Below are 288,358 nucleotides of genomic sequence, written 5' to 3'. Positions count from 1 at the left end.
TTCATTCCCTGGGAGAAGAACTACTGGAGGAAAAAAAATGGTGCCTTTTACAAGAACTGAGTCATTGTGACGACCTCTGGGCCACGTGGTTAGGAGCTGTCGATGGGGTCCAGCCAATAGCCACAAAGCAGAGACCCCAGTCCCCTTGTAACCACAAACAGCTGAATTCTGCCATCAACTTGTTGAACTTGAGAGACTACCATGAGCTGCAAATGAGATCCGTTGCATGACTGATGTCTGACTGCACCTTCGGGGGACCCTGAGCAGAGGATCCAGCTAAGCCATCCGGACTGCCGCTTGGCAGAAACGTGAGCTCATACATGGGTTTTGTTTTATGCCATTAACTTTATGGTACTTTGTAACTATAGTGCCCTTCATTTGTACAGTGATAAATAACTATACAGAGGGGAAAAAATCTCAGCCCCATAAACAGATAGTTACTTTGAGTTCCCTAAAGGGGTATTATCTTTTTCTGTGAAAGTAGACAGTTCCAGTGAGTAAAGATGCTCCTTGACAAGATGCACATTTAATTATTTTCTTTTTTTAATTTTTAAATTATTTTGTAGAGATGGAGGCTCTCATTATGTGGCCCAGGCTGGTCTCAAACTCCTGACCTCAAGTGATCTTCTTGCCTCAGCCTTCCAAAGCGTTGGGGTTATATGCAGGAGTCAACACGCTCAGCAATTTAATTACTTTCTCTTTTGGAAAAAAATTTACCTGCATGAAGGTATAAATACCTTGGATGATTTGAGTTCTCCAGCAATAGAGAAGAAATTTTGCAAATGACACATCAATTCCAATTTAATATTCCCATGGAATATGAGAAACGTAAAATAGAAAACAAGAAAAACCAGTGAAACTAATCAGTAATAGAAGAACCATTTTTAAACTCATGTCCAAAGGTCGAAGTTTCCATGCAAACATTTATTTAAGATGGACATATGTAAATTTAATGGGAACTAAGGGCAAATAATCACTGAACTCTCTTTTCATCAGTTCCGTTTTACTTCTTACTTTTATCATTGTCCAGCCATGTAGTTTTCTATGCTACATCCTACATTTTAATTGTGCGTCTTTAAGCAATGTCATTTCATGTTCATAAGCCATTTCATATCTCATTGCAATTCACTGAGGTGTGACTAAAGAACACGAATTCTGCATCATAAAACTTGGAGTCAAGTATGGGATCTGCTTCTGAACAGTTGCGGTCTTTTTAAGTGGTAACTTAACAGCTCGGAGCTCCCTTTTCCTGAGCAGTAAATACCCAATTTAGAGCTGTGAATGTCAGATCCAGTGTGGATGTAATGTATCTCAAGCCTCATGAACTGGGAAGAGGTCTGCAAACTCTCCTTTCTCTCAGAAGCTTGCAAATACATGTAATAGGCCCAGAATAATTTGAGCCCAACAACTGCAGCTAGGCTGCATCAGGGCAGCCCTGCATGTGTTTGCATAGCTGTCACTACTGCCGAGAGATTCTGGGGGCTCGCCTTGGAACAAAGACCCTCGTAGCCCCTCGGAGAGTCCTCATGCAGGGTGGAAGAATGCGCTCTTCTGTTCAGGTGCAGTCTTAGCCTCCTGCTCCCTGTTGGGCAGCCTCTTTCATCCAGCATGTTGGATAAATTCAGCTAATCTCTCTAGACCCTCAAACAGGGGTGCGTGCCCTCTGGGGAGGTGGCTAAGATGACAAGTCTTGTTATAGCCTGGCACTCACCACTGCCTATCTTCATCAGATTTGAGCCCTTCTTTATCCCTGGACCTGTCTGCCCAGCCTTGGGCACAGCTCAGCCACTCATCCCGAGGAGCTGACATAAGACAATGACCAGACCCCAGAGTCGGAGGCAGCACTGCCCTGAGGAGCCCCATTGCTCCTGACCCTGACATTCCGTCCTCCTTCCGTCCACTTAAAATCCCTCCGCTCATCAGCCATCGCCTCAGCTGTTAGTGGTGTTTTCCCTATTGGCTTAGATGTCTTCTTCGATCTGGGGCGATATGCGTTCTGTTCTACCGCTGGCTCCTAGGGTATACCTTTCTCCTCCTGCTCCAACTAGGGGAGAATTGGAAAAGGTACAGTTTGTGCACCTTCATATTGCTTATTGATTACATAAACATTTCTTTTTTTTTTTTTTTTGAGGCGGTGTCTCGCTCTGTCGCCCAGGCTGGAGTGCAGTGGCCGGATCTCAGCTCACTGCAAGCTCCGCCTCCCGGGTTCACGCCATTCTCCTGCCTCAGCCTCCCGAGTAGCTGGGACTACAGGCGCCCGCCACCTCGCCCGGCTAGTTTTTTTGTATTTTTAGTAGAGACGGGGTTTCACAGTGTTCGCCAGGATGGTCTCGATCTCCTGACCTCGTGATCCGCCCGTCTCGGCCTCCCAAAGTGCTGGGATTACAGGCTTGAGCCACCGCGCCCGGCCTACATAAACATTTCTAACAAGCGCATCGTAGAAGCTTGGCAATGTTTTAGGACCTTCACCGAGGTTAACTCATTTCATCTTCACAAGGCTTTAGGAGATAGGGGCTATTATTATTCCTCTTTCTCAGATGAGAAAAACCTAGGCGCAGAGAAGTTGAGTTCCTTCCCATGGTCACACAGCAAAGAAGTGAAAGCCACATTCAAAGACAGGTATGCTGGCTCCCACATCCATGCCCTTAACCGCCACACCACACTACCTGGCCTGGGTTCTCCTTCTGGGGGAATGAGTCCTTCCTACTTTGGGCATTGGAGACTTAGACATTATCTGAGGGGTCTGGTGCAGGTAGGCACAGCTTCCTTCACACATAGACACCTCCCGAGTCAGTTCATTATTTCACTCAGACACATCATCATCTAATCACGTCCTGATTCTTAAACGTTCGCTCTATCACTACTCTGAAAACTCTAAAACATTACCTTCAGGCAAATAATTTGGGGGACATTTAAGTTGATCTCAGTTTTCGTCTGTCTTGGCACAAAGCACTTAATTTTTTCATAGATTAGCTTTTTGTGGGAGGTATTCGGAACGATGAGCTCTAAGGCTGAGCAGTGAGCTTACGGCACCAGAAATACTGAACCAGTTCACATTGCCACATAATATTGAACGGCTGACTCATAATCCCAGTGAAACTGGCTGTTAAAATTTCTATTTTTTATTAGGTTTGTAATGATACTTAGATAGGCTTAATTCACATTTCCTTTACTGTTAGTAATATTGTTAGTATGCACTTCTATAGGTGACAATTTTATTTTCTGAATTCATGTCTTTCCATGCTTATTTAAATTGCATGATGGAATTTTAAATACCCATATCAATCCGAAGGACACAATGTACTTTATCTTTAAATAGGCCATGCGATCCCGTTCCATAAAACAGAGTTTTGGACTTTAGGCTACAAGAAAGCTGAAATATGGGAGGTAATATCAATATTATGTGTATTTTATGAGCACTTAATATGTGCTTGTTAATCAGTTGACGTACAAAGTGTTTTCTAACCTTAGTTCTGTGCATAACAATTGTTCCTCACGCCTGTTGAAAAGGACACATCTCATCCCCCATGATGGAGGAGGCAGGAGGGAGGACGGAGCACAGGTGGGAATGTTGCAATGGGAATATTCCAGAGCTGCTGGAGTTCAGAGGTGCTTGGGGAGCTCCTCTTTTCCTCTGCGTGTTTAAACTTGGAATCCAGTTGACCTGACAAACAATGGACCCCAGGCTCATGAACATCCTGGCTGAAAGTGCTGTGAGTCTAAAGAAAGCCCCCAGCTGGGCTGTTTCTAAGGAAAGCCCTTGATGTCAGGACTGCGTGGGGTGCCTCCCCCAACCTTGGAGGAGGTTTCCTGCTGCTGGAGGAGGTGAAATTCTGATGATGGGGGTTTGGGGCTGCGCTGAGCTGGAGATTGAGCAGGCATGCTCGCGGGAAGAGGGAGGAAGCAGCAAGCATGCCTCTCAAACCGGGCTCAGGCTGACAGGCACTTCTTGCTTGAATAAGGTCGAGGTAATTATGGGGGTCACTCTTGCTGCGACAGACATTTACACAGGTGCCAGACGTTGGCCAGGACTTCTCGGCTCCTTTGTTGAGATCTCAGCCAGCATTTCCTGGCCACATCAACAGATGGTTCTCTGAAGCTGCCTGGGGAGGAAAGACCTCTTGATAACGAGCTCTCTCTCCCCTTCGTGTAGGGAACTTGCATTCCTCACAGGGAGGGATGGAAGCCCTTTGACCTTGCCCTTCTGCTCAGCTGATGTGATCCGGGGCAGGTAAACGGGCAATATGGGAAGAGCGGCTGTCCTCCCAGCACAGAAATAGTCTCATTGACCAAAGTAGGACTACACGTTCTGAGTGCCAATTTCTGTGTGCCAAATCTAAGTGCGAATTTCCAAGTACCAAAACCAGTTTTAGATTCACAAAGAGAATAACTATCTTGTCAAAGGTTGCTGCCCATCTCCGGTTGGTGGCAGATTCAAGGGCGGGCCTTCTCTGTTCACAATGGTGTCTCAGCCCTTAGATCACATGGTTTATAAGGAAGGAGGGAGTCCCCTGGATGATGGAACTCCCTCTCCTGTTTAAATCATTTGAATTAAGGGTTGAAACCCCTTATAAATCGTTTGATCTAAGCCTTACTGCTTTGGGGGTTCCATTCTCAGATAGGTTATTCTGGTTCTTTATATTTTCCCTTTACAGATAGCAATACTCCAAAAGTCTGGTTTTTCCACATAAACCTTCCAGTGCCATTGAAGATATACAACTGAGACTTGGCCTTACTTCTTACATACAATGGAGCCAAATTTCTTATCTTCCACTGATTAAAATAGTATTGCAAATGCCATTAAATTTAAGGAAACAGACAGTGGCTGCTGCATTCAGCCCCATGTCCTAACCCCAGGAGGGCTCACCTTTCCTTCTAGATCCTGCTCTTCATCATTAATTACTTCCTCTTCATTTTGATTTCAAACATTCTTCACAGTCAGTTGATAATTGATAATGAATTTGAAGAGCATAATGAATCCACATAAAGGATGAGGTTATTTAATGTTTTCCAGATGCAGGCAGCTGTCAGGAGAGCAAAGGGAAGGGAGAGGCTGGATCCGGAAACCCTGCTGCTCCTGCGACAAGTGCTCCAGGTCCAGGCTGTGATTTCCACAATCTGCATCCAAACCACAGAGTGAAGCCGAAATGGGGTAAGTGATCGGGAGTGCTCAACCTCAACATCGGGGTGAGCGGAGCTCAACCACGGTGTTACCACGTTTTATTCAAATCTCGTAGCCGAAAGAGAATACCACACCCTGTTTCTATCTCAGTGCGGAGTGTTTCATTTTGATCAAAATTACAGTTGCATAATTGACAGAGGAGAGTGAGTGCTTGTAGATGTGAGGACGGGTGAAATAACACAGGAACAACACCCGCAAGACTGGGTTAATATCGCAATACGAATTCAGTCCGCTTTCATCTCCCAATTCATTTTTCCTTAAGAGATGATAAATTGTCTTGAATTCCAAATTCATTTCTGAACCAGAGATGTAGAAAGACCGCAAATCTCATGTATGAAGTTGTAGTTCAACTGCAGATTCTACTTTTGCAATATTGTGGAATTTAACTTTATTTCCAGGCTTAACAAGGGCCATTTGAAAATTGATCGTACCTACAAACATAAATCTATTTTAAGATACTTTTGAAGGATAGCAAGTTTTTAAACTGTTTTTTTTTTCCAGTTACCACATTTGTGGGGAACAGGAGAAGTTAGGAGATTCTGGGAACCTTGTGCAATTTACCAACTAGAGTTAAAACTCGGTATCTTCAGTTTTCCTAGTTTGCCGCTAGAGTTGGCGGGGAGACAAAGTAACAAAAGCCTGCAGCCTTCACAATGGGTGAATCCCCTGTATGATTCTCCTCTCCTCCGCTTCTGCTTGTTTTTGGCATCACCATCTCTCCGCCCTGGGTGTTTCATCCTCTTAGGGTCCCATTCTCTCGGGTTGCCCTGAATCTCTGAGAAGAGAGGAAGGAATTGGCTCTGATTGAACCATTTGGCAGGAAGAGCAGACTGGGCTTGTGATCCGCTCAGTACTTCTGTGCTCTGCACAATGGCATGGAGAAAGAATGGTGGGCTCATAGGCACCAAGCTGGTGGGAGAGAGCTGTGTGCTGGGCCCTCCCTGTCCCTGCAGGGACACATGCTCCGTCCCTGTTGCCCCTGTGCCAGGCTGGCCCTGGGGCTGGTGAGTTCAGAGCCTTAGCATCAAAGCTGCTTTGAATGTTAGAATAAGATGATACTCTCAAAAGCCTCATCAGAAGCTTTCATGGGAGTCAGTGGGTTTTAGGCAATCAGGATCTCTCTGCGTATTCCTTTCATTTACTTTACTTCTGATAAGCCAAAGGACTCTTGAGTCCCTCCAGTTTTCAAAGGCAGGCACTCAGAACATTTCCAGGACGTGCAGCCTTATTACCATGGTGGGCAGCAGCTCCCGCCTTCAGAGCCCCAGCGAAGGAAACCTCCTCAGTAAATCAGTCACCGACTCAGTGCCGGCGCGGCACAGCTATTCACACCCTGTCACGTGTCACGTGTTTCAGCTGCTCTTTCTCTGCCTGCCATGTAATCGCTGAAAAAAATAGAAGCTTTTTTGTGTGCCTGGGGTGGGGGTGGGGCCCGGCTTTGCAAATCCCCCTGCATGGATGCAAAGCTGGACCACAGTTGCCCGGGAGTGGTTTCAGCCTCTGCGGAAATTAAGGAGCTCATGGAAGGAGCTTATTCCCCATTTATAGTGAGTTCAAGTGGGACAATGGGTCTGTGTGGCCGAGGATTACCCAGCCAGCCACAAAAGCATCAGGGCCTTTTAATCTGAAAATCAAAATTGTGCATCTAGTGACCCCACCTCAGACGGAGAGAGCATGCCAAAGTGAAGGAATTTTTTTTCTACTCTCATGATGGCAAAACTTTCTCAAGATGCAAATATCACTGTTAAGCGTCAGCCAGGGCCTTTTCAGAATCTAGGCTACAGAATAACCTTCCTTGGAATTCACCAAGGAATGGCGAAGGCTGCTCTCAGTGGTGACCGAGGCCCATGGTGCAGAGGTGACAGAGTGGTGAGCTGGGCTTGGAGGCAGGAAGGATGCCCTGCAGAGGGCTCCAGGTGGGGCCAGAGAGTCCTTCTCGCCAGGCACACTGGTCCCTTTGAAGACAGTGACAGGGATTAATTTTCCCCACCAGTTCACTTCTGGTCAGTTTTGTTACTTTCAACTCAAGGGGATTGTACTCTGAGGAAGCCAACGTAGCAAAGGACAAGTAGAAACAATAATAATAAATTATAGTGTTTCTCAGATGTATTCTAACACCAAGTGTTCATTCTTGCTAACTACTTTGTTGGCTAGCAGCCGGCTGTCCCTAGGTTCCTTTGTATGGGCAAGAGTGCAGTTTCCTATGTCAGGGTGGCATTAAATCTTACCAATGGCACTTGCACTAGAGGGACATTCAGAAAGTCTTGAACTTATTTGGAGACACATTTGCTTTAATGCGTATGTCTTTTAGTGAGCAGGACACGAGGATGCTCCCTCTATGTGCTTTGCTAAATGTGCTTTGCTAACCTAGAAGTCGCCAAAGCCATCTCCCTGGGGTTGCAGAACTAGCACCAGCAAAACAGAAACACAGTTGTGGGCCTGATCGTGTGTGTTCAGAAGTTTATTTTTATAAGATATAAAGTGTCTGTTGCCTGCCTTAAGAATAAATGTTTGCCAAAAAAAAAATAATAAAAATTTAAAAACACAAGTTTATCTATATAACAAACCTGCACATGTACCTCTGGACTTAAAAGAAGAGTAAAAGAATGGGCATCTGCCAACAAGACCAAGGCTGTGATCTCAGGGCCACCATGGAGGACCCAGAGCAATGTGGCAGATGAGTCTTTGTGCGCAAACTCTACTGTACTGTCCTTGGGGGAAGAGATTCTTCTTGTAAAATGATGGGTGGGCTCTGAGCCCCCCGCCCCCGTTTCACTGCAAGAACAACCCCAGGGACTATTATATAATTTGTGCCCTAAAGTCATCAGCCCGTGCTTCTGCTGTCATCCGGAGGGCCCACTGAAAGCTGACCATTAGCAGGAAGAGCTCAAAGGTGGGACTCCCACCCTCCGTTTGAACAGTGTCTGCCTCTGGCACCCCACGCGGCTCTGACTGCCACATTTCGCGGTACCGCAGAGAGCACCTAGGCTGCTGCTGCCTGGTAGAGAACGGCAGGGACAGCGGCATTATTCCACCTGACTGTCATGTCCTGTTCCACCGGAACAAAGCCCGTGCATTGTCTTCATTGAATCGGATGACATCCTGGGAGAAACAGCAAGATAGATACAGCTGACTCTATTTTTCATAAAAGGTTGTAAAAATGGTTTAAGTGACTTCCGACACGACAGACGTTCCCCACAGTGCTGGCAGAATTCTTTCAACCTTCCTCCTTCAGTTCTGTGCGTCTTTTCATTACATTTTGAATGGAATGGATTGAGGCGCACTTGTTTCTCAAATCACAGAACACTACAATTAAGTAGTAGCATTGTGTCCCAAGAAATAAGTCATTTTTGGTAAAATAAAAGGAAAAACAGATGGTGATAAACTTATCTTACTTATTCCAAGAGCTGTTTCAGCCTAGAAGCAGCTGGTGCCACAAAGGCAAAGCTGAGGCTCCTTCCTTGCCCTCCCCCTCCCCCTTCTCCTCCCCCCTCCTCTCCTCTGGCTCACCCCTGTGCAGATAATTAATCATGACAACTTCCCAGTGAGCCCAGGGGAAGGCTCCGAATTCTCAGTGCAGCACCTTAAGCAGCTAGTCCCAGTGCTTGGAGTTAGCCCAGGAAATGACAAATCCACTTTAATAGTCTAAACATTTTGACCAGGTAACACATTAACAAGGTTACAAATCAGAAAAGGGAAACAATTATGATCAAAATCTTTCTCCTACCACATTTTCCATCTACTCAGATTCCTTCATCTCCAAATTCAAACACAACTAACAAGCCACCATAATTATTGGTTTCTTGCATATCCTCTCAGAGATTTTCTTTGTGCTTGTACAAGCAAATACAGATATGTATTCCCCGCACTCGAATATTGCCTGTACTGTCTATAGCTGGCATAAAGATGAAGCTTAGCGATTTCCCCATCGGTACGCAGAGAAGCCTTGTTCTTTCCGTGGTTGCATTGTGTGACCGCACTGTGATATATTCAATCAGTCCCTACAAATGGATGTGGGTTGTTTACATTCTTTTGCAGTTACACTGAGGTCTCATGAGGTCGTTTTGAACATACGTTATTTCCCATGTGCACTGTTATACGGAGGTATATTCTCAGAAGTGGAATTTCCGGGTCAAAGGATAGGTATATTTACAATTTACTAGGTATTTCGAGATAGTCATCCTCAGTGGTTTTACTTATTTACAGACCTTCCAGTTCTACATGAAAATGCTCTTTTCCTGACAGCCTAACCATAGTTGTTTCTTCCAACTTCTTTTCTTTCTGCCAAACTGCTGGATTAGAAATGATATCTCAGCGGAATTTTTACTTAGCATTTTTCTTACTATGAGTGAGACTGTGCACTTCCTCTTATGTTTAAGATGCACTTTTATTTCCTTGTTTCTGTCATCTCCACTTTTGAACTCATTAATAGATGACAGGTAATGTGCTGCTAAGAAGTGGGCTGTTCTGAGGTCGCACCCCAGCCTGGTCCGAGTTTGATGTTAGGAGGACGCGCATCACTGTGCCAGCATCAGCGCTCAGTACACAGCTGTGGACCCTGAGGGAGTGTGAGCTTCAGCCACAGAAAGAGGAACAACCTTCTTGGCTAAAGGAGCAGCTCAGCACGGATGCAGAGCTCTGCTGGTCCGTGGCTTGTTGGAAAAGAAACATGTCTGCATAACAGGACCCTGGGTTCTGTGACTGGAACATGGGACTAGGCAGTTAGGATGGAGTCAGATAATAGAGGGTCTTGAGTGCTGTGGGCTTTGCTCTGTGGGTTGTGGATGAAAATGCCAGTTACCGAGTAGAAAATCGGGACCTCAGTTCCTCTAACTGCTAGTGCTGTGTGCACTGCTGTGTGCCCTGGACATAGCATTTAAATTCACATTCATGAGCAGTGCATATTAAAGAGTCAGTCACTAGAAATACCAGTAGTTGCTAGGGATCCTGGAGAGAGAGACACTAATAGTTAATGGTATTGTGGTCCTGAGTCTGGTGTGCGAGTCGTCAGGCAGGTGCCAGCTTCGATCCTAGGTCATAGATCCTACTTCACGCCCCGACATAAGCTGAAAGATGCTGCTTGCTAGAATTGAGGCTGGAGACAAGGGAGATAGGATCTGCCGCCATCCCCAGCCTGTGTCCAGTTAGGGTAGAGGGGTTGACTCTCGGGCCCACTTCTCAAAATGGATTCACTAAATTAGTAGAAAAAGGAAAGAGGAGAAAATAAGAGAGAAATTAGGCAAACTGAAGTCTAGAAAAATGAAGGGTTTTCAAATCTCAAGATTTTCATTTCCTGGTCATTCTTCCTTGATGTGGTAAGGTCCAAAATTCATCAATATTTCCTATTTTTGTAGATATATACAGCATGTCACCAAAAAAAGAAATGGACGTCTTTTAGTAGACAGTCATGCCTCACTTAACAATGGGGATACGTTTTGAGGAACGCGTTATTAGGTGATTTTTATCATTGTGCAAACATCACAGAGTGTACTTACATAAACCTAGATGGTGGAGCCAAGACACCCAGGCTATATTATATGGCCTATTGCTCCTAAGCTACAAACTTGTACAGCATGTGACTGTACTGAATACTATAAGCAGTTCTAACACAGTAGTAAGTATTTGTGTATCTAAACGTAGAACAGGTACAGTAAAAATATAACATCATAGTCTCATGGGACCACTGCCATGTATGTGGTCAGTTGTTGACCAAAAATGTCATTATACAGGGTATGATTGTATTTTAAACCTACATATAACTTGCTTTTGAATTAAATAATTTAAAATTTTTTCTATGTTACATGCTTCGTATAAGCGTGAATAGCCCAAGTTGATAAATGTATTCTGATTTCATTCTACGAACAGGAAGTGAGGGAGGACAGGTGATTGTTTAATATTTTTGAACTCACATATTTGTCTTTTGTGCCTCTGACAAAAGGGGGGAAAATCCTATGGTCTCTGTTGCAGGGGATTTCATGTAGAAATATTTTATAAGCTTGACCTTTTTCATGTAAAATACCAACTTTGTGACATTTAAATCTACTAGTGAAAGTGAACAGGGTGCATTTACTAAGGGTCTAAGACCATAGAAGTTGATTTTATTGTTGAAGATTATAAAAAGAAATCATAAGAAGAAATGTGCCATCAGAGACACACAAGACCATTTAGATAATTCTGATCCGCATTTGAACAACCTGATGTGTGTGAACAGGTGCGTGTGTGTGTGTGTCTGTGTCTCACGACCCACATAGCAAAGAACTGCTGCTCAGTGACTTCTCTGTCCCAAGGTTTTCCTTCACTTAGCATTCTTTATTACCCTCTCTCGCCCTAAGGAGACAGATGGGCTCCAAACTTGTGTTTTGCCAGAGATCATTACATCAATTCTCAGCAATTCTCAGAGCTCCAAGTCTGTGCCTTTCACAGCTGATGGTGAGGACTCCCTGGGTGGATGAGTCTGTGAGAAGTTGGCCTTCAATATTAAAATAATGAATAGGCTTTAATGTGATTCTTAAAAGCCATTCAACCAGGAAATGTTGGCCTAGATGCAAGAAGCAGTTTTCAGTGAGTTCTCATTTACATATGGCTTTCCAACTGCATTTTCTTAGGAACACGGAAATCTAGCGGCTTGCCCAATCATTGAATTTAAACAATTGAATGAAAAACTTTTTCCCCTTGTTAATGTTAGGTACTCTGTACCAGTCAAACAAATACCACTCTTCCTGTGCCTTATAATTTTCTTCAAGGCCATAACCTCAAGTTAACAGATGAAAAGGAAATTAATGAACTCAGGGACAGGGCTGGGCCATTGCAGTGTATTCCTTAACACTTAGCAGTCATACTCAGTATAGTAACCTAAATATGTGTTAGCTTATAGAATGCAGACCGAAAACATGTCACTCCATTCTCATGTAACCCCAAAACTATTGATAATGGTCTTTTTTCAGATGCCAATCCAATCTTACTGAGTTTCCCAGGATTCCACATCAGCCACTAGTGCCTGTTGTAGGAACCACACCACCCCTAGGTAGTGTGTGACACATAGTACCAAAGTTTAAGCCAGAAAGGAGCATTGTCCCCGCATTTTTCTTGCATACATTTAATTCCCATTCAAGCACAGTACACTTTTGTACACATTAACTGTTTTATTAATGTCCAGAGCCTAAAAGTGCAAAGTTATGCCCATTTTCAGATGAGAATCCATTAAGGTCATCATTCCCATGGAGCCTTGCACCTGCTTTCCCCTGGCAGTGAGTGCGTCGGTGCTGTCTGCTTTCATTCCAAAGATCTTTCTCCTTTATTGGATTTTTTTGAGCAAAAGCATATGCAAACACCCAAATACAATAAAATACAGAAAAAGTTAACGTCATTTTTTTTGTTCTGAGTTTTATTAAAACGGAATATGTAGAAGACAAAGCTGCATCCATCTTTGACACCCAAGTGCAAACTTGCTCGCGTCGTCCTTAGAGAACCAGTGTCATGAATCTGTTGAGTGTCCTTCTAGTTTACTTTTTTACATTGTAATTGCATATGTATCCATGAACGATATGCAGGACTGCTCTCTGTGTTCTTAGATTATATAAAAATAGTGTCATCCTGGAAACATCACTTCAGTTCTTAAAACTTAATATTATATTTTCAAAATTGATTTATTTTCATTCATATAATTAGCATGTAACTGAATTTTAAAATTTAACCTCTTTTTTTTAATGTGAGCTAAATTATTTGATAGTTAATTTGACTACTGAATATATTTGTACTTATTTCTGCAATTGTATATCTGTTTTCCATTTATCAGGCTTTTCTTTGAAACAGCTTCTTTTATTACATTTGTATGAACTTAAAATTCATGAAAGGTATATTCCTGAGCTTGTTTTCATTTCATCCTCCAAGCAATCATTCTAGTCCCATTTTTGTCATTATCCTAAGAACTTAACTCATGTGTGATCCTGGGCAAGTTTCTCCTTCCTTCCCTGCTTCTCTTTCCTCATTCAGTTGGCATCCCTCTATGGCCAGGGGTTTATTCCACATGCCAGTCATCTTTAATCATAACACTAACCACAGCAGTAATGACACATCTATTTATTAAAAGACTGCTATACTTTAGACAGCATTCCTGAAAAATAATAGGCTGTGGATAAACACTAATTTCTAAACCAAATGCAAAATATACCCAAAAGTCAGACAAAAGTCAGTCTCGCTCTGTCGCCCAGGCTGGAGTGCAATGGCGCCATCTCGGCTCACTGCAAGCTCCGCCTTCTGGTTCACGCCATTCTCCTGCCTCAGCCTCCCGAGTAGCTGGGACTACAGGTGCTCACCACCATGTCCGGCTAATTTTTGTATTTTTAGTAGAGATGGGGTTTCACAGTGTTAGCCAGGATGGTCTCGATCTCCTGACCTCGTGATCTGCCCACCTCGGCCTCCCAAAGTGCTGGGATTACAGGCGTGAGCCACCGCCAAAAGTCAGATATTTTTTATTGCCCTGTTAGCTGGACTAATACTGTGTTATAATTAGCTTCTTGATTGAGATTTCTCATTCCTTTTTTCCAAGTTTAGATGGGAAGTAAAAAGAAAATATATCCAATCATACTGAGAATCTCTGGTCTATGAGCTTGGGAATACCCTTAAAACTGTCATCCCTCGGATAGGATAGAGGTGTTACAATAAAGATGTCTTGCTCTTGATTCATGCTTATTCTGTTACTGTGGTGAGTTAACCACTTTCAGATTCTTACCACTGGCAAGGTTCAGCTGTGGATATGACACTCTGAGCTGATAACTCATTAAGGGTCCAAACAAACCACCAAATGCACATCAAATCATAGTCATTCTTTCCATCTTTGTTTGATTAGGATCCAGAACATTCTGGTAAAACCAACCTACTGCTTATTCAGCTTTGATAAAAACGAAGAGAAAAAAATTTCTAAATTCAAGCAAAGAAATGTTTGAGCAGGTTCATTTGATATAATAATATTTCTTGAATGTGTGGAACTTGAAAGAATGAGAAATGCACAAGCTTGAAATAGTAACTAGCTCTTAGTTTTGGAAGATTTTCCCAGAACTACTGGCGAATTGTTCTCTTCTAACATAAACATTTAGTGCCATAAATTTCCTCCTCAGCATTGCTCCAGCTGTGTCCCACAAATTTTCTTATGTTGTATTTTCATTTTCATTCAGCTCAATGTATTATTTGAATTTTTTTTCTCGACACTTCCTCTTTAACCCATAGATTATTTAGAAATGTGTTATTCAGTCTCGAAGTGCTTGCAGATATGTGTGTTAGTGTGTTATTTTTCTGCCATTTATTTCTAGTTTGATTCCATTGTGGTCAGAGAAGACGGCCTGTATTACTTTAGAATCCATTGTATTTGTTAAGATTTATTTTATGGCCCAGGATATGATCTATCTTGCTGTCTTGGTTCATTTTGTGTTGCTATAACAAAATATGCAGACTGGGTAACATATAATAAACAGAAATGTATTGGCTCACAGTTCTGGAAGCTGGAAATTCAAGATCTTTCTGGCATGTGGTAAGAGCCTTCTTGCTGCTTCTTAACATGGCAGAAGGGCAAAGAAACAGTGAGAGAGAGACAAAAAGGGGCCAAACTAACCCTTTTATAAGAAACCCACTCCCATGATAACAGCATTAATCCAATCATGATAATGGTGCCCTCCTAACCCAAGTACCTCCCATTAGGCCCCATCCCCCGACACTACTGCATTGGAGATTAAGTTTATCACGCCTGGACTTCGGGGAACACATTCCAATCACAGCACATAGTAAATGCTTTGTGAGCATTAGAAAAGAATGTATATTCCACTGTTATTGAGTGAAGCGTTCTATAAACTACTGAGTTGTTCTACATATTTTCTGGTTTTCTGTCTGGATATTCTAGCAGTTGTCCAGAGAGGTGTTGAAGCCTCCAACTACAATAGTAGATTTACCTATTTATTTTTTTGGCTCTATCAGTTTTTGCTTCACATATTGATACAGAAGGGGGGGGCAGAGAAGTGCTGAGAAGGGAAGGGCATGCTCCCTGGTGAGGGCTCCACACCTAAGCCTGTGCCCATGGATCTAGGTGAGGACAGGCATTTCTGTTTTCCTACCTAAATGTTGCATTTCCCACGACCACCCTGGCCTGCCACGCCCTCATCCTGTGCCTACAAAGACCCCGAGAGCTTAGCAGGCAGGGACACAACCAGCTGGACATTGAGAGGAACACATTGGCGGAAGAACACACAAGTGGCAGGACGTCAAGAGCCTGTCCAAAGGAGCACGCCAGCAGAAGAGCACAGGGACAGATACCGGCAGGCCATGGACTGGTGGAACAACGTGGAGTGTGGCTGGGTGGTTGAAGGAGAGCCGGCCCGACTCCAGGGGAAAACCACCTTCCCGCTCCGTCGCCCTTCTGGCTCCCCCATCTGCTGAGAGCTACTTCCACTCAATAAAACCTTGCATTCATTCTCCAAGCCCACATGTCCTCTGATGCTTTCGGGACACCAAGGCAAGAAACCCTGGGATACAGAAAGCCGTCTGTCCTTGTGATAAGGCAGAGGGTCTAACTGAGCTAACACAAGCTGCCTACAGATGGCTAAACTAAAAGAGCACTGAGTAACACACCCCACTGGGGCTTCAGGAGCTGTACGCATTCACCCCTGGGCACTGCTGTGGGGTCAGAACCCCACAACCTGCCCATCTGCATGCTCCTCCTAGGGGTTTGAGCAGCAGGGCAGGGAAGAAGTGAGCCACACGCCCATCACACACCCTGCAAGGGGGACAAGGGAACTTTTCTCATTTCAGTATGTTGCAGCGCTGTTGCTTGATGCATACATGTTTAGGATTGCTATGTCCTCTTTGTGGTTTGACTTTCTGTCATGATATAATATCCTTCTCTGTACCTGGTGATTTTCTATACTCTGAAGCATACTTTTTCTGATTTATAAAAAGAATTCCTGTTTTCTTTTAATTAATGTGTCCATGGTACATCTTTTCTCAAACTTTATTTTTTTTGAGACAGAGTCTCGCTCTGTCGCCCAGGCTGGAGTGCAGTGGCCGCATCTCAGCTCACTGCAAGCTCCGCCTCCCGGGTTCCCGCCATTCTCCTGCCTCAGCCTCCCGAGTAGCTGGGACTACAGGCGCCCGCCACCTCGCCCGGCTAATTTTTTGTATTTTTAGTAGAGATGGGGTTTCACCGTGTGAGCCGGGATGGTCTCAATCTCCTGACCTCGTGATCCGCCTGTCTTGGCCTCCCAAAGTACTGGGTTTACAGGTGTACGCGACCATCAAACTTTCATTTTTAGCCGACTTACATTGCTGTTAATAAAAGAAAGTTCAGACAGTAGATGGTTGGGACATACTTTAAATCCACGCTGTCAATCTCTGTTTTGTAATTGGTAAATTCACATCATTTACATTTATTGTAATTACTGATATGTTCAAGTATAAGTCTGCCTTTTAATTTTCTTTGTGTTTTTTCTATGTTTTTTGTTTCTCTTTTTTTGTTTTTCTTGCTCACCTGTGGGTTACTTAATTTTTTTAGAATTCCATTTTTATGTATTTGCAGTATTTTTGACTATATCTATGGATTTTTAATAATTCCTCTAAGTATGATATTGTATGTATACAACTCATTAAAGACTGTTGGTGTTGACATTTTACCAATTTGAGTAAACTGTAAAAACTTTACTTCCTTTTAAGTCCCTTTGCCTTCCCCCATTTATAATTTACTAAATATTTCCTCTGCATACATTTGGAACCATACCAAAAAATTTTGCCTTGTAATTTTGACTTAATTTAAAACATAATTTAGAAAACTTAAAAATAGAAAAAAATCCATTTACAAGTCTTTTTTTCTTTTTTGCCTTTTCCATGTTCTTTTATCCTTCCTAATGTTACCAAGATTCTGCTTTTGATTTCCTTTCAGTTTCAAGAACTTCTATAGCCATTCTTTTAGGATAGGTCTGCTGATAACAAATCCTCTTTGTTTTTCTATAGCTGAGAGTGAGTTAATTTTCTTTCTAATAAGTTCATTTCTAAAGGCTATTTTGACTGAATATAGGACTTCAGGTTCTTTTCTTTTATCACTGGAAATATTTGTGTCACATCCTTCTGGCTTCCATTATTTCTGATGAGAAATCTGTCATTTAAATTATGTTTTTTTTTTTTTTTTTTCTCTTGCTGCTTTAAAGATTTTTTTGTTCGCATTTAGTTTTCACAAATTTGATCGTATTGTGTCTTGGCAACTATTGCTTTGGGTTTTTATTGTTTCGGATTCACTCAGGTTCTTAAATCTTTAGGTTTATGTCTTTTGCTGAATTTGGAAAATGTTTAGTCATTATTTGTTTGAATACATTTTCAGCCCCACTCTCTTTCCTCTCTTCTTCCCAGACTTTCATTACATCAATATTAGAAATTTTGTTATAGTACCACAAATCTCTGAGGCTCTGTTTATTTTGATGTTTTTCAAACAAAAGTTTTTTTCTCTATTGTTAGAATTGGGTAATTTGAATTGTTCTATCTTTGATTCATCTGGTTCTTTCTTCTGTGTTCTCCATTCTTCTGCTGAACTCAGTTATCATATATTTCAGTTCTAAAATTTCCACTTGTTTCCTCTTCTTTTCTTTGTATTTCTTCTATTTCTTTGTAGAGACTTTGTTTTTTTATTTGTTTAAAACATGTTCATAATTTTCTGTCAAAGCATTTTTATAATGGCTTCTGTAAAATCCTTGTTAGATAATTTCAACAACTGTGTCGTCTCAGTGTCAGAATATGTCCATTGTCTTTTTTCATTCAATTTGATGTTTTCCTGGTTCTTGGTATGATGAGTGATTGTCATTTGTATCCTGGCTAATACATTTTGGGTATTATGTCATAAAGTTCTCAATCTTATTTAAATCTTCTGTTTTAGCAAGTATGAATATTTAAATCCTCTGTTACAGCAAGTATATGCATACACATACACATATATACATGCAGATAATATTGTATTACTTCGTGCTATTTTTGTCATTTCTTTTCTGTGTATGTTATAAGCCTCACAACACACTGTTAGTGTGTTTGCTTTGTTATTCGGTTCTCTTTTAAAGATAGGAAAAATGTCTACTTTATTTAACTGTATTTTTATTTGTTCTATCACACTTTTTTCTTTGTATACATCTAAATTTCCATCTATCTTTTTTTTTTAAACAGAGTCTCCACTGTCACCCAGACTGGTGTGCAGTGGCATAATCTTGGTTCACTGAAACCTCCGCCTCCTGGGTTCAAGTGATTCTCCTGCCCAGTAGCTGGGACTACAGGTGTGCCCCAGTGCTCTTGGCTAATTATTGTATTTTTAGTAGAGACAGGGTCTCCCCATGTTGACCAGGCTGGTCTTGAACTCCTGACCTCAAGTGATCCACCCACCTCAGCCTCCCAAAATGCTGGGATTACAGGTGTGAGTCACCGTGTCTAGCCTCCATCTGCTGTCTTATTCTTTCTTTCTAAAAAAAACCTTTCCTCAACATTTTTGGCAGTAAATTCTCTCAGCTTTTGTCTGTCTAAAATCTCTTCATTCTGCCTTCATTTTTCTAAGACATTTTCACTGGATATAGAATTCTTGGTTGACTGATGTTTATTTCAGTACGTTAAAGATGCCTCTCCATTTTCTTCAGGCTTAGTTAAATTCTGATGAGAAGTTGTCTGTAATTCTTATTTATTTTTCCTCTGTGTGTAAGTTGTTCCTTTTGAAGCTTTCTGGCTATCTTCAAGATTTTCTCTTTCATTTTTGGTTTTCTGCAGTTTGATTGTGATGTAGACAGGTATATATATTTTTAATCTTGTTTCAGGTTTCCTGAGCTTCTTCAATCTGTAATTAGTTGCCTCTCATTAATTAAAAAATAATTCTCAGCCAGTCTTTTTAAATATTTAAAAATAGTCTATTTAAATATTCTCCTCTCCACCTTCTCCAATTTTATGTATTTTATGTTGTCCCATAGCCTTATATCCTTTGCTTTATTTTTTCTCTTTGTTCTTTCTTTGTGTTTCCCTTTGTTTAATTTCTATTTACCTACCTTCAGGTTCACTGATGTTTTATTTTGATATGTCCAGTTTGCTGATAAACCCATTGAAAGAGTTCTTCATCTCTGATACTATGTTTTTTATTTCTAACATTCTCATTTGACTCTTGTTATAGTTTATATCTCTCTGCTGACATCCACCATCTGTTCATGCATTATTGTCTGCTTGTTGTACTATAGTCTTTAGCATATTTAACATCTGTACTTAAATATTTATTTATTAAAATATTTAGCACCTTTATGATAGTTCCAATATCAGGTCATTTCTGGGCCAAGCTCTGCTGAATGCTTATCATACTGCTACAGTAAAATGCGGTGGTGTAAATGCTGGCCATCATTATCAAGAAAGGAAAATGCAGTGTGAAGATAGAAAAGGAAGAGATAAACCTATCATATTTTAAAACACTATGATCATAGAAAATTCAACAAAACCCAACAGAAATAATAAGAGTTTTTGGCAAGGTCAAATTTCAGAAAATTAATAGCATGTTTCAAAAATTAATTCATAATTCAAAAATTAATAGCATGAACAACAATCAACTGGAAAATATTCTTAAAAAATAAAATGCCATTCAGAATTGTAACAATATCTGTAAAGCATCAGGAATCAGCAAATAATAAATAAAAGCAATTTGGAAAGATGTTAAAATTTAATTTCAACTTTGTACAACAGAGTCTAAATAAATAGAGAGTTAATCATGTTCTTGGATGGAATGACTTTTTGAAAATGTCAGTTCTCCCAACATGGTTTCGTAACATCAAAACGTGAATCAAATGCCAGATGTATTTTTAAGGCACTTGTTAAAAACTTATTCTAAAATGGTTTAGGGCATAATATTCCACTATGTAGTAGTCTATGAAGGGTTAAGTCAACTTTAAAAAAGAAGAGTACAGAGTGGGATCTTGCTCTATGAGCCACTAAGATAAGCTTCAAAGACACAGTAATAAAAGCAGTATGGCACCAGACAAGAATAGACAAACAGGCCAATGAAATGGCATAAAAGGTCTCAGACAAGATCCTTTGTATATGGGAACTTAATATATGATAAAAGTAGCAGTATAGATCAATAAAGAAAGGATGATTCAGTAGACATTTCAATGGTGTAGTGGTAAGCCAGTTCCCTAAAGGAAAAAATACTTGATTTATTGCTAATTCTCATGGTATAAAAATTCCCAGCATGGACTATTTTGAACTGCCAACAATGTAGCAACCAGCTTGCAAAATTCAATATTTAACAATTGGCTCTTGCCACCTGGCACAAGCTGCTCCAACACATCTCTGGGTGGCTTTCTTTATGGAGGAAAATAAAACCAGATTCTTACCCAACATCATTTAGGAAGAGGTACTGTAGATGGCAAAAGACCTAAGAAATGGCGATATTAACTATAAAATAATCAAATAATGTAGAAGAATACAGTATTGACTTCTGGAGGGGGAAAGGAATTTTAAACATAACCTTAGATCCTTGTATGGATCATAAGCATGATGATTGATTTTTCACACTAAAGTGTGAGATGTGCCTCTGTCAAGCCTTTTTATAACGTTGGCACATTACCCATTGAAGGTGAAAAAAACAAAACATAACATTACCTTAAAAGCAGAAAACCATAAGGCACAATGATTGTATTAAAATTAAAAATTCATGTCCAGTGCAGGACACCATGGACAAGCAAGCAGGTACGAAAACATAAGAGAGGATATTTGCAATCAATACACGAAAAAAAGAGGCTAGTATCTCTGCTAGCTAGGAATCTATCAAGAGTAAGTAAAAGACAACCCAACTGAAAAATATATAACAAGTAATTCATGGAAGAAAAGTCCAAAAGGCTGACAAACATACAAAAAGATATTCAAAATTATTAGTGATTAGGAAACCATAAACTAAAATAACATTTCTTTGCACTTAAATGAGAAACGTCAATTGAAAAAGTGAGAAAATGAAAATATTGGTGAAAATGTAGGAATATAGGAATCTCATGTGTTGTTGTTGAAAATATGGACAGGGCAGCCACTTTGGAGATTAATCCGGAAGTACTTAGTCAATCTAAGTATATTTATACCCAATGACCTAGCAACTCCACCAGAAATATGTTTTCTAGAATATATACCACTTCTGGATATGTATTCTAGAAAAATTCTAACACACTCCTATAAAATAACATGCATTAAAACCTGTGATTTGCATAGGCATAAGAGGCAAAGTAGGTGTTCATTCCTGGATTAATAGTACAGCAACATGGCTGTATATTAAAAACATAACTGAGTGAAAAAAGTAAATACCATGAGCACAATCCCTTCATGTAAATTAAAAGTGTATGCACACAAAACAATATAGTTTTTATGAGAAGACATACAAACAGATACACATAAAGCACCTTATAATTGCGGCATACGGAGGAGGGAGGAATGAAAGTGTGGAATGAGATCCTGTGCAGGCCAATGATACCATGAGAACTCAAAGCTCTACACCTGAAGTCCCATCAGACAAAAGAATCATCATGCACATGATGGATTAAAATTGTTCTATGTGGTTCCGGGAGAACATAACTAGAGTAAGAGGCTAAATATCTAAGGGATCATAGATTTTTGCTTAATAAAAAGAGGTTTCTTGATGAAGCAATGAGTTCCTCCATATTGGAGATGTACATTAGTTGCTGAATGATCACTTAGTAGATGTTTTGGACCAAAATCATGTGCACCTTCTCAGAGTCCCATAACTGCCTCCTGCTGTCCAAAAACACTTCTCACTTCCTGGGGCCATTTCTGCTATGATCCCTGAGCAGATTGGTGTCTGAGCTGCACCCTGGGCTTCAAGGCCAAGCCCACGCGTGTCAAACCGCCACTCCTCTTCCAGATACGAATCAGTGTAATCTCATGTGCCTTGGACTTTCACCGAAGAACCAGTGTTGCTACTGGGAAGTGTGAAGGAACTATCTTGCCTCCTGGTGAACCTTGACTAGTAAGAACTGGGAGAAGGGAGATAGCTTAGCAGGCAAACTTGCTTGCTTGCTTTCATCTGTGAAATACCCCCAAAGAAGTCATTAATTTCAGCATCCTCTCGGAGAAATGCTCTGTGCTTTGTGGACACACCTGCCAAGCCACCACTGAGTTTCTTCGTGGCTGTGGTGAAGCAGCAGCCAGCACACCCAACTGTGTGGCTCCTCTCATTCCCTTGTCTTGTTTTCTTGTACACACCTCTGGATTTTTACCTCCCAAGTTAAGGGTTAGTGCTTTAATCCTTGACTCTGGCTCTACTTTCTAGAAGACCTTGCTAAGGAGCAAAAATGTTGTCTGGTGGACTCAAGCTGGATGTGGTGATCTGTGAGGTCATTTACACCTCCAGGGGTCTAAGATTCTACAACTGTGGCCTCATCTTCTGAACAGCAAGGTTTCCCACAGGGCTTCTAATGCAATAAGTCTTTTGCAAAACTGTGAATATAGGCTACCCATCTCCACTTTCCTTACCTCACATCAAATCATCAAGCTCTTCTTTATCCTTTAGGTGTTAGGAACCAAGTGAAGCTTTCAATATTTGCCAAGAGCGATGACCAGTATGTTATTACATGTAGGACTCCAAGATCCTGCAGCCCTCTGGAAGAATGATGAAATATTTAAGGATCAGTTTTTGATAATAATACTTAAATAAGAGTCAAGACAGTGGATGGCTCTGTATCCACTGATGACTAAAATGTGTGTTTTTGGATAAGCGATTGAGCTCTTTGTTTTTCTGTCTTTAAAACTAAACAACGTAGTCCCTGCCTAAACATATCATAGAATCATAATGTAGGAGCTAGAAGGCTGCTACCTCTGACAGATGGGGCCAAGGAGAGGATTGGATAACTTCCAGAAGGGACTAGAGAGATGCAAGGAGTGAGAAGACAGGAAGCTGGCAAGTCTGAGCTCAAGGTTTTTATCTAGAAAAGAGGCTGAGTTTGCCTGCACACAGAGTGGGTGAGAAAATGTGTGTTAAAATACCTGCAGGACGCTTGACAGATGGCAGGTGTTCACCAAGGAATAAATTTGATTCTACGCATTTCTTTTTTTACAATAAGGAGGAGAGATAACATGTATATGACCTTGTTCAGCAAGTGTTGGAATAAAGACGCAGCTGTGCAGAGCCCTAAGGACTTACCATCAGGCCAAGATTCAGTGGGCCTCAGCACAACCTTCTGGGGAAATTGTGTGGGGAGAACTTCGATGATAAAGATGTTAGAAATTACTTGGGGGGCTGCTTATGCCATGGTTCTGCTGATAAGAATAGAAAAGTGTGTCTGGACCTTTGATTGTTTAGCAATGGAGCAAATTATGACTTGCTTTGAAGGAACTTGCTGGTTGAAAGCTGCTGGCTAGACTTCTTAACCACACTATGAAATGGGACAATGGTCCTGATCTGATGAGGAACTTGAGAGTAAAAGAGTTACTGGGGACAAGATGATTGCAACTTGAGTTTCAGATTCTTATATTTCAGACAACAGTAGACAAAATGTAGAGAAACTAGAGAGATCACACAGGAGGCTAATTACTGGATTCTTCGAGAAAACGGTGATTATGAATTCCCTACACAGAGCACAAGCCTTTTCTGCAGAATGATGAGATTTTAAGGACTGGTTTTTGAAAAGAATATTTAAATGGCAGTCAGGAGACTGGATAGTTTCAGATCCATTGCTGACTATCATGTGTGTTTCTAAGTCACTGAACTCTTTGTTTTTCCATTTTTAAAACCAGACAACATAGTACTTGCCCAAACATATCAGAGAATCAGAACATAGGAAGGTAGAAGGGTGCCACCTCTGGCAGATGGGGCAGAGAAAAGAGAGAACAGATCTAAACAGATGCGATTGTTATAATAGAACCTCCAGGGTGTGGGATGTAGGTCAAGGAAGCTGAGCCTGTGTGTTTCACTATGAAGCTTGTCTTCCAAAGACAGTGGTTCTGGGAAAAGTGACACCCTGTGCAAGCGGCCCTGTAGTCCTGTCTTTTTGTTTGGTTGCTTTCCTTACAAGCTCATTCCTCAGGGATCAAGTGTTGCTGGGTTCTGGTTGCTTTTATATCCTTTCCTCCCTTTCCTATTCCCCTCCCACCTGCCACCCTTTTAAAAGCTGCTCTGGGAACAGGACGTATTTCCAAGCGATTTTGTATATACCCAACCTCTTCTAACATGTTAGATTGTTTTTGTCAGGCTCAGTTTGGGAAGCTTTTCGGAATAAAAGAGTCGTGTCTCCTGTGTAGTTCTGCTCTTGGGAGAGCAAAGAAGGGAGGCCTTTGCACTCTGATTATGAGCAATTCCCATTCCAGAGATTTCATGCCCAGCAGGAGAGAAATAGGAACCCCCTGTTAGATAGCCTGGGCCTGAAGGGCCGAATGGGGCCTGTTCACATTTGTGTCTCCAGTTACCTGCAGAATGTCTGGAGAAGACCTTCAGTAAGGTGAGGGATGTGCACTTTACTACCCACATTTAGAGAAATATGTAGGAATTCTTTATAGGGCTGTGACTAATAATTTGCCAATCATGTAAGTGGGATTGCGTTTATTTAAAGCAAACGTTTTAAAAACACACAATAAATAAGAGAAAAAGGCACACTCACCCTCCTAAATAATAAAGTTAGCAACATTTAATTACCTATATTAACATTGGCTATATAAAATGAACAGTATTAACATGTTCATTTAAAGTAAGACTGGTTCATTTCATTTAGATTTGTGAGTAGATGTAATTGAAGGCCAGGGATACATGGCTAGCTTTTAAGAGGGGAGCCAGGGAATGTTTTGATGCCCGATGCCCCAGGAAGGAGTAGAGCAGACACCTCCGAAACAACGAGTAAAAACATTCCCAGCCTAGTGGCCTTGGTACCGTGTGGCCACAGTTCATCCCCTGCTCAGGACCCTGGGTTTGGGCCAGGAGGTGGCCCAGAGGACAGCCTGGGTGGGACGGAGCCCGAGGCCTTCACGACCAGAGGCTGAGGCCTGAGCCCAGGATCCCAGTGAACTTTAGCAGACCCCACACCCAGGGCTCACTAACGCCAGCAAAAACAAGATCAGAGGTGAGGCTGGGCCCCATCTAAGGGCGTAGTGTTGTGGCCGACGGCTGCTGAGTCCCCTAGTAATGACCACAGCCACTGCTTCAGTGCTGCTGGCCATTTTGGGGACAAATTTTTTTTTTAAGTATAGCTAATTAGGATTCATTGCTCCCTCTCTCCCTTCAGTAATTATATTTTATGTCTTCCCTCCTCACAAGATTCTGGAAGATTCTGAAGTGGATGCCACGATAAAGCAAAAACACAAAAAAGATGGTCAGACAAAGGCTCCAGTGGGCAGACCTCAGGTCTCTGTCATGCCCAGGAGGTGAGGGCCATCACAGAGAAGCAGCAGACGGTGGGCCCCTAGCACAGGTGAACTCTGACTAATGATAGCAACGGCTCACGCTGGCTGGGAGCTTCTGTGTGCCGGGCCCTACTGTGATGGTCCTATGCACAGTCACTCATTTAATACCCCCATCAAAACTTTGAAGTGAGCATTTTTTGTTGACCCTGTTTTATAGGTAAGGAAGCTGGGGTGGAGAGGGTAGGGGAACACACCCGGGGTTATGATTCTTACAAGAAAGGGTGAGCTGTGATTGGAACCCACAGCCGACTTGAGAGAGCTCGATTGCTGACACCACCCAGCACTCCTTCTTGTGCATGTGATAGTGGAGTATTATGCCATGTGCTTGCTCTGTGACCCAAAGCAAGTCACTTCCTCCTCCTGTATCTTCACTTTCTCATCACTGAAAGAAGTGGGCAGGACATAAGAGAGTGTGTGGGCTGTGGAAAGGGCATGAGCTTGCTGCTGGGCACCTGCCATTCAATAGCTGGGTGGCCTAGAAATTGTCGATACCTTTCTGTGCCATATCTCAGTTAATCTGCACAGATCCTGGGGAAGGTGCTACTAGTATCTCTATTTTATTTATGAAAATAGCAAGGCTCAGAAATGGGAGGGAGGTCCAGCAAGATGAGGTGCCTGTGGTTGTCTGAATTATTCCAAACCCCAACATTTAAATAGGAAACTATTTGGCCTCTTCTAATATTCTTCTGTGATTCTTACATCTGTTTTTTTTTTTTTTTTTTTTGAGACGGAGTCTCGCTCTGCCACCCAGGCTGGAGTGCAGTGGCCGGATCTCAGCTCACTGCAAGCTCCGCCTCCCGGGTTCCCGCCATTCTCCTGCCTCAGCCTCCCGAGTAGCTGGGACTACAGGCGCCCGCCTCGTCGCCCGGCTAGTTTTTTGTATTTTTTAAGTAGAGACAGGGTTTCACCGTATTAGCCAGGATGGTCTCGATCTCCTGACCTCGTGATCCGCCCATCTCGGCCTCCCAAAGTGCTGGGATTACAGGCTTGAGCCACCGTGCCCGGCCTCTGTGATTCTTACATCTGTTAAACCTACTTTGAAGAATTGGTAGGAGGATTAAATGAGGCAATACTATTGAAAGAGCATTGAAACTAAAAATCACCATGCAAATAGGAGATCTGGCTGTGGCAGAGAAGGTGCATCGTAGCTCTCCAGCAGGTGATGAGTTTGCCTGTGTTCCAGGGCCAGAACCACTCAGGTCTAAGTAGGAGAAGTAGAGGAAAGCAGATACTCTGCTCAAGTTACACGTTACGTGTTGGGGACCTTCCAAAGGAAAAGAATGCAAAATTATGGATACAAAATTGTTAGAACTCTTCTTCAGGCTTTGAAAGGAGCTCATGGAAGTGAGGGATTGTGAAACTGAAGCTCCATCAGCTTCAAGATATCCATGTTTGTGGATTAAAATAATCAATGCTGTTAAAATGTCCACACTACCTAAGGCAATATACAGATTAAATGCCATCCCTGTCAAAATTCCAACAGTATTTTCACTGAAATAGAAAAAACAATTGTAAAATTTGTATGGAACCAGAAAAGACCCTTAGTTGCCAAAAAATAAAAAATGTTGAGAAAGTAAAACAAAGTTGGAGGCATCACACTTCCTGATTTCAAATTATATTGTAAAGCAACAATAAACAAACCATATGGTACTGGTATAAAAATGGCACACAGACCAATGGAACAGAATAGAGAGCCCAAAAATAAACTCGTGCATATACGGTTACCTAATTTTCAACAAGGCTACCAAGAAGACATGATGGGGAAGGATAGTCTCTTCAACAAATGGTGTTGGGAAAAATGAATATCCACATGCAAAAGAATGAAAGCCCCTTATCTAACACCACACACAAAAATCAAAACATAAGACTGTAAAACTCTTAGGAGAAAACACAGGGGAAAAGCCCTTTGCTATTTTCCTTGGCAAGGATTTTTTTTTTTTTTTTTTTATCTCACCCAAAGTACAGGCAACAAAAGCAAAAATAGACAAGTGAAGTTGCATCAGACTAAAAAGCTTCTGCACAGCAAAGGAAATAATCAACAAAATGAAAAGGCAGCTAATGGATTAGGAGGAATTATTTGAAAACTATGTATCAGATGAGGGGTTAATATCTAAAAAATAAAAGCAGCTCAAACAACTCAGAAGCATAAACACAAATAATCCTGTTAAAATATGGGAGAAGGACTGGAATGGGCATTTCTCTAAAGAAGACGTACAAATGGCCAGTGGCTATATGGAAAGGTGCTCAGCATCACTCATTATCGGGGAAATGCACATCAAAACCACAAGGACATCTTGCCTCACACCTGTTAGGATGGCTTTTACCAAAAAGACAATAGATGAGTATTGGCAAGCATGTGGAGAAAAGGGAACCCTTGTTCACGTTTGGTGAGGAGGTAGATTTGTGCAGCCCTGTGGAAAATATATGGAAGTTCTATGAAAATTAAAAATACAACTACCATATGACCTAACCACTCCTCTTCTAGGTATGTACTCAGATGAAATTACAACCTTGTAAAGGAATCTGCACTCCCATGTTCACTGCTGCATTACTCACAACAGCCAAGATATGAAAGCACAACCTATGGGTCCATTAAGAGATGAATGGATAAATAAATGGTTATACATACACACACACACAAATGGAATATTATTCAGCCTTAAAAAAGAAGGCTGACACCATAGATGAACTGGGAGGACACTATGCTAAATGAACGAAGCCAGGCACAGAAAGACAAATACTACATGGCCTCTCTTACATGTGGAATCTAAAACAAAACAAAACAAAACAAAACACCTCAAATACATAGAAACATAGAGTACAACAGTGGTTACCAAGGGAAGGGGATGGGGAGATGGAAATCAAAGGATACGAACTGCAGTTTTAAAGGATAAATAGGTCTAGAAATTTAATGCATAGCACAGGGAGCATAGTTAATAACATTCTAATGCAGACTGGAAATTTGCTAAGAGAATAGACTTTAGGTATGTTTACTGCAAAAATAAAATGATAACTATGCGAGATGATGGATATGTCAGCTTGAATATAACAACCATTTTACTATGCATATGTATATCCAAACATCATATTGTATGCCTTAAATATATATCTTAAAAAAAAATTCAGTCTGCTAAAGAAAAAAAAAAAGCTGATTTTAAGGTTTGCAGTGACTCATGCCAAGAGCCACACATGGAAAGGAAGAGGAGATGGTTTATCCCAGAGGTGGGGCCGCTGAAAGCGCCGCGTAGGGAAAATAGGAGGCTCCGGGCTGAGAATGTTATGTATGATTCTAAGAGAATAAATTCGATTTTTGAAACCAAAATCACTTTAGGAAGTTTTATGCTCAGCCCATCCTTGCTTCCATGGCTCAAAACTTCCTTTGTGGAGAAACTGTAGACCCTAAAGTGGGTTCTGTCAAATGCTAAGCCATTCAACACTGTGAATGGCATTGAAATTTGTGGTATAAAATAAAATCATTTTGAGCTGAGCCTAGTGATAAAAGTATGTGAACAACGTGGCTAATAACATTTTGGGACAAAAAAATGAAAGAAATAAGTATGAAGTAGTAAACAGATTTTCTTTTGTGGTTAATATACTCATTCTGATAACATTTTCCACAAAGGGACAGAGGTCAACTTTCAGAAGATATCCAGTAGCTCCTAAAATTGCTCTACGCATTTGGATGCCGCTTCTCTGGTGTGCTTCCTTAAAAGGGAAGTAACAGTGTGACATTTAATGAGTTACAAAACTATCCTAATATTCCATTTCCTCGTAAAGATGTAGTGTTAATAATACTACCGACTCCTAAGGTTGCCATGAAGATTAAATGACAGAATGTATGTGAGGCACCAAGCACAGTGCCTGGGATCCATTAAGTGCTTAATACATAAATATTAGCTCATTAATATGTTGGTGTTCAGCACCTTCCATTTTCAATTCACTCTACCGGGAGCGTTTAAAAATTATCTTATTTAACATGCTCATAACCATCCCAAAAGAGATTATAATCTACGTTTTGCAAACGAAAAACCCAAGTCTTGGAGACGTTGAAAATCTTCCCAGTGTGAGGAGTTAAGTGGTGAGCAGGAATTCAGCCCTACAGAGGCTCCGTGTGCACTGCTCTTTCTGTTCTTTCTCGTGCATTGTTTTTGAGCTATGTCCAGCGCAGATCCATGCGACTCTGTAGGTGTAGATGGACGAGGTGTTGCTCTCTCACATGACAGAGGAGGGGTTTCCCTCACCTACCAAACTGGGGAACCTAAACTTGAACCTACATCTACTGCTTTCCAGTCAAGAGTTCTTTCTAAAGTGGTGTGCACACTCTCTTGGAGCTGAGAACATTATGTATGATTCTGAGAGAATAAATCAGATTTTTGAAACAAAAATCACTTTAGGAAGTTTTTTGCTCAGCCCAGCCTTGCTTCCGTCTCTCAGAACTTCCTTTGCAGAGAAACTGTAGACCCTAAAGTAGGTTCTGTCAAATGCTAAGCCATGACCAGTATGGCCAGACCAAGTCAACAAACAAAGTTCATTGCTGGATTTCCAACCTGAAAGTCACAATTTGCAATCCTCACTTATTTCCTGAGATGGAGTTCCAAAACATTCATGCAATAATAGGAGAGGCTGCATGGAAACTTTATTTATTGGGAAATCTTGATGATGAGCAGCAAATCATTTGGCAAGATGTCTTATCAGGATCCAATGTAAATCATTTATGGCAAATGAATTTCTCTTTAGAAAAGAACTGCCAGTATCATATGCATGCTCTGGCTGCAACTTTCCACTTCAGATTTCTGTTCTTCTATGTTTATTTAGAGCCTTTTCTGCTCAGAAGGCAATGATCTTTGTTTGATGATGAACTGTGTGAAATTCTCCCCAAGACGTAGTCTTCAATGGAGTCACTTCTGCTCTGTTAGGAGGCACTTCACCATGTCTCTACTACTGTACTTAGACAATGATACCCGGGTAACTCCTGGTAACAGGTTATTTGCAACCCACAGATTATGACATCTCTATCACCCACAAACCATAGTATATGATTCTTCTCTATGGTAGAGGTGAAAAATTTAAAGTCACTGCTCATTTTTAAGTCCCTATGTAATGATCCCTGTGTGCAGATGCTTCTAGTGTTTAGACTGTTGGATAAATGGTTTTCTACTCTATTTACTTTCGGAGACTGGAGTTTCATCTGGTGAAGGTGGACCTTACGGCCGCTCTTCACTTTCCGGTGGCTGATGTGCCTGTTGAATTAACAGTGACCTAGCCCTATGCATATTCTTGTGATTCTTACAGGGACAAGTGTCAAGGTGGGTGTATATACTATGGGACGGTGCCACTGGGCGTTTTCCATTAAACAATGGCCTCTATCTTACGTTGCTCTCATGATGCACTGTTACGTTTCTCGCTACATCTCTCTCCCTGCTTACCTGGAAGGTACATGACTTTGTTACCATTAGTTTCTATAGTTAAGAATTAAGACAAATGTGGACTTTGGTTTTTTCTTTTAGTTGATTAATGTTTAAAACAACTGGGCTTAGATATTTGAGCTGAAAAAGGAAGTCGGTTTGGTTAGTCAGTGCTCAGGGTGAGTGCATTCATTAGTAAGCACATATTTACATAAGTTTCAGTGGAAACACATTTGTTTGTACAAATATGGAACAGAATAGGAATATGTTTACAGCATTCTCACTTGGCAACTCAGAAAAAGACTCATTCTGCAGACACACATACAAATCAATCCTCTTCCTCCCCTCCCCCAGCGTTCAGCGTGGAAAGCCGGCCGCCCTGGTTCTTTATGGCTCATTTCTAAACATCACATTCACCTCTTACATGGAAACTTGGAGGTCTTCTGGTTGAACTGATCCAAATTAGAAGTGTCTTCCCTGGGATCCCCGACAGATGAACTTCCTGAACAAGGTCAAAGATGGCATCCATCCTTCCTAGAAGATGACCCTTCCTTTTCTGAACAACTGTTAGAATGTTCTGTTCATGTTGATGCAAAGTCTGGGTCTTTAGAACCTCTTCCTGTCTGTTCTAATTCTATCCTCTGGCACCAAACAAAACAAAGCGTTTCCCTGTTGCCCACAATCGTGCTTCAAACATTTGCAGGAAGCTCTGTCATCCATCCTTTGTTTTTTGCTTCTGGCGAGCACCTCATTCTTTAAGCAGTCATTTTAAGACGCGGTTTCTACTTCTGTCACCTCCCCAACCCCACTCTGGCAGCCCGGCCTTGACCTGGAACGTGGCCTGGCACAGAGGCGAGGACACCTCCTCACTTTGCAATATCCTTTTGGATTTCCTCTGACAGACTGTAAATACTCAGCCAACAATTAAAGTCAGAAGGTAATTATTTTTGAATATAAATGTAATTACTAGGAAGTTATGAAAATGCATCTGATCTGCTGGATATGATCGGTCAGTAGGTTGGGGAGAGCTGTGTCTTTTGAAGTTTTATATACTTTAGTCACTGCTCCTCCTTTTCTGCAGGGGTGAAGTCTGTAACTCCAGCTGGCATTCCGCTGAGGCAGGGGTTCTCAGGGAGGAGTGGGAACAAGCCTGAAAAAAATCTCCATCTCCCCAGAGGGGCAGAGCAGAAGTTTGGAAAAGGCTTCCAGATGACGCTGAGATGCACATATTCCTTTTCTAGAATTGAGAACCATGGCCTCAAGGACCTCTCTGCGCTTTGGGAAAAAAGCCCTGCTTTGGTCCTCCTGGGTTCCTGAAAAGCAGGCCGCTTTACAGCCCCAGGTGAACCCACTTAGGCTCATTCCTCCCCTTTCTCAGAATCTTTAAGAAAAAGTTATCTATCCACTTTTACAGCTGCTTCTGGACTCTGATGTCCACACGTGAACTGTTTGTTAGGAATGCATGTCCCATATGGAGCCCAGCACCCCGGCTTTCTATGTCCCACTCAGCAGGGACTGCTGTGTCCCCTCCTGGGATGCCAATATGTCCTTTGGTGTTTCCAGGGGACCCAAATGATGTCCAGACCCAAGTCCAGAAGGGATTACAGTCAGAGATCAGAGATCGTTTTGAAGTTTAATGTCTTGGAACATTTTTTATTTCAAATTTGTTATTTTAAGTACACATTGTGATTTAATGACTCTTCTTGGGATTTCAGTTTGTGGTTGAGGTCTGAGAGCTGAAGAATGCATGTTTAATTTTTTTCATCCTATAACCAGTGTTTCATCTTAGACTAAATAGATGCACATTTTAGAAATCCCACAGAATCACTGAGAAAAACACTGATGTTTACACAAATGCTTGCATGTTTGAGTGAATTTAACTAAAGGAAACAATCAGATCTGGTTCCAAAGACTTTGTGGGATCCTACTAAATCCTTAATTTCTCCCTCAGCATTAAATTCTCCCTCGTTTCTGTCTTCACGGGACTTTATGCGGATATATAGTGCTGGGCTTTATTTGTGGGCACTACAGTCTCCTCCGTCGACGCTGGTCTTTGTGGCTTCAGCTTGTAGCACAGGGAACATTTTCTCCTTGGAGGGAGACTGAGCTCTGGCTGAGTTTTGACGAACAGGTGGAATTTTCATCCTCGCTTTGAAAGTGGTGAAGAGAACTGGCTAAAGCTGGATGGATAAAGAGGCAGAGAGTATGATGACGGAACTTTGAGAATCCAAAACCACACCCTTCCCCAGGAAGAATGGGCAGGGGGCAGATCACCTGTTCAGACTCCACAAATTGTCTACTCAGGCAAGGCTGCAGTTTCACTTGAAGAAATGTCTCTGAACACCAGAAAGGTAAAGAATATTGGCCACGCAGGACAGAATTGTCTAAACGCTTCTCTTCTGTTGGCTGTGCTCAGTTTCCGGAAAAAAAGCCCACATATTATTCATCTCTGGATCAACAGCATAGAGCATGCCAACCACTACATGCACAATAAAAGTATATTACATTCTAATGAATGAAAAAGTGAATGATCGAATGCTCAGGGTGGTTTAGAGAACACAGAAGGGTAGTTCCCGCGGGCTTCTCAGTCAAACCAGTGAAGTATACATATATAACAATATGCACACAAATTCCCAGTCACATGCATGGAATTCCCAGAACCAATGATTTCTAGTCCCACTACTGGGCATGAATATGCAAAAAAGTGGCAATATTCTCCACATGGATGTAGAACATATACAGAAAGTGAGACATTCCTGATAAATAAATACATTTCAGCTGGAGCCTTGATTCCCAAAGCAGAATACAGCCACACAAAGAGACTGTTTTTAAAAGAATTGGTGTATTGAACGTCTGGAGATTTTTCCAAGTTCAGTGAATTCTGTGACAATTGGAGGACAATGTATTTTTTGGCACAATATGACTGTGGGAATAGGTGGGGGAGAGGGTCAGTCCCAGGCCCAGCAGCTGGCAGGGGAGTGTGAGCCATTTTAATGATAGCGGAGTGGAGAACTGTCAGGGTTTCCAAGGGATTTTAATAGTCGTGCGGTCAGAGTTCCCTGAGTAAATAGCTTCCATTTCCACTCCTGCTGCCAGCTGGCCAAGTCGGGGACCACCTAAGTTGTATGCCCCCAAAGGAAATGGAAAAGCAGGTTCTCCAATCTGACAATTCTCCACCCCCAGCTACTGCTTCTCCGCTGCCTGAAATCCCACCAAGAGAAGGATGTGCCTTTACTCAAGGTTTGTTCCTGGTTAAAATTTAAATATTACTTAGAGGAATAATATTTCAAACTTCTGTCACTCCTTTCAAGCCTATTCTTACTTATGAATGGGCTTTAGAAACTTTTGAAAATAGGTATCGAGTGAGAGAAGACAGGCTCTGGGGTGAAGGGACCCCGAAACTGTTTGTGGCCCTGGTCTCGCCCCCAGCCACGGCCCTTCCCATGTGCCTGTGCAGCGTCCCATCAAGAGGTGAAGGGTGTTTTCCAGCTCCTTGAAGCTGAGCTTGGCATTATGGCTTGCCTGGGCCAGTGGGACAGGTGATATGCAAGCACAGCCTTGACAGGCACCTAGGGGACCAGGCCCGATGGCTCTCACACCTTTGCAACTGTCACGAGCACACACCTGCACCAGCCTGCCAGAGACCAAAACACACCCGGCCCAAGCCGAGGGGCAGAGGCTGTCCTAGGGCAGCCAACAGCTAGCCAAGCCCTGCAAAGGGAGTGAATCCACCCAGATGAGTTGAATCCTTCAGGCTCATGAGCTAAGCAAGTGTATATTTTTATGTACCACTGAGCTTGGGGGTTGTCTTTGTACAACGTTACTGTGGTAATAAATAGATGATATACTGGAGGAAAAAAGGGCCTAAGGTGGATAAACCTGAATACCATCATGACAGATATGCCTCCCTCACAATTACAAATACATGATCCTGCCTCCACATTTAGGCTGTGGGAAAAATAGCAGAAGATGTGAGCATGACAGCTATAGTCAGCTTGTTCTTGACAACCAGGGGAAGTGGTATGTCCTCCCCCAAATACAGACATGTAGCTCTGTGTCTTTGTGTCTGCTGTTGAGGGGCCTGAGAGGGCCAGGAGGAGGGGATCAAGACTCATGTCATGGCCAGGGTATACTAGTGATTGTCACATGGGTTGCCTTTATGATCTCAGCTAGTAGGCCTGGGAGTCAGGAGCCTTTTTCTCCGTTCTACAGATGAGAAGACTGAGACCTACAGAGATGAAGTAACTTAACTGTGTAAATCAGGGGCTGGCAAACATCTTCTGCTGAGGGGCAGAGAGCAGGTATCTTAAGCTTGTGGTAGTCTCTGCCACAGCAACATAGCTGTGTCATTGTGGCATGAAAGGAACTGTAGACCACACCCCAATGAATGAGTCTCCCCGATAGAAAGCATGTATGAACACTGATGTTCAGTTTCGTAGACTTTTCACATATCACAAAGTCATATTCTTTTGATTTTTTTTCCCATGATTTCAAAAAGTACCAACCATTCTTAGCTCACATGCTAAATACAAAAATGGGCAGCAGGCCAAAGCTTGCCAACCCCTGAGGTAGACATCAGGGCTTAGATTCAAACTTATAACATTTTGCAACTGACTAGGAGGCCAAAAAAATCTTTGCAGAGTTTGGACGTTTCTTAGGTTCCATTGCCTTCATTACTGCTGCCTAGTACCCTTCTATATAAAACGTCAAGTAAATATCCGCCTCTCCGCTTTTGTAGGATGGTATTCGATGCAGCGTCCTAAAGTGCTGACACTTTATTTGCAGTTCTCTGGGAATTAACCGGATTCACTCAGCATGGGTGTGAGTGTGCATGTGTGAGTGTGTGCTGAGACAGACTTCAGTGAACTCCTGGCAGGCCGTGAAAGATGGCTTAGGTGAGGTAGGTATGCAGTGCTATTATTGCCCTTCACGTTGCAGATGAGGAAATGGTGGCTTGAAGGGGTTAAGCAGCTTGTTCAAACTGACTCCATACGGGGAGCCGAAATCCAGACGCCTTCTCTCCCGGCTCCAGCACCAGTGCTGCCAGCACCACCCCTTCCTGCTCTCAGCAATCCTGGGGGACAATTAGCTGTCCCGTGAAGCCCTTGCCTGCCACCAGCACTATCTGAATCATGCTTCGTCTGAGGCTGTCCCATTTGAACAAAACAGGAACATAAATAGTCATGACAGGATGAAAGGAGCAGGTCAGGCTGTTTAAAATCATGCATGCAGAGAACACTTTGCGAAGGCAGTTCAGCTCGCTGGCCTCTGTGCCACGCTGATGAAGTTCTAGCGCTTGGTGGCCCTCATGGCATTCCGTGGTCCTCTGATTTCCAAGAGGGAAGCTGATCCCTCACCATTGTTCAACGTGCTGTCGTGTCCCGAAGCTGGAGTTTCACCTAGAGACAGGCCAGCAGCCACTTCTGACCACAGACGACGCACCTGCAGCCTTCTCTTCAGAACAAAACCACCAGCTTCCCTGACCTAGGTTGTCCGAAGGGCTCTTTCTTCACCTTGAAAGAGTCTATGTCTCCTCCCAGCGTCTCATCGCCTGCCGTCAAGGCACCAGGGCACGCTCTGGTGCAACCAGTCTCCCTGGGACCCTTTGCGTCCCGTTCACAAAGCATAAAACACACACGAAACTGTCCATTCTCTGGGCTCTTCTTTCTCATATGTAACACAGGTGCATTGAACATCCACATGTGTTATAAAGCAGGATTCAGAAATCTGAGTCTCTATTGCCACAAGCCTCCACTTCTCAGCCTTGTGAAGGTGGATGGGATGTTTCCATTGCTGAGACTCAGTTTCCCTCTCCATAAAACGAGCGTTTGTAGTCATATCTGTGAGAGCATTTAAAAAACTCTAAAGGCTCCTACATGTAGGTACGAAAAAATTATATTAAACCTACAAAGGGTCAGTAGCTCCAATTGCTGCAGCACTCATCAGACAAGGAGGCTGTAAGCAAACCGAATCCGAATGGGGTAAAGTCCCAGAACCCCTGGGCCAGCCTTCCAGGTCCCTGGAGGATGCAGCAAGGCCGCGGAGTAGGGTTGCTGCTAGGTGCCCCATGCTGCAGCTCTCCTGTGGCGTGCGTGCACTGCTTCCCTTCTCCAGATGAACTTCAATGCTGGTATACACAGTGTTTTAAAAACTGCAGCCACTACCTCCCTATGACCAGATTCTACAGCATAGCTGACTCTTTCTGATTGAAAACAGAAAGTTGAAGGAGTTATAAAGTCTAGGCTGGGTGCGGTGGCTCATGCCTGTAATCCCAGCATTTTAGGAGGCCGAGGCAGGCGGATCACCTGAGGTCAGGAATTTGAAAGCAGCCTGGCCAACAAGGCGAAACTCTCTCTCTACTAAAAATACAAAAATTAGCCGGATGTGATGGCATGCACCTGTAATTCCAGTTACTAGGGAGACTGAGGCAGGCGAATTGCTTGAAACCAGGAGGCAGAGGTTGCAGTGAGCTGAGACTGCCCCACTGCACTCTAGCCTGGGTGACAGAACGAGACTCCATCTCAAAAAAAAAAAAAAAGTCTGATATGCAATCAACGTGTGATGTTTAAGAAGATATGCATGTTTGCTCCTTGTGTATCAAGAGTATTCGGTTAGTTATTACACATGTATTATTTTTATATCAAGAAATGAAGCAGTAATGAAAAGGACATTTATCTTTTCTTTAAAGTCTTCTTTCCTCTTCAGGCTCTGGAAGCCCCGCAGTCTACCTGCGTAGTCTACCTGTGCTACACACCCTCTGCAACCCAGCAATGCCATATCAAAAAGAAACATTCCTGCTCCACAAAACGGCTTTGCCCTGCTGAGCAGACCTGATGGGACATTTTCAACATGCTTATCAAGGTATCAAGATTGGACGGCTGGGACGAGGCCAGATAATGACAGAACTTTCCCTCTGAAAATGTCTTCAAGGTCATGGAGCGGTTATCGAAGGCCATCGTGGGTTGGATTAATATGGACTTGTTTGCACTTGGAAGGATTACTGAGGCAGTGTGTAAATGATGAGTTTAGGGGAATGAAAACATCAGAAAGATCTGTTAGGAATCTACTTCAATAACCCAGCCCAGGAGAGATGACAGTTTAAACCAAGAGAAGTGGGCTGGAGCTGGAAGAGTAGATTTGATGGCTACTTAGGGAAAATCAACGGACGGGACCTGCAGCTTGGTTAGATGTTGAGGGGAAAGAAGAGAGAAACCTCTGAGGCTTCTGCATTAGGGAACGGGGAAGGCGGTGAGGTTATCCGTAAGAGGGTAATGAATGGAAAGCCAGTTGACTTGAAGGGTTTTGGAGACATCCCAGAAGGGGGCCCAGTGAGCATTAGGGAGGGTCTGTCATGCCCAGAAGGGGGTTTTAGCTCTCAGGTGGTAGCAGAAGCCAGGGGGTTGAACCAAATCACACAGGAAGATTAGATGTTGTGAGAAAATAAGGCTACAGATGAAGCCATAATGAATCCCAACATTTTATGACATGGACACAGGAACAGAAGACTGCAAAGTGCGCTGGGATCTGTGAGCCCAGAAAAGTGATATTCCCCCAAAGTCAAGGGAGGCTGGAATGTCACATTGGAGGTGTCTAGGAGTGTCCAATATTGCAAAAGGTGTTAAAAAGCACTGAAAAGTGTCTGCTGAGATTTGCCATCCAGAAGGTAATTACCAGAAGGTAATTAACACTTGATGACATGACTTCCAGTTGAGAATCAATTGCCTCCAAGTGTTGCTCACTGAGATTCTGTGAGGTTGGATGGGTGGTGGCCATTCGTAAGGCTCCTCTTTTTAAAGAAGTTTAACATTGAAGTTCTACGTATCTCTGTTTCACAGAAATATATATATATATATATATGTATCAACATTTCTAGTCACATCTTCCTTTTCTAGCCAAGCTATGTTTCTGTTCAATATTATTAAGATTTTATTTCTTTTTTGCTTCCCTCCAAATTGAAGCATGGCTAAGATTGATGTGATGCATGTCGAGCTAGTGCCAATCATGCTTAGGAATTAGGCTCAGCTCTAAATGAGTAATGCTAATGTGTGTTGAAATCTTGAAGCCTTGACTTTCTGTTCAGAGGAACCGCGGTGAACTTGATCTCCTCTTCAACTGAGTGGGCCACTGCCAGGGCCCTGCAGCCAGCAGTCCCACAGTCTCTCCTGCTGGATTAAGTGGCCGATGCCTGACACGGCCTGGTGTTTGGGGTGGGGAGGTAGGAAATAATAAGCCATGATTACAGATGGTGTGCTGGGTCCTTCCTCGGGGCCTTGTGTCAAGGGCTTGGGACCCTGCTGGGACAGGGGAGGCAGCTCCTGCTCAATTGCCATCAGTGATGAGTGTGACATGTGGAATGTAGACGTCCTTTAAATGTTTACATGCCACGATGAGGCATTTTAATAGGTAAAAAATTAAAATCTATACTTTTTCTCTCTTTAAAGCACAGCTCAAAATGACCTCTGTAGAATAAATGGAATGAGCTAGGTGTGGAACTCCAGGCACAGCGGTCAGATAAAGGGCTGTTCATTAACATTTCAAGCACTGCGGAGAGGTGGGTCTAAGCAGCTGGAGTTAAGTAGTGTGTTAAGATATTCCTATTGTGAATTCTTCACTGGCTACTAGAATCTTTACTGAAGCCTAAACCAATTCTCAAATAACTTCACCTTATATTGTTCCAAAAAGAAAGAAAAGCTATCTATTCGAAGCTAGTTTAAAGAGCAATTATTTGCCTGTGACCTGCACTGGGAATGTGCCTCCATGTTCAGCTCACATGCATTTGCAGACACACTCCCACAGGCTGCCAGGATCTGAAATCCACGAATGGGTCCTTAAGTCATAACTGACAACAAATGTGTAACTAGATTAAAATTTCACGACTTTTCTTAAACTGCTTTTATTGTAAGCTCTGGAAACGTTGGTTTCAAAAATCAGTCATGTCACTGTCACTCTTGGAATTTGAGAGCCCAGAGTCTAAAAACCAGAAAGGTATTCAGAACGTGGTCCCCGGCCTCTAGAGCCTTCCCAACATGGGATGGGCATGTGCCTCGGGCACAGATGACTTCACTCCCCAAAGACCGAACCAGAGAACTCCAAGGTTCAACTGATCACCTGGCTTATTTATCCATAGTCTATTTTCATTTCTTAGAAGAGACACAGTTTCTTTTTATCTCTGTCTTCTCCTGACTAGTTCAATTAGATCAGCCCTCAAATACACCGTGTGATTAGTACAGGGATATCATTTTTATTCTTGTTTTGTTTTGGTCTCTCTTCACGTAGCTCTAATCATTTTTATTCTTGAATGGCATAAATCAAACTTTTGAATTCCTAACAAAATGCCTTTTCTTTTTTTAAATTACAACTTGCCTTTTGACTTCCTATTTATTTATTTTTATTGTTAGATAAAGCAGATAAAATGTATTGACAATTTAAAATTGTTGTCAGGACTCTGGGGCGGAATGCAGACTTTAGGGGCTCCCCGGGGCTGATGGAAGGGGCAGTCCGTATCCTCCCTTCTCAGAAGGTTCGGCTCCCATCCCAGCCTCTGGGGTCTCAAGAGCTGTGGGCAGAGAAGCCTTCTCGCTCTGCGGAGATCATGTGGGGCATGGGTGCTAACAGACCCCTCTGCGGGTTAGGAGTGGAGGTTTGTGGCATGAGCCAGCAGTCTCCCCAGTGCTCACTCAGATCTAAAGGGGCGTCGGAACTGGAAGCCAGGCTGCTTTTATGTGACGGCCCTCTGAGGCCTGGAAGGAGCTCCCCAAAGCCCTGGGCCTGCAAGAACAGCTTTGGTTCAAAAAGCATTTGGCAGAGGCTTCAGGAAAGACAATCACACAATGCACTAAGCTGGAGAGACACAGGCTTGAGACATGAAGGCGAGAGGTGACAAAAAGAATCCCTGAGCAGGCTGGGAGCTGACATCACAAAGGAGTCTGTGAGGTTTCTGGAATAGCTGGTGCCTTCCTTCCCATCAAATTTGGATTAGCTGTGGCAAAGGAGGAAAGAGAACAAATAAAGGAAATCCAGAGATAATCCTCAAACCTCCATTTGAGCTAACACTTTAAATTCCTGCTATGCCAAACCAAGCTTTCTGTGTTTACCAGAGTTGATAATGAGAGGCAGAGTAAACCAGCCTCACTTTAACCCCCTTCCTGCAGAGCTCCTGCTCAGCCTGTGACTGTCATCGCTGGGGACATCCTGAGTATGGATAAGTCTATCCCGGCCCCACTTGGGAGCTGGGTGACACAGGGGATGCGGGAAGAGGACTCACCCCAGTGGGCACCAGCAGCCACTGGGGGATGCTGAGGGAGACCGCTCCAGGCCAGCAGTGCCGGTCCAGGCAAAGCATGGGGCAGGGGGAGCATGCCCAGCCGGCCAGGGAGGGCAGAGCCTGCAGAGGCTGCCTAGGGGCATTGCTGAGCAAAGGCAACCAAGGCCCAGCCTAGACACAGCTGGAGGAGGGGGATGTGTGCAGAGAACAAGGGGGAAGAGCTGAGAAACTGAAACACTGGGGAGCCAGGCAGTGATGAGGCAGGGGTCTCCCTCTCCCCCTTTGCCCTCCCTCTTTTTCTCTTCCTCTCACCCTGCCAGCTCTTTCTTTCTCTCTCCCTCTCTCTCTCTCCCTCTCTCTCTCTCCCTCTCTCTCCCTCTCCCTGTTCCTCCCTCTCCTTCTTCCTCTCTCCATCTCTCCTCCTTTCTTCTCTCCCCTCTCTCTCCTCTCCCTCTCTCTCTCTCCTCTCTCTCCTTCTTTGTCTCCCTTTCTCCCTCCTTCCCATCTCCCTTCCTCCCTCTCTCTCTCCCTCTCTCTCTCTCTCTCTCTCTCTCTCTCTCTCCTCCTCTCTCTCCCTTTCTCCCTCTCCCTTCCACCCTCTCCCTCTCCTCTCTCTCTCTCCCTCTCTCTCTCCTGCTTTCCTCTGCATTTCTCTCCCCCTCCCTCCCTCCCTTCCTCCCAATGCTGTCCCTGAAACATAGATGGAGGTGTCCTATCAAACATATCTCCACGGAGGAGTACTTGGAGGCAGCTCTCCACCAGGACCATTCAAGCAACTGTTTGGTAAAAACAAAAAGGATGTGACATCTCTTGTCTTCTCTTTCCTTTTTTGTTTTAGGGTATCAGGTGCAGCATATCCACAGAATTAAAATGAAATGTTCTTCTGATCATTATTATTATTCAGGATTTTTTGAAGAAATACAGTGATGACCCTAGCCCTGAGAACCTCACTAGTATTTTAGTGTTCTTACATGTCACCAAAAGACTCATGCAAGCGATCTCACAAAAAGCAATTCATAACAATGGAAACCACCCCCAGTCACTGAGAAAGGGTCATTTGGGTTTTAAAAGATCTTTTCAATCTTTGAAGTATTCCCTTGGCCTGGCTAGTTTTGTCCCTTGAAGGACTTTTTATAAAACATGAAACTTCCTCCACATTAGGCATTTGAAATCCAACCTTTTTTTTTTTAAGTTGCAAAAGACATATTTTTTTGCAGACCATCTGTTACTTAGTAACGTGCAAATTACCAATAAATAATTCCAGATTCTTTTTTTGCAAGCATAGCTATAAACAAACTGATCCACATGCAGAAATGGAAGTCATTTTCTCTTTGAAAATTCATTAACTTCTGCACGATTGGAAAAGACTGGGAGAGAAGCTTCCTGGCAGATGTCCATGAGTGTTATTACTGTACACAAATAATAACATGAGGCCAAACACTGACATTCTTTGTGAATCTTCCTCTTGTTTAGCATTCACTTCAGTGGTCTCACCATACGGGGTTTGTATGTGTGACTATAAAACCCTTTAAGATGGATTTATGTGTAATAATCATATTTGTTCTTTTATCCGGCTAAACCATTGGAAAACTATGATTCTTCTCCTATGAAACAATAGAGAATCACAAATGAAAATTGCATTTAACATTTTTATTCCCAAGAAGTTATTGGGAAACCAAATTTCCTAAGTGGTTCACCAGATGAGCCACTGCCATTTCAAAGGCAGGGGCATTTAGATTTGTGTCCTTGCCGGGATAGTTTAAGGGAGTAGAAGGAAAGTAGTATTTACAAAATCTGCACAAAATGCTACCTCCAAAATTGCAATTAAAAGCCATTGATGAGCTACCAAAAGCAAACAGAAACTAGAGCAAAGTTAACCTTTAAAAGATGAGAATTAAACTGAGTAAATGTCTTAGTTTCCTGTTGCAGCATAGCAAAGTATTGCAAATGTAATGGCTGAAAAAATGTGAATTTATTATTGCGTAGTATCTGTGAATCAGGAATCTGGATTCGTGTTAGCTGGGTCCTCTGTTCAGGGTCACACCAGATTGAAATCAAAGTGACAGTCAGGGCTGCCATTTCATCTGAGGTGTGGGTCTCCTTCCGGCTCACTGGCTATTGGCAGAATCCACATGTTTGAGGCTGTAGGACTAAAGCCCTCAGGTCTTATAGGCTGCTCATGAAGCCCTGGCAGATGGCACTCGCCATATGTGGAGGCTGCTTCTTCAAGGACAATGGGAGTGTTCCTGCTGCTTCTCATCTCTCTGACTTCTGTTCATATGATTAGATCAGATCCACCCAAGATAATTTCCCCTTTGACTAACTCAATGTCGACTGATTAGGAACCTTAATTACATTTGCAGAATTCCCTCACTGTTCCCACATAATCAACCTAATTGCACACGTGAAGTCCTGTCATAATCAGAAGTCTCACTGCACTCAAAGGAAAGAGATTAGTCAGCACATGTGTGCTGGTGGCAGGAAACTTAAGGACCATCTTAGAACTTTGTCTACCACAGTGACACTTAAGAGTTCATGCATTTTGCCTGGTGACACTTTCTAATTTGCATGGCAAGTACAGAAAGTCTTATAAGTTTCAGGAGCCAGAAGCCACAGTTCAAGTCTGACAAGGTAACTAGACAATTAGAAGGAAAATCCTAATAGAAAGGAAACTTCAAGAGGGAGTGAGTTCATCAATCTGCACGTAAACTCTTCCCAGATAATAAACTCTCTTAACCATTGGACCATGCATGTGCATGTGAGACTTGAAAAGGCCAGGCAAGTAAAACAGCTGGAGGCTGAAATAATGGAGAGATTTCAGCTGCTGGATATCACAATAGACCATTTGACAACCTGCTGCAACAAGACTTGACATGTTTCAGAGGAACATAATTAAACCCAGAGTCTCTACGTGTATTTACAATATTCAGTATACAATAAAAAAAATTAGTAGAAATACAAAGAAAACAGAAAATTGTAACCCATACTCAAGAAAAAAAAAAGTCAATAAATACCAGCTCCAGGATGACCTAGATATGAAAAGAGCAAGCAGAGACTTTAAAGCTGCTCTTATAAACTTCCAAGAAATTAAAAGGAATATTGCAGTTCTACTCTCTTTGTGTTTACACTTGTCTGCTATCTCTTTGCTTATCCCTTTATTTTCAATCCTTCTGTGTTATTTAAAATAGAGGAAAACTTCAAGAGAGATTTTGACTAGAATATATATATATATATATCTCAGCAAAATTGACTGGAATATATATATATTTTTATATATATTATATATTTTATATATGATATGTATTATATATATCATATATTTTATATTTATATATAATATATAAATTATATGTAATACATAATATATATTTTATATATTACATATAATTTATATATTTTATATAAAATATATAATATATAATATATAATATATAGATATATTTTTTATATATATATAAACCTTGATGTTAGGGAGAATAAAGAGGAAAGAAAGGAAGTAAGCAAAGATGACTAATATGGTTTGGATCTGTGTCCCCACCTAAATCTCATCTCAAATTGTAATTTCCACGTGTCAAGGGAGAGACCTGATGGGAGGTGACTGGATCACGGGGTGGTTTCCCCCATGCTGTTCTCATGATAGCGAGTGAGTTCTCACGAGAACTGATGGCATTAAAGTGTGACACTTCTTCATTCCCTCTGTCTGTCTCTCCTGCTGCCATGTAAGATGTGCCTTGCTTCCCCTTTACCTTCTGCCATGATTGTAAGTTTCCTGAAGCCTCCGCAGCCATGCAGAACTGTTAGTCAGTTAAACCTCTTTTGTTTATAACTTATCCAGTCTCAGGTAGTATTTTTATAGCAGTGTGAGAACAGACTAATACAACAACCAAATGTCTCATGTTGTCATGAGTGAGGAGTTGAGGAGAGAGGTAAGTGGGAATGTGAAAAGATTATAAAGCTCATGAACGCCAGAAAAGGGGAAATAGCCATCAACCAGAGAGAAAAGGGGCAGAAAAATGAAACTGGATCATATGAACAAACATAAGAAAAAGCAACAAAATAGAAGAAATAATACTAAATTTTACTTTAAGTAAGTTTCTAATTTTTAGCATCTAGTTGGGTTTTGTTGTTTGTATACAATCTGGAGATGTCTGGTTTTCAACAGAATTTAGTCTTTTTATGTCTATCGTAACACTAATTTTTAAAATTTTCTATCTTTTAGGGCAACATCTTTTAATAATTTTAATTTTAATTTAATGGGAACTATTTAATTTAATTGGGACCATAATAGGTAGGCACTATTAATTCTTTCAGTGTCAGTCAAACACTCAAGGAATTAATAGTCCGCATCTATTAAAAGATGTTGTAAAGCCAAAATTAGGCACTTGTTGAATTTTAATCTGTTTAAGATTGGACAGAGTTTTGATCACCATTTCAACTAATTTAATGGTTATTAACCCACTTGAAGTTTTTTTTTTCTTTCTTTCATTTTTCTAGAAATATATTCATTTCATCTAGGTTTTCAGATTTATTGGGACATAGCCATTATATTAATTTGTTCTCACATCACTATAAAGAACTACCAGAGACTGGGTAATTTATATTAAAAAGAGGTTTAATTGACTCACAGTCCCGCAGGCTGTACAGAAAGCATGGCTGGGGAGGCCTCAGGAATGGCAGAAGGCAAAGGGGAAGCAGGCAACTCTTACATGGCAGGAGAAGGAGGAAGAGAACAAGGGGGAAGGTGCTACACACTTTTAAACAACCAGATCTCACGAGATCTTACTGCCATGAGAATGGCAAGGGATGTCTGCACCCATGATCAAATCACCTCCCACCAGGTCCTCCTCCAACACTGGAAATTATAATTTGTTTTTTTTTTTGAGACGGAGTCTCGCTCTGTCATCCAGGCTGGAGTGCTGTGGCCGGATCTCAGCTCACTGCAAGCTCCGCCTCCCGGGTTTATGCCATTCTCCTGCCTCAGCCTCCGGAGTAGCTGGGACTACAGGCGCCCGCCACCTCGCCCGGCTAGTTTTTTTTTTGTGTTTTTTTAGTAGAGACGGGGTTTCACCGTGTTAGCCAGGATGGTCTCGATCTCCTGACCTCGTGATCCGCCCGTCTCGGCCTCCCAAAGTGCTGGGATTACAGGCTTGAGCCACCGCGCCCGGCCGGAAATTATAATTTGATGTAAGATTTGGGCAGGGACACAAATCCAAACCATATCAGCCATCTATAATATCCTTTCATAATGTTTTAAAGTTTATTGAATCTAAGATTATTTTCACATAGTCGTTCTGAATTTGGTTTCTTTGCATCTTCTCTCTCTTCTACTTGATCACTTTGCCAGCAATCTCACTCAGTAGCTTTTTAAAGATTCAGCTTTTGGTTTTGTTATTTTTCACTATGAAATTTTTGCTCTAAATTTTAAAATGAATGAGCCAAACATTTCCTCCCACAACTAACACTGTTCATGTCCCAGGGAAATACTTGTCCATATCTCTTATCCTATGCCCTGGCATAAAAGGCAACTATTTCAAAATGCCATGAAGGTGTGTGGCTCATGCTGCTGCTGACCTTAGAAAATGACATTGTGTTGTTGTGTTTGGATAATGTTAGCAATGGGAGAACTTAACTAAGAGAAAATAAAAATTAATTGCCTTATCAAATCCTTTCTCTCAGAGAACACAAAGGCAGTAGTTTCTCTTTCGTTTTTTTTTTTTTTTTTTTTTTTTTTTTTTTTGGGACAAGGTCTCACTCTGTTGCCCAGGCTGGAGTGCGGTGGTGTGATCACAGGTCATTCCAACTTCTGCTTCCCGGGTTCAAGCGATTCTTATGTCTCAGCCTCCCAAGTAGCTGGGGTTAGAGGCGTGTGCCAATATGCCTGGCTAATTTTTTTTCTGTATTTTTAGTAGAAGTGGGGTTCCAGCATGTTGGCCAGGCTGGTCTCAAACTCCTGGCCTCAACCAATCTGCCCTCCTCGACCTCCCAAAGTGTTGGGACTACAGGCGTGAGAGACTGTGCCCAGCCAAAGGCAAAAGATCCTGGCATAACACAATATTGTTATGTAGTAGTAGAATTAAACATGATTTTTCTGTGTGGTTTTGTTTTACTTCTCTTGGTTTTCTAAGTTGTGGTTCCAAAGGTCATCATAAGTTAGTATTTATTTGTAAAAGTTGGACACAAAAATTTAAGGAACATTTTGCCATATAGAAAAAAAATTTGTATTACTCTCAAATATGTAAATACATTGATTGAAACAATGTTAGAAACTAGATAAGATTAAATGTTAGAATTATAAAAATATTTAACAAGATTTATTTACATTTCAAAAAATCACATTTTAATTAGAGTACTAAAATTTATTAATTGTAATTTGTATTTTGCTTTTGAATATTGATGGATAATTTGTAACATTTCAGAAAAAAATAACGTTTTAGAAACTATATAAAAGAATTTCAAATGTTCTATTTTGTCATTTGCTTTATGTACATACAAATATTGATGAAAATACATTTATATTTTAAAACAATGACATATTAACCCTTTAGATTACTAGCAATGAATATAAGTAGTGATTACAATGGAAATAAAAATGCAAATAGACCTGAGAAAGAAAAAATAGGAGAAAAAATGAACATTTTCAAAACAGAGGTATTTTAAATGGTTAAAAACTAGAAAAAATAGGCCGGGTGCGGTGGCTCACGCCTGTAATCCCAACACTTTGGGAGGCCGATGGGGGCAGATCACAAGGTCAGGAGTTTGAGATTGTCCTGGCTAACACAGTGAAGCCCTGTCTCTACTAAAAATACAAAAAATTAGCTGGGCGTGGTGGCACACGCCTGTAATCCCAGCTACTCTGGAGGCTGAAGCAGGAGAATCGCTTGAATCCTGGAGGCAGAGGTTGCAGTGAGCCACGATCATGCCACTGCACTTCAGCCTGGGCAACAGAGCAAGACTCTGTCTCAAAAAAAAAAGGAAAAAATAGAAATAAGCTGATATTTTACTGACCATAACTTGCATTAAATATGAACAAAACATTATGCTTTTTTATTTATAAATATTTAATCATTTATTAAAACAAGGAATATGATCAATAAAATTATTCTCATCAAATCCACAAGTTCATAAGATCATATGAAATCCTCACAATTTCATAATCTTTACTAAATGAAGATTTAACTACTGATTTTGAATATAACAATTTGAAAAGTCAACCTGAAGGCAATCATTGCAACTCTGACTTGTCAGTTAGAGATGAAATAGGCAAATTAAACGGAAAAGATGAAACCTGAGAAACTTGGCTCTGTTTATTGAATAATCGCCCTGGAAAATGGCCACGGCATCATCAGACAGTATGAAAATGTTTCCACCAAAATACAATGTGCTCAAATTAATTATGGGTTTTCATTGGTTGAAAATGGCAGAAATTTTAGGATTTTATTTTATACCAAAATCTTTCAAATGGAGGGAAAAAAATGTAGTTTCTATATGCTAGCCTGAAAGAACACATTTTGTTGCTATTATCAGAATGTTTTACAGAAAATCATCAACATTATCTTTAATGGGTCAGGAGTTTGAGACCAGCTTGGCCAATATGGCGAAACCCCGTCTCTACTAAAAATACAAAAATTAGTCAGGCACGGTGGCGGGTACCTGTAGTCCCAGGTACTAGGGAGGCTGAGGCAGGAGAATTGCTTGAACCTGGGAGGGGGAGGTTGCAGTGAGCCGAGATTGCACCACTGCACTTCAGCCTGGGTGACAGAGTGAGACCTTGTCTCAAAAAAAAAGAAGTATTAAAACTTAAAGCTATTTAAGGGAATGTTTTTAAAATCAAAAGAAATTTCATGAGATGAAATATTTAGCAGGGAATGTTCTGGTATCTATAATTTACATAATGATGTATCAAAAAATAAGATGAGTTGATGGATGGATAGGAGATGAATTGATAGGTAAATATATAAAACACTATAGTAAAATGTTAAAGGTATTAATAGAATCAAGGTGGTGAATATATAGGTGTTTACTAAAAATGCTTTCAACTCTGCTGTGTCTCTGGTAATATTCATGATAAAATGTGGAACAAAAGTGAAATTGCATGCGAAGCTTACAAAAAGAGCCATATTCCAATAAAATACAAAGAAATTTAAACAAAAATGGAATGTTTACCTGACTAAAAATGAAAAGATTTACATACAAAGAGCCCCAAAACTTATTTCTATAGAGACTGTGGTCTGGCTGTTAAAGGTCAAAGTACAATATACTCTTACTTAGAGAAAGTTAAACAAATCGAGCAATATTAACTGCTATTTTCGACTGTCTTCATAAAATCTCCAAATCCAAACATCAGAAGAAAAACTAAAATATAGATGGTAAAAAAAAAAAAAAAATCACGTTTTATAAATGATACATAATTCAAATTAAATTATTTCATAATATTTTTCGTGATAAAAATAATTTATCACAAAAACCTAATATAGTATATAAATCATGATGTGTCACGTTTATGATTCATTTGTGAATCTAAGAATTTCTTTAAATTTTTTATTGAAAATTTCGGTGGCTGCTGCAGGGCAGTTTCTCCAAATTGGAATTAATTTAGAGCAATCTAAATTGTAAAGGCTCAAGAAAATTGGTTTCATTTGGCATTAGTATCAACAGAAAACAAATTATATATTATAAAATTTTCAATTATGAAAGCACAACTAGTGACTTCACTGAAAGAAAGACAAGAAAATAAATTTTATAAAAAATATATAACATATATAATTTATGTTGGTCTTTATTGTTTTACTCTTTGAAACATTACCTGTCCATTAACAGAACATATGCAATAAATAAAGACATGCAATCAATAAATAAAGACGTGCAATAAAAATTATATTCAGTAATCTTGGACACTTTGTCAACTTTTAGTCATATTAAGACATAATTCTATTTTTAAAAAAATTTAGGTAAAATTTCTTGAAAAATACAACTTAACAAAAGCAGATTCTAGAAGTAGATAACCAGCAAATACTATTTTTAGTAAGTAAAATGTACTAATTAAAATTAAATTAAATTTGTAAATAAACCTATTCCCCAAACCACAGGTCTAAAATGATGTACTGGAAAATTCTTCTTAAAATCTTACACAAACTTTTCCAGAAAATAGAAAAGAAGGAACCACTTCCCAGTTCGTTTTATGAGGCCAGAATAACTTAATAATACCTGATAAAGGCATTAGAAGGAAAAAAATTTTAGGCCATAGTAACCCTCATTAGCAGACAGTTTATATATGCTTTATGGCATATAGCTTATAAAGTATGTTTTAAAGTATATAGTGAATACTAACAGTATATAAAAAAGGATCATCCATCCACACAAGTTGGGCTCATTCTAGGAAGCAAGGTGTGACTTATCATTTGAAAATGAATCACTGTCACCGGTAACACCAACAAAATAAAGTAGAAAAACAAAGCTTCTGATTTCAATAAATATTTAAGAACATTTAATTAAGTTCAATACCAGTTCATGAAGAGAAAAAAAAAGAAAACAAAACGAAAAAAACTTCTGGCAAATTGGAAATACAAAGATAATGCAGGCTTTGTTAGTGCCTCACCCATATTTCAACTGTGATTCTCTTTCAAGGGTTTTTTTTTTTCATCCTAGAAAAAATGCAAGCCAGAAATGCTGGAAAGCTGGTTTTAAGAAGTAACCCTCAGCTACTGCTGGTCTTTTTTCTGATGTGTGTAACTCTGAGGTCTGCCCAGGAGATTGAGCTCCAGTTGCCACAGTGGTAGCTGGAGCAATTGCATGCCTTCCTCTGGTCTCTTCTATACAGCTCTCTCCTCTCCCAGATTCTGCTCCATTGACTCCAGTCACTTGACCTCACCAGGCTCCATGGAGCTCTGTCTGCTTCGCTTTGGGAGACTGACTGGCTTCACTTTAGCACCCTCCCTCTGCTGTGGCAAAGAAACTCCCTCCAGGCAATGGACTGGGGTATTCATGGGGCTCACCTCATTGTTCCCCTAGGTGGAAGTAAATGCAAGCAACCCAGAGGAGAACAAGTAAATGCCCCAGTTGGAGGCTGTTGGCTTGGGGAAGCTGTGGGTGGGCTACAGAAGTGGGATAGCCTGGATGATTGGTTAGAGGTGAATACTTGGATTTCTCTGGTTGGTCCTAAGTTGAGGGTAGGGGCAAAAATTAGGTAAGTTTTCAGTTATAAATCAAGTCATGGTCATTTTGGACAAATTGTTGTAGAGCTTTGTATTAGTCTATTCTCACATTGCTATAAAGAAATACCTAAGACTGGGTAATTTATAAAGAAAAGAGGTTTAATTGGCTCATGGTTCTGCAGGCTGTATAGGAAGCATAGTGGCTTCTGATTCTGGGGAGGCCTCAGGAAGCTTCCAATCATGGCAGATGGTGAAGGGGAAGGAAGCAGGCATGTCTTACATGACCAGAGCAGGAGCAAGAGAGGCGGGGGAGTGCCACACACTTTTAGCCAACCAGATCTTGTGAGAACTCACTATTGTGACACAGTACCAAGGGGAAAATCCATCCTCATAATCCAATCACCTCCCACCAGGCCCCACCTCCAACACTGGGGATTATAATTTGACATGAGATTTGGGTGGGGAAACAGATCCAAACCATACCAAGGTTATTGGTTGACTTCCTGGAATGGTGGCCAGGGATCATAGCCTGACTTCCTGGGCTTGTTGCTATAGATGGTGGGTTGGTTTCCTGGGCAGGTTACTGTAGCTCATAGTTTGGCTTTCTGCACTGGTTACTGTCGATGGTGGTCTGACTTCCTGGGCTGGTTACTGTAGATGGTGGGTTGGCTTTCTGTATTGGTTATTGTAGGTTGCGGACTGGCTTCCTGGGCTGGTTACTGTTGACAGTGGGTGGCTTTCCACATTGGTTGCTGCAAAGGGTGGACTGGCTTCCTGAACTGGTTACTTTAGACAGTGGGTGGCTTTCTGCATTGGTTGCTATAGATAGTAGGTTGGCTTCCTGGGCTCCTTACTGCAGATGGTAGTCTGAATTCCTGGACTGGCTTTGCCAGTTGTGTGTCAGAGTTCTATTTTTCCATGCAGTCTGGCCATGGTCCATTTATATATGCCATTTCTCATGTCTCAGGGATTACTCTTTGCTGCCTCTTATGTAATGCCTGAAAACTGTTGTTTCAAATGCTTTTCTCAGCATTTTGATTGTTTTAGGTGGGAGCATAAATTCAAGCCCTGCCCCTTTATCTGGGCCCCTCTATCAATGGGATGCCTTGATATCCCAGAGTGAGTTTCAGGTTAATTATTTTTCTGTAATCTACCTGGGCTTTACCTCCTTAGTCCTCTCCCGTTTAGTTTCCTCTTAGCCTTTTCGTAACCCCTTTGCTCTTTTTTGTTAACGGGTCCTGTGCAGCCAATACTCTTTTATTCCTTGCAGTCTCCGACTGGGACCCCATCATAAACAGAAAGACCTCCCACAAATACTTCTGCACCTGTTCAGCCACCTGGGAACTTCTTAGCTCTCCAGGGCCTTTGGCCTCAATTTTGAGGTTCTAATACTTTCCTAAACCATGGCAGGATCCCAGATGCTTTGCTTGGACTCACCTGGTTATTCTGGCCAGGCTGGCCTCAGCACCAGATACATTGCTGCCCAACCGCTACTCTTGATGAGCAGAAATCTGCCCAGTACCAGACACTCACTCCCTATTGTGTATTCCTGCAGCCCTGGAATGCCTTACTTTCAGATGCACTCCTCTTAAAACAGTTCAGTTGACTACAATCTCTTAAGCACCCTATAATGTTATCTAGGAAATTCCCACCTTTATGTATTTTTTTTTATGTTCATGCCTATTATAGTCATTTTAGCTGCACATAAAGCGATTTATCTTATTCATATTTTCCTTTCTGTGTGTTTATCATGCCCTACCCTAGATGATGGATTTTTTAGGGGAATGAATTTTTGAGACTGGAAAAATGGCTGCTTCTCTTGTATATACTAGATTTAAGAAGTATCGTTAGCTTTTTAAATAAGATTATATATAATCTCCACTCATATATAATCTCCACTCATATTTAAGTGTACAGTTTTTGAATTTTCCCGAACAGAACACACCTTTGTAGCCAACACCCAGATCGAGAATCGGAACACTGAAATTGCATTTTATTTCTACTTTCCTGGGCTATCTCTGCTATTAAGCTGACTATAAGCTTTCTGAGGACAGGAACTGCGTATTGGTTGCTCACTTTTGTGTCTCAAGGGTTATAGCGGAGTGTCTGGCCCGTATTGAGGGCCTAATTTATTGAATGAATTTTTTGATGGTATTAGGGAGATGGAGTCATGCTCTTACTGGAAATAAATTGAAGCCCATCTGTAAAAAATGCAATTCCTTTCTCCTTGGCTGTTACACATTTATCCTGTGTATGTAATACACAACAAAACTCAGTAAAATTGCCATTAGTGAAAGTGTATTTAAATAACAAGTACAAAAAGAAAGCAAACTTTTTCTCTATTGTACCTATGAACAAAACAGACACAGCCTCTCCCGTTCTGACAAATGTTGGCAATTGAAACTGCTTAGAGTTAGGGTGGTGTGGATAGCTGTATGTGTTTGTGAGAGCAAATGTGTTTTGGGTAGAAAATGCATTGAAGTTGGCAAAATCCATTATGGTCTGGCAATCCAAGTGACAAGAAGAATCTGCTCCTTTTGGATAAGACGTTGGGTTTGCTACTCAAGGAAGGTGCAGGGAGCAGTTGGAGCCGAGTTCCACAAGTTGAGTCCAAATCTTATTTGTGATGAACAGCACTCATCCTTACCAAGTCCAGCACCTATTGTCTTGTATTTATCTTTGAGAGACAAAAAAAGTGGAGAAACTTGTGGCCTTTGAAAAATGTGTTGGGTGACTACATTATTCTAAAGTCATGGGCACTCACTGAAACAGTCATGGCTGGAAGTAAGTGAATGTCCTGCTTGCTCCAGGGAAGAGGGATTGGAAATGGCCCTGTAGGGGGGTACTGAGCACCCTCACAGAAGAACAGGCACAGGGAAGTCACCCAGCATTCTCATCACCACTGGGTCATGGGGACACTGCTACAATTTCCTCTTTTGTGAAGGCTGTCTTTGTTCATGCTCATAAAGAAGAACAAAGGGAGAACCTTGTTTATCTTGTGAAGGAAATGCAGAAAGCCTGGTAGAGGTGAGAAAAAGTGACTTCCCTTTACTAACTAAAGAAATACAGGGAGGCTGGGCGCGGTGGCTCAAGCCTGTAATCCCAGCACTTTGGGAGGCCGAGACGGGCGGATCAGGAGGTCAGGAGATTGAGACCATCCTGGGTAACACGGTGAAACCCCGTCTCTACTAAAAAATACAAAAAACTAGCCGGGTGAGGTGGCAGGCCCTGTAGTCCCAGCTACTCGGGAGGCTGAGGCAGGAGAATGGCGTGAACCCGGGAGGTGGAGCTTGCAGTGAGCTGAGATCCGGCCACAGCACTCCAGCCTGGGTGACAGAGCGAGACTCCGCCTCAAAAAAAAAAAAAAAAAAAGAAATACAGGAGTCACCCCACTAGATGTGGGTGGAGGTGGGGCTGAGTGCGCGAGAGGAAATGTGCTATGGTGTGGGCTGGAGTTTGCTATGAGTGAATTGTTTCACAGCCTTCCAGCTTCCTGCTAGGGCACTGAAATCCTTTGGCTCATGGTGGGATTTGGATGTGAGACAATTTGCTCTAAAGGGACTTTGCACAGATAAGTCATTATTATTAATAAACACTTGGTGAATGCCAACCATATGCCTAATGCTGAAATAAAGCTTTCTTTTTCTTTTCAATGTTAAGTCACCAAGTAAAGGAGAAGGCTACTCAGTCCCTTGTTATCCCAGAAGAGGCAATTTCACAGTCCCCCCGTCCCCACGTCCTCGTCTTCGAACCCTCCAGTGCATTCTCGAAGGGTCTTTTCTTTTAAGAGAACATTCCAGGACATCATAAATGGTGACTCTAAACTCTTCACCCCTTTCATTATCAAAAGAGCAGATTTCAGAGAGGAATGTGTCTTCTGACATAGCCTGCAGTCCAACCTGCTCTTACAGGGTGACTCATTTCATAGCAGCTGGATTTTAATGCCATGTGGTATCAAGCAGGGCTGCTTCTAAATGACTGAGCTTGAATTACATGGATGAATCTTTAAAAATATATGGTAGAAAGAGCTGTGTTTATTTTTAGTGGGTTTCTTCTCCTGATTTTCTCCCCACAATGTCTATCTGCATATTTCTCTGTCTGTACATTTGATCGCACAGGGAAGCAAGGAAAAGTGGGGTTTCTCTAAGGGAGACATGCAAAAGATGTTCGGAAAAGCTCCTTTCCTTTATTGCTCAGCAGTGACTTGTGTTTAGGGGAATTGGCACCAAAACAGCATAGTTTAACTCTTTCTATTTTAAAGCAATAAATGGTTCTTTTAAATGACAGTGATCCCCGTTAGAGAAGATTGGGATGGGGTGGATAAAGATTCAGAAGACACTAAACAAAGAGGAGAAGACAACAGCTTCTGGCGTTTTCACGATGACTTTCATTTCAGAATTTCTAAGCACCTTATAAACAGATGTTGAAAGGAGACTTAACTGATAATTTGCAAACCAGAGAAACTAGAGAAAAGCAGAAAATAATGACAAGAAAAGCTCGCATGCTTTTTGGTAGAGTTTTGGGGGCTCTGGCCTTAAGATAGTCCCTTTCCCTTATTGCCTCTGGCACCCCAGGTCCTTCTCTGAGGAAAGGCTGCATAAATTGCCCCTTCTTGGTATAATTTGAGAAGGCATACTTAGAGTCCCTCCAGATTCTTTCCATCATAGCCCACCAAGGTGTTTAAAAGCTTACCACTGAAGAGTCATTTATTTATCCATTCGTTTGTTCAACAAATTCTTATTCTGTGCCTACTAGGTGCAAGAGTAGCGTGATGGACTTGGCACAAGTTGGAATACTTCCCATCTCCCAAGACCATGGCCAGCATCTCTAGTAGATGTTTCTTGAAGGACCGAGATGCAGGCAGCCATCCTGAGACATTCTCCTTTTGTTTATGGTACCCCCTCCTTAGAATCCTTCCATGGCTGCCCTCCTACTTAAGATCAAGACTTGAGTACTGAGTGGGGCCCTGAAGCCTGGGTGCCCTGGCACCGCTCCCTCTGCTGCCTCCCTGGAGGCAGCCTTGGCATTGCTTTGTCTTCCAGCTGCATTCTCTCCCGGGGCCTCCACAGAAGGCAGGTCCGTGTTCTTCCCGACTTGAGGACCCTTCAACCTTGTTGTCTTTATGCCTAGAATAGTCCATGATTCCCGCCAGCCCCTGCCATGCACACACACCACACCTCTTTACCTGGTTAACTTCTATTTACCTGGAGATCTCAGTTTAAGAGTTACCTCCCCAGGAAGCTTCCCTCAATTGTCCCTGTACCTGGTCGAGGTCGGGCCTCCTCCTCCTCACCTCCCGAGGGCCTGGTCCTGTTCCTGCCAGCACTAATTGCAGTGTATCATGAGATTTGTCTCCTATCATCTGTCTCCTCCGACAGAACTTCATAGCATGTTGCTTGGCTACCTCATCCTGGAGCAGAGCTTGATCCCTGCACTCAGCAGGCAATCAATTAAAATTCACTGAATCAGTAAGTATGAGCATACACGTGGAATAAGTATATCTCATTGCTTTCCAGGCTGAGCCTCAGGGGTTAAAGAGGAGGTGCAGTTGAAAGAACGTACAATTTGAAGTCGGACAGGGATGGGGACAACAGCAGCCCTCACCTACTGCCCGTAGGAGCCTGGGCGAGGTGCCTGGTGACAGGGAGTGCTGTGTGCCAGAAACCAGGCTGAGTATTTCATATATATTCTTATTTAGTCCTCACAACAGCACCCTAGTTTGATATTATTATTCCTATGTTAAAGATGACTAAGTTGAGAGATTTAGAGGTTACGCAGCTAACTAAACAAGTGGCAGAGATAGGCATGAAACTCATGTCTGTCTGGTGCCAACACCGATGCCCTTGAACACCACCCAGCTTGTTACCATGTGTGAGCTTGCGTTTTTCAAGAATTCGGGCAGCCACCTGGAGAGCTTGTGTCTTACCATCTTCTCTTCTTTAAGTCTCTCTACTCATTTTGTCACTATCAGATACATTCCTCAGTTCAGCTGGCTGCTAGGGATAAATGCTCCCTAGGGTTAGGTGGGGTGGAATTATAAATTTGTTGAATTCACAATTTTTCCATTAGTTTCAGTTAGCTTTTGCTACACACCAAACTACCCCCAAAACATACTGGCTTCAAACAACCGCAGTTTGCTGTTTCTCACAGTTCTGTGACTTGGCTGGGTGACTTCTCGGCCTTCTGTCACCAGGCTCACTCATGGGCTCCATGCAGCTGCGGGGTGAGATGGGCTGGAGGGTTCCATCAGACCCCTCCCACATGCCTGACAGTGGTCACAGGCTGAGACCTCTCCGCTCTCCTCCCCACAGTCTCCCACCCTCCAGGAGGCTCGGCTCCCAGGGCACAACAACAGGGTTTCTTGAGGCCTGGCACTGGAAATCTCACAGCATCGCTTCCACTACATTCTGTTGTTTAGAGCCAGTTACAAAGTAGCCCAGATTCAAGGGGTAGGAAAATAGACACCTCTGTTGAAGGGAGGAACGCCAAAGTCTCATAGCAAAGGAATGAGAAATTGTTGTGAACATCTTTGAGTGTAAAATACCATGGCATATGATGGAGTGGGATGAGTTCACTAAAAATAGTCACAAAGCATTTGCCATCAATATAGGAAAAGCTCTGTGAAAAATGGGGGAATCATGATATGTATTATTGTCATAGCAAAGTTTACAGGCAAAGAAACCATGCACAGACTGAGGTACAAAACGAAGGAATGAAAACGCACAAATGAAAGAGAAAGAGAATGGAATTCCACTTCCAGGTGTTTCCAGAATTTTTAGCAGCAGGCGGTGGCAGAGACAGAGTCCACGCTGACCCCTCCTCTCCGAGGACTGCCCGGTGCAGGGACGCACACCTTCATCCTCTTCCAGCAGAGCTCGTCCTGAGTTCGGAGGACTGGGCCTGCTAGCCTCACCTCTCCTTCATTTCCTCCTGTAGGATCCTCTCTCTCCCCAGCGTTCTCCATCCTCCCTAAGAGAGGAGCCATCTTCAAAAATTGATTGGTTACTGTTGTGGCAGTATTTGCTCCCCTTTCCGATAAAAACACACCAGATCCACATGTCAGCTACCCAGGGAGACTGTCCACACCGTGCAGCTTGAGCTGAGGTGCCAGGGACCCTGGGAACGGGATCCCTGCAGTCCGCGCTGGAAAATTCCTATGTCCAGACACCCACAAAGCCGCCCCAGGCCCCTCTGGGACTGCCAACTCTTGGTGGCTCGACTCAGGGGAGCTGCAGAGAATCTGCCCTCAGACTGCTGAGAAGACACAGCCTGGAAAGGGCGCCAGAGGCTCCTCTGGGGGCAGAAAGGTGTCGTTCACACTAAATATCCCTTGGATTGAAATCCAGATCTCAGTTTAGATAAAAGGGCTACTCTTGCCTGTAAGTTTCTCTGGGCAATTGTCCATTTATGAAACGAAGACCTTCTTTAAGGCCTGTGTACAAGTTTTATCCTTTCTTTGTAGTGTCTTCAAACTTCCTTACTGAGGAGGCCTTGTACCATTGCAGCGCTCCCAAAGTAATCCACTGAGGTGCCCTGGGTGGCCAGAGGGCAGTGCGCCCCGGAGGCTCTGGGCCGGACCCGAAATTTTTACATGTAAGACATGTAGACCACATTTTACATTTCTATCAAATAATGACTTTGCAGGAAGGATATTTGATGTTCTCTGAATTCCTTTGCATCTTCACGTACCTCCGAGTTTAAACGTGTCAGATTGAGAAACACAGAGAGCAGAATCTCTCCCTTCGCCGGTGAGACCTGACCGGTGGGGCCCTGAAGTCCCAGGGGCTGGACTCCTCATCCTGAGTCATGCATGGAGTGACCTGGGGCTCAGCTGAGGCAGCCCCCTGTGATGACCCCAGCCTCCCCTCACAGACCCCAACCCTGAGGTCTCTGCTCAGGCTCTGAGTGGGGTTTGGTGGGGTTTGGTGGGAGAGAAAGGAGACTTGCGGTAATATCTTCCAGATGTCAAAAAGATGACGTTACTTCTGAAGTTTAATTGCTGGTAATAATGAAGGGGCTGAGAAACATAGGGAGTGATTAAAGATTTTGAGTAAAGCAGAAGTTTGGGCTGAGTCCCTTAATAACACTGGCAGGGGCAAGGGACGGGGGCTCCAAAGCCACAACCACCTACTCTCTTTTAAAAGAATGTGGCTTGGTGACAGCATTTCACAAACCCACAATACAGCCTGACGAAGGAATCAAAAGCATGCCTTAAAACACCCATCACTTTGGACTTAGGAATTTATTTTTTATAACCCTGAACAAAGGAATCAAAATGGATCTATATACTTATACATTTTAAATGGCCTTTTGGAAGAGAATGAAAGTACGTATAATTGGGACCCTCCCAGAAAGTCTGCCTTATAAATATGCCTCGAGAGACAAAAATGATTTTTTTGCCTTGTTGTATACTTAAGTATGTGGCTTTTAGAAGTTTTCATTTTGCTGCATATTCATTTCCTTGGTCAAATCACTGAACTCCCATGGTTCAATTCCTTTGTCCGTAAAATGGTAGAGTTTTTAAAAACTGCTATAGAACTTGAAAAGTGTGAAATTCTAGGAATCTATGCCTGCCTAATTTCTTTCAAACAGGCCTTTCATGTTTTATTTAACAAATTATTTTATTGGTACATAGAAGAAGAAAAGCTGAAGAGACATGCATGTGTCCTACCAGGGCTGTGACTGCAACCGCCATTCTCTCAGTGAAGACAGCACTTCCATCAGCATCTAGACAGGGCTTGGCAAAAGGAAGCACTCAATCCTGAATGAATGAATGAATGAATGAACCTGTCCATGTCTGTTGTTACTACGTGTGTTCAAATCCAGGAAAAGCCTCCCCCCCACCCCTCAAGGACATACATCATTGTGTTAAAATACTTTGTAAGGTTTCCAGGTGGAGCAAAAGTGATCACCCTTACACGTTCACGATTTATATAATGAACAAACATAAATTGATTTTTATTTTATGTTTCATAGTAATGGCAGAAAATTGCTAAGAAAATATGGAATTTATTTTATGACATCTTGGTATGTGGCTAGCTAAAATATTTGAACAGCTTTAACAGAATTGATATGTAATTCACACACCATATAGTTCACCCATTTAAAGTGTATAATTTAATGGCTTTTAGTAAATTCACAGAGGTGCTCAATCATCCCAGTAATCTAGTTTTAGAACATTTTATCCTCAACATTTTCCTAAAAGGAAACTTCTTGCCCCTTGGCAGGCACTCCTCAGCCCCTCTCCCCTCCCCTCCCCACTTCTCACTCCCAGGCAAACATTAATCTACTTTCTCTGTAAATTTGCCTATTCTGAACACTGCATATAAAGCAGAGCTGAAAACAAAGGACCTTATTTTAGCATAATTCCCATTGTGGTCCATCCATCCAGTCTTTATGGACACAGATATGCGTATCCGTGTTCAGCTGGCCCTCTGCATTCATGAGCTCCACAGTCATGGATTCAACCAAACACGAATCAAAAGGTTTTGGAAGAAAAATATTCCTCAAAGTTCCAAAAAGCAGGACTTCACCTTGCCATGTGCCGGGTACCACGTGAAATCCATGAGAGTGAAGCGATGTGTAGGCATTGCATTAGACATTGTAAGTAATCTAGAGATGATTTAAAGTATATGGAAGAAGGTTTGTAGGTTATATGCAAATACATTTTATATTAGGGATTTGAACATCCACAGATTTTGGTACCCAAGGAGGCTGCAGCAGCCAATCACCCACGGATACGAAGGGATGACTACGTATATCTATACTGAGGGAAGCACACGTAAATATTACAGCTCATGTCTTCAATCATTTATACTCATCTTTATTTTTTCCAGCCTTTTACACTGATAATATTCATTCTCTATCAAAAGTTATTTTTTGAATTTTGAAAGTTTTTAGAACATTTAGGTCACATTGATGCTATGAAATGATTATAAAGGATACTTAGGGTCCTCATTTTTTGAAGTAGTGAGTTATTAGAGTTATGTTGACAAATGTTTCTACTTTATGATGAACAGCTTTATTGAAGCTGAGCAGCTTTACCTTAGAGTCTATATTTTTACCAGCCCTTTTGTAAACTTTATTTCAGCTCATATACAATATAGTTTGTAAGAGGCTTTTAAATTCTTTCTGGAATGAGGCTCAGTATAAACACATAGGCAAATAAAGGACGATATTGATCAATTTAGTACAGATGCATTAGCTAGAGATGAACGGGAGAGGAAAATCATCAGGAACTGAAACCAACATGGAGCTAAATACATCACTTGCCTTTTCAGATCTGTAACAAGGAGAAAAGTTGAACAATTTGGATTCTACCTACTTTCTTTTCTTGCTTACTTGAGGAACTCCTCCTAGGTAAGGAAATGTCTCAAATTTGAAAACTAGACCAACTATATCAGAATCACATATCATGTACTGTGTTCATTAAAAATGTGAGTCTTGCTGAATCAAGAGCTCTGGAGGCATCGTCCAAGATTTCCTATTTACACCCCAGGTGTTTCCAGAGTTCAGAGAAGTTCAGGAACCCAAGGACAAAGGCAGATACAGGCTCCAGCCTCCAGTCCCTGTGGGCCCCTCCTGTCTGGGGATGCATAAGTCGACCAGGTGACTGTGTCCGGCAATCATGAGCGTCCAGAAGGCTCACCTTGTCCCTCAGCCTGAACCCCACACTGGAATCCTGCCCTCCTCCCCATCCCACCTCCACCACCCCAAACTCCCAAGGATTTCTGCGGGCCCAGGGTTGGATTTCATCAGCAACATGGACAATCAGTGTTGGTGGGTGAAAAGCTGATGACTCCGTCACAGGGCTGCATACCTGCTTCATGGCATTTTTCCTAGGCACAGCCACGTGGAGGCCAGGCTCGCCCTCTCACCAGGGTTGACTCCTCCAGGATGGCCTTCCCCTGCCACAGCCTGGGCTTCCCAGTGGTCAGTCGTGGGCCTTTCTGCACAAGGCCGAGGTCTCACCAGGGGCACAGCATCAAGGGCTGAACTCGTCTCTGGCTTGGCCTTTGAGAGAAACATTTTATTCTCAGGCATGAAGGCAGAAAACAGGTAAACACAAGTTGTTTGCCAAAGCAAAAAATGCAAGCATGGCTTTCCTTAAAACTCTATTTCTATTTCCATGTAAGTGTCCTCGTCGTATCATGGTTAACAAGAAAAATACCTTGAACCTGGGATTGATAATTTTGTAATTACCACCGTGCTTTTGGGTTTGTACACGAAGAAAAAAACCGCATTGTTTCTTTTTTTTTTTTTTTTTTTTTTTTTTGAGACGGAGTCTCACTCTGTCACCCAGGCTGGAGTGCAGTGGCCGGATCTCAGCTCACTGCAAGCTCCGCATCCCGGGTTCCTGCCATTCTCCTGCCTCAGCCTCCCGAGTAGCTGGGACTACAGGCGCCCACCACCTCGCCTGGCTAGTTTTTTGTACTTTTTAGTAGAGACGGGGTTTCACCGTGCACATTGTTTCTTTATCAAGAGAAAGAAATCTGCAGGCTGTCTCGGATTGGATTGCAAGTTTGGGAGTGAGTTGTGGGATGTGTGTGTGTGTGCCTGTGTGAGTGTGCGTGCGTGCAGGTTCATCTTGTGTGTTAGGTGTGTGATTCCCAAGTCTCTTCCTAGCTCCAAGATTTTCCACAACACACCAGCAACTTTCTTAGGCTATCAAGGGATTTTCCTTCTTTTGTCCTAGAAAATGGGTTTACTTCAAAGCAGATACAATTTGCTCTTTTTGAGTTCTGGAAAAGAAAGGGCTCTGGGATGATTCTTTTCTTATGCTGATATCCTTCCATCTTCAGACCTCTGAGAGGTCTTTTTCCTCTTCAAATGGGATGTTTTGTTCTGGTGGTCCAAGCACTTGAGTGTGTGTGAGTTGTGTATGCTTGTGTATAAGCTGCGTGTGGAAGAGTGAAGAGTGGGTGTCAATCTATGTGTGAGTATGGATGTATATATACAAGTGTGTGCACCTGTATATATACTAAAGTTAATAATGTCTAGAAAATAATCCTGCAGTTAATAATATCTAGAAAATACAAGGGGTACTGAGGCCTTTCACCGGCTGATTGCTGGCCCAAATCGCCTGAGTTTAATCCGTCATCTAGGCTGCCAGTAGGTGCTGGCTGCTAAGGAGGTTGGAAGGAATCAGACTTAGGTCCAGTCACGTCCCCAGAACTTGGAGTTGGGTTCCCCTCTCCAGCTCACCACCATCAGCGCTAATCACACCTGGTTCCCAGAATCCTATGGCCCAGGTGCCTAGTCCTGCCTCCTCTCTGAAGGTCAAGGAGAAGCAGTCAACACGGGTTCACCTTCACACCACTGCCCATCACGCCCTAGGCCCAGGCTAGATGACAGATTCCAGGAGCCCAGGACATTCACGCCCTGGACACGCAGGAGAAGTTCTGCATGCCCCACACCGTCGTGGTGCCCCCACCATGGCTGATAAAACTTAATAGAGGGAGAAGCTGTCACATTCACAGAAGTTACTAGAGAAAATGTTCTGAAATTAAGTGTTGTAGATATTTTCAAATGTGGTATAACTGCATCTACAATCACATGTAACATAAGACAGTATCTAAGCCAAAATGATACAGCATATTTTTTCAGTTCTCAAATACACCCTCCCTCCCCGTGTCTTAACATCTCTGAATTCAGGATGTAACTTCCGATCAATCAGTTTAACTGGTAATACATTTTTATTCTCTTGAAAACATCAATTAATGGTGTGTCTTTCAATAGATAGCATCTTAGCTTTGATATCACAGTGCCACATTAATTTATTTAAAGCTCAGTATCTCAGGATTACAAATATGTTCTTTGAAGCAGACTTCTACCCTTCCCTTAGGAGATGTCTCTGTCACTGGTGGGGAGACCTTGTGATTAAACAGAGGGCAGGCAGGCCAACAGGCAAGCACACCCACTGCAGGGCCACGCGAGGGGTGCTGTCAGCCACCCCACTCATCTGTCCTCATTCTCAGATGTGGAGAGGGCAGAGATTGAGCCTGCAGCCTCCTGTTCCACCCTGAGCGCTGGAATCCAGCCCCCGGTCTTGCAGCCTTTGCCTGTTACTCTGATGCTCAACCCATCGAAAGGGATTTGTTGATGCTAGGTGCTATGCTCAGCATTTTGCAGAATTCATCTCATTTGCTCCTCAAAGTGGCCCCTTGCAAAGGCACTCTTGGCACTTGCCTCTGCAGATCAGAACACGGAGGCGGCGGGAGCTCAATGTCCTCCTGTTCGCGTCCTTCCTTGAGTGACGGGGTGGAGGGAGACCTGGCAGTCCCACGCTGGAGCCCACGCTGCTGCTGCTCCAAGTCTGGCCTGTGGACCCGTGGCCCTGGGTGCCTAGCATGGCCTCGAGTACCTGTGAAAAGACCCCGCCCCACCTCCCAGGCATTCTGCTATGGCCCAGGGTCCCAGCTCCCCAGCTTGAAAACTGCCCTTTCCTCCTCCCCAAGACTTTAACATTCCCACTGTCTCAGTCAGGCAAGTCCCGAAAGAGAATCTCGTTAAGTGAATTCACACTAATTGTAGGGGACAGGAGGGCCTCAGGAGTTTGATGCTCAGCGCTTTGCAGTTGTCCGCGTGGTGCTAACAGTAGCGGGGAGCGGTAAGGAACGAGGGACGGCAGAGGGAAAGGGTGTGCTTGCTGTAGATGGGACAGTGCAGGGCCCCTGGGGCTGATCACAGGTGCAGGCGCTTGATAGCTGGGTCCCTGTCATCCGTGGACTGGGCCATGCTGTCTTTGAACATGCACCTCATTCCCCGGCCTCACACAGGGCAAGGCTGAGCACCAGGGACCTTGTGTGACGGGCGAACACACTGTTATCGCCACTAAGGCATGTGCCCTGCTTGCCGGGGGCAGAAGGTGAGGCTGCGCAGGTTCAGGGCGGTTCTCTTCGCTGCTGCAGACCCATCCAAAGCACCACAGTCTCCCTCTGTGAACTCACCATTTGAGCCACTTCTCTTACTGGAAATAATCCCCCCCTTCAAATTTGCTTTGCCACAGCAGGGCTAGTGGCCAACTTCTTCTCTGAGGCCCCTTGTCCGAGGTTCACGCAGTTCCTGCAGAGCGTGGGCCACAGGAGCATGTGGACAGTGCCCGATTGAGTGGCTGGCGCGCCCTCTGGGCCTCAGCCAGTGCTCCCAGGGAACCTGCAGCCCGCCAGCCCCTCCAGCAGGGGAGGCCAGGCGCTGGTGAAATCCCTAGTGATGTGGTCACCCTCACTTGGCACAGGCCTGCCACGGAGAACCCAGGAGGAAGCTGGAAACCCTGAGGTCCCACCAGGAATGAGGTCAGGGCAGGGGTGTCGCAGCTTCTGCCAGGGCACCCACAGTTGCTCTCTCCTTCCTTGTTCCTCACGCTTCCCTCCCCCCTTCCCAACATTTTATTTTTCTGGAAGCCAGGCTGAATGGGTTCATTTTTCCATTGATATTTTCTCTGATGCACTGCACAGCTTTGATGCCACGTGGCCCTTTTTCTGTAACTTGCAGCTCCAGGAACGCCCCCGCCGGCGCTTGGTCCTTGTGTGTTGCTGTTTCTCCACCTGGACAGCCCTTGAGGAGTCTCCTTTCCCCCAGTCTTCACTCAGAAGTCACCTTCCAGGCCACCCATTCCCGCCTCCCCGGGGAGCCCCTCCAATTCCTCTTCTCAGCTTTATTTCTCCCCGTTGGCATGTATTCTTATTTGACATATTTTATTCTTTTCTTATTCTGCCAATAACATGTTAAGTTCTACAAGGGCTGAGAGTTCTGTCTGCTTTGCTCTCCACTGTATCAGCTGTGCCTAGAAGCATACCTGGCAGAAAGTAAGTGCTCAAAAAATACTTGTGGATGAATGATGATTGATAGACTCCTAATTGTAAAAATAATTCTTAGAATCACCTTGGTGTGCACCTTAGTCTGTTCAGGCTGCTGTGACAGAATACCATGGGCTAGGGGACTTACACAAATAGAAATGTATTTCCTATGGTTCCGGAGACTAGGAAGTCAAAGATTTTGGTGTCTGGTGAGAGCCACCTCCTGGTTCATATGTGATGCCTTCTTGCTGCTTCCTCACGTGTTGGAAGGGCTGAGGGAGCTCTCTCAGGCCTCTTTATAAGGAGGTGAGGACTCCCCACTCATGGCTTAATCATCTCCTAATGGCCCCACCTCCTAATACCATCCCATGGGAGACTAGGTTTCAATATATGAGTTTGGTGCTGCAGGGGGGAGGGCACAGGGTGGACACAAACATTCAGTCTATAGCAGTGTGTTAGCGTTAATGTTCATTTTTATATCCTCGCTTATTTCTTCAAAGGTTACCAGGTTCACCCATTCATCTCTTTTTTTTTTTTTTTTTTGAGACAAGGTCTTGCTCTGCCGCCCACGCTGGAGTGCAGTGGCACAATCTCAGCTCACCACAACCTCCGCCTCCCAGGCTCAAGTGATTCTCCCACTTCAGCCTTCCGAGTAGCTGGGATTACAGGCATGTGCCACCACGGCCCAGCTAATTTTTGTACTTTTAGTAAAGATGGGGTTTTGCCATGTTGCCCAGGGTGGTCTTGAACTCCTGACCTCAAACAATCTACCTGCCTCGGCCTCCCAAAGTTCTGGGATTACAGGCGTGAGCCACCATGCCTGGCCCATTCGTCCACTCTTAACATCAGCATTTTTGGGACACACTCGACATGCCACTTATCTGCTCTGCAGGACACACTCCCAGTTCTGAAGATCAGAACACTACAACCCCAGGTTTTCAGGGTCCGACCCAGAAGGGGGCATGCGAGGCCAGCGTAGGGTTTGGAAATGGCTTTGCAGAGAAGCTAGTCCTCCTGCAGCAAACGCGAAGGTGCAGGAGAGTGCGTGCATGCTCAGAGGAGGGCAGGGAGGCCATTCCTGCAGAGCCCGTGGCGTGGGTCCCGTTAAGGATGCAGCTGAGATCGTCCAGGTGGGAGAAGGTGAGGAGAGTGGGTGGGGCTGGAGAGGGGGCCAGCTGCAGAGGCACAGAGGGAGTGAGACCCATGGGATTTTTGCACTTCTCAGATGTGAGGGAAGGCAGGCCGGGAAGGAAAGACACCAGAAAGGATGACTCCACAGACGCTAGTTGGGATGACTGAGGGTGTGACAGTGTTTGAGACCGAAGATACAGGAGAAGAGGCAGGTTTGGGAGCAAAGATGATCATTCAGGCATGGACGTGCTGAATTTTTGATGCCTGTGAGTCCCGAAGTGGAGATGTGCAGCAGGCCTTGGGAAATAGAGAGGTACCTCAAGAAAAGGGTTTCAGCTAGAGTCATGAGGTTAGGACTTTGGACTTATGAGTAGCAGCTCTTCAAAAGAGCATGTCAAGTGGTGAGAAGGCCAAAGACAGAACTCTGAGTGAAATCAGTATTTACAGGCTATAAGCAGATACCACTTGTGTACACAATGCTGGTCATATGTGGACATGGACTGGAATTTCCTTCCGACTGGAAGTCCTGAGACCGGAGTTTCCTCTCAGCTGTGCAGGAAAGCCCTGGGCTGTGGAGCCTGCAAGCTGTGAGCCCATCGTCTGCAGAGACATGGTGGGCCATCCCAGACAGGTGCTTTCTTCCTCTCCTTATGATAAAGAGGTCTGAGGACCTATGAGAGGAGGTCCCTTCCAGAAGGGTGTTGCGGGTTTGAGGATGGGTTCATCTTTCCTGGCAGTAGCTCGACACCAGGATCTGAACACATAACCGTCCAACACCAAACTCATGTTCTTTCTATGACACTAAAGTCCCATGGCAGGATATGACATATATGTGAAAAAGCAAAGGGAAGCATGTCGTATTTGCAGAAAATTTTTGGTTGAATTTTATGTGATATTTACATACACATTGTATTTACTGTATCACTCAATGTAGTGATCTCACTCTTGAGAATTGATTTCATCGAATCCTCACTACATGTCGGGGGAAAAGAAATATCAGCTTATAGAAATACTAGAGTAGAGAGAATTTCTGTCTGGTATGAGCCATAACTCTTAGAAAAGGGACACCCTTGCCCTCTGGCCAGTTTGCAGTACCTTGCAAGGGGGCATGTGAGCATACTGGAGGGGTGGCCTGGTGGGTTGTGTATTAGCTTGTTTTCACATTGCTGATAAAGACATACCTGAGACTGGACAATTTACAAAAGAAAGAGGTTTAATTGGACTTACAGGTCCAGTGGCTGGGGAAGCCTTACAATCGTGGCAGAAGGCAAAGAGGAACAAGTCACATCTTACATGGATGGCAGCAGGCAAAGAGAGAGTGAAGAAGACATAAAAGTGGAAACCCCTGATAAAACCATCAGATCTTGTGAGATGTATTCACTACCATGAGAACAGTATGGGGGAAACTGCCTCCATGATTCAATTATCTCCCACTGGGTCCCTCCACAACACGTGGGAATTACGGGAGTACAATTCAAGATGCGATTTGGGTGGGGACACAGAGTCAATCCATATCGTGGTGGGTGGGTGCCAGCTGGGCCTCGACAAGTTTTAGGAGAAGTGGAATAAACATGTTATTCAGTGCTTTGATTATAGAGACAAAAATGCTCTGTCTGTCTAATAACATCCCCCTGCCCACCCTGCAAGGTGGGCCCTGCTGCCTGCAATGCTGGTGAGACCAGACTTGTCAAGGCATTCTCATAAGTGTCTCTGTTAAAATGCAGACGTCTGACTGTAGAGTCAGATGTTAACCCCCAACACGTGTTATCAAGGGACCATGGACTGTTTATCAGATTCATGGTTAGAGGGTAGGAGAGGAAAGAAACAGTGGAAGTTTCCAAAGCAAGGGTCATGAGCGGCGCCTCCTTGGTCTCAGTTCAAGGGAGCCGTAGTGGGCTCTGCAGACACCCTGAGGTGAGAGGGTAAGTGGGAGGTGGCATGGCCGCAGCGGGGGAGCACCGCCTGTGCAGAGCAGGAGTGGGGATGACAATAAAGGGAACCAGGAGGGACCTGAGCTGTGGATGAGATGCAGATCTGGCAGTCACTGGAAATGCAGAGAAAAGGGATTTAGGAACAACAGAATGGACAGGAGTATGTGGATACCCAGGCACCTATTCTTTCGGCCACGACCCTGTCACTCAGGTCTCCTCTGCAGCCCCTGTCCCAGTCTCTGCTGGTTGGGGTAACTCCTCTCCATTTCATGGGTTGGGCTGCCCTGGGATTGCTGTCACCACATGCGTGGAGGCGTCAGAGCTCCTTGATCACATGGGCTTGCCCTCCGGCGGGGTCGGGTCCTGGGGGCGTTGGCAGCCCGCAGAGTATACAGCATGGTCCTTGTCCACAGTGAGGGTCACTCAGCCCAGCCATGATGCAGAGGGAGGTGACACTGAAAAATCTCATGTCATCCCAAATGACATGAAGAAGTCAAGCTTCTCAATGACCCCACACCTGCATCCCTGGGAGCTTCTGGGAGCCATGCCCGACCCATGGACAGGGCTTTCTGAATCCCTGGCACTGAGTCTTGTGGCCTGTGGACTGAGAAAAGGCCCCAGGCTTCCTGGCTTGCGGGGCTAATTTTCTTGGCATTTTCTTTATTATTTCTTCATCTGGTTCCCATGGAAGGCTGGGAACGGCTTCCTTGTGAGCGTGGGCTGGATCGCCTCCGGGGATGTCAGGTCACCTGAAAGCTGCTGCCGCCTCCAGCACCTGAGAAAGGGAAGGGGGAGAGGGTTCACTCCCAGTCATTGAACAAGCTGCCTGCTCCCCAGCGTACTGGCTGAAAGAAAACCTTTTCTGAACAGGCCCAGACTGCCTCACACTGCAGTTCAATTATCCACGAAACGAAGGGGACTTCTAGAGATGAGGACATTTCTAGAGGCTTCTCCAGCAGCAGGCTGGCGGGCTCTGCTCCCCAACAGCGTCCTGAGATGCCAACAGGGTGTCGCTGGGAGTGGGGCTCCTCTGGGATGTACCCCAGCGGTGTGGGTCCTTCCTACACAGCTCACTTGGCAGCAACCTCTCCAGCTGCTTATTTTATCACTTACCTGTTTTCTCAAGAGCTACCTGATGAGGCACCGGACAAGGGGAGGCAAAAAGAAATTCAATGAAGAACAAGATGCTTTTAAAATAAGGAAGAGGAATGAGACCATCTGTAGTGCCAAGGGACACTGTGATACCGTAGCGGTGTGAGCAGCAGCTCTGGGCTCCACAACCCTGTTACAGATTCCCCATCTGCCACTCCCAGGCTGTGGGACTTCACTCTTCTTTGTTGCTGTTTTTAAATTTGAGGTAGACTTCTTATAGGCATAGCTGGGATTTCCGCCCAGGTCTGCACGTGTCCAGGCAGAACCTTTGTTACAAGACCACAAAGCTAGAGCTGTCACCAGCCAAAGGTCCTGATGATGACACTCAGGACAGCGGCAGCTTCAACTCTGTTTATGAAATTTTCCAGTTTTCACAGCCCAACTTCCCAGACAGTGACTAGGAAAAGTCTAGTTTGCCCATAACTGAGGGAGTTCTTGGATTGGGACTTTGATTTTTTGGTGTTTTTCAATAAATATGTGTCCTTTTAAAAATAAATTTAACCTCAAAAGTTAGGTCTTATTTTCTCTCATTCAATAAATGTGGAAGCTAAAAATCTGAAGTTAAACAACCAGTTCAGTTGTACATATAAAGCCACCTTGTCCTAAGCCTATTCCACAAATCCTTCATTTGTTAGAATCCATCCGTCTAAATAACTATTTGTTTAAAAAATTTGGAGAAGAATGAAAATCACAAGTACAAACCATTACCTTAGTGAATCACAAAGTATCCACATCTGGGAAAATCTTTCAGGGCATCGTGAGAGCAGCGATGATGATGTCTGCAATGTGCTTGGCCCTTCATACATGTCGGATCCAGTTTACTTTCGGGAACATCCATCATCACCGCTGGAATCCAGACACACGCCGTGAAACGTATGAGAGCACTTAAATGGGACAGGCCGGGTGCGTGGCTCGCGCATGTCATCCTAGCACTTTGGGAGGCTGAGGCGAGTGGATCATTTGAACTCAGGAGTTCAAGACCAGCCTGGGCAACGTGGAGAAATCCTGCCTCTACAGAAAATATTAAAAAATTAGCCAGGGTGTGGTGGCATGTGCCTGGAGTTCCTGCTGCTTGAAAGGGTTGAGGTGTGAGGATCGCTTGAGCCTAAGAGGTTGAGGCTGCAGTGAGCCAAGATCACGCCACTGCACTCCAGCCTAAGCGACAAAGTGAGACTCTACTAAAAAAAAAAAAAAAAAAATCCACGTTTAAAAGGGATAAAACAAAGGAAAAAAATGGGATGACAGACATCCAGCCTAACAAGCCCTTCTTACAGGCATCCTGGCTCTTCTTACTCTTTGCTTACCTTCCCTTGTGGCCGCTCCTCACACCCAGGCGTCTTCTTGTGGGCCCCGCCCTGCCGTGTCCATCTATTCCAGGGTTCACTAATCTGGGGACCTGGCTCCCGTCCCTGTCAACACTTTCCCTACTTCATCTGGGCACATGAGAAGGGGCCCTGCTGTTGCCCACCCCAGTGGACAAGGAGAAGATGTTGTGTGCAATGGGAGTGCTTTCTGAACATCCTTTTAATGGCCTACCCGCTTTTAATCACTAAGAAGAAAAAATTAATCCTGACAGTAGAAAATGGTGTTTATCAAGCGCCTATTGCCTGCCAGGGCACACACTGGCACGCCTCACGAGCTAAGTCCTCTCAGCTCTACTTTACAAACGCGGAGACTGGAGACAGGAGAACATAGTTTGCCCAAGATGTGCAAGATGTTCTCTCCTTTTTCCATCTTCTTCGAAGCCAGGTTCGCTGAGTTGGTCAGGGGAGACAGGGCAGCTCCTGCTATTCCATTCACCTGGCAGACTCTGTCCCTCATCTGTGATCTGGAGGAAAAGTCTCTAATACGAATACATTTTAAAGATTAACGCCCAAACAAAAATCGACTTAAAGATATTCTCACAGAAATGAAGCCATGCAGGACTTGGACCCGTTCAGTCTGAGTCTGTGATTTCCTGCATCCTCACATTGCTCTGTGAGTCATAACCACACATCAGTAGAAGGTGGCCCATCACTGGGATGCTCCTCAGTACAGAAGTCCTGCCCACTGAGCTGGGCACGGTGGCTCACACCTAGAATCCTGGCAGGAGAACACCTTGAGGCCAAGAGTTTGAGACCAGTCTGGACAATATAGTGAGACTCCATCATTACAAAAACTGTAAAACATATCTAGACATGGTGGTATGGGCCTGTAGTCCCAATTACTTGGGAGGCTGAGATGGGAGGATCAGTTTAACCCTAAAGTTGAAGGCTGCAGTGAGCCATGATTGCGCCACTGTACTCCAGCCTGGGCAACAAAGCAAAACCTAAATTCAAAAAAAAAAAAAAAAAAAAAAAGGTCTGCACACCATTGCCTCTCCGTTTCCTGCCCTACCTCGAGTCACACAGTCACCTGCTGGGGACAAGACTTAGAGCAGGGGAACAGGAGAAAGAAGCAACGCTCTCCCAAGTGAGTGGTAGCAACGATGGACTTGAACCCTATTATTTTTGTGTTGCTATCTTGTGTGCAAGCTTAGAACCAGCTGTAAATGGTGGGAACTAGCCCCAGGATTGTCTACTGAGGATTTCAGGGAAACATGTCTCCATGGACGACTCGCTTCAGGGGGAAGCCGTGGACTGGGAAGTCAAATGAGACACCACTCTTACTGACTCCATTTCTGCAAGCACATGTCAGCTTCCTTCTTTGCAGTCTCACTTCTACTCATCTAGCCCAGGCCTCAGGGAGCTCTCACCTGGTTGCTGGTGAAATCCCGACCTTCCTTCACCCTGCCCTCCACACCAGGGTCTCTGCCTGCTCTCCTCCTTCGATGTTGCTCCTGCCAGGCCTGCATGCCATGGGTCAAGCAGCTGCTGTCTCTCTTGGCTTTTGGCCTTCTATCCGGGGCACGGCCTTGTGATCCTCATGGGGAGAACCAAACTATAGTATTTGGTCTGGGGACAATGGACATAAGTCAATATTTTAGAGGGGGGAATCCTTTTTGACACTCCTCAGATTCTAGTGGTTACAATTCACCCTGCACCAATACAGAAAGCCAATTCTTTCCCTAAAAGGAAGAGATCTTTGCCCTCAGAATGTTGTCCTCGAAGAGGCTGGTTTGAGTCACACTATTTTCTGAGTAGCTTGCCCCTTTTCCAACCCCCGCTCATGTGCCCTACTTTATACTTCAATGTTGATTGGTTGGTTGACTGTCTTGTTCTTCTACTTTAAACAGCATGCTTTGTTCCGCTGCAGTCTGTGCGACAGAGTTCGCATGGTACCTTGCGGACAGAATGGCCCCCAGCTGGGAGGTCCAGGTGCACAGTCACAAGGAGCTTCTTAAGGACCCTGGGTGCTTCATAGAGATGGCAAAATGAAACTCAAAAGAAATGAGCGTGGGTTACACTTTTTCCAGACTTTGTGTCCAAATGCATGCTTTTTGAATTGGTCTACATATTAAACAACCGACAAAACAAAAGGAAGGATGGCAATGCCTGAGCCTTGAGCGCTACGCCTTTCCTGAGGTGCCCTCCCATGACCAGAGCCCTGCAGACCCCAGGAGGGTCCCTGAAAGTAGGTTATGTGAATTTCCCTGTGACACCAGCCAGAGTGGACACCGCCAGGCCTGGCAGAGCGTAGGGAGAAATTCAGCCCTGGTGTTCTCTTCTCTTTCCATCTTCTTCAAACCCAGGTTCGCTAAGATGGTCAGGGGAGATGTGGTAGCTCCTGCTATTCCATTCACCTGACAGACTCTGTCCCTCATCTGTGATCTGGAGAAAAAGTCTCTAATACGAGTACACATTAAAGATGAACACCCAAACAAAAATCGACTTAAAGACATTCTCACAGAACAGACATATTCTTCCACTACCACCATTCTCCTATCATCCCACCAGCCTTGCACCATGGGCTTGAATCTGCTCTTTAGTGAAAAGAGCATAGCTCTCTGTACTGGGTCCTTCTGTGACTTTTTCAACTTGGAAACGTCAAGAGTTTTTCATGGAACTGTACAGGTTAAACCTGGGGAATTTAGGTAAATGCATTCTTCCCACCAGGGATGTTTTTCTTTTTAACTTTGTGGACTAACAGGTTCTAATTTCCATCACAGCAGCATTTCTTAAAAAGTGATATTAATATCATTATGCAGGTGTATGAATTCATTTTAAAGGTTGTGTATATATTCGAACATATTGTAGCAGGTCTATTTTTCAGAATCACATCATCTTGCGTACAAAAGTGTGACCTTCTATCTGTCTAGTTGAGCTGAACTTTTATCTTGAGCCCCCATTCTGCCTAATACTGGAAAATGTAATCCAGTCAATTCCAGGTTTTAGCGTTGATTAAGAATATAAGGACTCTAGACATAACGCAGTGCTTATGTACGTTGATGCAGTGCTTATGTATGCAAACACTGTAACAAAAACAGGCTTAGATCAACTCTAGGGACGCAACAGAACACGTTTCCCTTCTGAGGGAGTTCTTCATCATTCACGTTTGAGAAGCACAGGGCTAGCAAGCATTAGCAAGCTGGGTAGTGCTAGTAATGGAAACGCCTTGCTCTTAACGTCCCAGGCTATTTTTGTTAAGTATTTTGAGGACACTTAATGACTACGCTCTTAGGATTTGGGGTGGGGAGCCTCCGAAGCCTGCGGGTTCTTGCTCCACACCCACATTCCTGCCCTCCAGGGACATGGTGTGTGCACACGTGCACTGCGTGTTTTGTGTGGCGTGCCTAGCAAGGGACCCCGGGCGGAGACCTTGGCCACGGAGCAGAAAACCCAGCACCAGGGAATGGCGGGTGGGGCGCACTCCATGGAGACCTTTTGCTAGGTCACAGGAGACACGAGGGACAAACAGTCCCCTCTCTAAGTGGTTCCCACATTACATCTGCTTCTCCTCTCACCAGCCTGGAAGGGTTGTTTTGCTCAGATTTATGTGTTCTGGGCTTTGGAAAATGTTTCTAATTGTTCAAATTTCTTGTGAGAACCCCTGATTGCCTGTGTGTCCCTCTCTGCCCAGCTGTTCCATCGATGTCTGTGTTTATAGGTTGCTGCCATTGTGTCTTTACACATTTTATTTGTGTTGACTTTCTTTCTCTCTCTTCTTAAGGCCATAAGTCCCTTAAAGATCAGTTTCCCTCTTTTTCTTTTTTCTTTTTTTTTTTTGAGGCAGGGTCTCACTGTGTTGCCCAGGCTGGAGTGCAGTGGCATGATCATGGCTCACTGCAGCCTTGACTTCCTGGGCTCAGGTGATTCTCCCACCTCAATCTCCTGAGTAGCTGGGACTATAGGTAGAGGCATGTGCCACTAGGCCAGGCTATTTGTGTGTGTGTGTGTGAATTTCTTTTTTTTTTTTTGGGAGACACAGGGTTTGGTCATTTTACCCAAACTGGTCTTGAACACGTGGGCTCAAGTGATTCTCCCACCTCGGCCTCTCAGTATTGGAATTACAGGATGAGCCACAGTGCCTGGTCCCACTTTTTCTATTTTTAGAAAACTGCATACTATAAGAGTTAAGCGATGGCTTAGCACGCTATTAAACAACCTATTTCTTAGGGGAAACTATCATTATAACCTTCAAAGTATTTAAAATTTGGACATTCAAAAACTCCCTAGAATTAACAAACTCGAACATTCGAACAAATAGTTCAAGGGAGAGGGCGGGTCTGTTTCTATAACAATTACATACTTGGAGTAACGCACCTACTTTTTGGACTTCCTGGCCTGTGGGTGGGGAAGAGGCCCCTGGGTTGACCATCACCACCATTTTCCCTCAACCCCCAGCAGGCCAGCACCACAGCTTCTTTCAGTTCTTCAGTAGAAAGGCACAGAGCAGAGCCCTTCCTTTCTTCAGTGACATTTCTCACCTTAGAAATATCAAGTATTTCTCATGGAATCCTATAGGTTAAAAATGTGACTTTTTACAAAAATTTAAGTTCTCCCAGGTTGACATCACACTAAACAGATTAGAACCAGCTTTGATGTGTGATAAGGTAAGATCGAGGCTTGGGAAGTTCAAGGGAGCCATATTCAGGAAGCAGCACAATTCTTTTCAAAAAATAGGGACTGAGCTCTTACTGGATTATTTTTGTAAAGGGCATTTCTAAGATGAAATATAACAGGGACCTTTTCCGGACACTGATAATTTTGGGGAGTTAGAAGAATATAAAAAGCAACTTGCCAAGCAATAAAGAATGAAATAAGTTCTACAAAGCAAGTCACATTGTGAGAAGAGTTACAATGACAAGCCACCTTGCAGCTCGGGGGTCAGGGCTCAAATAAGCTTAGGAAGTAGACAGCTCATTTTACGACAAAGTCTCATTCACAGATTGTTTTTATCTTGAGCAACAAACCAAAGTTTATCACTGTGTGGGGAGGGGGAATTTCATACCATCCTTGGGTAGAAAAATCACCAAAATGTTTTAGGAACATGGAAAAGAAGGAAAGAGGCCTCGGGTGACCTGTAAGTGTCTCATATGTGACACCGCAGCTCCATTCAGAGCACAGGAGGGCGCAGAAATGCCTGGGGATGGTTATCACTCAGGAATGTGTCTGGCTGAGGTCCACAGCAGGATGGCAGACCATCCAGATGATCACCTTAAAGTGTTAAAAAGCAAATATTCCACATTTCTGTACAATGAATGATTTCAGCACCTGTTTAAGCACTATACTGAATACTTCATGGGAAATCCAAAGAAACCGATAGTAAGGCTTGGATTCCCAGTGTCTTTGACTAAATCTAAAGAATTATCCCAGACAGGAAATGGTTTTTACTCAAAGGACTCTTCTTATGGCAGGACCGCAGGCAACTCAAATCATCTAGACTCTGGTCCTCAGTGTGGAGGGCCCAGGAGCTAGCAGTTAGCAGCACCCCCAGCAAAAGTCAGACTCCTGACGCTGGACTCACACTATCCCACCTCGAGACAGAGAGACTGCTCTGCAGCCCAAACCAGCAAAGCATCGTCACTCTGAGGAAGACTCTTTCTGTGGATTGGACTGTCATCCAAGGTGCACCTGCCAAGTAGGAAGGGACTGGGAGAGAGAAGCTGTGGTCAGAAGGTTGCTTAGAAATAGTGGATTTAAAGAAAGGAGAAGTGGGTTGCCTTGAATATCTTGCAGCCAGGTAGCTGCTGGTCAGAGAGCTCCTGTCCTCCAGTGCTGCATCTCCCTTCCTGGACAGCTACTCCTCTCCATCTTTCCTATTTTCTCTATCCCATTGGCTTATCTAATAAGAGAGCTTTTCTTTAGCTTGGTCCGTACATTGGTTAATTAAACTAGAACTAGCTGCTAATCACATTGGCCTTGGAGATACTCATTTCCTTCATTTATTATTGATATGATTATTTTCCAGTTCCTGGCAAGGCAGCAGTAGGGGAAAGGGGGTGTGTAGGATATCTACTAACATCCTTATCATTATTATAATTTTTTTTTTTGAGATGGAGTTTCGCTCTTGTTGTCCAGGTTGGAGTGCAGTGGCGCGATCTCAGCTCCTGGGTTCAAGTGATTCTCCTGCCTCAGTGTCCTGAGTAGCTGGGATTACAGGCGCCTTCCACTACATCTAGCTAATTTTTTTGTATTTTCAGTCGAGACAGGGTTTCACCATATTGGCCAGGCTGATCTCGAACTCCTCACCTCAGGTGATCCACCCTGCTCGGCCTCCCAAAGTGCTGGGATTACAGGCGTGAGCCACTGCGCCCAACCCGCACTAACATTCTTATAGTTCATATACTTCTACAACCTCACTGGGGACACAAGTCCTACGCAAGCATCATTTATACTCATCCTCGCGAGAGTAAAGCTCGCTTGCACACATACTGTCTCATGAATCCTCACAAAAACTTCGTAGACAAGGAAGCTGTTTTTTTCTTTTTTCTTTCTTTTATTTTTTGGCCTGCTCTGTGTTGCTCTCTCAGTTGCTTTACATTTCTCATCTCATTTAATCCTTGCCCAATGCAGCCAGGCCAATATCACTTTCCTAGTTTACATCTGGGAAAACGGAAGCAGTGGGGCTTGCCATGTCTTCACTAACAGCAGACGGGTGGTAAAAAGCCTGCGTTAAAGACAGATGGAATGCTCTCGACTCTAAGTCCAGGGATTTCCCAGCTCTTCTCACGAAAACAGATCTAATAAGGAACAACAGAGGAACAATCATAAGACAACAGAGGAATAGGCCAAAAAGTGTGGGTCTTTACCAGAAGGAGCAGGAGTGCTTGGGACAGGGAAGGCAGGGGAGTCAAACTCTCAAAGTTCAGCAACAAATGCCGATGGTAAAAAATTTACAAACATGATGTCTGAGATTTTAATTTCCGATTCCATCCTTTTTCCAAATAAGCATCTAGGAGGAGTTGAGATGCAAATGGTCATTTTGGATGTTGTATGAATTTGCCTGTTGCCTGTCTTCAGACGGTGAAATTATCTTAATTACTATTCTTTTCCCCCAAACCCAGGGCTTATCTTTACTTAAGTTAGACAAAAACCGAATTGTACTTAGCAGAAAATGGCCCTTCTCTGTTTCTTTGAGCCCAAATTAATCTGGTCATTGGCCTGTGGTCCAGTGTTCCGGAGGCCAGAGAGGCAAGCTTTCTCCTTTCCTCACTACAGAGCATCTCGGAGGAGAGGGGCTGGTTTTGCTGGCGGGCGGGGCAGTGTCCAGGTGAGCAATGCACAGGCCTCGACTTTCCCTGAGTGCAGCAGACCCCTCCGGGTGGGCCCTTTCTCCAGAGTGCCACTTGGCAGGTGTCTCCTAGTCCACCAGCACCTAACGAGAATCGGGAGACCATGGGAAGCTTTTCGGCTCTGTGTAGGGTTTGCAAGGACTGCTGATAGGGTGGGTGAGTGACCCAGTGGACAGTTCAAGAGATGAAAGGAAGGCTTTCGGATTAAATAAGATTTAGGAAATAAAAGGATTAGCAGGGCACAAAAGCTAGATTTACGGGCTTATTTAGCCAGTGCAGCATAGCATGCTGGGACTTGGGCATCCAGAAAGAGATAAAAGGAACTAACTCAGGAGGTCTCCGGGCAGCAGAGACAGCAGAGTCCCCCACCTCCAAGCCAGCTAAATCTTCTGATAATTGAAAACAGGCCAGAAAGGGATATTCCCCACTAATAATTCTGACTCTTCCACCAAGCAATAAGAAGAGATACAATGACAAGCCACCTCGCAGATTCGGGGTCAGGACTCAAATAAGCTTAGGAAGTAGACAGCTCATTTTATGACAAAGTCTTATTCACAGATCGTTTTTATCTTGAGCAACAAACCAAAGTTTATCATTGTGTGTGGAGGGGGAATTTCATATCATTCTTGGGTAGCAAAAATCACAAAGCTATCCTTCCGTACTGGTATCTTTGCTCAGTATTTCTCTTCTCCCAGACTGTGGAACCAGAAACCCCAAGGCTTGAAGAAGGGCTGTCAGAGCCTATCTGGTCTAACGGGCCCTGGGAAGTGGGTGCCCTCGCCAAGGCTCTCTGACATAGGCCAGGACCCTCATGGTCAGGGGCAGGGCAGTGTGCTCCAGAGACAAGCTGTCATGATCACTCAAATTCAATAGTTTTTCACAAAATCACAGAACTTTATTCTCTTAGTTTACAGATAAAGAGACTGAGGCCAACAAAGGTGAAGATATTTGCCTAAATAACACAGCTTATTTGCAGAAGAGTTAACAAGTGTTGTTGGGTGAGTACTATTTTAGCTATATTGTGTGATTTTTTTGTACCAGAGAACTTGCAAAAATCAGGGTCAGATGGCCAACAAGATAATGGGTCATTAGGACATAAAAATTAGGTAAAATCAAGGCAATCAGAAATTTTCATCAAATTAACTTTTAATCAAAAATTAAAGGACTTTTAAGGTTGAGGAGAAATAAATATTCTCAATAGATTTTCAGAAAAATACAATCTAAAAATGTTGATTTAAGTAACTATTAAGTATTTGATGCTTTAAATTTTTCTGAAAAGAGATCAGGTTTTTAATGGCCTAAATTCCTTGTTCAGAACAAATTAATCCATGTAGTTGGGCTAAACACTTAACCTCTTGGGTGTCAGCTTGATCTTTTGTAAAATGAGTGCTGAAGAGATGAGTAGTTTTCCATAGCCATGTTTTGCCATTCTACAAAACTTTATTGTTGACCATTGTTATGGGCTGAAATGGGTTCCCCTCCCCTCAAAATTCATACATTTCATTCTGAGTCAGTATCTCAGAATGAAAGAGGTAATTATGTTAAAATGAGCTCATTAGAGTGTATCGTAATCCGATATCACTGGTGTCCTTATAAGGGGAGGGATTAGGAATCAGAAAATGCAAAAAAGAAAGACCACATGAGGATAAGCAAGAAGGCAGCCATCTAAAGCCAAGGAAAGGGGCCTCAGAAGAAACCAACCCTGCTGGAACCTTGATCTTGAACTTCCGGCTTCCAGAATGGTAGGAAAACAAAAATCTATTGTTTAAGCACCTGGTCTGTGGCACATTGTTATGGCAGCCCTAGGGAACCAAAACAATCATAAACTGAAAACAGCTATCGTTTATTGCATGCTAACTAGGATAAGACTGTACACGTATTCCATTTAATCATCTCACCATCTTCATGAAGTAGGTGCCATTACAACACTCACTTCTCATATTAGGAGAGGGAGGTTTATCAGCACTCGGCTCGGCACGGTGGCTCACACCTGTAATCCCAGCGCTTTGGGACGCCAAGGCAGGCAGAACACCTGATTTGAGACCAGCCTGGCCAACATGGTGAAACCCTGTCTCTACTAAAAATACAAAAAAAGTACCCGGGTGTGGTGGCAGGCACCTGTAATCCCAGCTACTTGGAAGGGCGAGGCAGGAGAACTGTTTGAACCCAGCAGGAGGAGGTTGCAGAGAGCGAGGTCGTGCCATTGCACTCCAGCCTGAGCAACAAGAACAAAACTCCATCTCAAAAAACAAAACAAAACAAAAACAAAAAAACCCCCACCACTATTCACCACTGTTCTATACTGTTTCAAAAACACTAAACATTCTAAAATATAAAAATGATTAGTCTGGTAGATGATAAACTAATTGGTATCTTAAACATAGCCCTAACATTCTGTTGTTGGTTTATTGATTATAACATGAAAGTAGAATTAATATGAGGTTATTCAATCACTTCTCAGATACCTGGTTTGACATATTTAATCTATAATTATATATATTTATTACTAAAGTATCTGTATAGAAAGTGTATTGAACTGTTTCTGGGTGGGCTGGTGAATATGATTGGCAGATGATCTAGTATAAGACATAAGCAAATTGACAAGGCCGATTGACATGCACACATTAGTTTGGTCATTGCCAACATTGTGCAGCACCCCATCCCTCACAAATGCTTTCATGCTTAACTAAAGTTCTTGTACAATCTGTACAAGTGTATATTTTATTAAGGGCAATACATGACATAAAAACGTAACACTTCTCTTTAAAAAGAGAATAAGAACGCATTTATTACTTAATTTGAATAAAGTTTGTTTACTTGGAAAGAAGAGTTTTCAAAAGATTATTAGTTTATAGTCTTAAATGGACAATTCTTTTTTTTTATTATACTTTATGTTCTAGGGTACATGTGCACAACAGGCAGGTTTGTTACATATGTATACATGTGCCATGTTGATGTGCTGCACCCATTAACTCGTCATTTACATTAGGTATATCTCCTAACGCTATCCCTCCCCCCTCCCCCCACCCTACAACAGGCCCCTGTGTGTGATGTTCCCCTTCCAAGTGTTCTCATTGTTCAATTCCCATCTATGAGTGAGAACATGCGGTGTTTCATTTTCTGTTCTTCTGATAATTTGCTGAGAATGATGGTTTCCAGCATCATCTATGTCCCTGCAAAGGACATGAACTCATCCTTTTTTATGATTGCATAATATTCTGTGGTGTATATGTGCCACATTTTCTTAATCCAGTCTGCCACTGATGGACATTTGAGTTGGTTCCAAGTCTTTGCTATTGTGAATAGTGCTACAATAAAGATACATGTGCATGTGTCTTTATAGCAGCATGATTTATAATCCTTTGGGTATATACCCAGTAATGGGATGGCTGGGTCAAATGGTATTTCTAGTTCTAGATCCTTGAGGAATATCCACACTGTCTTCCACAATGGTTGAACTAGTTTACAGTCCCACCAACAGTGTAAAAGTGTTCCTATTTCTCCACATCCTCTCCAGCACCTGTTGTTTCCTGACTTTTTAATGATCACCATTCTAACTGGTGTGAGATGGTATCTCATTGTGGTTTTGATTTGCATCTCTCTGATAGCTAGTGATGACGAGCATTTTTTTATGTGTCTGTTGGCTGCATAAATGTCTTCTTTTGAGAAGTGTCTGTTCATATCATTTGCCCACTTTTTGATGGGGTTGTTTTTTTCTTGTAAATTTGTTTGAGTTCTTTGTAGGTTCTGGATATTAGCCTTTTGTCAGATGAGTAGATTGCAAAAATTTTCTCCCATTCTGTAGGTTGCCTGTTCACTCTGATGGTAGTTTCTTTTGCTGTGCAGAAGCTCTTTAGTTTAATTAGATCCCATTTGTCAATTTTGGCTTTTGTTGCCATTGCTTTTGGTGTTTTAGACATGAAGTCCTTGCCTATGCCTACGTCCTGAATGGTATCGCCTAGGTTTTCTTCTAGGGTTTTTATGGTTTTAGGTCTAACATTTAAGTCTCTAATCCATCTTGGATTAATTTTTGTATAAGGTGTAAGGAAGGGATCCAGTTTCAGCTTTCTACTTATGGCTAGCCAATTTTCCCAGCACCATTTATTAAATAGGGAATCCTTTCCCCATTTCTTGTTTTTGTCAGGTTTGTCAAAGAGCAGATGGTTGTAGATGTGTGGTATTATTTCTGAGGGCTCTATTCTGTTCCATTCGTCTGCATCTCTGTTTTGGTACCAGTACCATGCTGTTTTGGTTACTGTAGCCTTGTAGTATAGTTTGAAGTCAGGTAGCGTGATGCCTCCAATTTTGTTCTTTTGGCTTAGGATTGTCTTGGCAATGCAGGCTCTTTTTTGGTTCCATATGAACTTTAAAGTACCTTAAAGTTCCAAAAAATTGGAACTTTTTTCCAATTCTGTGAAGAAAGTCATTGGTAGCTTAATGGGGATGGCATTGAATCTATAAATTACCTTGCGGAGTATGGTCATTTTCACGATATTGATTCTTCCTATCCATGAGCATGGAATGTTCTTCCATTTGTTTGTGTCCTCTTTTATTTTGTTGAGCAGTGGTTTGTAGTTCTCCTTGAAGAAGTCCTTAACATCACTTGTAAGTTGGATTCTTAGGTATTTTATTCTATTTGAAGCAATTGTGAATGGGAGTTCACTCATGATTTGGCTCTCTGTCTGTTACTGGTGTGTAAGAATGCTTGTGATTTTTGCACATTGATTTTGTATCCTGAGACTTTGCTGAAGTTGTTTATCAGCTTAAGGAGATTTTGGGCTGAGATGATGGGGTTTTCTAAATATACAGTCATGTCATCTGCAAACAGGGACAATTTGACTTCCTCTTTTCCTAATTGAATACCATTTATTTCTTTCTCCTGCCTGATTGCCCTGGCCAGAACTTCCAACACTATGTTGAACAGGAGTGGTGAGAGAGGGCAACCCTGTCTTGAGCCAGTTTTCAGAGGGAATGCTTCCAGTTTTTGCCCATTCAGTATGATATTGGGTGTGGGTTTTTCATAAATAGCTCTTATTATTTGGAGATATGTTCTATTAATACCTAATTTATTGACCATTTTTAGCATGAAGGGCTGTTGAATTTTGTCAAAGGCCTTTTCTGCATCTGTTGAAATAATCATACGGTTTTTGTCTTTGGTTCTGTTTGTATGCTGGATTATGTTTATTGATTTGCATATATTGAACCAGCCTTGCATCCCAGGTATGAAGCCCACTTGATCATGGTGGATAAGCTTTTTGATGTGCTGCTGGATTCAGTTTGCCGTATTTTATTGAGGAGTTTTGCATCGATGTTCATCAGGGATATTGTTCTAAAATTCTCTTTTTTTGTTGTGTCTCTGCCAGGCTTTGATATCAGGTTGATGCTGGCCTCATAAAGTGATTGGAATAGTTTCAAAAGGAATGGTATCATGTCCTCCTTGTACCTCTGGTAGAATTCGGCTGTGAATACATCTGGTCCTGGACTTTTTTTGGTTGGTAGGCTATTAATTATTGCCTCAATTTCAGAGCCTGCTATTGGTCTATTCAGGGATTCAACTTCTTCCTGGTTTAGTCTTGGGAGAGTGTGTGTGTCCAGGAATTTATCCATTTCTTCCAGGTTTTCTAGTTTATTTGCATAGAGGTGTTTATAGTATTCTCTGATGGTAGTTTGTATTTCTGTGGGGTTGGTGGTGATATCCCCTTTACCATTTTTTGTTGCGTCTACTTGATTCTTCTCTCTTTTCTTCTTTATTAGTCTTGATAGCAGTCTATCAAATTTGTTGATCTTTTCAAAAAACCAGCTCCTGGATTCATTGATTTTTTTGAAGGGTTTTTTGTCTCCTTCAGTTCTGCTCTGATCTTAGTTATTTCTTGCCTTCTGCTAGCTTTTGAATGTGTTTGCTCTTGCTTCTCTAGTTCTTTTAATTGTGATCTTAGAGTGTCAATTTTAGATCTTTCCTGCTTTCTCTTGTGGGCATTTAGTGCTATACATTTCCCTCTACACACTGCTTTAAATGTGTCCCAGAGATTCTGGTATGTTGTATCTTTGTTCTCATTGGTTTCAAAGAACATCTTTATTTCTGCCTTCATTTCGTAATGTACCCAGTAGTCATTCAGGAGCAGGTTGTTCAGTTCCCATGTAGTTGAGCAGTTTTGATTGAGTTTCTTAGTCCTGAGTTCTAGTTTGATTGCACTGTGGTCTGAGAGACAGTTTGTTATAGTTTCTTTTCTTTTACATTTGCCGATGAGTGCTTTACTTCCAACTATGTGGTCAGTTTTGGAATAAGTGCGATGTGGTACTGAGAAGAATGTATATTCTGTTGATTTGGGGTGGAGAGTTCTGTAGATGTCTATCAGGTCTGCTTGGTGCAGAGTTGAGTTCAATTCCTGGATATCCTTGTGAACTTTCTGTCTGGTTGATCTGTCTAATGTTGACAGTCGGGTGTTCAAGTCTCCCATTATTATTGTGTGGTAGTCTAAGTCTCTTTGTAAGTCTCTAAGGACTTGCTTTATGAATCTGGGTGCTCCTGTATTGGGTGCATATATATATTTAGGTTAGTTAGCTCTTCTTGTTGAATTGATCCCTTTACCATTAAGTGATGGCCATCTTTGTCTCTTTTGATCTTTGTTGGTTTAAAGTCTGTTTTATCAGAGACTAGGATTGCAACCCCTGCCTTTTTTTTGTTTTCCATATCCTTGGTGGATCTTCCTCCATCCCTTTATTTTGAGCCTATGTGTGTCTTTGCATATGAGATGGGTCTCCTGAATACAGCAAACTGATAGGTCTTGCATCTTTATCCAATTTGCCAGTCTATGTCTTTTAATTGGAGCATTTAGCCCATTTACATTTAAGGTTAATATTGTTTTGTGTGAACTTGATCCTGTCATTATGATGTTAGCTGGTTATTTTGCTCATTAGTTGATGCAGTTTCTTCCTAGCCTCGATGGTCTTTACATTTTGGCATGTTTTGCAGTGGCTGGTACTGGTTGTTCCTTTCCCTGTTTAGTGCTTCCTACAGGAGCTCTTTTAGGGCAGGCCTGGTGGTGACAAAATCTCTCAGCGTTTGCTTGTCTGTAAAGGATTTTATTTCTTCTTCACTTACAAAACTTAATTTGGCTGGATATGAAATTCTGGGTTTAAAGTTTTTTTCTTTAAGAATGTTGAATATTGGCCGCCACTCTCTTCTGGCTTGTAGAGTTTCTGCCCGGAGATCCGCTGTTAGTCTGATGGGCTTCCCTTTGTGGGTAACCTGACCTTTCTCTCTGGGTACCCTCAACATTTTTTCCTTCATTTCAACTTTGGTGAGTCTGACAATTATGTGTCTTGGAGTTGCTCTTCTTGAGGAGTATCTTTGTGGTGTTCTCTGTATTTCCTGAATTTGAATGTTGGCCTGCCTCGCTAGGTTGGGGAAGTTCTCCTGGATAACATCCTGCAGAGTGTTTTCCAACTTGGTTCCATTCTCCCCATCACTTTCAGGTACGCCAATCAGACGTAGATTTGGTCTTTTCACATAGTCCCATGTTTCTTGGAGGCTTTGTTCATTTCTTTTTACTCTTTTTCTCTAAACTTCTCTTCTCGCTCATTTCATTCATTTGATCTTCAATCACTGATACCCTTTCTTCCAGTTGATGGAATCGGTTACTGAAGCTTGTGCATTTGTCACGTAGTTCTCATGCCATGGTTTTCAGCTCTTTCAGGTCATTTAAGGACTTCTGTACATTGGTTATTGTAGCTAGCCATTTGTCAAATCTTTTTTCAAGGTTTTTAGCTTCTTTGCGATGAGTTCGAACTTCCTCCTTTAGCTCGGAGAAGTTTGATCATCTGAAGCCTTCTTCTCTCATCTTGGAATGGACAATTCTTTAAAATTAACATTTGGCTAAATATTCTTGGAAGAATGAATTGCAAAACTCACATACGTGTGCCTTTTACTTAAGCTGAGTCTTCAAGGAATGATGACTGACTTGTCTTCAATTTTGGAGTTAAACTCACACATTTAACAAAGTTACAATGTTTTGAAATGCACAAAAAAATATTTACTATGAGATGTCTCCTTGATTTTTCAAATTACCAATATCACTGCACTTCAATACAAATACAGCACAAATATTTTTCTATGCCTTTAATCCCAGCCCTCTGGGAGGCCAAAGCAGGTGAATCACTTGAGGTCAGGAGTTCGAGACCAGCCTAGTCAACATAGTGAAACCCTGTCTGTACTAAAAATACAAAAATTAGCCAGGCGTGGTGGTATGTGCCTGTAGTTTCAGCTATTCAGGAGGTTGAAGTGGAAGGATCGCTTGAACCTGGGAGGTAGAGGTTGCAGTGAGCTGAGATCATGCCATCGCACTCTAGCCTGGGCAACACAGCAAGACTCCATCACAAAAAAAAAAAAAAAAAAATCAACACAAATATTTTTCTGAATGCTTCAAAGTAATTTTTCAATTACTATGTTATAAAAGGGGCTCTGATTTGAAAATACGAAAATTATGAATCCATTCATAGACCATAAAACAATAATTGGAAAAGCACTGAAGAAAAATAATGTAAGAATTGAACACTAGAGGTAGTGTTACAGTTAATTTTTAATTTAGTTACAGTAGTACAGTTTTTCTTGAAAGTCAAATCCAAGAAATTTGTTGTTACCTAACTAGGCAGTACATGCTATAGTCACATAGTTAGCTAGAACAATGTATGAGAAATAATGAACATTTATCATTTACTACATTCGCCTAACGATGTTCACTATTAAACATATTTGCATAACATTTTTGTAACTTTAAATATACATTACAAGTGTGTATTTACTTTTATTTTGCTGATAAAAGAAAATGTTTTCACTTTCTTCTATTTTTGAAATTGTTTTATATATATAAAACTGTATATAAGTGTTTATTTTCTTCTCTTTTTGAAATTTATTGTGACAATCCAATATGTGAAATTCTACAACAGATAATTTAGAAATTTTAGCTGCTTGTAACTGAATTTGTGCTAAGAGACACCATGCTAAAACTAAGGGTTTCTCACCACTAATATTTTATAACAGGTCCAAGAGTCCAATACAGTTAAATGTAAATTGTGTACATTTGAGTTAGGCTAAGACACAGCAGAAACTAATCAGCTGGAAATGATTTTTAGTATGACATAAATGAATTTTTATACAGCACTATTAAAAATTTCATTTTAAAATACTGACAATAGGAAAACCCCGATGTGATTACTGAAAAGAGTAAATATTTTAAAAAGTGTATCACTGGATAATGTTCAAATCGATTTTATGTGCTTTACTCTTACAAATTTACTACCACTAAAACAATGTCTTGTCTTAATTACTGATGAACAGAGTTAGAAATTACGTTATGACACTCATTTCTTCAGACAGAATAAACAGCAAAGTGATGCTACGCAGTTTCCTACAGTGAGGTGGCAAGGAAATTACCTTCTGGAACACAATGGTTAAAGATGTTAACATCCTCTTTTTTTGAATGTTTCAAAAACATTTTTTTAAATTATACTTTATGTTCTAGGGTACATGTGCACTATGTGCAGGTTTGTTACATATGTATACATGTGTTTTTTTGCTTATGTAAAGTGGACCGACTTCTCATTTCCTTATCTACAGAATGTCAGTGCTTACCCAGTATGAGGATCATACAAATTGGTGGTTGGAAAAGCATTGAAATGCCATTGACTTTGACTGTCAGACACGTGCGGTCAGGCAGGCATGTGTTTCTCGGATGCTCATTGTAGCTGTTGCTTGTCCATCTTTATACCTGAACCAGGTGAGTGTGTCATGCTACAGGCGATGAACTCAGTGAACTCATGATCTGCCCCCTCCAAGTGTGGTCAAATTCAGTAATTTAGAATTAAAACAATTATTTCTAATGAAAATCCCGAAGTAAACACTTTCTAAGCACCTCCTAAATTCAGAACTGACACCTGTTGTTCGGGTGGCCAATCAGGGTCTTTGAAGCAATTCACACACCACATTCCGTGTTCTTCAGTGACTCACAAGGAAGGTGGCATTATCGTGTGTCGAACAGCAGCAGAGCTTACTAACATTCTCAGCTACAAAGCAAAAAACAACAAACCAGAGACTTCAGCTGAGTTCTTGTGGTTGGAGTTGTGTTCCCTCCAGAGTGATGAGCATGGACTAAGACGCCTCACCCTGCGCCTCATCACGGCTCTCCCCAGACAGCCCCGACAGAGGGCAGGTGCAACCAGCACACGCTGCTCAGTGGCTGCCATCACCTCTCCAAGCTTCTGTTCCATTCTCTGCTCTCACATTATCCACTGTCGTGAAACAAAAGGCGCAAAAGGAGAGAAAAACTACGTTAGAAATTTTTATTGAGACCATGATCATTACTGTTGTTATTATTATGCTGGTTTATTTTAGAAGGAAAATAATTTGGGTTTAGAGGTGTTTAGAGGTGGATTGTGGGAATTTGTAGTGTAGTCGTGGGATTACAAGGATGAAGGAACCATTGCCCTTAAAACATTAGGAACTTGGTTGGTTTGCTACAGCATTTGTTGGCATGAAAACATCCAGAAATGTACAGTCAGCAAGTCTGTATGTGAGTCACAACTCACATAATACTTATGTGAGTTGTGGTCAGAGACTAGCATCCCTTGGGCCCTGGAACCAGACACACCTGGGTTTGATTCCTGACCGCGGCTTATCACTATCTGCTCTTTGGCAGATGGCTTAACCAAGCTAACCTCTATTTTTCAGATCTGTGGAATGGGGATAATATATAGGACCGATCTGACAGGGTGGTTGGGATCATTGACTGAAATAACACACGAAAGAGCTTAGCACAATGCCTAGCAGGCAGTAAGTACTCAGGAAGTGTCAGCTGCTGTCAAACTTTCTAGGAACAGGAAAGCAGGGCTGTATCTAATATGGCTTAAACTTGTACGCTCTGCAGGAGGGGGAGGAGTCTCATTTTGTGTCAGGAGATTTCCATGGGTTATCTTATTTCACCCTGTGCGATGCTGTGTGGTCTCATCACCACTAAACATACAGGACCCTGAGACTCTGAGAGGTAGACGCTGCGCTCTAGAGCTGCGATTCACACCTGAATCTGCTGGCTCAAGGTCTACACTCTTTCTACTGCACCACAGTAACCCACATGAATCAGCAATGAAAAAGGCAAGACGGAATAAGGTGAGGCCAATGGCAATGATGAATGCCATGGGATTTCGAGAAGGGAGGCCCGTGTGCTCTGGGGCAGTCAGGAAGGGAGCCTGGCCCTCAGCTGGGTGGAAAAGGGCAAAAGGATTTGTTTAGACTAAGGGGAAGGGTGGACATTCTGGAAAGATCAATTTCACCCCCTCAACCTTAGTCAGGAGAGGATTTTACGCTCACCAGAGGCCACGTCCTTCTTTGTCAGTTGATATACTGACAGTCCTGGCTATGGGCTTGCTGCACAGTTCTCATCAGGACCAGAAAGGGGGCCCGGGTCAGCCTGTCCCTCTGGGAACATCCACCACAGCTGCTTCTTACCCAGGCTGTGACAGCATTTATCAGAGGGCTGGGGGCAGCCTGGTCCCTGCAGCTCTGGTATGCCTGCTGGGGAGGGCAGGACTGGCAGTAGAGAAGAGGGGATCCAGCTGGGGTCTACTGGCCTCAAAATGGTCTCAAGTAGTGAATGCAGGGGCTCCCACAGGACTAGAGCTTTGCGTTTCCGGTTCTTCATCCAGTTCTGAAGCTTAGACATAGTGGATGTAAAAATAATCTGGGGAGCTTGCTCACAATGCAGGTGTTCCTGGCCTCACCCCAACTATTTTAATTTCATGTAATTGGGGTGGGGTTCAGGAATCTTCATTTAAGAAAAATACCTCCGGTGACAGACAGATGGCCATCAACCACACTTTGAGAAAAAACCCCTCAAGTTCATGCTGTTGTGCTCAACCTTTGGGAAAACATCCTTCTATTCTGTGTGAAAGGAAATGGTGTTTTTCTAAGTCCCAAGAAAGCATCCTAAAGGGATGCAAGGAAGGATTCAATGGGCATTCCTTCCAAGGTATGAAAGGAGAGCAGATGGCTGTATCTTGTACTCAGCCACCCTCCACAGAGCCTGTGGCAGACCCGGGAATGTCCATGCGTCTCAGAGCTGAAGTGAGGTGCACAGGCCAAGTTCAAACCAGTGCCGCCTCCTTGCAGGGTGGCCAGAAAACACATGGACATTTGTCAAGAACTCCGGAGTAGCTCATGTCTGTGGTTACACAATGAAACATTCTTCCCCAGCAGCAACACCCAGAAGGCTTCCAATATTTTGCGCCCACACACTGAACATGAAATAGTGATTGATGGTAAGAGGATGTGCATAGAAAAAGTTTAGAAGTGACCCCTTCTTATTTTGCAAATAACAAAAGGAAATGCTCCTTTAGATCCTGTGTAATTCAGAAGCTGCTTGGGTGGCATGTGGGCTTTCAGAGAGAATGAAGAGAGACATCTGGCAAGGACTTTTCTTGGTCACAATGTCTTGCTTCTTATTCTGCTTCCAGTGCCCTCCAGGAGGATGCAGTTATGGGGAGAAATGGGACGCAGGAGATCTGGGGTCAGAGGAATGTGGATCACAGGGGTGTGTCCAGATCCCTGGACCTGCCACGTCTGTGATCTCGGAAACATTCCATCTCTCCAGGTTTGTACTTCTCCATATATAAGATTAATGGTGCCTCTACTGACATGTGGCCATGATGATTATAAGATGATCAAAAAATGGTTATTCAGGCCAAAACTCTCAGCATCGTCGTGGACTCTCCCACTGCACATCTGATCCATGGCAATACCTGTAGCCCTACCCACATTCTTGCATCTCACCATTCCTCACACTTGCCCCACTGCCACCCTGGCCAGAGGCTATCACTTCCCACCTGGGTTGTTGCAACATCTTCCAAACTGGTCTCAAAGCTCCTCCCCTTGCACTTCAACCCAGATTCTTCCCCATCCAGTCAGAGCATGGTGCTCCTCTGCTATAACTCTACTTTGACTTGCTTCTGCACTCGGACTTGTAGAATCTGCCTTACCTACAGAGCTATAAGGTCTTGCAAATTTGCTGTGTCTACATCCTCACCCACAGACAACTGCCTTCCTCTCCTCCCCCTTCCCCTCTTGCTTGCTTCTCTCAGCTCCCTGGCCTCCCTGCTAACCTTGGAGGGGACCAGACAAAGTTCTAGCTCAGCCCATTTGCACTTCCTGTCCCTTCTGCCTATGTCACTTTTTTTTTCTGATATCAGCATAGCTTATTCTCTCACCTTCTCAGTAAGCAATTTCCTGCCACCCTATTTAAAATTGTATACCACCCTTTACTCTCTACCCTCTTTCCTGCATTTTTCTTTTGCATATAGCAGTTATCACCATCTATCATACTGTAAATATTACATGTGCATCTTGTTAGTTGCCTGTTTCCTACCACATGATGACACACCTGGCACATATTTATTGAAGGAATAAATAAGCTATAATGATCAATTCAACTTCAAGTTGGCTAACTTGTCAACAAACCTCTGTGGAATCCTGTGAGTGAGAAGGATTTTGGAGAAGTGATTATTGTGAGTTGTTATGTTTTAGGTATGTTAGGACTATCATTACTTTCTTATTCTTTCCTCATTAGCAGAGCCAGGTGGGTCCAATTGCTACAAAGTGATTTGGTGATGGCCTTTCTTATTTTTTAAAATCTGTTGCCATTAGACCTTCTATATTATTCAGCAGAGACTAGGTTAGCTACAATAACAAATGCACTTTGAAATTCCCAAAACATAACACTTAGATTTATTTCTCACCCATGCTACATGTCCAGCTTGGGGCAAGGAATGTTCTGCTCCACGTGGGCACTCTGGGATCCAGGCTGACAGAGACTCCATCAAGAACATCTTTGACTGAAGAAAGGAAAGAGACTGCAGACTCAGGTGGAGCCAAGGTGTCCAGATTTGGCCAATTAAATGGCAGCACAAGAGACCTGTGTCAATTCTTAAACCCCAGTGCAAGGACCCTGCAAAGTGTGGTTTCCCACATGCCCAGAAAAAGAAAGGAGAAGCCACGCTGCTAAGCCCTAGTATTACCTGGCGTTCTTCAAGTGTAGAAATAGTTTAGTGCCGCAGCTAAAATTCAGATGAAATAACACTGTCTGATACATTCATGTCACCAAAGTCAAATATTATGGGAAGAGAATATTAAAAAGAAATTGAGCAAAGATTAAAAATTATCATGGGGGGAGGTGGAGCAAGATGGCCGAATAGGAACAGCTCCAGTCTCCAGCTCCCAGCGCAAGCAACACAGAAGACCGGTGATTTCTGCATTTTCAACTGAGATACTGGGTTTATCTCACTAGGGAGTGCTGGACAATCGGTGCTGGTCAGCTGTTGCAGCCCGACCAGCGAGAGCTGAAGCAGGGCGAGGCATCGCCTCACCTGGGAAGCGCAAGGCGGAAGGGAATCCCTTTTCCTAGCCAGGGGAACTGAGACACACAACACCTGGAAAATCGGGTAACTCCCACCCCAATACTGCGCTTTAAGCAAACAGGCACACCAGGAGATTATACCCACACCTGGCTGGGAGGGTCGCATGCCCACGGAGCCTTCCTCATTGCTAGCACAGCAGTCTGCGATCTAACCGCAAGGCAGCAGCGAGGCTGGGGGAGGGGCGCCCGCCATTGCTGAGGCTTAAGTAGGTAAACAAAGCCCTGGGAAGATCGAACTGGGTGGAGCTCACAGCAGCTCAAGGAGGCCTGCCAGTCTCTGTAGACTCCACCTCTGGGGACAGGGCACAGCTAAACAGCAACAACAACAACAACAACAAAAAAAGCAGCAGAAACCTCTGCAGACGCAAATGACTTTGTCTGACAGCTTTGAAGAGAGCAGTGGATCTCCCAACACCGAGGTTGAGATCTGAGAAGGGACAGACTGCCTGCTCAAGTGGGTCCCTGACCCCTGAGTAGCCTAACTGGGAGACATCCTCCACTAGGGGCAGACTGACACCCCACACCTCACACAATGGAGTACACCCCTGAGAGGAAGCTTCCAAAGCAAGAATCAGACAGGTACACTCGCTGTTTAGCAATATTCTATCTTCTGCAGCCTCTGCTGCTGACATCCAGGCAAACAGGGTCTGGAGTGGACCTCAAGCAATCTCCAACAGACCAATAGCTGAGGGTCCTGACTGTTAGAAGGAAAACTAACAAACAGGAAGGACACCCACACCAAAACCCCATCAGTACGTCACCATCATCAATGACCAGAGGCAGATAAAACCACAAAGATGGGGAAAAAGGGCAGAAAAGCTGGAAATTCAAAGAATAAGAGCGCATCTCCCCCTCCAGAGGAACACAGCTCATCGCCAGCAACGGATCAAAGCTGGATGGAGAATGACTTTGACGAGGTGAGAGAAGTCTTCAGACCATCAAACTTCTCAGAGCTAAAGGAGGAATTACGTACCCAGCACAAAGAAACTAAAAATCTTGAAAAAAGAGTGGAAGAATTGATAACCAGAATAATTAATGCAGAGAAGGCCATAAACGAACTGACAGAGATGAAAACCATGACACGAGAAATACATGACAAATGCACAAGCTTCAGTAACCGACTCGATCAACTGGAAGAAAGATATCAGCGATTGAGGATCAAATGAATGAAATGAAGCGAGAAGAGAAGTCTAAAGAAAAGAAGAAAAAGAAATGAACAAAGCCTGCAAGAAGTATGGGATTATGTAAAAAGACCAAATCTACATCTGATTGGGGTGCCTGAAAGTGAGGGAGAAAATGGAACCAATTTGGAAAACACTGTTCAGGATATCATCCAGGAGAACTTCCCCAACCTAGTAGGGCAGGCCAACATTCAAATTCAGGAAATACAGAGAACACCACAAAGATACTCCTCGAGAAGAGCAACTCCAAGACACATAATTGCCAGATTCACCAAAGTTGAAATGACGGAAAAAATCTTAAAGGCAGCCAGAGAGAAAGGTCGGGTTACCCACAAAGGGAAGCCCATCAGACTAACAGCAGATCTCTCGGCAGAAACTCTACAAGCCAGAAGAGAGTGGGGGCCAATATTCAATATTCTTAAGAAAAGAATTTTCAACCCAGAATTTCATATCCAGCCAAACTAAGTTTCATAAGTGAAGGAGAAATAAAATCCTTTACAGATAAGCAAAGGCTGAGAGATTTTGTCACCACCAGGCCTGCCTTACAAGAGACCCTGAAGGAAGCCTAAGCATGGAAAGGAACAACCGTACCAGCCATTGCAAAAACATGCCAAAATGTAAAGACCATCGAGGCTAGGAAGAAACTGCATCAACTAACGAGCAAAATAACCAGTTAATATCATAATGGCAGGATCAAGTTCACACATAACAATATTAACCTTAAATGTAAATGGACTAAATGCTCCAATTAAAAGACACAGACTGGCAAACTGGATAAAGAGTCAAGACCCATCAGTCTGCTATATTCAGGAGACCCATCTCACATGCAGAGACATACATAGGCTCAAAATAAAGGGATGGAGGAAGATCTACCAAGCAAATGGAGACAAAAAAAGGCAGGGGTTGCAATTCTAGTCTCTGATAAAACAGACTTTAAACCATCAAAGATCAAAAGAGACAAAGAAGGCCATTACATAATGGTAAAGGGATCAATTCAACAGGAAGAGCTAATTCTCCTAAATATATATGCACCCAATACAGGAGCACCCAGATTCATAAAGCAAGTCCTTAGAGACTTACAAAGAGACTTAGACTCCCATACAATAATAATGGGAGACTTCAACACCCCACTGTCAACATTAGACAGATCAATGAGACAGAAAGTTAACAAGGATATATAGGAATTGAACTCATCTCTGCAGCAAGCGGACCTAATAGACATCTACAGAACTCTCCACCCCAAATCAACAGAATATACATTCTTCTCAGTACCACATCACACTTATTCCAAAATTGACCACATAATTGGAAGTAAAGCACTCCTCAGCAAATGTACAAGAACAGAAATTATAACAAACTGTCTCTCAGACCACAGTGCAATCAAACTAGAACTCAGGATTAAGAAACTCAATCAAAACTGCTCAACTACATGGAAACTGAACAAACTGTTCCTGAATGACTACTGGGTACATAACGAAATGAAGGCAGAAATAAAGATGTTCTTTGAAACCAATGAGAACAAAGATACAACATACCAGAATCTCTGGGACACATTTAAAGCAGTGTGTAGAGGGAAATGTATAGCACTAAATGCCCACAAGAGAAAGCAGGAAAGATCTAAAATTGACACTCTAAGATCACAATTAAAAGAACTAGAGAAGCAAGAGCAAACACATTCAAAAGCTAGCAGAAGGCAAGAAATAACTAAGATCAGAACTGAAGGAGATAGAGACACAAAAAACCCTCCAAAAAAACAATGAATCCAGGAGTTGGTTTTTTGAAAAGATCAACAAACTTGATCGACCGCTAGCAAGACTAATAAAAGAGAGAAGAATCAAATAGACGCAATAAAAAACGATAAAGGGGATATCACCACCAACCCCACAGAAATACAAACTACCATCAGAGAATACTATAAACACCTCTACGCAAACAAACTAGAAAATCTAGAAGAAATGGATAATTTCCTGGACACTTACACTCTCCCAAGACTAAACCAGGAAGAAGTTGAATCCCTGAATAGACCAATAGCAGGCTCTGAAATTGAGGCAATAATTAATAGCCTACCAACCAAAAAAAGTCCAAGACCAGATGGATTCACAGCTGAATTCTACCAGAGGTACAAGGAGAAGCTGGTACCATTCCTTCTGAAACAATTCCAATCAATAGAAAAAGAGGGAATCCTCCATAACTCATTTTATGAGGCCAACATCATCCTGATACCAAAGCTTGGCAGAGACACAACAAAAAAAGATAATTTTAGACCAATATCCCTGATGAATATCGATGCAAAAATCCTCAATAAAATACTGGCAAACCGCATTCAGCAGCACATCAAAAAGTTTATCCACCATGATCAAGTGGGCTTCATCCCTGGGATGCAAGGCTGGTTCAACATACGCAAATCAATAAATGTAATCCAGCATATAAACAGAACCAAAGACAAAAACCACATGATTATCTCAATAGATGCAGAAAAGGCCTTTGACAAAATTCAACAGCCCTTCATGCTAAAAATGCTCAATAAATTCGGTATTGATGGAACGTATCTCAAAATAATAAGAGCTATTTATGATAAACCCACAGCCAATATCATACTGAATGGGCAAAAACTGGAAAAATTCCCTTTGAAAACTGGCACAAGACAGGATGCCCTCTCTCACCACTCCTATTCAACATAGTGTTGGAAGTTCTGGCTAGGGCAATCAGGCAAGAGAAAGAAAGGGTATTCAGTTAGAGAAGAAGAAGTCAAATTGTCCCTGTTTGCAGATGACATGATTGTATATTAGAAAACCCCATTGTCTCAGCCCAAAATCTCCTTAAGCTGATAAGCAACTTCAGCAAAGTCTCAGGATACAAAATTAATGTGCAAAAATCACAAGCATTCTTATACACCAGTAACAAACAAACAGAGCCAATCAGGAATGAACTTCCATTCACAATTGCTTCAAAGAGAATAAAATACCTAGGAATCCAACTTACAAGGGATGTAAGGACCTCTTTAAGGAGAACTACAAACCACTGCTCAGTGAAATAAAAGAGGACACTAACAAATGGAAGAACATACCATGCTCATGGATAGGAGAATCAATATTGTGAAAATGGCCATACTGCCCAAGGTAATTTATAGATTCAATGCCATCCCCATCAAGCTACCAATGAGTTTCTTCACAGAATTGGAAAAAACTGCTTTAAAGTTCATATGGAACCAAAAAAGAGCCCGCATTGCCAAGACAATCCTAAGTCAAAAGAACAAAGCTGGAGGCATCACGCTACCTGACTTGAAACTATACTACAAGGCTACAGTAACCAAAACAGCATGGTACTGGTACCAAAACAGAGATATAGACCAATGGAACAGAACAGAGTCCTCAGAAATAATACCACACATCTATAGCCATCTGATCTTTGACAAACCTGACAAAAACAAGAAATGGGGAAAGGATTCCCTATTTAACAAATGGTGCTGGGAAAATTGGCTAGCCATAAGTAGAAAGCTGAAACTGGATCCTTTCCTTACTCCTTATACAAAAATTAATTCAAGATGGATTAGAGACTTAAATGTTAGACCTAATACCATAAAAACCCTAGAAGAAAACCTAGGTAATACCATTCAGGACATAGGCATGGGCAAGGACTTCATGTCTAAAACACCAAAAGCAATGGCAACAAAAGCCAAAATTGACAAATGGGATCTAACTAAACTAAAGAGCTTCTGCACAGCAAAAGAAACTACCATCAGAGTGAACAGGCAACCTACAGAATGGGAGAACATTTTTGCAATCTACTCATCTGACAGAGGGCTAATATCCAGAACCTACAAAGAACTCAAACAAATTTACAAGAAAAAAAACCCCATCAAAAAGTGGGCAAAGGATATGAACAGACATTTCTCAAAAGAAGACATTCATACAGCCAACAGACACATGAAAAAATGCTCGTCATCAATGGCCATCAGAGAAATGCAAATCAAAACCACAATGAGATACCATCTCACACCAGTTAGAATGGCAATCATTAAAAAGTCAGGAAACAACAGGTGCTGGAGAGGATATGGAGAAGTAGGAACACTTTTACACTGTTGGTGGGATTGTAAACTAGTTCAACCATTATGGAAAACAGTATGGCAATTCCTCAAGGATCTAGAACTAGAAATACCATATGACCCAGCCATCCCATTACTGGGTATATACCCAAAGGATTACAAATCATGCTGCTATAAACACACATGCACACATATGTTTATTGCGCACTATTCACAATAGCAAAGACTTGGAATCAACCCAAATGTCCATCAGTGACAGACTGGATTAAGAAAATGTGGCACATATACACCATGGAATACTATGCAGCCATAAAAAAGGATGATTTGAGTCCTTGTAGGGACTTGGATGCAGCTGGAAACCATCATTCTCAGCAAACTATCACAAGAACAGAAAACCAAACACCACATGTTCTCACTCATAGGTGGGAACTGAACAGTGAGATCACTTGGACTCGGGAAGGGGAACATCACACACCGGGGCCTATCACGGGGAGGGGGGAGGGGGGAGGGATAGCATTGGGAGTTATACCTGATGTAAATGACGAGTTGATGGGTGCAGCACACCAACAGGGCACAAGTATACATATGTAACAAACCTGCACGTTATGCACATGTACCCTAGAACATAAAGTATAATAATAAAAAAAATACAAAAAAAAAATTATCATGGGCAAAACTCCAATATCCTTCTTGAGTCTAAAATGGTATTTTTCATGTATTCTTTTGTGGTCACTATAAACCAAACTTAGGATACTTTAAGATGTTTTTGTTCTTCATCATCTATTTAGCTTTACTGAGTGTTCTTCTGCTTCTGTAAAATACCAGCTTCAAGAATGGTCCCCACTTATGCAGGAAACGGGCAAAGGCAGGGGAACTGTGTTAGAATGCTCCAGGCCCTGTGGGAGGGATAAGGGATGAGAAGCACTCACATGCTGTGTGCAACTCAAGCTGCACCGTGAACCTGAGCAGGTGATGTCACTCCTTGCTCATATGTGGGTTGCCTGCTCTGCTCCTGAGGGGCTTTCATGCTGAAGCGTGGTCCGCGGTCTGCAGGCTGCCGGTACGTGGAAGCACAGGGCACAGGCGTGGGCCTTGGATCCACCTGGTTTCCTGGGACCTTGCACATGGCTTTGTTTCTGCCGTGCTGCTCTGTGGGTGATGCTTTGTCTTGTTGTGTTAAAGTGTGTGTGCTTGGGTGTTCCTTGAGACTATGTGTATGTTGGGAGGATCCAGAAGGCGGTTGTAAGCAAGACCGAGTCAGTGAGGAAACGCCTCACATGAGGCCCTGAACCCCAGCCATCCTTACACACACGTTTCAAACAAACTTGCTGTGAACGTAGTTTAGAGTTACAGAAAAAGTGCAAAAGCCAGCCAGAGAGTGTGCTTGTAACACCCTACCTAACCATAGTAGAATTATTGAGAACAGGATCTTTGCTGTGACACAACGTTGCCTCAACCACAGATCTCATGGGAATTCAGCCATCCCCACGGGTGTCCTCTGTCTCAGAACCCACTCTGCCTTTAGTTGTTCTTCTCCTTAGTCCTCTCCAGCCTTCAACATTTCAGTCTCTTTCTGTCTTTTTTGATCTTGAAGCATTGTTATCTTTTAGATAAGAGATAACTTATCTCTTAGCAACTTAACCCTTAGAAATAAATTATCTCCCAATGAACTAGGACAGAATTCTCTGTTACCATTTAAATTATTTTCTGCTTCTGGACATACATTTCTTTCCCAGTGGGCAGATACTGTTGCCATGCACTTCTCTGTTTGCCTGCTTCCTGTGGAGGAACATTTTGTTTCAATGCTCGGTCATCTTGCCCCACGATTTAAGAGAGATACCCATTCTAGTCCCGGATTACTCTTTTTTTTTTTTTCTCACTGTCACCCAGGCTGGAGTGCAATGGCATGATCTTGGCTCACTGCAACCTCCGCCTCCCAGGTTCAAGCAATTCTCCTGCCTCAGCCTCCCAAGTAGCTGGGATGATTACAGGCGTCCACCACCATGCCCAGCTAATTTTTGTATTTTTAGTAGAGAGGGGTTTTTGCCATGTTGGCCAGGCTGGTCTCGAACTCCTGACCTTGTGATCCGCCCGCCCTGGCCTCCCAAAGTGCTGGGATTACAGGCATGAGCCACTGTCCCTGGCCTCTCAGTTACTCCTGACATTTAAGTGGTGTTGTCTCGTGATTTCTTCTGCAGAACGACAATTTGCTCTCTACTCTTGAGTGATGCTGCACTCTACTTGATCATTTGTTCTCCCTGCTGGCATTTTCTCTGCTGCTTTTCCCTCTTTTTATGGAGGTCACAGTGGTATTCTTGCTCCTTTGAAAGCCCTCTTTTTTTTCTCTGCAAGCTTCTAAGATTTTGTCTTTGGCCACCAGCAGGTTTCCTGTTATTGTTCCGGTCATAGTTCTCCTTTTTGTTTGCTCATATTTTTTTGTGAAGCCCACACCAAGAAGCGCTAAGTGCATTTGACCATTATTACCTGAAATTTCAATCACGGGGGACAAGTATCTTCTCCATGACTTGTCTCAGTGGGAATGAGCAAACACCTTGCTGTGAATTTCACAGGGATGTGAGGATGGCCGCTCTCCCATCCCCCTCACAGCGGAGCTGGATGAAGGGGTTGATAGGCACAGGCTGGCTTCAAAGGCAGCAGGAGGGGCCCTGGTTCTCTGACTCCTGACTGCACTCCCTGCCCCCTCTGGGCTCCTGTTCTCCTGGCAAAGAGAGCAGAGTGTCAGACTGGACTCGTCCACCTGCATGCACACCTTAGTGTGTACTGAGGTTCCAGGCTCAAACTCTTCCTCGGGTGACTGCACGGGAGAGGAAGGGGCTGAAGTCACAGACTGGGAGTTCTCTCCTGGTGTGTAGGGAACAGACTGGGCACAGCTGAAAAGAAGTCATGAGTGCAGGCAGGGCCCGGAGTGAGGAACAGAAGGCATTTTCCTGTCACTGCACTTCACCAGAGCCGAGGAGGGAAAAAAGGAGGAGGTGAGGGAAGATGAGCAGCCATGTGTTTCCAGGAGGTGGGAGAACTGACCCCTCAGAGCACACAGAGGATATCCAACCCTTCCAGAGGCCACCTGCACTGGAGCTTGGGTGGCAACAGTCAGGGAGGGCCACCTTGAGGACTCTGAGAGCAGGACACCAAAAAAAAAAAAAAAAAAAAAAAGAAAGAAAAACATTTTATTTGAAAGACTAGTGTTTATTGCCGAAGAACACTGAAAACCCATGTCCGGGAAGCATCAGAACTCCACTTTATTTTCTAGTGGCTTGGTCTTGTTTTTATTTTGACCTGGGGCCATAGGGGAGGGGAGCCATAAGCTTTTCAGAACCAGGGCCTCCAGAAAGCCTTCCTCCAGTCCTGCCGTGCGCTGCTGCCAACAGCAAGCGCTGCTTTGAGTCTGCATTTCCAAAGCCCCTCTCGGCTGTCCCCACAGTTGGCATTTGCGGGAACACAAGTGCCCCTCCCAGCTCTTCAGCAGAATCAACCCCAGCTCACCACAACACAGCCAGGAGCAGGCACAGGGCCTAAAGGCCTCCGCGGCCACATTGAGGTGCATCTTGGCTCTTAGCGCTGGGATATGCAAAGCGGGGTCCACAAGGGGTGTGCCGATGGGGGCCCAGAAAGATCCGCCCGCAGGCTTATTTCACAGGAGAGGGGTGTCTCATAAAAACCGACACAGCCATCCTAATTGCAACCAATTTTGTTCATTGAAAGTCAGTAAAAGGAGGATATCATAAAAAAGGATACATGTATGCCATAAATATTTATTTTACCAAAAACACATGTTTGTGCATTCACTCGCCAGGATTTTGATGGAGTACTGGGGCCTTCTTTTGGCCATGAGTTGCTCACTGAAGTTCTGTGCCTCCTTGTGTGGATGGCTCCTATGAATCATTTGTGATTCCCACTTTGACTTCTTTCAAGTGTGAAAATAAAGTCATTTGAGAAATAATCAGAATACCAAAACTTCTGGAGTTTTAGGATATGGTTATCTCGCCTACACTTAATTCAACAGCAATATGCTAAATGACTTGCCTGTTTGCAGTCTTTTCAAAGCATTCGACTTACTTTTGTTTGTTTTGTTTTGTTTTTTGTTTCTTTGTTTTTTCCTCTCCTCTCCTCTCTTCTCCTCTCCTTTCCTCTCCTTTGCTTTCTTCTTCTCTTCTCTTCTTTTCTTTTCTTATGGAGTTTCACTCTTACTGCCCAAACTGGAGTACAGGGGTGCGATCTCGGCTCACTGCAACCTCCACCTACCAGGTTCAAAAGATTCTCCTGCCTCAGCCGCCAAAGTAGCTGGGATCACAGGCACGCGCCACCATGCCTGACTAATTTTGTATTTTTGGTAGAGACTGGGTTTCACCATGTTGGCCAGGCTGGTCTTGAACTCCTGACCTCAGGTGATCCACCCACCTCGACCTCCCAAAGTGCTGGGATCACAGGCATGAATCACCATGCATGGCCTGGACTTAGTTTTAAGAGAAACAGTAAATATCTTCTTTTTGTGCTTATACTTCATTGGTTCCACACTATTTAATTAGATTATGTAATTGCAGTGACATGTGCAACTGGAATAAACAGGTTGGGAAAAAATATGTTCGATTTGTGGCAAGCATACATCTCTTTCCTGGGGGACACAGAAGAATGTGTGCACCCCAGAGAGTTGCTGCAGAGCTGATGATGTTCAGCTGCTTGTGAGCGTTTGTGACTGTGTTCCATGCAAGTAACGTTGCTTGTAAACACAAGGCATGCATTTCTGTCTCTCTGTTGGCTTTCATCAGGTTATGCTGCAGTGACATATAGCTCCAAAGCTTCATTGATTTACAGGAACAAAGATTTGCTTCTCCTTCACATCAGGCTCCCTTCCCTTTTGGCTGGAGCTCCATGTCTCCTGCTCGTTGTTTCGAATCCAGGTGAAAGGATCTGTCCATATCTGGGGCATGCCAGTACCGTGGTACAGGAAAAGGGATGTGGAACCATGCAATGGCCCTTACCACTTCCATGTGGACCTGGCACATGCCTTACCCTCACCTTGTACTAGCTAGAGCAAGTCACATGGTTGAGCCTTTCATCAGGGAGGCGACAATATTATCTCCTGGGGCTGGACAGGGAGGGGGGTGTGTGGTGGGGCACTGCAACTCTCAGATAAGCTTGATCTCAAAGGCAGAGGCCATGCGATCCTCTTCCAAAGGAGGTAGTGAATATCTGGAGCAGAGACATACTGTACAACATAGGCTAAGTAGAGACCAGTGAACAGACTCTATTGTAGATGGTATGGCTTAATATGGGTCAATGAACCCAATGGTGTGTTACAGAATGGCTCTTGTTTAAAGGAGATGGCCCTCTGAAATTCCTATATTCAGCCTCTCTCAGAGCCATTGGAAATCTGAAATCTGAAGCTCCATCTACCACAGACGCTTCAAGAGCTGAGCCTCGGAACAGAACGTAACAGGTGTCCACTAAAAGCTTCTTAAATGAGTGAATGAGTTTGCCCACCTTCATCTTAGAAACAGTCCTAGCACTGGATGGAAGCCACAGAGCTCTTCTTGGAATGAGAGAGAGGACTCTAGGGGATATATCAGTAAAATGTCACGGCTCAGGTCACATTCTTGGGAAGAGCATCATCACGGGGCTGAGTTCCGGATGCCAGAGGATATTGGTAGCCCACACTGGACCAGATCCTAGAAGAAGCCAGACCTTGGGAAGAGCTGGAGAGACAGGAAGGGCTCCAGGGGAAATGTATGATGAAAGATTGGTGGTCAGCATGACTTTCCACGGTCTGGGACCAAGCCCCTGAGCCCACACACAGAGCGTGGGGATAAAGGAGACAGACAAAGGCAGCAGGTCAAGAATCCTCAACACCCTGGGGAATGTGTGTTAATCTTGTCTTATTATTTGAACTGGAAATAAAGAACTGATCAAATACTTTTGGGAACTCCTTCTGCAGGATTGACTTTCTTAGCCATAGGGCACACTCAGGGTCCACAGCAAAACTCCAGCTACTTCCTCGGGAGTAAATAATCTGATGTATAGAAAGTTTTTGACAAATATGTGTTCCTCATCTTTCGCTGCAGGTTCTAGCACTGATGACCATCAGTGTTAGCCCAAGTTGCCTATAAAACAGAGCGTTATGCAGAAGATGAAGTACTAATGCCTTATTAGAGGATGTAAGCCCAGGGAAGCAAGAGTGAGAGGTAAAAAAAAGAGATAAAGAAGGAGGAAGAACCAATGGAAAGGGGTGCATTACCAAGATGGCCACTACTTCGTTACAAAAACAGCTGATAGATCCACCCTGTGGCATGGCTCAGAGAGAACACAGGAAACATGGCACCTCAGAGCATCACTTAGGAAAGCAAGGGTGAGCCGATTACCTGTGGAATTCCTCCTGGCTCCTGGTGTTCTTTTGGACCCTGGCAGCCTCCAGGAAATCCAACACCTCCACATGGTTGGCCACTGGGGAAGGTCTGGTTATGGGCAGCAGATATGGATTGGAGCATAAACTGAGCATGGTATCTATCCATAGCAAAATCCCTGTTTAGTGGGTCCTGTTATAGTATGCAGGATGGTACCTAGATCAGGTGGTTGTTATGAGGATTAAGTGAAATCATGAACACAACATCCTTAGCAAAGACCAGGGACATGGTGCGTGTTCAGTACCTGTGGCTGCATTGAGCCCCAAGGCACAAGAGCTATCATCACCGTGTGTGTGTGTTTGCCTGTTTGTGCACATGTAGAAGATGGTAATGATTAGAAAGAAAGTAGTCAACATCTCTTATTCAAAGTCAGACTAGGTTGCCAAAGTCCACTAAATTGATCATTCACCTAACTTTAATATTTTCCATGCTCTAAGGAAAGTTGTCTAATTGATTGTCTTTATAGTTTTTGAAGAGTAACATTGTATCCTTCCAGGCTGGATATAAAACCATCCCCATCCTAATTCTCTAGTCTCGATTCCAGGGCTATGGACTTGAGGAAGCCTTTCTAAGTATGTGTGTTGAGACTGCCTGAGACCTGGTGACCTTCTTAAAGGAAATCCGATTTGCAAGGAAACCATTGCCCAACTGAAGGGAGACCGAACACACATGATTTGATATTTCCATGAAGAAATTCATTCACGCTGCTTTTCATGATATGATCTTGCTGTGAACACCAAAATGAAGTTTGGTGAAAAGCTCTCTGTCAGGGAGCATGAGGCTTCTCCTTAGATAGCCTGGAGCAGGTATCACCCTGGTGGGGCCTGGTACAGCCAGCAAGTGTGGAGCTGGCCCCTCATCAGTTGCTCTTGAGGATCATGCAATTCTGTGGATAGAGAAGGGAGCTTTCCCTGCCCACTCATGATGGGAGAATCCACAGGCCCCCAGGTCATGAAGCAGGAAAGCCTGCGGGAACTTCCCTGAGTCCTCAGCCCATCTTAGTCAGTTCCCTTTTGTCTCCAATCTCCAAAATGTACATTGCATTCATCCTCCCAACTCTTTCATTTAAATTGTTCTACGAGGTTATAAATGGAAGAGTTCTTTAGAAACACAGCAGTGCACACAGGCAGCATTCCATTCCTAGGACTGGGTGTGGGAACTGTCCATTCCAACCCCTGTAGCACTTTCAGGCAGGAATGAACCTTGGGGGCTACATCCTCTAGAGGTTCACTCTTCCCTGGGTTGATACCCCATAGATGAGAATCTTGCCTTTAGAAGTCCATTAGGGGACACAATTCCACACGAAGCAGCGTGTAGTCTAGGAGAAGGCAGGCAGCACAGCTTGCATCCTCACCCTCTTTAGACACTTGCATCCTAATGAACCCCTCTGGGCCTCAGTCTCATGCAACAGTTAAAAAACTGAGATAACGATAACGATAGTACCTCATGGGGTTGGGAATTAAATGAGCTAAAATTGATGAGCTCCTTACCAGTGTTTGTTACTAATCAGTCTTATGGCCCAGGACTGTCTGAATGCAAAGAAAGAGCTTGTTGACTGACTGTACCCTTTTTCTACAAGGAGAAGTAGATAGCATTTCTTTCTTTCTTTCTTTCTTTTTTTTTTTTTTTGAGACGGAGTCCTGCTCTGTTGCCCAGGCTGGAGTGCAGTGGTGCAATCTCGGCTCTACGCTCCGCCTCCTGGGTTCACGCCATAAGAAGTAGATATCATTTCTATATATACTTACATACAACAAAGTATAAAGGCTACATGGTAGATTCATGTGTTAATCTCCAATTCCTCACTGAGAAACTGTTGATCACCCTTAGCAATCACGGCCAAGAGAATCATTCCGGATCCCATCTTTGTCTTCCAGGTCCTGGGGACTTTTTCTTCTTATGTCTGTACCTCATCAGTTGATTCTGGCTCCATACAGAATGCTAAAATATCTACTTGCTGCTCTAGGATCTCCTACTGTTAATCATAGAAAGCCAATTGCCAGGTGTGAACTTGCAGAAAGCACAATCTTTAGGAACTGAATGCTCCTTTACGCCTTTTCACAGAAGGAATTATTTCCCTCCAGTTGTCCCAGTGTCTTGTTTGCCATGGTGTCTTCATTCCGCATTTGAGGAATAAAATAAGTGAACGAAAATGGTGGTTGTCTGATTGTTGTCATGGTTGCACGATACTGCAGCTTCCTAACTCTAGCCAGAGAGTTCTGTGTCCATTTTCTTGGTCTAATACACATTCTCCCACAGTTTGTGTACTCCGTGTGCTATTAGAATGCAAAGGTCGCTTGAGGCTGTAGCAGTCAAGGAACTGTCCCTCCTCCCCTCAGTTACACAACATGAGATCCTTCCTTTGTAATATTATAAAGCCGATTCCCCCTTCAGTATATGTACCTAAGAGATTTTCTAATTGGTCCATTCATGCCCAACATCCACCTCAATGCTGTCCCTACACCAAAGGCTATATTGAAATATTTGTATATTTCACAAAGCTCATCGTTTAAAAAAAGGTATTAAGAAATAAATAAGAGGGAATGTGATCTTGGAGCCACATCATTACTGTTATTAAGTTATCTTCACCCTGTAGCCAGCAAATCAACAACAGAGCCCAAGTCTATGCCTTGGGTGCCAATGACACAGGTCTCCAGGCCACAGCAGAATATAAATTAGTCTTCAAAGTGGCAATCTGGTTATCTAACTATGTCTAAACTCCTTCAAGTCAACCCCAGAAAAGGATCTAGGCTCTTCAGTACTCTTGACATTACTGTGATTCATGCCTTATGTTTGGTTTTTTAATGCAAACAGAAAAATATATCATCTATTAGTATAAAACTTATTATGAGTCAGCCAGGTTTAGAAGTTAGGGTTCAACCGCTTAGAGATATTTTCCAAATGCCATTGCATGAAAGTATTATCTTACCTTTTATTCCATTTTAAAAAGAGATATTCAGCCACTCACACTCCTATCCCCATATGCTTATAAGAAACTACCTACTCAAAAGACTATGATTATGATTTTTAATAGTACTGCATTTCTTCCCAAATTTAGATAAAGTAATTTCTTATATGCCCAAGTAATTATTTAAAACATGAATTAAAATATAGAAAATGTTACACACATACCTATTAAAATTTGTTACTGTAGTAGGTGAACTCAAAGGGTCAGATATTATAATACCTAGGTTAAATCTTGGCTACATCACTGTTATGAACTAGAATTAAGTTCAGCTGCCTATAAGAGAGAGGCTCTGAAGAACAAAGGCAGAAACAAGATAGGAGTTTATTTTTCTTTCAGAGAGAAACCCAAAGGAAGGCAGTTCAAGGCTTCACAAAGTCATTAACAAGCCAGACCACTTGCCACTCTCCATGACACTCTCTAGGATCTGACTTCCATCTTAAGGGCAGAAGATGGCTGCTAGAGCCCCAGCTACATCCACATTCCAGGGAGCACAAAGGAGGAAACAGCAAAAAAAGGCCAACACCTTCCTTTAGAAAGACTGCCTGGAAGTACCACACAACACTTCCTCCTACAGGTCATTGCCCAAATCTTAGTCATATAGCCACCTCTAGCTGTGAGGGAGGCTGGGAATCACATAATTTTAGCAGGAAACAATATAATTTAATACCTTGGGCAGAACAATAACTCAGCTACAAGTGAGATTATATGCTAAGATGTTAGGAAGATGTCTTTGATTACATGGACTCAACACTTTAACTTGATTGATTTGGAAGAGATGATACTAACTACAACGAACTCCTGAAATCAGTGTATATCCATGAGTGAACTTAACATGGAGCACGTTTCCTGGAAAGCAGTCAGCCTTTTCTGTCTCATCTCTCACTTTATGCTCCAGCCTCACTGGGCTGTTCTGATGTTTTCCAATGCACAGTAGAGTTTCATGCCTCTCCCTTTCTTCATTCACTTCTTTTGAAGATGCACTTCTCCACTCCTAATTTCAACTCTACTTGACCAAATTCATCTTTTTTTTTTAAGATGCAGTTCAGATACTTCCATTTCCATGAAGACTTTTTGGGCCATATCAATATAAATAAATCTCTCACTCTTCCACACTCAGATTGCATTATATCTAGTTTCATTTCTCATATCACGGTTTTGTGTACCTGTCTTTCTCTTTTATTAGATTTTATGCCCCATGAAGGCAAATACTATCTTACTCATACTTGTGTCCTCAAGATCTGGTACAGAAGATTAGTACATTGAAGGTGGTCATTAAAAATGTACTGAATGGACTAGCACTACATGAATTACTTAGCTCACTTCACGTTGCTATAAGACAATACCACAAGCTGGATAATTTATAATAAAAAGAAATTTGTTTCCTATAGTCCTGGAGGCTGAGAACTCCAATGTAAAGGGACTGCATCTGGTGAGGGCCTTCTTGCTGTGTCATAACATGGCAGAAATCACCCCAGGGAGAGAGGAGTACATGAGAGAAAGCCAAACTGGCTTTTATAACAGATTCCCTCTCAGGATAGCTAACCCATTCCCATGATAACCCATTACCTTATGAATGGAATAATCCATTCATAAGGGCAGAGCCCTCATAACCTAACCTCTCAGGATAGCTAACCCATTCCCATGATAACCCATTCATCCATTAACTTATGAATGGAATAATCCATTCATAAGGGCAGAGCCCTCATAAACCTAACCACCTCTCAAAGTTTCCACCTTGTCCCACTTCTTAGTACCACCGCAATAGCAATTACATTCCAACGTGAATTTTTGAAGGGAACATTCATACCATAGCAATGAAATAACGAGGAAGGAGACTGCATTTATTTACACAGCTAGGATAATTTTTTAATTCCATAAGATCAACTCTCAGATACTGTGTATTGATACAACTCCCTGGCATGTAATTGCTGCATTTCTACATATTGAATTTTAGTGCAGTTAGGCATTACTTTCCTGCTTACCGTTAGTTTTAGTTAATGGATTATCTCATGTGAACAAACATGTCAACCAAAGAGGCAGCAGTGAAGGACAGCCTGAACTTCACAACCATATTTCCACTTCACCATCTCATTCACTACGTTAGGCTTCTAGCGTTCTATGGCGACAGGTCAATGTAATAACTGTACCAGTCAAAGAAGCAGTTACTCTTTTACTTATATTGACCACAGGACTTGGAGAATCACAGACTCAGAAAAAATGTCACATTTAAATACAGAAAAGGGCAGTAAAGATTTGAAGCCACAAAGGCTACTCAAATAAGAACAAAGAAATGTGTCCAGATTTAATTTCTAGCACTAGGTATTTTGAAGGAAAACCTAAGAATCTGAGAAAGAAACCTAAGAAGGCAGACTAAAATACGAATAAATACAGTAAAACAGATGTAAGATTTATATACTCATTTGTACATCACTGAAAGAAATTAAAGAAAACCTAAATAACTGGAAAGACATCTTATTTCCGTGGATTGAAACAATATTGTTAAAATGGCAGTATTCATCAAAGGGATCCACAGATTCCACAAATCTCTATCAAAATACCTGCTGCTTTGTTTTTCTTTTGCAAAAATTGACAAATTCTGATTTTATAATACTAAAATTTATATGAAAATGTTAAGAAACCCAAATAGTCAAGGTAATTTGATGGAGAAAAAGGGATAACAAACTTAGAAGATACATACTTCTTGATTTCAAAACTTACTCCAAAGCTATATAATCAAGACTTATTGGCATAATGATAGACATATAGATCAATGGAAGAGAACTGAGAGTTCAGAAAGAGACCATTACATTTATGGTCAGTTCATTTTTGACAATTCCATTAAATGAGATGATTCAATGGAAAAAGAATAGTCTTTATAACAACGGATGCTGGGACAAGTGGATATTGACGTGCAAAAAATGAAATTCAACCCCCAGGTTACACCTTGTATAAAAATTAACTCAAAATGGATTCTAGGCCTAAATTTAGAAGCTAAAATATAAAACGCTTAGAAGAAAACATAGGAGTAAATTTTGATGTCCTTCAATTAGTGCCAAATTGCAAAAGGGAACTGAAAAAGCAGTAGTGTTGGGGGAGAGGGTTTGTGACAGAAGGGAGCCACCAACCCTGTAGGTGTCAGTTATATGGGTGTTTTCATGTATGAAAACTCATCAGGTTGTACATTTATGAATTGGCCACTTTTATTTGTTATATCTCAAAAAATTTGCTTTAAAAAAACAAAGAAGTCATGCTACCACCTCAGATTTTTGCAGGACATTACTGTCTAGCAAGCAAATGGACATGTGAGTTTAATGTACCCAAGTGCAAGAGAAGCACTGGGCCACAGCCACTTGGGAAGATAAAGACTGCAAAGTACGAGTGGAGCAGAGGCTGCTGGGCAGGTGATCTTCAGGGACAGGAGATGGGAGGCAGTTTGAGGCTTCAGCACCAGGCTTTGGGGCCTGAGAGCCCTGACCCATCCATCTGGGCGCTGTACACGATCAGAACAAAGGACCAGAATCTGGCTTCCCATAGATTCTCTGCAAAATTACAAGTACCAAGAAGGTAGGAGTGAGTTTTGTTCACCATTGTGGCTGTAGTGCCTGTTCACAGTGACTGCATCATAAATGAATTTTTGTTCAATGTACTCCAAATTCACAACACAGGTACTTTCTCCTTTCCGGTACTTTCTCATGGAAGAGGGAAGTGTGCTGTTCATGACATATGCTCATTGCGTGCCCCATCTGCTCCCCATGGTTCAGGGCAGGATGGAGGCCCTGGAAGGCATTCAGGGTTACTTTTTGCCTCCAGTGTGGAAAAGTGACTTTGTGTGCCCAGCCAGATGTTTATGCAACATGCTCACACGATGTGAAATGGCAAGCCATGTGAAAGACACTAGACACAGAGGACATCAAACGTTGCAAAATTAGTCCCTCTCATGTGCTTTGCCAAATTAGTCATGGACCATCTGTTGTAGGAATGAATCATGAGCACCAGCTCATACAAGCAGGGCCCCTAGTCCTCTTTCCTTGGGTATCTGTGGTTCTGCATGAATTTCAAAGTTTGGGGGCTGGGCCCAGGGAGTCTGGGGGCTCCTTCCTGCTGGTTTTCCCTGGAACTTGCCCTTGAGTGGAGAGCTCCCTGGGGACAGACAGCACAAAGTGTGCTGGTCAAGCTGTTATGTAAGAGTTGTTACTACAAGTTCACAGCAGCTTACATGGGTCTTTCCTATGGATTTTAAGACCTTAAGAAACTAGAGCTTTGGGACTTGGACCTCTTTTTATGATTTCTGTCTCATTGCATGGATTAGTCTTCATTTCCTCCCTGAAGCTATCTGCATTCCTAACTGAGCCATGGAGACTCGTGAAAACTGGACTTTCTCATTTCAATTAACTTCCCAAAGGGTCAGTCCAGTGGTCAGAGCAGAGCAGAGGTGGGGGAACACTGAGTTTCAGCCATGACTCTTCTGTTGGTGCACGCGTGAGCTGGACCAAGTCATTTCTGTTCTCTGTAGCAGACTCCCTCAACCCTAGATGATGAACAGGCCCCACTCTCCACTCCCCATGTCAATTCTAGCTCTGTGACCTTAGAGGACCCTGTAACCTGCCAGAATCCAAGCGATTAGACTCCAAGCCTAAAGAGATTGGAGTATGAGTTATGCTCAAATATTTGTAACAAAACATAAAACTATGCTTTATTTGCCTCAGGGGGACAAACCAGAACAATTTGGTAGAAGCTACTCAGACAAAGATTTGGGCCAAAAAGAAAAAGCTTTGTCTGAAAATAGACCTGCAAATCAGCCAATTTGACCTAGCAAACAGTGCATTCCTCATTAGAAGACGCACACAAGGAGACCCTCAGGCTTTCATCAGAGATGTAGCACTGGGCTTTAGGGGACAGCAGAAGTCTGGAACAAGACTCACCTGGGTTTGAATCTTGGCTCTGATGCATACACAAGCAAGCGACCCCGGACAAATCCTTCAACCTCTCTGATAACTCAAGTATCTAGTATATCAAGTCAAAATGATGATAATCGTTATCTCAGGGGTTGTTGTAGGGGCCAAGTGAGATAGAGCACAAGGAATGCTTAGTACTTGGTGCAGCAGGAAGAACATAGTGAGAGCTCAGTCAATTCTACTTGCCCACACTACCATTTATATGTGAATTGGAAGGGGAGCCTCTAGCGTCCTTTCTGGGATTGAAAGAACATGTCGCTCTGCCTGCATGGCTGGAAGGCCAAGAGTGGGTCTGCAGCGGGTGTAAAAGGATGGTGTGAAGTTAGGCAGGGTCAGATCATACGGGACCACAGGCTTATTAAGGACTCTGGGAGCCCTAGAAGACTTTAGAGATGAAGATGGGCACGATCAGATGAGTCTTTGGAAAGTCTACTCTGCCTTGTGGAGACAGAATTAGAAGACACAAGATAGATGCAGAAGAGAACAGATGACACTCACTTAAGTGGTTTAGGTAGGGAATGATCATTGGGGCTGCAGAAGTAGAGAGAAATGGGCAGATCTCAGAGACACTTAGAAGGAAAGCGGAGACTTTCTGGCATGTGCAATTGGATGTTGATGATGTCATTCAATAGCAAACACTGGAAGAGGTCTAGGCTGGCCATAGGGGAGAGGGGAAGAGAATGGTGAATTTTGGTTATACCGAGTTGCAGGTGGCTACAGTGTTGACATCAGATGGGATCCATGCATCTCAAATGCAAGTGAGAGGCCAGGTGGAGGTCTGAGTCATTAGGTGGTTCATAAACTGTTGGTCTCAGGGAGATAACATAGACTAAGATATTCTTCAAGAGGACGTTAATGCTTGAGAGGAAGGGAAGAGTCAGCACAGTAGACTAAGACACAGCCAGAGAGATAAGAACTGAAGGAGGGTGGAATCCAGAAGACCAGAGAAGAGCACGTTCAGGAACTTTATTCAATAGTTGTGTCAATTCCTGCTGAGAGGTCAAATAAAATAATGGCCTGTGGAATTTAGTGCTTTTGGCCTTCACCAAGGCACTTTCAGCAGAATGATGGGGTGACAGGTGGACTGGAGGGGGCTGGGAGAAGGGGAGGTGAGAAAAGGCAGGTAGTGGGCAGATGCACAACTCCTTCGAGAAGCTGAGCTCTGATCTGTGGGAGCTGCACTTTCTGCTTAGAGGGGAAAGTCTCATTAATGAGCCTGGTTGGTTGGTTGGTTGGCTGGTTGGTTGGTTGGGTGGTTGGTTAGTTTTAAGAAGGGAAGGCTTAAACCTTTGCTAATGTAATGGGAAGAACTTGGTCATCAGGGAGCTATTCTGAAGGGAAAGAGACAGGCAGTTTTGGGCAGGGCTAGTTGAGTACCCCCAGTTCTCCACCTTGGCTCTGCCTGGCACCCTGCCACTACCACCTATCATGGGGTTCTGCCCTCAAGCATGTTTGCAGTTGAGATGGGAGTTGCACAACGGACTGAGTACTGGGGCTTCTGAGTATCTTTGTGTTTTTATTCAACAAAAGTCATATTGTTTTCCTATAAAACATCATTTGTGAGAAAGAACATGTCACTTCCATCCCACTTTGTTTGATATTGACAGAAACATGGTGTAAGACTCAAAAACCATAGAAGATGAAACTACAAGTAAACTAAGCATCCCCTGGCCCAGCCACCTCGTCCCCAAGGAGAGAGCAGGACTTGTGGTCCAGAAAACCCAGCTGAGCCCTGACTCATCACTCGCTGGCTGGATGGTCTTGGCCAATGGGTGCATTAGGTTTTATTCCTTCATTTATTAAATAACCATAGCAAGTGCCTGCCTTGGAACACACAGTACACTCAGCTCAGGGATACCGAGATGAGTACAACCAGTAGCTGTCAGAGCCTCGACTCCTCTTCTTCAAATGAGCTCCATGGTCCTTGTACCATCTGCCCTCAGCGAGGACCAAACAAGAGCATGAGTGCTTTAGCCCACGAGGCACTGTACACGTGACAGCTAGCCCCGTCTTTACAAGTCACCTAGAAAATCTTACTCTGCCTTCAATAAGTACACAGTCAGACTGGAAGATGAGGTGTGTACACATTAAAAAAAAAAAAAAAAACTAACAAATAGGCAATGCACAGCAAATGCAAAATGAGTAGAAAGTTTCCAGGCACAAAAAGTCTGAACCAGTGAAGGGAGATCCCTGTGTTTTGGAGAAAATGGAGAATTCCAAGGTCTCAAAGTACAATGTGGTGAAAAGAAGGAGAGGTGAAAACTCAGAGAGGGAGAATGGTGAAGGCAAGACCATGGATATAAAAGGACAATATTTCTAGTATCCAAAATTAGCAGAGTCATATTCAAATCCTTGCCTGTTTCCATCTATGAAGACTCCCTTGAAGACACCTGGGCTGTTGCTAACTATTTCATTGGCTTTTTATTTCACCTTCCTGAACCTGAGATGCTGTTCACTGTGGCCACCTCATTCCCAGGTTTCAGGGCCTGCAGAACAAGAAGAATCAATTGCACTTACAGTTTCCAGTGTTTTGTCTGAGACTTAGATACTTTCCTGTTGCAAACACACACTATGTTTTAGAATCACAAGATCCTAGAAGGGACTTAGGAGTAAGAAGGTCTTGGTTCCAGTCAATGATCTGCCTCTCAATGATCTGCATGCTGCCTGGGTGAGCCCCGCAAGCCTCTGAGCCCCTCTCCTCACCGGGACATGGGGATATTGATGCCTGACCCACTACCCACTTCCAGGGCCCCTGGAAATGAGCTGATCTGCAGAAGAAATGAACGCAACATACATATCATTATTAGCTAGTTTGCTGATTCTCAGACTCTCCTTATCCCTGGGGTGCCTTGTGGGCCATCTCAGGGGTGAAGGAGCCAGCCGGTTGAGCTATCCTACACCCACAATCCCAGAAGCTGAGCTTTTATCTGCTGTTCATAAGGATTCTCTATTTATGTGTTGAATCAGGTTTAGCCTAAAGCTGCCTCCCTACATATTATAAGTTCAGCCCAAAGGTTTCTCTGTGCACAGTGAAAAGCAACCCAACTGGAAAGGTAAACAGACGTAACCCACTCTACCAGTCATCGAGTTTCAGCCAATCAGACATGGCCAACTGTGCAAACTGTGTTCAAATTAGGCAAACGCAGAGCTGTAACCAATATGGCTGTTTCTGCGCCTCCCCCTGTTTTCTGTACCTCACTTTCCTTTTTCTGGCATAAATCCTCTTCAACCACGTGGCAGTGCTGGAGTCGTTCTGAACCTATTCCAGCTGGGGGAGCTGCCTAATTTACAAATCACTCATTGTCCAATTAAGCTTTGTTAAATTTAATTTATCTAAATTTAATTTTCTTTTGTGTGTGTGTGTGTGTGACAGGTTCAGTGAGAACCTGTTGCCCAGGCTGGAGTGCAGTGACATGATCATAGCTCACTGCAGCCTGGACCTCCGGGCTCAGGCGATCCTCCCACCTCACACCTCAGCCTCCTGAGAAACCGCAGGTTCCTATCACCATATCTGGCTAATTTTTATACTTTGTGTAGAGATGGGGTTTTGCCATATTGCCCAGGCTGGTCTCGAACTCCTGGGTTCAAGTGATCCTCCTGCCTTGGCCTCCCAAAGTGCTGGGATGACAGGTGTGAAATTTTTTCTCTGTACATATGAAACATGTTTTCTTTTAACATATGAAACCCTTAACATTTATAATTCATTTTAAAGAATCCCCTTCACTTAACGGAGTGTTTTTAAAGATCACTGATAGTGCCGGGCGCGGTGGCTCAAGCCTGTAATCCCAGCACTTTCGGAGGCCGAGACGGGCGGATCATGAGGTCAGGAGATCGAGACCATCCTGGCTAACACAGTGAAACCCCATCTCTACTAAAAAATACAAAAAACTAGCCGGGCGAGGTGGCAGGCACCTATAGTCCCAGCTACTCGGGAGGCTGAGGCAGGAGAATGGCGGGAACCCGGGAGGCGGAGGTTGCAGTGAGCTGAGATCCGGCCACTGCACTCCACCCCGGGTGACAGAGTGAGACTCCGTCTCAGAAAAGAAAAAAAATAAAATAAAATAAAAATTAAAGATCACTGATAGCATTTCATCTTCTCATTTTACACACAGGAAAACTGAGGCCCAGAGACGTTAAGCCATCTGCCCCAGGGACACACAATGGCAGAGCTGAGGAGGCTATTTCTGATATTCTTAATTCAGTGCTCTGTCCACTCCTTTGTTGTTGGTCAGGCAGATGCTGGAATGTTCCATTAATATAACCAAGAGAACACAACTCTTAAGTTCCTACCCCGCGATGTAGATAAGCCCCTTGCAAAGGAAGAGCAATGTGGTTTGTAAATCACAGTTTGCCCTCAGGACTGTGCAGTGAGTCTGGAAGGCATGGGGGTGGCGCTGCGGGGCTCACATGGTGGCCATGTGGGGAAGACTGGACAGACACACGGTGAGGACACGCTGTCCATCACGCCAGCTCCCATCTCCGCGGCACACATACCAGCTGCCTTGCAAACAAACTGCACAAATAACCCCCTCCCCACTCCATCTCTTGCATACTTCAGGCCTTGAATCAAGCAGATGTGTTTCCTCTTTTAAAAATAAAAGAGGCATTAATTATCACCAGCCTTCTCCTTCCCCTCCTCTATCCCCCAAGGACTCAAATTCCTCCTGCCGGCAAACTCGGCTCCCCTGGGTTCAAAACTACAGTTCAAACTCCAGATTATCGTTTGGTAGAACATTTGGAAAATCACCTCATTCAGAAACAATTAAGGTTTTATAAGATAATGTGTGTTGTTGAAAACATCCCATTATTTTTAAGTAGGGAAAATTCCAGAAATTCTATTTATTAATCTCTCCTATCTGATAGTTCTTGTTTTCTATGTGAGGAAAAATCTTCTTCTTGGAATATTTAAGAGAAAATATGCATGAGAAATATGTCAAGTCATTGCATGGATATCTACTCAAGTCTGAGAAACGGCCCTTGACCTAGAGCTGCTTCCAAGTTTGTTGGTCAGCTATGGTACAATACCAAGCTGGATATTTCCGTAAGTCTTTCATGCATATACATTATATGTATGTGTATATGTCTGTGCATTTGGTGTGTGCATGTGCATATGTATGTGTGAGCATACTTGCATATGCATGTATATGTATGCATACGTGCATGTGCATATGCATGCGTGGACATGCGCGCGCGTGTGTGTGTGTGTGTGTGTGTGTGTGTGTGTACTATGTGTATACCGTAAGTTCTGATTCCTGCTAAGGACCAGAGGCCATCACTGGCTAGAAAAGAAGGAAGAGTGTGGCCCTGGGAGGCAATGGCCCCCGGGGGTAGATGGGGGAGGGTAGACAAGGTAGATGGGGGTAGACAAGGGTGTCCCTTGACAAGAAATAAGTGAACTGAGGCACAAAGGCAGGAGGACCAAGAGGCTACAAGATCCAGGGGAGACCACATGTGAGTTAATCTACAACAGATTCCTGCATCCAAACCGGAACTAGAGCTTTGGCTAACGTCAGCCATAGGCTGAACCGTAGAAAAACATTGGGAATCACAGTGGCACGCAGGGGATTGGCCTTACCAGAGAGCCTGTCTTCACTGCCCAGTAACATGCACATGATTTACCACCTATGCGGATGAGGCAGGGCCCACTGTTGCCACTTCCAAAGTTCCCAAAAGGAGCCCCCCACCCTCCAGTCATGTGAAGTGGGACTGCACCAGCTGAAGAGGCACAGGCTGATCCCATTTAAATAATGACGTGATTGTACCTCCCATTCTGCAGAGGAGGAAGTGAGGCTTGGAGAGGGGAGATAGCTTGAGCTGGAGGTCACTCAGCTAAAACAGATACTGAAGCAAGCCCCTGCAGCCCATGCTGAGGGCATCTGTTCTGCGTTCTCCCTCTGCCCTGGGTCAGTGCCCATCCAGCCCTCAGCACGGCCTGGAACACCAGTGTCAGCTGTTGGCAGTGTCTCCTGGCTACCGCGAACCTCAGAGGTGCACCACAGGTAGCTCATGTTTATAAGCTCTGTAAATACACTCTCCATTGTCTGAATATATATGGGTTTGAAAGATCTTAATTCCGTGAGTACATTTTGCATTCTCTGGAACATTTCTTCACAGCATGATATGCTGGAGCTCCAGAGAAAGGGCAGGGGCCAGGCCTCAGGGCCTCTGTTTCCTCCTCCTCTAGTGAGTGGTGTGCTGAGGAGGCAAACACAGAGACGGAGGGATAGAGTAGGGAGAGCGAACGGCGTGGAGGATCACCCACTCAAAGAACTGAGGTTCAGGCAGGGCCAGGAAGTCTGCATACCAGTGCCGTGCTGACCAGTGCACCCTGAGGGTCTGCAGAAACAACAGCAGCGCGCCCTGGGGAGTGAGGCCGGGTCTTTCTCGGGAAACAGCAGGCCCCAGAACCACAGGTTGTTTCCGGGGAACCCGCCCCGAAGTGCACTGCCCTTTGCTCCTGCCAGGCCTGGCTCCCTGACAAGTGGATTGCTGTAAAGAAACATGTATGAGAAATGATGGTGAAAATCCACTAAGGAGCGTCAGGGCTGCTTCCCCCTTGCAGGTCTCCAGCATGCACAGAAAGTAAAGGTCTGATGCTTGGCCACTGCCAGAGGTGATCAGGTGGGACCAGGTGTCCAGAGGCCTCCTAGTACAGCTTCTGGAGGGGGAGAAGGAGGAAGGAGGGAGGGGGCAGCCCCTGCCCAGCAAGGCATCTCAGTCCAACCGCAGGGACTTGCCTCTTCCTTATCTTTTAATCTTAAAGATCCTAGAAAGAGATTTTCAATTTTCCTTCCTCAACCCAACAGAATGGAATGGCAGTCTGAAGCTGCTTAAATTTAAAAAAAAAAAAATGGGAGGTGGGGTGGGGGCAGGGAGGTGCCAAGCACAGCCAGCTGCCTCAGTAGCTCCTTTGTTCTGCAAGGAGCCTCAGGGGTTGCAAAGGGCCCCACATCACTGAAGGCCCAGGCTGAGACAGAGATGGAGCCCCCACACACCACAGCACTGGCTGTGCACAGCCGCCCTCCTTTGATCACAGGTGTGTGCTCCGGCTGTCATTCCACTTCAGTGACCACACAGAGCCTCTCTAGGAAGGGGACTCGACTCAGGGACTGTGACAAAGGACTGAGTGTCAGAGCCAGCTTTGTGGCCCAACACCGAAGGGATCCTCTTACTCACTGGGAGGATGGCTTTCCTTTGCCATTCATGAGGACCACGAAGACATGCGTGGTTGAAAGGACGCATGGGGAGCTCTGAGATGGGACTCAGCACGGGGAACCGCTGGCTGGTGCTGGGAGGGCGTTGGGAGCTCGGGTGTGTCTGGATGCTCTTCAGCTGGGCACATCATTACTTTTGTTTTGTTTTGTTTGAGATAGAGTCTCGTTCTTGCCGCACAGGCTGGAGTGCAGTGGTGTGATCTCAGCTCACTGCAATCTCCGCCTCCCAGGTTCAAGCGATTCTCCTGCCTCAGCCTCCTGAGTAGCGGGGATTACAGATGTGCGCCGCCACTGCACCCAACTGATTTTTTGTGTATTTTTAGTAGAGACAGCGTTTCACCATGTTGGCCAGGCCGGTCTCGAACTCCTGACCTCAGGCAATCCACCTGCCTCGGCCTCTGAAAGTGCTGGGATTACAGGCGTGGGTCACCATGCCCGGCCACATCATGACTTCTGAAACTGTTCCAGAAGAGAAGGTCCAAGTGGTCTGTTCATTACTCAGAATTATGTCTGGAGCAAATAACAGAGCCCCGCCACCCCACCAAATAACTGTGACTTAAAATAGAGAGAGGTGGACATCTTTGCTGTTTACAACCCAGTGTTCTGTGAGACTTGGCCCCTGGCTCCCTTCAGCTCACACTTCCCCATCCCTGGGGCATGGTGGTCACCCTGAGCTCAGGATGGTGTCAGCAGCAGAAGAAAGGCGTGCCTGGAGGTGGGGCACAGGCAGGTGCTGGTTGTCTCCTAAGGAAAACAACCCACAATTGCCCACAACTCTTCTGCTTAAATATATTATTGGCTGGAACTCAGTTTCATGACTTCAACTACCTTCAAGAGAGGCTGCAAAATACAGTCTTTATTTTATTTCAAGACCCATGGTTCTGGCTAAAATATCTAGCACCCTGGAAGAAGTGGAGAAATACCAGCAAGCTCCATCACAGCCTCCTTCACCAGAAGTTTATGCTTGTCACAAATCCTGTCCACAAATAGAGCATCCTGCACGGCTGCTGAGTTTCTTATCTCTCCCGGAATTGTCTTCCTAAAGCAATTGACTCATGTTCCTCCATGCTTTGAACCTTCTGTGACTCTCCACTTTGGGAAGGAAGAATTGCAAGTTCCTATCCTGCCTCACAATGGCACAGAAGATTCAGACTATGTGTTGAAGCTGCCTCCCCTCCCCAAGCCACACTCACCCATTTCCTTCTCAGCGACGCTCCGGCATTCTGCACCTACTACCACCACGGCTCTCATGAGATAATACCACATTGTTCAATTCCAGGAGCAAGTGGCTTCTCGAACAAAGTGTAGACTCACAGGTAAGAAAGACACCGGCTGCCTTGGCTGCAAGACTACTGCATCCCGGAGCTAGATTGTCACAGCTGACCCTGGACCAACAATGTCCCCCTCCCCTCTTCCCAGCATCCTGCCGCCCTCGCGTTACCTTGCTCTCTGGAAGGCAAAGTGGGTGAATTACACAGGCAGCAGGTGGCTAAGTCTGTGTGCACGTGTCAATGCATGTGGCAGGTTGACACAGCAGATGCTTGCACAGCCTGGGGACCAGGAAAAAGGAGTTTGCACCCCGACAGTTAGGAAACCATGGTCATCCTGATGAGGCAAAAGAGGATGGTCCATGTCAGAAAAGGGGCATTTCTGGCAATTGTGTAGCTTTGCTTCTGTGTGAATAAGTGTTCTAAAAGTGGATTTTGTCCTTCAGATGCAAAAGAATGTGGAAGAAAGGACCTCATAGCATAGACCAGAGAGTTCAGACAGGGCTTTGCTTCCATAAGCACCGCAGGTCAGTTGTGGTCCTTTCTCTTCTGATGACAAGGTGAGCATGTCACCTAGAACCCCACGTTATTTCCAGAACACGTTCCTTCCATGAGGCTCACTTGGGTTGCCGCAGGTTCTGCAGCACGTGTTCACACTGCTGCCGTGGGGCCCTGCCTCTAAAGCAAGTCAAGCTGGACTTAACTGAACTGGCTTGGGCTCAGAACACAGCATTGACAGATGGAAAGCTCTAAATCTCATGGCTGTTACCTCTCCCTCCACCCCAGAGCGATCGATGCTCAGAGCCATTTCCTGAGATTCTTAACGCAAGTCACAATCCTCTTCTGGTCCCTGCTCAGCAAGTGCCTGGGGACAGGCTTCTTCCCATCAGAGGCCTGCCTAGGCTCTGAGGATGAAGTGGTGAACGGAATGCCAGAACTTCTCACACGGGGATCCTCATGGAGGAGCAATCACCCATGTCTCTGCAGGTGACGGGCCCAAAACTGAGCCTCCAGCAAATTCTGGAGACAGAAAGTGGACTCAGGGCTGCCTGAACGTGGGAGGCGAGTGTGATTATGAGGACAGAGGGTGTGGCTGCTAATGGGGATGGGATTTTCCTTTAGGGATACACAAATGTTTTAAAATTAGATCGTGGCGGTGGTCACACAACTTTATGAATTTACTAAAAAGCACTTCAAATGGGTGAATTATGTGGTATGCGAATTATATTTCAACTAAATTTTCTTTTTTTTAAGAAAGCCTAGCCTAATTTCTTGACTACTACATCTCCATTCACACGCCCTTCCATCATCCACACTTTTGTGTACGTGGGACATTGTCAGAAGCCCAAACTGCTGGACCTCACATCCTGACACAGCAATCTTGACAGGTGACATCCCATCTGCTCGTGACAACAGCTCATCCAGACTTCAGGGTAGGCCCTGGCTCAGTCTTCCATCCGATCCTTGCTCCCTCACCCAGACTGAAAGCCCAAGCAGATCTTTCCAGCCAGCAGCAGCAACCTGGTTCCCTCTGCCAGCGGCCCTGAACACCCCGGCAGCCTCTCTACCTCCACTTCTCCTTCAGTCCTTCTCCCCTCCCTCCACGTCCTGCTTAGAGCATGTGGTTTGCAGGATGCTACTGGTCTGCGGTTTCTTGGAAGGGCCACACCGTTTCATTGTTTTCCTGTCTCTGCCCTGACTCACCAGGGTCCGTCTGCCAGGATCGCCTTCTCCCACACCACCCTGTCTGAATTGTTCACCGCTTCTTCAAAGACTCCCCTCTCTCACAAGTGTAGCCTCTCCCGACAAAAGTGCTGAGCCCTGGAGCCCTGGGAATCTGTAGCCTCGATAGACCCGGGACCTCTCTAAAGTCTCCGTCTGCAGGAACACTGGCTCTGGGGGGAGGAGAGCTGATGAGTTCTGTCCCCGGGTGGGAGAGGCAGGAAGTGGGGAAGGCTGGGTTCCTCCACTCCAGACTGTAGATTGTTTTCTCCCAAAGTGTTGAGAATGAAGCACATCTTTTACCTCAGAAATTAATTTCCTTCGGAAAACCCCCATCTAATCTAAGCAAGGCATCCTTAGTCCTCCCATGTAACTCACTTTGACTTTACTTCTTGTGAGCTCATCATCCTGGACCCAACAGGCTCCCCGCCTGGATTCCATTTCACAGCTCTCCCACATGAACCAACAATGATGTTTCCCCAATCATCTCTCCCTGATCTCTAGGATTCTGCCCTGGCCATGGTGTGGGATATAATGGGGTTTCTCTTCAAATAATCTGATCCCATCTTTTGTTCTTTAATTCCTAGTACCCGCCCCCCCCCCTTTCTTCTTTTTCTCCTTTTTCCTCTTTGCCTTTGTTAGATGCCTAGGCCCGCCTCAGTGCCAAGTGTTATCAGTACCAACTTACATTCCTTTCCTTATTTAAAAAAAAAACACTTTCTAGCTCGTTACAGACACCCCCTTCCCCTTTCTTTCCACTTTCTTTTACGTACCCACCCTATCTAAAAAAATCAAATGTTTAGCTAACCGAGATTAGTTTAGATTGTATGACCCAAACCCAGCCAATAAGAAAGAAGTACAGGGGCAGAACTTGTGTCAAAAATAAAGGCTCTCGTGCCCTTTGTTCAAGTGTACTCTCATGGCAACTGGCCAAAGAGACACCCCTCTGCTCAAAAGTAAAATTGCTTTACTAAAAATCTTTTGTTCAAGTGTTCGATTTCCCTAAGATTTTAAGCATTATCACTCACAATAGGAACTGATGGTGGTAGTGCCAATATCTTCATATACAAGGAGGGAAGGAAGGAAGATATGAAGGAAGGGCAGGAGAGAGAGAGAGGGTGGGGATTTCATCTCTATGATGTTCATACTTGCTTCTGAAGCCTGTGCGTCGGGGTGTTCTTAGTCATAAAAACTCACGTGCTCATTCCTCCATTCGGTGGGTAACAGACAGCGTGAAATCTCAGGCTAGGCTCAGCGATCATTGCACTTTGAACTTTTCCTCCTAGATAAAATTTGCATTTCAGCAAAGGCCTGCAATGACTCAGCTGAAAGACATGACTAGTGAACATTCTGTAATGATAACGGGTCCACTGGAGAGGGGTAGATAGATCTTTCACAGAAAGATCCTGCTCAAATCACAGCCTTTGAGGTAACCTATGAGATAGATGTTCTCAAGAAAGCATTGTTTTCTGTGTTTTATATTATCTGCCTTATTAATCGAGTGTTTCCTAGTAAGCACATCTGCAGTTACATCGTTTATCCCATTGATGAAATTGGAAGTAGGCCGTGGAGAGGATGGAGGGGTTGGGGGAGTGGAGGGAAGGCCCTCTCCTGTGCCGAGGTGCCCACAGATCGTCCGTGGGTCTCAAGGCCCCTGTTTTAGATGGCGGTAAGATCTGTATACAATCTGCAGAGAGAGTTTCACCCTGGGGAGTTCCCCCAAAACATTTGAAAGACGTTGACTCCATGGGCTGGTGTTTTTCTTTGCAAATGCCCTCGTATGAAAATAATAATAATAGCTAAAATGGAGGCCTCACATAGCACATGCCGGGTGCTAGACTGAGAGATTCATTTCAATTATGTCACTTGGGTAAGTACGTTATTATCCCTATTTTACAGATGAGGAAATTGAAACTTAGAAAAATAAAGTACATTTCCCAAGGTCCCCAGCCCTGGTGAGCAGTAGAGGACCGTCTGGGCTTTCCCTCCACTCCCCACGGAGCAGGATGTGGGGAGCCGAGTGAGGGGCTCCCGGGGTGCACCACAGATGGGACAGTGGGAAGCAGCGGGATAAACACACGAAGGAAATGGTTTGGGGTTATAGGACGTATCTATAACTCTATGAGAGAATTTCCATAAAAATCACATGAGAATCTGGCTGGGGGCTGTGCGGAGGCTACGTTTCAATGAAGCAAGCTGTGCAGTCCCCAAGCAGAGCTGCGCTGGTTTGTCTGCTCTCCCAAGCAGGGTGGAGCTCAGAAACAGGCCCGAGAGCTCAGAAATCACAGAGCTCAATACACATTGAATCATATTTTTCTTAGCCTTAATGCTTCAACCTACGATTTCTTTTCCAGGCAAAGTTCAGCTGTGTCTGGTCTGATTCATTTGTGAAGTCAGAAGGGCTTTGTGCTTGGAGCAGGCAAAGCACTCCGTCCTGTATCTCTGAAGGCTGGCTTCCTCCAGTGGCCACGAGGCGTCCCTTTCCCAACAGTGGGTGGGATCCAAAGTCAACTCCTACCCAGCGGAGTGAGACCAGGTAGCTGGGCCCACGAGGGTCTGCTCTTGAGCCTTTCTGTGATGAACCTGGGCCTGGTGTCACCAAGAGGACAGCAGCCCCTTGATTGACGGTCCACTGTGGTCCATGTCCATGGAATCACCCGCAGCTTTAACTCACATCCAACAAGCATCTTAAAATACTGAGACTGCACGGGACACTAGGAATTTATGATAAAAATAAAAATCTTTTACAGGATCTCTAAATATTGCCTAAAGATGTTTCCCACCTGTGATGGTGGGATTCATAAAGCGGCTCCGACCCCAAGGAGGATCTGAAGTATTCATGAACGTAGCTTCCTGCTTCAGTACAGAAACCTTCAGGCTGACGTGAAGATTGGGGGATGATTCAGGCCCCAATTCCCAAATCTCCAGCTGAGGTGAGGTGCAGCTTCCAGGCTCAGGGAGCCGCGTCTGTCAGTGTTGTCCTGCCCAGGCAGCTCACCTGGATGGCAGCGCAGGCACCGCGTGGGCCGGTCAGCCGGCCACTGCTCCCTCTGAGCTCATGGCTTCCCGATGAAGGCCACACCACACTGAGGGCCCTGACTCATGGCTGGGAGAGGAACCGCATCCACGAGCCTTTCCGGCATACAGGGCTGTTCTTTTGTGTTCTGGGAGCTTCATGGGGTGTTACGATATGATTTAGCACTTTGTTTCAGAAATGACCAGTTAATTCCTTTTAAGTCTCATGGAAAGAGGCCAGTGACATGTTCTTGGAAATGTGAATTCATTGGTTTGTGAAGTCAACTTATGAGAAAACACCAAATTAATGCATTGCGCCATGCCCACCAATGAAGATGTCCCTTTATGGCTATGGGACTGGCCTGAATATGGGCCCGGCTCAGGACTGTCCTCTGGGAAGCCCAGCAGTGAAGCACTTGGCCACTGGATGTCCCCAGACAGAGGCCTGAGCTTCTGAGAGCCAGCAGGCAAAGAGGAAGACATACTGCTGCCCCGATATCCAAGCAGGGCTGGTGTCCCATGCTCACAGTCTGCTAGAGTGGAGGGAAGAGACTGGCCTTGAGCCTGCCCAGGCTTTCCTCCCACCCCCTGTTCTTCCACTTCTGTATGTTCATCCTTCCCAGCATCTGCCCTGTAGAAGTGTCAGGGGCTTGCACAGGGTGACTGCCTACTGACCAGTGCTCATTTCCTTAGGAGGAATGACTTGTATTCTCTTGTTTCGTTAAACGAGTAATTAATCCAACAAACATTTGCAAACAGCCTGCTCTGTACCCAACACTATGCCAAGTTCTGGGGCTGCTGAGCACCCTGCTCCTAGCTAGGGGTGCTGGAGTGAAGCTGCAAGGAGAAGGCATTCTGAAAACATCTGTGTCATTTGAGAGGCATAAGCCGGTGAATGGAAACACTGCCAGGAGAAAGCTGGACAAAATGACCAACTCTGTCTTTCTGGGGCAGAAAGTCCCTTTTGCACCAGACCTGCATCGTGGCTTGAGGCCCTGCCTTAGGAGGGAGGCTGGGGAGAACAGGGAGATGCATTTCCAGCCTTCCCCTGGACTCCAGGTTCACCCCACAGGGCAGGACAGACTGGGCAAATGGGTGAGTCCTATGAATTTGAACCAAATGCACCAAGCAAATGGGATTCCAGCAGCTAGGGTCCTTTGTATCCTCTTTGTTGGTTAAATTCAGTAAACAATGTTTTGGCCCCTAGATCCAAGTTCTGAGGATATCAAAAATAAATAAGACCCATTTCTTGCCCTTAAGGAGTTTATAGAAGAAACGATATAAGTATATTTAATTTCACAGCAAGCAAAATCTCTGTTCATATTTTAGATGTACAAGAAATATTATTTCTTACTTTTATCTGTAACTAAATTTAAGTAATATTTTAAGTGCCCATTTTTGCAGAGTGATAGCACACCAATCCCAATACATTTGTTATTTTCCCTGTTACCCCTGGGGTTGGGGATAAGTACTAGGGGTTTTGTATGGTGCCAAGAAATTGAGCAAGGAGACATCCATGCCTCATCTCTCTCCACTCACGTCTTCTGAGCCAATCATTATTCTTGCCAGGTCTTCACATCTGGCCCAGCTGTGTCACCACTTGTCCTTTGTCCCATTCGTGAAGTCCCTTAGGAGCCAGTGCATTGCTTCATTCCTTCTCTGCCTCTCTTGGACACTCGGGTGTCACTGCTGTTCCCATCCCACACTGGGTGTGGGAAATTCCGAGAAATGATCTAAGACTCTGTCTACTTATGTTTTTAACTGAAACTGCTGGCATCTCTCCACCAATCACAACACTGCCTATGGTGGCAATGGGCATATCAAGTTGACATTTCAGAAAACATCCTGAATCTTCCCAGAGGGAAAAATAAAACACGCCTCACATAAAAGCTCGGAGAACAGAATGTCATACAGCTTCTCAATTGCTACACTATGAAGCAATGCCTTCAGAATCAAGGCAAAATGACTTCCAGCCTAGAATTCTATACCTAGCTAACCTGTCAATGAAGTATGAGCATGGAGTTGTGGGTGGTCACGTGCGGAAGCCTTGGGATGCTTCTTCCCAGGCATTCTTCCTCAGGAAGGCCTCAGGAGACACACAGTTGAGTGCAATCATAAGCCAGAGGAGTGGAGGACGAGAAACGGGAACACATGGAATCAGGATGGAAGGAGGAGGACATGAATTCACAGGACAGAATGACGGAGGCCTCGGGTGAGCGCTGAGCCACAGGCCTCGGGACCAGCCTGACCCAGGTGGCAGCAGAGCAGCCAAGAAACCACAAGAGGAACAGCACTGATGACAGTAACAGCAGCAGGCTACATACAACGGACCAAGCACAGAACGTGCACGGACTTCTTCCAAGGAAATGTTCATTTCTATGGAAGATGTTGGGAAGGAATTCATGATAGGTATTTAGAAAGCTAAGCAAACAACAAGAAAGAGGCAATTATTGATTTAAAGAAGGAAAACTTGTACAAAAGGAAAAGCAATCATATTATACAATGACTCAACTATGAATAAAAGTAATACAGTTCAAATAACATAAATGAGGAATACTGACTCCACCCAAAATGGCGACATCATGATGTTGAACTGAGAGGAAGAGGTGTAGACGTAAGGAGGAAGGAATGGGAGGAGTTGGGAGAAAGGGAACTCCCCATCAATGATCCCAGCTCACATGGAAAACCAATACATGTCCTGCGTCATCTGTAGACTCAAATGCAGGGAGATGCAGGCAAGGCAGGTGAGAGACGCTGCCAAGGCAGGTGAGAGACGCTGCCACCCGAGAGCAGGAATCAGCAGTGGGGCTATGAGGTAGGGAGCCATTATTGTTTTCATTGGAAGCCTGGGAGTGCTATTGACATCTTATGCTCTGAATATGCATACCTTTGATTGTCTAAAAAGAAAAGCCATATTGTGCCAAAGGGAGAGGCACGATTTGGTGAGAGTGTTATGATGAGAGGGGATTTCTATGCCAGATTCAGGGCAGGGGAGATCACACACCATCACTCACATCAGGATGAGAGTCTCCTATCCTTTCCAGGGGTGGCATTGCTGTAGCTTCTCCTGCTGAAGCAGGGTCTGCAGACAAACGCCTGCTGGGCAGTTGGAGTCAGGAAGTCGGGTCCTCCCATCCTCCACATGGACCCACCCACCTGAGACACTCTGGGCCTTGCCTGCCCTCACATGATGCCTCAAATATCCACATTCAAGACCCACGCCTTTGAAGCAGGATCCCTCCCAAAATACAGAGGTGACCTCCTTCAAAGTGGGCACAGCCAAATGCTGAGGAATCAATTTTGGGAACCCACCACACACTTACATGCACACATGCACATAAGCCATCATGCCTGCCAGCCACAAGATGGGGCAAATTTTGCTGCAGACTTCCACCCTATACAAGTACAAATCCAGATGTGGCTGCTCCCCAGTCCCTGACTGTTCCAGGGGAGGAGGAGCCGACGCCACCCTGACCATGGGGCACAGCAGTCCCGTAGCCTGAGGGTCCGACAGCTCACCCTGAGATGAACGCGTAGCGGGGTGTGCACACCTGCTATGACGCTGTCTCTGAAGGTTTTCCCTGACAGGCTGCTCTGGCAGGCCCAGCACAAATGCCACCTACCATTGGGCTGTGATGTTCGACTCCACAGCTCGTGTTCTTTCCAGGCCTCCAAGCGCACCCTCAAAACAATTCTTTCAACAAGTTGGAACCAGCTCCCACCTTAACCCAAAGTTCTGTGAAACCCCACCTCAGTCTAGTGTAATGTGAAGGAGACACACTTACGCCCCACGAGCCTGTTCAGGGAAAGCCATCAGGGTCCTTGCTGGAGAAGCGGTGACTGCAGCAGTATCTCCTGTCAAAGGAAGAACAAACTCCATTTCAGAACGCGGTCTGGTACTCGCTGGGGAACCCCTTGGTCATAGTGCCGAGTGACAGTAGGAAAGCTCCGTGGATACGTGTGTGACATTTCCTGGGTGAGTCCTAAAGTATTCAGGAAGAACAGAATCTTGCCACAGGGGAATTCCTTGAGAGCAAGTAGGGGCTTAGTGAGAGAGAGAGTTGCGTGTTTAGGCTAATAACAAAAGCACATAGATACTTACTGACTGGAGAAATCCTGGGGCAGCTGGTTCTAGAATTTGAGCGTGGAGCCATGCAGAGGGCTTAGAATAAAACCTCGTTTGGGGCTATTTTTGGCCAGAGTGCAGAGGGGAGCATCCGCGCAGGTGCCCAGGATGCTTCAAGAAGAGGACTCGCCCAGTAGCTTCTGGACAAAACCACAGGGAGAGAACTGAAAGCAGATGCTGGAGTGTCTCCCTGCCCGGAGGGGCTTCTCCCTGCCCGGAGGAGCTTCGGAGAAACACAGCCCCACGCAGACCCACTCAGCTCGCATTTGCATTGTTACAAGACCCAGGTGATTCCTTTGACAAGCGGCCTGGCTCCTCAGCTGCCAGGGTCAAGCCATTGCAGGGATAGACGGGAGCACCAAAGGGGCTCAGGGCTCCAGTAACTCAGATCCTTTTAAACTCTGAGACTTTCTGCCCCAGGCCTCTCCTAAGCAGCCCGTGCTGAGCCAGGTAATTCTCATTCTCGTAACTGAAGATGTTGAGAAAGGAAAATATCATGAACCCCCAAAATCACTAAGCTAAAGGGAAAAGTCAAGCTGGGAACTGCTTAGGGCAAACCTGCCTCTCATTCTATTCAAAGTCATCCCTCTGCTCACCGAGGTAAATGTGTATCTGATTGCCTCTTTTGGAGAAGCGAATCAGAAACTCAAGAGAATGCAAGTTTGTCTCCTGTCTATCTATGAACCAGGAAGCTCCCTCCCAGACCCACCTTTCTAGACTGAACCAGTGTCCATTTTCCATGTTGATTGACGTCTCATATCTCCCTAAAATGTGTAAAAGCAAACTGTGCTCTGACCACCTTGGGTACCTGTTGTTAGGACATCCTGAGGCTGTGTCAAGCGTGTGTCCTCAGCCTTGGCAAAGTAAACTTTCTAAATTAACTGAGACCTGTCTCGGATTTTTGGGGTTCGCACCACAGAGCCCAGTATCGTCCCTCAGGTGTTGTGGTGGGTTTTGTTGTTGTGGCTGATTGATGGATGTTAATTACTGGACACTTTACACAACACCTTCCCTGTTTGTACTTCAAAAGCCCTGGTGCCATTTTCTTCCTTCTGCCTTCTGGATAAAGACCACAGCAGCTGACACTCCACAGCTGCAGTGAAGAAAAACAAGGAGGCACCTGTTGAAATAATCCCAATGCAAAATTTACAATTTGGGGAACGTTGCTAATAAATGTACATTTTGAGAGCGTTTATAGGAAACTGGACGTTTCAAATCAGAGTGGATCTGTGCTGCAAACCCAGTCCGCAAGCATTTGGGAAAGTCAACCCAGCGATGTTCCTTAGAAATGGCTCATTGTCATAAATTCTTCAAACAGGTTAACACAAAGCTAGGCGAACAATAAAGGCAAGGCTAAATTTTATTTTTAGAAAGTGCCATAGCTGAATTGATTTTTAAGAGAATATATAAAAGAAAGAATCTAAATCTTGGGAACTGGTAGAACCAAGTTATTTACCATTTTTACTGTTCAATTTCCGCTGGTAGAAACAGGAAGGAAGCCGTAAAGGGCCTGTCCATTGAAAAGAGACCAAAGTAGGAACGCAAATAAATACTGGAACCCAGTGGTTATGGTAACTGACAACCTCAAAGATTTTTCACATCCTCTCTGGGGAAAAGAATATTTTATGCTAATTTGGGGGGTAATGGATGGCATTTTACCGAATATGTAGATCCTAATGTGAAACTAAAAATTTCCATGAAAGGAATATTTTTCCACAGGGCGAGAGTCTCAGAAGCTAAAAAGGCAGACGTGTTTTTGTTCCAGTTAAACTTGATTGGTAGCCTTAAATCATTATAATTAAACTTTCCACAGTAATGGCATGCTCTCTTCTTCTGTTTTCCTTGTATCTGGGGCTTCCCTGCAAGACTGGTTGTGTGAATATGGCCACGTTATTTCCTCTGGGGCAGACACGAAGTTCCCCTGTGGTCTCTGGGCTTGTTTTCTGTGTCCTGCACGAATCAGGAGTTGTATGTCCAAGGAACACCAGCAGAAACCCCCGTGAAAAGGAAAGGCTCCTTGCTGCTCCCCAGTCGTCCCTCAGCCACAGGGACAGTGCGTGGGACAGGTATGGCACGTCAGGCCGTACGTGCACCGCACCAATCACGACAGCTGTTCCTGTTTAGCTTTTTCAACTTCAAAGCTTCCTGCTTTCCTGAACATGCATTCCGAGTTTTATTTTCCAGCGCTACAAACCATGCAGTTCCCCAAGTGCACTAAAGGTCAAGCTTTCATCCCAGGCCTAAAGGAATCCACTTGGACCTTTTCCTTTTTTGTTTTCCTTTGGGGAAGTCATAAAAACAGCTTTGATAATTAGTAAACAGCCAACATTTCCCCAACCCTCGTAAAACATAAAGGCGATGGGAAAACCCAGATTTGCTTTCAAGTCTCGTAGAGGCTTGTATTCCGGGGGCCTACATTCTTCTTCTGAGTGCAAGCAAATTGTTCAAGCTGCCTTGCTGGGTCTGTCTGTATTACCTTGTCCACCCTGGAAGGAATATGACCAGGTTCAAGTTTCCGTCCTGGCCATGGCATATGAATTCACTAAAGGTAATGGGGAACTGGCCTGATTCATGACAGATTAGAGACTAGAGTTGAACTTTGGAGACTGAAAAAATTATTTGAAGTTTCATTACATGAAAGAGCTCCATATTTTTTGTGTATTTCTCCATCTTCCTGGTAAACCCAATAAAGTCACTAGTGTACAGAAGAGCTTTTCATCAGTTTTGAATTACTTTGAAATTCTCAACCCAGCCTCTTAACTCAAGGAAACAGAAAATATTAGCAGCTGAATTTGAGTCCATGATATGTGGTTGCCTAATATCACATCACAAGGGTTGGCAAAGTGATCACCTGGGTACCTGCACAGCCTAACGGCTCTGCAAAGAACAGGCAGGATGCCAATCCACCATGGCCACTTTGGAGCCATACTCCTGTCTTAGCTGGAGCCTTGGCTGGTGCTGAGAAGCGTAAAAGACAGGAAAGAGGAGGGGCAGGCTGCTTCTAGCCTCCTCCAGAAGGGAAAGTTGAGCTTAGTGGGTGGCAAGTGTAAGGTGATGTCAAAATATGAGCAATTTCTGGTAGCATTACATTCAAATAGGAGACAAGTACACCAAGGATGTAGAAAATATGTTGGCTCAAGAGTTTGCAAAAGAGGCAACATCTTTAATTAATTCATGGACTACATGGGAAGTGTGCAGAGGAAAAAGAGGTAAGATGTAAAATTAAATACTTTAAATAAGACAATGCCCAGTCAGACTTATTCGTTGTAAGGACAGAAACCAACTGACTTATTTGAGCAGCAGACGAATTTATCGAAAGCTCAAATCCCACCCAGGCCTGGCCAGGAAGGACACGTGGCCCTCACTGCCAGGCACTTGAGCTGGGGCTTGCCCACTGCCCACCCTGGCACAGGGCCGCAGTGTCATTTCTAGCCTGCTGACACTGCTGCCCTCTGTGGAGGGGCCTCTGCCCTGTTTCCAGGAAAGCTGGGACATGAGGATCTTCCGTGTTCAGCTTCTGAGTGGGAGGTGCCTCTGCTTACCATGGAGGTTCATAAACTGGGGATTTCTCTGAGCATTAGAAAGAATTAGAAGCAAAAAGGAAAAAAGAGATGTCTGCAGTTTTTCACCCCCCTCTCCCTTAGCAACACCTTAAAAATGAATAGGAATCCTCCTTTCCAAAGGACAGAATGGACCCAAACTTACATGGTGCTCCGAATTGACTCTGCAAAGGCATGGCTCTTCCTGCCACAGCCCAGGCATGAGTGTTGCTGCCTCTCCACTGACTGGTCATTCGCTGCTTTCCTCACCCAGGTGCTGGGACTTGGCTGTTCTCTTGCTTCCTGCATGTGCGCCTGGCTCTTTAATTATGCTTTTCCAGGGAAACATGTGCATGAACCAACACTTAGTGCTTTAAAGCCTCCTTCAATTTTGAAACACGTACAGCTGAAAATTGTAGGCAAGATGAAATGCGGATCTTCACCTGCCAGGTCTTTAAGCGCTTTTCCTTCAAGTTCTCTTTTTAAAGAGAATGTTTAACCTGTGTGTTTCCTTTAAAACCTTTTTACAGTCTATAAACGTTCATTGAGAATCTATGCCCGGCTCTAGGTGTGTGGACATAGACAGTTATCTCCATAGACCCCTGTAAGGAGTTATACCATCCCCATTTTGCAGATGAGGAAATGCAAGTGCCATCTGGCAGAATGACAAGGCTAGCTAATAGAAAGTCACTTCCCAAACACAGGCCTTCCTGTCCTTTGGAACCTACCCCTCCAAGGAGCTGTTTCCCTGGAAGGTGCCCTCACCTAGGGCAGCTTCGTTCTAGGGGGAGTCTCTCGCCGCTGGGAGCCCATGCTCCAGACGTCCAGAGTGGGCCTTCATACTTTGGCTATAGAGGTTAAATCAGGTATTGATGGACACGCGTCTGACAGAGTTCGTGTTCAGAGTGTTGGGGAACATTGCTGGAGTTGTAAGCTGGTTCTAATCATCAGAAAAAGTGCTGGAAAGCTGGGCCTTTATCCTTCTGTCCTCTCGGGGAGCTGGTGGCTCATAGAGACTGAGAATCACATATCACACACCACCCCAAACTACACAGTTGTAATGATTCTAATTAAAACACCAAAAACCAAAGTGAAATCCCTGAACAACACAGAGTGAACATTACAGTTGCCAAGACTTTAGCAGCAGAAGGGAGCCCTACACAAAAACAAAAGAAAGGTATTTTCTTGATGAAATGACTTTCTAGCCATTTCTGTCTGGGGAAAGCAATGCATTTCAAGAAGAAGGGAGAACAGAAGTGTGGAAAAGTTCAATGCCCACATCAACAAAATCACATTCCACTAGGTTCACATGTGACCTTCAAAAAAGGTCAAACCGTTCATTTCAACAGCATTTTTGTGCTTCAAATAGTACTTGACTGTAATTGAGTTTCTCGGATAAGATCCAGGGATAACAGATTCTCATCAGTTGTCAGATGTGATCTTTCAAAAGTAAAGGGTGGTCAGGTGCAGTGGCTCATGCCCATAATCCCAGCACTTTTGGAGGCTCAGGCAGGAGAATTGCTTAGGTCTAGGCGTTCAAGACCAGCTTGGGCAATATCGTGAGAACCCATCTCTGTGAAGAATACAACAATTAACCAAGTATGGTGGTGTGCACCTGTAGTCCCAGCTATTAGGGAGGCTGAGTCAGGAGGATCACTTGAGCCCCATCAAGGCTGCAGTGATTCATGATCATGCCGCTGCACTCCAGTCTGGCAACAGAGGGAGAACTTGTCTCAAAAGAAATAAAAAAGTCAAGGGCTTTGGCACAGTGGTGTGTGCCTGTAGTCCCAGCTACTCATGAGGCTGAGGCGTGAGAATCACTTGAGCCCAAGGGTTCAAATCCAGCCTGGGCAACATAGCAAAACCCTATCTCTAACAAAAAAAAAATCAAATAATAAAATTAAATTTAAAAAAACCAAGGGCACTACAAAATGCCAACTGCTAATTGATGTAAACTCTCCGCTAAAGAAACATTGGTCATATGCCAATAGCATATGGAATGACAGAATTACATCTTCAGACCTGGTGATTTAACATTTCTTTGGTTATGACAGAGGGGCAGAACTGTAGGCCCTGAACTGGGCCCCCTGGAAGCCTCCCCTTAAGACCTTGTCATGCAAAGAGTCTCCCAGGCATCCAGAGGTCCCAGATTATTTTCATCCAGCTGGAAACAGATACAGCTTCAGAATTTTTACCTAAGTATTTTGTGGGGGAGGAAAAAAATCCTAGTTTCTTTATCATTAGCCCCATGAGGATTCTAAAACCCCTGATGAAAAATAGGCCATATCAGGCAAATCGCCCTGCCCTGAAAGAAGGGAAAACCAGAGGCGCTCTGAGGGGGCTGCACTTTGCGTTTTTCCCAGGGTGTTTTATGCACCAGGTGTAGCAGATGAAAACACCAAACCTCCTGGCTTATGGAGGGATCCAACCACTGCACGTACTACAGCCCAGGAGACTCTTTAAAGTGCATTTGATGGCTGGGTGCGGTGGCTCACGCCTGTAATCCCAGCACTTTGGGAGGCCGAGGTGGACAGATCACGAGGTCAGAAGATTGAGACCATCCTGGCTAACATGGTAAAACCCAGTTTCTACTAAAAATACAAAAAATTAGCTGGGCATGGTGGCGCGTACCTGTGGTTCCAGCTACTTGGGAGGCTGAGGCAGGAGAATCCCTTGAACCAGGGAGGCAGAGGTTGCAGTGAGCTGAGATCACGCCACTGCATTCCAGCCTAGGTGACAGAGCAAGACACTGTCTCGAATAAATAAAAATAAATAAATAAATAAATACATAAATAAAGTGCATTTGATAAATTCAGATGCTCTCTACGTGTTTCTGAGCACACTTTCTCTCACACAGTGTTTGGAGCAAAGAACTCAATGAACTTAAAATCCCACACAGAATGGTGGGAAAGGCTTTCTTCACAAGTTCCATCTGTGTTTATCAGTGTCCGCACCACCCAAATGTCCTTCTGGGACTGGTGTTAAGACCTAAAGATTAAGCCTCTGTCCAAGTGGAATTTATGAGCAAATGTAGATTGTCACGGAAGTCTGCTGTTACACTGAGACAGAATAGTTCCGAAATGTTAAATTTACATGAGGCTCACCCTGTAATTCATTTTAGACCCTCTTGTTAAGGGCAGGACTCATTGTCACAGACTGATTTGGGGTGTTAATGCCTCTTCTCTCTTCCTCAAGGGACATCCCGAGTTTTCAAAGGCCTCTGCTAGCCATGTTCAATGCAACCTGCAGACTCCACCCTCAAGCCCTGACACAGATCTAGCCCAAATTAGACACGATGGAGAAGAAAGGGAGGGAGGCTGAAGGAGCCCTGCGGGTCCTGGGCTTTGTGAATGCATTTGAACAAGAGCGTTGCTAGCGTGCTTCTGATCTCAGAAAATGCCAGGTAGGGAAATCACTAGAGATGAAAACAATACACAAAACAAAACAAAAAACCTTTTTTTAGGTAAAACTATAGAAAGAGTGAAGCAGATAGAAATACAGTTTTCTTCAGGCAGTTACATCTTCAGTGTTTCGAAAACCTTATGTTTTATCAGAAGTGGTTGAAAACCCACTGACGGAGTCCGGCCTCCGCATAGCACAAAAGAAGCCACCGAATTCCCCAGGGGAGCCCAGTGTCTTCCGAGGCCACAGGTCAGTGAAGGGCAGAGCTCTGAGCTCTGAGCTTGGTGGGGAAGCTCCACCTTCCAGCCTCTCCTCGGCCCACATGGCCTCCCTTTCTCTCGCTGCAGACCCTGTTTGAAGTAGCCATGTCCTTGGGTATTTCGATAAAATTGCATCTCTATTTCTGTCAGCTCCTGGAAGCTGGAAGCCAAGGCATTACTAAACCTTCACTAAGCTCCAGTATGCAGGAAAACCAGAGAAGCAAAAAGACTTCAAGGACCGTCACTGTCTCTTTGTGTCATCCTCCGAAGCACATCATGTGTGAATACAAAACACTGGTTAAACTGAGAAAAATCAGAGCGGGCCTGGACCTCAGTGTTTCCTTTTCTGTGTTTTATTTCGTCCCTTGTGTCAGATCTCAGGCATAAAGATTGTGTTAAATATGCTCTTCCGATTCTTGGCACTTCGTCACTGTGGGTCTATGGAAGGCATTCAAATTATATTTATTTCTCTATTAATTCATTTACTGACCCATTCTTTTCTTTGGGAACTAGAGAAGCCCTCTTTCTTTCTTATTAGTAGTAAAATAACAATCCTCTGGCTGTTATGAATATTGTAGAATTGTACAGGCATGCCTCATTTTATTACACTTTGCTTGATTGCACTTCGCAGAGATTGCATTTTTTTCCAAATGGAAGGTTCGTGGCAACCCCGCGTCGAGCAAGTCTATCTGTGCCGTGCCGCCAGCAGCGCATGCTCACTTCGTGTCTTTGTGTCACATTTTGGTAATTCTTATAATATTTCAAATGTTTTCATTATTATTATATATGTTCTGATGATGTGTGATCAGTGATCTTTGATGTTACTACTGTAATTGTTTGAGGGAGTCACGAACTGTGCCTCTACATAATATGGTGAATGTAATCAGCAAACGTTGTGGGTGTTCCGACTGCTCCACCAACCGGTTGTTTCTCTACCTCTCCCCTCTCCTCAGGCCTCCCAGTCCCTAAGACACAACAATACTGAAATTAGCCAATTGATAACCCCTCAATGGCCTCTAAATGTTCAAGAGAAAGGGTCATATGTCTCTCATTTGCAATTAAAATCTAGAAATAAGCCAGACATAGTGGCACAGATATGTAGTAGCAACTGCTCGGGGGGCTGAGGTGGGAGGATGGCTTGAGCCCAGGAGTTGGAGTCCAGCTTGGGGAAAAGGGAGGGAGAGAGGGAGGAAGGGAGGAAGGAAGGGAGGAAGGAAGGAAGGAAGGAAGGAAGGAAAGGAGAGAGAGAGAAAGAAAGGAAGGAAGAAAGGAGAAGAAAGAAAGAGGAAGCAAGGAAGAAAAGAGAAGGAAGGAAGGAAGGAAGAAAGGAAGGAAGGAAGGAAGGAAGAAAGGAAGGAAAGAAAAAACTAGAAATGATTAAGTCAGTGAGTGAAGAAGGCTTGTTGAAAGCTGAGATAGGCCAAAAGCTAGGCCTCCTGCACCAGTTAGCCAAGTTGAAAATGCAAAGGAAAGATTCTTGAAGGAAATTAAAAGCGCCACTTCCGTGAACACATGAATGATAACAAAGTAAAACACTCTTTGCTGGTATGGAAAAAGTTTGAGTGGTCTGGATAGAAGAGGACACCAGCTGCAACATTCCCTTAAGCCAACGCCTAACTCAGATCAAGCTCCTAACTCTTTTCAATTCTATGAAGGCTGGGAGGGGTGAGGAAGCTGCAGAAGAAAACTTGGAAGCCAGCAGAGGTTGGTTTATGAGGTTTAAAAGAAGAAGCCATCTCTGTAACATAAAAGTATAAGGTGAAGCAGCAAGTGCTGATGGAGATGCTGCAGTAAGTTATCCAGATCTGGCCAAGGTCACTGATGAAGGTGGCTACACCAAACAGCAGATTTTCAGTGTAGATGGAAGAGCCTTCTACTGGAAGAAGATACCATCTAGGACTTCCTGTAGCTGTAGAGGAGGAGTCAATGACTGGCTTCAAGGCTTCAAGGGACAGGCTGACTGCCTTTTAAGGGCTAATGAAGCTGGTGGCTTTAAGTTGAAGGGGATGCTCATTTGCCATTCTAAAAATTCTAGGGCCCTAAAGAGTGATACTAAATCTATTCTGCATGTACTCTATAAATGGAACAAAGCCTGGATAACAGCACATCTGTTTATATTATGGTTTACTGAATATTTTAAGCTTGCTGTTGATATCTACTGCTCAGACAAAAATATTCCTTTCAAAACACTGCTCATTGACAATGCACCTAGTCTAAGGTGCATCAGAGCTCTGATGGAGATATGCAAGGGGATTAATGTTTCATGTCTGCTAACACAATATCCACTCTGCAGCCCATGGATCATGGAGTCATTTTGACTTTCCAGTCTTATTATTTAAGAAATCCATTTTGTAAGGGTGTACCTTCTATAGATAGTGATTTCTCTGATGGATATGGGCAAAGTAAATTGAAAACCTTCTGGAAAGGATTCGCTGCTCTAAATGTCATTATGAACATTTGCAATTCATGGGAGGGACTCAAAAGATCAACATTAACAGGAGTTGGAAGAAGTTGATTCCAACTCTCATGAATGACTTTGAGGGACTCAAGGCTAGAGTGGAGGAAGGAGCTCCAGATGTGGTGGAAATAGCAAGAGAACTGGAATTAGAAGTGGAGACTGAAGATGTGACTATTGCTGCAATCTCACGATCAAACATGAACTGATGAGGAGCTATTTCTTATCATGGGCAAAGAAAGTGGTTTCTTGGGATGGAAACTACTCCTGTTGTAGATGCTGTGAACATTCCTGAAATGACAACAAAGGATTCAGAATATTACATCAACTTAGCTGATAAATCAGGGACAGGGTGTGAGACTACTGACTCCGGTTTTTAAAATTCTAGTATGGGTAAAATGCTATCAAACAGCATCCTATGCTAGAGAAAAATCTTTTGTGAAAAAAAAAGAGTAAATCAGTGCAACCAATTTCATTGTTGTTTTATTTTAGGAAATTGCCATAACCACCACCCTGATCAGTCAGCAACCATCAACGTCAAGACAAGACCCTCCACCAGCAAAGAGTGAAACTCACTGAAGGCTCTAATGATCGTTAGCATTTTTTTTAACAAAATGTATTTTTAAATTAAGTTATATGAATTCTTTTAGACATGATGCAATTGCACAGTTAATAGACTACAGAATAGTGTCAACATAACTTTATATGCACTGGGACACCAACAAATTCATGTGACATTGCTTTACTGTGGTGATCTGGAACCGAGCCCACGACGTCTCTGAAGTCTGCCTGCACTTGACATCTTGCTTCATGCCTCGGAGATCCTGGTTATTTTATATAAACCTAACTTACTTATTTTGATAGTAAAAAAGCGAAATAAAGCCAAACTGTATCTCACCTACATATTCTAAGCAGTTAAAGACATTTGAAGCCTCCAGTTTGCAGATTTGTAACTCTGATGATTGAGAGGCATAGCTGAGTGGCTGGTGGAGACAGAGATGTGGTTCTCAGGATGGCTGGGTACTTTCTCTCTGCTTTGATGCTCCTCCAGAAGATGCTTCATTACTTGCAGGACAGAGAACTATTTAAAAAAACACTAATAAAGAAGTATATCATCTTGAAAGCTTGGCCTGAAGAATTCAGTATGCAGGATATTATCTCATGCTCAAGTATTTGTTAGTCTCAATGATTCATAAATCAATCCTTAAATACACTTAGTCATTTTGCCAAATTTCACGTGTGTGTATAACCCAGTACTGACAATGATTTATAATGTAGTAAAATGGGTACAACAACATTTGGCTGATGGCAGTGTACATTGATACAACTTTTGGAGAGCACTATGGCAACCATATTTCAAGAACAATAAGAAGGTTCACAATATTTGATTCAATAATCTCACTCCTGAGAATTTATTCAGGAAAAGAGCCCACAGGAATAATTCAAAGAAGAGGAAAGGTTACATACATAATAATGTTCATTATGGAAGCTATGTTCTAGTGAGGTAAACATAAACCTAAGTAAAGAACGAAAGAAATCTATAAATGATGAAAAATGACACGATGCGAATAAGCGTGATGATGTGAGATGATGTATTAGAGAAGAATAGGAGGGGATGCTGTTTGTAGGATACTCAGGGAAATTCTCTCTGAGGGGAGTGACCTTTGAGCCAAGACCTGAAAGTGAGAATGAACCAGTCATGTGAAGAGCTCAGTGAAAACATCTTGCGATAGGAAAGAACTTGATAGGTCAGGAAGGGGATTATCAATGTGATCAGAATGGGGTGAGCCAAAGGAGAGAAGCATAGGTAGAGGTGGGGTGGGAGACGGTAGACACTGTGATGTGTGAAAACGCTAGAATCAAAGATGCATGCGATGAGCCCCTCTACATGAAGATTTTGCCTGCATATGAAGACAAACTGCAGGGAAACACAGAAAAATAAAAAACAATAGTGTATATTTTTAAATTGCTGTTAACATTTTAACAATATTATTTGCCAAAACTTAAGATTCACTTGGCTGAATATGCAAAATACAGTCTTGATATTGCACCATTATGACATGAAATCCATTCTCCTTCATTCCTACGCCCATTCCCACTTCATTCCTACCCATTCCTGCACAGCAGATATAATCTTCCTTCAAGACCTTCTTCTCCACTGTAGCATGCTCCACAATGCCAACCACAATGACTGATCCACCTTAAACCCACGAAATTGAATTTACCTTGAGAATTCAGTTCACTTTGAAAACACCTAGAAACATAATTCTATAGTTTTTAACCCTGTACTCAAGTTGCTCACAGCCTCAAGGCAGAGTTCTTACAACACGAAAATCTGTCTTTAATAACAGACTGAAATATTGAGTCCCAAGGAATCAGAGGAGCAAGGTTACCTGCAAAACGTAGAAAATGGACAATGCCTAAATCCATTCACATTTTTCAGGCAAAGCAAATAAAATTTTAACAATCGATATTTTAATAATCAATCATCAATGGGCATATACCGTTAGTGCTCACCAATACCGATGTGCTCATGTTCGTTTTCGGTCTTCTCTGCAGTCAGGTGGGGTGGGCCATTTGCCGAATATGGTCTATGGAATGTGAACAGCAGTGAAATGTTCCTTCCAGCCTGGGTGACTCGGCATCTGGTATGATTTCCCTATGTTTTCTTTTCCTGTCTGCATGGCTGGGATTGAAGGGATCCAAGAATGCAGAGCACATGTAGAAGGACCGTAGATCTCTGAGTCACTACATGAAGGAGAGCTGCCCAGAAGAGCTGCTGGACCCCATCAGGCTCCATGTGAGTGAGAACTAAACTTGGATTATTTTAAGCCTCTGAGAGTTCAGGAGCCATTTGTGACAACAGCTAGCACATATTACCTTTCCAAATCATGACATGCTCTATGAGATGGATTTGCAGAGTCTTCCTACCTCCGCTTTTTTCTTAGAACTCTTATTTTCATAAAATATTGAATCATATGTCTCTTTGGGAGACACCAATTATATTTCCCAATATCAATTATTATGTCTACAGTAGAAAGAGAAACCGTAAGATTCTCCAAAATGGAGAAAACAAAACATGGCTTAATAGACTCGTGCTGCCGGCTTCATGCTGCCTGTAAAAATCCAGAGAGCTCAGTGGAATTCCAAAGGATCTCTCTGTTTGGGCTTTTGTTTTTTCCTGTGTTGCCCCTTCTGCCTGAGGTGCCTTTCCCCTCTTCTCTGCCTGGCACCATCTCACCGATGTTGAATGGTCCAGCTCAAATGGCGGCTCTCCTTCAAAACCTTTTTCTAGCCAGCCCCAGGCAGAATTAATCACTTCTTCTTTTTTTGTCCTTGAAAAGGTCATCAACGACCTCCTAGATGACAGACCAATGTCTTATTTTCAGGTCTATATCCTATTTCATCTCTTTTGCATTTGTTAATATTAAAAACGTCCTCTTTATTTTTTAATACCCTTTTTTAGTATTTGAGATTCTGCTCCCTATACATTCTGTGCTTACCTTTCTCACCACTCTTCTCACCCCCTCTTCTGGCCCCTTCTGCACTTTCTCCTTAGATGTTGATGTCTCCCTGTTACATCCTTGACTCTCCTCTTACTTCATAAACTCACTAAATAATTTCATCCTCTCCCATCACCAAAAGGGATGTCTCCCGCTGAACTCTCTCCTGGACTCCAGACTCATATTTCCAGCTATTCACTAGAAATCTCTGCCTGGATGACTTCCAGGCACTGCATAAAATGGACCAATTTCCTTCCTCCCCAAGCATGCTCTGCCTCCTGTATCCCTTCTCTCAGTTAGCATCATCACCAATTCACAGTTACCCAAGCTAGTAACCTCAAGAGTTCTCTCTCCTTCTCTCTTTCTCATCTTCCATATACAAATATTGCCAATTCTTATTTTAAAAGTCCTCATGTAAAGAAAAGAATGTTGTCAAGTGCAGTGGCTCACACCTGTAATCCCAGCACTTTAGGGGGCCAAGGCAGGAGGATCACTTGAACCCAGGGAGTTCAAAACCACCCAAGACAACAACAGTCTCTACAAAAATTTTAAAAATTAGCCAGGTGTGGCAGCACATACCTGTAATCCCAGCTACTTGGGAGGCTGAGACAGGATGATTACTTAAGCCCAGAAGGTTGAGGCTGCAGTGAGCCATGATCATGCCACTGCGCTCCAGCAGTCTGAGCAACAGAGTAAGAACTTGTCTCGAAGAAAAAAATATATATATATATATGGATGGCCACAGTGTCAGAGACCTAAGTTCAAATTTGACTCAATGACTTCCTAGTCATATTACCTGGATCAAGTTACTTAATCTCTCAGAGCTTCTAATTTCTTATCATAAAATGGGGATAATAAGTAAATTTGGAGGTCTCAGGGGTGTTGTAAACATTAAATGAGGAAACACGTGGAAAATGGCTAGTGTAGACAGATCAGATACTCATACATTTTAGCCTTTGTTTTCCTCTAAATACCCTTGTTACACTGCCCCCTTTCAAGACTTCATCACCTCTCACCTGGATTAGCGTGATGGCTATAGAATGACTCTGCCTCCCTTCTCTTCCCCGTTCCCACTCCCAGATGGGTCTTTTCCTTCAGATCTCTGGTGCTATGCTCTTCTCACACACAGGTTCTATCATACCTGGCCTAAAACTTTTGTGAACTCCCAAAGATAAAGCTACTCATCACTCTCCTCAGTCATCATGTCTTTCCCTGACCACAACATGTCTGTTCTAGTTGGAGCCTTTTTGATTGCAAGGTACAACTTAAAGACTGTTAAGTTTCACCCAAGGACACCAGAGCTCTGGGAAAGACAGTAGCATTGCACCAAGCTCAGGCCTTAGCCAAATACAAAGCCCACTACACCTGTTCTGGTCCCAAAACCTGGAATGGCTGTGGAATGTAGTAAGATAACTTTTTTGGTCTCCATACATATTTGAAACTAGAAGAGAAATCCCCCATGTGCCAGCTCACATTCAGAGCAGTTGGTAAAAGGTGAAACCCAATGGGAATTCAGACCAGGTGGGTCTGATGGCAGGGGGTCGAAGCTCTGCTGCCTGAGGAGAAGAGTGAGATCAGGAGGAGCAGGCCACATGTGAGGGATGTGAGAACCTCTCTACCTGCTTAAAATCCTGAAGGGCTGAGAAAAGAACTGCATACATTCTATCTGTTGACCAGGGTAAGCGCTAAAGAAGCTTGCCGTTCACCAAGGTTGTAGTTGGAAAAGGGATTATCTGGTAGAAATGAGAGCCCTAGGATGTTGCATGCATGTGTATAGAGCCTGAACTTTGACTTTACATGTGATGCAAGGAGCCCAAAAAGAAAGGCTAAACAGCAAACCCCGCCGGGCCAGGGAGAGGCAAACACAAAGGCTTGCTGTGGGGCCATTTCCCTCCTCACCCCTGTGCTGCTCTGCTCTCCACAGTGTACGCTCTAGCACAACTCTGCGCACCCATGGTTCAGCCCCCATGATTTGCCTCGGCCCCTCCTTTCATGCAAAGTCACCCCAGGTCCCCCAGACAACTGGCAACAGTCTCCTTGTTTCCCAACGTGAAAATCTTGAGCCATGACTGGCTTGGCTAGCTCATCTCTGCAATCCAGGCCACAAGTCATGGAGCCCTGAACAAGCTATAAGCTGGCTTCTTTGAAACCACATGTCTGCCCCTGGTTCCCTTAGGCATGAACCAGGGATGGGCTCATGTGGCTGGCTTTGGGGAGCAGCAAATACAGATGAGTAGGGAGACGACGGTCACTTTCCAAGAACAACGCACTGTGCTCAGACTGTTCCTCTAACCGGGACACACTCTTCATGGGCCTCCCACAGCCTCTTCTCTGCCTGACAAAGATCAAATGTCTCCAGAAGGCCACTTCAGGCCTCCAGGCAGCAGCAGCAGCCCCCCTCTAGGCTCCAACAAGCACGTTGTACTCACCTGCATATAGTATACCACTTACATGTTGAATCACAATTATTTGTTTACTCATGTGTTGTTTACTAGACTGTGGGTTTCTCAAGGGCAAAGACTGTCTCTCAGCTGTCCTCGTATTCCCAGTGCCCAGCACCATTCCTGCTACCACCCAGGAGGGACTCCATGAGAGTTCATCATTTGATACATGAGCCAAGTCACCTGCACATTTTGTCCCATCTACTCAGCACTCTACAGAATCCCCCCCATAGCACAGTATGATGGATCAAGAGTCCAGCTTCCTTGGGTTACAGGTAAAGAAACATGGCCTCTGGCAGGTGAAGGAGTTTGACAAATTCACATGCCTGGTGAGCAGAGGCCCTGCGATGGGAAGGACGTCTCTCTCCTCGGGCTCCTCAGTCAGGCAAGGGATCTGCTCACAGCACAGATGTCTCCGAAGAGCGAGAGTGGATGGGACCCTACCAACCACCACCAGCTCCAGTGGGCTGCAGGGGGCCAGCCTCCTAAGAGTTTTATCAGACTCAGAGTAGCTTTAGAAGTACAAATGTTTCTACAACCTCTGCTGCACTACAGGAATCACTCCTCTTGTTCTTTATTGAGCCACCCTCAATGCAAACCGGGTCCTCCCTGAGAAAGGTCTGATCACCCCTAGCTTTTGAAGTTAACATCTGGGCCCTCTCTGTGGATCAATGACACAGGCAGAGAAAGGACAGATCTGTCTCAGTGGCCCCAGCATAAGCGATTCAAGTCTAGGACTCTCTGATCTACCCTGCAGGCTTATTCCATTGTCCTGGAGCGGGGCCACGCTTACACAGGAAGCCCTGTGTATCACGCTGCACCGTGGGCAGAAACATTACAAAGTCCTTCCTATGACTGATAAACAGTGTTTGGTTTGGATCAAGAGGAAAAATAAGGCGCTCAGGATAATAGAGGCGGATGGGGAAAACACACGGGATTCCAAAATGAGAGCAAAAGAAGACGATTACTTTGAACCATTAATGCAGTAACAAACTCTAGGAACAATGAGCATTGGCCAGAACAAGCTTCCTGCCATCCAGCTGCAGTCAAAGCTGAGAGTTCACGGAGGCCAGAGAACTGGCAGGAGCTGTGTTATGACTGGGGGAGAACAAACAGGCCAGGTCAAGAAAGGCAAGCCCCCTTCAAAGGACAACATCTCAGGGCGTAGATGACTTCAGCTGCAGTCACTAACAAAGAAAGGTGTCCCCTCCTGCAGAATGATAACATGAGACAATCTGAAAGGAAGAAAAAGGCAGATGGCCAGGCTGTGGCTGAAAACTGTTAACGTTGCTCTCTAATAATAGGGTGATAGTATTATTTGTTTTTGTGAAACTGCTTTAGGAGGTGGTGGGTGGTGGGTGGTGGCTGACCCCACTTCACCAGGGATTCATGTGAGGAAACATTGTGACTGTCTCACTAACTCCAGGACCTTTTGTTTTGCTGAGTGAGGGATGCAAGTTGAGGGGGAAAACCAAGCTGCTCAGGATGTTGGAAGCAATTGTTAGAGGCTGTGCAAGGGGTAAGTAAGAGGACAGAAGACACCGCGGGCAAGGGAGAAGAACTTGGGCAGCAGGAGTAGGGGGTAGAATAAAAAAAAGTTTGATGGGAAATTTAATTTACTAAGAGGTGTGAGCTGGGATCTTTCATCTCCGTTTCTTCATGTGCTGAAGATTTCAGTAAAATAAGTCCTTCTTCCTAAACACACCATGGAATGTGTTCTTTTTACGGGATGCTGATTTTGGAACCGGGTGGATGTGGGGTGAGAGCTGAGTTCCCTGCCCCAGCTAAGTTATACTTTTGAATAAATTGTTTCTGTGGAACTTACCATGCCAGGATCTCAGGCCTTTGACCAAAGTGCCAACTTGGCATGAATAAAGGAAAATAATTTTTTCCCTTATCTCCACTCCCAGAGCTCTGCAATTGCAGTGAAAGCTAGATGATTTATTAATAATTTAGTACAGTACTTATTCAGAAATTTTGTGCTTTGTTTTTCACTGTGGCAAACTAATTAGGGAAGAATAGAGTTGAAAAAAAGGGAAGTTGCTAGGCAGGGCCTAGGAGGAAAAACCAAAATAGACTTTTTATCCCCCCAGATCTAGGCCCAGTGAGGATAATTAGGCCAAGTTGTCCCAGCGGGGTAGATGTGGATGAAGTCTGGGTAGTTCAAAGGCTGAAGACAGAAGGGATTGACTAAAGAAGAAATCGAAAAAGAACTGGGCAGGTGTGGGCTCCACAGTCCAGAAACCTGAGCTGGCTGGATGACTGGGCTGGAAGGGAACTCAGATGGGACAGCAGTATAGGTACCTGTGAGGCCTTGGGAGCTTTAATAGTCAGGATAGGCCAAGTTATGCCGCATTAACAGATACACTCCAAAACTTCCAAAATACAAAGTGAGACAAGCTGCTGTTAATAAAGCAGCTTCCTTGGTTAGTTCTCCTCCATACGGCTACCCAAGGCCCCAGGCTGCTTCAGTCTTGTAGCTATGCCTTCCAGAACACGACTTCCAAGGTCGCTGCTGAACAGGAAAGAATTAACAGTACAGAATAAATAGTAAAGTGTATTACCCACTGTGGTAGCCACTAGCCATCACATGAGACCAGTGGCTACCACAGTGGACAGTGCAGATATAGAACATTTTCATCCTTGCAGAGAGTTGTGGTGGACAGAGCTGGCCTAGAGATTTACACAGCGGACTTCGTTGCCCCTCCAGGAGATGGCCTTCATCACTTCTGCCATATCCCATTGGCTGAAGCCCAGTCCCTTAAACCCAGCCTCACTGCTACATAAGCTGGGGTGTGTGCGCCCAGAAGGGAGTGGGATTGGTGAGACTCCAGCCACTCCCACAGGGAGCCTTGAAGGAATCTCGCCAGCTTGGAGGGACCCAAGAACTGCCCACTTCCTAACGGACCAAGGAGCAAACTGCCGAGCGCAGGACCACAGAATGACCGTGTTACTCAGTGAGGTCCTTCCTTGTACAATCCAAAGACGGAGTGAGAGGAGCGGAGAGGGAGAGGGAGAAAGCCCTGAAAAATGTCTGAAATAGAATTTTTCTCTAAGCTTGCGAGTAGAAAATTAAGTCCAATTTTATTTGATTTAGAAGAAGTAAAGAAATAGAGCATTTTTTTTCCACTTCAGTGGATCCTGGGCAATTTTTTGTTTTTGTTTTTGTTTTGTTTTGTTTTGAGACAGAGTTTTGCTCTTGTTGCCCAGGCTGGAGTGCAATGGTGCAGTCTCGGCTCACTGCAACCTCTGCCTCCAGGGTTCAAGAGATTCTAAATCCCGCCTCAGCCTTCTGAGTAGCTGGGTCTACAGGCTACTGCGCCACCACATCTGGCTAAGTTTTGCATTTCTAGTAGAGATGGCGTTTCACCATATTGGCCAAGCTGGTTTCAAACTCCTGACCTCAGGTGATAAGCCTACCTCGGCCTCCCAGAGTGCGGGGATTACAGGTGTTAGCCACAGCGCCCGGCCAATCCTGGGCAATTTTTATCCACTACATCGTTTAAATTGTGAAAGTGTATGAGGACAGCAAACATGCCCCTAAGGGTTAGCGCCAGATGCCAAGTGACGGCCACAGACCACCTGCCATTCCTCTCCCACCAGAGATACTGTAACTTTTCTCTCAGAGGGGATCTGCAGGGAGGGAAAACCACAGTTTAAAATCCAGTAGGTCTGAGATTCCCTCCTGACACCAAAGTCAGGTCCTGTCAGCAGGGTTGGGCGGGGCCTGGCAGTCCTGATGTAGTGGCCACAGGTGGAGTCTGTGCTGGCACAGAGAATTTTGCAAAGGGCCAGACAGTGGGGACAGGACCAGGCCCCAGGCCACAGGGGCAGCAAGACTGTAACTGGGAACGCAATTCAGGATGTCAGAAGCCGGGAGGATTGGGGGATTTCAGGAAGCACGGTGCAAAGAAGGTCTGGGCAAAGGTTCATGCCGAGTTTTGTGCTCAACCCAGGGCCTCTGAGAGCAAGCTCCAAATGCAGCGGCCAGAAGGCATGGAGTGGGACCAGGCCTTAGCCACATCCTCTGCCTCTCCAAGTCTCAGGTCCCCATCCTGACCAAAGGAAATGATCTTTCCTACCTCCAGGTATTGTAATGAAGGTTAGATAGCACCTAAAAAAAGTTCTTTGTATAACCTTCTTTTATTGTGGATTTCTATTTTACTGTTATCTTTGAAGACCTAGCTACAGTCCGGCCTCCTTCATGAAGCTTACAACATTTTCTTCTCTGACCTTTTTCAAATTAATTTGAATTTCATAAGGCTACAGGCTGGTTTTCTAATTATCCCACAATTAAGTCACTACATATGCTTCTTACTGTTTTTTTCACTACTTTTTTCTTGTGTGTGTGTATATATATTTGTTCTCTAACTAGAATAGGAGATTATTATAAGTAGGGAGCTCTCTTAGAGTAGATTTACAATAGGTTCTCAGGGAATTATTTTACGAATTTAGATAGACAAGGGGCCCGCCCTGGTGAACTGCAAGGTCTATTTTGGTCTGAATAGAATTCATATGAGTTTTATTGATAACCCAGATATCACTCTGAATCCTTATGTTAAGGAAATCTGAATCAAAAAGCACAAAGATGTTCTAATTTGTGAAAGAGGGAATCTCAACAAAGCCATGGCTTGTTTCTAGAATATTTTGGATAATTCCACCTCCAAGCATCACAAAGAACATCTAACTAACTGCCCAGAGAGGGGCGAGGAAGCAAGCGACCCCAGGGGTCCCATGAATGAGCAGCTTCCACCAGGGGGAGGGCCTCACGCAAGTAGACGCCTCTGCCTGAAAAGAAGGGGCTGGGAGACTTTAGGAGGAAGATGTCAGAGCAGGGCCTGGCCAGTCTCAAAATCTTGGAACCCTAAGCTTAAGTCGAGAGAGGTCGTCTTGGTGACGAATAGAGGAAATATTGTTTATTACACTAAGTTGTAAACATATGGAACAGATTATGCTAAGAATGTCAGGGGGAAATATACATTGATTTTAAGTGGATTCAGATCAATTCATGCATAATGGACCTTATTATTAATAGGTTCTTAAGGGAAAGTTGGAAATATTCTGCGGGTGTCATCACGAATCCTTCGAGATCAATGTCAGATAGCAAAACTCTACAACTCACCCAACAAACCTCTCCCAGCACCACGTCAGAGGCACTCACTCACCCTGGCCTGACATTCTACAGCACTGATTCAGTTCTTATCTCTTTATATCTTGCAGCCAAGAGCCTTGAGCTATATCTACATTGAATGGGATTAATTAAATTTAGAGACAGTGGGGTGGTTGGTTGAAAAATGGTTTGTCAATACTAAAAAATTTATAAATACCGACAACCTCCCTCATTCCAACTCAGTGAAATCAATCCAGTCATTTATTCAACCCCCAAAGTAGTGCATTCCACCTTGGGGTGTTGCCAACTAGAGGTACATGACCACCAGCCATCAGAGCTTATCTTGATCTTGAGACAGGAGTCAGCCAATATTTTAAACCAAACTCAAGTGGAAAACACAAGAGAAAGAGGAAGTAGCTAGAGTCTACTGTTCCTAGACACAAAAAGAACTAACTTGACTGCAGACAGGAAGGGTTGCAACTGGGAGGGGAGTTAGGAATGGGCTAGAGTAGAAGCATTGCCTCAGTTTGTGGCTTAGGAAAAGAAATGCCAGAGGGGGATGACTGGCCAAGGATGCACACTGTGAGTTGAAGGTGGGGCCAAGGGCCACCTCCTCTCTCCCATGCAGGGTTCAATCCCATCCGAGACAAAACTATTTTCACACTATGCTGATTAGTTTATTGGAGTCCAGCATGAAGAAATTTATACCTTGATGTCTGGAACTGAGATTGAAATCACTCTAGAATTTTGTTGGAAATGCTAACATTAAACAAAAAGGTGTGGGCTAGCAACAGTTTTAAGAAAGTCTGGACATTCTGGCATTCGGGGAGATGTGTTCAAGACGCCTTCTCCTGGGCGCACACACCCCAACTTGTATAGTAGTGAGGTTGGGGTTAAGGGACTAGGTTCCAGCCAATGGGACGTGGCCGAAGTGATACAGGCCAGCTCCCGGAGGGGCAGCAGAGCCCCTTGTGACCCCTCTAGACCAGCTGTGTCCACTGGAACTCTGCAATGGTGGTGATGTTCTGTACCACACTGTCCACTGTGGTAGCCACTGGTCTTACGTGACCAAAGAATTAATTGAGAGGTTGGGAAGGTTGGGAAGCAGACTGTCAAGAGGACCAGCGATAGAATAATAGTACTGGTACTGGCCTCAAGTAAACAGAGCGAGAACGCCTGCTCCCTCACACCATTGGTGGAGCTGTGGGACGACACCCGTACATGTCCTCTGCTCTGAATTTTTAACCTCTTCTGTTTTCACGAATAGCAAAGTTCTGGCTGTTGTTATCTTTCTCTCTTCATTTGTTCAAAAAGGTTATTGTGCAAGCTTAGCATATCATTATCTGATATTTTCTAAATTTGGCACTCATGGTTTGTACAGGATCAAGGTTGTTCAACCACATTCACTGGGGAACCCATTAGCAATACAGGGCCATTTCAATTCTGTCTGACCTTGGCCTAAAGTAAGGACTATATTTTATGTCATGGATTAAGATACACAGTACATTCAAACACACAACTGAAATAAAGTTTTTATGAAATAACACTAGCCTCACTACAGAAAAGCCGCTTGGATATTTTCTGTTCTATTTATTCACTTATATAAATGCTCATCACCACACTCAGTGAACCACAAGTGGTTCATGATCTACAGTTTGAAAACCCTTAGCATGAGGACAATATACACATTCAGCCCACTCCTCACAGCCACCATGTTCTTGCAGGGGACTGACTCAGGGTCTTCCGGCTCAGCCAGACTCACAGCTGGTGGGATCTGATAGATAAATGGCGCACCTACTAATCCCCATGGCTGCTTCCAACTTGGGCTTCTTTCTGGGCTCCCTCTCCTTGGAGAAGCCCCTGGGGAAGGCCCTTTCACAGCCCGCAGGCTGCTCCTGGTGGGAATGATGCAACGGATGAAGGAGTCCTCCATGACCATGACCACGTCCAGATCTGAGGGCAGGGGCAGGGAGCTCACGGTGGCTCAGCAGACACTGATAAGGAGGATTTGGGAACAGCCTTTCTTCCTTTCACTATCATTTTAAAACTTCCCATTCTCAAAACGATGTTCAAACCAAGTCTGCAAATGTCATAAAACAACTTATAGGCCCTCATGTTCTCACCCTCTGTTGAGAGCGAATTGTTCCTCCACCGTGGCCAGGTCCCTCCCGGGGCTGGCCTGGCTGCGTGGTAACTCTGCTCTGCTTTTCTGAGGTTGGGGTGCACTCCCACCTTCGGTGGCCCTGGCAACCTCCTGGGAGCAGCAGGGAAGCATCCCTGAACCCGCCTTTCTCCCGTTCCTCCAGTGCCTTTGCAAGGTTACCCTTGAGTTTCCTGGTACCTTGGCCAGGCAGACCAGGCTGATCGGTTACCTCCTGCAGCTCCCATGTCTGAAATCTGCCCCTCTTTTCCGCTAATGGATCCCTCGGGAAAGGAGGTTTCTAATGACTAAAAGCGAATGAGGTTGAGCGTGCCCTATGATGCAAATAGCAAGGGTCGTGATAATTCTAGACCAAGTAACACCTGCTTGGCCACTGTTCAACTCCCGAGCGCACTGTGCTGAGCTGAAAGCTGGCGTCTGCCTCTGCAGGAGTCTTTAGCTGGGATTCCACTGGGCTGGGTCTAGAGGGGGCTTCTCTCAGAAAAACTCAGGGCATATTTCCCCACATTATGGCCTATCCTCTCTAGAAAGACATTTTATTTCAAAACCTATTGGTGTGCTAGTTCTGTGAAATTCCTCTTAGTGTAAGCCCTGAACAAACTTCTTTGGCGGCGAGAGCCCTGGAGCCGTGTTAGAATGCCATCTCCCCTGTGTTCTTTTCTAGGAAAAATCCTAAGAGACCAGGACGCAGCCAGCTTCCTGTTGAAGATTCTAAACCCTTGTGTTTCCCATCAGGACAAAAGAGAAGGGGCTCTCCAGGCAGGACCCCGCAGAGGGTGGTGTGAGCAGGGGCTGGAAGACAGGAGAGGCAGGGCATGAGTCTAAACCAGCCTCAGGGCCATTCCTCACTGCGGGGGGAAGAGGGTAGGCAGATGGCTCAGTTAGGAACTCGGGGCGCCTGATCACTCCAGTTGACAGAGGCCTCGCTGTCTTTTCATTTTCATCCTAAAATGATTAGGTTTGAATGCTGAGGTTTCATGTTGAAAATGTAATGAGAACCTTCGTGGATTGGAATGAGATGCAGAAAGCTGCGCGGATGGGGTTTCTTTCTGGGGACTGGGCAAAGGGAAACGCTGAGGCAGGAAATTGATCTGGCGCCTTCCAAGACCTTCGGGTTGCTGGGCAGCCACTTCTCGGGATCCTAATTTTCCAGCTCTTTCCTGAGCACTGCCGCCCGCTTTTTTGTCTCATAATCAAAGAGAGAGGGGAGACACACTGTGGGAAACAGTAGTATCTGGCCCTGCTAAGCAATTACTCGGAATGAAAGGTTTGCCATCTTATAAGTAGCACTAAGCAGGGAGGGGGGAGGTCAAGAAGAGGCCAAAAAGGGAAAAACCTCAATTTCTTCAGCTGCCACCAAAAGAAAACCAGACAAGTGTTTGGCTTGGACATTGTGGGTGCCCAAACAATCAGGTAAAAAATTTAAAATCTGGTGACTGTAACCATTTTGAATTTATGATGCTAAACAACTAGCTTTCTATGGTGTTTTTTTCCCCCAGAAACTTCGCAAAGAATAAAAATTTACCTCCAGACCAAGAAGATATATTGGGTCTTTGTTTGAACATCTTTTGAAGGACTTGTGTGCTGAAAAGCAAATCACGGCCTGTTGCTTCAAAAATGCTGATTTCAAAAATTCTCTTGTTTTCAATATCACTCCCAGATACAACTGCACATATCCCCTGTTCTTAAAGAAACTTCTGAATTCATAGCACAGCCAACTGAAATTTGTGGTCGTCATTTGTGGGTGTATTTGGTCAAAAGTAAAATAGCCCTGCTGAGAACGCCAGGCTCAGAGCTGTATTTTGGGCATGGCGGTTCTCTGCGGTCTCTACAGCTGCATTGCCCAGTTACAGCATGGCACATGTCCCTGAGTTCTGGGTTTCTGAGTCTGTCCGCACACTTATTTTACTTCCCTGGGCATCATCCATGAAAGAGAGCACAATTCCTCTTGGGTGAGAATGAGAGAAGCGGGAAAGAGCCATTCTTTTCATTGCAGTGAGGACATTGCTATGCTTACAGGAGTGAAATCTGCACCCTTGGAGATGGTAACTGTGAGAGTTTTGCTCATTTCAATGGCCTTCACTTCACCCTTCCACGTCATTGAAGTGGTCAGAAATAAAACGTTGGAGTCATTTACGCAATAGAAAGAGAGTGGGAAATGATCAGTAATTTGCAAATACAGTTCTCATTTACTCCCACCAAGTTCATTTGATAAACCTCACCATTCCTGGCTTACTTGACCCAGATGCTCTTCAGAGGATGTTACCAAGGGAACAGATTATCACTGCTTCTTGCCTTCCAAGAGCATTCTTTATCTGAGTGGCTGAAGATGGATGAAACCGGGTTCCTGCAGTTATGACGTAACCACTGTAAACTCTGTGGAGCAGGAAGTGGGTGTTGTTGTCATGGGGTCATGGGGCTTCTTCTACACCCGCTTATATCTATTAATACTCCAGGCAGTTTGGCAGCAGACTTAGGGAATCAAGGGAAGCCCCCGGTAAAGGTAGTGGACACTAAGGGCAGCTCTTTCCCACTCTGAGAGATATAGCATGCCCCTGTCTCTCTTGTTCCCCCACAAGATCTTCCCCCATGCTGAGGCCCATTCACTTCCCCTGCTTGAACAAGAAAGAGGTGAACGGCTTTTTCTATGGGGCATGAGAAAGAAGTGCAAACACTTTTTACCACTTACACCTGGGATACCACTTAGATCAAATCTCGGAAGTTTTCTTGGCATTCAAGAAACAGAATCTTCACTCTTCTAGCCACCATAGTTTTTGACAGATGTATGAGAGATGCAGCCAAGGTTTTGTCACTTTGCTGAATTCCTCAGTGATGGTTCTCAGTTACAGAACATGCCTTTGACACTGCAGGGGAAAGCTTCACAATTTTACTGCTAGGTGTATATATATATACCTAGTATGTATATATAGATATATATATACATACACACACACATACACACACATATGTATTTGACTATATACATGCCATTAATATAAACTTTTTTGCATTTGGAATACACTTTAGTCCCTGAAAACCAAGAGCAGTTCCACACTAGCAAAGCTGAAAATGTTTAAGGACAGCAAAAGTGGAACAGAGTGAGCATGAGCCTTCAGATTCTGCCCCACTATGGGCCATGGGGACCTGCACATGCTAGTCAGGAAGGGCTGAATGGCCCATCCACCAAGGCAGGTATTTAACGATGCTGTGAGGGACTTGTCATTACATGCCAGACAACAGAGCATTGGTGTGCCGCTTCATTTCCAAGCAAGAAGCAATGCTTGCTAAGTGAAAAAGACTTGAAACATCTCCCCGTGGCTAGGGAAAAGGAAAAGATGGAAGCTGCTCCCAGGTGGCGTAAGGAAAGGAGAGCTAGAAAAAGACAAATCAACAAACATATATTCGTTACACACTGCTTAGGTGAATCCAACGTGCAGCCAGGTTGGGAACCTCCAGGTTTGAGCACATGTACTAAAACGAAGAGAATTCTGGCTGTGGTGTGGATTTAGCCATTCTTAACAAATCCTTCTGCTGCCTTCAAAGGGCCCTGACTTCCTTATTCTTAATAAGAGAAAATAAAATCTGAAGTCTTTTGAGTTACCTATCAGATTCCTCAATTACTAGATTGGCAAAACTTCAAAGATTTGACAACCCACTCCGGGGAGGGTGTAGGAAAACAAGTGCACTCGTAGACGAGGGTGGAAATGTCAGAACGACAGAACACCTTCCAGGGCAACTTGGCAAATCTAGTATAATTTCACTGACTCTTTGACACGGTAATTCTATTTCTGGGAATTGATCCTACAGAAGTAACTGCACTCATACAAAATGTCATATTGACAAAGTTATTCACTGCAGCATGGTTTGTAACAACAAAAGATTGGAAACAACTCAAGTATTCATCTATAGAAGATGGGTTTAATAAATTATGACACTCCTACATAATGAAATACTAGGCAGCTGTTAAGGAACAATGAGGACACAGTTTAAATAGGGATGTGGAAAGGTGTCAAAGACAAGCATAAAAGGAAAGGTGCAGACAGAATGTATTTGCTCATATTTACATCAAGGAACATTGGACTAATATTCAAGAAGCAAATAGAAGTAGTTACCTATAGGGAAGAAGTGATGGGGAGATAGAGAACAGGGTAGAAAAAAAGATGAGTGGTTTTCAGACTTCTCAATCTATACCTTTTTATATTTGACTTTTGAATCATGTGATTACATTAACCATTTCTCCTAAAATTATTTTTTAAAAAATCCTGAGGCACTCCTCACCACACACACACAGTGATCAAACACAGATTTTTACACTGGATGAGTCGTTTTGATTATTACAGTCAAGATTCTGGTACCCAAAAAGTACAAAACAGTCATGAATGACCCTTCAGAACTTGAAAAAAAGAAAAAATCTTTGTTAAATAATATGCTGTAAGCCAAGTTTTTTTTTTTTTTAATGGAATAGAAGTATTAAGATTCATAAGAAGTTTAAGAATCAAAGAAATTTAGAAATCAATTGTCTCACTCATTTCTCCTTCAGATAAGGAAACACTGGTCCAGAAGTTTTGGTCACTTGCCCAAGGTCACACGATTAGAGTCAGAGGCAGCCCTGGAATCTAGCCCTCCTGGCCCTAGGTCACTACTCTGTATTCAATCCCAGTTCCTCCGGCAATACGGGAGATGAACTCTAAGACCAGTCTGGAGGGGTAAAAAGGGAGAAATGTAATAAAAGTGAACCTTATTTGATGCCTAGTAAGTTGGAAGGAAACCATCTGTTTTCCATGTTTAGTGGAGAGGGAACTAGAATTTATACTACAACGAGGTATGAGATAGAAAGAGGAAATTCCTAATTTGTGTGTTATGGACAAAGGTATCAGCAAAGAAGGCTCTGATGTTGCCTTCACTAGAGAGTTTTAAAGACAGGGTTTTATTTCTCATCAGCATTTATTTCTAAATCATGTCTCATTTAACATAGCTTGATAATTTGGGAAGGACCTCAACCTCATCCAAGACACGATTACCCCCTCAACTGCCCAATGCTGACTCTAGCAGCTATGTCTGCATTTCCAGCTCTTTGGGGGAGAGAGGTAGTGTGCTGTACTGAGAACAGTTCCCTACTAAATTTCTTTTTTTTTTTTTTTGACAGAATATTAAGGTTTTTTTTTTTTTCATTTAATAGCAAATATTTATTGAGTGCCTACTATGTGTCAGGTACTGTTCTTAGTAAATATCCCTGTTAGTTTTTTTCTTCTTCTTCTTTTTCTTTTTATTATACTTTAAAGTTCTGGGATACATGTGCAGAATGTGTGGTTTGTTACATAGGTATACATGTGCCATGGTGGTTTGCTGCACCCATCATCTAGGTGTTTTTGTTTTTGTTTTTGTTGCCCAGGTTGGAGTGCAGTGGTGTGATCTCAGCTCGCTGCAACCTCCGCCTCCCGGGTTCAAGTGGTTCTCCTGCTTCAGCCTCCTGAGTAACTGGGATTACAGGTGCTTGCCACCATGCCTGGCTAATTTTTTGTATTTTTAGTAGAGACGGGGTTTCACTGTGTTAGCCAGGATGGCCTCAATCTCCTGACCTCATGATCCGCCTGCCTCAGGTTTTAAGCCTTGCAAGCATTAGGTATGTCTCCTAATGCTATCCCTCCCCGTTTTCCTCCACCCCTTGACAGGCCCCAGTGTGTGATGTTCCCCTCCCTGTGTCCATGTGTTCTCATTGTTCAACTCCCACTTATGAGTGAGAACATGTGGTGTTTGGTTTTCTGTTCCTATGTTAGTTTGCTGAGAATGATGGTTTCCAGCTTCATTCATATCCCTGCAAAGGACACAAACTCATTCTTTTTTATGGCTGCATAGTATTCCATGGTGTATATGTGCCACATTTTCTTTATCCAGTCTATCATTGATGGTCATTTGGGTTGGTTCCAAGTCTTTGCTACTGTAAATAGTGCTGCAATAAACATACATGTGCATGTGTCTTTATAGTAGAATGATTTATTATCCTTTGGGTATATACCACCCAGTAATGGGATCACTGGGTCAAATGGTATTTCTAGTTCTAGATCCTTGAGGAATCGCCACACTGTCTTCCACAATGGTTGAACTAATTTACACTCCCACCAACAGTGTAAAAGCATTCCTATTTCTCCACATCCTCTCCAGCATCTGTTGTTTCCTGACTTTTTAATGATCACCATTCTAACTGGCGTGAGATGGTGTCTCACTGCAGTTTTGATTTGCATTTCTCTAATGACCAGTGACAATGAGCTTTTTTTCATATGTTTGTTGGCTGCATAAGTGTTTTCTTTTGAGAAGCGTCTGTTCATATCTTTTACCCACTTTTTGGTGGGGTTGTTTTTTCTTGTTAATTTGTTTAAGTTCCTTGTAGATTCTGGATATTAGCCCTTTGTCAGATGGATAGATGGCAAAAATTTTCTCCCATTCTGTAGGTTGCCTGTTCACTCTGATGATCGTTTCTTTTGCTGTGCAGAAGCTCTTTAGTTTAATTAGATCCCATTTGTCAATTTTGGCTTTTGTTGCAATTGCTTTTGGTGTTTTAGTCATGAAGTCTGCCTATGTCCTGAATGGTATCATCCAGGTTTTCTTCTAGGGTTTTTATGGTTTTAGGTCTTACGTTTAAGTCTTTAATCCATCTTGAGTTAATTTGTGTATAAGGTGTAAGGAAGGGTCCAGTTTCAGTTTTCTGCATATGGCTAGCCAGTTTTCCCAACATCATTTATTAAATAGGGAATCCTTTCCACATTGCTTATTTCTGTCAGGTTTGTCAAAGATCAGATGGTTGTAGACGTGTGGTGTTATTTCTGAGGCCTCTTTTCTATTCCATTGGTCTATGTATCCATTTTGGTGCCAGTACCATGCTGTTTTCATTACTGTAGCCTTGCAGTATAGTTTGAAGTCAGGTAGCATGTTGCCTCCAGCTTTGTTCTTTTTGCTTAGGATTGTCTTGGCTATATGGGCTCTTTTTTGATTCCATGTGAAATTTAAAGTAGTTTTTTTCTAATTCTGTAAAGAAATTCAATGGTAACTTGATGGGAATAGCATTGAATCTATAAATTACTTTGGGCAGTATGGCCATTTTCATGATATTGATTCTTCCTATCCATGAGCATGTAATGTTTTCCATTTTTTTGTGTCCTGTCTTATTTCCTTGAGCGGTAGTTTGTAGTTCTCCTTGAAGATGTCCTTCACATCCCTTGTAAGTTGTATTCCTAGGTATTTTATTCTCTTTGTAGCAATTGTGAATGGGAGTTCACGCATGATTTGGCTATCTGTTTATCTATATTTACCAAGCAAATGGAAAGCAAACAAAAAGCAGGGGTTGCAATCCTAGTCTCTGATAAAAGAGACTTTAAACCAACAAAGATTTAAAAAAAGACAAAGAAAGGCATTACATAATGGTAAAGGGATCAATGCAACAAGAAGAGCTAATTATCCTAAATATATATGCACCCAATACAGGAGCACCCAGATTCATAAAGCAAGTTCTTAAAGACCTACAAAGAGATTTAGACTCCCACATAATAATAGTGGGAGACTTTAACACCCCACTCTCAATATTAGACAGATCAATGAGACAGAAAATTAACAAGGATATTCAGGACTTGAACTCAGCTCTGGACCAAGCGGACCTAATAGACATCTACAAAACTCTCCACCCCAAATCAACAGAATATACATTCTTCTCAGCACCACATAGCACTCATTCTAAAACTGACCACATAACTGGAAGTAAACACTCCTCAGCAAATGCAAAATAAAGGAAATCATAACAGTCTCTCAGACCACAGTGCAATCAAATTAGAACTCAGGATTAAGAAACTCACTCAAAACCACACAACTACATGGAAACTGAACAACCTGCTCCTGAATGTCCACTGTGTAAATAATGAAATTAAGGCAGAAATAAATAAGTTATTTGAAACCAACGAGAACAAAGACACAATATACCAGAATCTTTGGCACACAGATAAAGCAATGTTTAGAGGTAAATTTATAGCACTAAGTGCCCACATCAGAAAGTGGGAAAGATCTAAAATTGACACCCTAACATCACAATTAAAAGAACTAGGGAAGCAAGAGCAAACAAATCCAAAAGCTAGCAGAAGACAAAAAATAACTAAGGTCAGCAGAACGGAAGGAGATAAAGACACAAAACAAGGTTTAAAAAATCAATGAATCCAGGAGCCGGTTTTTTGGAAAAGATTAATAAACTAGATAGGCTTCTAGCCAGACAATAAAGAAGAAAAGAGAGAAGAATCAAATAGACACAATAAAAAATGATAAAGGGGATATCACCACCGACCCCACAGAAATACAAACTACCATCAGAGAATACTATAAACACCTCTACACAAACAAACTAGAAAATCTAGAAGAAATGGATAAATTCCTGGACATATACACCGTCCCAAGAGTAAACCAGGGAGAAGTCAAATTCCTGAATAGACCAATAACAAGTTCTGAAATTGAGGTAGTAGTTAATAGCCTACCAACCGAAAAAAAAGCTGAAGACCAGACAGATTCACAGCTGAATTCTATTGGAGGTACAAAGAGGAGCTAGTACCATTCCTTCTGAAACTATTCCAAACAACAGGAAGAGAGGGACTCCTCCCTAACTCATTTTATGAGGCCAGCATCATCCTGATACCAAAACCTGGCAGAGACACACACACACACACACACACACACACACACACACACACAAAATTGCTGTCCAATACCCCTGATGAACATCAATGCAAAAATCCTCAATAAAATACTGGCCACAACAGAGATATAGACCAATGGAACAGAACAGAGTCCTCAGAAATAATACCACACATCTACAGCCATCTGATCTTTGACAAACCTGACAAAAACAAGAAATGGGGAAAGGATTCCCTATTTAATAAATGGTGCTGGGAAAATTGGCTAGCCATAAGTAGAAAGCTGAAACTGGATCCTTTCCTTACCCCTTATACGAAAATTAATTCAAGATGGATCAGAGACTTAAATGTTAGACCTAATACCATAAAAACCCTAGAAGAAAATCTAGGTAGTACCATTCAAGACATAGGCATGGGCAAGGACTTCATGTCTAAAACACCAAAAGCAACGGCAGCAAAAGCAAAAATTGACACATGGGATCTAATTAAACTAAAGAGCTTTTGCACAGCAAAAGAAACTACCATCAGAGTGAACAGGCAACCTACAGAATGGGAGAAAATTTTTGCAACCTACTCATCTGACAAAGGGCTAATATCCAGAATCTACAAAGAACTCAAACAAATATACAAGAAAAAAACAAACAACCCCATCAAAAAGTGGGCAAAGGATATGAACAGACATTTCTCAAAAGAAGACATCCATACAGCCAACAGACACATGAAAAAATGCTCATCATCACTCGCCATCAGAGAAATGCAAATCAAAACCACAATGAGATACCATCTCACACCAGTTAGAATGGCAATCATTAAGAAGTCAGGAAACAACAGGTGTTGGAGAGGATGTGGAGAAATAGGAACACTTTTACACTGTTGGTGGGATTGTAAACTAGTTCAATCATTATGGAAAACAGTATGGCGATTCCTCAAGGATCTAGAACTAGATGTACCATATGACCCAGCCATCCCACTACTGGGTATATACCCAAAGGATTATAAATTACTCTACTACAAAGACACATGCACACGTATGTTTATTGCGGCACTATTCACAATAGCAAAGACTTGGAATCAACCCAAATGTCCATCTGTGACAGACTGGATTAAGAAAATGTGGCACATATACACCATGGAATACTATGCAGCCATAAAAAAGGATGAGTTGGCGTCCTTTGTAGGGACATGGATGCAGCTGGAAACCATCATTCTTAGCAAACTATCACAAGAAGAGAAAACCAAACACCGCATGTTCTCACTCATAGGTGGGAACTGAACAATGAGATCACTTGGACTCGGGAAGGGGAACATCACACACTGGGGCCTATCATGGGGAGGGGGGAGGAGAGAGGGATTGCATTGGGGAGTTATACATGATATAAACGTCATGCACATGTACCCTAGAACTTAAAGTATAATAAAAAAAAAAAAAGAAAATACTAGAAAAAAAAAAAATAAAATAAAATAAAATACTGGCAAACTGAATCCAGCAGCAATATCAAAAAGCTTATCCACCACGATCAAGTTGGCTTCATCCCTGGGATGCAAGGCTGGTTCAATATATGCAAATCAATAATCACAATCCATCACACAAACAGAATCAATGCCAAAAACCACATGATTATCTCAATGGAAGCAGAAAAGGCCTTTGATAAAATTCAACACCCGTTCATGCTAAAAACAATAAACTAGGTATTGATAGAACATATTTCAAAATAATAAGAGCTATTTATGACAAACCCACAGCCAATATCATACTGAATGGTGATAAAAGCTAGAAGCATTCCACTTCAAAACCAGCATGAGTCAAGGATCGCCACCAATCCTGTTCAACATAGTATTGGAAGTTCTGGCCAGGGGAATCAGGCAAGAGAGAGAAATAAAGGGTATTCAAATAAGAAAAGAGGAAGTCAAATTGTCTCTGTTTGCAGATGACATCATTGTATATTTAGAAATCTCCATCATCTCAGCCCCAAAACTCCATAAGCTGATAAGCAAGTTCAGCAGAGTCTCAGGATACAAAATCAATGTGCAAAAATTCCTACTACATTTCTGAAGTGGTTACAGTGTAGAACACAGCCTCCTATATGGTGGTGAAGATGGACCCTCTGGTCCATCTGAAATCACACTGCCCCATTCTAACTCAGTTCTGCCACTCTTCAGCTGTGAAGCTGGGACAAGTGACTTAGCTCCCTGTGTAATGCAATAATTGAACCTGCCATGCCAAGCACAGTGCTTGGCACATATTTTGTTTTTTTGTTTGTTTGTTTTTTGAGACAGGGTCTCACTCTGTTGCCCAGGCTGGAGTACAGTGGTGACATCTCGACTCACTGCAACCTCCACCTCTGGGGCTCAAGTGATTCTCCTGCCTCAGCCTCCTGAGTCGCTGGGATTACAGGTGTGCACCACCACACCCAGCTAATTTTTGTATTTTGGTAGAGATGGAGTTTTGCTATGTTGGCCAGGATAGTCTCAAACTCCTGTCCTCAAGTGATCTGCCCACCTCGGCCTCCTGGAGTGCTGGGATTACAGGTGTGAGCCACCACACCTGGCCTTGGTTAACTCTCAGGAAATGCTATATTCTGTGGCAAAGCCTGCTGTATTTATCAAAATATGTCTCCTCTCCATCGTTGGCACACACTAGACTAGGTGTCCCCACATTTAGGTGGCTTGACTGTGTTTCCCCATGGGAAGTGGGTGGGAGTGATGTGTGATACTAAGCCAGGCCCTTGTAGACTTCCTGCACATCTTCCTTCATGCTCTTTCCCACTCTGGCTTGATGCAGATAAGCCTGGAGAACTTGAAAGCCCAGGAGTTTAAAAGGATGGTGCCATAGGAGGGAAAAGGCTGAAGTCTGAATAACTGCATAGAGGAGAGTTAGTCACTGGCCAGGAAAGCCCATTTGGGACTTTCACATGAGAGACAAGTAAACTCCATTCTGAGCCACTGGCATTTCATCTTCATAGCTTATAGCAGTGAGCCTCACCAAAACTTATATAAAGAACTCTTAAGGACAGTGGCCTTGCAGCCTTGCCACAGACATCAGCTGTTTGGATCAGTTCCCTCTAGACCTTCTCTCATCATTGCAGTCGATTCTAAAATCTGGGCAGAACAGGAAAGAAGGAAGAGGGACCAGAAGGTAGACAACTTCAGCTTCTTCTCATTTGTTATTCTATTTTTGCTGATACTTGCTTCAACTACTATAAGTAGCTTTCTGGCTTTTAGAGAATCTCTGTGTATTTTCTCACCTTCACATCCAGGGACTCCTTGTGGGTGGCTTCTTTGGTCTAGCCTGAATTGATGTTTCTTTTCACACTCCAGGGTGGACACGAAAATCACTGGCCATTTTCCACATGACGTCAGCCTTGGTGAAGTAGCATGAAGTGCTCCATACAGCACAGAAAAAGTTCTCCTGCTATAAGTAAATATTTGTTGAGTGAATTAATGACCTTTATGCCAACTCTTATTGACATGAAAGGCTATGATTAATTATCTTATGAATAATTTGCCTTGTTCGATATATATTTTACTTGTATTAAATGCTCAATTGAATCAGCTAGTATTTCTTTCTCTGCACCATTTCTTATCAAATGTTTTGGCATAGAGTTTATTATTAAATTAATAAATACAATAGATATTAACATTGACAAAGAGGTTGGTCTATTAAGTTGAAAATTCCCTTGTTTTCTAGCTACCAAACCCTTGATTATTTGAGTTTTACAACTTCTGAAGCAATGGTTGAAGATGTGAGAAAGGCTTTTTTTTTTACTTGTTTCCCCTGCCACATGCCTTCTTCACAGTCATACGGCAGTCTCATGGGAAACCCACACTTGACCACTCTCTTTGATGCTCAGGCAGCTCACACATCATGAGCCTTTTTTATTTTCAGCTTTAAGCCAGCTTCTGACTCAACGTTCAACACATGAATCAATCATATGCTGAGCAGGCACGTTGGATTGGGGAGTCTTTGTCCTAATTCCTTGAAATTCATCTCTTTAATGAATATGTCATGTTCTATTTCCTTAACAGAGTCACTTGTAACTTCCTATAGAACACATTTTTCTAAGACCAATTCAAAGATATCCTTCCCTCAACCCCTTCTCTTAATGATTAACAAATGAATAATTGGATGTTAAGATGAATGGATAGATGGATGTGGGTGAACAGATAGATGGATTCTGGTCTTCCTGCCTCTATACCTACTCATCAGAAGAACCCTAGAAACCTCAGCATCAATTTGTACCTTTGGATATGGTCCTTCAGGTGCTTAGAATTTAGATCAGGTGGCCTTCCAAGTGGTCATCTGTGCTTCCTTGCCAATATTCTAAGGAGCCATATTGAAAAATTTAAACTACCCAGGCAAAAGCTAAACCATTTAGATCATTTTCTCAGAAATATAGAGGTATTGGAAGAAAAATCAAATAATAAATCTTATGCAACTTTTGACTTTTCTATTCAGAAAAATCTGAAAAATCTAATCTGAAATTTAGTTTCCTTAGGTTTTATTAGCATCTTGAGTTTAAATATTATTTTCATGAGGAAAGTACAATTTTTCTACATTTTTTCTTCCCTCTGGCATAGTTACAGACATGTTGCCTGACTCTGCCTGTTTAACACCATTTACGACTGGTCTGTGATTGGTTCAGAGGACATGTGCATGGGCTTTCTTAGAAGCAGCAGCATTCAAAGTTAAAGTGACATTTGTTCATTCAAGAAGCAAGCTCCACCAATTGGCAAAGACCTCTTTGCAATAAAAATAGGAAGAAACAGCCTTTTTATCATCTAAGGTACCTGTAGCAGATTCACTGAGCAACTTTCTTCACTCTCTTATTCATTCATATTGTGTAGAATGCACTGGATTCTATCTTCTTATAGTCCTGTAGGGAGGAATCATGGTGGCTTTTATCCAGCAAGTTTTGGCAGGCTCCAGCTATACATTGTTATTTGATTAAGGATTTGGCATATGAGCTAAGGTAAGTCTTTTTATGGCATTATCCAGAATCAGCTTCCTAGTAAATGACATACTCCCCAAAGAATGTTTCCAAAGAGGCTGTTGTAAAGCTTTTCTGTGGGTAGAAATTTCACATGTAGCCTGCTTACTTTATTTCATAGACTGGCTAGAATACCACCAACTACTCCAGGATTTCTTAAACTGAAACTTGGAGTCCCTGGATGTGAAGGTGGGAAAATACATGGAGATTCTCTAAAAGCCAGAGAGCTACTTGCAGTAATTGAAGCAAGTATCAACAGAAATAGAATAACAAATGAGAAGAAGCAGAAGTTCTCTATCTTCTGGTCCCTTCTCCTTCTTTCCTGTTCTGCCCAGATTTTAGAATTAACTGCAATGATGAGAGGAAGTCTAGAGGGAACTGATCCAAACAGCTGATGTCTGTGCAGGGCTGCAAGAAAAACTAAAAAAAAGCCTTTTGGGGAACACTTATACACTGCTGGTGGGAGTGTAAATTAATTTAGCCATTGTGGAAAGCAGTGTGGTGATTTCTCAAATAACTTAAAACAGAATTACCATTCAACCTAGCAATCCCACTACTGGGTATACCCACAGGAATATAAATCATTCTACCGTAAAGATACATGCACACCTATGTTTGTCACAGTACTATTCACAATAGCAAAGACATGGAGTCAACCTAAATGCCCATCAGTGGTAGACTGGGTAAAGAAAACGTGGTACATATACACCGTGGAACACTACACAGCCATTAAAAAGAATGAGATCCTGTCCTCTGCAGCAACATGGATGGAGATGGAGGCCTTTTTGCTAAGCTAACTAACACAGGAACAGAAAAGGAAATACCACACGTTCTCACTTATAAATGGGCCCTAAACATTGAGGACACATGAACACAAAGAAGGGAACGACAGGCACTGGGACCTACTCGAGGATGGAGTCTGGGTGGAGGGTGAGGATGGAAAAACTACCTTTCAGGTACTGTGCTTGTTACCTGAGTGACAAAATAATCAGTATACCAAACCCCCATGACACACAGTTTACGTATGTAACAAATCTCCACGTAGGCCCCTGAAATGGAAATAAAAGTTAAAAAGTAAGATAAAATAACAACAGAAAATAATAAAACAGCCTTTTGGGAAGTGGACAACTCTAGTGTGATGACAGATCTGTGAAGTCAGGAGGCCCTGTCTCAAACGGTACAGTGATGTTTCAGGACTCTGCCTTTCCAAGAGACTGACAAGTCATTTAAGTGGACTGAGTCAGCCCCAGTGGTCATGCTCACTCCTTCTTCCAGGAGCCCTTGCTTCCCAGGAGGATCTCAGTGTAGCCTCCTGAGCCAGTCACTGGAAGAGCCAGAGCCAGAAGATCAAGCTGCGAGTCTTAGCCTAAAACTCAAATCAGCTGGCTCTATTTTCTTTCCACATCTACCTTCACTGCACATTGCCCAAAATAGCCTTTCTAGTTTCAGCAAGACAAGAGCTCCCAGAAGTGAGGCGCTAGCAGCACTGCAAACTATCTTTGGGCGGGATTAATTCCCTTCTGTGCCTAAGACAGCAAAGTGCTGTCTTTACCTAAGATTAGTCTTCACCTAAGACAGCAAAGTGCTCACAAGCACTTCAGACTCTGGGGAGCCACACACCCCAGAACACAAGAACTTTCTGGGCAGAATTTTTCAAAGTCTCATATCCCTTCCAGCCCCTGGGTGAGCAAGGTCACAAACACCCTTATCTGCCACTGGCAGGAGACGTCCCTCCTCAAGGGCCCTGGAACCCGCTGTGGCTGCCCGATGGGCCACTTTAAAGGAGGCCACTAGGCTCCATCTGGTGCCAGCTGTAGGCAGGGGCCCTGCAGAGAGGTCCCGGAACCAAATTGGAGGGTGGCTGCTGGCTTTGCATTTCAGTTAAAATGAGCACTGCATTTGAAATGCTCTGGTGATTTTGTTTAAATTTTTTAAATTATTTTTTCTCTCTTAGCTCCATCTTCCTTACCTCCACTTAACCTACACGCTGGCAATGGGAAACGGAGAGAAGAAAATTCATTTTCTGAAATTGTATTTATGAATTTTTGTCCTTGAACGATATTTTCAAAGTTTTAACAGATGGCTCAAGCTTCCAAAATCTCTACACTCACATTGACTTGATTTTTAGAGTCATATTGGAAGTGTCTGGCAGCAAGAAAGAATGTTTGAAATGAGTGATAGTCCAGCAAACGCAGGTGTGTGGTTTGGGAAGTCTCCGCCTCTTGTAGTGGTACATGTGGCTTTGGTCAGCCATGGCGTGGGGAAGAGCCTTATCCGCACCTGTCTGCAGGGCACTGAGCGCCACTTCCCTGGGGTCTCTGTGTCTTTCACCAGCTTTCTACCTGCCTCGTTTTCCATATTCTCTGTTCTCCGGAGGGCCTAAAAACCCAGGCTGTGGGGCGATGCTGACCAGCCAGTGACTTTGTGCACTTTGCCTAAATTCTCTTAACCTTTGTTTGCCAGGTACATAGCAAAATAGCCAGCCACTCCCAGCCATTATGAATTTTAGTGTTTCTGTACATTCTAAGCCAAGTGAGATGTAGGCACAGATATCAAAGATGGCAACATGAAAGGATTGTAGGTGAAGTTGGAATGGAGATCAAAGTAAAATTTCCAACTTTTTCTTTTTTGAGACGGGATCTCCCTCTGTCACCCAGGCTGGAGTGCAGAGGCTCCAGCTCTGATTACTGCAACCTCTGCCTCTCCGGTTCAAGCAATTCTCCTGCCTCAGCCTCCTGAGTAGCTAGGATTACAGGTGTGTGCCACCATGCCCGGCTAATTTTTGTTTTGTTTTTAGCAGAGATGGGGTGTCACCATGTTAGCCAGGATGGTCTCAAACTCCTGACCTCGTGATCTGCCCGCCTCGGCCTCCCAAAGTGCTGGGATTATAGGTGTGAGCCACCGCGCCTGGCCAACTTCTTTTTCTTCAGCTGAGACTTTGTGATGCACTCAGGGTGAGGGACAGTGAGGGCTGCAAGACAGTCAGTTCCCCACCAGCCACAAGGACAACCGTGACCCGCCCTACCCCTCATCAAGCATAGAGTTCCCAGGAGCCTAGGAGAGAGGGAACTGAAGCTCCAGACCCTGGCCAGACCCTCCGTGAGGTTTGTCTCCCAGCTGGAAGCAGAGGTGGCAAAGGAAGGCTTATAGCTGGAAAGTATGTTCGAGATGAGAAAGAAAAAAAGAAACCGAGACAGAGACAGGCAGAGAGAGCGAGCACTAGGCCGTGCACAGAGGGGCCACTAACAGGGTAGACGCTCACGGCACAGGTAAGCAGGAGCACAGGTGGCCAGAGACGGGGCCGCTTCCCCTGCTAGCAGCTGTGTTCGCATTCTTGCCGTCTTCTGTGGCTGAGAGTACCCACACAACAGCCCTCAGCCAAGATGGCCTTTCCCTGTCTTCACACAGACGCAGGAACCCCCAGGGATGAGTGCTCAGGAAGGGAGTGGACGGCAGAACCCTCCCTAGGATGCGGACCCTCTTAGGCAGGTGGCATTTGTCAGCCCAGGTTTCCTGCCTCCCCACCCTTTCCATCTTTCTCAGGCTCCTCCCAGCCTCTTCCACATTCCTCTCCCAGCCCCGTGCTGACACCCCAGCTGCTCTGGCAAGGACGGGCAGTGACAAGAGGAGCCCTGAGTAGGGAGGCGGGGGCCTGCAGTTTCACGCAGCTGTGAAGTGGGCAGGACGGAGTCTGTAAAGTGCGGTGTGAAGCTTGCTACAGCTGAGTCACATGGGCGGCGGAATGGGAGACGCGCAGCAGATGAGGCAGAGTCAGCCTCCCCAGGTAGTGCCTTCTCTTTGAAACCGCCTGGGAGGAGTGGGGGGTGCTGATGAGCCCCAGAATAAAATAGACATAAGCATGTCAGAAAATACTCCATTCTCGATGGCAACGCCTTCTGTCTTAGACTTCTTATGCAGCAGCTAATTCGTCTAACTAAGAAGCCATGGAGAGCAGTTCACGGAGAAGCTCCTGTCCCTCCCTTGGTTAGGGACTGCGCAGGCTCTGTGCTCCCCAAATGCCATGCCATGTAGCTGAAAGCTTGCATTCCTCTCTAGGGCCCTTCCAAAGCTCTCGTCTCTCGTTTGGTGTCTCTGAGCCTCCGAAATCTCACTCTGAAAGTATCCACTTGGTTGGTTTTTCCCTTTCAAAACAAAAGCTTCTTCAATCCACTGCAGTCCCACCAGAGGTATTCTCAAGCGCGTTCTGCTCTGAAAAAGAACTCGTTGTGAGCCTGCTAGGAGCTTCTGCTTGGGCTGGGAGACAGGGAAGTAGGGAGCAGGCAAGTAGGAGAAGCTTTCAATCGACACTCCATCTGGGGTGAGCGGTTTGCAGGTGTTTTGGAAATCTTGGGCACAGGAAATGTGAATTAAAAACAACAACAACAACAACAACACACACACACAGACACACCAAACAACAGAAGAAAACAGCATTGTTATCGAAAAGTGACCTGAGTGGAACGGAACCACATGGGTCTTGTGGGTGCGAGAGCCCCAGGCTGGCGTCCTTGTGGCTTGGCTGGGCAGTCCGCCCGTCTGTTCTGGCAGCTCTGGGCAGACCTCGCCACAGACCCAGCCCTCAGCCCCCTGGGGCCACCGCCCCTTTGTCCTCCCATCCAAGGAACCCTGCGGTCCTGACAGCCCTCCTTCCCCTCGCTATCAGTGCACGAGGGGCCTCGAAAGCACGGCTACATCACCCAGGAAAGCCTTAAGCCAGGGGTAGGGTTTGGGCGGGGAGGGGAGCAGCCCAGCTATCAGGCAGGAGCAGCAGGTCGCGTTCATGAAGGCCGGAAACGTCCCCTGTAAAGCCAGCCCCTTAGCACTGCGGTATGAGCCTGATGGGCTTCATCAGATCCTTCCTGTGACGAGCTCCATTCCCCAGTGCAAGCTGCCTCTGAATTTGGAGTCACCACTTTTATTTGGGGAGCTGGGGAAAAGTGAAATATTCACTTTCAACTTTGATACCTGTGCCTGCAGTTCCTGTCTTGTTGCTGCCCTTTCCCAGTGGAAAGCTGGAAAGACAGACCATTAAAGCTGGGAGGAGCCTTGGACCTCACCAGGCCAGCCTCTCCATCCTACAGACAAGAAACCGCAGTCTGACCTAGGGGACAAATGGCCCTGGCACCGAGACTCTCCCAGGCCCCACCCAGGCGCTGTTGCTGGGCTCTGCCTCTTGTTGCAGCTGGCTTGCCTGAGTTATTTTCTGTTCCTTCTGTAATGATCCTATTGTCACAATGGGTCTCTCCCAGTAGAGTGCACCCCACGCATCCCCTGAGGTCACCCATGTTCCCTGCACACAGAGTGCTTAATAAATGAGTCTTGATGGACAAGCGCTGCAGCCTGCAGAGACCTCATCTGTTGTCTCGGTCAGGCCAATCTGCCCTTCTCAGATGACCTTCTCTCCCATCCCTTAAAAGTGTCCTGTGATGCTCCCCAGATGTTCCGCAGAAGCATCCAGGAGAAGCCAGCCCCTGGGGCAGAGCGGCAGTGTGCAGGCGCCAGGCCTTGCAAGCCCAGCATCTTGGAACTCTCTTTGCACAGAGTTGCCTTGAGCCAAATACAAGTTTCTAGAATCTGGACACAGGACACAGTCTCGGCAGAGCTGATTACAGAGGAGTGTCAGCGAAGTTCTTGGAAAAAATATTTTCAGGAAAAGAGTGTTTGGCAGCTTCCCTGAGGGGTAAACAAGCCAACAGAAATTAAGCAGGAGAATCCAGGGGCACGTACCAGTAAAGCAGGGGCGGCTCATCCCAAAACATTTGCGTGCTCTGTGTCCTCCTAATACATTAGCCAGGAGGGAGGAAGACCTGCGTGCGGGCCAACAGAAACCATTTTGGAAGACAATGTGCATGGAGTTCAACCTCTTCGAAGTGACCTTTCTAGAAAATTTGGCCACTAACATCTCCCATGGAATTGTGAGATTTGAAAAAAGCACCAGAAGCGGCTGCTTGGCAGAGTCCTGTCCTGGCTATGGGACTCGTTCTGAACTGAAAGATTCTAGTCGGCCCGTTCTCAGTACTGGCTGGATGAGGCCTGGAGTCAGGAGTCAAAAGCCCAGGTCTAATCAAGATTTGTCTACCTTTCTGTCACCTAAGCAGGACATGTGGCTACTGGTTCATCTGTGGGTGCTCTCCTTCCTCGCCTGTGGAATAGGATTTGCCCTGCCTGTCTCACACGCCTAGTGTGAAGACTGAATGCGGGGCACACGTTCATCAAGGGTGAAGCGTGGTCCAATGTCAGGCAATACAACTCTATTGAACTGCACTGCTGATGGAAAAAAGCAATGCTCTCCTTACATGAAAAATGACTAAACTCTCTTAATCAGCTGGGCTCATTGAGACAAACATACACAGCCCTTGACACCCCCCTTACTGGCCCCCAACACACAGAAGCCACCCCAGGTATTTTAAGAAAGATCTTAATACATGAAATTGTGTGGCTACTATACTCTTGCAAGGGCTAAGCGTTCATGGCTGGTCAGCCAGGAGCAACTTCTAGAACACTGCAGAAATGACATAAGAGAGGAGCTTGGGCCCCTGAGGTGCCCCCTGGAGCTCTGCTGCCCACACCACAATGAACTCTGGGAGACCAGGACCCAGAACGTGAACGCTGCAAGTGCCACTTGGCAAACACACAGCAAACAAATGCAATCTAATCTCTACTACATTGCTCCTGTTAAACAGCCAAAATGAAGCAGAAAAATATCTCCGCCTCACTTCTCTCCTCCAAATCTCCCACCAGTACAATAACCTGATGGAATGTAATCCACATCTCGTACCTCAGCTGTAAGACATAGTAGAAATGTCGTTTTTAGCTTTCCAAGCTCTGTAGCTGGAAGGCAGATGGGATGATGGCTGAGCAAACCAAGCCCCAGTATCCACCCTCCTCAGTGTTCACACAAATCTTGTGCTAGTTGGAGAGCTTTGAAAGCTTAGCTGTGCCCTGTATTATCAGGGCATGGGCTAAGAAAGTTCCCCAAAGTAGTAATCATGAAATTCTCTGCTACCCAGATCACCTCACCTTGTCTTCTCTTGTCTCCTGAGTAAGAAAGGACTGTATGTACCATGGATCCCTTCAACAGCTGGGAAAAGGCTATGGATCCAATTTCAGAATAATACTTTTAAGTGCATTAAGGTTAAACTCATAAGATTACACAGGAAACCAATGACATTAATAACTGTATTTCAATGAGATTAATTTCCTGTATAATCTTACGTGTTTAATTTTATGTGCTGCTTTACTAGCACATTAACAAGGTGTTGCAGCATGTCTAACAGCAGTTGTAATCTTGAAAATATGATGAGTGTAAACAACATTTCAGGATATTGGCAATAACTGGATTACACTATGAAATTATCTTAATTCTATTGGTGGTAAAAGTCACAGGTTCTGCTAACATCATAAAAGTCTACTGCCTACATCCAAGAATGAAAGAAATGGTAAACTTTAGATAGAGATCAGTGAAAGTAAAGAGGTATTTTTCCCAGCCAAGTTCATGAATGCTCAAAGGAATCCAGGTTAGGAGCCCCTAACTTGCGTGTCATTCCTTTCTGCATGGACGAGTCTGGCTAGCAGCAACCTGCTTGACTGGGGCTTCCCTCCCTTCCTTTGAAGGATTGGAGTGACCTGCTCTCTGTACACTTCACTCCCACTCCTATCCTATTGGCCACACCCAGCTCCATGGATGCTGGGAAATGTAGTTTCTATCTGGGCAACCATATGCCCAGAAAAACCTCAGGAGGCCCTATTACTAAGAGAACAAAAGGGAGGATGAACATTGGGGAATAACTGGCCATGTATGCCACATTTGCTCCCTTCATAAAAGTACAAACAATGAAAAGCTCAAATTAGTTGAACCCCTTTGCATGGGACTTAAGGCAATTTGCCTTCTCTGTTTGGAAAATACTCTCTGCTGGCATTTCTCAGACATTCTTTAAAGGTACTAATTATTGAAATAGATCTCTATGGCTCTAGCAGCCAAAGAACAAAGCTCTATTGTGGATTCACGAGGGTCTAGCTGAGGCCTGATTTGGTTTTCTGGCCAACTGAGCTACCTCCGGCTCTCAGGACTGCTTTGTCATCAGCATCCTAATCCAGATTCTACCGAATAACTTTTACGTTACAGCTGATGGCAAAATTTTCAATCCCCATCTTTTTTTGAGACAGGGTCTCACTCTGTCACCCAGGCTGTACAGTAGCATGATCTTGGCTCACTACAGCCTCGACCTCCTGGGCTCAAGCAATTCTCCTGCCTCAGCCTCCTGAGAGGCTGGGACTACAGTTGTGCACCACCATGCCCCACTAATTTTTTATTTATTTTTTGTTGAGATGCAGTCTCACTATGTTGCCTGGTCTTGAACTCCTGAGTTCAGGTGAGTTCAATTGACCCTCCCACCTCAGCCTCCCAAAGCGCTGGGGTTACAGGTGTGAGACACCATGCTGGGCTTCAGTCCACTTATTTAAATTCCTCCAGAGAAGAAATGCTCCTTATATGGTCTGATAAATAAGCTGTGAAGCTCTGGAGGAAATCCACATTCTCCACCCCTCTGCACGTATCTTTCGGGCATAGATACATGTTGAACCCCTGTGTGTTGGATGACTTCATACATTTTGGGTTCCTCTGTTTTGATGTGGGGTCTCTTCAGGGGCTGTAAGTTAAGCTGCTCACCCCTGTGTTGGTTAGCCGGGCTTCAGGAAGGGAGGGAATTCCAGAGACAGGGATGTGCTAGTCTCTATCCTTTGATTTTCTTCTATGAAACCTCAACTTTTAATCCAGTCTCCTTAAATGTTACACCCTGTTCTCTACCATACCACTGGGAATTAAGAAGAGTGTCTGTGTTCATATTCCCCAGAAAGAGGTCAGGGCGGGTAACATTCCCTGAGGCCATTATGTGGCCACAGCAATGAGGAGAGACCTATCTAACGAGAGGAGAATCTTGGAGGCATCAACCTCAGAGCTACCACTGCCCCATCCTTCATAGCCAACCTGGAGGATCTGGGAGAAACTTTTCTAAGATAACCTGAAGGTTTTCATGTAACCCACCGCACCACAATGTTTAGCAACATCTCAAAAATCAATGAGTTTAGAAGGAATATTTAATTATTTCTACCATCACTATCACTCCAGAGATTGGAATGACTCGACGCTGCCTCTTGGCTGTGCACATCTTTCATCATAAGCTCAAAAACTCTACACAATGGCAGGTCACACCATAAAGTCATGAAGAGATTTTACCGAACAGAATTCTTCTAATTTAATGAAAATTCCAAATAAGCACGCAGCTCAGCTTTTGGTCTTGTGTTTTCTTTCTCCTCTTTTCCACAGCTCCATCGTGGATTGCCTTAAAGGAAATTCTTCCCATGCTATGCAAGGGACTCCTGCCAAAGACCCAGTTTTAACTTTGTGAGGTCCAACTCCACCTTCATAGTGTGATTCCTGAGCTTACTGGTCCTGTGTTGGTTTGAGGTGCCCTTGATGGATGTTCTTTGTGCTTCATCTGAAAGATGCAGTTGAAATGTTAAATTGTGACTTTCAGCACCTACTCGCCAGGTGCGCTCTGCCAGGGAGCCGGCTCCCCCAGGGCAGACCAAGCACATTTTTAAGATGCCGAGTGTCCGAATCCAAGTCTGTGATTGAGGGTTAGAGAAGGACAGATTTTAGAGGACTAATTGGATTCTTTTTATTTTTTAAGGACCATATTGGAAAAATCGATTTATTCATGGCTCAAACCACCTAATAATGTTTCCTAGGAGTAATAATGGTAAAGACATTACCCCTGTTATTGGCCAAGCATCGTACTGTGCATTTTATGTGTTTTTTTTTATCAATGCATCCTCATACTACCCCATGATATATTTTATCCATTTTATAAATGAGGAAAATAAGGTTTAAATGATTTCCCATGGTTTCATAGGTAATAAATGGCAGAGCCAAGATTCCAATCCAGTTCCATCTCATTCTAAGGCCCTTGCTCTAATGACTGTTTTTTTTTTTTTTTTTTTTTCTGCTTATGAATCTGCACCAACCCCTCTGCTGGTCGACAGTTTGCAAATACAGAGGACCACCCAGATCAGTCCTGGCTTAACACAGGGTGTTACTTCTCTTGTGTCTGGTTGAGAGTGATGTCTAAGAAAGCGTCTCCGAAGATTGGAGGCAAATGAGACCAACCATGTGCTATACCTAGACCAGCGGTCAGTTCAAGCATCCAGCAGAGTTACTTGTATTGTTTATATTCTAATTTCAGCCCTCCCAGGAACCCCCAATCCCAACCAATGCCATTTGCGAGGAAGATTGGCCTGCGTCAAATGCTGCCTGCTTGGCTGTCCTCTTCATGGACTTTCCAAATTGTTTTTTTCTAGCTTTTCTAGAGCAAGATTCTGAGACTCCTAGACGTAAGGTTAAACTGAATTGGGTTTTTAAGAGATGTCCATAATCCAGAGACACAGGAGAATGGAGACATGGGCCACTGTGTGTCAAATGCCTCTTGCATTTCTGCATCCTGTTGCCTAACTAGGTGACATGTGTCAGGCTGATGTCCCTGAGGAGGCTTTCTCTGAGATGGGCTGACTGTGAGGCTCACCAGTGGGGCCAGAACTCCTACTGAGACATTGAAAATTGTCCCTGTGGGGTTAAGTCCACTGGGTTAAAGCTTAAGTCAAATTTCCAACCTACTTTTTATGGGAAGTTGTAGCCATAGGAAAGAGGAAATGCAGAGGATGTCTTTTAAAATTGTAGCTAAATCATTGAGCATGCAAGTATGTGATTAGCAGTGAACATAAGATTCAAATATGCATTCTCTCAGCTCCCTCCTCTCTCTCTTTTCTCCTGTGCTCCTCTCTACAGAAAGAAGAAAGCCAAAGAGCTGACCAGGCATTGAAAAATGCAGCATGCACACAGAGAAATCATAAAGGATCTTGCTAGCACTGAATAGCTGAGCAGAAATTCAAATGCTGTTGACTTAACAGAAACCAACTGTGTGTTTTTATGAACAAATCTAAATCATACCAGATACTTCAGGGCTGGATTTGCAAAGAGGCTCCAAGACCTTTTTTTTTTTGACAGAGTCATGGTTTCTCCATGCACAGGCACAGCCTGCATGGTGTGTTCCTGCCTATGGCTACCACTACCCTGCCCCAGAATGCACCACCAGGCCGTGGGCTTGCGTTAAACAGTTCCTGAGGTGTTTGCTTAATGTGTTTTCTTCTTTTGTTGCTCTAAGGAAAGAAGGCACACTTTAATTTCTGCACTTACCTCAACTGGCTTGGTAGGTCTAGACTGCAGAAACCAGGCCAGGTTAGTACTTGTTTGGAAGATACACAGCCAGCATAGAAAACCCACGTGGGGCAAAGAGTGGCTGGACTCTCAGGCCCCTGATTCAGGGTCTCCATGGGCCCCAGAAGTGTCAGGGCCTAATAGCAGCAAACAAAATAGTTACATGGGATGCTGCTCTGGCATGGCTTTCGGGACTGGCAGGTAGCAGTCTATAGGGGTCAGGGGACTAAATTTGCGGATGCAAGAAAGGGTCTCATTTCCCCTGAGAACCTTTGGAAGACCTGAAAAAAATGTGATTTCCAAGTCTGACACCACAGTAGAGGCGTGGTTTTTAGTTCACGCAGAAACAAGCCTAAGGTTGAAACCATTCTAAGGAAGACCTGGCACGGAGCTTGTGACTCGTCTCAACTGCACACAAGGTCGAGTGACCAGATACGCTGCCCTCCCACCTGGCAGGGCTGTCTGGTGGCCAGGTCCCAAGAACCTCTCACAGATTCCACATTCTTTCCAGAGTGGACCCGGCTCTGCGTGCTGCTGGGGGAACCTCCTGCTTACCAAACAATCTGACTGTTGCCAGATGTGGGCACCTGGCCAGCTTTTACATAATTCAGGCTTTTCTATGCTCAAGATGGTACAATTTAACGGAGCCTTAGAAGTTGTGTTTTTATCTCCTCTCCACCTCCTCCCCACCGCCCTTCCTGCTTTTCTTCATCTCAGTCGCAAACTCGCCCAAATACGTGGAAAAACATGATTGTGTGTGGTGTACATCAGTACCTATGGCTGGAGATAACAAGACCATGCATTTCGCTTACGCTTGCTAAAAATGAAAATTAAAATGATGCTGAGGATTGCTGCCTGCCTCCTGCTGCCCGGGCCTTGTCTTCCAGACACGTGTCCCCAGGTTTTCAGTTCTGAAGGACCCCATCGGGAAGCCCGTGCTCAGGAATGCGAGACGGAGGATGCAGAGCTCAGCACGATGCGAGCTGATAGATTTTCTTGTCATCAGAGTCATCTTTTATCATGGAAAGTTAGTCTTCTCCTGTAAGAAGATCAAAGCATTGCACAAGGGCCCAGTAACTGAACACCAATCAATTCCTATTTTGAAGTCAGGGCTAAGGTGGGACTTTCTTACTGACAAAACAGGGTCCTAGGTTCTGGGAATTTTAATTCCCATTTAATTTCTTCACTCTTGTGAGGTGATCACGTTGCTTTTCATGTCTTCAAACCATGCCTGCTCTTGTCATCTGGAAGACTGCTGGGCAATGGAAGCAACAACTAGGCTTGAGACAGTCACGCTTGCTAGAGCACACATGGTGAGAGATCTTAGGGGATGGCAGACTTAGTCTCTCTCTCTTTCTCACTGTCTTTCATAGACACACACACACACACACACACACACACACACACACACCCCTACCTGTTGGTCCAGCCTCTCCCAGTTAGAATGAAATGTCAAAACCCCTGTTGTCGCTTCAACTTTCTGTCCTTGTAGGTGTCCTCCAGCTGGAAGTAGCCATCAGAATGTGCCACCAATCCATGGGAATCAGCCTGTGTGGGGCCCTTGGCTCAGCAGGAAGAGAGACTCACAGGGCCATGGCGGGGAGGCTAAGGCACTGGGGGCAGGTGCCCAGAGTGGGGGTGTGGAGAGCAAGGAGCCCAGGTCCCAGCCCCACCTCCGCCTCTCACTGAGCAGATTCCCACCACCCTGCACTCCTCCTCCTGGTCTGCAGGGAATGCCGCTGCTCCTCACAGGGCCGACCCACCAGGGTGCTGGTTAGAGGAAAGGGCTTGATAAAGACTGCCCTTCTTGTGGCTGCTGGCAATGACCATCGTGGCTGTCTCACCATGGCTCTGCCACTGCTGTTACTGGTTTGGGCAACTCACAACATCCTTCAAGCCTCTTCCTTCTCCTCTAGAAGAGAAGAGTAATAATATGGCCTCATCCAGTCCTTGTGAGTCTGTAATGAGGCCCGGAAGAGAGCACGCTTTGCAGCCTCTGAAGTGCTCCCCTCATGCGAGGGAGGGCCCATCATGCTAATCCCAGATGGCAAACCTGAAGGCCTCTGGCCTCTTCAAAGCATGAGCACACAGTCCGCACTTACCTAGTATGCACCCCACACCTAACACTGGCCATGAACTTTTCTTTGAGTTATTTTACTGTTGATAAATAATTGCACTGATAAGTCAGCGTCTCATTGTGACGATTTCCCTCAGTTTGGCCAAGAGTAAAACCATCTCTTTACCTTCCTGCAAAAACCCAGGCACATTTAAGGAAGCTGAAGAGTCTTCAGAAAAATTGCATTTGGTCCGCATTTCTGAAGCGTGTGTATCTGAGCATCTATTTCTGGAACAGGCCTAGAAGCTGGAGGGAGAGGCTTCCTTCCAGGGCTTCCAGACTGACCACCAGCATGAAGGCTGAGGACCAGCCCCAAGACGACTCAGCTTGATTTAGCAGGGTAGTTTCAGACTGTATGCAGTGGGGTGTGTTTGCATTCAGGATAATTCTACTATGGAGGTCGATCAAGCACAGGAAGAAAGGAAAAGGATCACGTCCAGAAGCCGGTCCACAGACCGGCCTCAGTCAATGCTGCCAAATTGAAAACCCACAATGGCCACTCCATGCTGATAAGCACATTTCCTTCGTCAAATGTCTCCTGTTTACAGACCCAGATTTACCAGAACAAGTGGCCGCAAGTGGACACTGTGGTAGGCACGTGCTCTGTCATTTAACCCTTAGGGCCACCCAGGGAAACTGCAGTGGTTACTTCCCATCTACAGACAGAAGGATGACCTAGCATTGGGCTGGAGGCTTCCTTTAGCAGGTGGGTGTATGTGCCATCCTTCCACGCCTAGCTCCGAGAATGGGGGAGCCCTGCATTCTGGCCCCACTCCTTGCCTCTTCAAAATCACCTTTGAGGAAAGTCTAAGGGCAATTCCAAACTTCTCAAAGTGTGGTGACAGTTTCTCCACCATTTCTCCTTGAATCCACCCAAGAGTCCAACCTCTATGCGGAGCCTGGTGTCCAGGGTAACCCTGCGTTAACCTGGAGAGGAAGATTGAGACATGGCTACCTGAAAAGAGAACCTGGACTTGGTTTGCCAACAGAAGCAGAATTTAGATGAAGCAATGCATGCCTCTCTAAAAGCATCTTGGGAGACACAGGGTGTGAGAGAAGGAACGTAGATGTGAGCCCTGGATGGCCTAAGCATTGAGCCTGGGTCACCGCTCACTGACTACACCATCCCGAGCTGCGAGCTGTGCCATGCAGATAACACCAACCCCTGAAGGAACTGGAAGGTTTAAAGGCGGTAATGTGTGTAAAGTTCCTGGCTCATAATAAGCCATCAATAAATCGTGATTTTTATTACCTATTTTAAAAATATTGGAGGCTGTGGTATGTTATAGTGACTTGAATTTGGGGGATTAAGTTTGTTTTAACCAGAAAATACAGGTTGTTTCCATCTTCCATGTGAAAGCTGTGTCTAAAATATATGCATGCTTTTGTTCGCCCTCCATAGAACTGAAGAAAATCGAGTTTTTCTGTAATGGTGAAGGATGTTGCTGTAGCCGGGGACAATCATTCTGCAATTGCAGCCTTGTCACAGACTGGCATTCAGAGCACACCTGGGGACCATGTGGACCCAAGGATGAGCATCAACCCCTGCAAGGAAGCAGGTTTTGTTTTAAAGAAATCTCTGATGTCAGAGTATTTTATTAGGGTTTGCCTTTTACTTATCAAACCAGATCGGAACTCTGTGCAGGGGCTGGCTGGGTTCCCAGTGAGGGGCTGGCTCCCAGGTAATCAAGTTTTGTTTATTCTTCATTTTTAAGGCATATTCATCTTCCCCAAGCAGAGGGAAAGCAGTGCCAATGGCAGAAGCCCAACTTCAGCTGAACCCAAGACCAGGTTGGACCTTTGTAATCTGACTGAAGTCAGAATTCCTTAAAGTCATCTGTCTCCCCAAATTTATTTGCAACCCTGAGCACTTGAATTATTCTAAGGGAAATGGAAGTGGAGAGGTAGAAGGGGGTGAAATTAGCCTCTGTTTTTGTCATTAACTCCTTATGAAGATTTAGAGATTTGCCACAAATCTTAGGGAAAAATAGATACATTTCGTTTGGTCCAAGACAATACGTTTCTGAGTTTACACACTGAGAAGAGGAGTCTTGGTTTGACTGTGGATGATTAAGCTCTGTGTTAAGACCAGCCCCCGAGTGCCCCACACCTCCCAAAGTTCATGGCAGTGTCCTCAGGTCCCTGGAATGCCAGCGGCCCTTAGCAAGCAGCAGTCTGATGAGTGAAGTGTAAAGGAGTCAGAAACATACGGATCGCATTTCCCTGAGAAAATAGATCACTTGAAAAAAGAAGGGGCAAAGTGCTTGGGAAAATGCATTATGGATTTTGTCGAGGCCAAAAAGGATGTAAACTACTTCAGATATTCTCTAAATGCTACATGTGAGCAGGCATTTCAAGCAATGCACCCTGTGTGGGAGTGTATATGGGACTGTGCAAGCCTTGGGAACTTCACCAAGACGATGTCCATTTGTGCATCCTCGAAGGCCCTCTAAGTGGTTTTGCACACAGTCAAGAAGAATATACACAGACAAGTGCTATTATCAAAGGGGGAAACTGGAATCTCACTCATTGTGCTTTGTAAGAAAGATGCCCTGCCCTTTTTTCTAATGTTCTGAGTTGAAAAATATCAAATGGGACAATCAATGCAAAGGTTTTCTATAGACTTTTGGCTGATTTTTAAAGATGCTTAAAATTGTGTGGCTGCAAACACATCCTGCTTTAATCAGGATGCATTTTAGCAATCTTCCTAAAGATCGTTGTCAAAATGGATGAAAGAGCCCCAAAGCATATTCTTCACAGCCAGCTTGCCCAGACACGAGGAGATGGCAAAACTTGGCACAGAGACCCCCGGTTTCCCCCAAGGCTGTGCGCCACCTCCCAGCCAGGACTCCCAGAAGCAAGGAAGGCTTCCTCTCAACCTACCAGGCTGGTCCTGACCCAGGCCCTCCATCTTCTGGGCAGTGAATCAGCCACAGCATCATACTCAGGCCTTGGCAGAGCCTACAGGGTGAGGAGCCTGGGAAAGCAAACCAGACGTGCAGGTGAAGCGTCAGCACCTTCAGCCCGCCTGTCCCAGCCAGGTCTTCCCAACCCGCCGGGACAGGTGCCCCGTTCTTATTGCTTGTTCGCCCAGGAAGTCCCATCTCCCTCCGCCCTCTCAATCTCTCTCTACATTTCTCTCTCTCCTTCTCTAACTCTCTCTATCTCTATGTCTCTATATCTTTTCTATCTTTATCTGTCTATGTCTCTCTCTCTTTCTCTTTATGTCTTTCTGTCTCTCTATATCCTTATCTCTGGCTCTCTCTCTACCTCTCTCTACTCCTTCTTCTCTCTACTCCTCTACCTCTCTCTCCTGCCATGCAGTGTGGCCTGAGTCAGGATGGGTGCGGACCTGTTCTATGAGTCAGTATGAGGACTCTTCAGTACCTGCTTTGTGGGTAACATAGGTGGCCTTTCATCCTCCATCAGCTGACTGTCACGTCTCACTCTTCCACTGGATCAAAAATTGGGTAGGAACAAGGGGTAACAATTCATGAGATTCCCTCAAAGGCCCCTGGAGTCTTCATCCTTGAAAATCTCAACTCCACACCCCAAAACCTCCCGAAAAGGCCTCCACTGAGGTTTGCAGCCAATCCTGACTTCTCAAGTCCCTCCTCTTCCCATTCCTTAGATCACTGATATCCAGGTCTCCTTCTCCCACCAGCACAGGTGAAGATGTTGCCTCCCCCCACAGTTGAAACTGGGCCTTGGTCATGCACGTCTGCTAGAAGGCAAGCAGAGCAATGCATCTTCTGCGGCACAGCACACCCCGGCCCCTGCAGCATGAACGATGCACTGGTGGGAGGGTGGCATGCAGGTGGCACAGAGCAGGAACCACACACTCTTTCTTTAAAGTGCCAGACACTGAAGGTTTTGGGCTTTAGGGTCATCTGGTCTCTGTCACAACCAACCAACTCTGCCATTGCAACGTGAAGGCAGCCATTGACAATGCATGAACAAAGGAGCATCAGTTCCAATAAAACTGCATTTACAAAAGCAGGCCACGGGGCAGATGGCCCCGAGACGATTCCTGACATAGGCGGTGGCTGCCCTAGAGTCACCCAGGCCACAGTGGAATTTCCATACATTAGAAAGAAACCCTCACGGCTTTCAGGCACTGAAATCAGGGGGCTGTTTGTTATCACAGCATAACCCAGCCTGTCTTGACTTACACAAATTCCTCTTTTGTCTCACTCAACCCTAAATTTCTGCATTTCAACTCTGGTGTCATTTGTTTAAAATTCACACATCTTTATTTGTTACCTATTTCTTCTCTAGCCTCTCTTGCTCTCTTGAGACCCATTTTTTTTTTCTTAATTATAGACCTGGGTCTATAACTTATAGTTAACATAAATAAATTGCATTTATTTCCAGTAAAGATCAGAGAACATAATTTGAAGAAGGTAATATTAAACACAGATATAAGAGAAATACTTTATGTACAACATGGTGACTATAGTTAATAATGATGCATTATATTAATAAAATAATGTTTATTATTAAACATTGCTAAGAGAGTAGACTTTAAGTGTTCTCACCACAACAAAAGGATGTCAGGCAATATTATGTCAATTAGCTCAATTTAGCCATTCCACAATGTATACCTATTTCAAAGCAACATGTTATAGACATTAAACATATGTAATCTTTGTCAACTAAAATAAATAAGAGGCATAAGAACAAAAAATACTTTAAGTCCAAGAGTCCGGAATGCTTTAAGTCTAGAGTAAAGGATAAACAATGTGTTTTTATTCATCTTAGGTATTAGAAGGAAAAGGGTGTTTACAACTCCTTAATAAGTCTGAAATACAAGTCCATGGAAGAGAAGGGTGGACAGATTTCTGGAAGAATTGGGAAGAACACCAAACTACCTGTAGCCTTAAATCTTGAGTTTCTCAATTTGTAAGAAAAGAAACAGGAGGAGAGAAAATACTGTATCTCAGAAGTTATTTTGAAAGTCAGATCTTCCTCTTGAAAACCATACAGCTCAGAAACAAGCAAGAGGTTTCAGGGAAGAAAAAAAATCCCCCTCCTTTTAAATGCAATAACCTTAAATTCCCAGCAGGACACAAACCACATGTTGGTGTTGTGAATAAATTCTGAAAAGCATCTGAGGGTAAGTGTTTAATTATACTTGGCATGGCTACACCTTTTTACTCTCAAGACAGGAAATCCCCGGACTGTTAAGTAGGTCCAACCCCTCGGCAGAACAGATGAGAGCCTTTCTGGCTGCCCTTCCAGAATAGTTAGACCCAACTTCATTTCTAGGGCAACAGTAGCACAAGGATCCCAAACATCTAGTTACAGGGTTCCCTGCAGTCCCAGACCAAGTGAGCACCCCAGAAAGTCTTCAATGGCACCAAAAAAGTAAACCTATTTCAGGCCAAGCCCCACATCTGCCTTGGAGTGTTTAAAGCAGCCTAAGATTGCCTGCCCCAGGTTTCCTTCCAGACGTTCTGAAATTCTTACCTGGGTAACACTGTGGTCTCTGCATGAGAGGCAGGGGGCTGTGATTATAGGTCCAGACCCAGGCAGATTATGAAGTAGCTACAACATAGTGTCTCAAATTCTTTTTAACACATGCTTCCTGCATGTGACTCAAAATTTCGTTTCCTCCTTCAAAGTATATCAAATATCAAAACAAATTTTGTGAATAAAAACCCACTCAAGCAATGATAAAGTTCCAATCTGAGTTTTTGGCCACTATCTCACTATCCTGTTCTTGAGAATCACTGAGCTAGAATTTCTGCTTCCTCTCTTATTAATGGTTTTCACTTCACACATCTGTTTTCCAAATCAACCAGTGTTAGTTCATTCTCACACTGCTATAAAGAACTCTCACACTGCTATGGCGAAGCAGAAGAGAGAGAAAGAGAGCCCAGGGGAAAGTGCCACACAATTTTAAACCATCAGATCTCATGAGAACTCACTCACTATCATGAGAACAGCGAGGGGGAAATTTGCCCCCGTGATCCAATCACCTCCCACCAGGTCCCATCTCAAATTTGACATGAGATTTGGGTGGGGACACAAATCCAAACCATATCACTACCCATCCATATTATATCCATTTATCATGCAACAAACAATTATCAAGTGCCCACTACCTGCTAAGCTGGGTACTAGGTGTTAGGGAGATAAAGAGAGATAAATCATGACCCTTGCTCTAGAAGAATATAAAGAGACAATTTTAATATACTATGGAAAATTCTACATTGAAGTCATGTGAAGGGTAAGAGTCAGGAGAGTCACATGTATCCCAAAGGTGGTGGAGTGGGGTGGGCGTCATCCAAAAGAACAAAAGTCCATCCCTCTCTCTACCTCCTATGCAAACTTGCTCACCAACCCCTCATTCAAATAAAAGTAAAAATTCAAAAGTTTCACAAAAGCATTGAAGCTTATGTATCTCCATTGTTTAATCCAGTTTACCCAAATTTACAATAGAGAAAGTTGAGGTTTGTAAAGATCAGTAACATGCCCACAATTACATGGCTGCTTAGCAGTAAAACAGGGATAAAAGAAAACATGATGGTCTGGGCACAGTGGCTCATGCATGTGGTCCCAGCACTTTGAGAGGCTGAGGTGGGCAGATCACTAGGTCAGGAGATCAAGACCATCCTGGCCAACATGGTGAAATCCCGTCTCTACTAAAAATACAAAAATTAGCTGGGTGTGGTGGCACATGCCTGTAATCCCAGCTACTCAGGAGGCTGAGGCAGGAGAGTTGCTTGAACCCAGGAGGTAGAGACTGCAGTGAGCCGAGATTGCACCACTGCTCTCCAGCCTGGTGACATAGTGAAACGCTGTCTAAAAAAAAAAAAAAAAAAAAAAGAGTATATGCTGAATAACTGCTTTCCCCATTCCAGTTATCCTTTCTGCATAACAAACCACCACTTATTTTGCTCATAAATCTGTGATCTGGGCTGCCTGGCAAGAATAGCTTATTTCTAATCTATGTGGTACCAGCTGGGATGACTCACAGGAACTGGTAGAGCCATGTCCCAGGCAGCTCCCTCTAATGGCCAGTAAGACTGTGCTTGCTGTTGACTAGGAAGCTCAGCTGGGGATTTGGGCTGCATGCCTGGGCTCCTCCCCATTTGGGCCGCTCCACAGAGCTTCTTGGGCTTCCTCAGAGCATGGCAGCTGAGATCCACATTCAGATTCATGAGACAGGAAACAGAAGCTGAAAAGTTTCTGAAGGCCCGGTCTCAGAACCAGGCACAGCATCACTCTTGCTGTATTCTGTATATCAACGCAGCACAGAGATTCAAGGCATAGGAACATAGGCCTCACCTCTCAGTGGGTGGAATGGCGCAAATTCTTTTCTCAATTCACTGCATCTTCCCAAGCAATTTTGCATTTTGATGGACCTCAAAGATTTAGTTCAAAGAAACAGAAATGAAGTGTGGGAATAATGGCCTTTTGCATCTGTGCTCTGTGTGCTGTGGGCTGCTGTACTCTTCTGAGAGGTTTTAGGCAGAAGCCCACTGAGGAAAGCAGAAGTGGAGGGGCAGAAAGAGACGGGCCATTTCCAGTCAATGAAGTCACCCACGCACCCCTCAGAGCCGTGGTGCCCACACTTTGCTGCAAATTAGAATAACCTGGCCCCTTCAGGAACACGCAGAAACCCAGAGCCACCCCACATCTGTTAACTCGCCATTCCCAGAGGTGCTCAGGAAACTCTTTTTAAGAAAGCCCCCAGAGGATTGTGAAGCTGCTCTGCAGCCAGCACCTGTCTGCAAATGCAGACTTTGGAACCTGCTCTCACGATTGCTGGCACGGCACTGAATATTTTTACAGACACTGAAAAAAAGAAAATTGAGTTCCAGCCCTCTCCCCTCCCCCAGTATGAATTCCACTGTGGTTGTGGGTAATAGTCATAAGACACAGAACTCACAGAAATGTATGATTATTTCTTGTCCAAGAGCTCTGTGATGGGAAATACCCAGACAATTGAGGCACAGTGAGAGCCCAAGAGAGACCAGCACAGATTTGGGCTCCAGGTCCTCTGTGCTCTAAGTGTCAGCCTCCTCACTGACCAGGATCTGAGGCCCAGCATGGTAATCCCAGCACACTGGGAAGCTGAGGCAAGATGATCACTTGAGGGCAGGAGTTCAAGACCAGCCTGGACAACCCAGCAAGACCCCGTTTCTATAAAAAATACAAAAATTAGCTGGGTGCAGTGGTATCCCCCTGTAGTCCCAGCTAATTGGGTGGGCTGAGGTGGGATGATTACTTAAGTCCAGGAGTTTGAGGCTGCAGTGAGCCATGATCTCATTACTGTACTCCAGCCTGGGCAACAGAGTGAGACCCTGTCTAGGAAGGCAGGCAGGCAGGAAGGAAAGAGTGTCTGACCATCACCTGTCCCTCCACAGTGATAGTTATCATAACACTATCCTCAAGCGACGTGAATTTTTGCCTCTACTTCCCCTGATTTACAACTGCAGCCCCCTCAGCACTTTGCATCCCACGCAGGCAAGGAAGAGGCTCTATCCCAGGGTTTCCACCTGAGAAGGAGGAGCAGGCACGTGCATTTAACCAGTCGCGCTCTATCCCAGGGTTTCCACCTGAGAAGGAGGAGCAGGCACGTGCATTTAACCAGGCGAGCTCTATCCCAGTGTTTCCACCTGAGAAGGAGGAGCGGGCACGTGCATTTAACCAGGCGAGCTCTATCCCAGTGTTTCCACCTAAGAAGGAGGAGCAGGCACGTGCATTTAACCAGTCGCGCTCTATCCCAGTGTTTCCACCTGAGAAGGAGGAGCAGGCACGTGCATTTAACGAGTCGCGCTCTATCCCAGTGTTTCCACCTGAGAAGGAGGAGCAGGCACGTGCATTTAACCAGGCGAGCTCTATCCCAGTGTTTCCACCTGAGAAGGAGGAGCGGGCACGTGCATTTAACCAGCGAGCTCTATCCCAGTGTTTCCACCTGAGAAGGAGGAGCAGGCACGTGCATTTAACCAGTCGCGCTCTATCCCAGTGTTTCCACCTGAGAAGGAGGAGCAGGCACGTGCATTTAACCAGTCGCGCTCTATCCCAGTGTTTCCACCTGAGAAGGAGGAGCGGGCACGTGCATTTAACCAGGCGAGCTCTATCCCAGTGTTTCCACCTGAGAAGGTGGAGCGGGCACGTGCATTTAACCAGTCGCGCTCTATCCCAGTGTTTCCACCTGAGAAGGAGGAGCGGGCACGTGCATTTAACCAGGCGAGCTCTATCCCAGTGTTTCCACCTGAGAAGGAGGAGCGGGCACGTGCATTTAACCAGGCGAGCTCTATCCCAGTGTTTCTACCTGAGAAGGTGGAGCGGGCACGTGCATTTAACCAGGCGAGCTCTATCCCAGTGTTTCCACCTGAGAAGGTGGAGCGGGCACGTGCATTTAACCAGGCGAGCTCTATCCCAGTGTTTCCACCTGAGAAGGAGGAGCGGGCACGTGCATTTAACCAGTCGCGCTCTATCCCAGTGTTTCCACCTGAGAAGGAGGAGCGGGCACGTGCATTTAACCAGTCGCGCTCTATCCCAGTGTTTCCACCTGAGAAGGAGGAGCAGGCAAGTGCATTTAACCAGGCGAGCTCTATCCCAGTGTTTCCACCTGAGAAGGTGGAGCAGGCACGTGCATTTAACCAGTCGCGCTCTATCCCAGTGTTTCTACCTGAGAAGGTGGAGCAGGCACGTGCATTTAACCAGGCGAGCTCTATCCCAGTGTTTCTACCTGAGAAGGTGGAGCGGGCACGTGCATTTAACCAGTCGCGCTCTATCCCAGTGTTTCCACCTGAGAAGGTGAGCGGGCACGTGCATTTAACCAGTCGCGCTCTATCCCAGTGTTCCACCTGAGAAGGAGGAGCGGGCACGTGCATTTAACCAGTCGCGCTCTATCCCAGTGTTTCTACCTGAGAAGGAGAGCGGGCACGTGCATTTAACCAGGCGAGCTCTATCCCAGTGTTTCCACCTGAGAAGGAGGAGCAGGCAAGTGCATTTAACCAGGCGAGCTCTATCCCAGTGTTTCCACCTGAGAAGTGGAGCGGGCACGTGCATTTAACCAGGCGAGCTCTCCCAGTGTTTCTACCTGAGAAGGGGAGCGGGCACGTGCATTTAACCAGGCGAGCTCTATCCCAGTGTTTCCACCTGAGAAGGGAGCGGGCACGTGCATTTAACCAGGCGAGCTCTATCCCAGTGTTTCCACCTGAGAAGGTGGAGCAGGCACGTGCATTAACCAGTCGCGCTCTATCCCAGTTTTTCTACCTGAGAAGTGGAGCAGGCCGCATTTAACCAGTCGCGCTCTATCCCAGTGTTTCCACCTGAGAAGGTGGAGCAGGCACGTGCATTTAACCAGGCGAGCTCTATCCCAGTGTTTCTACCTGAGAAGGTGGAGCAGGCAAGTGCATTTAACCAGTCGCGCTCTATCCCAGTGTTTCTACCTGAGAAGGTGGAGCAGGCACGTGCATTTAACCAGTCGCGCTCTATCCCAGTGTTTCCACCTGAGAAGGTGGAGCAGGCACGTGCATTTAACCAGGCGAGCTCTATCCCAGTGTTTCTACCTGAGAAGGAGGAGCAGGCAAGTGCATTTAACCAGGCGAGCTCTATCCCAGTGTTTCCACCTGAGAAGGTGGAGCAGGCAAGTGCATTTAACCAGGCGAGCTCTATCCCAGTGTTTCCACCTGAGAAGGTGGAGCAGGCACGTGCATTTAACCAGTCGCGCTCTATCCCAGTGTTTCTACCTGAGAAGGTGGAGCAGGCAAGTGCATTTAACCAGGCGAGCTCTATCCCAGTGTTTCTACCTGAGAAGGAGGAGCAGGCAAGTGCATTTAACCAGGCGAGCTCTATCCCAGTGTTTCCACCTGAGAAGGTGGAGCAGGCAAGTGCATTTAACCAGTCGCGCTCTATCCCAGTGTTTCCACCTGAGAAGGTGGAGCAGGCAAGTGCATTTAACCAAGCTGAGAACAGCAAATCCCTAAGCAGATCAGAGATAGAATAAGCTGCACTGGTCAGACTCCTCCTTCAGGGATCTGAGGCCAGGAGAAGGCACAAAGGAGTGGTTAGCAGGGCAGGAGGGGACATGGCAGGCAGCCTCCACAGACCCAGGCAAGGGCTGAGGGCTCTTCAGCTTTTGCCAAGGGTCAACACCTTACACAGATGATCATTAAGACAGCTGGGCCCTAGGCCAAAAATTTATAGATGAAGACATGGAAAGAATGTCATATTCCATAAATAGACCATATGTCAATAGCATTTCAAGTTGAGGGAAAGAGGAATTATTCAATAACGAATCCTGGGATAACTGGAGAGTCATTTGAAGAAGAAAAAATAACCCCAGTCCCTATACCCAAATAAAGTATAGATCAAACTTTTTAAAAAATTTTTAAATCTTAAAAAATTTTTAAATTGTTTTGAAATGGAGTCTTGCTCTGTCACCCAGGCTGGAGTGCAGTGGCGCCATCTTGGCTCACTGCAACCTCTACTTCAATTCAAGCGATTCTTCTCCCTCAGCCTCCCAAGTAACTGGAATTACAGGCATGTGCTACCACGCCCAGCTAATTTTTGTATTTTTAGTAGAGATGAGGTTTCGCCATGTTGGCCAGGCTGGTCTGAAACTCCTGACCTCAGGTGATCCACCCGCCTCAGCCTCCCAAAGTGCTGGGATTACAGGTGTGAGTCACTGCACCAGGCCAAGATCAAAGTTATAAATGTAAAACAAAACCAAACAATGAAGAAAAATGTAGATTTCAAAGTAATTTTGGATTCTGGAAGCCCTTTGTAAGCATAACACAAGGCCTAAAGACCATGGAGAGAAACGGTGATAAATAATTTGTATAAAAATGCCAAACATCTGCACAACAAATTATGATGATGGTGACAGTGACTTGAATGCTGAAAACAAAGTGTGAAGAAACTCAACGGGCTGTGAAAATATTTGCAACACCTATGTCAAGGAACTGACTTCCAAGAGACGTATGCAAATCTGTATTTTGTAAATACATATACAATTTTTGAAGGACATAAACAGATATCAACATTAGCAATTTTTGCTACGTCTGAAAGAGACCAAGAATGAGGTTGAATTTAGTGTTTTTCTTTTTAAAATTTCTGTCTTTCTAAACTAACCGCTGATTTTCTGTTACCTCTGTAATTAAAAAAAACAGTAACAAGCAGTTCCCTAAAAGCCTTTAGCTGCTGGAGTAAAGTTGCAGTGGTAACTTTCTAGGCTCCTGGTAGCTGAGTGGGAACAGCATTTTGAAGGAGGGACCTCTTTCCCACACTGCTGAAATCACAACTTATAGGCAATCACACCTTCCCACTGTTGAAGAAAAAATCCTTTGAAAGACTTTATGTAACGATTTCATTCAAACATATTGAATGAAAAAACAGCTGGCACAACCTGGAGAAAGATGAGTATTCCAAGTTTTTCAGCCTTCCAGAATTACTCTTTCTTTTTAAAGCCATCTGAAGCAGCTCAGTTCCATATGCAGGAACACAGCAGGTCCCACCATTCTCAAGTCCCACGGCTGTCCCCATTTCGGCTCCTTACTACCCCAGGACTGTCCCCACCCCCATTCTGGCCTTCTCGCAGATGTCATCCTCTCCCCAGCTGCTCCATAGCCTGGCCACACTCTCCTCTCTGGCATACAGGGCGCAGGTTACCTGTGATCACCTGTGACTGTGTGCCTTCCCTCACCTCTGCTGGTGATCAAAATCATCCTTGGAACTTTGGAAAATGGAGACCCACTCTCTGGGAGAAAAAAGGAGGTTAAAGGCAAGCCTTTTTTATTCTTTATAAACTTTATTTGGATGTGACTGATGTACAACCAACTGCACATCTTTAAAGATTATAATTTGATTGATATATACATATGTATATATACATACATACCTATACACACACATATACACCCATGAAAGTATCACCACAATCGAAGACTTTTTTTTCTTTATAAAAACACCCTGAGAGTTTCCTTGTGCCCCTTTGTAATCCATCTCTCCCTGTATTCTCTGTTCTCTGGTCATCTCTGACATGCTTTCTGTCACTATAGATTAGTTTGCATTTACTAGAAATTTACAAAAATGTAACTATCCTCTTTAGCCAGGTCCTTTTTAGTGCCTGGCTTCTCCCTCTGAGCATGATTATTTTGAGATTCATTCACATTGTTGAATAAACCAATCACTCATTCTTTCTTATTGCCGAGCAGCATTTGACTGTATGAGCAGAAAACAATGTGTTTATTGATTCACCCACTGGTGTTGTTCAAGAAATAAAACAATCTGCACAGAAAAGGATCCCTCCATACCAATAGAAGAGGGAAAAATGACCTTTCGTTCTTGAGTAAGTATTTACCATGTTTACATGTATGTGAGGTAGCCTGAAAATGACTATAAAGCTAGGGTGGGGGCGGTGGGGGGTGGTGAAATCTGGCACTTTTTCTGGAGCAAGGGAGATGAAAGAACAGTAAGTTCTCTTGTCTTCAAGACTAAATGACCACTGTGCACACAGTATCCTGCAGATTTCCTGCAAGAAAGCCTTGAGATAATGATAAGATTCATTTATCTGGCTGGACCTGAGAAGCAGCCTCGCATTGAAAACACGGGTGCTGGGGATAGGCCCCCAAATCTGGCCATAAACTGGCCCCAAAACTGGCCATAAACAAAATCTCTGCAGCACTGTGACATGTTCATGATGGCCATGAGGCTCACAGTGAAGGTTGTGGGTTTACTGGAATGAAGGCAAGGAACAACTGGCCCATCCAGGGTGGAAAATTGCTTCAAGACATTCCTAAGCCACAAACAATAGCATGAGCGATCTGTGCCTTAAGGACATGTTCCTGCTGCAGATAACTAGCCAGAGCCCATCCCTTTGTTTCCCATAAGGAATACTTTTAGTAAATCTATAATCTATAGAAACAATGCTTATCACTGGCTTGCTGTCAATAAATATGTGGGTAAATCTCTCTTCGGGGTTCTCAGCTCTGAAGGTTGTGAGACCCCTGATTTCCCACTCCATATCCTATATTTCTGTGTGTGTGTCTTTAATTCCTCTAGCACCACTGGGTTAGGCTCTCTATGACCGAGCTGGTCTTGGCACACTGGAGATTGGGCTCAATCCCTAAGAGGTACCTCGCTATTCCAAAGTTCAGAAAAAGGACTCCAGTTCACTATGTCTCCAAGAAGACATTCTAAGAAAAGAAGGGAAAGGAAAGCAGCCTCTTTACATGTTATAAATGGAGAAAATAATTTTCATTTACCCTTACAGAGAACATTTGGGTGACTCCCTATTTGGGGCTACTTCAAGAAAAGCTGCTATGAACATTCATGCCCAAGTCTTTGTCCCAACATGTTTTTGTTTCTCTTGAAAAGACTTAGGAATGAAAGACTGGGTGGATCAGATCATAGGGTAGATATTTGTAACTTTTAAAGAAACTGCCAAAGTGTTTTCCAAAGTGATTGTACCATTTTACATTTCTACCAGAAGTGCATGAGAGTTCCAGTTGCTCTACACCCTCATCAGCACTTAGCATGCTCAGTTTCTTTCATTGCAGCCAATCTAATGGGTGCTTAGTGGTAGTTCATCTTACATTTCATTGATCTTTACCTGATACAAATTATGTTCAGCATCACCTCATGTGCTTGCTAGGCATCTGTAAGTGTCTTACAAACCTTCTTCTCCAAGTGTCCACATAGTTTTCTTTTGAGTTGCTTGTATTTTTATAATTGACATATAGGAGGAATTCTAATATATTCTCTACACAAAACCTTTGTTTGATATTTTCTCCTACTCTGAAGGAGACTTTTGCATGCCCTTAATAGTGTCTTTGTAAGAAAGAAAATAATGTTGATGAAGTACAATTAATAAAAATTAAAATTAAACTTCTGACCTCCAGAATTTTGAGAAAATAAATTTCTGTCATTTTAAGCCACCAAGTTTGTGGCAATTTTACAACAGCTGTAGAAATTTAGTACACTGGTTACACTAGCTGGTTTGGGTCTGTCCTTTGCATGGGTAGTTCAAGGGTTAGGCTGTGTGGATTTGTACACAGAATTAGAAGGGGTCCTCTTGGTTTTTTCCTCTGCAATTATCTGCTCCCTTTTTAATCTTTGGGGGTTCCCTTTTCTAGTTCCTCTAGCAAGAAGGATGGAGTTTCCATTAAAGTTTTAGGGACTCCATGACTGGGACCCACTGCTGTGTGAGGTCATTTCTCCAAGTTTTGACTTCACTCTGCAATCTGCCTGTTCTTGTTTACTTCTCAAAATCCTCAAATCATCGTTTTGTATTTTGCCCAGTTCTTAGTTGTAATTACCAGTTGAGGGCAGGGGTATAGTGGGCTTATCTGCCTGATGGAACAGGAGCCTCCCTCCTCTTTCAGCCTGTCAAGGTGAGCATCTTGCTGTAGAATATGTGCCAGAGTCTGTCTAGAGCAAACCTTTGTGCAAGTTGTTCAGTTCTGCAGCCTTTTTTGAAATTCTTAGCTTGGGAGAGATGAAGAACAAGTGGGGAAAATGTCAGATTCAACCAATGCAATGATAATTATCAGTCCTTGGTTGTTTTTATCAATATGCAGTGTACAACAATACTTCTGCTCACAACTGACTAATCAAGAAAATAGCAGACTATTTTGGAGTAAGTAAGAATGACTAACCTTGAAGAGCAATTCATTCCACAAATCCTGTGCCCCAGGCAGCGTGCTTGGTGCTGAAGATGGAAATGAAAACATGCCATGATCTTTGTCCAAGAAGGGTTTATGATAGAATAAACAAGTTCATATGGAATTCCCTTCCATAATTCCCTGTGATAAAAAGTGATATATAGGAAATGATCTGGAAACACAGATGAAGGACAGATTAATTCTTACAGCAGTTGAGGTGAAAAATCCATAGGGAGGAGACATTGTAGATTGACTTTAAAGGATGTTCAAATTTCAACACATGGAGGGCTGACCAGGGCATTCCAGGTAAAGAGAATAGTGCAAGCAAGGCTCAGAGGTTGACATGCCAGCACAATGCCAGAGGGGCAGCAACCAGGCATGGTGACAGCACAGGATAAGGTATGAACACTCACACAGAACCATCACCAATGCTTCAAATGCCTGGAGTAAGAAGGCCAAGGCTGTAGTTCCACTGCTACCACCCAAGACCCAGCAACAAAATAGCAGCAAGATACCCTTTGAGTTAGGACCCATATGTGGTTCCTCCAAAGACACCTACTCTTCTTTTCCTTTAATACTGAGATTGTAAATGGCAGGCACTGAGCCTGGTTTATTAAGATAGTGCTAAAGAAGGGTTGTCTTAGTTCATTTTATGTTGCTATAACAGAATGCCTGAGACTGGGTCACTTATAAATAAAAGTGTTCATTTGGCTCATGATTCTGGAGGCTGGGAAGTCCAAGATCAGGGAGCTCATCTATTAGGACCCCATGCTGCTTCAACTGGTGGTAGGAGACAGAAGAGGAAGAGGGTGCCTGCCAAGACAGCAAACATGAGAAGGCACAAGCCACTCTCACATTAACTAATCCAGTCTCACAAGAATGAGAACTCACTCCCCAAAGGAGGGCATTATTCTATTCATGAGCGATCCACCCTCATGACCCAAACATCTCCCACTATACCCCACCTCCAATGCCACCACAATGGGGATCAAATGTCAACATGAGTTTTGGTGGGGATGAACAACCCATATGTAAACTGTAACAGGGTCTACATAGGCAGAACTATGGATCGACAGGCATCTCTTTCTTCCACCCCATCTGCCATTCTGCCTTCTTTCCTCCCTCTCATTTCCCATTTCTCTGTCCAAATTTCTCAACCAGACAAACTGGGGCAGAGTTCTGACACGTGGCAAGTCACCCCAGAGGGAAAAAATGTTTTGCTATAACAAAGAGAAAACAGCACGTGAGGCGCCTGAGTGCCAGCTGATGTTTCAAAATAGCAGTAAACACTGTTGGCAATTGTCCAGAGCCTAAGACAAGCTTCAGAGTTTGAGCTGATCCATCCCACACAGGGTAAGTGCCCAGCTGTGATTTGCTGGCACCATGTTCTTGGGCAGTGAAGGGTCTGGGTCACCAGGCTGTTTTGAAACATAATGTGAGCTTACAGCTCCAGCAACATGCCACTGTGAGTTTTGAAAAGAGAGAAAAAAATGAATTAAATGTTCTAGAACTTAATCTTTTGGGTCATCCTATTCACCTACTCAAAAGAAAAGAAAAGATTGCCCTTTTGAATATAATCCTAACTCTGGTGGTTTCCAACAGTAATAAATAGTTTAAGCCTTTGGGGACTGTAGACTCAAAGCCCTTCTGATCTGATGTGCAATAAAATTGAAGAGAAAATGGTTATTGCCACATGATTCCTAGTAGATGTTTATAAGGATATAGATAGATAAATATAGGTATAGACATAAATATAAATGTAGATATAGATATAACCTACTTTAGTCAAATATCAAAGAGACACTCAGATACAAATACACAATTAAAACTTAAGTGTTGCACTTTGAAAAGATTATGTTTGATGTTTTCTGTAGAAGCCACTTCTGTAGCACAAACCAGATGGGAAATGTCCAGTGGACCATGCCATGGCCAGCTACAGGGAGGTTCCATCTTAGAAAGAAAATCAGTCCCATCCTTCCCGGACTCCTCCAGGGCATCTTTTTCACCTTCAGGGCCCTCCAAAAGCCCAAGACGTATTCCACAGTAACAGCCGTTGCAACTTCTTTCTTGTCTTTTCTACCTGCAAATAACCCTCATTCCTGGATATATCTGTGCATCAGGGTTCTAAGACCCCGTACTTTGCTGTACCTGCTCTACCTTCACACTTTCCTTCACACTCTCTCAGCCTAGCCCCTCCACCACCACCACTGCCCAGTCCATTAAGGAAACGGGACACCTGTCATCCATCCTGCTCAACATGAGGCCTTTCCTCCAGGGCCAGACTTCCATTCCTTGCCTTCTACTAACTCCTCAAGCTCTGGCTCTGTGGGAAGTTGCACAGATGGATATGATCATCCCTTTGTCCTTAAAGACCTTATGATCTGACATGAGAAAGTCACCTATCTCACCACCTCTTATGTGGCTCAACCATCTCTATGAACAAAGTATCGGCAGAGCAAATCCATTCATTCTGACCCAGTGAGGGGATGGGAGTGGGGACACATCAGAAGGTGAGGTGTGAGCTGCATTATGTACACTGACAAGAATTCTACCAGGTGAGAGGAAGGAAACAGGCATCAGAGATACCCTGGGAGAGGAAGTGGCCTGGGCAAAGCTCAGAGAGGAGGGAACGACCCAATGTGACTGAGACAATGTCCATGGAGGCTGGGGCAGCAGGTGGCTCAAAAGGTCTCCTGCACCTGGATCCTGACATGCTAAGATGTTTGCTGTATCCTGTGGGCAACAGAGAGCCACAGAAGGCTTTGTAAACAGAGATGTGACAAACACATCTAGTGACAGTGGGAGCACAAACTGGAGAGGGAGCCCCTTTCCCCTCCCTCCTTCCCCATACCTAATTAGAATCCAATTTAAAACACAGTCTCATCTGTCCCCACCCTCTCCTACACATCTGCAGCAGCAGCCTCACAGGTCTTGCCTCCTTAGTCTCTCCCTACCCTGAGTTACCTCCACGTATACCTTCATTAATTCCCTAAAACACAAATACCACCCTATCCGTCCTAAAAGAACCCCCTGTAACCCATGTAAATATCACCTTACCCCTATATTCTGCACCTGTAAAGCCAAGTGGTGACTTCCCTGGCCATCCTAACACAGATGAAGCCCAAACCGACAGGAGGCCCAGAAGCCCAAGTCAGAGGAGCAAAGCCGGGAGGCTCCTTTGACCTGGGAAATTATTCTTCACCCATATGTTGGTTACTTGTTCTACGTCAAGCACTCTGCTGAAGGTTCTTCCTGAAATGAATTATTTGATCATCACAATTTGAAAGTTGGTAGCACTTCTGTACCCGTGTCACAGACCAGAACATGAAAGCACAGAGTCCAAAGAACGCTTCTCAGGTCACACACCCTAGAGGTGGTAGGACTGGGGCCTGCCGTGGCTGACTTGCCAGGATCACACACTAGTAAGGGTCAGAAGTACAACAAAACCCAGGTCCCCCATTTCATTCCTAGGCCAAGACTTCTTGAAGGTCATCTTTCATAGGCTATGACATTGGGTTTCTTTTTCTTTCTTTTCTAACATGACCTTCTGGGTTTTTCTGCTGGTATGAAGATAAACTCTAAAAGTCAACCGCATCTCAGCCTCTTTTCTTATAAAGAATTTTTGCTAGCTGATTTCTGAGACCTCACATGACTTCAGCTGAATACCTTTTAATTATTGGGGTCACACTTTAAACTTTGACTAGTCTCAAAACTTCTCATGGAGGCATATAATACATCTTCTACGTAAGTATTTTTAATTGATTTAGAATTTAGCTGTAACATTTGCTTGATGGAAATGATTATAAAATACATTCTATTTCAAAAAATGAGATTTATTTTTATAGTATAAATGCAAATTATAGGAAAATATTTTAGAGCTTTGAAAAATGCCGAGTGACACTGACACAGGAGAATCATAAAGCAAGAGAGCTACAATACATTAACACAAAAATCACTTCAATAGTTATGTACAGCCATTAAAAATGGTTTCACTGTATCTTGGATTTTGAAATATTTCACTTCTGTGGAAGACAATTCTGTTGAAGGTATGATAAATAATTAATTTAATTAATGAGTGCTGATAACCACAGATCTAGTTCTCTTAGGAAGGAGATGAGAAAGATGTCTATAAGTTCTGTGCACATGTAGGAGTGTGCACAATTTTCTGAATCCAGCCTTAGCTCAAGGTTTCTGAGATTATTTTTATTATTATTTTAAGCTTCCACAGGTACTTTTTTGGGAAGGAGAAGGAGAATATTTCACAAGACTGTTTTTATCCCCTGCTCCTGAGAAGCTGGTGTATTCCTGATGCTTCCGAGGTGCTGAGGACAAGCTCCAGGTGAATAAGCTCCATAGGACAACCACATTGTTTTGTGTTCCTCGAGGGTCTTCTGCAGGCTATGATTTCCCTGTTGTAGTATACTCAGCCAGAAGTCACATGTCACATACTCTATCAATAACAGTTCGAAATAGGAACTGGAACCAAGCAGCTTTGCCTCTTAAGCATCAGGATTGTTTCATGTTGGTTTTGTGTTTTTAAGTGGCTTTGGAATTCTTGTGTGTTTTCTGAGGGGTGCAGTTTGGGGCTGAGTGATATCTGTAAGAATTTAGCTTTTCTTTAGAGCAAACAGAAAAATAATTAATTCAGATCACTACCTTTCTTGGTTTTATCAGTCTTCTTTTGCTTGACAAATGCCACATAATCTTAAATTATTTCTGAATAATTATTAAAGGTATAGTAACTGAGAAAGCTGAATTACTCATTGCAAGGAACAAAAAACTGCCATTACTGTAGAATTCCTGGGAGGACATGAAAATAGTCCATACAAACCTTTGATGAATTCGTATCCATTGCAATGAGTTTATCTGTGTTAATACTCCAAAGTATTCTAAAAATCATGGGCCAGTTAAAATCTTCAGAACTTTTCATTGAAAAAAAAATAGAAACCTGATTTTGAAAGTTTGGTTCTGAAGAGTTGGATATTAAAAAAAAACTACCATAATTGAGTTGCATTTTGCCTTTATAAATATGAACCATGTTCATCATCTGGTAAATTTTGTTTAATCAAGATCTTCATAAATAATTTGAACACACCTGAAAGCTAGTAAACTTTAATTTGGTGAATATATAATTAAAAAGTCAGATTAACTTTAAAATAATGGTTTTATATTTTCCAAAAGAAGGGATATATACACACACATACATTTCTTATATATATACACATACATGTAGAGAGTATATAAATGAATGTGTCTTCTTTAATTTTTATTTTAGAGACAGTGCCTCACGCTGTCATCCAAGCTAGAGTACAGTGGTATGATCACAGCTCACGGCAGCGTCAACCTCCCAAGATCAAGCAATCCTCCTACCTCAGCTTCCCAAGTAGCTGGGATGACAGGTGTGCACCACCATGCCTGGTTAAGTTTTGTTTTTGTAGAGACAGGGTCTCACCATGTTGCCCAGGCTGGTCTCAAACCTCTAGGCTCAAGTGATCCTTCTGCCTTACCCAATGTTCTGAGCTTACAGGTGTAAACCATCATGCCTGGCCTGTTACCTCTTTTAATTCAAAAAATGCTCTTATTGATGGTGGCAATAGGCATTTTTCAATTCCAAATTGAATGTACATATTTCTTTAAAATGTGTCAGAGGATTTGACATGAGTCTCTCACTAGCGATGTATTTTTTCTTGATTCACTTTAATCATGAATTTATAAACGTATTCATTCATTTATTCATTTATTTCAACAATTCATGAATAGAAAATAGTCTTGGCTTTCTTAATCAAGTCTTCCTTTAACAAAACCCATCAAGGTAATTTTGATATAGATACCTGGATAAAGAAGACCCTGTTTGACCTCAAAAACTGAAATTCTAGGATCCTAATTAGACACACACACAGATAAGCAATAGCCCCTCACTGCTTTACCTGAAAAGGGTTTTGTTGTGTTTTGTATTTCGCTGTCTGGGTCAGCTACACGTTAGGGGAAAGAGATGAAAAGACAGACTTCCGGAGACACTCACACAGGGTCTAGATAAAGTTATCACCAGCGAGAGAGGAAGGAGAACCCATTTCAACAGGGCGGAATAGAATGTGGAACAGGATTTGATATAGAAGGACAGCACCTTGGAGAAGAGCTGGCATGGAGACAGGTCGGATGCTGGGTTGGGAGAGAGGTCACCCACTAAGAAGCCTGGGCTGGGCGCGACAGTTGATGAAGACTCACAGGAGGTTAAACAGGGACTGAGAACAGATATGGTAGTGATACATGAAGAGTAAGTGGGAGAAGGATGAGATCACAGGCAGGAACCACCATTCAACCTGCTCTAGGCAGAAGGAGGGTCACTACAAACATGGCAGAAAGAGCCCTGCTGTGTGACGGCGGCCTCTTCCCCAGTGGGAAAGCTGCTCTTGCTGTTTTACGTTTTCTTTTTCTCTTTCTTTCTTTCTCCCATTGCTAATGTGTGGGATGGGGAAAAGACACTGAGGTTGAGGGCCTGGCCCAAGATGAAAATGAATGTTTTTATCTGTGAAGTTGGAAAGGTTAGACACACATGGAAGATTTTCACTCCTTCCTCTCCTGACATTCATTGTTTAATTGTGTCTAGAAGTCTGGAAAGTGCCAGATACAAATTTGACTGCATGAAGAAAGAGGCACAGAGCAAAAGATAATGATATCTGGACTTCAGAATAAACTGCAGATCTGAAGATATTTGGAAATTGGTTCCATACACACAGTTGTTACGGTTGCATCAGAAGAATAATTAAAGAAGATAGACATACTATGCAGAAAGAAATGAAGTACAACGTGATCTGAGTCTGTATCATCACCTTTCTTCCTCTTCAGCATGTGTGTTTTGTCTCTGTGCTCAACCAAGTGAAGTGATTACTGGCCTGTGATAATAGTTCCCAAAGAGCTTTTCAAATTGGACCTTTCTAAACCAGTATTTATGAAAGGAAATCTGGCATGTTTGTTTTTTATCTTTTTATGTGCCTTACTGAATGCTGTTTGCTTCATTACAGTTTGTTTGTTTCTGAAGAATGCTCAGAGCCCTCGATAAGAAAAGACAAAAGAATAACAGAAGAGCAGCAATATGGCCTCTTGGCTTACGACATAATGATGGCTTCTTAATGAATCCTGATCACGAACTGAGAATTAAACAATCGGGCTGAGGCCTTCTTAATGGGCCTATCAATGGTTTATGACAATCTGAAATAAAAGGAACCCCCGCTTGCAGTTGTAATTCATTGGTTGAGCTTGTTACTCTCTGCTGAGCCATCATGTTGTCATTGGAATCCATCTCATTTCTCCTCTTACCCTAGCTATCCCTGCCCAGCAAAGATGTGGAACTGACAGCTCATCGTATCACATATCCTGGCCACAAGGACTTCCACATACCTAGGTTGCCCTTCATTTAGCAAAAAGAAAGTGTGGGTGGGGGTAGAGGGTGAGAAGAAGAATTCCCACTTCAAGGGGCCACCCTGAGGACTCTTGTTTTCTGGAAGTGGCTCCACACAGCCATTCCTTCCTTCAAACAGAAAATGGGTAAGAAACAGCCACTGTACGCACCACTCCATGCTGGGAAGGCAGGCAGGACTGAAGCACAACCCGTGCTTTTAGCAGTAGCCCTGCGGACAGACACAAAGAATCGCACCAGAATGGAGGCGTGAAGTAAGTGTGGGGGCTGCCCGGGAGAGGTGGGACTAACTCTGCCGGAAGAGTATTGAACCATAACAAATCAGGCAATGGGCTTGTCTTAAAAAAAAAAAAAAAACCCTCTAAATTCAAGACTATATGAGCAACCAACTGGAAAATTCAGTGTAAGCCTTCTGGTACCCACCCAGGCAGAATTAATCCAAGGGTCTTCTCTCTTAGCACTTTGTTCTTTTCATTAAGTAGAGCCCTACCACGTTGTATAATAGGAAGCCGGTTATCTGCCTGTCTGCCTCCCTGTTCCTCTTCACAGGGCCAAACTCCGGGTTGGTCTTAATGGCTGCTGGCATTAAGTAAATGATCAAATGATCTAATGAAGGAAGCCGCTGCTACCTGTGTCTTCTGTGTTTCTCTCTATGCATTAGTATGGAGGGATCCTGAAACTTTTCACAAATTAAACTCAACCTCTTTCTCCCATCCCCACCCCCACTCTCAACTGAGAAGCTCAGAGCCTGGCTCTAAGTCCTGTTTCTTCTGCATTCCTTGACAGTTATTCGTTATAATCGTTTTAGGCACTTTGAGGTTATTTAATAAATGTTGGCAATTTGACTGACAGATGAAATGTGTAGGGGTGTTACACATTTGAAGTACAAATAGGAAATGTTTATTAAATAGAAGCTTGAAATAATTGTTTGAGCTAGGACAATATAGATTTTTCTAAACCTGCTTACTGTATGCAAGATGGGTTAGATGGAGTCCTTGGATGAGTTAGTTTCTTGCGTTTTTTCCAAATATTTCTTGTTCTCTTTTCTTTTCATTGGGGCATATATTTCCCATCTTTGGCACAAGATTGAAAAGCCCTGGTGGTCCCACTTCTTTCTGTGTGTACAGAGCAGTGACTTACTGTGTGACCAACTTGTCCGGACAAGTCTGAAGGGAGATCAGGGATGTGTATGTGCGTGTGTGTGTGAGGGTGAGTGTGTGTGCACACGCATACACCCAACCTGTATATAGTTATAGGCCAATTCAGATAATTAACATTCTTTCTCCTGCTATAGAAAAATAATATTACTTATATATTCAAACATTTGCTTCCCAAAAGCCAAAAGAAAAAGAAAATAAACTTTTTGTTAAAGACATTGTTGGTAGGTGGCTTGGGGATTGCAAATTATTGTTCTTGACTGCATCTTTTGGAAAACATAATCAGTAAAAATTGAGAATCGCTTCTCAGCCTTTTGGCTGAGTGTAGTAAAAATTGAGATTATTGTATTAGAGAATTCACCCTTTTGGTTTCTCTTATTATTTGAACTACAGAAAACAATGCATATTTGGAGACTTTGTTTTTTTTTGTCCTTCATCTTTATTTCTTATTAAGAACATTATTTTGGTAATATTTTGACTTATTTGTCTTTATATACACTGATGTATCTTTTCCTTACTCGTTTTGTGACCTATTTAAGTGATATTGATGACAAGAATGATGTTAATAATGAAAGTAAAAACCAGGCAAGGTACTAGAGTCTTTTACATAGTATTATATAGTCATGTGCCACACAACAACATTTTGGTCAATGACCGATCACATATATGTCAGTGGTCCCATAAAATAATAATGCCACAAGTATCCTGTGTCTTTTCTATTTTGAGGTATGTTTAGATACACAAACATTTACCATTGTGTCCCCACTGCCTGCAGTATTCAGGGTAGTAACTTGCTGTACAGATTTGTAGCTAGGGTCAATGGGCCATACCGTGTAGCCTAGGTGGGTAGTCAGCTGTACCATCTAGGTTTGTGTAAGTAAGTGCATTCTACGATATTCACACAGTGATGAAATAGACTAATGACACATTTCTCAGAACATATCCCCATCATTAAGGATTCATGACTGTACTTGAGTTTCCCCTTAGAAATTCATGTTGAAATTTAACCCCCAATATGGCAGTGTTGGGAGGTGGAGTCTAGTAGGAGGTGTTTGGCTCATGAGACACCATGCCCATGGGCAGATCAACACTGTCTCACAGGAGTGAGTGGGTTCTCACTCCTTCAGAACTAGATTAGCTCCCAACAGTGGGATGTTACAAATCAAGCCCAGCCTCTTTTGTGTGTCTCTTTGAACATACCCACCTGCCTTTCTGCTTAGCACAGTGGCCCTTACCAGAAGTCGAGCAGATACCAGCATCATGCTCTGGAACTTTCCAGCCACCATAATTGTGAGGAAAACAATCCTCTTTTCTTTATAAATTACCCAGTCTCAAGTATTTCATGATAGTAACATGAAATGGACGAAGACAGTTTATGACATGTGTTTCCTTATTCCCCATTTTACAGATGGGAGACTCAAGCTTAGAGAAATTACATGATTTGCTCAAATTCACCTAGAAAGCTAGGTTCTACCCTGGACTACTACTCCTCTTTCACTGTACCTAGCGTGCCTTAGAAAATTCAGCCACATTGCATGGTTTCAATTGCTACAAAAATATACTGATGATTTCAGCCTGGATATCCCTGTCAAACTTCAGACTTAAATACTCAGCTGCCTATTGGCTCTCTCCACCTTCACATTACAAAGATAACAAGTCCAAATCTGGATTCGTCATCAACGCAACACCAGGGCTTTCCCTGCTCCTGTGTTCTCTGTTTAGTTGATGTTTCCACGTTGGAGGCTAGGATTGTCAGATTTAAATGGGGAAATGATTTTATTTTGTATAGTTGGTTTCAAATATCACATGTGGTATACTTACACTGTTTACGTGAAATACAGATTTAACTGTTTTCTATTTTATTTGTCATCCTACCAGAAATTCAAGCAATAAGTGTGGGAATGGTCTTTGAATCCTCTCTCATCCTCTCCAGAAATATCATCAATCAAATCCTGCTGATTTCACCTTTTTCTTTCTTTCTTTCTTTCTTTTTTGAGACGGACTTTTGCTCGTCTCCCAGGCTAGAGTGCAATGGCACGATCTCGGCTCACTGCAACCTCTGCCAAGTGATTCTCCTGCCTCAGCCTCCTGAGTAGCTGGAATTACAGGCACCTGTCACCACACCCAGCTAATTTTGTATTTTTAGTAGAGATGGGGTTTCGTCACATTGGCCAGGCCGGTCACGAACTCCTGACCTCAGGTTATCTGCCCGCCTTGGCTTCCCAAAGTGCTGGGATTACAGGTGTGAGCCACTGTGCCTGGCCTGAGTTTACCTCTTGAATATTTCTCAAATATTCCTGCCTGTCTATTCCTGGAACTGTTGCCCTAAATCAGGCCCTTGTAATCTCAAGTTGTCCATTCCTGTGGACAATGGTTTCCTAAATGTGTTCCCTTACATTGCTACCCGCCGCTCCACCTTTCCTCCAGACTTCCACTAGAAAGTCGCTTCTGTGCTTCAGAGCTGACCGTGCTGTGCCTTTACTAGAAACTCTAAAACTCTTTAATGGCCTCCAAGTTCCCACAGTGGCAGTTCTCAACTGCGAGTACACCTCAGTTACCCAGGGAGCTTAAAAAACAAACAACACGGCCTCGACCAGTGCAATTAACTCAGGATCTTTTGTAGTAGGGCTTGAACGTTAATAGTTTTTTAAAACTCTCTATTGAATACCAATATTCAGCCACAGCGAAACCATTAACCTGCTTCACAGAGCTCCTGCACATGCTACACAGGCCCTCTGCGCACCTGACCTCATTTACTGCTGTTCCCCGCTCACGCCTTGCACTCCAGGGACGCAGCCTTGTTCGCTGTTCCTCCTGCACAGAGGCTGTTCCTCATCTTCATTCCTCTGCCCTGACTTTGGATTACTCCCCTCCCACTCTTTTCCTGCCCTCCTCTCAACTCCTAGCCTCAGTCAAGTTTACAACTCAGGTCAGGAACCATCTTCTCGCAGTCACTGGGCTTCACCACCTGCCTTCACACAGGCTCTGTGAAGCACCCCTCCCCATGGCCTCATGTCTATCTGCACATCACTCCACTTCTGCACTTGCAGGTCTTTAAGGGCAAATGCTGTGTCTTAACTAATTTTAGCCTCTGCAGTACCAAGCATATTATGTATTTGAATGAATGAATGATGAATGAATGGTGTCACAGAGCTATGATTCTAACCCAAGTCTCTTTAAATCCAAAATCTGTGCATCCTATTACCCTACATTAAACTTTGTTGTGTCATTTAATACATTGGAATTCTACGCTCTACCTTTGCAACAGAGAGAATGATCACGTATGATCGCGTATGCTCAGGACGATGGCTCTGAAGCCAGTTACCGAATACACCAGGCCCCTTCTTGTTTCACATTTTTGCGTACGTTGCTCTCTCAGCCTGAAATATTCACTGCCTGTGCTGCGCCTGCTGACATCCCAGTCATTCTTCAGCATTCAGTGAAAACATCACAACCTCAAAGTCGTCCCTGCCCTCCAGTCCCCTCTGTTCCTATAGAATTGGTGAACAGTGCAACTGTAATCCTAACTGTTCGGGACCGTGCTTGTTCAAATGTCTGTCTCCCCACTGGACTAAAAGCTCTTGGCAGTCTTGTGCAGCTCTGAGGTTACTCAAAGTACAATGAGGTCACTCAATAGGTTTTTGTTTCTGAGTGATTATATTCCATAGATTGTGTTAAGTGTATTTTATACTATTCTAATTCTTTGAAAAATAGGTTAGATTATCTCATTCTGTGGCCCTGCTAACCAACTACGAATTTACACTGCTTTGATTGATCACTGCTTTTTTATTTTAAGCAGTTTTTACTGTTTGGTCAGGGATTCTTTCACTTCTCAGTGAAATCCCCAAGAATTTACTATAAAGAAACCTCTGAAATTTTTTTCACTATCCACTGCCTACCTACCTGCCTGTCACCCATTGTAATTGGATTGGGCAAAGCTGGGAAAACAGTTTTTGTTCTCCACAACAGGATTCCCCCAATCCTTTTGCCATGGTTAATTTTATACAGCTCCAAAAGCATGCCACGGAGGCCAGATCCGGGAAGAAGCAGTGCACACTTCCCTGCGAGTCTTTGATGTGAAGTTTTGGCTCCAATCCATCTCTTCCCTGGCGAGAGCCACAGCTGGTCACCATGTGCAAAGGCAGAGGTGGGGAAGGAGCCGGCGTTCCCTGAGCCAAATGTGGGCTCCACAGTTGAAGTGGAAAATCCACATCCTTAGTGTGATAAGTGCACAGTGAGGTCATAACCACAGTCAGTCAGTCCTGGGTAAAATCTGAGTCTCTAGGACTCGAATCCGGCTTGGTCACCTATTAGCAGTGATCTTCAGCAAACTCCTCAAGTTGTTGCAACTGGGATCCCTCTCATCTATAAAATGGACTCAACTTTGTCTAGTTCAAGTGATGCTATGAGGATACCCGACGGAATCATAGGCAAAGTCCCTGTAACACCTAAATCCTGGTAGAAACTTGATTAATGTGAGTGCCCTGTCCGTTCTTTGCCCTTCCAATAGGAATTGTGGGGGGAAAAAATGCAATCAACAAAAGCCTCTTCTTCCCTCAGGATGTCCTGCAAGTAGCTTCAGTCTTGGTGAGCTGCACCTGCGTGCTTCACATCTGAAAGCAGTAAAGTCCCCTTCCTTCCTCTTCAGATTTTTGCCATGACAGAGAGAACCTACAGAAGCCTAGAAAGTCTCACTCGAGGCTGGGTGCAGTGGCTCACACCTGCAATCCCAACACTTTGGGAGGCTGAGGTGAGCAGATCATTTGAAGTCAGGAGTTCAAGACCCAGCCTGGCCAACATGGTGAAACTCCATCTCTACTAAAAATACAAAAATTAGCCGGGCATTGTGGTTGGTGCCTGTAATCTCAGCTAGTTGGGAGGCTGAGGCAGGAGAATTGCTTGAGCCCAGGAGGCGGAGGTTGCAGTAAGCAGAGATTGCATCACTGCACTCCAGCTTGGGTGACAGAGCCAGACTCCGTCTCAGGAGAGAAAAAAAAAGAAAGTCTCACTCAAACAGCCCCTGGATGCAACCTTCCCCCCTACTTCATTCCACTCATGAAAACCAGCATGATCAGGGCAGTCATGAGTTATGGGACCTCATACAATGCCACGTTTTGTTACGACCGTCATGTCAAATGAATTCCTCCAACCTCTTTACCAAGAGACTTCAGGAACCCTAGAAGCTTCCTAAAGACAAGCTGTCATGAGCGATGCATAGTTAGAAATAACCATGTCGACGCGTGTTTGCATCTTTCCACAATGCCAGGCTTTTACTGATGCTATTTTAATCACAAAAGCCACAGGCTACGTGGAGTTCCCAAGGAGGCATTCTCCTTAGTAGTCCCCGCTTCCTCGGGAGCCAGAGCCATGGGCACACAGGCTCAAGCCACTCCACAGGTCAGTCAATATTGCAAACTATACATCATAGTATACTTAATCAATATATAAATGTTATAGGTTAAACATTCCAAAACAAAGTAACATTTAACATCAAGAGGAAAAAGAAACAGGAGAAAGAATTAATGAAGCAGTCCAGGGGGAGTGAGGAAGACCACAAGAGTCCTGGCCTGGGCCTCGTGGTCCATCGGTCTCGCCAGAAAGAGTCTCTGAAGTGGCAGCATCTCCCGAGGTAAATGCTCGTGCTCTCATCATGGGTGACTGCAAGATGGCGTCAGTGAGGACGGCCGTTCCAGGCCACTGAAGGCCTGACCCTGATGGCCACAGAGTCCTCTGGTAAGGACTGCTAGAGGAAGAGTGTGCTTGCTTGTGTCTTTATGTGATTGGATGCAGTCTTTATTTTTTATTTGTTTATTAAACAAAACATCTTATCCTTGTTGACAAAATGCCCTGTGAAAAAAATGAAATGGAGTCTTTTCTAAGATGGAGTTAGTTACGTCAAAGGTGCTGTATACATAAGCCCCCTGACGCCCCAGCATCGAGTGCCAGGTAGGTCTTCCTTCACTCTTTGACCTACCCAGTCTAGGAAGCGCACCAGCCTCCCAAGGAAAAAGCCAGGCTCTAACCCCTGTGCTGTGTGGTGCTAGCGCTCTGCCTGCCTGATTATCTGGATGGAAGGAGGGGTCAGGAGCAGCGAGGCTTCCACAAGACAGCAAAGTGAGGGGGCCAAATCAGAGGGAGAGGAGGGGCTTCTCACCCCCACCCCCCCGCGTCTCTCAACAATAGGATTGTCTGCCTGGCAGCTGCTGTAGAAGTTTTGGAAATACAGGTCCTTAGTAAACCCTCAAGGTCTCAGGAGAGAGTAAAATCCAGGCCTTTCAACACAGGATACTCAAGTTAATCTGGAGGTCTAATCCATTTAGAGCGTTGCTTTTAACTCCTATTTGAAGTGACAGAGAGGCCAGCACTAAGGCAGATAAGTCCTTCCTTCTCGGTAGGGGCTCAGCCACACCAGCACCCTACGGGTAACCTTTCCGAGGCTTGTCCAGTTACATTACATGACATGTTGTGATTTATATTTTAGCCCTGAGGACAAAGCCCAAGAACTGTGTCTCTGTGAGGTAGGGCCCTCTGGCTTTCCTTTCATCACTGGAAACCAGGGGCACCTCAGAGGCCCCAGGCTGAACAGAAAAAAATGCTATTGGGACACTCTGGATCCTTCTTTATGGATGCGGGGAGCCAAAGCCTCTGGGCTGACGTGGACCACATTGTCAGAAAAATAATGACCACACTCTAAAAACAAATACAGGGCTATGGGTTTCTGGCAGATGTTCATTCAAATGCAGAAAGCAAACAGTGCTCTCCCAGCAGCTCCTCCAGCAGGTCCATCCTGAGTGCCCTCTGTGGAAGGCAAGGGAGGCACAGCCAAAAAATAAGTTGATGAATAAATAAAACAAAAATAAACCACCAGAGTTATTACTGTCAAAGACATAATAGAACATGGACAACGGAGACATTAACTCATAGGAAAGATAAATAGATATTTAAGTCATTTCCTTTTCTGTCCCACCTGACTTTTAAATTGATCTCCAGTTTATTTTTAAGACCTTGAGTGCTTCTAAGAAAACAAAATATTTCAGATACTTTAAGTCACCGTACTATAGTACCTGCCTTCCCTTCTAAGAATATAAGACTTGGAGATGACACTCCTTTTTCCAATTTCCCTTTTATTTGTAAACCTAAAAGGATGGTGCACATATTCACATGTGTGTGTATGCAAGTGTTGAGGGGAGGCGGTGGGTGTGTGCATGTGTGTGTTATATCTTTCCTCCCACCATGACCTCTGTGGTAACCTTCCTCTGGCCCCTGAGATGATGCAGAAAGTGCAATTTGTAATCACAACGTCTGATGTGGGTTTACGATGCAATCATATCTTGTTTTCCCCAAAGCCTGCACCTATTCACACTGCTGGGAGATTCTGCATGCGCCTGGGACCTACCTAGATCCCAATTTCCTCATCCACACCACAAACCAATCGGAGTAGATGACATTGAAAGTCACTCTCCTATTAAATCCTATGAGGCTGGAAAAGTTCAGTTTTACCCAATGGATGTGCTAAGGGCGCATTTTCTTTTCCAAAGGACTGGCAGCAGAATGCCTGATGCAGGAAGACCTCCGGATAGATTGTATTTCAGGATCAAGAGTCCCCATTCCAGCCCTCATGCTGACAGATGACCCAACCTGCCAAAACGCCATTCACACTTCTCTTTTTATGAGCATATGGGTAACAGTCATCTTAGAAGGAAGTTGCTGAAAATCATTTTAGACTCAGTAGGATAAGAGGTCAGAACAATTAAAAATTAAAAATGGCAGTTTGCTTATTAAAATGTGAGATCCCGAGCTCTTTGCAGCCCTAGACCGTTCCTGCACATCTCAGTTCCCCTTGGTGCGGGCCCTGGATTTAAAGGATTCCGGAGATGTTTATGACTTGAATTGAGGCCACTACCAAGTCAAGGGTGAGAAACAGTCATCGGCAAATATTATGGCACCAAACTCGAGAATGGCTGGTGCCCTTTCACAAGAGTTCATTGCTCTTTGGGGGAGATTAAAGCATTTCATATAAATCTTGTTTATGTTTTCCCAAGAATGTGTTTAAAATATTCAGACACAAGTAAATGTGCCTGGCCGCCTAATCTCACCACAGAAGATAAAAGAAACGTTTCTCTTTTGAAGTGAGTAGGTAGCAGCTCCATTTGTTCTTCTAAATTTCCCTGGAAAGGGTCGACTGAGTTGAAGGTGTTGGAATGGGGAAGCAGAAATCAGAGAAGCCAAAACCATCACCCCCACATCCCCTCAAGGGCCTCTCTGTTTCTCAGCTGTGGACCTGATACCCTCGCTGAGTGGGTTCGTACCTTGCTATTCGGAGCTGGCAAAGCGCAGACACCCCGTCTACATCCTCATAGGTCCAGAGCTGCCTTGGGGATCTGAACCCAACAGGACCATCTTAGAGGCCACAGCCAGCCTGAATCAACGCTGGACTCTACTGTGAAAGGTATGAGCTCTACCAGGATCTTGGTCAGGCAAGGATTCTTGGAGAGAACCCAGGCTCCTCAGAGAGGCTGGACTCATTCAGAAACCTACATGGCAATAAACCTCGCTCTCCAGAACTTCCAAGGCATTGTCCCTTTCCACACACCTCCCCATGCTGGAAGTTCTGAATCCTTGGTACTGGGAACTCATTAATTTATATTGGCATCAAGCCTACATAATGACTGTGGGCTGTTTAAGAATCATCTCGATAGGAAAACTAGAGGAGAAGTGATCATTTCAGCTCCCAAAGTGGAGAAGGAGAGCAGAATCGCAGAGGGGCAGACTGAATGTACCAGCAACAGGTGCCACTGACTTTCCAACTCTGCCCCCTGGACTGGTCATCCTGGGACACCCTGGAGCCCAAGGCCCTCTAAGGACTGTGTTCATTCAGCTCACTGGAGATCAACATTGAGGGTCAAGAAAGGCCACAAGACCCAACCCCAGAGCAATGAGGACTCTCCCTGGCAGGATGAAAGTGTGGTCCTGCACCTGCTCCCCATCTCCTTAGAAGCCCTCAGCCCTGTGTGCTCTGTCCCCTCTGCTTCCAGTCTGGTGAGGTACTTCAGGACACCTCGAGTGACAGCAGCAGCCTTCGTTCAATGCACACAGCCCCAATCCAGCAAAACAGCTGCTTGTTCATTTCCCTGACTGAGCTAAAATAGTTTATTCATATTTGATGCTCTTTTCCCCTGTGATCTTAAAAAACAAATGGTATCCTTCACCTGTGGCCTACTGATACACTGTTTCTAGTTCCCAGGTTTTCTTGGAAATACAATGACCTGGTTTATGTTTCAAGAGCGAACAACCAATTCTCAATACCTGTGAGTTTTGACCTACTTGTTCCGCTCATCATTCAAGAAATTATCACTGGACTTGCATAAGCCATCTTCATTTGAACTCTTTAGCCACGGAAACAATTCTCATTTGTGTTCTCTAGGAAGAATGGTTTTCCATGAAAATCTTGTGTCCTCTGTATAAATATAAGACTGGAATAAAAGAAATAGGCTTTTCCCCCATTATTAAAAGCAACTGACTAAAGCACTTGCCCATCCTGATCACGGGTGCAAGTCATACTGTCACCAGTAAGCAGTGAAGTTGGTTCTATGCTGCAGCTCTTCCAATATTCGGGAGGAATCACCATTAAAACTCCTCTCACTGTATTCAGAACTTGTTCTTCCTTTGGTTTCTGTGGTTCCAAGTCATTTTCCTTACAGCTTCATAAAGACTGAGTATGAACATGATCACTCAGATTCTGGGCCTCAGTTCCATCACTCTTTAGAATGAATTGCCTAATGAGCTCCAAATCACTTTGACGTTATTACTATTTATTGACAGAGAAAATGTCTTTCTGGAGTTATTTAGAGATTATGTACACATGATACATGTTGAAGTAGAATGTCCTGGGATGCACATGGAACACGTTGCACTTCTTTGAAAACTCAGCCTGGGAACATGACATGAATCAGTGTTTGTAGCAAGAAGCAGTTTCATTAGAAATGATCAGAAATAAAAGAATATCTGGAATTACGATTGGAGTTTACTACTTCATGACTGCTATGGTCTCAATGTTTGTGTTCCACCATTCATAAGTTGAAACCCAGATCCCATGGTGATGATATTAAGAGGTGGGGTTGTTGGGAGGTGATTAGGCCAGGAACTTGAAGCCTCATGAATGGGATTACACTAGTCCCCATTAGGGTTTCAGTTACCCATGGTCAACCACAGTCCAAAAATATTGAAAGAAAAATTACAGAAATAACCAATTCCTAAGTTTTCAATCCTAAGTTTTCATTTCTGAGCCCATGATGAAATCTCACACCATCCCTCCAGACATGAATCCTCCCTCTGTCTACTGTGTCCACACTGTAGGCAATCCCAGACCATGGGTCACTTAGTAGCAGTCTCCATTATCAGATTGACTGTCACAGTACTGCAGTGCTTCTGTTCAGATCACCTTTATTTTACTTGATCATGGCTCCAAAGCCCAATGGCAATGATGCCGGCAATTCAGACAAGCCAAAGTGAAGCCATCAAATGCTTCCTTCAAATGAAGAGGTGAAAGTTCTCGACTTAAGGAAAGATTAAAAATCCATATGTTGAGGTCACTAAATTCTATGGTAAGAACGATCCTTCTGCCCAGGAAATTGAGAAGAAGGAAAAAGAAATTCATGCTGGTTTTGCTGTCACACTAGAAGTTGCAAAAGTGACCAAAGCGTGTGATAAGTGCTTAGTGACGAGGAAAAAGGCATAAAATGTGTGGGTGGAAGACATGAACAGAAACGTGTTCCAACTGATGGCAACGTGTTGCACCAGAAAGCATGCAGGCTACACCAAGACTTCAGCAAGGGATCCCTGAAATGAGTAACATTGAGCCATTTACTGCAAGTTAGGGACAGTTACACAGATTCAGGGATGCAGAAAGTCAATAGTAGCCTAACGCTACATATCAAGACCTCACTTTCTCTCATCCCACAGTCATTTTATCACCTCACATCATCACAAGGAGAAAGGTGTGTACAGTACGGTAAGATATTTTTAGAGAGAGAGAGACCACATTCACATAACTTTTGTTATACTGTAACAAGTATGCTGTTATAATTGTTATATTTTATTATTAGTTATTGTTAATCTTTGGCTGTGTCTAACTTATAAATTAAGCTTTACCATTGGTATATGTACATAGGGAAAAACAGTGTGTGTATAGGGTTTGGTACTATCTGAAGTTTAAGGCGTCCACTGGGGGTGTTGGAACGTAACCCCCATGGATAAGGAGGGGCTGCTGCAGTGCCATTATGAAAGAGGCCTGAGAGAGTAGCCTTGCCCCTTCTACCACGTGAGGACACAGAGAGAAGACACCATCTATGAACCAGAAAGCCAGCCCTCACTAGACACTAGATCTGTTTGAACCTTAATCTTGGACTTCTCAGCCTCTAGAACTGTGAGAAATAAATTTCTGTTCTTTATAAGCTATCCATTTCATGGTATTTTGTTATAGCAGCCAGAATAGACTAAGACAATGTCCTACTTTATGGAAAAAGAGAAAAATGATTGACCTGAAGGAAATTTGGGAATACATTTCCATCGATTTGCTGAAGTCAAATATCTCAGCCACCACTTCCTTTGGCTTATATTTAGGGACATTATCTTTTCTTATTCTACATATCTTGCCCCTCCACCTTCTTCTAGAAAAATATAAGACAACTGATGTGGATAGCGTTTTTTCTTACCAGGACATTGCTAGACAGACTGGGGATTCAATGCAGCAGTCCTTCCCTGATCAAGCACCAGTTCGCCTCATAGTGTCTCCAAGACACCAAAGAACAAGGCAGGAAAAGATGTCCAGGAAGTTCCCATTCATCATATTGTAGAAATAAAAGTAAACTTAGAATGAAAACTGGCTCTGAAGGTCTGAATGTGTGTGTTACTGAGAAGGTCACTGGTAAGGATCGATTCACTGTAAGTCAACTCAAGAACAACCCTGGGAAGTGGGTTCATGTCTTCAATTACTCTAGAGAAAGCCAGCTGCCTGCTGGCGTGAAGCTCTGCAGGCAGAGAGGTGGCCTTGGTGGAGTGTGCGTTAACCGTCCACTCCTCCTGCCCACATTCCAGCTGACTCCAAGGCCAAGGGAGGGGAAGGAAATGGATCTAATTCCCCACGAGGGTGTGGACCATGGAAACGCCCTTCCACTTCTCCTCAGGAGGCCCAGAATGGGGGCCAAGGGTGGGAGGGGAAGCTTGCCAGGGCCCGTCTTATGTCTTATTTTGGATCCGTTCTTTAAGTGCCTAAGTCAGATGGAAGAGAAGGTTGGTCAAGAGCCTTCAGGGACAGGATACAGGGAATGTTTGCTCACCAAATCGAGTCACCTTGCAGACTGGCAGGAGAGACCCATCCCGTGCAAGGGCAGCCAGCAACGTGGCTCATGATGATTTGTCCGGTCAAAAGAGTGGAGCAGAAGTAACTGAACAAAAGACTGCTCAGTGGAACAATGACCTGCTCACCTGAATGGTGTGAGAGTTAAATAAGACAAGGCAGGAGTTCCCACTCTTTTCAAGCTTGAAGATTCCACTTAAACAACAAATATGCTTGTACCCTCTCCATGGTGGGAGTTCTACCTCTAGGTGCACTGACTGAAGATGTATAGGATGACGCTAACAACAAAAAGTCATTATGAACTCAGTAGATGTTCACTTAATTTGTATTTATCAATGACAACAGTGCCTATATATATTTGAGGTTCAGTATGAGAACTATCATTTGTGAAGTCTCCAAATAAGGGATGTGTACATAAGGATTCATCCCTAGGGGCCACTGCTCATGCGTGGGGCAGTCAGGACTCCACAGAGTTCACAGAATCGAATGTGGTTCAAAATTCAAACTTCCTTTAACCTATATAAATATATATACACATATATATAGAGAGAGAGGGAGAGAGAGAGAGATGTGCGTGCTCTTGTGTAATAGGTAAGAGCTGATCTGCCCTGATTAAAGGGAGTATGGGGAGGTGAAACCCCAAAGCACCTTCCCCCACCCACCCCTGTATTGTCTTCAGAACCCACTTGGGCACTGCCTGTGGCTCCCAGCCCTACTGGGACAGGTTGCTATTTGCAGAAGGTTTGTGCCTAGGGTTTGGTACTATCTGAGGTTTCAGGGATCCACTGGGGGTGTTGGAACATAACCCCCCTGGGTAAGGAGGAACTACTGCAGTGCCCTTATGAAAGAGGCCTGAGAGAGGGGCCTTGCCCTTTCTACCACGTGAGGACACAGAGAAATGGCACCACCTAGGAACCAGAAAGCTAGGCCTCAGCAGACACTCGATCTGGCCCATCCGTTCCTCTGCCTTCACCATTGAAAGGAAATCCTGCTCTGACCCTGGCACATGCGGGGTGCTTGTATCAAGAGCTGCCCCCCACGTGACAGATGAATACAGGAACTTCTACTGTGGAAACACCTTAGATTTTAGAGAATGCTTTGAGTGCTTGTTCCTTCATAGATGAATATCTGTGCCTTTGAAGATTAAGGTGAGACAGCAACACTCATTTTTTTCTAATACAAAAGCATATTCCTAATATATTTTCAACCCTAAGTATTCCATTAGGAATTGGACTCTGGCCAGGTTGGGTAACCAAGGTGTTAATTACCATGACTCCTCTTGCAAGAATGCACATTAATAGTAGCGGAAGACTAGAAGACCGTAATGGAACCAAAACCAGGTTGTCATATTACAAGGGACATAATCACAGATTTAGCCAAAGACAGTGCAATAATGAGGTAAAACTGAGTTTACTCAGTAATGAATAAATCAGGATCCAATTCATTACCAAGAATGTAATCATGATTTGCAGCTAGCAGCCTGCCACAGCAACAACCTGGGATTCTGGTGTTCTTAATGATGGGGTGTGAAGGGGTTGAGTTGACTACACCTGGATTCAGATATTTCTTGGCTATCTAATTTGCACTGCAACGAGGAAAATCTAAATATCTCTTTTAATAAATGGATGCCAACTCTCCTGATACAAATGCCCTGAATGAGACAGGCTTAAAGCAGGCTTTCCCTCGTAAGGTGAACGCAGTAGAGCTGGTGGACCCAGAATTAATGAGCCTTCTGCAAATATGCACTTGCCCAAGCATGGCTGGGGCTGCAGGAGGGAAGCCTGCTGAGGTTCCTGTGCAACAAGGACCAAGGAGCCTCTCATTAAAGACCAAGGGCTGGTCCCAGCTCCCAAGTCTAAAAACACTTAGCTGCTAGGGTCAAGGTGGGTCCTTGCCCTTCTCCACCTTGCAGAGAGCAGGAAAGACCACATCTTCACTTGAGGACTAGGACTGGAGCTGGGGACAAGAACTCCCTGAGTGCCCCAGGATGTTGCCCCACCCCCGTTTGGACCCAACCTGGAGTCCTCAGGCAGAGGTACATCAGAGCATGGGTTAACAAGGAGCTTTGGCACCAGGATTTACACAGCACTGACATCTGCCTAATAGCAGAGGGTATCAGTGAGGAGAGGAGAGAAAGACAACTTCCCCCAGCCCAGTGGTGCAAGGACCAGTAAAGTGGAAGGGAAGGACAGCCCTGCAGAGAGGACGGCTGGCTGACTCTAGTCCTCAGAGCACGCGGAGCAAACTGCAAACTGCAAACTGCATGAATTTGCCTCTGGGGGCAGCCTGAGCATGTGACTGATCTGAAAGCCACAGAGAGGAGGAACCATTGAGATGATGCGGAGAAAGTTGCATACTCCTAGATGCTGGTAAGAGGACCCCAGGTAAGGAGATGCCAGCCTAGGTTGAGATCCTCTGGGCTGGCCTGGACTAGTGGCTACGTCGGAAGAAGCAATCCACTCTGTGTAACAAGGAAAAGAAATGGAAAAAAGAGAAAGGCAAGCAGGATGGCCAATGCTATCAGTCAACTTCTTCTCTTGGCTGATACCCCAATTCTAAGAAAATCTATTGTAAATTTCTCCATGGCCTCTAAAGATTTTGAATTATATTTTCAACAATGATAGTAGCTAACAGTCATGGTACACTTACTAGGTCAGGTCCTGTACTAAATGCTTCATATATTTATCCTAGTAACAGCTTAAGAGGGAACTCCTAACTTGTGATTATTTCTATTTTACAGATGAGGAAAGTGAGGCTTGGAGAGGTCATGTAACCTCCTCAAGGTCAAGTAACCCCCTCAAGGTCATGTAGCCTCCTCAAGGTCACGTAACCACCTCAAGCTCATGTAACCTCCTCAAGATCATGTAACCTCCTCGAGGTCATGTAACCACTTCATGGTCATGTAACCACCTCAAGCTCATGTAACCACCTCAAGGTCATGTAACCTCCTCAAGGTCATGAAGCTCAGGAGATGCCAAGCAGACTTTGACTGCAGATTCTTTAATCACTAGGCCTTTCATCACTAGATCACTCCAGTAACGATATCATCCTTGTTCAGATTTGGACACTGGGCACCAGGCTGTGAACAACAGATAATCTCACCTAAACTTCTGAATCCAGCCCTAAGCCTTCTGGAAGTGAGAAGCAATTAGCAAATCAAAAGGAGCTAAGGCATCTGGGAAACCAATTTGGAAGATATGACAAGGCAACGTCTGTGAAACACAAATTACAAGTCTTTTTTTTTTTGAGACGGAGTCTCGCTCTGTCGCCCGGGCTGGAGTGCAGTGGCCGGATCTCAGCTCACTGCAAGCTCCGCCTCCCGGGTTCCCGCCATTCTCCTGCCTCAGCCTCCCGAGTAGCTGGGACTACAGGCGCCCGCCACCTCGCCCGGCTAGTTTTTTGTATTTTTTTTGGTAGAGACGGGGTTTCACCGTGTTAGCCAGGATGGTCTCGATCTCCGGACCTCGTGATCCGCCCGTCTCGGCCTCCCAAAGTGCTGGGATTACAGGCTTGAGCCACCGCGCCCGGCCACAAATTATAATTCTTTAGACTCTCCTATGGGAGGATCTAACCATCATGGCAGCATGAAGACAGAGTCTCACCTAATGATACAGAGCCACAAGAAAATTAATCAGATAAGGACAATTTTTCCTAAAAGGGAAACCCTTTAGGTTTCTGGACACTTTTGCCAACATCAGGTTATGGAAAGTTCATTAGCTGATTCACTTAGGATGGAACCAGACAAAATGTTCACAAACACCCAGGAGCAATCCTGTCACATCGGACAAAATGACCTAATTGATCTTCTCATCTCTGATTTTAATGAATCTCTTCATTTTTCCACACAAAACTCCCCAATCAGTTCATCATCATTTCCTCTCTTTTGAATTCATAAAAGTATGAAGCTAGAATATTATGATTCCCCCAAAAATTAAAATACTGCTCTGTCATCCAGGCTGGAGTGCAATGACACCATTTCAGCTCACTGAAACTTCCACCTCCTGGGTTCAAGTGATTCTCCCCGCTCAGCCTCTCTAGTAGCTGGGATTACAGGCATGCACCACCACGCCAGGCTAATTTTTGTATTTTTGTAGAGATGGGTTTTCACCATGTTGGCCAAGGCCAGTCGTGAACTCCTGACCTCAGGTGATCTACCCGCCTTGGCCTCCCAAAGTGCTGGGATTACAGGCATGAGCCATCGTGCCCGGCCAAGAAGAAATTTTCAAAATTCAAGTGCATGTAAAAACAATTTCATGGACATATTCTTAATGGTGTAGCATAGTGAAATAGAAAATGCCTTATGGAGAACCATCGTCCTACTAAGATGCCTACCTGTCATTTATAAAGATCCAGGGCAACAAAGTGAAACGAAGACTTTCCTCTTCCTGTTGCCACAGATAGCATGGAAGTAGCTTGGAGGTGGCAGTCCTGTGGTAACAAGCCAATAATACCACCAGCTATTTAGTACTTACCATGTGCCACCCAGCCCTCATAACAACCTGTAAGGCAGGTGTTATTAAACTGGAAACAGACAGTACAAGGTTCAGAGGTCTCAGAGCGGGGCCGGGGGGCAGGATCAGGGCCTTGGTCTGGCTCCAGAGCCTAGAGCTTGAGCTTCACACCACAGCCTCCCATCCAGGGCAGTGGGTTCTGGGACAGCCACACAAAGAGTAAGGTCTGCATGTTTCCTGGGGCTGCCATAAGAAGTTACCATAAACTAGATGGCTTAAAACAACCCCAAGGTATTCTCTGCCAGTCCTGCAGGACAGAAGTCCAAAGCCAAGGTGTGGCAGGCTGCTTCCTTCTGGTGGCTCCGAGGGAGTCTGCTCCTGCTTTCAGTGGCTTCTGGCATCTTTGGCAGTCCTTGAGCAAGTCTGGCTTGTGGTCGCCTCACTCTAGTCTCCACCTCTGTCTGCACGTGGCCTTCTCTCTCTGCGTTGATGTCTTATCCCCTCCCTTTTCTCTTATAAGGACACCATAGAAGTTGCCCTAAATCTACAATCATCTTGTTCCAAGATCCTGAACTTAATTACACCTGCAAAGACCTTACTTCCAGGTAATGTCACAGGTCCCAGGGGTTAGGAGGCAGACATATTTCTTTATGGGGCACTATTGAGCCATGACAGGCTCCCTCCCTACTGAGAAGTTCAGTAACGTATTCAGACCTGCACTAGGCTTCCAGGTAGGGTTTCAGCAAGATTCACACTGGCTTTTACCAACAAGTGTATTCCCCCTTGTCTCCTCTCTCTCTCAGACTACAGCCTCAGTGGTACTGCGAGGTGAAGTCAGCTGGACTTCCTGGGTGGAATGAGGACTTCGAAAACTTTTCTGTCTTACAAGAGGATTGTAAAATGCACCAATCAGCACTCTGTAGCTAGCAAGGGGGTTGTAAAATGCACCAATCAGCGCTCTGTAGCTAGCAAGAGGATTATAAAATGCACCAATCAGCACTCTGTAAAATGCACCAATCAGTGCTCTGTGAAATGCACCAATCAGCAGGATCCTAAAAGTAGCCAATCGCAGGGAGGATTGAAAAAAGCACACTCTGATAGGACAGAAACGGAACATGGGCGGGGACAAATAAGGGAATAAAAGCTGGTCACCCCCAACCAGCAGCAGCAACCTGCTGGGGTACCCTTCGCAGCTGTAGAAGCTTTGCTCTTTTGGTACTGCTCTGGGTCAGTGCCATCTTTTTTGTGTGTGTTTTGTTTTGTTTTGTTTTTGAGATGGAGTCTGGCTCTGTAACCAGGCTGGAGTGCTGTGGTGCGATCTCGGCTCACTGCAAGCTCCGCCTCCCAGGTTCATGTCGTTCTCCTGCCTCAGCCTCCCGAGTAGCTGGGACTACAGGCACCCACCACCATGTCCCGCTAATATCTTGTATTTTTTGTATTTTTGGTAGAGACGGGGTTTCACTGTTTTAGCCAGGATGGTCTGGATCTCCTGACCTCGTGATCCGCCCACCTCGGCCTCCCAAAGTGCTGGGATTACAGGCGTGAGCTACCGAGCCTGGCTGGTCAGTGCCATCTTTAAGAGCTGTAATACTCAGGGAGAAGCAGCTTCATTCTTGAAGTCAGCAGAACCACAACCCACCAGCAGGAACCAACTCCCCACGCAGTTCCACAATGCAGGCCACAGGAGAAACAGCATGGTGCACTAGCCTGCTGAGGCTATTGTAACAGCACCATAGCCCGCACAGCTTAAACAACAGAAAAGTACTTCTCAATTCTGGAGGCTGAGGTTTGAGATCAAGGTGTTGGCAGGACTGGTTTCTCCCCAGGCCTCCGTCCTTGGCTTGCAGATGGCCATCTCCTCCCTGTGTCCTCCCATGTCTTCCCTCTGTGTGTGTCTCTGTCTAGTAAGGTCACCAATCCTATCGGACTAGGGCCCACCCATGGACCTCATTTTAACTTATTTAGCTCTTCAAAGGCCCTATCTCCAAAACAGCCACATTCTGAGGTATTGGGGGCTAGAACTTTCTCACATGAATGGAGGGTCAGAGGCACCATTCAGCTCACAACAAGCAGGAGAAGACTTGGAACCAGGAGCGAGCAAGGCATTGGGAAAGGGAATCTAGGCAGCGTCCCTCAGAGGGAGTGGTGGGTTGACTTGTGGAGTGGAGTTATCACAAGGAGGAACCACTTTCTCCCATAGAAAGCATGGCAGACACTGAGTGTATTCCAACAACTCCTTTTGAGGGAAAACCATAGGGCCATTCTCCTGCCATTGCAAATCCCTATACAGTGTGACACAGGCCCACGCAGACTCGCAGGGAGTGCAGCTCCCCTGCGAAAGGATCCTTTGCAGAATCAAGAGGAAATATTCCAGCTCTTCTGTGGTAAGATGAATCAGAAGTCAGTTATTTCCCTTGCCTTGTCCACACCTACATAAACTAAATTAATTTAGATGCATTTCTTCCAGGGGTTCCTGTCTTCTGTGAACCTGAGTGTAATGAAGGCTTCACATTGCATAGTTCTTTGCTGCTGACCACTCATTGTCATTTGCATCACCTCCCTTTGTTGATATTCAGAACCACACTGCGATCCTGGTGTTACTTCTCTTACCCAGACTTTACAAATGGATCAGCTGGAAGAAATTACTCATTCAGTTGTTCACTCAGTGAGGCATGTGAGATTTGAACCCAGGGCTTCTAACTCTTTCTCCCACATGGCACAGACTTGCACAAGGCATGTGGACCGAAAGCTAGAAACCTCTGAAACGTGTGTCCCCGACCTCACCTCCCCTTGCTCTCCTTGGGCGGTGCCACTCAGAGGCCTGTCCATGTCTGGTTCTAGGAGGCGGCCTGAGCCCACAAGCAGACAGCCGTAGCCCTGGTCCCACAGTCTTGATGGGTGTGGATGGAGACAGGGTTGGCAACCTTGGGTTAAAGTGGCAAGGGTGAGTCATCAGTGCCTGTGTCCCTGAGAACACCCATTCCCAGCTGCCCCCATTCCCAATCCCCATCTGGCCTGTAGGAACGTCATCCACAAGACACAACTCTGCTCACGTTCTCTCTCTTGTACTTCCATCGGCCCTGAGCCCATCTGAGGCTGTGTTCTCTGTCCAGGCCCCAGAGGCCTTGCTTCAATGCCAGTCTTGGCACCGAAGGAAAAGCCTCTTGCCAGTCTCCTCTTGCTCCCCATCAGCCCCTCACTGCTGAAGCCCATCAGGCCTCCAAGCCCATCAGAGGCTGCACAGACAGCGCTCCATTCAGAGCTCTGCTCCAGTGTCCCCTCTTCAGAGGGGATCCCGGAACAGCCCAGCTGACATTCCTCCCCGCACTTCCTCTCTGGCCCCTCTGCTCACCCACAAAGCCACTCTAATTATAGGGCCTTCTTACAGCACTAATCACTGCATGGAATTATTCGATTCAGGTTTTCTCTGGGTTTGCTAGCATCTGGAACTCCAGTGTGACAGCAGGCCTGGCCCACTCATCAGTGTGAAGAAGTGCATGCGTGAATGAGTCCACAGCACTAGCCCTCTGGACGCCGGCACAGGCTGGGCCCCGGTCACAGTCTCATTTGGCAGAGAAACCCACTGTCAGCCTGTTGGGAGCCTGCTTGTGAGACTCAGTATGGTCCCAATAAGGATGGATGGACGTGGACCTCTGTGCCACTGAGACTCTTGTCATCAGGCCCTTTGATTCGAGTCTCATCGTTGGGATTTTTTCTTTCCTACAGCCAGCTCCTGGTAGTGCGATGAACGCAGATCCTCACACAGGACAAAGCAGGCATCAGAAACTTTTCTGGCTGTTGGAATTCCCCTTCTTTCTTCCCCCCTCCTATTCTTCCTCTAATCATCTCTCCACCTTCTCCCTTTGGACAATGAAACTTGTACATCCAGACTTGTTTAATTTGCACCAAACCTATTAGGTTATCTAATAGGTTTTCAAATTTACTGGCATATAGAATACAGAGGTTCTATTAGCCAAATTGCACATTTGTCAAACATCCAGAATCTCTTTCCCCATGAGATGTCCCTGGGCCAGAATGAGCTGGGCTTTAAGGCTGGCCAAGTGGGGCCATTAACTCTGGTGTTGCAGTGACAACCCACCCCTCTCCTAGAGGAGGATAGAGGGAAGAGGATGGGGAGGGGGGGAGGAAGGGAGGGTGGGCATCTGGGTGATGACTTATCAGGGCAAAATTCCCATTTTCTCCCAGTGATTGTGGAATCCATACTTAATCATTGCCCTAGGAGCTTTGCCCCGTATCAAAGCCAAACTCTTTCCCTTGGATTTACATGTTTAAAGTGCATTTCCTCATAGCTGGGGTTCAGAGAGAACATCAGAGTCCAAGACTTTATCGCCCAATACCTTAAGTTTTCTTCTTTGCTGTGTTCTTATTTGGTTTGGGGATCAGGGTTATACTGGCTTTGTAGAATGAGTCTAGAAGAATTCCAACTCCTTCCATTTTTTGGAAGATTTTGAGAAGAATTGGTATCAGTTCTTCAAACATTTGGTAGAACTCAGCAGTGAAGTCGTTTGGTCCTGGGATGGCCTTTGTTGAGAGACTTTTTATTATTGATTCAGCCTTGTTACTGGTTATTGGTCTGTTGAGGTTTTCTATTTATTCTGAGTTCAATCTTGGTAGGTTGTATGTATCCAAGGATTTATCCATTTCTTATTTATTTGTTTATTTAGACAGAGTCTCCCGCTGTTGCCCAGGCTGGAGTGCAGTGGCATGATCTTGGCTCACTGCAAGCTCTGCCTCCTGGGTTCACCCCATTCTCCTGCCTCAGCCTCCTGAACACCTGGGACTACAGGCACCTGCCACCACGCCCAGCTAATTTTTTTGTAATTTTTTTAAATTAGTGACGGGGTTTCACCGTGTTAGCCAGGATAGTCTCGATCTCCTGACCTCGTGATCCACCCGCCTCGGCCTCCCAAAGTGCCGGGATTACAGGCATGAGCCACCGCGCCTAGCCAAATGTATCCATTTCTAATAGGTTTTCAAATTTACTGGAGTATAGTTGTTTATAATAGTGTCTAATGATCCTTTGTATTTCCATGGTATCAGTCATGACATCTCCTTTCTCATTCCTGATTTTATTTATTTGAGTCTGAGAAGAAGTTATTTCTAATATATTTAACTATCAGCTGAAGGCTCTGGAGATCCACCAAACATGGTCTCGAGAGAGGGTTATTAGGAGATACTGGTCACCAAAACTTGGCATCACCCCTCGTGCGCACACACACACATACCCCACACGCAATCCGCTGACTGCAGCTAAGAGTCCCCAAGCACAATCTTAGCCCCTCTCTGTCCTCACTTAGACAAAGTCCTGGTGCTAACGTAGTGGAAACGCTTTTACCTCAGGTGCGAAAACACAAGTGGCCACTGTCGATTCACTTGATCGGGTATTGCCTTCTGGTAGGAGTCTAAAAGCTTCGACGTGAGAGCCAGCCTGTTCACACCTTGACTCCGTCACCGCCAGCTCGGCCACACTGGGTCAACTGCTAAGCTCTCTAGGCCACAGGTGTGGTGATAGTGCCCCACCTGATAGTGAATCACACTAGCCACAGGATTCCATCAGGAAAGAGTTTAGAACAGTGCCCAGGCCACAGTCAACACAGTAAAAATGTGCAACAGCCAGACATTATTCTTAAAAGGCCAGCATGTGTGAGAAAAATCGTATACAGTATTATATCAAAGGTTCTCAATGTCCTATTTTTGAATCTTTTTGATGCCTCTTTATTGAACACTAAGTGCACTAAGAATAAATCATAAACAAGCCGGACTGTGCCCTCAGAAGCTCACATTCTAGAAGCGGGGAAAATAAGTAAGCCAGTGACGTAAATTCTGCAACAAGGGCGAGCTTGGAGCATTTCATTCCTCATAGGCCATGTCCCTAACTCAGCCTTAGAGGGCCAGAGACAGCTTCCCTATAGGAGCTGAGTCCTACAGGTACATCCATAATTTCCACACGCTTTCTCACCTATCAAGTGCAGCAGCTTTTGTGTGTAGTGGGATTATAGTTATAGGTAAAAAGGAAGCTCATAGATTTTCCATGTTCAAACAGCGTGCTTCTGCCATTTAATGCTCTAATAACTTGAAGGCCAGACTGCTATTAATGTAGAGTCTCAGAGACTGTTGGGTTGTAGTAGAAAGAAATTGGAATGTAAGTCAAGAGACTTGGCCTTCAGTGTTTGCTGTCTACTGTTAAATTTGGTTCACAGTAATATATAAGCTGCCTCCTTATATTTTAAATTCAACCTAACATTTCTCCGTACATAGTGAACTATAACCTAACTGCATGTGTAAACAGGTGTAACTTGCTCTTGTAACAAAGAGCCAAGTCTCAGCCAATCATAGAAGCCAGACTTCAATCATTCATAGGTGGCGAACTATTTAAACCATATTCAAATAAGGCAAACACCAAGCTGTAACCAATCCAGCTGTTTCTGTACCCCACTTCCATCTTCTGCACATCACTTTCGTCTTTCTGTCCATAAATCATTTCCAACCACACAGCACTGCCAGAGTCTCCCGAACCTATTCTAGTTAGTTGGGTGGGGCGGGGAGGGCCGGGGGGAGCAGCGATGGGGGGTGGGTGCTGCCTGACTTGTGAATCATTCATTGTTCAATTAAACTCTGTTAAATTTAATTTGTCTAACAAATGGTGTCAGAAGCGAGACTTGAAAGATAATTTCCAGCGACCCTCAGGAGCATCGAGCGATCGAGTGAGGCACTCAGCAGACCCATGGTGCTACTTTCTCACAGAAGCTGGGAAGCACGGGTAAGTTCCTTCTGAAGCTCCTTGGATCCGTGTTTTCAGCTCTTTGAGTTTGAACAAATTTTTTACTCAAACTGGGCTGAAAAGTCCCACAAAAACTGAACTGAGTCCAGGATGGGATAGATCTGGTAATTAACTGGCTTAGATCCATGTAGAGGCCTGAGATGTCTGCCTGGGCCAGACAGAAACTGGCAGTGAATAATAAAACTGGGGTTAGGGGGGGCTTTCACAGGGGTGTGTGTGTTCTATTTCCCACCCCTCTTTTTTTCTTGCATGGTTAGATAGAGAAAAATCACTGGCTAAGTTAATAAAGGGATCTGAGAGCCAAAGCCAAAATTCAATGTAAAATGAGAACTTTAAATTCTAACAAACAAAACACCCCCCTTCCAGCTACAACTACCCACACATGTATGAGCATTAGACTCCCAAAACAAGAAACGCTTACAAAAAAGACAAAATCTTACTACAAATAATTTAAAATTACAGTGCAATATTCCAAATAAACAATACTACACTTTAAAAAATACAGTTAAAAATAAGGGTTCTTAAATTAGGCTGATCCAAAGATGTTTACTAATGTGTAGAAGTTTCTAAAATTTTTTCAATATTTTTATTGCCCCTTTTAAAAGACTATAAAAAACAAATTAAAATCTTAATTGACTAATTAATTTTAAAACTGAAATCTATTAACCTTTTGGCTTAATTACTATCCTTCTATAAAGGCTTTTTAAAAGGCTATTCTAGATAAAATATTTATAAAAGATAGACCCTCAGGTTAAAAGAGGCTTACTTCTTTTTCAGGTTTATCCATACTGAGTCCAGACACAGAAAATATTTTCTTTGCCCTATTCTTTAATGGGTTCCACCTTAAACTCAATAATTTTGGCTAAAAAATAATAACAAAGTTTAAAAGACCACCTATTAAACTAAATCTGTCTCCAAAATACAGCTTACAACATTAAGTTGGCCATTTTCAAATTTTTTTTTTCAAATTCACATGTATAAAAAAATCCAGTGATAAAGGTATCTGCCTCTCTGCACTGAAAAGAGAGGAATGAATGAGTCACTAAAACCTCTCACCGTTAGTTTAAGTTTACATAACTAGTCTTACTTTTACTTGAGGTACTTTTCTTCGACATACTGTCTTACCTGGGCCTTTACCTATACCCTCATTCCTTAATTTGAACAAATTATAATACAACATTTGAGCCTAACATCTCAGCCCTGTACTTTTGAGATAAACATTTTCTGCCTTTGTATTTGGCCGTTCTTACATTCCTATAAAGGAATATCTGAGGCTTTCATTCCTATAAAGGAGTAATTTATAAAGAAAAAAAGTGGAATCGGTTCACAGTTCTGCAGAATGTACAAGCATGGCATCAATATCTGCTCAGCTTCTGGTGAGGGCTTCAGAAGCGGACAATCATGGAGGAAGGTGAAGGGGGATGCCAGCATAACACACAGTAAGAGAAAGAGCGAGAGAGAAAGAAGGGAAAGTCCCAGATTTTTTTTGAACAACCAAATCTCATGTGAAGTAACTAAGCAAGAACTCACTTATCACCAATGGGATGGTGCCAAGCCATTTATAAGGGATCCACCCCCAGGATCCAATCACCTCCCACCAAGCCTCACCTCCAACATTAAAAATCACCACACTTCAACATGAGATTCAGAGGAAGCAAACATCTAAACCATATCAACTTTGTTTCACTTAAGAGTCATTCCTTTAAAAATACAAATTTAGGGTTGCTTGCTAACAAATACTTAAGATGATAAAATGTATAAGGATTTATAGTCTAAATAGAAAGAAAAAAAAAAAAAACTATCCGCCAGGTGCAGTGGCTCATGCCTGCAATCCCCGCACTTTAGGAGGCCAAGGAGGGCGGATCATGAGGTCAGGCATTCAAGACCAGCCTGGACAACATGGTGAAATCCCATCTCTACTAAAAATACAAAACTTAGCTAGGCGTGGTGGTGGGTGCCTGTAATTACAGCTACTTAGGAGGCTGAGGCAGGAGAATCACTTGAACCCAGGAGACGGAGGTTACAGTGAGCTGAAATGACATCACTGCACTCCAGCCTGGGTGACAGAGAAAGACTCAGTCTCAAAAAAAAAAAAAGAAAGAAAGAAAGAAAGAAAGAAAGAAAAAAGAAAAGAAAAGAAAAGAAAAAAAACTATTTAAAAGACAAATAAAAATTCTCTATAAAAGCTATAAGATCTGATTCTGCCTAAGTGTCTTTATTAGGAGGGGTGTGTGTGTGTGTGTGTGTGTGTGTGTATGACAGTTATATCACATTCATATATACTTGGTAAATACAGCTAATTTAAAATTTTAAATAAGTTTAAAATTCTAATAAAATAAAAATGGCTTCAAATTTGCCAGTTAAATATAATCAAAATATTTTTGCCTGGTTCTATGGGTTAAACAGGTTTATACTGTCCCCCTCTACATATTTTATGGTAATAAAACTGCTGCTTCTAGAATATTGTTGATGCTTAATTTGTTCACTAAAGAGAAAGACTGCCTGCTAGACACCCCCAGAGCCTTACACACATCTTACTGTGAGCTTGTCTTTAGTTTGAGGTTATAAATTCTAGGATCTAGACAGGTGGCCACAATGAGGCCTAGAGACATGTCCTCAGCACCTTGACCACCAGCTGCAAGACAAAGTCAAACCCATTATGTCCCCTTTCTCCCTGGCCCAACTTTGCCTCCTGGCCATACTGAGAGAGTCAAATCTTCTAGACATCCCCTTTACAGTTTTGTCCTCGCTCTTAAGTTCTATACCTGGTATATAAATTCAGGACCCAGAAGGGCTCTGTCATTCACAGCCATCCTGGGTGCCACATGGGTACTCAGGACCTGGGATGACTGGGGAACACATTAGGGAGGGTATCTGTGTCATAGTTTCAAAATTCTGTCCAATGATTTAAAATATTAAAGTCATGTTATGTTAAATTAAGTAATACATAATCATAAAACATCTGAGTCATTTCTAAGTTAAAATACTGAAACATTATTAACAGAAGTTTAAGTTTATATACTTTAGCATCTTACTTTTACATAGTATAGAAAAACCAAATGTATTTAGATCTATTAATAAGCAAAAAATTTTAAAAAACACATCCTTCTAAAAAATTAGGAAATGGTTTTTAATATATAAATACTAATATGAAACAGCTCAAAATTACTTACTTCCTAGGTTTTCATTAGAAATTTAGAGAGTTACTATCATTTCTTGGCCTTTTGGCTAACATCAAGTGTAGAAATTAGAGTTACTAAGAGTTAAAGTTATAGTTGATATGAATAATTAAAACTACTAGATATAAAAAAATTCTGTATACAGAGTGTATTTAAAAGGCAATATGTGTTATTGGCAAAAAAAAAAGTTATAAAGGCATAGAAGTGAGTGTTGAAAAATGTAATTTTGTCTAATTTAGAAGTTATTTAATAGTTCTTTCAAGTAAGAAAATTAAAAAAAGATCATGGCTGACTAGAGGCAGGACTAGATTGCAGCTCCAGACAGAGCAGCATGCAGAGGCTCACACTGTGAATTTTTACTCCAGATACCCAAAGAATTATAAATCATGCTACTATAAAGACACATGCACACGTACATTTATTGCAGCACTATTCACAATAGCAAAGACTTGGAACCAACCCAAATGTCCATCAGTGACAGACTGGATTAAGAAAATGTGGCACATATACACCATGGAATACTATGTAGCCATAAAAAAGATGAATTCATGTCCTTTGCAGGGACATGGATGAAGATGGAAACCATCATTCTGAGCAAACTATCACAAGGACAGAAAACCAAACACCTCATGTTCTCAGTCATAGGTGGAAACTCAACAGTGAGATCACTTGGACATAGGGTGGGGAACATCACACACTGGGGCCTGTCAGGGGTGGAGGACTGGGGGAGGGATAGCACTAGGAGAAATACCTAATGTAAATGACAAGTTGATGGGTGCAGCAAACATGGCACATGTATACATATGCATCAAGCCTGCACATTGTGCACATGTATCCCAGAACTTAGAGTATAATAAAAAATTTAAAAATTAAAAAAAAATTCCATGGACCAAATCAAATGGCCTGTAATAACCCATTTAATGAATAATGCCATACATATAAATTTAAAAACCAAAATTAATATTTTAAAAGATATAATTCAAATATTAACTGTAGATTCATGGAAAGTCTAGATGGCCATCTAGTCCTTAAAACTTCCATTATTAAAAGCTCTACACTCTGTAACTTATCATGAAAAAAAATCCAAATTATATATATTGGATTATATATTACATATATATATTGGATTATATATTATATATAAATATATATATTAGTAAAACAACTGCTTATAAATTACTAAAATGGTTTAGGACCAATGTTTGGTTTGTCAAACTCATAATCCTAAAAAGATAATCAAAACTTCAGATAGAATACATTTCTGCTACCTAATGGGTGACTTAAACACTTGTAGAAAGATTTCATTCAATTGCCATTTTCAATACATGTTTTCTAATTATATAGAGGCTTTCCCATAAAAAAAAGGCTAATGATATAACAATATCTATAAGGTTATTAGAAAATATGTTTCCCTCATGAGGCATTCCAAAAAAACCCTTCAACAATAAAGGCTTATTTCACTAGACAAGTTGTAAAACAGTTAAATAACATATTACAGCTACAAAAATATTAGACAAAAGGAACTAAATCAACTACGTTGCCTTAGTCAAAGATATCACAGATTGATGACAATCAAATCCACTTCCAAATAAATGGGCCCTTTATAAGACAGTCACTAAAAGGCCTATGCCCCTAATGATGGAACATCATATATCTTTTGCTCCTGAATTCTGATATGACTAAATGCTGCAAGCCTTTAATATGTTATGCCAAAATACATTTTCAGATTAGAGAAAGCTGCTCTTAATCCACCAACTAAATATAATCAAACCCTTCACGATCCAGAACCCAAAGATAGAGTCTTCTAAAAACGACATCAAAGAAAAACTGCCCTCACCACCCACACTACAACAAAACTTTGAGACTTCAAACCTTGGGTTCATGATCTCACAACTCAGAAGGGTGCCTCCAGATGCTTAAAACTGTATGCCTGTTAGAACCCTTAAGGTAAACCTAACCAAAGAAGTTTCTCCCCAACAATGGACAGCATCTTACACATAGACAGCTTCCCCAAGATGACAGATCAAGACTCTTCTGCCATCATGAGACTCTAACCTCTCATTTTTTTTCTTACTTATGCCTCTGTCAATAACAAAACTAAGGAACAGTCATGTGCACCCATGAAATATACTTTTACTCATAAAAGATTTTACAGCCAGTCTTATTCATAGACAAACTTATGCCTTGATAGATAAAAAATAAAGGTCCAATATTGACTAATGGTTTTAATAATACCTTTGTTACTCCATAGTGAAAAACAAAACATTAGTGCACTCCTCTTAACCTACATCACAGGTTTAAAAAACATTGTCAGAAAGCCTTCACCTTTCCAGATAGACATCATTTTACATCCCTTCCTCCATGGTTTACAAAAAATAAAACAATGATTAAAAATTTATCCCTCGTACTGGGCTCTATAACAGATTTTACTACAAAGGCTAAGATTACACAACAGACTTCTTAAATTTTCTTGCTAAAGTTACACTAAATAATAAAACTACCTTAAATTACCTACTGACTAAACAGAAAAATAATATAAGTACAATTGCTGATACTTCTTTTTACATATAGATAAAATACATCAGATATTATAGAAATTCAGTTACAAGAGATTAACAGACTACTTAATTAAAACAAATAGGTTCTTCATTTGTCTCATTCTTTTTTTTTTTTTTTTTTTTGAGATGGAGTCTCGCTCTGTCACCCAGGCTGGAGCGCAGTGGCACAATCTCGGCTCACTGCAAGCTCTGCCTCGCGGGTTCAAGTGGCTCTCCTGCCTCAGCCTCCTATGTAGCTGGGATTACAGGCACCTGCCACCACACCCAGCTAGCTTTTTTTATTTTTAATTTTTAGGAGAAACAGAGTTTTACCATGTTGGCCAGGCTGGTCTTGAACTCCTGACCTTCAGTGACCTGCCCGCCTCGGTCTTGGCCTCCCAAAGTGCTGGGATAATAGGCATGAGCCACCACACCCAGCCTCATTCTTTATTTAATTTTAGTTACAAAGTTTATGGAGAAGGCCGGGCGCGGTGGCTCAAGCCTGTAATCCCAGCACTTTGGGAGGCCGAGATGGGCGGATCACGAGGTCAGGAGATCGAGACCATCCTGGCTAACACGGTGAAACCCCGTCTCTACTAAAAAAATACAAAAAACTAGCCGGGCGACGTGGCGGGCGCCTGTAGTCCCAGCTACTCGGGAGGCTGAGGCAGGAGAATGGCGTAAACCCGGGAGGCGGAGCTTGCAGTGAGCTGAGATCCGGCCTCTGCACTCCACCCTGGGCGGCAGAGCGAGACTCTGTCTCAAAAAAAAATAAATAAATAAAATAAAACAAAGTTTATGGAGAACCTGGCTTAAAAAAAATACTTCCAACTCTTGATATTATCCTGACATATCCTGCCTCCTTACATATTTTAAGTTCATAATAGTAGTTTCTCTGATGTGCTATATTATGTGAAAATTTTTAAGTATTTACATACAGCCATCCATAAAATATCAAATGGCCTTTCTTCAACAAAAACAATACAAACTCAAAAAAATACGTGATCATAGACACCATAACCTATAATGACCTATGGAGACCAAGAACCCAAAATAATAAGTAAAAACAGTGCTAAAGCCCCAGGTGTTGGTCACAGGTCACACTCTCACCTAAATAAAAATCTGACCAAAAAAATTGTTAAATAAAATTATGAGGCCATTATTGCAGCCTCAGCTCATACACTGGACCTCAATAGACCAGACCAAATTAAAGCAAAATAGAGTCACTCACACAAACTAAAACTTTATTTTAAAAAACACCAGATAAATCCCAACACAGACCAGATTTTTTTTCCCTTCTAAAAACAAGAAATTCCAACATAAAGAGATCCCCCCCTACTCTAATCCTTACCAAAAAATAACCTAGAGTTCTTATTCTCACCTTATATAACCTACCATCCTACCACTTCCCAGTGAAATTTGAGATCAAATAAACACATTTACAAAGGTGACAAAGTGATATCAATGCCGAATGTTGGTCAACCTCTCAAAATTGGGAGGCTGAACAATAGGGGGAAATTGTTAAATTAAGTTCAGCCTTAAGCTATCACCTTCATATTTCAAGTTCAGTTGAATGGTTTGTCCATTCATAAGAAACTGTAGCTAACTGGATGCATAGACAGACGGAACCTACTCTTGTAACAATAGCTAAGTCTCAGTCAAACACAGCAACCAGACTTCAACCACTCACAGGCAGCCAGCTGTTCAAACAAGTTCCACTAAGGTGAAACTGAGCTGCAACCAGTCTGGCTATTTCTGTGCCTCACGTCTGTTTTCTGTGCCTCACTTTCCTTCTTCTGTCCATAAATCTTTTCCAACCACTCAGCAGCACCGGAGTTGCTCCGAACCTATTCTGACTCAGAGGGCTGCCCAATTTGCAAATCATTCTTTACCCAAGTAAACGCTGCTAAATTTAATTTGTCTAAAGTCTTTCTTTTAATGCTGCCCATCTCGGGCCTGTCACTTAATGGCAGCATCCTCCCTTATCTGCAAAAAGAGCACAACATTACCTGTTCTATCTGTCTTGCTGTGCTGTAGCATAGGGTATAATAAGTTAATGCTGACTGAAACATTGCAGGAACCACGAGATGTTGCACATGTAAAGTGACATTGCTGTTAGCAGCAGCATCAGGTTGATCATAATAAAGCAAGGTTATTATCTTTATGCAAGGAGATTTGGTAAGCTCTCCTGGTTTTACAGCTCAAGGTCCCACATCCGGGAAAACCCCTCAATGTCAGGCCAACAGGGCTGGTTGGTCACCCTCCAACAGTGACGGCAAGTCAGACCTTAAGTTCTGATTCCTCATTTGCCCCAAACCTACCCTTCAGGCCTGGGTTCGCCAATTAACTTTTCAGCACTTCAGGCTTGTACCTCGCTTTGTCTAACAAAGAACTAGGAGAATGAAGAACAGGGATTGTGTACCCTGGCTGCGTATTAGAACCACTCTAGAAAGCTTTGATAATTTTCCATTTTGGGGACCTACCCCAGAGCAATTAACTAGTAAATCACAATCTAAATATTACATCACAATTGCTTATTGTTAACTATGAAATCACAGTCTCTGGAGAGTGGTGCCCGGTCATCAGTGTTTGGTTTGCTGTTGTTTTTGTTGTTACTGTTGTGTGTCCCATAGGTGATTTCTGTACCCAGCCAGGAGGAAGAGCCCTGCATCCGAGCTGTGCTCTTCCTGCCTCACAGGCAGTCCATGATGGGTCACGAGACCGTATTTATGTAGAGCAGGGCAATCTGCACATGAATGTGCCCTGGCTGCTTGGCCTCTCTTCTTGTACATTTGCTGTAATTGTTGGCAAGAGCTGAAGTGCACTCATATATTACGGTTGTTATTATTGGCATGAGAGGAAGGAATGCTCATGGCTTTTATCAGCAAACCATGTATTTACATTACTCACTGTATGGCTAATGACAAGCAGCATATGCATTTTTGGAAATGCCAAGTAAGTACCCAAATAAGATGAAAGAGCTGGAGGGCACCTTGTACTGTCAGCAAAGCGCATCATCTATCAGATGGATCAGATCTGAGCAGCACTCCCCCTTCCCCACCTGCCCCTCCTGCCAGGTGTGTGCCCAATGAGGCAGAGGATCTAGGGCTCTGGCACACCCCTCACCAGCTCACGTGGGAGCCGGTGGCCCGGGCAGGCTTGTGTGGAGACAAAAGGCTTCTTTCCTCACTTTAAGGACAAAGCTCTTAGGTAGGCATGAGTAGGGAGGCAAACTGTTCTTCAGAACTTTCTGCTAGAAGGAGATACGAAAACACATTAAAAGTAATGGCAAAACCACAATTAGTTTTGCACCAACCTAATACATAAAGACAATTTGGGAATAAAATATAACCGAAGTCCAAATAAAAAGACTGACTTTAATTCATATTTTCATATCTCAACATGATGTGGCCCCTAATAACTAAAACTGAAATCCGGAGGGTGGGCTTTGCGGAAGAGAAGTCAGTTCTGGATATTCATAAGATTTAGCAGATGGAGCCAGCTTCAGGCTCGCAGGGAGGGTCTGTGCATTGGCAGAGTGAGAATTTACCAGGGCTGCTGCTGGCAACACCTTATGTAGCCGGGTGCCTTGCCAATGAGTGACCTCGTCCTCTGCCCAAGTCCTCTTAATGTAAATGGGAAGGTTCCAAACCATGTAGTGAAATAAATCAAACCTTTGAGTGACCAAGTGACCCTCTGAGGGGCTGGCTCTGAAAAGCCACTTGTCTCTTACTCAGCAGGTGGTTCCCAGCAGGACAGGACTGTGCCAACCTTTATGTGTCCTAGTGTAACCCTGGTTACCTACACAACGTGCCTTCTGAGTGCCATCCTGGTTCCCAGCACATGGCCCTCCCCAGGCCCCTGCCCTCTGCTCCTCCAGGCCCAGAACATCCTCTGACCTCCCTACCTCAGTTATCCAGGGCCTGCCATCTCTCAAGCCCAGCTGACATCCCCCCATCTCCCTAAGGCCTGGGGCCACCCTGCCTCCACTATCCCAGTACACAGTGATAAGAACAGAACCCACCCATAGTCCTTTTGCCACAAGTCTGAAATTTACAACGCTCTGAAAAACAAACATTTTTCATACCTCATTTGGCAGCAAAACCTTACCTGAATTGCCACGAGGCCTAAAGGCTGGATGCCACGTGGCTCCACTGCCATTTTGGCCTTTCCCTGGATGCACTGCCTTGGGACATCTAAAGATGGGTTTCTACCCTAGAGCTAACTTTCAACACTTTTTCTAAACAGAACAGAGAGGGCCTACAAGCCCCTGGTCCCCGGAGCAAATCTGCAGCAGGGAATGAGTGTCTCTAGGTTGGCAGGCTGGGCCAGAGGAAGAGTTATCAGAGTGAGTATAAGCAGTGCAGTGGGGGGCACCCGGGACCTGTGAGCCGAGAGGTAGGGAGGAGGTCTGAGATTCCAAGGGCAGGAGGAAGAGCGTGTGGAGAACTCTAGGCACTATGCCCCGGGGTGAGGCAATGCTGTTCTCAGACAGGAGATGCCTTTCTGTTCAAGGTAAGATACACTTAATTTGCTCTTAATCAAAAACAAAGAAGAAAAGAAAGAAAGAAGCTAGAGATTTTCAGCAAGTAGGAAGCGGGCAGGAGATGTGAGGCAGTCCAGGGCAGAATGGGGAGTCTGTCACTCTGTCATAGGCAAGACCCTGAAGATAAAGCAAGACCCTGAAGATAAAGCAAGTGCACTCCCCAGGGACAAATGAGGGATGGAGGAACCTGCACCCCTTCCTGCTCCTGAGGTCCAGCTGTTGGCTGTCCTGCACCAAGTATCACCCCCAACCTCAGCACAGTTTGTGTAAGACAGGGTGTCACTCTGTCACCCAGGCTGGAGTGCAGTGGCACGATCTCAGCTCACTGCAACCCCAACTGCCCAGGCTCAAGCCATCCTTTGCCTCAACCTCCAGGGGCATGCCGCCACACCTAGCTAATTTTTAAAAATTATTTGAAGAGATGAGGTCTCACTATGTTGTGCAGGCTGCACAGTTTTGCCACACACCGTAGCCTTGGTTCCACTTGCTTCGGGACCTATAGGAACAAGGGCTGTGTCCCCACAAAATTGGCACTGAGAAAACGGAATCATCGCATAAGGCAGATTGTGAAAGTGATCAGGAGTTCACAGGGACAAGAAATCAAAGTGAGAGAAGGTGACGAGATGAAACGGTCCTAAAATGTTTCACAAATGTAGAGGAGACAAACCTCACTTTGTTGCTAAAGACTCAGGCTTCGGGCCGGGCCTGATGGCACCCCGTTGTCCCAGCTACTCGGGAGAATCCTTTTAGACTGGGGGTCGAGGCTGCAGTGAGCCATCATCTCACCGCCGAACTCCAGCCTGGGCAACAGAGCAAGACCCTGTTTAAAACATAAAACAATAATAATAATAATTAAAAAAAAAAAAAACAGGGAAACTTAGGCCAGTGACACTGCACCTGTATTTGTTTTGTCAGCCTCACAGTGATCATTCAAACTGTGCCTGACCCCAGAGCCTGTTTTCAGACACAGGCGGGACAGCCGTGGTTGAAGAAGGGACCTGGGCTGAAGCATCCCGGGCACAGGCCTTTCCCCTTAAGCCCAGGGGGACTGCCCTCGTGCCCTTCCGCAGGGCCTGGGGCAAGGGTTTGCGGTGAAGTCCTGCTTCTTCTCTTCCGCACCCTTGCTCCATCCTGCCCTTCTTAGGGCCGTGAGCATGGGCCTGTGGACACCAGCCTTGCACGGCCAAACTCCATTCCCTCTGGCGGGCACACACCCAGCCAGGCTGTCCCCTCCAGGCCCAAGTGAGGGCATGCCTCTGGTGGCTTGGTGGAAGGAGGACCACACGCAGCCTGGCATCAGCTCGGAGTACCTGGGAGCAGGGGCATCGGGCCCTAAATAGGCTCTCCCAAGTGTAAACCAGACCACGTCTCAGCCCCTCCACAGATCCCCATGACATACAAAGCCCGGCCCAGCTTCCTGAACACGATCCCCGCTGGCTCAGAGACCTCCTGACGCCCCCTCCTTTTCCCCAGGCTGCAGGAGCAGTCCCCTCGGCCACCCTGCTGGGTCCAGCCTCTGCACCTCGGCTCATGCGGTACCCCCGTTAGACCCACTAGGTCTTCGTTGTCCTGGCTTCCCTCCCAGCTAGGCGATTCTTCCGTGCTAGTGTCCATATGCCCATCTCTTGGCATAGAAACTCTACCTCTGTAGCTGCCCGCCTCGGCCTGCGCTAGCACCATCACCTGCTACAGGCCCTGCGCGCATTCACCTTGGGCCTGAAGTCCCTAGCAGAGAGCTTGCGCGGGATGGGTCCTCGCTGGTAGGTGCGGGGCAGAAGTAAACCGATTTGGCAGGTACCCCCCAGTGCACAGAAACCCAGCCCTTAGAGACACTGATTCAGAGGAGAAAAGAGACCTCTATGAGGGACAGGAATCCCCCGGCCCTCCATGGAGACAATCTCAAGCCACAGTCCTGCCTGGATCAAGATGTCTTTCCAGCGCCTGATGAGTCTGGGCCTGTGACTCCCAGTGTGCAGAGCCCTCGGGGCCTTCAGCAGCGCTGTGCTGACTTCAGGTGGGTTCTCAGTGGCGGGCACCTGGGGCCCCTTCCAGAGGCTTTTCCCTGCACCTGGAGAAGGTGGATCTGAGCACGTGTGCCCCAGGCCTCAGGTGCTAGACGCTTCACACCTGGGGAGTCTCCCTCAGTAAGAGACTCCGTCCGGATTCCCCCACAGCTGCTGGCCAGGAGGGATAATTCAGAGGCAGAGTTGAATACCATTTCCCAACATGTTCTCACTCTACCTGGGATTAGGCTCCAGTCATCACTGCTAACCGGCTTCACAGTGCGTCTTCTGTTGGCTGCCTCCCTTCCTTGTCATCATTTACCCACTCCCTTCCGGCCCTTCCCTGTAAATCCCAAAATATACGATTTGAATTCAAACCCTCCTCTCAGGGTCTGCCCTGAGTAAAACTCCAGCCAAGACACCGTGATACCAAAACTCAAGGACACTTATGAAATAATTGCTGCTTTAACTTTTTTTTTTTTTGCCTGAAATCAATACACCTTATAAAAAATAACGTTGATATTTTTGTTTGTTTTTAAGAAAAATAAAATCCTTATTTCATTAGAAAATGGTCCACATATAGTATAGTTACTTGCAGTCCTTGTTTCCGTCAGATCAGTGTCTCCAAGATACGTGCTAAGCGGATGTGGTCGGCCTGAGAAAGGGCCCATCTGCATGGGATGGAAATCAGGAATCCTGGGCCATTCCCGCTAGGGTTTCGGATATCCCTTACAGAGCTACTGAAGGACCTCCTTCCTGAGCCCCTGCCCTAGGGAAAAACAGCGTCTAGCGCCAAATCAGATCCTCTCCAGTGCACTTGCTTTGCTTTTTCCCTTGAGTGAAGGGAACGGCTTAGGAAATGAATCTCATCAGCTCTTAGAAAGCTGGTCCATGCTTCAACAGGCAAAGTGTCAAAATAGTAGCACCGGCTGGAAGGATTAGCAAGGAAAACCAAATCTGATGTTTTCTGGCTCTTCCAACAATAATGGGAAGAGGCAGCTGAGCCGGAACCTGGCCGACTGCAGGCTGCCGAGCCTTGGGTGGGCAGGGGGTCTGCACCGCAGCTGAGCTTCTCTAAGCCTGGAAGCTCATGGAGTCACTGCTTAGGGTGTGATTTGCTGCAGAAACATATTGGGACCTCTGCATTTATAACAAAATACTTACGCATTTCAAGAGAGAATGAAGTTGCTCAGTGGAAGCTCAGTGGCCACACACACTGCTGCCTGTGATGTTCTGGGAAAGTGTCTATTGCACCAGGTGTGGGCTAAAGATGTTCCCTCCCCTACACCTGCCACCATATGGTCTGCTGAATACTTTTTCATTCAGGCACTGAAGCAGCACTGAAATTAAGATGTAGCCAGCTCAGTGGCTCATGCCTGTAATCCCAGCACTTTTGGAAGCTGAGGCAGGTGAATCACTTGAGGTCAGGAGTTTGAGACCAGCCTGGCCAATATGGTGAAACCCGGTCTCTACTAAAAATACAAAAATGGTGGTGCACACCTGTAATCCCAGCTACTCAGGAGGATGAGGCAGGAGAATCACTTGAACTCGGCAGGCGGAGGTTGCAGTGAGCCAAGATTGCACCACTACACTCAAGCTTGGGCAACAGAGCTAGACTCTGTCTCAAAAACCAAACAAGCAAACAAAAACAAACAAACAAAAAACAAGTAATGTTTGAAAGATAAGTCACTTCTGACAATGATACCCTATGACCCCAAAAAGGTAACATGATCACAAACCAGTATGATTGCCTCCCAAAAGCAAAAAGGTTCAGGATTATTAAAAAGCTGACAAACCCATAATCACATGCCTCTCTGAGAAATTAATAGACAAAGTTAGGTAAGCTATAAATGCTTTAAGCAATGAAATTTGAAAGCTTGATCTAATATTGTAAATAAATATAAATATCATTTACCCAAGGAAGAATAATATATTCTTTTCAATTACACATCAAGGAGTTGAAAAAGAGACCACACATTAAATACGAAAGAAGTGTTAATAAATACCAGAGAATTTCCTCTGACAAACTTGCAATTGTATTAGAAACCCACAATTAAAGATTGTTTAAATAAATATAGTTGGAAACATCAACGTCGCACTTTTATATAATTCCAGGTTAAGAGAAACCTGTTGTAGAAATTACAAATCATTTGGAACAGAAATGGAAGTACTCCAATACTTATTACAAGTGGCACTTAGAAGAAAATTTATTGCCTTAAGTGTTTATTATAAAAGCAAAATGAGTGCATTTATATCAATGAATTAACTGATCAATTCAAAAAGCTTGAACGAAATGAAAAGTAAATCTTAAAGAAGATGTAGGATGTAAATAATAAAGATAAGAGCAGGTATTGATGAACTAGGAAACAAAGATTTAATAAAGAAGATCAACAGAAACAAAAGCTGATCCTTTGAAAATGCTAAATAGAATAAACAACTAGTCAGACCCACTGAGACAAAGAGAAACAACCATAACTGATATTAGCAATGTAAACATGGATACCATAAAGATTTTCAAAATCACAAGAAGACACCTTAAATAACTTTCTGCCAACAAACTTAAAAAATTGGAATTAACGAATACTTTTCTAAAAAATAAAAAGTTATACATAAATTTAAGTTAAATATAAAAATCAATGTAAAGTTTGTTCAGGAAGATACAGAAAACCCAAGAGAACACATAACTATGACAAAAACTGTTCTAGAAAAAAAAAAAAGTATTGCTCCCAAAAGACACCAAACCCTCGGTGACTTTACAGGGAAGTATAATGCAAAAAATTACAGTCCAATTTCATTTATGAAACTATGCAAAAGACTCAAAATACTAGCAAATTGAGTTCAACAGTAGGAGAAAACTTAATAGGTTGTTAAAATGTTGCAGTTGATGCAGGAATACAAGAATGGCTTTGAATCAGTCTTTGAAAAGGGGTAAAGGTAGTTGCCTATTCCAGGTCACAGTGGCAGGGAAAGAGGAACAGGTCTTACATAGCATATAAAGGAAAAGTTTAGAAAAACTTGCCTGTAGGGAATATGAAGGTCAGAAGATGACACAATTGCTAGAGGGAAAACCATAAAATGATGAAGGGACTAAAAGAACGTTGCAATTTTAAAATAGTATTTATGTTAGGGACAGCGTCTCACTGTGCCACTCAGGCGGGAGCCCATTGGCACCATCATGGCTCACTGTAACCTTGTACCACTAGGCTCAAGTGATCCTCCTACCTCAGTCTCCAGAGTACCTAAAACAACAGGTACCCTTCACCATGCTCAACTAATTATTTTATTTTTATTTTTTAGAAATGGAGTTTCACTGTCTTGTCCCGGCTGGTGTCAAATTTCTGACCTCAAGCAATCTTCCTGCCTCAGCCTTCCAAAGCACTGGGATTACAGGTGTGAGCCACCACGCTTGTCCTAAAATAGTATATTTTTTAGTTATCTTTTTCACCTAATAGTAATCCTACAGAGGGTTCATTTGTAAGTTTCTTTTCATTCAATTTGCAGGTATGGGAGAGGTCTGTGTTAAATACGTTCTAATTAGTTAGACTATAATTAAAGCTTATAATTTAATCAAAAGACCTAGTTGTTTCCTGAAACATATGTAGTTTGCAAGTGCTGTTGTTTCTGTTACCTATATGGTATGGGGCTGTAAAATGCCATACGGCATACAGAGCTAGCGGAAAGAGATGAGAAGTTTCAGTCTGGGCCCAGAGAAGACTTGTACGTTGAGGCAAACAGCATCACGGCTGCAATGCGCACACCAGAGGGAACGGGGAGTCTGCACCACGAGCTGCTCCCCTAATGAGGCCTGGACAGAAACCAGGCCATGGCAGACCCAGCTTCAGACCCAACCTTCCTGATCTGGATGGCCTGGAGTTCTTTCCAGGGTAGTCCTGATGGACATCTGGCACCTATGTCCCAGTTTGCTGAGGAGCTTTCACTGCCCAAAGAAGGAGGCAGCATCTCCTTGCAGTGGTTCCTACAGAAAAATGTGGAGACGGCACTCCACCCGCTGCCCTGAGCACATAGGTGAAGCTGTTTGGACCAGAAATGCATTTAACAGGAACCCTGGGACAGTCACAACTGAGTGCTGGGAAATGCGGCCAAGAGCATCCATCCGCCTCCCTCAGCAGACAGTCCGGCGGCGTGTGAAGGAAGCTACTTTCTGGGTCCTCCAGAGGGTGAAACATTGGCATCAGGTACGTTGGTGACGTTAACCAACTTCACTGATCACAGGACACCCATGTCCCGTGTCTCCAGCCTTAGTGTCCTCAGCAGCTTGTGCAAAGTCTTCTCAGAGGCTTTGAGAAAAAACATATTAATAGATAATTGAATAAGTAAAAGTGTAACAAAATACAGTGTTTAAAAATCACAAGTGTTGTGTGATTTATAGGATTCAAAATTGAATGAAGGCCCTGTGAGTTTTCCAGCAGCCCTGTCCTCCCACGCCGCACCAGCCATTCCAGACCTTTGAAGGAAGCATCTTGGCATTTCGCCCAGGGGACTCTCCCCTCCCCAAGGACCTCAGAACCCCACCAGGATGAGGGTCACCGCAAGCTCCAGACTAGCAACAATGGGAGGCCACTGGGGGTGTTGCTGGGGTAGACCCACTACTACCCCAGAGAGGTGAGCTGCCCACTACTCCAGGCACTGGGAAGAAAAGAGAACAGAGCCAAGTGATTTGAAAGTCTCTATCAGTTCACATGGGAAAGCAGCCGGCAGAAAGAGGGGAACACAGGCCCAAGGCTCCCCAGAAGCGTTTCTCAGGGACTCGCTCTTCAGTCGGCTGATCACTGGCATGCAGGCTGTCAGTGTTCTAGATGGGACCCCAGCGGGCTGGCAGTAGGCTAGCCCCGTGATCATTTTATAACTGTTCTTTTCACCTCTGTTTTATCAGTTTATAAACCTTTTCAAAGTGAGTTTTCAGCTCTCTGACCCAGGAGTAATTGTCTGTGGTAGACAGCTGAGGGAGTTTAATTTTCATTTGTATTTTCTCTTAAAAGTTTCCTCTTTCAAGTTTAGGTTTGTAAGCTAAAAATAAATTCCTAAGCTCCCCCATCAACTGAATGGACCCCTCTTTGCCTGCAGAACCCTGGAAAAACCTTAAAACTGAGTTCCTGGCCATGACAGGACAGGAGGTCAGACGTGTCTCATTATACCCCTCCCTCTAGTGGTTTAGACACAACAACCGACCAGCATGAATGTTAAAGTCAAGATCATAAGACAGACACAAGGGACCCTTTGTGGCAATAAGATACCAAATTCCAAATAAGACCGAAGGCCATGCCAGGCAAGGGTGGAGTCACACACCCCTACACTTCAAGAACAAACTGTGTTCTAAATGCCACAAGGGTTTTCTTTTTCTCTGGCAGCTGAAAATGCACTTGCCTGGAGAGATGAGCAATATTCTAACAGGGCCCGGCGCAGTGGCTCACGCCTGTAATCCCAGCACTTTGGGAGGCCATGGCGGGCTGATCACCTGAAGTCAGGAGTTCTAGACCAGCCTGGCCAACATGGTGAAACCCTGTCTCTACTAAAAATACAAAAATTAGCTGGGTGTGGTGGCAGGCGCCTATAATCCCAGCTACTCTAGAGGCTGAGGCAGGAGAATTGCTTGAACCCAGGAGGCGGAGGTTGCAGTGAGCTGAGATGATACCATTGCACTCCAGTCTGGGTGACAGAGCAAGAGTCCATCTCAAAAAAAACAGTTGTAGCTCACCAACAGACACTGACTAACTGACCCCTTGTTCCACCAGCCATCGCTACAGCTTGGATTGGACAAGACACCAATTTCAGCAACGTTCTCCAGATAAGACCACTGACCATGCCCTCGTTCTGGCGGGTTTACAGAGGCTGCACACCTGCGTGCCTTCATGTCCTGAAAATACCTTTTGACATGCAGGACCTGACTGTAACACATTTAAATGTTAAGTCTCCACCCCAAAGTGAACATGGGTCGTATGTTACATACATATTTGTTCAATATGCATGTCTCAGGACTACCTTCATGAACATCCACAGCTCTTCCTGTCATCTGTTGAATGTGTATGTTTAGCCAGCCTGTCCAGCATAAAGTTCCAACTCCCACTCCTCCTCCATCCAAGGGCTCTGGTCTTTGTAGAAGGCTACACTTCCCAGCCCATGGAATGGCCACCTGGTAGGCTGTAACCCTTTAGAAGTAACAAAGTCTCTTTCTCCAAATGTATAAAGATCTCCTGATGTTTCAAAAGTTAACAGATCTGATTATGAGTTGGTTGATGACAGTGCACCTGGGTGGCCATCCAGGTGTTTTTCCTCATTGACTCCATGGCCATCCTGGCCCACAGCTGCAGAACAACCCCTCCACGAGAACTGGAGGCAGCCAGTGTGATCCTGTCCTATCCCCAGTGAGATCACCGGCAAGCTTTTCCAAGAGACCTGGGCAACAAATGAAAAAGAGTGTCTGTGTTACTGCTGCTTTAAAGGGCATAAAACAAATGAAGGAAATAGAAAGGGGGAGGGATTAAAGATGAGCAGACAGACAAGAAATCCACACAGTGATTGCTGGCTGTCTTTCGAGAAATTTCTTAAAGGATTGGTGTCTTAAATACCTTTGTGTCACTGCAATATTCAAATTATTAAAAACAGTTACTGTTCACTGATCACTGTGGTATTTGATGCCCGATTCACTCAACGTTTGACATAATTTTCCAATCATTAAATTTCTGTTTACATTATAATAGGGAAAATGGAAACATTAATAAACACTATAAATTTGTCCCTGGTTAGTTCATATTATTCCACTGATACAAATGGAGATTATTCACACCAATACCACCCCCTGAGGAAGAATTCCAAAGTGGGCCTGCAACATAGATGGAGTTGCTGGGCTCCTGAAGTCGAGTGCTCAGGTGTAGAGGGGGAAAGAGAAAGGAGAGGCCCCCCCTTGCACTTCTTGCTCTCCATCTATCTGAATAATCAATATAATTCCATCATTTTCATACACAGTCCCGAGACACTAATAAGGTAAGACCATTTCCTTGAGGAACAGATAATCCTTCTTCTCTCTCTTAGTGCATATCCATTCTTTGGTCTTTTTGTGAAGAGACTAAATCTGTCACCTCTAAGTGTTTATTTACAAAAATAACAATAATGATTTTATATGCAAGTTGCAATAATCCATATCTGCCCATCACACAGTAACATCAAGCATTTGAATGTCTTTTACCCCATGTCCTATTCAAGGTGCAAAGGTGTAATATACTAAAGAATATACCTGGTCTTTTCCCATAGATTCTGGCCTAGAGCTTCAAAACCCTTGGAATTTCCTGACAAAAGTCTCTTTTGTTAGTCATAATGAGCCCTTTCGGAAATGTCTGAGTAATTTTCGTTTTTGTTTTTTGGTTTATTGAGTTTTTCTTGAGATGGAGTTTTGCTCTCGTTGCCCAGGCTGGAGTGCAATGGCGTGATCTCGGATCACTGCAAACTCCACCTCCTGGGTTCAAGTGATTCTCCTGCCTCAGCCTCCCGAGTAGCTGGGACTACAGGCACATGCCACCATGCCTGGCTAATTTTTTTTTTTTTTTTTTTTTTGTATTTTTAGTAGAGACGGAGTTTCATTATGTTGGCCAGGCTGGTCTCAAACTCCTGGTCTCAGGTAATCCACCCGTCTTGGCCTCCCAAAGTGCTGGGATTACAAGCATGAGCCACAGCACCCGGCCCACGTCTGAGTTTATGCTAATGAGGTGGTGGCTCAGGGTGAGCCGTTAGATAATTCCAAGGGAGGGACTGACCATGCTGGAAAAACCAAGCATGCCCTGCCCTCTGACTTCTGCAGAGGATGGGAGGACCGGCGATTAAGTTCAGTCATGTAGCCAATAATTTAATCAATCATGCCTCTGTAAGAAAACCTTGATAATGACTCTGGACAGCAAGGCTCAGCTGAGCTTCTGGGTTGTAAACACCTCAATGTACCAGGAGGGTAGCGCTGCACAGAACAGAGGGGCTCAGGCTCCCAGAACTTGCTGCCGTCTGCACCTCTTCATTTTGTTATTCCTTTGACCTCTATACAATAAAATGCTAACCATAAAGATAGCCCTTTCCTGAGTTCTGTAAGTTATTCTAGCAAATTATCTAAATTTGGGGGGAGATGAGTTGTAAGAATTCACAAATTTGTAGCCAAGTTAGACAGAAGTTTGGGTAGCCTGGGGGCCCCACTTGGAGATGGAACGTAAGGTAAAGACACTCTTTTGGGGGCTTTGCCCTTCAACCTGTAGATCTAATGCTAAGTCTAGCCAGTTAGTATCAGAGTTGACCTGAATTGTAAGATACCCAGTTGGTGTCAGAGAGTTGGTGTTGAAATGCAAAAAGGAAATAAAAATATATAAATAATACTTCCAGTCATAAGTCTCTTCCAAACTAATTATGACAGTAAGCCATCAACCCATATAAAGAGATAATAATATAATGTAGTAACTAATTGTCTCAGTCTGTTTTGTGCTGCTATAACAAAATACTTCAGACTGGGTAATTTGTAAACAACAGGCATTTATCTCTCATGGTTCTGGAGGCTGGTAAGTCCAAAATCAAGGTGCCAGCAGTTTCAGTGTCTGGTGAGAGCTATATCCTCTGGAGGGGAGAAACATCCTACCTTCAAATGGCAGAGGGCAGAAGGGCAGGAGGGACAAAGTCTCTCTGTCAATCCCTTTTATGAGGATACCTAATGCCATTCATGAAGGAAGAGCCCTCATGGCCTAACCATCTCCAAAGACCGCACCTCCCAATACTGGTTACGCTGACTAAACTAACAAAAGACCAGGAGTGAAGATTTCTTAGGCAGACAGCTATACTCTTTTCTCAAAAAGGACGCTGTAAACAAAACTTGTGTTTGCTTGGTTTTTCAGTCCTCCTACTGGAAACAGCCCACTCGACTTCATGCTTCTTAAAAACAACAAAAGCTTTGACACCTTCATTTGATAGCTATGCCATCACACACACAATCAGAAAATGCAGTTATGACCTCTGCACATTTCTAATGCTGTTGTATTCCTAACAATGGCACTGCTGACATACTGTGATATGCTTTCTAATCACGGCTTTGTGTTGGCAAACAATTGAATTTGGGTTGGTATCTTAACCCAGTTCCTGGGCAATCCTCCTCAGTATGGAGACATAACAGCACACATTTCATACCCAGAATAGACAGGCTTCTTCCCTCCACTCAGAAGCTACAGGCCCACCTCCCTGGTCTTTGAGGAGCACCTGGTGGCAGCATTCTTCTTTGGAAGGAAATGTGGTAAGGAAATGGAGTAGGAAGAATTACACATTAAACTCACATCTTACCCCTTGGCTCTAACTCCAAAGTATACAAGAAATTCCAAGTAAATTTTCTAAATGGGTGGGAAGAGGCAAAGCAAAATCCATTAGGAGGATTATAACAGATTTACTTTGTTTGAAATTGGTCTCTAATGACTCTAGAAAGTGAGACCAACACAGAAGGCCAATTCCATCTTTAGCCTGGAGATGCCAACACTATTTCCAAAGAGATAATCTGCAATATCCCTAGACATTCTGATTTTCTTAGCATTTTTCACACCGCTTGTAAACTGCTTACTTGGGGGATCACACTTTGGAATATGACCCAATCAGCTCTGTAAATTTTCTGTCACCCTATTAATGTCCAAGAAAAATGAGATGGACTTAGATTGTGCAATTTGATTTTTATTAAACAGTTAATTGTACCTCTCACTTTTTTTCAAACACTTTCCACAGATTTCCAATTTTCAGCCAAGCTCATCTTCCCTAGACTATGACAAGCCATCAAAAATCTGTTTTAAACAAGCTTTTTCAAAATTCATCACAGTATAGAGTAAAACAGGAAAAAAAAAAAGGGGAGGACGGCTTATGCTGCTGCAACAAACCCCAAACCTCAATGGCTTAACACAATAATAGTTTGTTTTCCTCCATCAAAATTCTGCTGTAGATCCAGGCAACTCTCCAGGGCATCTCCGCTCCATGCAGTGACTCAGTCCTACAGGCTGAGAGGCGGCTGCTCCGCAGTCAACACAGCAGAGAATGCAAGAGTGGCAGCAGGTCTCGCATTAATTAAACGCTTGGCTCAGAAGTAACCCACTTACTTCCTCTCATAACCCCATTGACTTAAACTAGTCTTATCACTACAGCATGGAATTGTCATCCTACTGCATGTCTGGAGGAAGAGAAAGATATGTGGGAGGGCACTAGGAACCACTGCCACACATAGATTCTTAGATTATGTATAGACAAGAGAATGGTGCCCTCTCTCAAAAGGGGTCCTAAAACTAATTTAGGCTTCTAGTGATCTTAAACAACACTCACTATTCAACAGAAATGTAATCCAAGTCATAACTGTAAGTAAGCCACGTAAATAACTTTGAACTTTTTAAGTAGCCACCAAAAAATGTAAAATGAGTAAAATTAATCTTAATAATATATTGTATTTACTCAAATATATACAAATATTATTTTGTCATCTGATCAAACTATATATACATATATATATATATGTGTATATATATATATATATTTTTTTTTAATGGAGTCTTGCTCTGTCACCCAGGCTGGAGTGCAGTGGCACAGTCTCAGATCACTGCAACCTCCACCTCCAAGGTTCAAGTGATTCTCCTGCCTCAGCTCCTGAGTAGCTGGGATTACAGGCACCTGCCATCACACCCTGTTAATTTTTGTATTTTCAGTAGAGATGCGGTTTCACCATGTTGGTCAGGCTGCTCTCAAACTCCTGACCTCGTGATTACCTGTCCCAGCCTCCCAAAGTGCTGGGATTACCAGTGTGAGCCACCATGCCTGACCCCAATCAATATTTTTAAATTAATTATTTTGCATTTTTGGTACTAAATCTTCAAAACCCAGTGTGTATCCTATACTGACAGCACATTTTAATTTGGACTAGCCACATTTCAACTATTCAGTCATCACACATGACTGACAGATCTGGAAGCTACTCTGAGTCATAGAGGAATTCATGATTGTGCTTGTTCAGCACTGATTTGCCATACATTAGCATATGCAAATTATTTCTATTATTAAAACTAAGACACTAAGGAGATGTGCCTAGAGATTAAGTTGAATCATACAGTCAATGATTTGGGAGAAGTCAAATAAAATACCGAGGTCACATGGCCCTTAAGGGATTGAGCCAGTATTCAAAACTGTAACCCCAAAGCCTGTGCTTTTTCAACATCCTGTCACATAGAACTTTAGAGCTGAAAAGAACAGATCAGAAACCGAAGGACTATTTAGCGAGCAATGATATCCTGCCTTAAAGCTTCATCGTTTTTCTTCTCCTTAGAGAAGAGCTTAATTGTATGCCCTCTATAATTTGGACTTTACAGAACCAGTATTTCATTTTGTACCTTAGAAAACAAATCATTCTCTAGCTCCTTAAATGTGTTGCTTCTCAGGAATAGATGTGCAGGGGAGGAGGAGGGAAGAGAAACAGGGCAGGCCAGGCAGAAGTTAAGAGCAGCCAAAGGAAGGAGGCCAAAGCTTAGTGGCTTAAAACAACTATTCCATTATAGCTCATAATTCTGTGGGTCAGAAATTCAGGAAGGGCTTGGATGATATTTTCTGTCCCACATGGAGGCCACTCAGGAATGATTAACTGGTCTAGAGGGTCCAGGGGGGCTTTAGGCAGGGATGATGGCAGACTGGTCCAGCCAGGACTGTCCGGCAGGGTGCCCCAGAGTCCCTCCCACCATGGCAGCCTCAGGGTAATGATGCTCAGGGACAACTCAGGGATCCAAAAGAGAGTGTCCCAAGATTCTGGCCGATGCTGCCAGGCTTTCTGTGGCCTAACCTCAGAAGTTCCAGAACACCACTTCCATCCCATTCTATCACTCAAACAAGTCATTTAGGTAGATTCGAGGAGAGCATAATTGGATTTAACTTCTCAATGGGAGGACTAGCAAAGAATTTGGAGCCATCCTTAATCTACCACAACCAGAAAATAAAAACAGTAGGTTGGCCAGATGCAGTGGCTCATGCCTGTGATCCCAGCACGTTGGGAAGCCAAAGCAGGAGGATCGCTTGAACCTAGGAGTTTGAGACCAGCCTGGGCAACAGAGGGAAACCTCCATCCCTGTAAAAAATGTTTAAAACTTAGCCTGGCATGGTGACACTCACCTGTAATCACAGCTACTCAGGAGGCTGAGGTGGGATGATCCCTTGAGCCTGGGAGGTTAAGACTGCAGTGAGCTATGTTTCACACCACTGCACTGCAACCTGAGTGACAGAGTGAGACCCTGTCTCAAGAAAAAAAAATAAAAACAGTAGCTTAAGCAAGGTAGACACTTATTTTTCTCTCATAAAAACCTGGTTAGAAGCAGTCCAGAGTGGATATGGAATTTCCAGGGACCTGGGTTCCTTCTGTCCTCTTGCTCTGCTTTGCTTGAGATATTAGTTTAGGACACAAGTTGGCAAACCACAAGCCCGTGAGCCAAGTTTGACCCATAGCCTCTTTTTGTAAATAAAGTTTTATTGGCAAACAACCATGCTTTCATTTAGGTACTTTCTGTGACTCCTTAAAGAGGAGGACCTGCATCAGAGACTATGTAGCCTGCAAAACTTAAAATGTTTACTATCCAGCCCATAACAGAAAAGGTTTGCTGTTCCCTGATGCAGGGTATGATCTGAAAATTGCCCATATTATGTCTGCACACATGGGAGCTGCCAGGGAGGGTGAGAAATATTTTTATTATGGGGATCCATGTCCCATCAAAAATTGGAAGTTTTGCTACTATAGATAATGGGAAATGCATACATCAGAGCCGACTTGCAGACTCTGCAACCCAGGCCCAGCTGCACGGTCAGTTTGGAAGTCTACACAAGCATGCAGAGGACCTGGCCACAAACAGGGCTAATTCAGGTGCCCAATTCATGTCCCAACTCTGTCCTGTCAGGCGACTAAGTCAGGGCACTGGGAATCCAGGGCCACGTGGAGTAACTCCTACACAGTCAGCGTGGGAGTCTCGGCAGGTAGCTGGGGTCCTGCCCAGACTTGTGTGGGATGGAGGGCTGGGTAAACTCATTGCTGCAATAAAAGGGACAGAATCTCAGTGCAAAAGAGACTAGAAAAAAATGTGAGGTTTCCAGAGAGAGGCTGGAACTCAGAGGGGAAGATGGAGGTCCATTTGATACAGTAGTGGTGAAGATGGAAAGTGGTCCCTGCGGTAAGGAAGACCCCTGAGCTATGAAGAGTGGAGTATAAGCTTGGAACCAGATGTGCACATACCCAGAGTTCATGTCCAACATATCTCAACATCTTTGCAAAGTCTGTGTGGATCCTTAAAAACTGGGGAGGGCAGAGCCAGCAGTGGCCAGGTGGCCCCACCTGGAGGAATGAGATGATAGAGTCCAGGAGTGAGGCAGCACCCCACAGTTTGTCCTCATCCTTCCATTCTCCACACTTCCGGTTTCCTTTCAACCACTTCAGAAAAAAAAAAAAAAAAGTCCAGTTGTGCTGACTCCAATGTTGCCGAGTTTAGAAACCTGGTTGTCATTAGTGTGAGTAGAATCAACGTTGATCACAGTCTGGTCCTTTTCAAGTTTCTTTGATATCTTCAAAACCCAATCATCCCGTTCCATCTAGGACATAAAGGAAAATGCACTCAAAGAATAGTCTTTCAAGTGCATTGCCACTGTAGCTAGATGATTATTATCCTGACTATTAATTGCTATTATGATTACTATTGGCATGATTTTTATGCTTTTCTGTGTGCCCATCCAATCCCACATCCAGCCACCGCAGCCACTGCTGGGTGTTTCCTGGGAACCAGATGCCCATGTGCTGATCTGGGCAGGCCCACACACCAAAGGCAGCCTATCCAAGCAGAGCTGAGTGTACTGGAAGACAACAGAACGGAGGAGCCACAGGTGAGCCACAGGTGAGCAGGTTTACAGCCCCCAAGAGGACTTGGATGCCCAGGCCTGGGAGCTTGCTGAAGAAGTGTGATTTCATGAAAGCATTCATCCCAGTTATGATGAGCCTTGGAATAAAGAAAGCTCAGCCTTAGAATAAAGAGAAGCATGAAGAGTGCAATGAGGAAGAAAAAACAGCTCGAATGAAGGACAAAGACACCAAGCCTTCATCATAACCAGGAGACAGTATTAAGATAGCCCTCAAAGCAATCCAGCCAGAAGCCAGCAAGTGCACCTAGACCCCATCGGGAATGCCAAACACCTGGTAGTTTGGGGGTTTTGTTGGTTTCTCTTATAGTGCTTCATTTAAATTTCCAGTGCTGAATTCTCTGCAATCCTCATGACTTTCAGATTCCTGGCACAGTCTTTTTCCCTCCTACTGGGTGGTGAGCTCCTCAAACACGGGGCCTGGGTCTTCATCTGACTTCTCCCATGCCTAGAACCACACTTACATAACAGCAGACTTGAGTAAAAAATAATTGAATTGAATTAAGGACCAAAAGGAAAAATTTTAAGGACTCAGAGTTGCAATGAATAGAAACTGTAATGAAAGGAGCAGTTCAGCACAGATGAAGGAGAAGGGAGCCCAGGAAGGAGAGTGGCTGAAAAGGCCCACACAGAGAATGCACTTCCACATGGATGCAACACACACAGAACACACTTCCACATAGATGCAGCATGCACAGAACATGCTTCCACATGGATGCAGCACGCACATAACACACTTCCACATGGATGCAGCACGCACAGAACATGCTTCCACATGGATGCAGCACACAGAACACGCTTCCATATGGATTCAGCACACACAGAACATGCTTCCACGAGGATGCAGCACACAGAACATGCTTCCACATGGATGTAGCACACATGGATGCAAACAGACTCAGAGTACGCCTCAACACATTCTCCAACCCTTCCATGCAGAGAGAGTCAACCCCTCCAGGGAAGGCTCCTTGCTGCCTATTACAGTTCAGATGTCCCCTTCAGGGGTGAATACTGATTGATCTTGGAGAGTTTGTAGGAAGTGAGAGTTTGCACAGTGTCCATGTGGAGTGTCTGGGTGGAGGAGCTGCTGGAAGTTGGGAGCTCGGCCCATATGCCCATGGCAGCCAATGTCAGGGTTCAGAGGAGGCTGCAGGAAGGCCCCAGAGAACCCCAGAGACTACAGCCAGAGAGGCACACAGGCAGGCTGGGGCCACAACAGACATTCTGATGGAGGGAGACAAGCTCCAGAGTACGGGATAGTATGGAATCTACAAGTATGTTGCCAAAACAGATGGTACACAGTTAAAAAAAGATGTGGGGAGGAAGAGTTCTCACGTATAGGCATTGAGGAAATCGGTCAAACCAAAGCAAAACCGAAGCTGCCGCAGAGGTGAGTACACAGAGGATGGAGCTGCCTCAGTGCCTGGGAACCCCATGGAAGGCCATCCAGGGCCTGCAAGTGAGAAAAGGTAAGCAGTGGCCTCAGGTGACACTGGGGAGGGACAGGGCATGAATCAGGGTAGCCGACCTATTGTAATAAGCAACCACCAGATCTTGGGAGTTTGACACAATAAAAATTGATTTTTTTCCCATATGAGTCAGTGGAGGAGGTGGGGGTGGTTTGGAGTAGCTCCTCTCATAGAAGCATCTGGGGACCAGGTACCTTCCCTCCCTTCACTTCTCATCTCCATCTTCACCTCTTAGAGTCCTCCATTGGGTCCTCTGCATTTAGCCAGCAAAAGAGGGAAGGAGAGAACATAGACAATCATAGTCAAGAAGGTTTTTAGAGTCTAGGCCCGCAGGTGGCGGGACATTGGCCAAACTTGGCGACACAGCCTACCCAACTGCAAGGAAGGCTGGGAGGGTTGTCTTGTCTCTAAGTGTATGAGGAAAAGCACATGGAGCTGGAAAAACACGTAGTTGGAGACAAATCAAAGCAGCTCCAAGAGAGCAGATGTGGCCAGAGAACACAGGAGAATAAAGGCCCTGATGTGGGAAGAGGCATCGCGGAGCAGGAACAGGTAAAAGACCTTGACGCAGCGGGGGCTCTGCTGGTGCAGGGCTAATGGCTGTGACTTATCGGGCCACTCAGCAAATCACCTGCATGCCCCAGAAACGGGCAGGGCAGTGCTGTACATAATGTTAGAAGAGTGAGGGCCAAGATGTTCTTGAAGGACCCAGTAAGCATGAAATAAAAATCAACAGAGAACAACATAGGACAGGTGTAGTCCTCAGCAGTATGGGCTCCTGTGTGTGGGGTCTGCATAGAGAGTCACAGGCAAGTCACAGCTGCTGCTGACTGGGGACTCCCAGAAAAGGCCAAAACGGAAGAGCTGATGGCTCCATAAAGAGAGTGGAACAAACTTCCTGGCCACTTCCAAAACTCAACATTTGCAATCAAGACCGTAGAGACTGGGAGGTGGCACAAAAAGGTCTGTGCAGCCCTGGGGCCCACGAATCTGCAGACTCAGGCACCCGTCACCTTGCAGGGTGCCTCCTGGCAGTAATCTACATGTGTGTTGTGTGGTGCCTTCCTGTCCATAAACTCTGAATGCTGTTTTTCTCATAGTCTCAGAACGGCCTGGAAAGGATCAGGGCCATGCCTAAAACTAATAACCTGAAGGAAGCAATGGAATATTGCAATTGCTCTGTCCATTTCTTGGGAAGACTCAACTGGAAATAGACACATCATCCCCTTCTTGGAAAGTCGGTTGATCCAAATCACCTCAGATGGAAATGATTTCTCAGGATGTGTGTATGGAATATTTTCTGTCTGCAGCATCTCAAAAGTCCCAGGTAATTTAGGGGCAATTAACAGAATCTTCCCTCTGATTCTAGTCCAAATCTCAAAGCTTCTCTCATCCAATGTGGAAAATAGAACTTCCAAAATCCAGTTGTCAGAAGTTTCCATGTGGGTAACAGTGGCCAAATCAAGACAACATCTTGAAACTTGAGGAAGACACTAAGCTTTGTTTGTCTGCCAGCCAGCGTGCTGTGCCTTCAGGCAGAGTGGGGCTAAAAGCCCCTGTGCACCACAGGCTTCTAGCCTTTTGGAGTGGCATCGTGCTCTAAAGGCACTTAAAGAGGGCCGGGCCTCTGGGGCTTGGTTTATTTGTGGTTCCGATTCTCATGAGAGCCATTTCTTCTTCAGCTACCATCATGCTATTATCACTCCACAAAATGAGATTCCAGCAGTGGGCAAGCGAGATCCAGTTTCCAGAATGAATCCTCATCTCACTCATTCGCAATCTGCAGAACTCATATGAGCTAAACAGCACAAAATAAGACACACTCCTGGTCTACATGCCAGTGGCTGTCAGCTGCAGGCAACCTTGGCAATGTCTGGAGACATTTTTATTTGTCACTGTTGAGGGGATGCTACTGGCATCCAGTGGGGATTATCACTCCCAGTGACTCACTGGGGGAGTTTTTGCTTCCGAGGCCCACAACACTGGGCTCTACAGGGTCCGAGGCATTGGTTCCCCAAAAGGCATACCTTTCCCCCGGGGAGCAGAGCCAGGGTCTCATTGAGTTACAGCACAACAGCCGCCTGGGCACTCTGAGGTCCTCCTGTGCAAGGAAAGGAGCCAGCATCCTTTCCGTGATTGTCAGAGGGAGGTTGGGTTGCCATGATACACAGTGGCAGGCATGAGTCCATGTGGGTTTCCGGGGACTCATGCTGGCACCTCCTGCATGCCCTTACCTAACTGTGACCATACGTGGGCGTGTGCAGCAAACCCAGCTCAAGGAGGTCATGGCAACCAGGACTTCAGGAATGAGGGTCTGACTCTGGACTGAGAGTGGATCTACGGCACTATGCTAGGGCTGCCAGTTCAGTCCTGACACTCACTGCAGCAAAGGGGTGTAACGTGCCCCCCAATCTCCCTCTCTAAGCTTCCCCCCAAAAGAAAAGTGCCCCCTAACCCTGGAGGAGCTGGAGCTGCTCCCCGGGATGCATGGAGACGTGTGGCACGTGGTCGCGAGGTGGACCATGCTCGGCCATCTGAGGCACAGGTCAGCCTTCCAGGAACAACTTGCTGCCCCATGGCAGGAAGGATGGTCCTCAGGCAGCTTTGGGTTCCACCTGGGCTGCAGAGAGCTGCCTCATCTGAGGCCATGCCCACATCACTGACTGAGCAAGGAAGGGCTGGAACTGATGCCCCACGATGGCTCTGGCAGTCAGCACTGGCTCTAGGGATCCCCCTCCGGTGGGCTGAGGCTTCCTGGGGCCTACACTGCCATTTAGCTTTTTCTTCTGCTCAATCTCATTTCCTCACCATTCTTTCCACAGGAGTTAATCTTGCACCCCAAGCTCCATCTCAGCATCTGCTCCCAGATCACCCAACCTGAAGCACAAGCCACTCAATTTTGCATGGGCTCTTTTTCCCCCAATAGCTTCTTATCAGGTGTGTGGGAATTGAGGAGGGGGATTCTATCTGCAATGCCCGCTGTGTCCCCAAAATTGCTATTTATTGACAATTAATGGTAACTAATCATCTAGGACAAGATAAGAGAGGTGCCACAAAGCAGTGTGCAGCCTGAGATGCATTTATGGAAGGGCTACAGGACACCCATCCTAAGGCACTGATGGTGGGGGGCTGGCACATTTTTTTTCTGCAGAGGGCTAGATAGTAAATATTGCCAGCTTTGCAGCCCACTTGGACTCTGTTGACACTCTTCAACCCTGAGGCTGCAGCACAAAAGCAGCCACAGGCAACAGGCAAGGTGATGGCGGGGCTGTGTTCCATGCAGCTTCACACACCCAAACAGGCAGCACACCAAATCACCAAATCCTGTCTGCAGAGTGTAGTTTGCTGACTCCCTGTCTCTGAACAACCGTTTAGACGGAGAAGATGCAGACCCACTGCATGAACATGAGCTCATCTTTTTCAACATTTGCTGCCGAGAGTCTTTCCTTCTTCTCTGCCTAGTGTCTCCTTCAGGGAACTTCCCATCTGGAAGAGCCTCCAGGCTCCTTGCTTTGTAGGATGTGGGCAGGAGAAGTGACTTGATTAAAACTCACAGTAAGAAATGCGTTTTGCTTTGCAACCCAGGACACACATACATGACTCAACATCTACAATATGATTTCAAACCGTTAGTGGACAATGTCCCCAATACTTGAAATCAATTTGATAAAGTACATAATTGTAGTGTTTGAATGAATGAATTAGAGGAACAGAATAGAATACAATAGAGTTGAAAATATCATGCAAAATAGGTGGAAAAGGCAAGTACTATTTCATGAAATTTTTACTGAGGTTATATGCGTTTATGAAATGTGTGCATGCATTTACAAACACATGCGTTTGTGTGTGAGTATAATACCAGGGTAGGTTGTAAAATGTGTTTCTTAGGTTAAGTCATAGTCAAAAGGCTTCAGAAACACTAGCCTATGGCAATCACCTCTGATGTGCTGTGTCCCAGGGGTGACACTAACTAGGAGCAGATTTGCTTACAACCTGCACTTGAAGGATCCACACAGGCAACTGGATTGCCCATTATCCCGCTGTACTTGTTAAGGCACCTTTTCAAAAAAACTCCTCTTCTTCAAAACATTTTCTTATTCCTTTTGGGTTTTCTAACATTCCTTTCTGGCCTCTCTTCAGTGGACTTTTATGACTTCAGTTGCCAATGGAGCGCTCATGTATCAGCTGCAAGACCTGCTGTGATTTCATTCATGCCTAATTACTTCAAGCTGCCTGTTGCTTGCAAGCATTCCATGTGCTGGCCTGTGTGTCCGTCCCCAGGGCTCAGGCCCCAGGGCTTAGGAGACCCCTTTGGGTCACACTCCAAATGGAAGTCTCACACTGACTTCAGAGCCTTCCTTCCTTGCTGAAGTGTTCTCTCCCGACCCCTGACCTTGTCAGGCCAGGCCTGTGTCTGAGCAGATAAACAATAGCTGGAAAAGTGACTGTCACCTCCAGGCTCGGGAGGTCTTTCTGTGTGACTCCAGGCAGTGCACACTTGGGACAGTTCTCCACCCCAGTCCAAGGCTGGCAGATGCTTACACATACCCCGAGTGCCCAACACATGCCCTGGGCATCAGCACATGGGCTCAGGGCTTACACCCACTGAAAATACTGCCTCCCTCCACTTCATCTCTGACCCTTGATCAATTCCTAAGCAATGACTTGCAAATAGTGTCTGTGCATGTGGCAGGGATGAGGTGACCACTGGGGAACAAGCAAACTACCAGAGAAGGGTTTTTCCTCATCAAGCATAGCTCTCAAATTCCCTCCCGAAAGGGCAATGAACGGAACAGTTGGAATTTGCAGAACTGTTTGTGGCCTGGGTCTGCCTGATCACACCTTACTTGCCTGTAGTTAGTGTCATTTAAGTCAAGGGCTCCTTGTGTTGTTAATGAGCAAGAAGACATCTAAGAGCATAACCTAATTGACTTGAGCACATTTCAATTCCTACTGAGATGCCAGAGATCAGACAACATTACGTCACTCTCCCTTCCCTTATTTCAATAGGACCTCAATTCAAACTGCCTTGAGCAGACATACTTAATCTCAATGTTCATTGCAAGAAGTGGGATGCAAAGAGAGACTATCTGTGCCTCACCAGTTAAAGCAAGTGGTCCAATAACATGAAAGCTATGAATAGGAGTTTCCAATGTTTCCAAGTTACCTTTGTTTCCCTCAAACTTATTGCTCAGGTTGGATCTTTTGATCTAAACACCAACTCATCGTTAAAAATTGTCACAAAATGAGCTGGGCAGTATCTCATGCCTGTAATCCCAGCACTTTGGGAGGCCGAGGCAGGTGGATCACTTGAGGTCAGGAGCTCGAGACCAGCTCGGGCAACATTGTGAAACTCCATCTCTACTAAACATACAACATTTAGCCAGGTGTGGTGGTGCACACTTGTAATCCCAGCTACCTGGGAGGCTGAGGCAAGAGAATCACTTGAAACTGGAAGGTGGAGGTTGCACTGAACCGAGATGACGCCACTACACTCCAGACTGGGTGACAGAGTGAGACAAAAAAATAAAAAAGGCACAAAATGAAGTAAATAATGATTTTTCATGCAGGATGAGTTTGTTAGAGGCACAGACTCAACATGTGCATATTGTCTCCCTGAAACCTGACAGAATGACCCATCTGAGGAAGGACAGCAGGGGTGAAACCGCTCTTGACCTCACAACAATGCCAGCATGCAGCACAGCATCCCTTCCTAGGTTAAGAGCTTGGTGCTTTTCCCATGAACAGGCAGCTGTCCAAATGGAAGCTCAGAGTGACCTCTGTGCCCAGATCTAAAAAGGAGAGATAGGCTGAAATTGATGCCTGAATATCCACTCCTGGCACACGTACACAATCAACATCAACAAACATGCTTGGTTTTGGCAGGCTGCGGTTCAGGATTCACCGTTTTTAGATTCTGCAGTGAATCTGTAGGTCTTGTTCTTGGAAGTCAATAAGGGCCTGGCATCTAGATGTTTTTCTTCTTCATTTTCCTAAGGGAAATTACAATATTAACATAATGAACCTTAGCAAAGCTAGTGACATTCCCTTCCCGTTCCACCAAAAATAATGTGCAATAATGTGAGGACTCGCCCTGCAGAGACCCCAGAGTGGAAGGAGAATGATTGGTGGTGGGAGCAGCCCAGAGCTGCCTGATGCCTGTCCAGGGTACACAGAGCCAGCCATGGAGCCAGCTGGTCTTCATGGCACTTGTCTATAGAACTGAGCCAAATGGCACTGGCAGAGAGAGGTCAGGGAAGGCACCTCTGCCTCCCTCCATGGCAGCATCAGGGCTCCATAGTCTCAAGGCCAAAGGACCACTGGCTCCAGCAATCACCTTGTGTGAACATCTGCGCCCCAGCTCTATCTTTTTTTTTTTTGAGACGGAGGTTCGCTCTTGTTGCCCAGGCTGGAGTGCAATGGCACGATCTCGGCTCACTGCAGCCTTCACCTCCCGGATTCAAGCAATTCTCCTGCCTTAGCCTCCAGAGTAGCTGGGATGACAGGCACCTGCCACCAGGCCCTGCAAATTTTTTTGTTGTTGTTGTATTTTTAGTAGAGATGGAGTTTCACCATGTTGTTCAGGCTGGTCTTGAACTCCTGGCCTTAGGTGATCTGCCTGCCTTGGCCTCCCAAAGTGCTGGCATTACAGGCATGAGCCATCACGCCTGTCCACCAGTTCTATCTTCTTAAAGCAGATTCCAGTCACTGGCGAGGTAATTCACATGGCAGGCCCTGCGAGGGCTGCTCAGGGCTTCTATAGCATGCACTACAGATGAGGATGATCATAATGACCTCATCACATTGTTGAAAGAGGAGTAAATGTGCACCTGGCACATAAAAAACATCCAATAGATGGGCAATCCTCCCATCTAGGAAACAGCACAGTCATTGGCATGTCCTTGTGAACCTGCTCATCAGGTGGCTTTCCGCTTTCACTGGAAGGTCTGTGCAGAACGAGAATGCTGACTTGGGGCTCAGGAGGGAGCTTGCCGGTGGCAGAAGAGGGGATGAGGGCATGTGGGCAGGGTGAGGGAACATGGGGGATAAACTTGGTCTACTCTTGTTTTTTTCCTGTGCTGGTTGCTTGGGGAAGGGAGGGAGCAGGCTTCAGGAGGAGGGGTAGCAGGAACATAGCGTGGGGTAACCTAGCCTCAGAATTTTTCACAATTGGACTTGGGAGAGGGCACCAGTGTTATAAAGGGAAGAGGGTGCCAAGTCGCATAGCTGGGCAGAGGCCAGGGAGGGGAGACCTAAGTGCTGGGCCAGCGTGGGGGCGAGGGCCAGGGCACCAGGAAGCAAGGGCTATGAGTCAGGGATATTTTCCAATCACAGACCTGGGAAAAAACAGAGCTGGAACGCACTTCAAAAATCACATAGCTCAATTTTTATTTTGAACAGAAACTGAAGCCAGTGGTCCCGTCTCACAAGAAAAAGTTAGAACTCACACTCAGTTGCGTCCACTTAAATCTAATAACCCACAACTTGTTCATAAATTAATTAGTTAATTAATTAAACAAAATATAAATTATTCAGACAAAAATTTGAGTCACAGCTTATTTTCCAGCTTTCAGTCACACAGTCAAGAACAAAGTGAGTTTGAATCTGAACATGAGGCTCCACTATTGGGTACTGAAATCATAACGTCCTTTATGACTTCATTATCTGTCAGGGAGCGGCCCACAGAAACAGGAAAAGTGAGTTATTTGTGGCTACTCCATTATCTGAAAAATATCAGCGCGTAAGTCACGTTGGGCTCTAAGGGTTTAACTTTCCACAAGGAGAGAATGCTGGTAAACAGTTTGAAAATAAGAATTATCTGGGCTTCCTAAACACAATGGCTGCTGTTAAGTTGAATTTATTTATCAGATCACGGCAGTGAAAATGAAGAATCAGAAACTAAAGAAAGGAAACAATAGAGAAGAGAAACACTCATTTCATAAAATCAGTCTGTGTCTTTCAGACAATTTGTGGGACGTGGGAAATGGAATTTTTCACATGCTCAGTGCACAGATTTAAACTGTTGATGCCTCTTTCCATGTCACAAGGTGGGGGACTTGGAGTTTGTGAAAGCTGATGCTGTCCCCAGGGACCGTGGAGAACAAATGCCCGGGCAGGAGGGCGTGCCTCGGGGGACTCCAGCAACGTGCAGAGGATCCCTTGGCATGACTTTTGGATAAAACCCACTCTTTGTGAACTCAAAATGACTTGCTGGTTTCCGCAGAGCACGGCTGGCCCCCAAGGGTGTCTTCCTAGCAATGGCTTGCATCATGCTGTGATAAGGGCTTCTGTCACCCTACAGATGTGAAGCTCTCCCCTAACTCAAACATCAGCCAAACACCCCGAGCCACCCTGCAGAGTCAGCACCTCAGACGTGTGAGGAGTTGCCCCGGCTGGATCAACCAAATCAGGAAGAGACTTTGGCCGTTTCAAAACTAAACTTCTGGGCCCGGCGCGGTGGCTCATGCCTGTGATCCCAGCACTTTGGGAGGCAGAGGTGGGCGGATCACCTGAGGTCGGGAGTTTGAGACCAGCCTGACCAACACAGAGAAACCCCGTCCCTACTAAAAATACAAAATTAGCTGGGTGTGGTTGCGCATGCCTGTCATCCCAGCTACTCGGGAGGCTGAGGCAGGAGAATCACTTGAACCTGGGAGGCGGAGGTTGCAGTGAGCCAAGATAGAGCCATTGCACTCCAGCCTGGGCAACAAGAGCGAGACTCCGTCTCAGAAAACAAAATAAAAATAAAAATAAACTTCTCTGGCCACCTCAGTTCGTTCGGCTGAAACAGACCAGGGTGAGTCTCAGTGTCTTCTCCTATTTGGCACCTTTAGCCTGGGGGACTCACACAGGTCAACCCATCTGAACACGTGAAAATCGTTCCCATTTTGGCAACCTCAGTTTCTCTTTTATAATCCCCGCAAAGTCAATACAGACTTTCAGGCTAGATTCTACCCAGCTCCAACATTCAACACATCACTCACCTGGTGTGAAAGGAGTCCAGGTCAATATCTAGCTAATGTGTGCCCTGCTGAATCTGCCCTATGACTAACTCTTTCATGTGCTTGCTGCTTCTGAGCAGAAAGCCAAACAGAAACTATTTGCAAAGCCTGGGGGCCTGAATGGGTGGCTCTCTCAGCAGGAGGTGGGGCCTCACCAAGCTTGGGACGGGGTTGTCAGCTCAGGCCCGTTTAGATTTCCCTGACGGCCACTGTCAGCCTTCTCTGGCTTTTGCACAAATTCTGTATTCCACTGACTATAGCCTCCCAGTCTCCCAGCCTCAAATCACTTTGGGAAGCTCTGCAAAGACTCATCTCTGACCTGGGTCTTTGTTGTTATTTCTTGCATGAAATTGGGGGTAGGGGAAAAAAGAGAGACTTTTTTTTTTACTGTGTCAGAGTTTGTAAAGTGACACTTGAGTAAGTCGGTGGGGTTAGAGTTATTCAGAGCAAAGGCATACTGTGAAGGAAGCATTTTACAACAGATTGGGTAACAAATCCCGGCCCTGTGTCTTCAGGGCTGATTTTTCACCTGAAACGAAGAGCTGCAGCTCAGTTTCCTCCTGGGCACCTCCACTTCAGTTCAACAAGCCCAAAGCCACCCTGACCACCTGCCTTCCTAGGGCCCCTCTCACTCCTACATGAGTCTGCCATTGGCTCAGTGCTTCAAACCCAGAGACTGCCTCCTCTCCCATCAGTCACCAAATCTCACCAAGTTGGCTTCCCACCTGCTGCTCACCCCTTTCCACCCTTCCACCACCCTGCTGCTGCCAGTGTGGATGGGTCCGTACCCTCTCCCCCTGCACTACAGTAACAGTCCCCTCGCAGGGGCCCCTGCTTCCAGTTCATCCCTCCAATCCTTGCTCCACACTGCAGTCAAGGGTGAGCTTTCTGAAGCAAAAACTCTCCTCAAGTCATCCCTCCTTGCAGGGCTGCCGGGCCTGCAGGGAACATTGCCCAGTTTTCTAGGAGTGCAACTGAGTCAGGGGAGGGGATTCTGGAGGAGGCTGAGATGTGAGAACTTTGAGTCAGCTCCAGACAAGCTGAGTTTGAAGTGGCTTGAATCATCCTGGAAAAAATGTCATATGGGAAGTAGATAATCTGTCTAAAACTCGAAAGAGATGCAGCGGCTGGAGATGGGCCCTGGCAAAACAGGCCTTATTTCTGGCCCTGTCCTCCACAGATCCCGCTGTCCTGTACCATGCTTCAGACACACTGGCCTCCTTGCAGTTCCACACACCCTTCGTCCCTCGTCTCCTGGAGCTTTACAGATGGAGACCCACATTCAGAAACGCGCTCTCCAGTCTTCTCACACACTTTGCCTGCCGATCCTCTACTTGTCCTTCAGGACTTGTTTTCAACAGCAACCCCAACAAGATGTGCTCCCAGAGCACCTGCACTTGCCACCAGGGTCACAGTGACCCTTCATGCTGAGATCAACTATTTCCTGTCTTCTCCCACCACTAGACTCTAAGATCTGGGGTATGCGCTCAGCAAATACCTGTTAAGCAAAAGAATGACTAATTGTTTAATTATTTATCTACAGGATCAAGAAGTTCTGTAAGCCCCAGGAAAGATACATATAAAGAAATACACACCTAGACATATCATCATAAAACTGCAAAAAAAAAAAAGACAAAAAGAAAATCTTAAGCAGCCAGAGGAAAAAAGTTCAAGTACCTTCAAGTGAGCAGTAGATTGACAGCTAATGTTCCACAAAAAAACAACAGAAGGCAGCAAACAATGCAATGGTATGTAGCTACAAAGGACAGAAGGAAATTAGCTGCCAACCTAGTAATGCACTGTGCGTGGGGAAAACATGCTTCAAGAATGAAAGTTAAAGAAAGAGGCTGAGCACGGTGGCTCACACCTGTAATTCCAACACTTTGGGAGGCCAAGGTGCATGGATCACCTAAGGTCAGGAGTTCAAGATCAGCCTGGGCAACATGGTGAAACCCTGTCTCTACTAAAAATATAAAAATTAGCCAGGCCTGGTGGCTTGCAACTGTCATCCCAGCTACTTGGGCGGCTGAGGCAGCCTCCTGAGGCAGGAGAATCACTTGAACCTGGGAGGCGGAGGTTGCAGTGAGCTGAGATGACACCACTGCACTCCGACCTGGGCAGTCGTGCGAGACTCCGTCTCAAAAAATAAATAAATATATAGAAAGTTAAAGCAAGACATTTCTATACCAATGGAAGCTAACATTTGCAGGTTGCAAGCTGACTCATACTAAGGGAAATCCTGACAGGCTTTCTTAGATGAAACGCCAGAGATCGTGAATAGTAAATACATGAGCGCACAAAGTGAATGTTGGATGTATACAATAGCACTTGTTTATATCTGAACAGAAGGGAAGAGAGGCAGTTCTCTTTAGTCAGAAGACATAGGCATTAGTTATGAAGACTGGAAAAGGAAGGAGAAAAGAAAAACACGTTTATTGAGAAATTACTCTTTTCCAGATTTTTCTACCACCTGACTACTGTTTCTAAGGGACAGGATTTCAGTTTCCAAGAGTTTTTAATACACTGTAACCTTACAAGACAAATTCCTACAAAATCCTACCGATTCTTAAACCCACTGATTCTACACGGAGGGAAAGTCAACCACAGGCCTCCCGGCCAGCCCTGACTCCCCATTGGCGTTTTCTCTCCCCTTCCTTCCTCCTGGAGGAGGAGGAGGAGGATCCCTTCCGGGGAGACTGGAGACTGAGAGGAGTCTGACTACTTGGTCTCCTGCTTTTCCTTGGATCTTGCAAGCTTTCTGCTCCACAATTTTTCATTTTTCATTTCTTCCCCATTGTCAATATTCACAGTGTATCTACCCACAGGGCCTTCACCCTAGCAGGGACCCTCACAGTCCCCCGTTCTCACTCTTTCCGTAGAGGAGGAAACTTAGCCTCAGCTAGGTGAGTGCTTCAGGTCACTGATGAAGTTACTGTTAGGATCTAGGCTAATACCAATAACAGCTGTGGTTAGCTATTATGTGTCCGGGGTGCTTAATATGCACATCTCATTCATTCTCTCTCCACTGTGTAATCAGAATATGGTAGGTCATGCTGGAAACAACCATTAAATCTCAATGGCTTCACACCACACAAGTTTATTTCCCACCCATGCAAAGTACCCTAGAGGTCTGGGTGACTCTCCACAGCTGCTATCCTTCATGGGATGGCTCAGGGATCCAGGCTTAGGGCACCTCCACGTCTCCTGAGCTCCCATCATTCCCATGGCAAGAGAAGAGAAAGGTGTAGACATGGCACCAGCAATAAAACACTTTTTGGTTAGTCTGAAGGAGTCACATGGTCATGCATACTTCAGAGCGGTGGGAAAATGGCTTCCCTAAAATCTAGGAGCTAAGGGGCTGAAAGGCAGTTCTCCCGTCCAGGATGACCCAGTGTTGATGCTGACTTTAATCATCTTGACATTCAGCACTCTGAAGGTACTGTCCCTAAATTATTCCCAACACCACTAAAAAATAAAATACATTTTTATGAAAAAACTCACTAATACCTACAAGTTTATAGACCTGAAATCTATCCTTGACTCCTCTCTCTCTCTCCCCTTCACTACACACATCTGATTCACAAAAACACCGCCCCATCTCCTCGGTCCTCTGGAGCGTGTCCCCTTCCCCTGCTGCAGCCGCCCTGGCCAGGCCTTCTCTCCTGGACTCATCACCTGCCCCGATCCCAGCTGCAGGTCTAGATCCATTCTCTACACTGACTCCAGATTGGTCTTTCTGAATACCCGAGTTGGTTACATCCCCTCTTATGCCCTCCCTGACTTCCCACAGCCTCCAAGACGAAACCCCACACAGCACAAAGGTGCCCCATGAGCTGGCTCTTTTCTTCTTCTACCCACATCAACACCTTCCCATCCCCATCCTCGCCATGCCTCAGCATCCCAGACGCTTGTTACCCAAACCCCAATGCTCGGAGAAACACCCTCCCTCACATTCACACACTTGCCCCCGGCCTCACCTGCCTGGTGAGCTCCTGCTCATTGTGTAAGCGGCAGCTCAAAGTGCCCTCCATGGAGCCAGCACCACCCTCTCCCCATCTCCTGCTTTATCTGAAGACCTGAGTCCTATTCAATAAAGCATCCCTGGGGCCTAGCTGAGTATTTTACAATGCGTATTGGCAGAATAACAAATGAATACTAACTCTTGCACTTGGCAATCAGAGGCTGTGTCCCCAAGAATATGAGTCTTTAACAGGTGTTAATAAAATAGTCATAAAAATAGTCAAAAATAGTTAATAAATATTAGTCATAACACCTAATAAAAATACGTGTTAATAAAAATAGCACCATGCATGTGGTGCTTATCTTTTGCCAGGTACTAGTCTAAGCGCACTGGCATGTACTAACTCATTTAATCCTCCTAACAGCCCCGAAGGGAAGCACTGGTCATTCTCCCTCTGTTCTGAATGAGGAAACTGAGCACTGATTGGCAAAAGTGACTTGCCCCAGGTTACACTGCTAGTAAGTGGCCAAGCTGAGATATTAACTCATGCATTTCACCTTCCTGGCTCCAGGAAGAGCCAGGGTCTGTGCTCTGGTGGCCCCTCAGGGTCCACAGAGAAGAACCTCTGCTGGAGGCACTCCATGTTCCATACTGCACCTTAGCATGTACTTGTCTCCTGGAAACAGGGGCTGGTGAGTGCCCTCCAATTCATGTGCCAGTCCCTCTAAACCCAGAAGGGACAATGGTGGTGTATTTGGCTGTAGAAGACTGTCTTACCCTATCAACTCTTAGGTTAACCATAGGGCATGCCAAGGAGATATTTAAAGTTCACGAGAAGGCTGGGTGCAGTGGCTCACGCCTATAATCCCAGCATTGTGGGAGGCTGAGGTGGGTGGATCACTTAAGGTCAGGAGTTCAAGACCAGCCTGGCCAACATGGTAAAAACCCGTCTCTACTAAGAATACAAAAATTAGCTAGACATGGTGGCATGCACCTGTGGTCTCAGCTACTAGGGAGGCTGAGGCAGGAGAATTGCTTGAACCAGGGAGGCAGAGATTGCAGTGAGCCAAGATAGTGCCACTGCACTCCAGCGTGGGCAACAGAGCAAGACTCTGTCTCAGTAAATAAATAAATAAAAATAAAGTTCACAAGAAAAGGATTCAGCATCCATCTAGTAATAATAACTAACACTGGAGTAGTAACTATGCAGCAGAGAGTCCTCTGAGGACGTACATGCATTAATTCACATAATCTTCACAAAACCTGCTCAGAAGTAGTTGCTACTGCTCGCCCCATTTCAGTGGTAAAGGAGATAATTCAGATAACACATGACCTTACCCAAGGTCACCTTGTTACTAGTGGAGGGCCTTGACTACAAGTCGTACAGATTCTTGGCATTTTGAACAGAGAATAGGACAAAACACACAATATTTTTTTGTGAAAGCTCACCAATAGGTGTGGTTAGTTAACTCACCTCTAGATTCAGAGGCACACAAAAAGTTCATTATGCAAAACATATTGATACGTAAGTGGGGGAAGGGAAGTGCTGGGTAGAGAAAGGTGGTCCCTGGCTGGGGCTCTGCCCCCCGACCTATGTGAAGACAGGCATTTCCTGCCCAAATGTTTCATTTCCCAAGACCACCTCAGCCTGTCACGCTCCCATCCTGGGCCTATAAAAACCTGAGACCCTAGCTGGCAGACACAGAAACGACTGGACATCATGAGAAGTGCGTCGGCGGAAAGAGACACGAGCGGCTGATCGTTGCCTGGTCGTGGAGAGCCCACCAGCAGAAGAGCCACTGGCGGGCTGGCAGGCCATTGACTGGTGGAAGGACATGTAGTTTGGACAGAGAGGTCAGAGAAGACCGCTGAGCAGCCCAACTCCAGGGGAAAACTGTCTACCTTCTGCCTCTCCTATCTGCTGAGAGCCACTTCTACTCAATAAAATCTCGCACTTATTCTCTAAAGTCACACACGATCGCATTCTTCCGGTCCACCAAGGCAAGAAACCATGAGATACAGAAATCCCTCTGTCTTTGTTATAAGAAGTCTAATGGAGCTGATTACCCCAAGCCACCTATAGAGGGCAACCTAAAATAGCACCTGTAACACACGCCCACCGGGGCTTCAGCTGTCAACATTCACCCCTAGACACTGGGGTGGGGTCGGAGTCCCATAGTCTGCCTGTCTGTATGCTCCCCTAGAGGTGTGAGCAGCCAGGCACTGCAGAAGCGAGCCACATCACCATCGCACGCCCTGCGAGGGGGACAAGGGAACCGGCCCCGTTTCAATAAAAGATACATCTTTTACCATATTTTGTTTGGCAGGCAATCTTGATTTCAGTCTAATAATTATAGGAGGGTGTTTTGGAAGAACCAGTAGTTTTAAGTGCCGTCGTCGGATAGAAGAAATCTATGTGGTCTTTGCCTCCAGTTGCTGGCACAGAGCTCCTAAGCCCCTTGGACTTTCCTGTGTCGTAGGACTGTCTTCTGTTATTCAAGAACCGCTTTCCCTCACACGGGTGTTTATGCTGAGGAGGTGACTTAGGGTGGGGACCCTAGATAGCCCCAGGATAAAGCTGGTGGCCAGAAAGACCATGTGATCAGAGAGATGGGACTTTCAGCCCCATCCACCCACCTCCCACAGGAGGAGTGGGGCTGAAGATTAACCTCTATCAAGCTCTTGAGCAACGGAGGTTTGATGAGCGTTTAGGTTGATGAACGTCTTCAGGCGCTGTGGGGATGGCATACCCACAGGACGTGGAGGCTCTGAGACCCTTCCCCAGTCCTTGCCCACTGCATCTCTTTGGCCGTTCATCCGTACCCTTAGCAATACACACACACACAGACACACACACTTCCCAGAAATCACTGCTGCCATCTGTCCTGCTCACGGTGAATTGTATGGCTCCCTGACCTATTGCTGTGTCTTCTATTTCAGGCATCAGGCAAGAGCCTGCCAAAGAGTTTGTGAGTGTTTAAAAAGGTTTTTACTTCAAGTGACAAGGTCAGCAATAGAACATTCTCACACCCTTAGGATCCTTACTGGTTAAAAGCCTTACAGTGATATTCAGAAGTCACCTTTCAGAAGAAACCAACCAACAGCAAATGAAATCAGATTTCTTCTTTGAGGAGAGCCCTGGGAGGCAGGTGGATTGATGGTAAATGGTCAACTTTGCAACAGATACAAGAGGGTGGATTTTGTCTGATAATCAGCAAGCCTATATTTTCAAAACCAGATCAACGGCTCAACATTCCACGTCTCATGTGAGTGAGGCTGTACCCTGGATGCGGCATAAGCTCACTAGCAAGTGTATCTTCCCCCTACTTCCTCTTTCGAGGATGAACTCCCACTTTATGTAGACCAACCCAACAGTCATCAGGGGGACCCCCAGAGCTGAAACAACCAGACCTTTCATCTGAGAAAATACATCCCAATCTCTTCTATGAAAATGATGTAGATCCAAAATGCTTTTTTTTTAAATTACATTTTGTACTTTTTCACCAGTTGGAATATACTTTACACCTTTCCTAAGTGGCTTGAACAGCTGATTTTTTTTTAAATTTAAAACAATAGTACTAAAATTGAATTTTAAAATGAAAGACGAAAGAAAATAAGAAAAACTGGTCAAAGCAAAGCCTGCGTTGGAACCAGTCTACCAGAAAGTCCTGCAGAATTGTTCAGGCATCTCAAACCCCACTCCGCTTAGGTCAAACCAGAGGAATGGAATCCTTTAGACAACTAGCAGATTTTGATTCCATTCACGCAAAAAAATGGCCAGCACTGACTTCGGAATGCATCCCTCCCAGGGCAGCAGCCCTACGTAGGGGGCCTCTAAACATCCTTTAATAACGCCCTGCCCCAGGGGGAGTGAAAGGGCAGAGGGTGGGGTGGCCCCTGGGCCGCAGCGGGAGAGTCTGGTCCAGCTCACGCTGCCTGGAGCCAGCAGGTGACCTCACCCAGCGTGGCTCCGGCCTTTTAACTTTTTCATTAAAGAAGCCATTTTTCACCGGGACATCTATGAGGAGAGAGGACAAGAAGGCCCATTCTTTCAGGTTGCCAAGGACGCTTTGCAGAGCGCGTGTGGGCCGCGGCGGAGCGGGCGGGGCGGCAGCAGCTGCCGGGTGGAGGCCAGCGCGCCCCAGGGACAGGTGTGGGCGGCCCGGCCCGAGGGACTGGCCTGCGCGGCTCCTCCAGACCCAGCCTTGCCCGCGTGCGGGGAGCCGGGGCGTGCTCGAAATCTGCCCGGACAAGGGGCTGTTATTGCGGGGCAGCGTGGGGGCGCTAGGGCGGCAGGTGCGCCCCAGACAGCACTTCACCCCGCAGTAAATTCCATAATTACGGGTCACCAAGTGGGCGCCCTTTGAAGTGAGAGACTTTCTTGTTGTTCCTGCAGCGGATACAATTTGGCTGAGATATCAAATGCAGATAGTAAAAATTTAATTAACAAATCAAAGCCTTTATCTGCAGTTTTCAGAACTGTGGCCAACAGTTTTCTTCCATCTCAAGAGCTCCAGTCAGACGAAGAGAAGAAAATAGCGCCTTTGTAGCACATAAAACGGACTCTCCCTGATGATTGCTCTCGCAGATAAGGCTTCCAGTGCCTGCAAGAGGCTTGGAGGCCCCTGCCATGGCTGCGTTTTTGAAAGCCCTTTGACGCGGGTGCTCTGGTTAACCCTTTATCTTCAGAACTCGGGATGATTCTCACAAGCCAGGCTGGGAGAGAAGAGGAGCCCCTTGTGTGGGATTACATCCCCGGGACCAAATAAAAGTAAACAACCCAGACCTTCTTTTTAGGTACCTAATGTGGACTCGGTTTCATGAGAGACACAGAGATCAAGTCATACTAGGTTGGTGCAAAAGTGACTGCGGTTTTTTTCCATTAAAAGTAGTGGCTAATATTACTTACAGCTGCCATCCACTTAACTGCAGACTCAAAAGGGTTAAGAATGTGTCCAGACTCCTAATGCAGACAAAACTCTTATGAACAAAGCAAGAGGAAATTATGCAGGCAACATGTAATTAATATCCAATGAGAACACCAGAATCCAAATGTGTGGGTATCTGTACTACATACATACCTACCCTTGTTTAAAACTATCAAGATGCAATCTGACTATGATTAAAGGTGGTTTTATTTTCATTTTTTGTGCTTAGCTGTAGTTTTCAGGGTTCCTGAAATTAACGTGTGTGAAATGTATAATAACAAATTACTACATCAGTTAATGACGCTCCTGAGGACAGAGAACAGCACAGGGGCGGCTCCCAGTGCTGGCCAGCATGTGGTTTGGATTGGCTGGACTAGACTAGGTTGAATGGAATGGACCAAGAAGGGATCAAGTTCTCTCAAGGCTGCAGGCCTAAAGTAGGAAGGGAGCCGCCCAAAAGAAGAATGCAAAGGAGATCAGGAACCCAACTGGAGGAAGTGTCTGCAACGTCACCAAGGCAGGAATGACGCTTGGCCAGAGGAAATGAGGAATCTCCCCTTCATATCACCCCGTTTCCCTATTTCCAGGGGAATGTGCATGCGCTGGAGGATTGTAACGTTGTACCGTAGTCAACGGCTGTGTTGTCAAGTGGACCCCATGAACTGGGCAAAAGTGGAAGAGATAAGGAAGCCCAAAGGGAAGAGAGGAAGCCCCTAATACCTGAGGCATGAGAGCAGCAAATCTATTCATCAAATTTGATAGGAAGCCTATCTCACAGGCTGTAATTTCAACATGAGGCTTTTTGGGGGGTGGTGATGGGGAGACACAGGCAGGCTGAGGACTAATCAAAGTTAAAATGGCCAATCCAGAGGTACCTTGGCACCGTGGGGCCAAGAATGTGACACTCAGAGCGCAGGGCCCAGGGTGCTGAGTTCCGGAAGCCAGAACATCCACTAAGAGGGAAGAAGAGCAGGTGCTGCCCCCCGTCGGTGGTCTCTGGGATATTCCTGCATCCTAACCTGTCACTTCAGAAAGGCAAAGAAATATGGGAACCAGGGAGGCAGATGGAGAAAGGGAAGCATCAGCAAATACGTTTCATCCTTATCAAGTCTTGGAAATGTGACCCCTGTCTGGGAACGTCTCAGCATTGCAAAGCCGTCTTGTGCAGCTTGTCCCCGGAAATGAAGTGCCTGACTACTTGAGACCACTGTACCAGAGGCCAGTGGAGGGATCTTGTTTGGAAACGGTTGGGAGCAGCTGACCAAGAGTTCCCACCCAACTGCATTCTGTAACTATAAACCCCACATTTACCATCAAACCCCTGGGCGGTTTCCGTTCTAGCTGGTTGAATGTTCCATTTCTAAGCATGAATATCATCTAAGATGCATTTGACAATTAAAGTTATTCAAAGCTATTTATTGCTGTCACTCTTTCAGGTGATCATCTTACTGGAAAAGCAAGATAACACCCCTGCGACACTGTCAGGATGAGTGCAGGTCATAGGTGAATCTTTAAGAAGATGCTGTCATGTTTATTACATCCCATAGTTTCAAAACATATTTCCTCCCCAAGAGGTTCAAAGAGAAAAAAAATTTTAAGAGCTTTGAAAACAAGAGAATTGCAGGCCTTCATTTATTTTCACAATTCACTGGGTCTGTAATGTATAAAACGTGAGAGGTTCCTCTAGGCCGGCCTGTTTTTAATAAGTGTGGCTTGCTAATTCCCCTGCATTTGCTTAATGAACTTGAGAGCTCCAGAGCAGAATCAGAGCTAGGGTGTTCTTGAACTGCACGCAGCTAAACACATGCTCACTTAGGTGTTTGATGAATGCAAAGCTGACATTTAGGGTACACCCTGAAGGGAGATGTCCAAAATTACAGATGTTCCTATTAATTTATTAATGCAATTAATTAGTCAACAAATAGTTATTAACTATAGTTACCATTTATTGGGAACTTGTTATGGGCCAAGCCTGTGCTAAAACATTGTTTAATCATCACCGAATTCCTGAGAAGCAGGAACCATTATCTCTACTTTCCCAAGGCACGATAACAATCAGAGACAAGATCTGACTCCAGACCTGTTTTACCACAAAGCCTCTGCTCTAAATCAGTCTCATACTGATTTAGAGCCACCAAATTACAGGGAAATTCCCTGTTGGAGAATATAAAACCATATATCCATGGCCCCTACCTGCTTGCTATAAGTTTATGGTATCTTCACATACTAGGGCATACACATAAACTGTTAACCAGTGACTCGGGACAGCCTGTCAGCTCCCAGTGATGGCAAGGAAAGTAAGTGCTGCAGCATTCAAGGGTGCATGTGATCCTGTCCTGGAGTTACCAAGAATGTTTCCAAAGGGCAAGATCATGAAAAGGCTTTCTGGTAGTGGTTTTGGGAGAGGGAGACTTGAAGGCAGCCCAGGCTAATGTTTTTTCACAAATTCTGAGTGGGCTAGAAGGTGAGAGCAGTCAGTCTAAAAGCACCTTTGCACGTGCTTGCAAAATCAAAGGAGAAGAGATTCATTTCCGTGGGCACTGTAGTAGCTAACATGATTTAAATCTATGATAACACAGATTTTTCACATAGTTAGATAACATAGTATTTAACACAGTTTATATCTATGGTGACAAGCCTATAATAAAGCTAATAATACTGCCACCAACCACACTGTGATAAGTCTTTTGCAATTATCTCATTCTATATTCAAACAAGCCTAAATTCCTGTCACATCCTCATTTAACAGATGAGAAAACTGAGGCCTGAAGAGGTAGGCCAGTGGCTCATGTTCACACAGCCACTCAATGGCAGAGCTAGAGTAAAACCCGCTCTCTCTGATGCCAGCATGTCACTTCAGCACCTGGCTCTCCAGGTAGTAATATAGGAGGACGTGGATAATGATTCGAACTGACTCCAAAAAGAGATTCTTGGAAGTTGCACTGTGGAAGCAAAGCAGCAGCTTGTACTGGGAGTCAAAGCAACCCATAAGGGTGGAGAGGGAGTGAAGTGAGAGACGCCATCCCCCAGAGGTGAAGAGCCACCATTTCCCTTTCTCCAAAAGAAGCTCATCCGGCAAATAATCTTCCTGCCAAGGACACAGCTAAGAGTGTGTGCATGTGGCCCAGGAGGATGGGAGGTGACGCACACAACAGGGTCCTGAGTGTCTGTCCCAGGACAAGGCCCAGACCCTCACCCTGAGTAACATGAGCAGCCACAGAGTGGGATCTGGCTGGCCTGTGGAATTTGGGATTGCATGTGCAAACCCTCACTTGATATTCACGGCATGTCATTCCCTCCCTGGGAGGCCCATATATAATAAGAGGCTGTGCATTGTCATATTCCCATGGTCTGGTACCCTTAGTAGAAAGTGGATGTGAGAATGCCCTAAGAGAAGGTCACTCGCTCTACAATTGGCTTTTAGTTTGGCCAACATTGCAAAGGCTCAGCCAGCTGTGAGGGGTCATCAGCTGCTGGCCAGGCAGTCACTCGGCAGAGCAGGGTCTCTCAGGCTGAGATCAGGGCTTCAGGACAGGACCACGCCCTGAGGCCTGGAGCTACCAGGAGTCCTGCTGCATTCCAGCTCCTCTTCCTGCTGCCTCCACATCTACTTTTCATCCCTGTCGAGGATCTGCCCTCCCCTCCCTCAGTCCTACAAAGCCAGCCTTAGAGGTGATGCAGAAAACATGGCCTCAAGGAAGAGCCTGGACAAGGCGGCAAGGTCCCAGGTCCCAGCCTTGGCTTTGCCCAAAACCTACTGTGTGATCTTGGGCAAATCATATATATATATAAACCCTGCTTGAAGGACACTATGAGCCCCCAGAACAAAGAGGATTTGCCTGTCCAGAAGAAGAGGGAAGCCAACAACGAGGAGCTCTGGGCTTGGCGGCCATTGTTCCCCATGGGACAGAATCCCAAAACCTAGGGCAGCGGCTGAGGAGCACAGTGGAGCTTTCTGCAGACTCACCATGCTAGAGGGGCAAGATTTGGAGTTTGGGGCTCAGCAAAAAGAAGAGGCCCTGACAAATAGTCGAAAGAGTTCAGGTTCTCATGAGAATCTTGAAGGCTCCCCTAGGAATGAGTGAACCAGAGATGGACCAGCCCTCACAGGACAGAAGTCCAGCCTTGCCCTTGAATAGTCCCAACCCCTGGTGGGGTTCAGATGACCAGAGCCTTCCAGAAGCACAAGTGCATCCTTCAGGGACAAAGAACCAACCCCAGTCAGTAACATGAGGTGTTGGAGAGAACAAAGAGCAGTGAGTATGTGCGTGAACAGAACTGAATGTTAACTATCCCATACAGTTACCATGTCCTGGAGGATTCTAAATATACATAAAATTAAAGCACATGTAGCAATAGCACAAAAGGAGGGAGGGAGGGAAATGGAGTTAAAGTGTTCTAAGGTCTCTTCATTCAGAAAGCGGTGAAAGAACTAATGTTATTAGACTTAAGAGAGTCAAGGAAAGATACTATAATTTCTATGATAACCACTAAAAGAACAGTAAAAAGAGGGTATAACTAACAAACTAATGAGAGAGGAATGAATTTTTTAAATAACTAAAGCGCAAAAAGAAGGGAAAAGGAATATAGACAGGGTGGAGAGGTGCAATGAGAAAACAATAAAATAATAAACTTTAGTAATTACAATAAATGTAAATGAATATTGCAATTAAAAGACAAAGGTTATCAGACTGTAGTGGAAAAAACTAACTGAGGCTTACTAGAGTCATACCTTAAATATAAGAGTAAAGGAAGTTTGAAAGGATGGGAAAAAATATAGCATGCAAAATAACCAGAGAAAAGATGGTCTAGCTATACTACTATCAGATACTTTAAGGCAAAAACATTCCTAGAGACAAAGAATAACACCTCATCATTATTTATCTAATAGAAAACAATAATTTTACCACTTCCTTGACAATGTTTCAGTAAGGAATGAGCCAAGCCATAGAATGGGAGAAGCTTTTTGTCATACATCTGTCTGACAAAGGACTCTCAAAATCAGAGTAAAGAGAGAATTCTTATAAGAAAAAATAAGACAGTACAATTTCTTAACAGGCAAAATCTAAACAGGCACTTTACAAAAAAGGATATCCAAATGGTCAACAGACCTATAAAAAGTGCTCAATTATATAAGTCATCAAGGAAATCTCCAATTAAAGCACAATGGAATGAGGGTTCACACTCCACATAATAGCTAAAATTTAAAAGACAGCATCAAGTGTCGGCAAGGATGTGGCACAAATGGAGTTCTCATAACCCTGGTGAACATATATATTGGTATAAACTCTCTAAGAGCTATTTAACAGTATATACCAAAGGTGGCCATACACCTACCACACGACCAAGCAATTGCCCTCCTAGGTATACAGCCAACAGAAATATGTGCACCATAGACATGCTCACAGCAACTTTACTCATAATATTCCAAAACAGAGAGCAATCAAAATGCCCACTAATTTTAGAATGGATAAAATGGTGTCTACAGTATGTCGCATGATGGAACTCTTTATAAACAAATAATGAAATGAAATGAAAATGAAAGAACTTCCGCAATCAGCAGCAACCTTGCTAAACCCCAGCAACACACTGGAATCACACAAACAGGATGCTGAGCAAAGGACACCAGACACAAAAGAACACCCACTGTATGGTCCCATTTATATAACGTTTAAAAACAGAACAAATGGATTTATGGAAGTAGAACTCACGCTTGTGGTTACCTTGGGAGAAGGGGTAGTGGTTAAGAGGACACCAGGAGGCTTCTGGAAGGTTCCGTTTCTTGATCTGGGAGCTGGTTACCTGGATGTGTTGAGTCTGTAAGAAATCATCAGGCAGTACACATATTATCTGTGCACTTTTCTGTCTGGATGTTACTCTTCCACTAAAACACAATGTTTGTTTTTAGTTAGTAAGTCTATTATGATGTCGCAAGAGGCAGAATCTCTGAAAGTCTGAGTCTTTCTCAGACTCTGTGTGAGCAACAAGCTCACTGGGATTGAACTTTCTTTCCTACGCAACAGATATTCAGCAATTCCACCCTCCCAGCCACTCCTCAGCCTCCCCTTTTCAGTTTGGTCTGTGAGGAGCCAGTTTCTGTGTTGCCAATGCCCAGGCCAAGGCAGAGTCCTGGGGCAGCAGATCCATCCCAGGCTGAGGAACATGCAGGGGTCAGTGGCCAAAGACTGGGACTCTGGGGGCAGCCCTACCCGATTTGTGTCGCCAAAATCACATTTTCTAATAAATGAAGCATTAATTTGATTGAATAGCAACAGGCATGGATGAGGAAAATAGCAATAGTGATTGTGCCTGTTGGCAGAGCGTGCAGTGGCACTGGTATTCTCACACCACTTGCTGGCATCTGTTTCCTAAAGGAACAGCCAGTGAATGACCTCAGGCCACTGAGCTGTGGACGGCATCAAGTTTGTTTGGGATCTCTGGCTGGCCAGGCCTGATGTGGCCCAGACAACAGGACAACCTGATTCCCTAAAACCAAATTGGCTGCTTTCCAGGTCGCAGAGTGGGGCTCTGGGGCCACACATGTCCTGCCTCCCCAGTGGCTTGCTGGGCAACCTGGTCTTTGACACTCAGTGAAATGTGTTGCTCCAGGAAGTTATCCTGTTGAGGATGCCCAAGACCAGCAAGTTGAAGACGCATGGGGGAGCAGAGGAAATGCACGGCTCCTCAGTTATGGGGACCTAGGCCCTGGCTTTAGGGGTTGGGGCAGTTAGAGCAGGAGGACTTTCTACAACCAAGGAGGGAAGAGTTGTGAAGGGGGCAGGGGGTTGATCAAGGAAGCAGCAAAAGGCAAAATGGAAGAGAGCTGAGCCAGGCATGGGAGGCTAGATGTGGGTCGGCAAAAGCAGCAAAGGGAGGTTGCAGAGCTGCGAATCAATGAGCTACTAAGCCATATGCTATGCGAGCCTGCAGCCTCACTGTCTTCCGCATGATGGGCAAAGCAGTAACAAAGCTCTGGTTCAGCCGGGCAGGGTGACTCACGCCTGTAATTCCAACACTTTTGGGAGGCCGAAGCAGGCAGATCACTTGAGGTCAGAAGTTTGAGACCAGCCTGGCCAGCATGGTGAAACCCTGTCTCTACTGAAAACACAAAACTTAGCTGGGTGTTGTGGCAGGCCCTTGTAATCCCAGCTATTTGGGAGACTGAGGCAGGAGAATCGCTTGAAACCTGAGTTTCAGTGAGCTGATACTGAGCCACCGCACTCCAGTCTGGGCAACAGAGTGAGACTCCGTTTCAAAAAAAAAAAAAAAAAAAAAAAAGAGCTCCCTGTATCACTGATGCCTGGAAAGAGAAGGGAGATACAGATTTGGGTTGAGCAGCCAGAGAGGAGATGAAGCAACGGCCTCCCAGTGAACGGTAGAGAAAGAGAATCCTGTGCGTGCGGGATGGTGGCGCGATGGTGGCTGTGGAGAGAGGAGCAGTGGGCCGCAAGCTGGGCCGGGGGCGATAGACAAGCAGATGGCCAAGGCTCGGTAAGCCTGCCAGGCCACAGTCACACAGCAAAAGAAACAAGCGACCTCTGCACAGGCATGGCCAGAATTAAGGAGAAAACATACAAGAAGCGCTAACACAATGGCAGACTGTGATTATTATCTTGTTCCTTGAAAAAGTCTCCTTTCTTTTTTCCCCGTTCTACCAAGTCCCAGATGACTGACGAACTGTCTTTCTTAATGTGCCCAGGGACAAGTTGGCCTCCCCTAACCTCTGTGCCCAGCCCTGCTCCTTCAGCAGGGCCCTATTTGCACCTCTGCAGTCTGCATTCAGACCTGGCCAGATTCTCACCCGAGCCAAAGGCCTCTGCCATGCAAGGAGAGCTGTGATTGTGAGGTTTGGTTATAGAGTTAAAATGGTTAAGGGGGACGTGGGAGCCAGAGGAAGTTTTGTCATTCAGGGCAATGCTTAATTAAGATGGGTAATCAGGAAAGCTGCAAGAAAGGCGGTTTTCTTTTCCATAATGCATCCTCAAGCCTTAAAGAGTTTGACGTCTTTTATTCCATCACCACTTTCTATTTCAACATTGCTCAACAAAGCATCCATAAAATTCAGAATATCCTCAGGTAGAGGCAAACCCTCCCCCTAGCCCTGGTCAATCTGGTTTTGTACTTTTCAGAAACAAGTTCTGTTCCCTAGATCAATACTTTATTAGATTGCAATCTACAGATGAAAAGGGTTGGCCAGGTTGTGTTGTTGCCTGCCAGGAAATCTGTGAAAACTATTTTCATCTTTGCTAAGAGGTAAAATATTTATGTCTTTAATAAGTACAGTGACTGACTGAGACATAAGTGTGCTTATAAATCTCTACAGCGACAGTGTGTGTGCACACACTTCTTAAATAAAAGGAATTGGAGGCCTTACAAATACCACTCTCTGGTCCCTCCCTAGCCTACGGGGTAAAAGAGCTGTGACCACCAACTTCCAAACAACTCTGCCTCTTCTGTCAGGCCTCTCTTGTTAAGGTAAACACCAGTTTTTCACCATCCTATGATAGCTCTGGCTGTGTCAGACAAGAAAGTGGCAGCTTCTCACCTAAGCTGTAGCTCTCAGTTTCTTCCTGTGGGTAAACTAAGTGGTGGGGACTCAAGCTGGGGGATCAAGGGTGATGACCAGGCCTGAGTGTCAAGTACGGAGCTGATGGCATGTCAGGCTGTGATACCGGCTCCATGTGCCCATCCGATGTTGGGGCATCCCCAGGGCATTTCTGAACCCCTCATACCAATTACAGCAGTGTTCAAACACACACACCCAAACATGATTGCTCAGCTGACAGGTTAAGATAAAGCATTCATCTGACCATAACCACTAAACCACTCAGTGTAGAGAGCTCAGATTACAGGCACTGTGAAATCTGAACAATTCTTGAAGGACCCAGGACACTTTCACCAGCCAATCTCCCTTCTTTACTGCACAGTTAATAGCAATGGGAAAGAAAACGTGTGTTGGCACAGAAACAGTTATGTGACCCAAATACCACAGGCTCAGCTCTGCAGACCACATCCGGGGTCACACAAGAAGCACATGGGACAGAGGGTGCTGAGGTTACTCGAGATATTTCTCTGCCATGGAACAGTACATAAACACAGTTTGCCAAGAATGCATAGATGTCTACAATTATTTAGGAGACAGCAAAGTTGCAAAGCACTCTGGAAGTATTTTTGGCACTCAGTGTCTGCTCCATATGTGTGAACACATCATCTCTCTGCAAGAGGTTTGGGTAAACCTAATAAAGCCTTGCAGTCCCCTGATTTATAGGTAGAGGAGCCTTTACGCTGGCCTCCGCCCACACCCAGAAGTTAATCCTGTGACCTCTTATATGCTCTTGAGTGGAGTGAAGGGGTGATACAAAATAAACCCCAAGCCAAACACACGCCTACTCTCTGAGAGTACACTAACACAGACTCTTCCATTAGTGGATCCTTCTGTGTCACACATATAGCAATGGTGCATGTTTCCACATGAACCTGGGGAATTTCATGTGCAAGTTTTTGATTGAAAATGTTTAGGGGAAGTTTTCAACATGTAAATATTACTAAAATATTCTCAAATGATACATAAGTCCAAAACGAAGTTATTGAAGAGTTTAATCAACTTGCGGGCTTTTTTTGTTTTTATTTATTTTATTTTTAAGTGACACACTAGTTGTATATATTTATGGGATGCAGTGAGATGTTATATGTATATATTGTAGAATGATTAAATCAGGCCAGTCAACATATCCATTGCCTCACATATTTATTTATGGTGAGACTATTTAAAATCTAGCATGTTAGCAATTTTGAAATATACATTATTATTGACTGCAGTCCCCATGCTGTGCAATAGATCACTAGAACATATTCCTCCTGTCTAATTAAAACTTTGTACTCTCTGACCAACATCTCCCCTTTCCCTGTCCACCTTCCACTTGCCCTTCTGCTCTCTGCTTCTATGAGTTTGACGGTTTTAGATTCCACGTATAAGTGCTGTCATGCAGTATTTTTCTGTCCGGACTTATTTATTTAGCCTGTTGTCTTCCAAGTCTCAAATGAAAGAACTTCCTTCTTTTTTATGGCTTTATCTATCCATCTGTTGATGAACACAGGTTGATTCAATATCTTGGCTATTGTGATTAATGCCGTATCTGAGTCCATTTAGTGTTGCTACAAAGGAATACCTGAAGCTGGGTAATTTATAAAGAAAAGAGGTTCACTTGGCTCACCATTCGTAAGCTGTACAAGAAGCATGGTGCCAGCACGGCTTGGCTCCTGGTGAGGGCCTCAGGCTGCTTCCACTCAGGGCAGAAAACGAAAGGGAGCTGAGCATGCAGAGATCACATGGAGAGAGAGGCAGCAAGGTAGGGTGCGGTGGGAGCAGGAAGACTGGTTCAACAACCAGCTCCTGTGGAAACCAACAGAGTGAGAACTCACACTTGGGAAGTGTTTTAATCTATTCATGAGGGATGCACTCCCATGGCCCAAATCCCTCCCAGGAGGCCCCACCTCCAAGACTGGGGATCAGATTTCAACATGAGGCTTAGTCGTGTCAAACATGCAAACCACAGCATGCTGCAATGAACATGGGAGTGTAGATCTCCATGAGACACTGATTTCAGTTCCTTTGGATACATACCCAAAAGTAGGATTGCTAGGTCAGATGGTAATTCTGTTTTTAGTGTTTTGGGAACCCCCATATTGTTTTCCACAATGGCTACACTAATTTACATTTCCAACAACGGTATCTAAGGGTTCCTTTGTCTCTGCATCCTCAATAGCCGTTGTAACATGTGATATCTTCTTATGGTTCTAGTTTGCATTTCCCTGATAATTAGTGACGTCGAAAGTATTTATATATCTGCTGACTATTTGTGTGTCCTCTTTAGAAAAATGTCTATTTGGGTCCTTTGCCCACTTTTAGTCATTGTTATTTGCTATCTTGGTACTGAGTTAAGTTCTTTATATATCTTAGATATTACCCTCCTCTCAGATACGCACATGTATTTCCTCAAGGTATGGCTTGTCTCTTCACACTGTTAATTGTTTCCTTTGCTGTTCAGAAACATTTTAGTTGAATGTAATCCCATTGATCTATTTTTGCTTTTCTTACCTAGGCTTTGTGGGTTATATCCAAGAAATCATTGCTCAGACCAGTGTCACGAGCTTTTCCTCTATGTTTTCTTCTGGTAATTTTATAATTTTAGGTATTACATTTAAGTCTTTAATCCGTTTTGAGTTGATTTTTTTGTATATGGTGTAAGACAAGGGTCCAACCCCAGTCTTCTGCATGTGGAATTCCAGTTTTCCCAACATCATTTGTTGATGAGACCGTCCTTTCTCCATTGTTTGTTTCTGGCATCTTTGCCTAAAGTCAATTGATGATAAATGTGTGGGTTTATTTCTGGTCTTTCTATCCTGTTCCATTGGTCAATGCATCTGTTTTTATGCCAGTACCATGCTTTTTTGGTTAATATAGCTTTGTAATATACTCAGAAATCAATGGAGTGTGATGCCTCCAGCATTGTTCTTTTTGTTCAAGATTTCTTTGGCTATTCGGGGTCTTTTACGGTTCCCTATGAAGTTTAGGGGTTTTTTGTTTTTTTGTTTTTTTTCCATTTTTATTTCTTTAAAGAATGACATTGGAATTTTGATAGAGATTATGTTAAGTCCACAGATAGGTACTATAAACATTTTGAGTTCATATGGATACCCATATGAACTATGGGTACTATGAACATTTTAACAATATTAATTCTTCCAATCTATGAACATGGGATAGTTTTCCATTTATGTGCATGTTCTTCCATTTTTTTCAACAATGTTTTATCATTCTCAATATACAGATCTTTCACTTGATTAAATTTGCTCCTTTTTATGCTATTGTAAATGGAATTGCTTTCTTAATTTCTGTTTCTGATAGTTCATTGTATAGAACCGCTACTTATTTCTTTATGTTGATTTCTATCCTACAATGTTACTAAATTCATTTATTGGTTCTAACAGTTTTTGGTGGAGTCTTTAGGATTTTCTGTATATAAGGTTATGTCATCAGCAAACAGAGAATTTAACTTCTTTCTTTCCTATCTAGGTGCCTTTTATTTCTTTTTCGTGCCTAATTGTTCTGGCTTGGACTTCCAATACCCTGTTGAGTAGCAATGGCAAGAGTGGATGTTTTTGTCTTATTCCTGGTCTTAGAAGAAAAGCTTTCAGCTTTTCAACCTTGAGTGTGAGGTTAGCTGTAGGCTTGTCCTATGTGACCTCTACCGTGTTGAGAGACATTTTTTCTCTACCGAATTTGTTGAAAGTTTTTTTATCATGTAAAGATGTTGGATATTTCTACAAATGTAAATATAAAAATCCTCCACAAAACACTAGCAAGCCAAATTCAACAGCACATTAAAGGGGTCATTCACCATGATTAAGTAGCATTTATCCTTGGGATGCAAGGATGTTTCAACATACACAGATTCATAAATGTGATTCACCATATTAACAGAATGAAGGACAAAAAGCATATCATTATCTCAAAATGGAGAAAAAGCATTTGACCAAATTCAACATCATTTCCTGATAAAAAGTCTCCACAAATTAGGTATAGAAGGAATGTTCCTCATCTTGCATTTTAAACAGTATAAGAGGTGTTTATAATGATTCTACAGATATTTCTAGGATCTTCCCTATATATCCATAAAGTCACTGGGGGAGGGGGGATCCTGGCTGTGCCGGTATACACGATGAGATTGGTCAGAAACCTAGTGACAGTTAGGGTCTGAGGGAAGCCAGGATATGCTTTCCTGCAGCTTCACAGGCATGGAAAACGCATGTGTAATTACCAGAAATGGGATAAAACTTTCAAAAGCGCAAAAAATGACTACAAAAATTATAAAATTTAAGTCTGAATTCCATTGTTCTAGAACAATGAAAAGCAGACTTTTATCAACACAAGAAACCATAGCAGTGAGTCCTCTGGCACAAGTCAGCTGTCAACACCATGTCCTGCCATCCCCACTGGCATCTGCCCCAACACCCAGAGAACCCACGGCCTAGTCAACACTTGCACAGCCTCATTTCACTTGATAGACAAACAGTTTACATTTTTTTAGCAATATGATCTTTCCATTACGGTCAACTGTAGTTTCTTTCTTGATGCCTTGATATTGCATTATGTGAAACGCTGTCTGAATTTCTTCCTAGCAATCTTTCAGTGGCAATGGTTTCTGTGCAACACCCACCATTCTCTTCTGCTTCCTCCCCATAACCTGGGTCTGAGTTTCTGAGAAAGCTGGACACAGGTCACCTGTAGACCATGGTTATAAGAAACAACACCGCCCCCAAATCCAAAAGTAACTCAGAACCATGAACAACAGGGCTCATATAGGAATGGCAAGGCATACCTGTGTGAATATTTAACTTGCATGTATATATCTAATGTAAGTTAAAATATATTTTTTCACTTGTATTATTCCTGTGTCAATGTTTGAGTATTCAGTAACGCAAAACAATGGTTATTTAGCTTTTGTTTGCTGAAATGACTGAATCTAAACGTCATCATGTATAAATTTAGTTAAAACTTACAATTGTTCTTTCCTTAAGAGAGGAAGATCACTAGAATTTTTCTTAGGCTTAACTACAAATTTCAATCAGAGAGACATTTTCCTACAATAAGAAACTGAAAGAGAATTGGAAGAGAACAAGGAAAAGGAGGATTTTATACGCACATTAGAAGCAAAGATTTTCTAACATTAAATGCATTTGTCTGTGGGAGATGAAAGACAGGAAAAAGCAGGTAGCCTGATGTGTGTATAATATTTCCAGAGGGAAGAGAAAAAATGATGATCCTGACCTTGGTCAAAGAGTACCTCATATCAGCCACCGGATGGTTCATCTTCCCCAGGAAACTTGGGCAAAAATCACAATGATGAATCAATAATAAATCATGTTTACTGAGCACACATCATTGATTAGGAACTTTGGGGAAAACCTCTCACATGTTACTTGATGTGGGGAAAAATGTGGACAGTCTCCAACTGGACAGAAAAGATCACTGGCGGTCTTTTCAATGGAATCCTAGAGAGGCCTCGGGGGTGTGCTCCTTGCTTTGTCTTTGACTAGAGTGTTTTACAACTCTGTAGAGATGAAAGTTAACTTGTAGCAAACTGGGAGTGATGCAACTTACTCCTATCTGTGGAAAGGCAAATTGTGTCCAGTGGAATACAACTGACTATCACCCTGTAGAAACTGACCAGTTTTGCCTCCATTGCATATGTAAGATATGTAAGTTCATTTCGTCTGCCTTTTTTTTTTTTTTTCTTTTTTCGGGATGGATTCTCACTCTGTCGCCCAGGCTGGAGCGCAGTGGCGCCATCTCCGCTCACTGCAACCTCCGCCTCCTGGGTTCAAGCAATTCTCCTGCCTCAGCCTCCCGAGAAGCTGGGACTACAGGCGCCCGCCACCACGCCCGGCTAGTTTTTGTATTTTTAGTAGAAACGAGGTCTCACCATGTTGACCAGTCCTTCTTTCTCTGACTATAGATGGGTGGATCTTGAGTTCTCTTTTGAACCAGTTGTAATATCGAGTGACTTTCTCATTAATTGAGTTAAATAAAATCCTTGGC

At 44.2% G+C, this 288,358-nt stretch overlaps 1 long non-coding RNA gene and 1 other non-coding gene across 2 annotated transcripts; one reads left to right on the top strand and one right to left on the bottom strand.

Annotated features, from left to right (window-relative positions):
- The first annotated feature begins 20,695 nt into the window (after positions 1–20,695).
- LOC117064284 lies at positions 20,696–20,798 on the top strand. Its single transcript, XR_004429357.1, has one exon. It is a non-coding gene; the product is annotated as a small nucleolar RNA U13 (small nucleolar RNA).
- Positions 20,799–88,023: 67,225 nt separating this feature from the next.
- LOC117064157 lies at positions 88,024–239,269 on the bottom strand. Its single transcript, XR_004429294.1, has 6 exons — positions 239,123–239,269; positions 183,266–183,359; positions 166,795–166,880; positions 165,252–165,418; positions 130,129–130,198; positions 88,024–89,387 (listed from the first exon to the last, which is right to left on the bottom strand). It is a non-coding gene; the product is annotated as an uncharacterized LOC117064157 (long non-coding RNA).
- Positions 239,270–288,358: the final 49,089 nt, after the last annotated feature.

This window comes from Trachypithecus francoisi, unplaced genomic scaffold (genome assembly GCF_009764315.1).
Source record: "Trachypithecus francoisi isolate TF-2019V2 unplaced genomic scaffold, Tfra_2.0 Lachesis_group19, whole genome shotgun sequence".
Classification (NCBI taxonomy): domain Eukaryota; kingdom Metazoa; phylum Chordata; class Mammalia; order Primates; family Cercopithecidae; genus Trachypithecus; species Trachypithecus francoisi.
This window is presented reverse-complemented; position numbering and strand designations above follow the sequence as displayed.